At 38.2% G+C, this 216,687-nt stretch overlaps 3 protein-coding genes across 6 annotated transcripts; 2 read left to right on the top strand and 1 right to left on the bottom strand.

The window, feature by feature from the left end:
* The first annotated feature begins 8,646 nt into the window (after nt 1-8,646).
* G6PC2 (glucose-6-phosphatase catalytic subunit 2) lies at nt 8,647-17,368 on the top strand. 2 transcript variants are annotated; one of them, XM_004032741.5, is made up of 5 exons: nt 8,647-8,905; nt 9,804-9,913; nt 11,880-11,991; nt 14,035-14,150; nt 14,939-17,368. In XM_004032741.5, the coding sequence occupies exons 1-5, from the start codon at nt 8,688-8,690 to the stop codon at nt 15,448-15,450; spliced, it is 1,068 nt and encodes a 355-aa protein (XP_004032789.1). In that variant the 5' UTR covers nt 8,647-8,687; the 3' UTR covers nt 15,451-17,368. The 2 variants fall into 2 exon arrangements, with proteins under 2 accessions (XP_004032789.1, XP_063550756.1); XM_063694686.1 differs by lacking the exon at nt 14,035-14,150.
* Nucleotides 17,369-22,903: 5,535 nt separating this feature from the next.
* ABCB11 (ATP binding cassette subfamily B member 11) lies at nt 22,904-185,463 on the bottom strand. The gene is made up of 29 exons (XM_019022771.4): nt 185,101-185,463; nt 184,472-184,536; nt 125,354-125,456; nt 124,046-124,067; nt 121,569-121,620; nt 120,543-120,781; nt 103,888-103,975; nt 102,610-102,743; nt 100,972-101,143; nt 98,054-98,178; nt 93,349-93,523; nt 87,116-87,229; nt 83,839-83,949; nt 81,381-81,506; nt 79,507-79,710; nt 77,705-77,875; nt 77,010-77,211; nt 76,087-76,150; nt 71,865-71,967; nt 65,641-65,805; nt 52,542-52,646; nt 52,290-52,451; nt 43,939-44,142; nt 42,894-43,135; nt 40,080-40,236; nt 38,369-38,566; nt 34,866-35,072; nt 32,042-32,188; nt 22,904-31,205 (listed from the first exon to the last, which is right to left on the bottom strand). Exons 3-29 carry the CDS (start codon nt 125,427-125,429, stop codon nt 31,005-31,007), a joined length of 3,966 nt encoding a protein of 1,321 aa, XP_018878316.3. The 5' UTR covers nt 125,430-125,456; nt 184,472-184,536; nt 185,101-185,463; the 3' UTR covers nt 22,904-31,004.
* On the top strand, nt 174,654-203,496 carry DHRS9 (dehydrogenase/reductase 9). 3 transcript variants are annotated; one of them, XM_055379125.1, is made up of 5 exons: nt 174,654-174,774; nt 188,897-189,268; nt 190,710-190,968; nt 199,141-199,304; nt 202,873-203,496. In XM_055379125.1, the coding sequence occupies exons 1-5, from the start codon at nt 174,654-174,656 to the stop codon at nt 203,094-203,096; spliced, it is 1,140 nt and encodes a 379-aa protein (XP_055235100.1). In that variant the 3' UTR covers nt 203,097-203,496. The 3 variants fall into 3 exon arrangements, with proteins under 3 accessions (XP_055235100.1, XP_018877203.1, XP_063551038.1); XM_019021658.3 differs by lacking the exon at nt 174,654-174,774 and adding an exon at nt 176,965-177,229; XM_063694968.1 differs by lacking the exon at nt 174,654-174,774 and adding an exon at nt 188,380-188,527.
* Nucleotides 203,497-216,687: the final 13,191 nt, after the last annotated feature.

The following is a 216,687-nucleotide window of genomic DNA, read 5'->3' on the forward strand; positions in this document are numbered from 1 at the left end:
GACTCTTTCATCTCCTTCCTAGAATTAAAAAAATAAAATAAAACGGAGGAAGGGCTGGGACCTTGTATCAGTCTGTTCTCACATTGCTATAAAGAAATACATGAGACTGGGTAATTTATAAAGAAAAGAGGTTTAATTGGCTCATGGTCTGCAAGCTGTACAGGAAGAAGAGCAGCATCTGCTTCTAGGGAGGCTTCAGGAAACTTCCAATCATGGCAGAAGGCGAATGGGGAGAAGGTACTTCATGTGCCAAAGCAGGAGCAAGAGAGGTCAGGAGGAGGGGGAGGTGCCACACATTTTTAAATGACCAGATCTCATGAGAGCTCACTCACTGTTACAAAGACAGTACCAAGAGGATGGTATTAAACCATTCATAAGAAATCTACCCTCATGATCCAATCCTCTCCCACCACTATGCTGGAGGTCTGATATGGTTTGGATCTGTGTGGTAGAAGGAAGTCACCAAATTTTATCCCCCAAAAAGAAACTATAAAACTGGACCAAATTATCAAAAACAACCATTTAAATGACCTGGAAATTGACTAACAGATTGCAGCAAACTAAGAAGCATTTATTCATGAAAAACTACTCAAAAACATTATGCTAAGTGAAAGAAGCCGGGTGCAAAAGACTACATATACTATGATTTAATTTACATAAAATAACCAGAAAAGGCAGATTCCCAGACACAGAAAGCAGTTCAGTTTTTGCATGGGGCTGGGAGCAGACCCAGGCACTGACTGCCAACGTGCATGAAGGAACTTTCTGGGGTGCTGGAGATGTTCTGAAACTGGTTTTTGTCAATTACTGGCAACTTTATAAATACACTAAAAATAATGAGGAAGTTCATAGTATATAAATTGTAACTCAATAAAAGTATTAAAATTAAAAATAAAAGATGAAGGATTTCAGAGCTTCAGAGGAAAAAAGACTACATTTCCCAAGCACTGAGAAAACATTCAATATAGTCAGAAAACTATCCAGGTTATTTTTATTATGGTAAAATACTCATAACATAAAATTTACCATCTTAACCATTTTTAAGTGTACAGTAAAAGGATGTTGAGTGTATTCACAGCGTTATGGAACCATCACCACTATTCATCTCCAGAACTCTTTTTATTAAAAACTCTGCCCATCAAATAACAAATCTGTCTTTCCTTCCCTCACACCTTGGCAACCACCATTCTACTTTCTGTCTCTATGAATCTGACTACTCTAGGTACAATTTTTAAATTGTCTCATAAATGTCAAAAATGAGGATTTCTTTTACAGCTTTTAAATACATTAATCAATTAATGTTAATGTCTTTAGGTGTGATAATGGTATTATCTCATTTATATTCTTGAATATTTTTTCCCTTTCATCCTACAGTTTGCATTTCTAAATTCTACTCATATCTCAAGGCCCAGCCACTTGCCATCTCCTCCACAAAAGCTCCCTAATCTCACAGACTGAAAGTTATGTCTGCCTTTCCTTTTTTCCATTCACCCTATCTGTTCACCTCTAAGGACACAATGGTACGTGATTTATGTAAATATCATATCTTCCCTACTAGACCACAAGCTTCTTGAGGTCTGATCTATCTCTGTCCTGTGTGGTACTCGTAAGAGTCAGTGTCTAGACTTATGCTTCTCAAAAGTGAGAGGTTCTCCACCCAGCAACATCACCATTATCTGGGAACTTAGAAATACAAAGTCTCAGACCCCACTCTATTTTTAGTGAATCAAAGATTAGGAGTCCCTGTAATCTGTGTTTTAACAAGCCCTTCAGGGGAGTTGGATGAATATTAAAGTTTGAGAGCCACTGCTTTACACAATTTCTCTACACAGTACTTTTTAAGTCATCTATAAAAATGAACACAGCTATACAATATATTAACTCTACTTTGAAGAAAGTTAATAGTACTGCTCAATAGGCAACTCTGTTGGGTCCTTTGGTAATCCAAGAAAAAGTGTATAGATGTATAGGTCATGATCATTTCTAGAGAAAAGTACCTAAGAAGACTAATGGAGGGGGGTACTTCAAAGAGCTGTAGCAGGGCCATTTATAACAGTGTCATTATGGACTGCCAATATTCCTGGGATGCTAGCCAGACTGAAGGTAATGATTTTCTGAAAGTCACTAGGGTCTAAATTCCATCTGAAATAAATCCATTTTAAATTGCAAGGTGACACTGGAGAGATCTCGAATAGTTTATTTTAGAAAAGGCAGATAAGTTTGTGGTAAAAGGATAATGACCATGCAGAGACATTAAAGGTCAATGCCTACAAAACATATTTTTGTTTACTGCCACCTCATAAGTAACACAAGCTAAAGTCAAATATCTCTGAATGGTGTTGAATTGTAGCAAGCACTATAACCCAGAGATGAATGGTTCAATAAGAAATATCTTGTGGTTATATAATATTTGATGTGGTGAAACATATTGGAGAAATTCTATCCTCTGTCCCACTATGTAATACATGTAGGGATTTACTGTAAATCAAAATCTCAGAAAAATTTAAATGAATCGGAATGAGAACATTCTGGAAAGAACTGGAAGTATTCAACTACAGGGATGAACTAAAAAACAAGGCAGCAGTATAGGGTTGGGGGACCGACTATAGCAGTAACATATTTAAGAAATAAACAGTCATTAAGAGGAAGGACGTCATTAACACAAGAAACTCATGCTGGGGTGGTTGGAGTTATGAAGATATCTCTGAGGAAACTGGGGAAATGGGAGGATCCTGGGTATAGGCCCCATGGATAGTGCATGGGATTCCAGTGAACCTCACGCTGTACTTAATTTGCTTGGGATTCCATTGAGAATCTGGTGAAAATTGTGGCTTCTTCCAACAGATGCGTACAAGCACAAACATTTTGCACGCAATTTTAGGAAGTTCGCTGACCCCTAAATAAATCAATTCGCGTTATAGACTGCCTGGTGACTGAAGAGATCTGGCTAAGGTTAGACCCCAAAGCGCAGACTCATAAAGATTTCTTCCACTCCAAAAGTGCTTTTTCTAACACAGCAGAGTTCTAGTCCTTGAACACTTGGAGGGATCAAATGGAGAGTTCTACTATAGCAGGAAGAAAAGGAGGTGATCCAGTCAGGAATGGTGGCTGGCTGTATAATTTTTGAAAACCATCTCCTAATGTGTAGGGCATTTGGCTGGATTCCCAGAGGCAATAGTGAGCAATTCAGACTTGTCTCTGCTCTGTTGGAGTTGACAGTGACCAATTAAAACACTTAGATGACTAAATATTAGTATGAAAAAAGGGGAGCCAGGATAGAGGAAAAAAGAGAGTGAGAGGTGGGGTGGGGGAGAAGAAAAGAGAGGAGAGAACAGAGAGAGTGGGGTAGAGGCAGAGATGTCAGAGTACAAAAGAGAAGCAACATAAGAGTTGTGTATAAGAGCAAAATTTTATCACTTTACCCTACTTCTACTCTGATCAAGAATGTCAGAGCTTGAATTCAGTTCCACATTTACAGACTATTTGGCAAAACAAGAATAACTAATATTAATTATAGCTAGTAGTTTTTGAGTATTTACCATGTGCCTTAAAAAAAGATAATAAAAAGGAGATCTAAAAGGAAGAATACGGAAACAGACCACGCCTGCATCCATGGGAAAGAGTGGAATAATACAGAACCCCAAATAAGGCAAATGAAAAAAAAAATGACTTAAGGTAGAAGTTGAGAAAGTGGTACAAGAAGAGGCCAGCTCCGCACAGGAGGTACAGGAGGGGTACCTTTCAAGGGAATGATGAATGAAGACAGCGCATCTAAAAATTAATGTGTATAGAAACTATGTGGAAACCTTACTAAAACGCTTTCTGGATTTAACTTCCAAAATGTCTCATTCTGTGATCTGGAGTGGGCCTGGAAATTGCATGCAGGTGACAGGAGGAAGGTGGTCCACAGGTCACACTTTAGGAAAGACAACTTCAAAAAGAGGATGAGTCAGGTGGATCTACCCTCTTTTGGATCTTGGTCTGGGTAGGTTGAATGTGACTTTGTTCCATCATTTGGTAAACTGATTTTGGACAGATCTTAAACTCTAACAACCTTGGCTTTGAAATGACCCAGTTTGTCAGGCAGGCTGTGTCATTGGAGGGAAGAGCTCCAGTGGAAGATTACTAGTGTCAGAAAGAACCAACTTCCTGTATCTCCCTACTGCTGGGGCCCACATAGGATACAGGAACATCCCCACCCTAAGCCGTGGCAACTCGAGTGGCAGACAGTAGATGAGGAGGACTAAAGAAATGTGTAGAAAGAGATTTCCCACAGGAACAAATCATAAAATACATGTAAGTGCTGGGAAGAATAGCTCACCAGTATAATGGATCAAGTGGTGTTTTCACTTCTTTCATTTTTAAAATTTTGTATGAATCACATCTTAATTTTAATTTCGTTGTATAGTTATGTAAAATATTTACATGGTTTCAAAGTCAAATCTATAAAATAAGCATGTTCAAAGAAGTCTACTTTTTATCCCTGTTCCCTCTACTCTCTTCTCTTCTTTCCTTTATAGAATTTAAAAATATATTTATTTTATATATAATAAATATATAAAGTTATTACATATAATAAATATATATTACACATAATAAATATATATATTTATTACATGTAATAAATATATATAAATAGATATATATTCATTATATATTTTTATATATAAATAAATATATATAATTTATTACATGTGATAAATATATATAATTTATTACACGTGATAAATTATATATATTTATTACATGTAATAAATATATATAAATAGATATATATTTTTATATATTTATATATAAAAATATATATATTTATTACATATTTATATATAAAATATATATATATTTATTACATGTGATATATATATATTTATTACATGTGATAAATTATATATATTTATTACATGTGATAAATATATATATTTATTATATGTAATTAAATATATATAATTTATTACATGTGATAAATATATGTAATTTATTACATATAATAATATATATATAATAAATATATACTAAATAGAGGTGGGGTATTGCTTCATTTCCCGGGTGGTCTCAAGATCCTGGCTTCAAGTGATCCTCCCACCATGGCTTCCCAAAGTGCTGGGATTACAGATGTGAGGTACCATGCTTGGCTAAAATATTTTTTAATTGTTTATTTTTCTATTTAATCATAAGCAGATGTGTGTGTTTGTGTGTGTGTACATATATGTGTATATATGTGTGTGTATATATGTTATATATGTATATATAATTGTATATATACATATATGCACACACACACAAAGGGCTAATATATGTATATATACATATACACACATCTGCATACATATTTATATATGTATGTACACACACACACACACATATACACATACAAATATATTACCCCTTTCTAGAATACACATTATATATATTTTCTCCACCTTAAATACACTTTCTTGACATTGCCACTATATAACATGATCTCTGTGGAGAAATGCATTTTGAGTTTGCACTAACCAAATAACATAGTTTTAAAACACAGGCTCTTTATAATTTAGTACTCATATCAACTTTGTTCAATAATTCATTCACTCAATAAACATTTACTAAATAACTATGATGGGCCCAGGGGCAGTTCCAGGTTTTGTGAAATCTAAAGCCCCTGTTAAATGGCTTTATATAGGCCCCTCTATAAAGCCCCTGTTATATAGGCCCTGTCTTTAATAAAAAGAAAATAAACTCGTGAATACACTCTAAACTATCAGTAGCCACCTGCCTTTTTTTTTTTTTTGACAGAGTCTCACTCTGTAGACCAGGCTGGAGTGCAGTGGCACGATCTCGGCTCACTGCAACCTCTACCTCCTGGGTTTCAAGCGATTCTCCTGCCTCAGCCTCCCGAGTAGCTGGGACTACAGTAGCCCACCACAATGCCCAGCTAATTTTTGTATTTTTTTTTTTAGTAGAGATGGTGTTTTACCATGTTGGCCAGGCTGGTCTTAAACTCCTGACCTCAAGTGATCCGCCCACCTCGGCCTCCCAAAGTGCTGGGATTACAGGCATGAGCCACTGCGCCCGGCCCAACCTACCATCTTAGGCGCCCGTGCGAACTTTTCCAGCTTCATGGGCAATTGGCTTCTACACGGGCCTGTTACGGGAACTGTGCTTGTGGCTGTTGCACAAAGTGGACAGGACCCCTTGTTTTATGGAGCTTATACTGTAGTACAGGAGAGAGATGCTAAATATATACACTTGTCATAAATATATAATTATAAATTGTGTTTAACTCCCGGTTATGGGCTGAACTGTATTCCCTCAAATTCATGTTGAAGTCCTAAGCCCCAGTACCTCCCAAAATGACTGTGTTTGGAGATAGGGTCTTTAAAGGGGTGATTAAGTTAAAATGAGGTCATTAGTATCTTCCTTAATCCAATAAGACTGGTATCCTTACAAAAAGAGGAGATTAGAACACACCCATATAGCGGGGAAGACCATGTGAAGGCATAGAGAGTAGACAGTCATCTGCAAGCCAAGGAGAGAGGCTCAGAAGAAATCAACGCCACCGACGGGTTGATTCAGACTCCTAGTTTCCTATATTTCTGTTGTGTAAGCCACCCAGTCTGGTACTTTGTTATGGCAGCCCTAGCAGACTCAAACAACCTCCTAGGAGAAAAGAGTGTTTGACAGAAAGTATTGTCAGAGGAGAGTGGTGAGGATGCTGTTCAGAGAAGGCATCACCGATGGATGCATAGAAGCTAAGATATGAAAAGACTAAAAATGATGAACTACGAGGAATAAGCAGATTAGCAGATGCTGTTAAAGGGTGAAAGAAATCAAGATGCTTTTGCTTCACTTAATTATCCCACAGTCTACAGAACCAGGTAGTTCTCGAGAGACAATCTTTCTAAATTAACTACCATAGATGAAAGGCTAATCACAGACTCTGAGGTGTTGAAGAGCAGGAAGTTTAATTTTTAATTGGAAGACAAAATGTATTTGATATCATTCACATCCTGATTTAAGGATAAGACATTTCTGAAGAAATGAGTATTATGAATTATGTAGATCAAACACTTTTTAGAAAAAGAATAAAGGGAAGTTATGCTCTTCCTCATGGCTCATTAAAGAGATTATGGAAATTACAGAACTTGAATATGCAAAACAAAGAAAAGCCAGAAGCATAGACTCTAATTAGTCAAGGCTAATTCCTTATATGAATTGCCTTAGTGCAATGATTCTAAGCCCCTTATACCACATTGGAACCACTTGAGGAGTATTTTAATAATACCAATGCCCAAATTCCATTACCAGAAATATAACTGATCTCAGGTGGAACACAGTTATGGCAATTTAAAAAGCACCCCAAAAGATGTTAATGGTCAGTCAATGCATTTCTTCCAGGTAAGGTACCAATAGACACTGAAGCCCAGTAACAATGGTGCTGTTAAATGATGGGACACAAAACTCGAAGAGAAGTTCAAAGTGATAGTTATAGCCTGTGAAGGACTCTAGTGAAGTCTTTTGTCTTTACTTAGGCCATGGTAAGCAAAGACAAAAATCTGAATGATAAAATAACAAGTAAGTTTACCTAGATCCATCCCTGGCCACCTTGTGAGGCTTTGTTGCTTTCCCACTAAGCCTAGACACAATCCAGCTCTCTAAACCCAACATCTCTCTGACTTAGATCCATAGCCTCTTTGTGCTACCCTTCTGTTCGTTCTCAGTCTACCCTGGTCCATAGTCCAGGGTCCAGTCGTAGTCTATAGTCCAGGACCAGAGTCCTGGTCTATAGTCTAGTCATAGTCCACAGCCGTAGATTATGGACCTATGACTTAGATCCACAGCCTCTTTGCGCTACCCTTCTGTTCATTCTCAGCATTTGTTTGGTGCTTTCCACTTCTGTTTAACACTCTGTTCTCAACAAACCATTTTCCTGATTGGTCAAAAGCCCTTTGATGTCTATTCCTATCTTTGTCACATGAATCATTCCCCATTCCTCTCAACTGTATTCTCTAGTTAATAAAAGATATAATTTGATCCTAACACATTTCTATTATCCAAATAACTTTCATTTCTGCTTTCTTGTCTTATAGTCAAAAAACAACACATTTCTTTCCCTGTTCCATATATATTCTATCATTCTCTTGGATAAAGAAAATTGAACTATTCTTATTTTAAATCAGTGATCAGAAAATAATCTGTCATATCATATATTTTTCATACCCAGATATTTATTCAACCATTTTCCTCAAAGACCCAATAAAATAGAGAGCCACAGCCTATCTTAAATTAAAATGCAGGGCTTTATGGGCTATTTGACATGCAATAATTATTTGCAAAGTCTTTTCACCAAACATAGAAATTGCTAATGTCTGACCTTGGAGGAAATGAACTGTACAAAAATTTTCAAACAAACATGATCCAACTGTTCACACAAAAGGGAGGTCGCATAAGAAATTCGTTGTGTTTCTATCCAAATTTCCCCCTCGAATTGCCACAGATCAGCATGTACTTCACTCTTTGCCACCAATTAAAATCATAAATAGATGAGCTATTCAGCAGAGGAGGGCTGGTGTGCCCTCGCCACAGATGGTCAGCATCACATGTTGCAGTAATGGCTCGACATGCCACAAAGGCACAGTATAAAAACGGTGGGAATCAGAGCACTTCAGCTCCAATTGCTCTATGTTTAGAATTGCCTCTTTTTCAAGATGGATTTCCTTCACAGGAATGGAGTGCTCATAATTCAGCATTTGCAGAAGGACTACCGAGCTTACTACACTTTTCTAAATTTTATGTCCAATGTTGGAGACCCCCGGAATATCTTTTTCATTTATTTTCCGCTTTGGTTTCAACTTAATCAGACAGTTGGAACCAAGATGATATGGGTAGCAGTCATTGGGGATTGGTTAAATCTTATATTTAAATGGTAAGATTTCTGTTTTATTTCATTTTTCCTAAGATTTATCCTTAAATTTGTGACTTTGGCATAATGATCACATTTCAGATGTATATCGTTTTACTTGGAAAATCTTTCAAACATACCAGGTAACTTGAAACACCAGATTCATAAGTAGAACTTTTAAAAGTCACAGAAATGTATATATATGTTTTTTTTTTTTTTTTTTTTTTTTTTGAGACAGAGTTTTGCCCTTGTTGCCCAGGATGGAGTGCAATGGCGTGATCTCGGCTCACTGCAACCTCTGCCTCCCAGGTTCAAGCAATTCTCCCACCTCAGCCTCCCGAGTAGCTGGGATTACAGGCATGTGCCACCACACCCAGCTAATTTTGTATTTTTAGTAGAGACAGGGTTTCTCTATGTTGGTCAGGCTGGTCTCTAACTCCCGACCTCAGGTGATCCACCAACTTCGGCTTCCTAAAGTGCTGGGATTACAGGTGTGAGCCACCACGCCAGGCCAGAAATGTGTACTTTAATGACTTATAAGTAATTCCCAAACCCCTGTAACACATATTCTGTGATTAAGAATTACTTAAATGAGCAGTGTGATAATGAACAAATTGATAATTCTAGGGACAAATTTTGATATTTCCAGTCTAAGTATCCAAAGCACCCATAAGACATTCCCTGCAAGGGAAAAAAGCCCCCATGTTCATGGGAAACCAGGGTGCCAAAATCCCAAATGACTACCACCTTTAATAATGTGTGAGAGACCAGGACCTAAGTTTTTTCAAAGTCTCTTAATCATGAACTTTCACAATTAACCCTGCGCTTGAGTCATTTTTTATAGGAAAGAATTGCTAATCTCCAATTAAATAATAGCTGTGTATTTAAATATATATGCATGTTTATAATTCTTTAAATACAGGATATTATTTGGTCATCGACCTTACTGGTGGGTCCAAGAAACTCAGATTTACCCAAATCACTCAAGTCCATGCCTTGAACAGTTCCCTACTACATGTGAAACAGGTCCAGGTAAGCTATTACAGCAGCCTCCAGTTACTGAAGATCTTCCAATAGAGAATCATTACACAGGGTTATCATCTAGTAACTGATATTATATAGGGTAGTAAAGAAAATCTCATGAGTGAGGATGCTAAAACTTCATAACAATCAAAATTACTAATGAGGAAGCAAAGCAAAAAAAAACTCAAATTCCATTTTGTTATCTATGAAAGGGTAGATTGGGAGAAAACTCCCCCAGTGATTAAATATTTGGTGTTTACTTTTCAGAAGAATATAATGGCTTGATACTAAAACAAGAAACAGTTAACTAGAACAAATTCTCAAGGAACTAGACTAAGATCTTAGAAATGTTGGTTAATCTGCTGCTAAGCAACTTTCAAAGTTATTATAGGTCTTCCGAGTATCTCACGAATGAGGGAGGAGTAGACAAGTCTTCTGTAAGAAAGGTAAGGACTTCTCAATGTTACTATAGCCAGTAAAGACTATTTGTAACCCTAGAACAATCTCTTCAAAACATATTTTTTCTCTGTACACAAGTAGGCTTCTTGGGCCAATTCTTTTTTATTCTAGGTAAGATTCTGTATGAGTATAAAATCTTTATTGTGATAGTTGATTCTAAGACTGTTTTAAAAAGTTTTTTGAAACATATATTTAAAAATTACATTTTAATTTATAAGAATGTGTTATATTGTACCTCATCATTTTACATAGCATAACACTCTTGCCAGTTGACATCCTTCGAAACTAACTATGAGTAAAGGGTAGTAGAGAATGTGTAAATTCTTAATGAGTGTTCTGAATATGTCTTTCTTGTTCCCATAGAAGTATACATACATCTGTTATATCGCTTATTACACTAAATGATATTAACTAATTCTTTATATATCCAATTGCCTAGACTGGGTGTTCCATCAGGGGAGGGATGATGCATAGTTTATCTTTGTGAAACCAAAGTGTGATAAATGGATGAATGGTTGGATGGGTAACATATGAGACCACCGAAATGTTATCATGGTCAATTCCAGCCCTTTCTGGCATGTGTTCCACCTTATAAGACATTTTCTGGAAAGAGAGAGAGAGAAAAGAAAGAAAGACTGCATCTCTCGGGGAGATTTACAATTCTTTTAGCCATAGTTTTTAAAAGGCTCTGAAAATTCCTGCAGATAAGAAATAGGTCTGTCTTTGTTTAACGAATAAGAGACTGGTATTTAATTTGAATGAACTACCAGGTGAAAAATCGAGGAGGACATTTAAGGAAACTGATTAATAAAAAATTCAGTAGCATGGAAAAGGCATTCTGGAAGTACAAAGGCTACTGTCTACAGGCTTTTTCTGCTAGGATTAATCCGTCTTTACAGCTTCTCCTCATCCACTGTTTTAAAACAAAGATTCTCACTGCAGTGGCCACAAGATAGGCATAGAAGTAGCTGCTAGTACGCAGCAGTCATTTGTAAGTCAATCAGCAAATCACTGGCATAGCAATGATATCCTTTAGAGTTTGACTTCTCAGCCCAAGGAAAATAAGCCAACTGAAGATCCAATACAAGCATTAGGGTGGTGCAAAAGTAATTGCGGTTTTTGCCATTACTTTCAATGGCAAAAACCGCAATTACTCTTGCATTAACCTAATACTTTTGCTTGTCAATTAAAAACAACCAGATATTGAAGAATGAGTAGGGCTGTGGCAGATTTGGGTGCAACTGCCTGAGTTCTTAATTAGCCTTGAGTATATTGATCTCTGGAATTCAATGAACCTGAAAATCTGGGAAAAAAATTTTTTGAGACGGTGTTTCTCAGGCTCAATTTAACTCAATTTTTCTTATTTCTACCCACTTCTAAACATTACGTATAGCCTGTGTCTTGTGTTTTTTTCTGAGTTACTCATAATTTTCATGGTGAATATGCTATTCTATTATTCATTTCTGATCTTGATAGTTAACCACTTTTCAAATGGACGGACACTTTGTTGTTGCAGGAAGTCCATCTGGCCATGCAATGGGCTCATCCTGTGTCTGGTATGTCATGGTAACCGCTGCCCTGAGCCACACTGTCTGTGGGATGGATAAGTTCTCTATCACTCTGCACAGGTCAGCTTTGCTGCAGTTTCTGTAGCACTGGAATATGACAGTTTTTAATACAGAAAGTCTTGTCTAAAAATTAATTTTAGTGCAGTTTTAGTCAATGAATAAAATGTGCTCATTCTATTCTTTCATAGACAAAATAACAAAATGAATAGAAAACTAATATTTTGCTTTAAGATAATAGCCTAATTAGCTCATAGCTATTTCCACTTTTCAAGTTGGAAATGTTTAACTGATTAATGACTTGCTAAATGTGCCTCTGGGTTTCCAAAATGCAATAATTATTTTGATAACTCATAAATAAGTCATCTAAAATTATACAGCATAAGGAAACATTTTTGCATGCACATTCCCTTGCTTTAAAATTAACTGGAAGTTTTGAGAATCATCAGTCTCCTTGACTGCATCAGTTTATTCAGTAAAATTATGCTTCCTTCTTCGAATAGCCAATGCTTTTGATTTCAGTAACATATATTCCAGCTTTATACAGAACAAAAACTTTTTAATTAAAAACATTCTAGAAGCAAACTTAAATTTGAATGTTAGTAGATTTAACGTTAGTAGGTTTCTTAATGTTTAGAAAGATCTAGAACTTAAAGGTTACTCACAGTTGCTTAGAAATTGGGTTGTTTCCTTCTCTTCTTTCCTGAAATACTTTGTCATTAAAACAATCCTGAGTACCAATTTAGCCATAAATTAGGTGACTTGAAATTAGATTTGCAAGTTAACCTTAAAAAAATACTGTAACATATGCCATTATTAAAAAGTTTTCTAAAATAAAAAAAGTCAAGATCTATCACATATTCCACTTGTTAGAGTAGTATTGGATAATATAAAAAACAAACAACTAAAGGAATTTGGGTGTCTTAAAAGTTTATTCTAATGAGACTGTGACCTGTATGCCTTAATGTATTTATTGCCCAACCCAAAACAACAACAGTAAAAAGGTGCTATAATGTAAAAAAGTTAGCATTTTCTATTTACAGACAATTTTCAAAGTAGGAATCTAGGTCAGTTTCACCTTTTCTCTATACTGTATTCCTGCCTCCAATGAAAAAATATGTTTATTCTAAGAAAAAAATTCTCATAACTCCTTTTTAATTTTTATAACTGCAGTATTTTCTTCATCTATAAAATTTTACTGAGTGTGTGCTTCTTACCTTTACATTACCAAATTCTTGTTTATTCTTCTTCCACATTGATATCCCACTTACTTCTTCTTTCAAAGCCTCATTTCTCTGTGTTCCTTAGCATTTATATAACCAAATTTCAGTCTGATTCTCAGGAACAAACCATTCAAGGATTCCTAGAACTCAATACTGCTAACACTTTTTTTTTTCAATGACATGCATTGCTTGGATTTTAATATTTTTTTGTGTTTTTTTGTGCATTGCTGTTTTTAATCCAAAGTGTATAACCTATAGGTCAATTCCCCTGTTCTCTATTTTCTGTGTCTCAAAAAAAAAAAAAAAAAACCAAAAAACCAAAAAAAACCAAAACAAAAGAAAAAAAAAACAAAAAACAAGGACTTTTGAAAATCTGCGCAATTAAACCCAATGAAAATTTGCCCCAGATGGAATGCTCATGCACTTTTCATCTGGATGGTAGCTGCGTTTCTACTGAGTTTTCCTCAAGCAAAGAAAGGTTGAGAGAGGAGGCATATAGGGCAGGGCGTGAAAATATATATGGTTCATTCTTGATCATTCTGGATATTAGTAATTCCCCCAAACTTGAATTTCCCCTACTCCATTAAAACAATTATTCTTATTTAATGGATGTCAAATTGACTTCCTTTTTAACATTTATTAAATCTCAGTATATAGCACTGGTTAAATTTAATGCATTGAGAAATGTAGAAATCTCTGTTAAAACTTCTCAAATCCTATGGGGTATGTGGAAACAACATTTTGAAAAAAAAGATTCTAGAATCATGATGCTATGTCACAGTTAGAAGATTCTTCTGAGAAGGATCATCTGATGTCACCCCCTCTAATTTTGAGTGATACAGTTTCTTTGCTTTTTACGCTTGTATCTATTCTTCCATCGTAGACTGACCTGGTCATTTCTTTGGAGTGTTTTTTGGTTGATTCAAATCAGTGTCTGCATCTCCAGAGTATTCATAGCAACACATTTTCCTCATCAAGTTATTCTTGGAGTAATTGGTGGTAAATATGATCACTTACCCTTAGCTGTGTCCTTTGAAAGCTTTAGTTTCGTTATGTTTAAGGGTATCAGATTCTCCCCGGTAATCAACTTTCCAATTTCAGAGGTAATTCTGTGAAGTCACTGATACTAAATGCTACCCCGGGAGCTGACGTGGTACAACACACCTCTCATAGCCTCCACGTACAAAGTGGCACAATCTCAGTGGTGTAAATGCACAATTGCTTCATGAGGTAGGCTTTTCTGAAGTGAAATTAGAGCTAAGTCTAACTCCCAAACCATCACTTCAGACAGTGAGCTTGTGTCTTGCGTCAGGGAACTTAATGACTCTGAGCCCTGCACACTGTGCCATTCTCTCTGAAACATGTGAAGTGACTATTACATGATTACGGACTCCATTTAGTAGCTGCTTTGTATTCCTGAAGCAGTGTTCACCATGACTCAGTTTCCATTGTTCAGCACCACCTTACCTTTCAAAGGCTAATTGGCTATGGCAATTGAAATGTTAATTGCAAGTACCTAGATCAGTGCTCTGTCTAAAAAGCGGGTTGTCATTCAGTGCCACCAACTCCAGAACGATCCTTCTGGACTAGTATGAATAATGAAAACACCGTGGGCAAACCTGCATTTTTAGTTCCTGCCTAAAAAAGGCTTTGGAAAATGGATAGAACCTCTGTGTCTAATGCCCTTTGTCATTGAAAACTGTGGCAAATCTTTAATGCAGAGAGGAGTGATCCTCGAGGGGCTCAAGGGCACACAGTCATTGTCAGTGTCTCTTTCCAATCCTCAGGCATGCTGGTGGCAGAGGCCTTTGAACACACTCCAGGCATCCAAACGGCCAGTCTGGGCACATACCTGAAGACCAACCTCTTCCTCTTCCTGTTTGCACTTGGCTTTTACCTGCTTCTCAGACTGCTCAACATTGACCTGCTGTGGTCCGTGCCCATAGCCAAAAAGTGGTGTGCCAACCCCGACTGGATCCACATTGACACCACGCCTTTTGCTGGACTCGTGAGAAACCTTGGGGTCCTCTTTGGCTTGGGCTTTGCAATCAACTCGGAGATGTTCCTCCTGAGCTGCCGAGGGGGAAATAACTACACACTGAGCTTCCGGTTGCTCTGCGCCTTGACCTCATTGACAATACTGCAGCTCTACCATTTCCTCCAGATCCCGACTCACGAAGAGCATTTATTTTATGTGCTGTCTTTTTGTAAAAGTGCATCCATTCCCCTAACTGTGGTTGCTTTCATTCCCTACTGTGTTCATATGTTAATGAAACAAAGCGGAAAGAAGATTCAGTAGAGTGGTGCCTAGAGTTAGTGCTCTGTGTCACAGATCACCTTTCTCCATCCACCAATAGAGCCACAGAGTAGGCACAGACCAGAGGCTTCTAATCCGACTTCACAGAATAGCGGCACAGGCCCCATTCCCCATAGAGATGTTTAGTTTGGCCTTCGCACTGGTCTTTTTTTTTTAATCCTTCAGTTACCAATATTTAAATACAAGAATATTTGACATAAAAATTGGAAGTTCTGTATTTTTTGAAAAATCTGATAGTATGACAACACAGAGCCTGCATCCCCAGCTGGAGACAACTGACCAGAGCTGCATACTAACAGTCCCCAGTAGGAGGCAAGGACTCCATTTTCTCACAGTCTTCAGCATCCCAGCAGGAGCCCCACTATGATTCCTTTATCTTCTTAAGGCCAGGCTGCATCTGATTCCTGTTGACATTTTAGTGGGGACCACAGCCATATCCAGTCTCAGTTTTCAGATGAGGAAATGGAAACCTATTTAGGTAAAAGAACTTGCCTGGAGTCATGCCACCTTCAGAGCAGGAATTAGAACCCAAGGCTTCTGACACATATCCCCATTACACTGTGTGTTTGAGTGTGCACACATGCACATGCTTTTTGTTTGTATGTTTCCTTTTTAGAACCAGGGACTTGCTCTGTTGCCCAGGCTGGAGTGCAGTGGTGGATAATGGCTCACTGCAGCCTCAAACTCCTGGCTCAAATGATCCTCCCTCCTCAGCCTCCCATTAGCTAAGACTACAGGTGTGCACCACCACGCCTGGCTAATTTTTGAATTTTTTTTAGAGCCAGCTTCTTACTATATTTGCCCAGGCTGGTCTTGAACTCCTGGCCTCAAGGAGTTCCCTTGAGGATGATCCACCCATGTCAGCCTCCCACAGTGCTGGGATTGCAGGCTCGAGCCATTGTATTAATAGTTGGCCTACACTGTCTTTTGTTTCTTCATTTACAAGAGGTAAAAATCAGTAAGAATGAATGCTTTCATTTAGATTCTATGATGACTGCCATGTAAATCAGCTACCTTTTCAGAAATGACATCGAAATACTGCATCCTCTTTGACTTATACCCCACACATACATGCAGGGTCTAGGTGGGGCCAACAGTGGCTCCAGATATATATACACATGGGTCCAGGGGCAACAGAACAGGCCAGGCTACAGTATGGACTTGAACCTCTGCTTCACTTCTGGTCTCTGTTTTACAGTAGTGCTCACCAATATTTCAATAAATTCTACTGAACTTACTCTAATAGAACATTATTCAACCCCCAAAGACTTATCTCTTCACTATGACATCTCCATACTTTATTTTTAGGAGACAGTCTTTCAAAACCAGAGAAATCAGGTGCCTTCCTCAAGGTCATGCTCCAACCCAGGCCAACTATTAAATGCTTGCATCTGTTAGCTGGATTAGTCTCTATGTATACTGAACTGTGATGAAAATCTATAGCTTTGTTTTAGAAAATTATTGTTGATGGACTATTAATATTATATTAACAATTTCTCAGTGTGTTTTTTCCTCATTGAATCTAGGAATGCTGGGCTTTAAGTTGATAACTGTGTCATTTCAATCAAGTACAAGGATTTTGAGGCAGATTTTGCTAGATATCTTAGTAATCTCCCACAATGTTTTATGTAACTCTTCTCAGAATATCAATACATTAATTATTTTAGATGACATATTAAATAATCTATGAATATTAATGAAAACAATACAGTTGAAGTGAGTGTTGTTTAACACGATAGTAGCTGAGGATAACAAACCTCAAAAAATCAAAGTATTAATTACTCCTTTCCAAGTATATGTATAGAGTATGTGTCACTGCTTTTATAAAACGCACTTAATAGCTTTCTTTCTAAAAGGCAACTGAACTTTCTAAAAGGTAAATAAACTGAACTTGATATTAGTGGTTCGGTGATTCCAAAGCAAAAAGCTGAGGGATTAAGAAAGAATAGTTTAAGAATGAAATTTGTCTCATGTTGCTGGGACATTTGGGATGAAAGAAGTAGAGAAGAATGATTCTTCAGGTGATGACCGTTGCTCATTGGTTCAGTCCCACCCTATGTCCCACCATGCTGTAGCTTTAGATGCCTTCACATTTCATGATACATTTGTGTCATTACATCTTCCACACGTCAGAGATCTCATTCCTGTCTAAAAGCCCTTTGCCAAATTTCACATAAGATAATGTTAGTCTTGAAGGATTCTGGTACATCCCCTTCATCCTAGTACAATCTCAGCCTGCTTTCACCAAGACCTGAGGAAACCGGCATTAATAGCCAGGGAATTCTGCAGCAATGATTGACTCTACCATAAATCCCTTCTCCGTTTCCATGGAGAAAGCTATCTTCAGCCACCCCATAGTGCTGTCTGTTGGGCAACACATTACCCTCAGAGGGGGACTGGGATGAGGTGTGGGCTTGTTTTCTATAATTAATCCCCAAGAACTCTGCCCCTATCTTCCATAAAACCCCAGAGTCCCCATGTGAGTAGATTTCCCTCTTTATTCTAGTTGAAGTCTCCTGGAGGGATCCATATGGTGGTAAATTGTTTTTGCAATTGAAACTCCTTAGGCAGCAAGAGGAATCGTTTTTCATAGCCTTGGAGAAAATGCCTGCCCTTAATAATGATGGAAAAGACTCTTCTGTTTCCAATTTATTTGTCAGAAGTAAGTGGAATTGAGCTCATTAAATACTGTTACTATAACCATATATTCAAAATGTCTATCTGTCTACATATTCAGGAGAAAAATGTCAATACCATGAGCTTTTAGGATGAGAAAATCTAGACAAGAAAATCTGACTCAAGAGAAAATCTGACTCAAGAAACTGTCCAATCAAACCTACATTTGGAAAAAAATACAACATAATTTATTATTGCTGAAACTAGCTATCAGGAAGAATATTAGTTCCTTTCCTTTGACAACCTATTGATTGGTCATCTGCCTAAGAAGGTTAAGTTGGTGCCTTCTTTAGACATATTTCATTATAAAACAGATAGTGATTAAAAGAATTGTTATAAGATGTCCTTGAAACTAAGTCAAATGTTGAAATGCTTTACATTTTTTCAAAATTTTTAAATAAATTCAAGATCAAATTGGTACATACATACAAAAATCTTGGTTTAAGAAAAAGTCAAGTGACTTGGTTCTAAAAATGAGATTCTTTTCTTAAGTATTTTAAAACTGTATATTCCAGCACTCTTCAATTGAACTTTTACAGTGATGGAGACGTTCTCTGTCTGTGCTGTCCAATATAGTAGCCACTGGCCACAGATGTTTATTGAGCTCTTGAAATGTAGCTGATGCAACTGAGGAAATGCATTTTTTTTTTTTTTTTTTTTTTGAGACGGAGTCTCGCTCTGTTGCCCAGGCTGGAGTGCAGTGGCGCAATCTCGGTTCGCTGCAAGCTCTGCCTCCTGGGTTCATGCCATTCTCCTGCCTCAGCCTCCCGAGTAGCTGGGACTATGAGCACCCGCCACCACGCCCGGCTAATTTTTTTGTATTTTTAATAGAGACAGGGTTTCTCCGTGTTAGCCAGGATGGTCTCGATCTCCTGACCTCGTGATCCGCCCGCCTCAGCCTCCCAAAGTGCTGGGATTACAGGCGTGAGCCACCAAGCCCTGCCGGAAATGCATTTTTAACCTTCATTTACTTTTAATTTACATTTAAATAGCCATGTGTGTCTAGTGGCTACTGAATTGGACAGCACAAATCAAGTCTGACAGTGCTTTTCCTTGAAAATAAAACCCAAGTATTTTGTATATTGTCACTTTTGCCATGTTCCTGTGAGACAACATGAATCAGCGTTAACGGCTCTAAGAAGTTAACAGATATTGCTGCATTTTCCAAAGGGACCCTCTGCAGACCTGGATTCTCTCTCTGCAGCTCCCTTCTCTCTCATTCTGTCCTGTGAGCAATAGCCGCCTTGGTGTCCCTGGACTCTCAGCTCTGTTGCCTGGAATCAGAGAGTCTGGGTTCACCCTCCCTGCACCATGTTCTGGAAACCCTCTAAGGTCCACAATACTAGCGGGGAGCTTTACCCAGTCCATGACCACATTCTGGATGGCTGGATGGCTTTCTGACGAAGCCTCCCTGCTTCTCTGGGTCTAGCACACGTCGATGCCCAACACCTGTACTTCTGTGGCTATTTATAAAGTCTTCCAAAAAGGACCACTCGTGTCCAGTTGCCCCTGAGGATTTTGCCCTCATTGATGGGCTGTCCTAGGCACTTTGGAAATGGCAAACAGCTTCTAGGATGAATTTCTAGATCTCAATATTGCCAGGAAACTAAAATGGGCGTCTAACTTTTCCCCTCCCCTTACTTCGAATGCTTTCAGATGGTGATTTCACTCTGAAGGTAATGTGGTGCCATTTGCCAATTGTTAGAAGTCTATTTTTTTTAAGTTAACAGTAGAAAAGATCTATAAGAAGCAACGACTCCAGAAATTTCTGCCAAATGACAGAAATTCACGAGAAGATTCTAAGACTTAGCAGTGCTTCATTTTCAGCTCTGTAAAGGACGAATGCAGTTTATGTCAAATTTGAGGCAGGTCTGGTGTGGAGTACTAATTACTGTCTGCTATCCTTTGAGGGAGAGCACAGTAATGACTCAGATGAAATCACTTCTCATTTCTTTTGGCAGCATAGAAGTAATTGCTGTAAAGGAGGGGAAAAGCTTCAAAGATTAAGGTTATAAAACTTAGCATAAAACCGATTGTCTTCTGTTCTGAATTTTAAAATTTCTTAGTTTTTCTTTTTTTCTAATGTTTTGCCATGTGATTTCTGAAGAGAATCTGTCCTCAGTTCAAAAACCATGGTATTTCCCCAAAGAACAATATGTTCTGAAGGAGCTGCCAGGACAGGGGCAGGTAATGAGTGAAGGCAGCAGCTGCGGTCCCGCCGAGCGGGACTCCTGGCGCACGCGGGAAGCGAGGGGAGGAAGGTAGGCGCTGGCAGCACAGCAGCCCGTTTCTGGCGCTGGCCAAGTGGAAACTGAAGCGGCTTCCCTGGGAGGATCTGGGTGCGCTGCAGGGGGAGCAGGCCATCTGTGTGCCTGGAAAAGAAACCCAGCACTACCGAAGACAAAGAAGAGCTTCTTTACTCTCGCACTCACCTACCCCCGTGCGTCAACTGAGCCGATCACACTCTAATTCCTGTTCAAAGAGTTGGCTTTTTCCAGGATTCAGGCTTTGTCTGATGAACAGCATGGACCGGATTGTCATCTGTGCTCATACATCCTGCTGCTAACAGAAGATGGGCACTATCTTCCACCCGCCGCGCCCCGCCCCGCCCCCCCTTGCCTCCAGGCTCAGTAATTCTGCATCAAAAACATTTCTACATAATCATTCCTTTTTTTTAAAGCAATTGTTCAAATAAAAAAATGGTAGAGCTCTTGCTATATTTCTAGATGAAAACTGCATTGACTTAACAAAAGAAAAATAAATGTTCCTGTCTGAGTTTTGGAGATGTGTGTGTGTGTGTGTGTGTGTGCGCGCGCGCGCGCGCGTGTGTGTATCTTATCTCTTAGCTTTGGAATGCTGATGCCCTGCTCACCCTGGCCAAGCAAGAGGTTGCGCCACAGGTCCACATGTGGATCCCAGAGGAAGTCAGAATGCAGGTAGGCAGGTGCCAGGAAATTCAAAGGCAGATCGATGTACAAAGGCCTTCGTGGAGTTTAGCAACCAGCATCCTGGACTGGCGTCATCAGAACTACATTCTAGCCTGGCCCTGCATCTAACCACTAAAACTCCAGAAGGCCATTTAGTGTTGGTGGCCTCAGTTTACCCAGTTCTCAACTGAGGAGTTTAGTATGGGGTTAAAATGGAAGGTTCATTCACGGTGTGATATTCTTCAACTCTGAGGGTCTCATTCAGTCCAACATATTGTGCTTTGGCTCTCCAACCAGCTCCTCTATTTTGTTTGCTCTTTGTGAAGCACTATCTTCACAGAAGGCTTTCAGATGTATTGTTAATTTTTTTGTGAAGTGGAGCAAGAAGGTGATAAGACCCTGGCTAATGTGTTTTGATACTGTTTTAATTTTAGTTACTTGCAATGAACAAGGCTATAAATTCTACAAAGCACTCTGTTTTGAAATGTGCTACTTTATTAAACAATTTTGGACCAGTCTTTAAAACATTTGAGTCTAATTAGAATCTGAATTTTATAGCAATAAAAAAGTACATGGAGAGATAATTTAACTGATGTTATGGGGCAAAATTATTAACATGAGAATAGCCATAGACTTCCTGCTACGCTGTCTTGCAACAGAGATCCTATAATTAAATTCCAACTCCAGTTCGCCTTTCTCAACATCCTAAAGAAGAAATTCTTGCTGGAAGAGATACTAAGCAGATCACATAATAATAGGCTGAATGAGAAGAAAGGAAGGAGAGGGAAACTTGGCTTTGTGGGAGGTAAGGTTGGAGAGCTTACATGACTGAGCTGAATGAGGAAAGTGACTAGAGTTTTGACACAGCATTTTAGTAAGTTTATTGTGGAGTAATTACAGATTTCTCAAAGACATAAAGATATAATTTACTTTTTAATTTTTTATGGCTGTTGAAATGTGCTTCCTGAATGAAACACAACTCTGACACCAAGTTACATGACGCCAGGCTTTTTGAGGATGAACAAAATTAGAAATCCAGATCCAAAAAGCTTCTAAAATCTCCACGGACTTAACTAGGGCCCTTTCTGTCCATGCTTGTCTTTTAACTCACCCACCCACCAGACCAGAATGTATTAAATGCCTTCAGCTGCTGGAGATGCAAGGGTGAGTTCAATATAGGCTCTTCCCTGGGGGAGGCCTCCATTGATTCTGGGCTCACTTGCAACAGATCTGGGTGGACTCCAGGGATACCTCTGGCCTGTGGACTTGAAGAATTGGTTTGTGACTGTTTCCAGCTATAAATTAACTGGGAACTTTACTCCCCATTTCTTCTAGCCCATCCTTTTTCAAATTCATCCTTTCTTGAACCACTTTTTTTTCCCACCTCTGGCATATCCTGTCAAAGGGATCTAGATTGTTCCCAGTCTAACATCAATTTTATCACGTGAAAGGATGAGAAAGCATATTCAAAAAACACTAAGTGCCTAAGTAAAAGCTTCCTTCATTTAAAGCAGGGCATGTGCAATGTTCCAGGAAAGAAAGAGCTGCCAGGACACCCATCCAGTGATATCGTCTTTCCATGGCAGTGATACTAGGTAAAAAAGACCGATTCCTTCTTTCACTGAATATTTTTGGAATATCTCTAGATATAATGATCATATTTGAAGATCATTTAAGAATGTGTTAATACTTCAATATTGTGTTATTTTCTTTATACTTACATTTCAGGATTTTTATTAATAAAGATCTATTAAGATTGTATTAATTTTTAATTAACAGCAACAACAACAACAACAACAAACACAATTACAAAAAACTACTTCAGTGGCTTAAACAAGTGAGAGATGTCTTTTTCTTCTGTAACAAGATGGGTGAAGGCAGGCAACCCAGGCTGAAGTAGCTGCACAAAGGATGTTCAGGAATCAGGCTGAGTATCTTCCTGCTCTGCCATCTGTGGTGTGTGGCTTTTGTCCAAGTGATCACAGCATGGCTGCTGTGCATTCAGGAAAGAAGAAAGGGGGAAGAGACTCAGGTTTTCTTTTACCCAAGCTTTATTCAGAAAGGGACAGCCTGCATAGGGCCTTGTGCCTATATTTCATTGACAAGACAATGTCACCTGGCCTTCATCTAGCTGCAAGGGAGTCTAGGAAGGTAAATATTTTGCTTTCCAGTCTCTGTAATAGAGGAAAGCAAAAGAAAAGGGTGTCGGATTGGGTGTCAAGAGAGACAACACCTGCCATAGTGACTTATCACCTACATAACAATGAATGCAACACTCAGCTGCATCTCTCCCTGCAGCCTGCCAAACTATTTTGCAGTAACATGCTAAAACCATGAAGGCAAAATGCTTTATGAACATTATCAGGAAGTATATTTCAATGATTAAATTTTCACCTTCCAAGAAATGTTATTGAAACCTTGCTCATTTCTTACTTTGATTCTATACTTGAGATATGAAAAAGAAACCAAATACCACAAAGGTTTTATCTTTTTTGGTAATCTTTTATAATAATCATAGGCACTTGTTCTCTGTCACCCTTAGCGAACATTTCCATTTCTATCTCCAGCTCTTCTGCTATCTCCAGCTCTTCTGTTCTCACATTTATTTTGTATTTGAGAGCAGGAGCTGTACCTGAATTACAGGAAGGAGGAAATTGCCAATTCACCAGCTGGCTCTGTATTTTTTCTTTTTACATAACACATTTTGTCCTAACTCTGATTTATTGGGTTGAGTAGTTGCATTCGGATAGCTACATGCCAATCACGAGTATCCTGATTACTCATTATGAGCCTCAGGATACCATACAACTCGCTAATGAGCACATTATAATGCTGGCCAGTGCTAATTAGATGATAATCATGTGCATTGCTTTATTTACAGTCTGCTATTTAAATTAATTGGGCATTTAATTGAACCCAGTGTGAAAGAAATTGGAAATGGGTTTAGAGGTTCACTGAGTTACTTTCACCTGCCGTCTCATATGCAGGTGAGATCATTTACTTGATCTGTAAATTTAGAGCAAATCCAAGTGGACATAGTGCTCATTTTATGATGGTGCACATGTATATGTAAATTTCTCTCCAAGTGTGTTTGAAAACAACCAAATTCTTAATTTTGTATTTCCTCTAAATCCTTTTGTGCCTTGATTACAGAGAGATTTTGCATGCATAAGAAATATTTAATAAATCAAACCCTTAGTTGGAAATATGAGGTGGGATCCTAAACCAACATGATGGAACTGTTCTGATATTTTCTTAGGATAGGAAACTGATATTTAATTATTGAATAAATATATGGCAAACTATACCTAATTATGATCCTATGTATTTTACATTTTCAGAATATAGTATTAAAATATTCCAGGACCTACATTTTAAAATGAGTGTATAATTGCCAAAAATTACAGGCATGGGGGCAGCACTAAATTCAATGAATCTTTTCATTGAAATAATCTCCTAAGGGCACATGTAGAGTACATTTAGAGTAACTATATAAAAAAGAGTTTTTGGACAAAAAAACTAGAGGCCAATTTTTCTACCTTTTTTTTTCTCAAACAGTAGCATTTCTAATATATGGGCATCTCTTTCATGCAATTTTGAAATGGACCAAAATTAACTGAGAGCCTGTTTTCCAAATAAGTTGGAAAATGTGCTGCTTCAACTTTTCCTAAGAATTGTTCACAGAAAAAAATCATAAATGGTTCTTACAGATCAATTGGAAGAAAACTTGTTTTGGGAAGAAGTCCTCAGGAAGCTTAGCTAATATGACCGTTTTTAATATCATACTGTATTTTGTTACACTAAACAATCTTAGTTATTTCACTTTTGTCAACTCACACTGGTGAATCAAATAAAATGTATGATGTAAAGAATTTTAACCACTTCTCATACAGGCCAGTGTAGCTCTATGACTTCTGATATCAAAATGATTTGTTTGATTCCCCAAAGGTCTTTCTTGCATCCAAACTGACATCCTGCAAAACTGAAGTTTTGCAAAATTTCTGAGTACAGTGTAAGGACACATTCCAATGGAGAAGCTGGGCTCATGTTTTTATAAGACTAGAATTGTAGAGCCAACTGAGATTCAGACTAGAGAATTCATGAACCTGATATTCTAATTCTGTGTTGTCCAACATAGTAGCCACTAGTGGCTCTTGAGAACGGACGTTGACATAAGGCTGATTTGAGCTAACATGTGCTGTAAATGTAAATTCACCTCAGATTCTGAATATTTAGTAGATAATGTAAAAATCTCAGGATATTTTTGATTACATGTTGTGATGGCAATATTTTGGATATGTTGGGTTGAATAAAATATACAATTAGCATAAATTTCACCTGTTTTTTTCCACTTTTTTTATGTGACTAGAAAATTTAAAATTACCTATGTGGCTCATATTAGTGGCCCATATTATATTTCTGTTGAAAGGCACTGCTCTGACCCATGGAAAGAATGGGCGTTTTCCACTTTTATTCCTTATGTGGGGGCTGACAAGTTATAAACTACCTGTGTGACTTTGAGAAGACTATTCAACAAGATGTATTGAGGTAGCACTTTATGCCAAGTACCGAGTAAAGCACTGGAGACATTAAGATGAACTAGGCAGTCTCTGCCCTCAAAGACCATCAATAGACATTTCAGTATATGCAGGGAGTTCTGGTCACACAGAGGACAAATGGCTGGAAATAAAAGCTACCAAAATTTGGCAGAAATTCTTCCAGATATCTTTTTATGCATACAAGTATGTACAAGCACACGCCAAACACAGATACACACATAACAGATGCATGCCTGTATGAGTGTGTGTGCACAGATGATTAGATAGATAGATAGCATCATACCATCTTTGATGATCAGAAATGGTTTTTTTCTGCACAATATAACATGGGCATTGCTCCACAAAAAACAATAAATGTAAGTCAACATCATTATTTTGGCTTCATGAAAAACATCATTGCATATATGTACCGAAACTTATTTGACCTTTACCCCATCGTCTTATTTATAGATTTGAGATTTTTTCCAAATGATTGTGAACAATGCAGGGAGAGAAAAGTGTGCTCACTTTTTGTGATTAGAAGTTTAAAATATATTCTGATAAATGGGATCTCTGGTGAATCTATTTCTGGACTCCCTTCTGTTCTGGTGATGTATCTTTCAAATCTATAATAGTTTCAGTATCTATTGTTTTAATTTTTGTAACTGTACTGCGTTTCTATCCCCTTTTCATTTTAAACTTTATTTTTTTCAATGAAAGATATACATGTACATAAATCTTTTAGCAGTTTCTTTCAGTATTCACCTTCATCTTTTACAGTAAGATGTTTTTATTGTAAAACATCTTATTTGTTTAAATGTTTAACTGTTTAGTTTCCATTATGAAATATGAGGACCACAAGGATCCAGTTCTTTTTTTACCCATGTCCTATCCCATCCCCAACCTACCCCACATATTTTCTTGTTCCTTTCATAATCTATCTATAATTCTGCTTTAGATCAGTATTAAGCTTTTACATTGATGTGACTTTGTAAATAACATTCTCAGATGAGTCACAAGGTGAAATAAAAATATATTTTCTTTTTGTGTAACTTTTCTTTCCACCTAGAGCTAATAGCTAAAAATCTCCAATCTCACTCTCTTTGTCTTCTATTACGCATTGCTAACTTACCCTCAAACTCTAGCAGGGAGTTCTGTCTTCTCTCAGCATTCAAACCCACCAGGCATTCTAGCAGCACCATGTTTTTCTGGGGGGACATTCCTCTCAGAACCCATTTCCCTGCCTCAATCTAGCTGACTACTTCCTCTGGGTACAGCACACCTGTAATCCTGGGATCTCCTTCCTAATCATCCTGGAGATTCCCAGCACCTCATTCTTGAGTTAGGTCATCTGTTCTTACACCCCATATCTTCCTATTTTTTAAATCTGTGACCTTATTTAAAAAAAAAAAGCCCCTTTTTGTGGCTTTCTGAGAAAAGATGGGGAGTAGAGGTGTTGAGACCTGCATGACTGAGAATGTCTTTAGACCTCTCTCATTCTTGAGAATAGTTTTGCTACATATACAATGATTCCCCTTAGAATTTTGAAGGCAAATCTTTATGAATTTTAGTTTCATTGTCAAGAGGTCCTATGTCATTATAGTTCTTGTGTGTGTGTGTGTTTTTGTTGTTGTTGTTTTTTGGTTTTGTTTTTTTTTTTGAGACAAGGTCTTGCTCTGTTGCCCAGGCTGGAGGGCAGTGGCGCGATGTTGGGTCACTGCAGCCTCAACCACCTGAACTCAAGCAATCACCCCACTTCAGCTTCCCGAGTGGCTCATGCCACCATGCCTGGCTAATTTTTGCTTTTCTTTTTTTGTTAGAAATGGGGTTTCGCCAGGTTGCCCAGGCTGGTCTTGTACTCCTGGGCTCAAGCGATCCTCTTGCCTTGGCCTCCTAAAGTGCTGGGATTACAGGCATGAGCCACTGTGCCCAGTCACATGATTATAATTCTTTATCGATTATACGTCACACATTCCCCCTTCTCTCCTGGAAAATATTCTCCTTTTCCCTCGTTTTCTAAAATTTCATACTGTGCCCAAGTAGGATTTTTATTTATTATATTCAGTACTGGGTGAACTCTTTCAGCTTGGAAATTCATATTCTTCAATTATAGGAAATGATCTTAGACTATTTTTTTAAATAGTCTAAATTTATTTTTTTAAAATAAACTCTCTTGAACTAGACTATTGACTAATTATTGCACCACCTGAATTGTTACCCTCAATTTTTTCTTTTCTTATTTTTTCCTACTTTTCTTCTCTATCTTTTTGTTTTACTTTCAGAGAAATTTCCCCAACTTTATCTTCCAATCCTTCTATTTTTTTTTTTTTTTCCTGTTAACTTTTATTAACTGGGGTTATGAGGAGAGTCTGGTCACAATACACATTATGAAAACATTAGGAAATTACAGAAGGACTTGCAATAAGTTTAAACAGAACAAATTAAGCCAACCCCTTGGTCATCTGAGAAACAATAAGGTAAAATTGCAGAGACCAAATCTTTGTCAGCGATAAAGGATGCAGGATAAAAACGTAGACATCATCGCCCCCTGGTGTTGTAAAATAAACATGCAATGTTATTTATTTATTCATTTTTGAAGTTGTAATCTTCTCCTTTGTCACTGAGCCTCAATTATTTCCCCAATTTCAAGCCCTCTTTAGACAATCTTTTCCCTGTCATCAATAACTTTCAAGTATCTTATTTGAAAATATAATTTGTACTAATTCCTCTTTCAGACTCCATAAATTCCTTTCCAGGAAACTGGCCACCTCCCAGCACAAGAGCCTATGCTCTTGCTCTCTGAAATGCAAACCAAAACAAGAGCTTTAGTCTTTCATCAAAATTAGAGGATTAGCATGTATTTATTGCAAACCTTAATTTCCTCTAAAAGGCATCTTTACTCTGCAACTTACTTGTCATTGCCATTTTTCATAACCAGAATGCATTCCTTCACCGTCTGCCTCCTGACTTGGCAACCATCAAGAATTCTGGCCTGACCAGTTAACTTGCTAAACCATCTTTGCTGTTATATACCAGGAAACACTGGAAAAGAGACGTAAATAATATACCTCCATATCCTAGTGTCCCGGCTTAATTTATAGGCAGAATTTCGTTTGTTGGCTAAGGGAAGAAAAACCATCTACGTAGAGTGAGCTTGGGAGGAAGCTGGAGTAGGGAGAAAACATGATGGCAGGATAGGTTGGTGGGAACCGTGGGTGCAGTCCTGCTCCCAAGGTTTTCATTTCTGTGACAAGAGCTCTTTTTTGTATGTTCACTTTTATTGATTCCTGTTTTTATTTAAATAGATGGAAATATGTTCTCTTGACCCATTGAACACACTTATTACCATTTTTTGAGTGTTTTCCTAATCACTGCATTGGCTCTGTTACTTCTAATTTCCTTTCTCCAGCTGTCCTATTGTTGCTTTTGCTTTATATGTTAAAATACTTCCTCAGTGTCTGGTGGTCCTTGGAAGTCAATTCCCATGCGAGGAGGAGACACCAAAAAGCCTGGGGAAGCTCTGATCGAGTGGGTGCTTGTTGGTTGACAGGTGGGCTTCATAGAAGGGTAATACGGCTGGAAAATTTTCTTAGGATTCCAAGGACGGGGTCCTTGACCTCTTTTCTTTTTCTTTTTCTTTTTTTTTTTCGCTCTGTCGCCCAGGCTGGAGTGCAGTGGCGCGATCTCGGCTCACTGCAAGCTCCACCTCCCGGGTTCACGCCATTCTCCTGCCTCAGCCTCCTGAGTAGCTGGGACTACAGGCGCCCGCCACCACGCCCGGCTAATTTTTTTGCATTTTTAGTAGAGATGGGGTTTCACCATGTTAGCCAGGATGGTCTCGATCTCTCGACCTCATGATCCGCCGGCCTTGGCCTCCCAAAGTGCTGGGATTACAGGAGTGAGCCACAGCGCCTGGCCCGACCTCTTTTCTAAGATTGGCCAATTTCCCCAGAAAATCATTCTTCAATCTCCTGCCAGAAGAGAGGGGCTGGGAGTTCTTCTGTTCACACACAGCTTTACACTCAATCCCCCTGTCTCTTGTATGTTAGCTGCCCCTTCAACTGCATCTTGTGTCTCTAAGAGCAAACCTCCCTGTGAGCCTCCTCAGAGGGGGAGTATGCAGTTTCTTGCTGGAACTGGGGAAAGGCAGCCATCCTGCTGCAGGCGGGGCTCTACAATTCTGTTTCCATACAGGCTTTTGGTCCATTCTTCTGTCTTCAGTCCCTCTGTCCCCTTGTCTCCTCCTTCCAGAAGGATCCAGTGTTTTTACATCTTGAACCTTTCTAGGGGTCTGTGGTACAAAACAGGATGTTTCTAGGCTCCCCCAACTAACAGGTTACATTTTTGTTTTCTCTCATCTTGTAACTAACTCTATTATCAATTGTCCATTTGCTTTCTGGCTCCCAAGATTTTGCAGGTGGCATCACTGTGTTTTCTTCATTCTTGTAGATTCCTGCCGCCTTTAGTTCTATGTCATTCTGTGGTGTTTTGAGGGAGCAGGGGCAAATGAGTGCTTTTCTGCCGTATTTACTTGCTTTTTTGTATAAAACCTTATGAAACTACAGCAAAGTAAAATGCGCTATTTTCATTTAATGAATATAATTTCGCAGAAACTAAAAACAACAATCAGTATGCAGGGAGGTGCTGAGGAGTAAAAGGCCTGGGAGAGAGTCCCTGCTCCAGCCACACTGGTAGGTTCTCACAGTAATGGTAGCTTCACCACCCCTACACTCACTCTGAAGTTAAAGCATAAATCAACAGCCCTAACTGGAAAGCTCATGCTAATACTTTCCCTTTCTGCCTCCCTCAGCCTGAGAGCATCCACCCTTTCCCTATCCTTAGCCTTAGAGATGAAGGAAGCTGGTTTCACTTGAAAGACAAATTTAGTTAAGAAACACAGCTGGTCTTCAGTCCTTCTGTTCTTTTCAAATTTGACCTTGGTCTAGCTCAAGAAACATTTGTTGATTGCCTGTTATAGACCCGCCTCTGTGTACACTGAGGGTTCAAAAATGCAAGACAGTTCTCTGCCCTTGAGGAGTTCAAAGTGTCACTTACTCCCTGATGTCTCACTAATTCCCACGTATTAATCAGGACTGGCTCCTGCACAGAGAAGCACTGAGTGGTGGCTGAGCTGCCACTTGACATTGGGTTTTCCCTCACATGGACCCTAGTTTCTTTCATTTTCTGTACACACATCTAAAGCAGAATTATTATGGAAGGCCATTAGAAATTAGCTTGGATTCCGATGTATGACAATGACTGTAAAAGTAAAATATTAACATTCTTCTTTAAAGAAAAAACAATCCCAGCAGTCCCTCCTGCTGGGATTGTTTTTTTCTTTAAAAACAACCCCTGTAACTGGTGCGTCATGTGTGTCTGAGATTCTTGCATTGGGTCAACTGATGGGGGATCCAGTGGTGACTAGTTTGTAGTAGGCTCCTTTTTGGGCCATCAGTTCTTCATGGGTCCCCTTTTCTATCACCACCCCCTGTGCCATGACAGCAATGATATCCGCGTTCCGGATGGTGGACAAGCGATGGGCAATGACAATGCAGGTCCGACCCTCTCTGGCTTTGTCTAGAGCAACCTGCACCGTCTGCAAAGAGAAGATGGAAAGTTGATGCAAAGATGCATGATTGCTCCCCAGCCCACCATCATGAGAGTTCAGTTAACACGACCTGAATAACAATCCTACACTTGACGGCAAACCCAAAGGCTCAACATAAGAGAGGATTAAGCAAGTATTCCCTGAATGCAATGCATCAGTGATTTCAATGGCAGTGCACTGGCTGAGAAATTTCAGTGGAGCAAGAAGGAAGCAAACTATGAAGTCCCTACATAATTTTACAATATTTGATGGTCTAGTTTCCTGAAATGAAACCGAGAAAACAACGGAGGGTAGCAGTTAAGCGGCCATTCCTGATACTGCTCTTCATTGAAGACATTTTAGCTCTCTCCAAAATGGAATCCCGATTGTTATGGCATTAATTATACATTTTAAATTTCATAATTGTGTTTTGCTCAATGGCATCTTCTTTCATGCAAACCACACATCAGATATCACCTCTTTCTTTGTGTTGTATGTGGCCTACCTTCTCTGTCACATAACTTTAGAACTATAAAATATTTATAACAGATAATCTAGATTATTTTACTGTATTCAAGAAAGGTGATTATTTGCCTTTGGAAAAAAATGTCACTTAGCCTAAAGAATCTTAAAAACAATTCTTATTTTAAAGGTAAAATATTTTTTTGAAGCAATCTTATATTAAATCACTTGCTCTAGAAAATTGTCTTTTGGTTCCACAAAGTATTGCCAATTTCTACTGTTAATGAATCAGAAAATTGAAAATAGTGCCATTTTATAAGGACAAATTTTACAGCAAAAGACTCATTTGCAATGATCTAAGACTTTAGAAATTCAATACTTACCTTTTCACTTTCTGTGTCTAAGGCAGAAGTGGCTTCATCTAGTAGCAAGATTTTAGGATCTCGTACAATGGCCCGAGCAATAGCAATGCGTTGTTTCTCCCCTCTAGAGAGTTGAGACCCCTGGGACCCAACGTTAGTTTCATATTTCTGAAAAAAAGTATGGTAAGTTTGAGAAATAGAAACAGTTATTGCTCCTGTGCTGTACAGAACTCATGTCAAGGTCTCCTCTGTAATTTAAATTATTTGTTTGTTGAACTAGGGAACAGTGAGTGAGTCCTCCTATAGGATGGAGGATGTCAAATCCACTTAGGAATATAAGAAAAATATGGAATTTGTGACCTTTGGTGTGGGAAGCAAGGGGACGTTATTCCTCATTTCTGCATTTCTTTTAGGTTTATATTTTCAATCTCCTTCTCCCTGTGTCCACATAAGAGCCCATATAGGAGATCCTCCTTGATTTGAGACTCTCTGATTCTAGATTCTTATCTGGAAAAATCCTTCCAACATGGACTAATCCCAAGAATGGAAATGTCTTTTGCGAGATCTTCTGGTCCATTGCTGTATTACGGAGGCAGCATTCTGGAACACAGGCCTTGGTTAGAAGCTCCACTCTGGGCCGGGCGCGGTGGCTCACGCCTGTAATCCCAGCACTTTGGGAGGCCGAGGTGGGTGGATCACGAGGTCAGGAGATCGAGACCATCCTGGCTAACACGGTGAAACCCCGTCTCTACTAAAAATACTAAAAATTAGCCGGGCGTGGTGGCGGGCGCCTGTAGTCCCAGCTACTCGGGAGGCTGAGGCAGGAGAATGGCATGAATCCAGGAGGCGGAGCTTGCAGTGAGCCGAGATCGCGCCACTGCACTCCAGCCTGGGCGACAGAGCGAGACTCCGTCTCAAAAAAAAAAAAAAAAAAAAAAAAAAAAGAAGCTCCACTCTGCTGCTTACTAGCTTGTGTTCATGAACAAATTATTTAATTTTTTTTGAGCTGGCTAGGCATCTGAGGTGCAGTATTAACACTTATTTCACATATTTATTGTGAGTTTTAGAGAAAATCAGGAAGAAAAATCACTCATGCCTGGCATGGCTACATAAAAATTAGTTAACATTCATAGAGTGTTTACCATAGAGGTATTGTGCTAACTATTCTAGCTAGGTTATCATTTAATATTCACAGAAACCATACCCACACTATTTTTTAGATTACAAAACTTAGGCACAGGGAGGTAAGAAAATGGTGCGAGGACAAGTAACAAGCAGTGAAAGTGAAATCCGAATCCAGATGAAAGTGAATCTCGCTCTCCTCTGAGTCCTTGCCTTGACTACTTCTCTTCCCTGCCTTCCACAACACTAGCTGTTTCCTTTCCCTGCTTCCCTTGCCTCCTGAGGAATGCTCCTTTAAGCCAGGTGAGACCCATGAAAACCTGCTTTGTCCTTGTGGAGACAAAGTGCTCAGAGAAGGGTACCACGGGCAAGTCTGTATGAGGACAATGCAGTAAACCAGCTCCATGCCAGTGCCTTGCCCAACATGAGTAGCTATTCAATAAGGGTTTGTGGGATAAATGAATCTTCCAGGAGACACACAATCTTTGCTTTTGATCTCTGGATTCAGCAAATAGTAATTTCCATGTGCTTATAGAGGGGGCTAACAGGTAAGAACTGGGCCAAGAGCCTAGCACTTAGGAGACTTTGTGAAAAGAGCAAACAAAAAGCCTTCCACAAACACCACAAAATTTATAAACATAATCACTTATAAAGAGAAACAATTTTCCCAGGGATATTTTTAAAAAGTAAGTAGAGAGGGTTAAAGGTAAAATTTGGCCCTACAATTTGGTTTCCATGTTGTAATTTTTCTTGTGATCAAAACTAAGAGGGACTTTTGGTGGATGGAAAAATGCAGAGTCAATATTGCGGGAAATCTGGACTTGGCTTTGGCAAAGTAAGAGACACTAAGGCAGGTGTAACTTACCCACCACCCACGGTACACATTGCCAAGTAATGAAATAATGATGATGGCAGTAATACCAGCGGCCGCTTTCTTTGTGTGGCTATTAAGTGTGTTTTCTTCATTTTAACGTTATTTTCTTGCATTTTGCAGATGGAATAGACAATCTCAGAAAGGATAATTGTCCCAAAGCTATGAAGCTACTAAGTGGCAAAGCTTGAATGCAAGCCCAGGTCAGCTCCAAATCTCAGGTTTTTCCCCACTATGCTGAACTAAAGCTCAATGTACAAAAAAATTCAACAAAAATAGCATCCATTGCATTGGGCAATACAATACTTTCCAAAATTAAAGAGTATGTTGATGAAGGATATTTCCTTTGCTTAAAAAACTAAGACAGTCCAGGGGCACTGTGAGATAAATTGTGTATCCTTTGACCTTCTAGAGCCACAATCATAATACAGATTGAATATTTCTTTTCAGAAATGCTTGGGACCAGAAATGTTTCAGATTCTGGATTTTTTTTCAGATTTTGGAATATCTGCATATAATGAGATACCTTGGGGATAGGACTCAAGTCTAACCACAAAATTCCTGTTTCTTATCTACTTTATACACATAGCCCAGAAGTAAATTCCTATAATATTTTTAATAATTTTGTACATGAAACAAAGTTTTGACTGCATTTTGACTGTGACCCATCACATGAGGTCAAGTGTGAAATTTTCCACCTGTGGAATCATGTTGGCATTCAAAAATTTTTGAATTTTGGAATATTTTGGATTTGGGATTTTCAGATTAGGGATGCTCAACCTGTACACTCTGGTCATTCTACTTCTCCCCATCCTTGTCTCCCATAGGGAATGGCTCTGACTTCGTACTCACCTCTGGGAGTGACATGACAAAATCATGCAGCTGAGCCTGTTTTGCAGCTGCTATGACTCTTTCCATGGGAATTTCTTTGGTGTTGTCTCCATACTTGATATTGTCCATTATGCTACAGGCAAACAACACTGGTTCCTGGGAAACAATTCCAATGTTTGAGCGGAGGAACTGGACATTTACTTTTTTGCTGTCATGACCATCTATCATCTGCCAATAGAGGAGATGACAGGTCATTAGGTTTTTAGAATTCCAGCAGTGAGGAAAGTTCATATTCTAGCATTAGGTGTTATGCAGGACATTTGGTTTTCTTAACAGACTAACAATCCCAAGGCTAAAATTATGGAATACATTATGTTGCCTTTGACCTCTGGATGTAATGTCTATCAGGAGTGGCATCCATGTTAACACTAATCAGACTATGGTCCTATTTATTTCCTGAACTCTGGCTCTACAGGTGGGACGAACGAGAAAGACGCTCAGGTATTCAGGTAAGAAACAACGTCCCCTTACTTTGGTGCAGCACACTCTCTACAAATATACAGGGTTGCTCTATTTTGAGACTCATGAGTTATGGAAAGGATTTTTCTCTGTGAAGCTTTTGGGCAATATAAGGGTCAAACCTGTTTTCTTGATTTTACTAACGCCATTCTCTGCATAACTGAGATAATAAAACCAAGTAAAAAAGGAATATATTTATTCACTTAGTCAATCAACAAACATATATTTGAATCACCTGCCACAAAGCACCATCCTAAGCCGTCTATGTCTGCTACGTAAAGAAAATATAATCTCTGTTTCCTAGGAACTCACAGTCTAGTTAGGCAGTTAAGTCCAGGTACCTGAATATCTACCACATGAGCTGGTTCACTAAAGAGTCCTAGAATATTAAAGGCACAGATGCCTAACGTGCTACTATAAAGTATTTGGCCCTATTATTTCAGAAAAAAATTGTGATAAATGGTATGAACAGATTATATTTAAGATAATTTCTAAGTAATGGAAAAAGCAAACACTACTAGAAAAAATATAAAGCATTTCTCAATAACAATTAGCCCTGGCTTATCTTGCTCTACTCATTTTCCATAGCACTTAAGTCTGCAAAACACAATTTAATAATTAAACACTCAGGCTGTTTGCTCATTCTTCTAAATGTGCTACATTGTAAGCTCCTAGAAGGCAGAAGACATGCTTCATGGTCCTTAGACTCTCCCACAGGGACTCATGCAGTAACAGGCACATCATAGGTATCCAAATAAATGTTGAAAATATTGAACACCTACATTTGGTAGCTTAAGAGCAAAGAGGACTTTGAAAAAAAACTTACAAAAAGTGGTAGGTTTTCTGCTTAAAATGTTTGTAGAAATGTTTTACAATGTCATAACAAAATATACTGTGCCTATGAAATGAAATGCAAGAAGTCATAATGATTTCCTTACTGGCCTTGCTTTCAACCTGTGACCAGAACATTCACTGGGCATATTCAGAGAAATATACTTAATGTACATGTTAATGTTGGAAAAGTAAATATGAGGGATTCAGTTTCCTGTACCTTGCATAGTTCACAATCTATGTTGGCTGCAGGCATGACAGAAGTGACCTTTTGGAAAACTGAACCCTCTGACTTATCAGAATTATACCTCTGGTTACAATGGGCTTTCTAGGTTTATCGGTTACCAAATACTTTCAAACAAATTTACAATCTTTATACCTCAACTTAATAACAGAAGGGATTATAAATTATAGGTAATCAATACTTAGTCCTTATTTTTATAACTTCCTGGATTCTGTCAATTTCTGTTTGCTTGTTTCCTTGCTTTGCTTTATACAAGGAAATCTTTAGTTGCCTTTTTCAAATTTTTCTTAGCATTTCTCTTCATAATGTTATACTCTTCATAATAGTATATTACATTAAAGATTATACTATTCAGGGAAGTCACAAAGGCCACTTTCAAAATATAAGGATTAAACAATTAATCAAGTATGAAGCAAAACAAAACATTTTCAGACCCATATCTATGAACTATTTCTTAGAAATATGCTTTTGGATGAGCTCCAACAAAAGGGGGTAAAAACTAGAAAAAGGAATTTATGGGAACTACGAAATAATGGATCTAATCCAAGGAAATACCACAGGGAACTCACAGGATGATGACTGTTCAACAGGCAAACGTTGCGAGTGACAGAAATGAGGGAAGAGATGGCCTGACAGAGACATTGGAAGAACACAAAGGTTTTCATGAAGACAAAGAATGCAAGAAAAAAAGAAACCTTTCAGAAAAACAATAAAAAAAAATAATGTAAATGTAACTCACTATTTGACTGAAGGATGAACAATATTTACATAATCATTAAAAAAGCTGTCAATTGATTTTCAACTTTTAGAATCAACTTAGAGTGAAGGCAAGAAAGATAATGTTATAAACAGAATGTGCTCTGAATTCTTGATAAAAGTGCGGTTAGAACTTAAGAGGTAAAAGAAGGGAGTAAGAGGTGAAAATAAAGGTAGAATTGCTAACATTTTTCTTTTAGAAAGTGAGAATTCAAGAGGAACTATCTACAGGTGGTGGAAGAGCAACGGAAGCAGATCAGAAGTTTACAAATTTATAAATAGAAGGCCTAAAAAATGATATAACTATATTGGGAGGAGGTAGGCAAAAGGAGGGAGTGGTGAGAGTAAGTAGATTTTTATCTCTTGAGAATAAATCACAGAGAGTCTAAATTTGTTAAATCATGAAATAGCATGAGCATATTATTTAAAGACATAAAAGTCATCATCGGGAGATCAAAAAACATCAAGTGGTCAAAAATAGTTGCCTTTGAGTAGAGAAATGTGGAGTGGGAGTGTAAGCATAAAGCAGGGGGTTGGCTTTTTATTATAAATATTTATTATTTGACTTTGTGACCTTCTGCATATATTACTTTTAAAGAAAGAAAAAAAAGGACAGAAAAGAGAAAGAAACGTTATGAAAAATAAATACCAAAGCTATTCACCAAAATTTCAAATATCCTTGCTAAAGATTTATGGTACATGGCTCTCAATCTGAGTTCCTTGCGTTATTTAGATTTCAGCTTCTTGAACAAGGATTGTCTTAGATCTTTTCATGCTAACTCTCCTTTCTTGCTCATTTATCATTATTTCCCTTATCACTCTACTTTTTCCATTCCTGGTCATTAGTTTCCTGATTAGTCTGCACTTTCTGCTTCATTTACGGGTAAGTGAGTGCTTCTATTAAATACACTCATCTCCAGCTTTGCAGTGTGCCCAGTTTTCTTTGCCTAACTGGTCAGCAGGCCATCTGGAACTGGGGAAAATCTGACATTAGAAATTGTGAGGTAGAATCAGGTGAAGCAGCAAATGACTGGGACTGGAAAATATGCATGGGGTAAGTGCCTAAGGCAAGCATTTTAAAGTGAGTCTGGCAAAACAAAAACTTGAAGCCCACTTTTAGGGGTTGGAAATACTCTGCAGAAGGCAAAATTCTCAAAAAGGTTGCGTGGCTTACCACCTTCCCTTGATCAGGATCATAGAAACGTTCCAACAGCTGAACGCTAGTGCTTTTGCCACATCCACTGCTCCCAACAAACGCCAGTGTCTGCCCTGGACTAATTGACACTGAGAGACCATTCAGAACTTGCGAGTCAGGTCGAGAAGGATATGTAAATTTACAATCAACAAAATCAATCTTCCCCTGGAAGTTGTCCTGTGGATGGGAGGATCAAAATTAGAGATGCTCTTACTGAAGCCTAGAATATTGAGAACACACCTAAATCTTGAGTTTAAAATCCCTGCTTGAGATACCTTCAAACCATGCTGCCAAAGTGCAAAGTATAAAGACAGCAACTTAATAAAAGGACATTCCATTTTGTATTCTGAAAGATGTAGTATAAAGGAAGGCTTGGGCAACGAAATTAAAGACATTTGACTCCCCCTATTCCCAGTCTAACCTAAGGGGATTTTCTTGCCATCTATTCCTGACATTCTGAATAGAAGAGAATAGCTGAAAGATATTACATCACAGAAGCCAGTAACTGTCCAAACCCTATAGCTTTGTTCTCCTAAAGACTAAAAATAATGTTACACTTAAAACGACCTAGAAAGAAAGTTACCTGAGGTCTGTACTGCAAAGGTGAATACTTTCTATTGTACTTTGGTGTGCTTAAAACTCTAACTTATAAACTCTAGAAATGGATAGACATTTAATAGACCACACAGAAACTTTACATTTACTGAACTGAAGGAGAAATTTTACCAATTTAGAAAGATTACAGAATTTAGCTTAGCTTTACTAGTGTTTAGGTTTGCTTTGCTTTCTGGAACATACTAAAATTTTCAAAAATAGGTAGAGAAGATTTAAAAATACCTATCTATCAATTAGAAGAACAGATATTTTGTTGAGATTGAATTAATTTTCAGGACATCCACATAAGCTAAAACTTGAATCAAGATGAACATGAATTAAATCAATGTTATTGGACAGGAAGAAGTGATTTTTCTACATTCTGTATCAGAACATCAATAGAAAACACAGTGGTTAGGTAGATCTCAGAGGACAACTGGCTTCATTCATTTGGGAACTAAGGGTATTTTATATTACACAGAATTTAGCATTCACTGAATGTCATCGCCTTGTTCAAATGCCAGCTTTAGGAATAATTTTTGATGCTAATTTACTTTATTCCTTTGTATTTATAAATCTACTGTTTGTCTTCTCCAAGTACATATGAATGAACCCATATACAGCAGGAATTTAGAAGCCAAGCGGTATTGTATGGCCATCCCTAATGGCTGTCCTGCACATACACACGCACAACCTTACCCCTCATCAATACTTACACATTTTATTTATTTATTTATTTTATTAGACTTTAAGTTCTGGGGTAGATGTGTAGAATGTGCAGGCTTGTTATATAGGTATACACGTGTCATGGTGGTTTGCTGCACCCATCAACCTGTCATCTACATTAGGTATTTCTCCTAATGCTATCCCTCCCATACCCCCCACCATCCCCTGACAGGCCCCGGTGTGTGTTGTTCCCCTCCCTGTGTCCATGTGTTCTGATTGTTCAACTCCCATTTATGAGTGAGAACATGTGGTGTTTGGTTTTCTGTTCTTGAGTTAGTTTGCTGAGAATGATGGTTTCCAGCTTCATCCCTGTCCCTACAAAGGACATGAACCCATCCTTTTTATGGCTGCATAGTATTCCAACACTTACCCATTTTTCACCTGCAGTATTATATACACTGATTGGGGGTTGTCGGTCCAGGAGTTGAAAAAAGCGTGCAGCTGATATTTTAGCTTTTGCATAACTTGGGGTGTAAGAGAAGGCTCTTCCAAGAGCTGTCGCACTCAGTACAACTGCAGAGATCACCCTGTAACCAGACAGACACACAGGAAGAGAGCAGGGTGGCGTGGTTGGTGTGATGACCTGAAGGCAGAAGTTTGGGGATCTAGCCCTGGTTCTGCCAGGAAAGGACCAAATATCCTTGAGCAAGTCTCTTCAGACTTGTCTGGAAATGGAGAGGGTGGTGTTTAAGAGACTGGCAGTTTTCAAACTGTGTTCTATGAAAAAGGAGTAAGAAGAGGACTGAACAAGCATGAAGGGGGGAGAGCTCAGACCTCCAAACCTTTATTCGACCACAATAGCTTCCTTTAAGAAAATTGTTGGCCAGGCGCGGTGGCTCACGCCTGTAATCCCAGCACTTTGGGAGGCCGAGGCGGGCGGATCACGAGGTCAGAAGATCGAGACCATCCTGACTAACACGGTGAAACCCCGTCTCTACTAAAAATACAAAAAATTAGCCGGGCGTGGTGGTGGTCGCCTGTGGTCCCAGCTACTCGGGAGGCTGAGGCAGGAGAATGGTATGAACCTGGGAGGCAGAGCTTGCAGTGAGCCAAGATCACGCCACTGCACTCCAGCCTGGGCGACAGAGCAAGACTCCGTCTCAAAAAAAAAAAAAAAAAAAAAAGAAAAGAAAATTGTTTGAGGGGGGAAAAAGACTTCTGAAAATTTTTTTTTTAAAAGAAAAAGCAGGCTTGAAAGATCACCAAATTGAGTTGATTTTTCTAGAATTCTAACAGTTTTTGAATCTATAATAGGTATATAAAAGATAATGATTGATGATATAAGCATCAATTTTGCACCAGGCATGTATATAATTTATGCTTCAGAGAGCAAGACAGATGCAATTGCCTGTCTCCTTCTACTTGTCTTAGCCTCTAACTATAGTCAACATGTACTTAATTAACGAAAGAGTGAGTGAATGAATAAATGAATGATAAATATAATGAGAGATAACTTTGTTGCTGTAGAGACTATGATGTGAGTAGTAGCCCCCAAAGCTGTTCACCTGCACTGTCATGCACAGAGGGTCTGCCTGGGATGGGGATAGGGATAAGGGATGTGTCTTTGTGTGTCACACTGCTCAGTTCATAAGCAGGAATTGTTTTAGGTCAGAATTGCAAATCCGAACATCCCCGGGAGCCCAGTTTAAAGCCTAAGGGAATGAAAAGCACTTGAAATGAAACGGAAAATGGTGGAAGATGACTTTCCAAGTTTTAAAGTGAAGCCAGAAATTGGGAGTTTTCTGTAGTTCCAGTTTTTGTTTTGTTTTGAGATGGAGTCTCACCCTGTCACTCAGGCTGGAGTGTAGTGGCATGATCTCAGCTCACTGCAGCCTCTGCCTCCTGGGTTCAAGCGATTCTCCTTTCTCCTGCCTCAGCCTCCCAAGTAGCTGGGATTACAGGCATGCATCACCATACCCGGCTAATTTTTGTATTTTTTGTAGAGATGAGGTTTCGCCATGTTGGCCAGGCTGGTCTTGAACTCCTGACCTCAAGTGATCCACCCGCCTCGGCCTGAGGCGCTGAGATTACAGGCATGAGCCACCGCATCCAGCCTGTAGCCCCAGATTTTTACATGTTGGCAAAAAATTAATTATATTATTCTAAAATTAATTATTCTAAAATTATTCTAAAACCTTAATATAAACTAAATAAAAATAAGCCAATGGTTTGTATTTTCTAATTTAGACTAGTAGCTTTAAATATGCAAAGATTTAGAAAAGAGACACTTTCCTAGCTGGGTGGGTGTAGTGGAGTGGGAGAGAAGTGCTGAAAGAGATACCAGGTGAGAAGGCGGGACTCATGGCTAGAGTAGGAAACCCAAGAACCGATTCCTATAGGACCGCTTTTCCTATAGTGGTCCTCCAAACCTTTCTCAGACCATCTCCACCCTTACCCCCCGACTCGCCCATATACATGTGTACCTCGTTCCCCAGTACCTGACACCCTTAGGCTTTCACCTCTGGAAATGTGAGAAATTGGACTAAAAGCTAATCTTATTAGAAAAGCGGGCTTTGGCTATACGAATGGAACATCATTCACCGATATGGCCCATGCTGTCTCTGCCTAGGAGGAGTCAGCTGGGAGGAGTCAGCCCTCTTTGCAAGAGAGGAGTTCAAACAAAACAGTTCTCTATGAACAATCTCAGCCAAGATCTCTAGATTTTCTCAGCATTAACATGTGTGGCAGATTGTTTATAAACAACAATCATATTAATTCACACTATCACGCATCCCTTCGCAACATGGCTTTTTTACTCCTCTCATCAAAAAGTGGATTCTATTTTTTTCTATTCCTTAAACCTGGGCTTGATGGTATGACTTTCTTTGGCCGAACAGAAAATTAGAAAGTTTCTTTGCGTGGAGAGACTTGAAAAGTACTTGCACAGTGGGGCTTGCCCTCTTTAGTGGCACTTGGAACTCTGAGGCCATAATATGAAGAAAAGAAGCTCATCTGCTAGACAGGCCATGTGGAGACAGAAGAATACACAGAAGCCTGACTGAGTCAGCCCAGGTCAGAAGAACCGCCCTGATGACCCACAGAATCTTGAGAAATAATTAATCCCAGCTATTGTAAGACACCAAGCTTGGGATGCTTTGCTAAGCAGCAAAAAGCTAACTGACAGAACCAGGCTATTCCTTCCTTGTGTGTTGATCTTTTCTCACCTTGGCTAGATATTCCTCACCTGAACACGTAGCTGAAATGGAGCCCCTCATTGGGGATTAAGTAACCTCCATATCTGTAGGAAGCAGAATTCGCAATAAACATGATGCACTGGGCAAAGGCAAAGCAGAATCCATAAATATTGGCTTTCTGAATGGCTGTCTTGAGGGGCTTCTCCAGCTCAGTCTCAAGTGCTTCAATGAACCGCCTCTCCTTTCCAATTCCAGCAACAGTGCGGATGTTACTGAGGGCTTCATTTGTAATCTGAAGATTGAAAAAGAGTCTTAGGAATACAAGGGCAGAAATAACTCCTTTCGTGACATTTCAGTGGCTGCCTGGATTAGATGGTGCAAATGGCAGAATGTGGTACAAATCAGAGAATGCATCATCTGGGAATACAAAGAAGTGGCTGGAGATCAACCCAACTGGACCACGAGACGATTTTTCAGTTAAATTCAAGTTTCCCTTAATTCTTATACTTGAGAAGTGTTTATGCTACCATCCCTCATTTACCCCCCAAGGACAAGATATTAATTAGAACACACTTTAAAATGTGTAGCTAAAACCTAAGTGTATCCAAAACCTAAACTGTAGCTCATAATTCTGGTTGGGAAAGACACTTGCCCCAAGCCTGGGGGACTCTAAAGTATGAAGAGAAAAGGCATGTGCCATTAAAACCATCATAGCTCCTCTGTGTGTGGAAACATGGCTCAGGGGAACCATTAAATTGCAAAAGCTTCACGGCCAGAAAACCGAACTATCCACCCCTGCAAGTGAGAGTACACCAAATTGGAATGTGGAATGAATCACTATGCGAGAGGAAATTGAACAGGCAATCCTGTGTTCACCCCGCTATTTCTCCACACTGGCTCATACTCAGAGCCTCGGAGCTTTATTGCCTCAGCCTTTGCGCCAAGCACGCATAGAAAGGGTGGTGGAAGGTTCTTAAGTGTGCCTGTCTTGTGGGCTGACAGCTTCCCTCAGTCTCTTCGTACTATTCGTTTTTAACAGTTTGTCTGATAGCCACTCAGCCATGAGGAATGGGAAAATTAGATCTGCAAGATTACCTGTCCCACCATCTCCAGGGCCTGCTTATCTCGAGAGGCAAATCCTGTCAACATCCTGGTCTGTATGGCTCCTGATAAAGCCAAGAAGGGGAAGAAGCACAAGATGACCAGGCTCAGCTTCCAGCTAAAGGAGAAGGCAATGATCATGGCCACAGTGACGTTAGTGAAGGAATTGACTATCATCCCGATCTGAGAGCCGGCAGCCTGCAAACCAAAAAGCAATCAACCCGTCTCAGACACACAGTCGCTTTTACCAACTACCATTACACAAAAAGGTCAGACCTTTTATAAAGTTGTGATAAAATATACATAACGATATGTATCATTTTAACCATTCTTAAGTGTACAATTTGGTGGCATTTCACAATGTTTTGTAACCATCACACATCTATAAAGCTTTTAAAATCATGTCCAACAAAAACTCTGTATCCATTAAACAATAACCTCCCTTTCTTCTCTCTCCCCCAAGCTCTTGGTGACTTCTACTCTAACTCTCTGTCTGTATAAATTTGCCTACCCTAGGTATCTCTAGAAGTAGAATCATACAATATTTTTCCTTCTGTGTCTGGCTTATTTTGCTAAGCATAATGTTTTCAAGCTTCAGGCATGTTGTAGCAGGTATAAAAATTTCATTCCTTTTTATTTTTTGTTTATTTTATTTTATTTTGAGACAAGGTCTCACTCTGTCACCCAGGCTGGAGGGCAGTGGCATAATTATGGCTCACTGTAGCCTTGACCTCCTGGGCTCAAGCAGCCCTCCTGCCCCAGCATGCTAAGTAGCTGGGACCACAGATGCATGCCACTACACCTGCTAATTTTTTAATCTTAGTAGAAATGAGGTCTCACTATGTTGCCCAGGCTGGTCTTAAACTCCTAAGCTCAAGTGATCCTCCCACCTTGGCCTCCCATAGTGCTGGGATTGCAGGCATGAGCCATCACACCTAGCTTCATTCCCTTTTAAAACTGAATATTCCATTGTATGTGTATATCACATTTTGTATATCCATTCATCCATTGATGGACACTGGGGTTATTTCCAACTTTTGGCTATTGTGAATAATGCTGCTATGAACACTGGTGTATAAGCACCTTTCAAGTCCCTGCTTTCAATTCTTTTGGATATAGACCTAGGAGTGGAATTGCTGGGTCATATGGTAGTCCCCTGTTCAAAAAGTTAAGTTCTTTTAAATGATGAGCTCCCATAACGTATCTGAAGGCTGAATTAATTAAAAGGTTCTTTATTCATAGCTTATCCGAAGTTCATTTATTGACTAATCTCATTTTAAGAGTTTCAGTGCTAGAGCAGTCTGTCTGAGATTAATGCAGCCCTAAACATGGGCTACACATGTGTCAAGTACTGATGCATTTGGCTTGTTTGAAGATATCCAGCCATTGGGCTTGAGGTAATATTACTTATTCAATGAAGATTAATGCTTGCTCTATAATTATATTTTTGAAGTTGATACAAGACTATTATAAGATACCACTTTGATTCTCATTGAAGTTAGCCTGCTCATTGGTACAAAGTTACATGCTGCTGTAATACACAGCTATTTACTCAATGCAGATGGACAAAATGGATTCAGTCCCTATATAGATGGAGAATGGACCACTGTGGTAATTATATCTATACTAATCAGAGTATCCAATGGTTCCAAATCTTCGTTTCAGTTGCAGCTAGGCAGGTACGACCAAAGCTTGGCACACTCTGTAGAAAATACTTGGGTAAGGACAATTACATCACTTCTTTTTAAAATTGTAGAAACACATTATTATTTATGACAAAAAAATGTAAAACGACAAAAGGTAACCTGTTAGTAACCATTCGATGCTAAGGCAGTGTTATTCAGGAATAATTTGCATCTTTATACTGAATTGAAGACACAAATGGAATATAAAATTGTGTCCCAAAGCATTCCCATGTGTTAGTGCTAACTTCCTTGGAGACTAACAGGCTAAATCAAGAATTTCTCATTTGTACACCCATGTTCAGAGCAGAATCATTCACAACAGCCAAACAACCTGAATGTCCACAGACAGATGAATGAATAAAGAAAACATGATATATCCATAAAATAAACATCCATAAAAATGTAGCTCTGACACATACTATAGCATAGAGAAACTTCAAAAACATCATGTTATGTGAAATAAGCCAGACATAAAAGGATAAATTCATATGATTCCACTTAGATGAGGTACATAGAGTAGTCAGATTCATAGACATAGAAAGTAAAATGGTGGTTGCTGGGGCTGAGGGGAGGGAGAGCAGGATGGGGAGTTACCGTTTCAAGGGTACAGAATTTCTGTTTGGAACGGTAAAACATTTCTAGAGATGAATAGTGGTGATGGCTACATAACAATGTAAATGTACTTAATGCCATTCAGCTGTACACTTAAAGATGGTTAAAGTAGTAACTTTTGTGTTACAAATATTTTACCACAATTTTTTTAAAAAAAGAACTTTTGGTTGGCAAGGACTGTCAGGCATTACAGAGGACTTGAAAAGCAACTTTGCAGTTCTTTGGGATGTCGTTATTTTGTTTCCTTTTACATTTTATTCAATTGGTATTTTTAAAAAAATTGAAAATAATACAACCTAAGACACAAACAAAACATAGATACATGTTTAACAATATATACCTATATTTTAATTTTTTTCTTTACAAAAAGGGCTCATACCCTACATATTACTTTGTACTCTGACTTTTTTTCACTTATCAATGGTACATAACTATCCTTCCAGATCAATATATAGGAACACTTTAAAAAATAGCTGTGCAATATTCCTTAGTATAAGTGTATCGTAATTGATTCAACTCTTTTTCTGTTGATGGATATTTGGGTAGTTTCCAGGGAATTTTATTAATTTTTTGGTTAATATAAAAAATGATAAATATCCTTGAACACACATTCTTACACAATAGGAGGGAATTCACTCATGAGAATTCTGTTCAAAGAGTATATAATTAAAAAAGAAAAAGAATTTCTGGTGGGCAAGGACTGTCAGGCATTACAGAATACTTGAAAAGCAACTCTAAAGTTTTTGGGGGGATATCATTATTTACTATTACTCTCCAAAACATTTGCTTACTATTATTTACTATTACTCTCCAAAAAACATTGAAAAACTTTGTACATTGTATGAAAGTGTCAGTTATTCCCCATCCTCATGAATATCGTTCATGATGGTTTTAGGAACACTACACATAATATGGTTATATTAGGGATATTAATATTTATTATAAATGCTTTTCTAGTTTATCATTTGTTTATATAAAAGTTTTGAATTTATGAAGTCCAACATGTCTACTTTGTAGTTTTGAGTTTTTGTCTTGCTTGAGAGAATCACCTCTACTACCACTCTAATTTCTCAATGAGCTCTAGCTAATATAATAAGAAAATAAAATGAGTATAAACATAAAAAAAGAAAAGAAAAGACAAAATGATCTTTTTTGCATTTTTTGCTTAGCAGATATTGTGATTTTTACTAATTAAAGGTTTGTGGCAACCCTGCATATGCAGAGCAATTCTATTGGTGCCATTTTTCCAATGGTATGTGTTCATTTTATGTTTCTGCATCACATTTTAGTAATTCTCAAAATATTCAAACTTTTTCATTATTATATCTGTTATGGTGATCTGTGATCAGTGATCTTTGGCATTATTATTGCCATCGTTTTAGAGTACCACGAACCACGCCAATATAAGACTGAAAACTTATTCAATAAATGTGTTTGTTCTGACTGCTCCACTGACTGGTCATTCTGTCTCTCTCTCTTTCTATCCTCAGACCTCCCTATTACCTGAGACACAATAATATTGAAATTAGGCCAATTAATAACGCTACCTTGGCCTCTAAGTGTTCAAGTGAAATAAAGAGTCACACATCTCTCACTTTAAATCAAAAGCTAGAAATGACTAAGCTCAGTGAGGAAGGTGTGTTGAAGGCTGAGATAGGCTAAAAGTTAGGCCTCATTTTAGCCTCATTTAGTCCTGAGATAGGACTAAATAAATAGTCAAGCTGTGAATGCAGAAAAAAAAAGTTCTTGAAGGAAATTAAAAGTGCTATTCTAGTGAACACACAAATAATAAGAAAGTGAAGTGAACCAGCTTTATTGATGATATGAAGAAAGTTTGAGTGGTCTGGAGACAAGATCAAACCTGCTACAACATTGCCTTAAGCCAAACCTAATTCAGAACAAGGCCCTAACTCTCTTCAATTCTAGTAAGGCTGAGAGAAGTGAGGAACCTTCGGAGAAAAGTTGGTTCATGAGGTTTAAGGAAAAAAGCGTCTCTACAATGTAAAAGTGCAAGGTGAAGCAGCAGTGCTAATGTAGAAGCTGCCACAAGTTCTCCAGAAGATCTAGCTAAGGTCATTGATAAAGGTGGCTACACCAAATAACATATTTTCCGTGTTGACCAAACAGCTTTCTATTGGAGGAAGATGCCATCTAGGACTTTCATATCTAGAGAGGAGAAGTCAATGCCTGACTTCAAACTCACGAAAAACAGGCTGACTCTCTTGTTAGGGGATAATGCAGCTGATGACTTTAAGTTGAAGCTTACCATTCCAAAAATTCTAGGCCCCTAAGAGGCATGCTAAATCTCCTCTGCCTATGTTCTATAAATAGAATAATAAAGGCTGGATGACAGCACATCTGTTGAAAACACAGTTCTTTGAATATTTTAAGCCACTGTTGACATCTACTGTTCAGGAAAAAATACGGCTTTCAAAAATATTAGTGCTCATTGACAATGCACCTAGTCACCCAGGTGCTCTGACAGAGATGTACAAGGAGATGAATGTTGTTGTGCTTGTTAACCCAACATGAATTCTGCTGCCCATGGGTCAGGGAGTAATTTTCACTCTGAAGTCTTTTTATTTAAGAAGTAACATTTTACAAGGCTACCTCTGCCATAGTTATTCCTCTGAGGGAACTGGGCAAAGTAAATTGAAAACCTTCTGGAAAGGATTCACCATTCTAGATGCCATTAAGAACATGTACCCTAGAACTTACAGCGTATATATAGATATACACTTTTTATGTATATATATATATTTATGAAAGAACATTTGTGATTCACGGGAGGAGGTCAGAATATCCACATAAATAGGTGCTTGAAAGAAGTTGATTCCAACCCTCACAGATGACTTTGAGGGTTCAAGACTTCAGAGGGAGTAACTGCAGATGTCATGAAAATAGCAAGATAACTAGAATTAGAAGTGGAGTCTGAAGATGTGCTGCATTAAATTGCTGCAATCTCATGATAAAACTTGAATGGATAAGCAGTTGCTTCTTATGGATAAGCAAAGTGGTTTCTTGAGATGAAATCCACTCCTGGTGAAAATGCTATGTTGATAAAAATAGCAGGAGGGTTTAAGAGAACTCAATCCAATTTTGAAAGACATTCTACTGTGGGTAAAATACTATCAATCAGCATTACATGCTACAAATAAATCTTTCATGAAAGGAAGAGTCCATTGATGAGGCAAACTTCACAGTTGTCTTATAAGATATTGCCAGTCTGACCTTCAGCAACCACCACCGTGGTCAGTCAGTTGCTATTAATAAATTAAGATATGTACATTGTTTATTTTTAGACATAAAGCTATTGCATAGTTAGTAGAATACAGTATAGTGTAAATACAACTTTTATATGCACTAGGAAGCGAAAAAATTAGTGTGACATGCTTTATTGCAATATTCTCTTTATTGCGGTGGTCTGAAACCAAACCTGTAATATTTCAGAACTATATCTGGTATTTTATTATATACCTAGAAAACCCAGTAGACTATTAAATTTCTAAAATTATAACTTATAAGAGAGCTTGGAAAGTCCTTCAGATAAGTATACAAAAACTAACAGCTTTCATCTCAACTCATTTACAGATATAATTGAGAAAAACATCTCATTCAAAATAGTGGAAAAAATACATGAGAAAAAGTGAGCAAGATAGTGGGACATATTAATACAACTATGAATCTTGCTAAAAACTAGAGTCTTGTTTGTATGTCTCTCGGGAAAATTTAGTATCCCCACAATAGCAATCCTACTGTGTATGCATGTGTGTATATGAATTTCACCAGAATAAAAATAAATTTTTAGAAGAAATTAAAATGAGTGTAAAATGTATTAAAATAATTAACATCCAGAAATAGATAAGAGAATTTCGAAGAGGAAAAATTAGTGTGCAGGGATTTGCCTTACCAGATACTAAAATGTATCAAGTTATAAGAATTAAAACAAAGGGTGCAAAAAAAATAGAAAGAATTAATAAGACATACTATTTGATAGCACAATAGAATGACTATAATAAATAATTTAATTGTACACTTAAAAATAACTAAGAGTGTAATTGGATTGTTTGTAACACAAAGGGTAAGTGCTTGAGGGAACGGATACCTCATTCTTCATAACGCACTTACTTCACGTTGCATGCTTGTATCAAAACCTCTCATGTACCCCATAAATATATACACCTACTTGGTATCTATCTACAAAAATTAAAAAAAAATTATCAATTAAAACAATAAGGTTTTAAATAGAATAAGTCAAATTGATCAATTCAGACTAGAGAATCTCCAAAGTTAGTTCTAAGTATATATGGGAAGTTAATATTCACAATGGGAGGAAACATTTCAAACCAGTAGAAAATGTAATCTATATTTAAAAAATATTTTTGAAATATTTTCTATCCAACTTCAAGCCAAATCTACCTCACACTAATCTTAAGATAAGTTTGACCTGGGCTAGCAATCTTATTTTTTAAAAAACAACAAAAGTATTAGAAAAATTCTGAGAAAATCCTCTTTTTAAAAAGATAAGTGTTTTTAAGATAATTAGATGCTACTCTCTGAATTCTAGTGATAGCACATAACCTTCAAAAGCTCCTTGCAGATTGAAGGCCACAAAAATAGAAGAGATAAGATTATGACTTATTTATTTAGCCTAAATTCAAGAGTAAAGGGAGTAGACTACAGTACTCCAGTGATGACAGTGAAATTGGAACACAGTTTCTTTAAGCAGTTATGCAATGCATATCAAAATCTTCCAAAATGATTATACACTGATTCAGTGATTACATTTTGAGAACTAAGAAAATAATCAAGGATGTGGCAAGCTCGATATAAAATGATATAAATTGCTTATAAGGAGGAAAAAAACCTAGGGGAAAAACGTAACTAGAGAATCCTTTACGACATGACAGTAGATGAGAATGAAGTATTGTGCACTCATTAAAAATCTACTGTAGAAGAATACATAATTATGAAAATATGTTCACCTTAGATTATTTCAGGGGAAAAAAGAAAGACTGCAACACATATGTAGAGCGTAACGCTAAGTCTATGGGAAACGCATGTGCTTACAGAAAAAGCCTAGATGAATTGAAAGTGACCTATTTATAGGGATTTCCCTCTGAGTGAAAGGATTCCATGATCTGTTGAAATTCTGCCATATCATTTTCGGTATTTTTGGTTAAACTGTCTAGGAGTTGAGACGTGCTACAGTACAGCACTATCAGTCCAGTGAGTTTTTTTCTTGTAAGAGCCTCACAGACCATAGTTCAGTTTTAAAATTGTACTTAAAATTTTTTTCCTTTGGTTTTGTTTTTTAAAGAATTTATTAACATATTATTTCTTTTTTTTAAATAATTTTAAGTTAGGGTTTTTTTTTTTAATTTTCACAGAAAGTGGGTAGAGATGTTGGAAGGGCAATTTGGCTCTCTTCACTTTAATCCAAAACCTGGTTTTATAAAAGTCTAGCCTCATCATATGCATAAGCCCCTTGAACAAGGCTGTAGGTTTTGGGGTTTACAAACCACAGCTCTGTCTACCTTAATCAGAAAGTCAGCTCTTCGACGCCTTCAAGATTCTAGATAAAAATCGTTTATTTCTTTCCCTCAGTTTCCTGACTGGGCTCCTCCAGAGGCTGCCCAGGACAGCTTCTCTGTTCATAAGGCTAAACCACACTCTGGGGTCCTGTGTGAGTAAGGAGACTTCCTTGCTCTGTTCACCCACCCTCTGGAGGGCAGTATTGAATCTTGTTGAAGCTGAGTCTCTGGGCCTGAAAACAGACTCAGAAATGTTCCTAAGTTAGACTCAGAGGAAATCCAAAACCCTGACAGATTTTGGTGCATGCCATATATTGATTCTGGGCACTGCCTGGGAGACACTGTGCTTTAGCTGCTGTTTGTCAGTGTTAGAAGCAGTGGAAAATGTGGCTTTAGGATATCCCAATCCCACTGGTCCCTATTCCATAGAAAACATGCAGGTGATTGTCAGAATGCTCTAATGAAAGAATGCCAATGCAGTTAATATACTTCTATTTCCCCTCCTATAGCTCACCCCTTGAACTTGGGAAGCATCTGTAGCAAGTCTTGTTGTCAATGCTCCAGGGCTATTTCTGAGGTCATCAAACCAGGCAATATCTTGCCCCAGCATTGCCCTGAAACCAAATTTACGTAGCCTTTTTGTTAGAAGCTCCCCGGATTTAGCAAAGGCATATCCCTAAAACATGAAGAGGGAGATGTTAGAGACATTTTAATGAGAAAAAAGGAAAAATAACTAAATCACTTACTGAAAAATAACATTTCTTACCTGTAGAAATTGGGTGAAAAGAGATACACAGCCCATTGCTACAAAAAGTAGGCACACACCATTGATCTGTGACCTTTGTTCCTCTTTATCAGGAATTGAAAAAGTCTTGGAAAGACAGTAAGCAAGAAAGTAACTTTGTTATTATAAATAGAAAAATAACTCTATTTACATGTTTAAAATGAATTTTTCTTACCATGTCATTATATATCTGTCCAAATTCATAAAATATACAACACCAAGAGTGAACCCTAATGTAAGCTGTGGATCTGTGATAATGATGTGTCAATGTATGTTCATTAATTGTAGGAAATGTATCATTCTGGTGGGAGATGTTGATAATGGGGGAGGTTATGCGTGTAGGGGAGTAGGGGGTATATGGGAAATCTCTGTACCTTCCTCTAATTTTGCTGTAAACCTAAAAGTGCTCTAAAAAATAAAGTCTTTTAAATAATGGTTCCACTTTAAACATGCTAGTAATTAAACGAAAGTTAGCTATGAATACGATGACGATGTACTACAGTCCTCTGTGGGGCGGAAAACCTGGTGAATGAAAACCAATGGTGATGACTTACAGAATTTTTGTCTTGTTATTTTGCCTTTTTAGGCAATTGTGTTGGTTTTTCATTGACACAGATGAAAAGGATGATAAAATGACTTAAATCATTTAAATAATAAAGCTGAGAAAGAAGGAAGAAAGGAAGAAAGGAAAGGAAGGAGGAACAGAAGAAGGAAGAGAGGACGGAAGAGAAGAAGGAAGAAAGGAAGCAAAGAGGGAGGGAAGGAGAGACGGAGTCATGAAGGAAAAAGGGAAGGGAGGGAGGGAGGAAGGGAATCGAGATCCGGAAATGTCGTCTGGGACAATACTCAAAGTTGTATTAATATTTTGACCTATATCTTTCTCTATTACTAAATGAAAGAAAATATGATTTTCACTCAGGTAATTTGCCGGTTAATTAGTTTTATAGAATATAGAGCATTAAAAAAGAAACTATCAAAGCATTGACTGGAATTGCCTTAGGAGAGAAAAAAATTTCATTCATCTGATATTGAGGTTGTTGCCTCTAACTCACCAGAAGCTGAAACATTCCCCCACCCCCTAAAAAACTATGGCCATTGTGAGTGGGAGTTTTTAGTGTATAATGCTTAGTAAACTACACTCAAACATATTCTGAATTTACAGACATCTGTTCAAGTAACTGAGGATCTTGTTGCAATAAGAAAAATGAAAGAACATACTCCAATGACATTGCCTTGTGGTGAAATGGATTTTGTGCATAACAGAACCTTTGTAATTTAGGCCAGGTGAGGGAACTGGGAAGGTCAGAAGTATGCATTAGACAGCTATACAGTACATCTTTATTCATTTTCCTGAATTAATTTGAGTCATTAAAACAGTGTCAACGAACAGTTGTTCAAAGGAAACCATTTATTCAAAAATATTTACTAAGTACCTATTATCTGCCAAATAAATCTCCTTGGAAACAATATGTACTACTCCATTAAAAAATCCTTTTTTTGTAAAGCAAAAGTAACCCGTTCAAATTATGGCGAATTACAAAGTGAGTAGGAGGGGTTCTAAATTAATGAGATTTTACTGTTTGTAGGATGAAGTTTCTAGGGCCTTCATGGTGCTCAATACTGGTAAAAGTGGATTCAGAAAGTAGCACAGTAATTCTTCCCAGCATAGCATAACTCGTAAGTTTACAGAGTCTAAAAATTCAAAAATTTAAAGATAAATATTTTTAAAATTACTGTGCAAATACCCTGAAACCCCAAACTGCGATGCCACAATTCCCATTCCTCCTTAAGGTCACCTTTTATAACGATGGTCTATAGAATCGCAGATTTTCCCATTTAACTCTTATAGATGGAAAATAAAGCCCCAAACCTCAAGTTGTTTGTTCAAGTTCATTAAGCTAGTGGTTATTACTAGATAAGAAAATGCCTGTTTTTGGCTTCTGGTGCAGTGGTTTTCTATTGGGTGTGCTCTTTTAGCTTTTTGTATTACTTACCTTCTCAGTGTTAAAAAAAGAAAGAGCATTTAGCTAATGTTAAAATTCATACAACTGTCCAATTCAAAGCTGGGCATCTCTCTATCCATAATCTTTTTTCACGAAATTCTGCCCCACGAGTTCTTTGTATATTCTTATTGTTGAAATGCAACTCCAAGGGCTATCCATCCATAGATTCCTCTGTTCCTTTACTAGTTGTAGTTTTGGCACACATCTTTGCTATTTTTGTAATGGTAAGTTTGTTGAAGGAGAAAACTAACATTCATTAACCTTTTGCTATGTGACACATGTCAAATGCGTAGATTAACCTGCTCTAACTTAAATTAGGAATTATGATTCTCAAAACAACCCAGTGAGGTAGATTTTCTTGCTCCTTATACAGATGAGGAAATTAATCAAGGATAAATCACTCACCGAAATATATACAGATAGTACAGAGTAGAGACCTACTACAAATCCAGAGCTGGCGACTCTCACATCCATTTTTTTTTTTCCCCAGCATGCTACATCCGAAGTGCTATGCTTGGAACATTGGCACATTTTCCAAGTCAAATGGACACAGGGAAAGTGAAGCAGACAAATTATGCCTTACATGTATATTGAGGCTTAGCTAGATTGGCAACTGGGCTCCTAATAAGGCCCAATCATTTGCTGGGTCCATTCCCACAGTGTGGTCTCAATACAACAAATGTGCATATTGTGCCCTTTAGGTATGTCAGAAGGAAAATAGAGCAATTATAAATAGACTCACAATTATACCCTGTGAGAAGAAAGCATCATGAGTTTACTAATGAACACATGATAATTATGCAAAGAGACAACCTACTCTACCAGAGAGGAAAAATAGTGGTTTGTTCGGCATCATTCTCTTAGCAAATATAACCCTGTGAGAACAAGAACGATGAGCAGACTTTGGATTTCATCAACTAGATGCTGCCTATTCTGGGCCTGCAGCCCTTAAGTCTCTAAGTCCATCTTAAGGTTTCTGGTTGTCACCAGAAGAAACACAGAGAATATTGTCACCACCAATGACCAAGCAGGTGCTCAAGAAGGACAGCAATTATAGTTGAATCTTTTTTTGTTTTTAACTTAGCCATTTCCTGGACCACTAGAGCTGGAAGATATCTTAGAGATCATCTTTTAAATCCTCCATTTTGTAGGAAATGGAGACCGGGAGAAGAGGTATGACATGATCCCAGGGCACACAGGATGTGGTAAGTAACTAGAAGAGCCAGTTCCAGAAGAAAGATCTCCTGACAGGAAAGTCACAACTCTCCACAGCAGCTCATATGCACAGTTTGGGTGGAGTTGGGTGAGTATATTCTTTACTCTGCTTTTTTAAGAGGTAAAGAAATAATCAGCAAAGAAGCTGACATTTTGGATTTCTTTTAAAAAGCAAACATCCAGGACATAGGCTTGGATTCTTTCTGATCCAACCCTATTCCCTACACCTTCTACACTAACATCATTGCCCAGTGAAATGCATTTCCCCAGCTTCTCCCTACTAGAATGTCAGCTTTGTGCAAGCAACACACAAACACACAATGATTTTCTTGTCCTCCACTCTATGCCCAACATTAGTTACAATGCCTGGAAAACTATAGGTGGTAAATATTTGTTGAATGCTGAGTGGGGTTTTTTTTGTTGATGTTATCTTCCTCACAGACTGAAAACTCCACTAGGGAAAGCATCATAACCGATATGCATTCCCCAGTCCCCAGCACCGTGTCTGGGGAAGACAATCAATACAGATCTGTCGAGGGAATAAAAGATGATTCATGTTATATTTGGATATTGTACCTACTAGGAAATCACGAAATATAAATTATTTCAAAGATTTTCAGCATAAAAGTTTATGGCATCATATAACTAGAAATTCAGTTAATCAAAGTTGAGTGTTTCTGATTCTCTACCTTTCTGAAATTAATGTGATTTCTTCACTTACCACAAGGGGGCAATGCGAAAACTGCAGTGGTGGCTGGGGCCCTCCTTACACGATGGACTTGATTTTGTTTGTGGATTATCCAGGTTTTTCTGTACAACTCATGCTTGTGGGGTCATTTTTACGGTCAGGAGAGGTGATGTGAGAGAAAGAAATGGAGTAGGGAACTAAAATGTAAGCTTTTATCATTTACTAAGCTCTGACAATGTGATATGTTGGCAAATTCTATAGACTAGGATTCGGTAAACCTGGGCCCTAGTCCTGGCCCCATCACCTTGTACAAGTTGACAGTTCTAGGTTTCCTTCCTTGTGGACCTCAAAGGATTTATGTGTATATATGTGTGTGTGAATTTCAGCTAAGAAAACATGATCACATTTTTTTAAACTGCTTTTTTAAAATTAACTTTTTAAAATTTTTGTATATTTAGGGGGTACAAGCACAGATTTCTTACAGGCATATTGAAGTCTGGGCTTTTAGTGCACCCATCACCTGAATAGTGAACACTGTACCCAATAGGCAATTTTTCAACCTTCATCTCCCTCCCATCCTCCCACCTTTTGGAGTCTTTAGTGTCTATTATTCCACCCTGTATGTCTATGTTTACCCATTGTTTAGCTCTCACTTTTAAGTGAGAACATGTGGCATCTGATTTTTTGTTTCTGAATTTTTTCACTTAGGGTAATGTCCTCCAGTTCTGTCCATGTTGCTGCAAAAGACATGATTTCATCCTTTTTATGGCTGAGTAGTATTCCATGGTATACCATATTTTCTTTATCCAATCCTCTGTTGATAAAAATTTAGATTGATTCTGTGTCTTTGCTATTGTGAATAGTGTGACAATAAACATATGAGTGCAGGTATCTTTTTGACATAATGACTTCTTTCCCTTTGTATATGACCATATGATGGCTAATACTGAGTGACAACTCGATTGAAGAATACAAAGTATTGATCCCCTGGGTGAGTCTGTGAGGGTGTTGACAAAGGAGATTAACATTTGAGTCAGCAGTCTGGGGAAGGCAGACCCACCCTTAATCTGGTGGGCACAATTTAATCAGCTCTCAGTGAATATAAAGCAAGAAGAAAAAAAATGTAAACGAGCAAGACTGGCCTAACCTCCCAGCCTACATCTTTCTCTCCTGCTGTATTCTTCCTGCCCTCAAACATCAAACTCAAAGTTCTTCAGTTTTTAGACTCAGACTGGCCTTCCTTGCCCCTCAAGCTTGCAGACAGCCTATTGTGGGACCTTGTGATCATGTAAGTTAATACTTAATAAACTCCTATATATATATAAAATGATATGTATCCTATTACTCCCATATATATATATATATACACACACACACACACACAAAATAGGATATATATCCTATAAATGCCTATATATATTAACTCATATAAATATGTATATATATGTGTATATGTGTGTGTGTATACATATATTGATATCTATCCTATTAGTTCTGTCCCTCTAGAGAATGCTGTCCCTAATACAGCCCAGTAGTGGGATTACTGGATGAAATGGTAGTTCCATATTTAGTTCTTTGAGAAATCTCCATTCTGTTTTCCATAAAGGTTGTACTAATTTACATTCTCACCAGCAGTATATAAGCATTCTTTTTCCTCCACATCGTTGCTAACATCTGTTGTTTTTATACTTTTTAAAAATAGCTGTTCTGACTGGTGTAAAATGGTATCTCTTTGTAGTTTTAATTTACATGTCTATGATGATTAGTGATGTTGAGCATTTTTTTCATGTTTGTTGGCTGCTTGTATGTCTTCTTTTGAAAAATATCTGCTCATGTCCTTCACCTACCTTTTAATGAAATTATTTGGTTGTTGCTTGAGTTGAGTTCCTTATAGATTCTGAATATTAGCCCTTTGTTGGATGTAATGTTTGTAAATATTTTCTCCAATTGTGTAAGTTGTTTGTTTACTCTGTTGACTGCTTCTTTTGCTGTGCAAAAGCTTTTTAGCTTCATTTACTCCCATTTGTCTATTTTTGTTTTGGTTGTGTTTGCTTTTGAGGACTTTGAATTAAATTCTTTGCCTAAGCAAATGTCCAGAAGAGTTTTTCCTAGGTTTTCTTCTAGTATTTTTATAGTTTCAGGTCTATGTTTAGGTCTTCTATCTATCTTGTGTTAATTTTGTAAGTGGTGAGAGGTATGGGTCTAATTTCTTTCTTCTGCATACTGCTATCCAATTTTTCCAGCACCTTTAATTGAGTAGGGTGTCACTTCTTCAATGAATATTTCTGTTGACTTTTTCAAAGATAACTTGGTTTTAGGTATGTGGCTTTGTTTCTGGGTTCTCTATTCTGTTCCATTGATCTATGTGTCTATTTGTATACCTTGGTAGAATAATTTAGTCAGCCAAATAATATGATACCTTTAGCTTTGTTCTTTTTGCTTAGGATTGCTTTGGCTATTAGGGCTCTTTTTTTTAGTTCCATGTGAATTTTAAAACTGTTTTTTTCTAATTCTGTGAAAAATGACATTGGTAATTTGATAGGGATTGCATTGAATCAGTGGATTGGTTTGGGAAGTATGGTCATTTTAATGTTATTAATTCTTCCAATCCATGAGCATGGGATGTTTTTGCATTTGTTTGTGGCATCTATGATTTCTTTTATCAGTGTTTTGTGGTCCTCCTTAGGGAGATCTTTCACCTCTTTGATTAAATATATTCCTAAGTATTTTTTTGTAGCTATTGTAAATGGGATTAACTTCATGATTTGGCCCTCAACTAGATCAATATTGGTGTATAGAAACACTATTGATTTCTGTAAATTAATTTTGTACCCTGAAAGTTTACTGAATTCACTTACTAAATTTAAGAGTTTTTGGTGAAGTCTTTAGGATATTCTATAAATAATATGATTTCATCAGTAAACAGGGATAATTTGGCTTCCTCTTTTCTAATTTGCATGCCTTTTATTTTTTTTCTCTTGCCTGATTGCTCTGGCAAGGACTTCCAGTACTATGTTAAATAAGAGTGGTGAAAATTGGCATCCTTATCTTGTCCCAGTTCCTAGAATTCTTTCAACTTTTCCCCATTAAGTATGATATTTGCTGTTGGTTTGTATGGCTTTTATTACGTCAAAGTATGTTCCTTCTATGCGTAGTTTATTGAGAATATCAAGAAGGGATGATGAATTTTGTTGAATGTTTTTTCTGCATCTATTGAAATGATAATTTTTTCCCTTAATATTGTTTATGTGATATATCATGTTTATTGCTTTGCATATGTTGAACCATCCTTGCATGCCTGGTATAAATCCCACCTGATCATGGTGTGTTATCTTTTTGATGTGCTCTTGGATTCAGTTATTTTGTTAAGGATTTTTACATCTATGTTCATCAGAGATATTGGTCTGTAGTTTTCTGTTTTTGTGATGTCCTAGTCTGGTTTTGGTATCAGGTGATATTGGCCTTGTAGAATGAGTTAGGGAGAATTCCCTCCTCTGATTTCTAAAATAGTTTCAGGAGGATCGGTATTAGCTCTCTGCCTGTTTGGTAGAATTCAGCTGTGAATCCTTCTGGTCCTGGGCTTTTATTTTTTTTGTTAGGAAATTTTTTATTACTGACTCAGTCTTGCTACTCATTATTAGTCTGTTCAGGTTTTCTATTTCTTCCTGATTTAATCTTGGTAGGTTGCATGCTTCCAGGAATTTATCTATTTCCTCTAAGTTTTCCAGTGTAGGTGTTCATAATAGTCTGTGATAATCTTTTGTATTTCTGTGGTATCTGTTATAATATCTTCTTTTTCATTTTTGATTGAGTTTATTTGGATTTTCTCTCTTTTTGATTAGCTAGCAGTTTATCAATTTTATCTTTTCAAAGAAACAATTTTTTGTTTCATTGCTCCTTTGTTTTTTTGTTTCTATTTTGAATAGTTCTGCTCTGGTCTTTGTTATTTCTTTTCTTTTGCTAACTTTGGGTTTGGTTTGTTCTTTTTCTAGTTTCTTGAAGTCCAGTGATAGATTGTTAATTTGTGATCTTTCTACTTTTTTATGTAGGCATTTAATGCTATCAACTTCCCTCTTAGCACTGCTTTTGCTGTATCTCACAGGTTTTGGTATGTTGTGTTTTCATTTTCATTCATTTCAAAAAATTTTCTAATTTCCATCTTAATTTCTTCATTGACCCAGTGATTATTCAAGAGCATGCTTTTTAATTTCCATGTATTTGTATAGTTTCCAAACTTCTTCTTGGTATTGATTTCTAGTTTTATTTCACTGTGGCCTGAGAAGATACTTGATATGGCTTCAGTTTTTAAAAAATTCATTAAGACTTGTTTTGTGGCCTAATATCTGATCTATCTTGCAAAATGTTCCATATCCTGATGAAAAGAATGTACATTCTGTAGTTGTTGGGTAGAATGTTCTGTAAATGTCTGTTAAGTTTGATATAAAATCCAGTTTATGTCCAATGTTTGTTTGCTGATTTTCTGACATGATGATCTGGCTAGTGTGTGAGTGGCGTGTTAAATTCCCCCACTATTATTGCATTGCCCTATCTTTCTTTAGCTTTGCTTATATTTGTTTTGTGAATTTGGGTGCTCTGATGTTGAGTTCATATATATTTAGAATTGTTATAACGTTTTGTTGAATTTATCATTATATAATTATTTTTTTTTTTACTAATTTTGATTTAAAGTGTTTTATCTGATATAAGTATGGCTACTTTTGCTCAACTTTGGTTTCCATTTGCATGGAATATCTTTTTACGCCCCATGACTCTCAGTCTATATGTGTCTTTATAGGTAAGGTGAGTTTCTTATAGTCAGCATTTAGTTGGATTATTTTTTTAATCCATTCTTCCAATATGTATTTAATAGTGGATATTTAATCCATTTATATTTGTGAAAGGAAAATATGGGCCCCCAAAATCACTAAGCTAAAGAGAAAAGTCAAATCGGAAACTGCTTAGGGCAAACCTGCGTCCCATTCTATTCAAAGTCACCCCTCTGCTCACTGAAATAAAGGGATACCTGATTGCCTCCTTTGGAGAGGCTAATCAGAAGCTCAAAAGAATGTAACCATTTGTCTCTTATCTACCTATGACCTGGAAGACCCCTCCCTGCTTTGGCTTGTCCTGCCTTTCCAGACCAAACCAATGTTCACCTTACATATGTTGATTGATGTCTCATGTCTCCCTAAAATATATACAACCAAACTGTGCTCTGACTGCCTTGGGCACACGTTGTCAGGACTTCCAGAGGCTGTGTCATGGGTGCACATCCTCAACCTTGGCAAAATAAACTTTCTAAATTAACTGGGACCTGTCTCAGATTTTTGGGAGTCACACATTCAAGGTTAATATTGATATGTGAGGCTTTGTTCCTGTCATATTGCTGATTGTTTTCAAGTTACTTTATAAATTGTTTCCCTCTTTTTCTGTTTTTTTTTTTGTCTTTGTAGTTTGATGAAATTCTGTCATGCCATTTTATTTTTTTCTCTTCTTCCTTGTGTGATTATTTTATATGAACTGTGAGTTTTATATTTCAATGTGTTGTTGAGATGGTGAGCAATGACCTTTTGTTTCCATGTTTAAGACCCCTTTGAGCATTTCCTGTAGGTCCAATCTAGTGGTGATAATTTTTCTAAATGTTTGCTTGTCTGGGAAGAACTTTATCTCTCCTTCACTTATGAAGCTTATTCTGGCAGGATACAAAATTCTTGGCTGACAGTTTTTTTTTTTTCCTTTCAGAACTTTGAAAATGCCATCTCTTTCTCTTCTGGCCTGTAAGGTTTCTGCTGAAAAGTCTGCTATTAGTCTGATGGGGTTTCCTTTATAGATGAGTAGATGCTTTACTCTTGCTAATTTGAAAATTCTTTCTTTTACTTTGACTTTAGACATTCTGAACATAATATATAATGGTGAATTCCTTTTTGTAATGTGTTTGCCTGGGGAATCACTGGACTTCTGAACTGGTTGTCTAACAGTCTTGACAGACTTGGGAGGTTGTTATTGATGATTTTTTAAAATATGTTTTCTAAACATTTTGATCTCTCTTCCCTTTCAGGATACTGATAATTCATAAGTTCAGTTGCTTTATTTAGTCCACGTTCAGTCCCTTGACTTAGTCCTAGACATCTCAAAGGCTTTGTTCATTCTTTTTATTCTTTTTTCCTTATTTTTGTCTGACTGAATTATTTCAAAAGACATGTGTTCAAGTTCTGAAATTCTTATCTCTGCTTGGTCTAGTATATGATTTAAGCTTTAAAGTGTATTTTGTATTTCCTTCAATGAATTTTTTAGTTCCAGAATTTCTGCTTATTTTTTTAAAATGCTATTTATCTCCTTGGTAAATTTCTCATTCATATCCTGAATTGATTTCTGATTTCTTTGTATTGGTTTTCAGATTTTTCTTGCATTTTACTATCTTTAAAAATCAATATTTTAAATTATTTACCTGGCATTTCAAGAAATTCTTTTTCATTGGTATCTGTATTAAACTGTTCTCACACTGCTATTCCTGACACTGGGTAATTTATGAAGAAAAGAGGTTTAATTGACTCACAGTTCCACATGGCTGGGGAGATCTCAAAAAACTTAACAATCATGGTGGAAAGAAAAGAGGAAGCAAGCAGATCTTCATATGACCAAAGCAGGAGGAAGAAAGAGTGAAGGGGGAAGTGCTACACACTTTTATCAGATTTTGTGAGAACTCACTCACTATTATGAGAACAGCAAGGGGGAAATCTCCTCCGATGATCTAGTCACCTTCCACCAGTTCCCTTCTTCAACATGTGGGGATTACAGTTTGACACGAGATTTGGGTGGGGACACAGAGCCAAACCATATCATTCCGCCTCTGACCCCTCCAAAAGCTCATGTCCTTCTTACATTTCAAAACACAATCATGCCTTCTCAACAGTCCCCCAAGTCTTAACTCATTTAAGCATTAACTCAAAAGTCTAAGTCCAAAGTCTCATATGAGACAAGGCAAGTCCCTTACAACTATGAGCCTGTAAAATCAAAAATAAGTTAGTTACTTCCAAGATAAAATGGGGGTACAAGCATCGGGTAAATCCTTCTGTTCTAAAAGGGAGAAATTGGCCAAAACAAAGGTGCTCCAGGCCCCATGCAGGTCCAAAACCCAGCATGGCAGTCGTTAAATCTTAAAGCTCCAAAATCCTCTTTTTTGACTACTTGTCTCACATCCAGGCCACACTGATGCTGAGATTGAGTAATTTATGAAGAAAAAAGGTTTAATTGGTTCACAGTTCCACATGGCTGAGGAGGTCTCAGGAAACTTACAATCATGGCAGAAGGTGAAGGGGAAGCAAGGCATGTCTTCACATGGCCAAACCAGGAGGAAGAGAGAGCGAAAGGGGAAGACTACAAAGTTTTAAACAACCAGATCTCGTGAGAACTCACTCACTATCACAAGAATACCAAGGGGGAAATCCACCCACCCATGATCCAATTACCTCCCACCAGGTTCTTCCTTCAACATGTGGGGATTACAATTTGGCATGAGATTTGGGTGGGGACACAAAGCCACACCATTATTGGTTGCTGGACACTTGTTGTGGTCCTTTGGTGGTATCATATTTCCATGCTTTTTCATGTTTCCTATGTCCTTCCATTGATATCTGTATATCTGATGTATCAGTTGCTTGTTCCAATTTTTGAATTTGCTTTTGTAGGGGAGATTTTTAAAAAATACTTTGGCTTTGATTTTGGGTTCATGCAGTAGTGTGATCTTTGTATGATACTACTCTGAGTCTGTTCATGACTCAGTCTCAACAGTAGACCACAACAGCGTGGCAGGGATCCTCCCAGGGGTGATAGGATTATCTAGTCTCCCCTCTCTCTCCTTGGAGCAGTGCAGAGGCAGTGCATGTTTGTATATTCCTGGTATCTAGGCCCTCAAAATGATGCCTGACAGAGGCTGCTCCAGGATTGGATGCCTGTGTGATTCTGTGTGGGTTTCCCTTTTGGAGTAACATCTCCATGGAATCTTTAGGCAGCTCTTCATGTCAGGGAAAAGGCCCTAGTGGGTCAAGGATTTATCCCATAGCCAAGATTGTAAAAGCCCATTTTGGATCCCTGGATGTTTCTCTCTTACTGTTTGCCCATATCCAAAAGCCTCTTGTGGCTCTCAGGCAGTCCCCAACTGGGTAAGCTGCCTTAGATCCTCTCCTTTCTTATTTCTGGTGCTTCCCATCCCTTGTTTGATGAATCCTAATGTTCTAGCCCAGATAATCTGTTCCATATGTAAGTATCTACCTACTATTCTGATTCCTCTTCATGGAGAAGGCACATACTACCTGCATCTAGTCAGCTGTCTTTCAGTACTGTTTCCATGATCAAATTTTGATAACTAATCTTGCAATGACAAGATTTTACTAGAACCTGGCTCTACAGTTACACTGGCTGGATTTGAATCCCAACTCCACCACTTGCTAGCCTAAGCTCTCTGTGCCTTGGTTTGCTCCTTTGTAAAATAGGAATAACAAGAATACCTACCTTAGATGGTTGTTAGTAAACTTAAATGAACTATTGTACATAAAATGCTTAGATATTGCCTGATACATGTTCATAGTTATTATGATGATTACAGCAATCAAGTCAGATAGAGAACATAAGAAATTCTAGGAAGTGAAAAATTGGAATAAGCTTAGTTTTCAACCATGCCTTATTTTACTTCTGTCTTTCTTTTTCTGCTTCCTATCCACATTACTATTTCAATAGTGCAATCCGTGGAGAATTATACATCAAACACTAACACCTGCTATATAAGTCAAACTTTGTACCTCTGCTGTTCAGGAAGATCAAAATTTCCCTAAAAGCCTTTTGTATTATTCAGTGAATCCACTTTGCATTTTGATTAGGTTTGATATACATTACTAGAAAAATTGCCCACTTCTAACACAAAATTTTCAGTGGCAGTACCATTTTCTTTTTTATAGGCACAATGAGTGTCTGAGTGCCCTGCCAGTCCAAATGAGAGTTCTCAGCTTTGCCTTCTTACCCTCTGTGTGATGGAGGCTTAGGAAATTTTTCATTCTTTAGAGATGAGAAAAATGAACTAACAGAAAAGAGCTAAATACATGAAAACAAAGAGCGGACTTATCAAAATAATAAAATAAAAGGTATGAGAAGAAGAAAGCTAGTCCAGCTGTGTACTTACCCCAAGAATCTGGCTGAATAAAAAGGCATACAAGGGTGTGACTGTCCCGTTCACAGCTGCACCCACAGACCCTACCAGCATGTAGGGCCATTCTGGAGCATTGAATTTCAGAATCCTCCTAACTGGGGCAGGTTCAACTTCTTCCTGCACAGGAATGTCCTTGTCCTTGAGCAGAGACACGGTTATATTAATCATCTAAATGTACTCAAGACATTTTGCAGCAGATCCTTTGGCATTCACAGATTTAAGAGTCATAGTTCGATTAGTTATGAGTGACCTCAAATGTCTATGGGATATGGCGGTTTTTTATTTTTTGAGGAATCGTTTTGAACAAAACTATTGCTGTGGCTTGAATAAAAACTGAACTGAGGGAATACGCATTTGAAGGTGAGTTTATGGTTCTTATTTCATGATTACATGTGTATTAACTCTCAGAGAGTAATAAATATGTTGGATCTTGGAGAAAAATTACTCCCATTAAAAAAAGAAAACCTTTGCTACGGTTGTATTTATACCTGTGAGGACCGGTGAAATTTTCAATTTTTTAAAATAAATGTCAAGTTTCTATAATATAGTAACTGGCTAAAGCTCTAAGGTAGGCCAGTATATATGAAATAAGACAAAATAATTTTTAAAATATATTAAGTGGTGTCAACAGTTATCATTGAGATGTTGTCAGTAAGGTTTTCCTTAATTAGTACCCAGAGGTAAGTAGTACTGCATTTGGATTTCTAAATTGCACATTTTCTTCACACAGAGTGGACATTAATCAGCATTTCTCTTTAGTTGCCATTCAAGTCAGAGCTAGCAATTTTTTATCTTCTCAAAGGCAAATATTATACATGGACCTCCGTTGTCTTTTTGGCCATCGTTTTTCCTTGCTGTGGATACTACTCAAGTTTGGTCTTAAGCGTAATTAATTCATTAATTTGTTAAATTTATTACCCACTTTGAGAAAGGATTTTAGGTAGCTTATATAGATTTGTATTGATTTTTAAAAGCTTTTCTATTAACATTTACCAAAAATATATACAGCAAATCGACTATAAAGTTTAATTAGTGCTCTCTTTCATTAACACAGTAATTTATCTTTTAGGGAGCAGGATGGCAGGGATAGACAACAGCAAGGATCTTCAAAAATTTTCCCTTTGCTTACAAAGTCAAAGACCACATTCATTTTAAATGAAAGTCTGGTGTCATGTCCATTTCATTACGGTTGCAAGTCAAGTAAAATGAGGGAAGGCAACTTGGACTGGTGATGAATTTGGTACTACCTCCACTTCAAGTTCTCTCTTGGCCTGCTCTCACCATTTGTACTTTGTCATTACTGCTCACTCATGCAACAGGTCCTTCTGTTCAATTGTTTCACCTGTGACAGCTTACTAGCTCTAGGCAACCTATGCCAGAAAGGAAGAAGGGTACCCGGGAAAGCATGAGTGTAATAGGCATAGAAAAAATGGAGCTCTTGGAAAAGCCCAACGTGGCCACCCGTAAAGTGTATTACTAAGTGCTCTAGCTCTCTGGACCTCAGTTATTTCATCCTTAAAACGAGAGACTTGGACTAAGTAATTCCGGGGAAACAATCTCTCTGAGTCTCCCATGTTTTTGCACATCTTGTGAACAGAGGCATTGATTACCTTCATTCAGGTTATTTTTTCAAGGGTATTTGTATAGCAAACAGTTTTGGAGGACAAAGAAGGTGTCTTCATCCCAAGCGAAGTGCAAACCTTACTGCCCCCATCTGCCCATTATGAAAGAGTCAGGCTCCTCAAGCCCAGGTTTCCTCTCGTTTAAAACACTCGCTTCATTTGTTGGTATCATCTGGCCCTCTTTGCATTGCCTTGTGGGAACTGGGGGTTGGGTTGGGGAGCCAGTGCAAATGCTGAAAACTGGCTACTGCTATTGCTATGAGTAATAAAGTCCTTTGTCTCTGGTTCAGGGTACTCGTGTGACAGAGCAAGACTGCATCTCCAAAAAAAAAACCCCGAATATGAACACTGTGATTCAGGATGCTCATGTATTCTGCCAGCATCATGAAATTGTGTGAGACTAACTGAATGCTTGCAATAGAGCAAAATATTTCACCCCTTCTCTGTTCCGGAGAGTGGTTGGTATCCAGATCTGGATGCTCTCAGATTCATGTGGGTTGATGATTAAAAAACCAGATTCCTGTATCCTGTCACGAGAATTCCAGTTTAGTAGGCCTAACTGTGAATCTCTGTCTTAAAAAATACTCATCAGGTAATTCTGGTAACCAAAGTTCAGTATGTGAGAACTCCAAGGCTCCTCTCACCACTAAATGGCTAGGATTCTATAATGTATGTTTTAGATGTGTCAGCTGTGCTGTATGTACCATCAAAGGGTAGGCTTTGGAACTTGTGAAGACTATTAGCACTCACTAAATTCTGCCAGCTTCCTTGTGACATTAAATACCAGCATTTTCTGGAACCATTGCCCCACAGGATGGTCCACCCACAGCCTGACATGATAGAAATTTTCCCAACCTTCTGATACCTGAAGTTATCCTTAACTCTAAACAACAACACTTAGGACATTTCAAAGCAATACAAAGTAATTCTTGTCTAGTGGTTTTCATTCCAAGAGACACTAACAAGAAATACAAATTAATTAAAATAATTTTATTTGGTTCCTCTATACTAAAAGTTTGACTTTAAAGTTTGACCCCCCCGAAAAAATGCAACTGTCCAGCTTGAATGATGCAAAAACTAGAAAACCTGTCCCTAAATATTGGACTTTTGATTGCATTTTATTTGATATCTCTACTAAAAGAACAGGAGAGGAATAAAAGAAAACAATACAAAAAATAATTAAAGTCATTCTGTAAAGAAATATTTTTCTCTCTGATTTTGCAAAATTAAACATAAAGAGAAGATTATAAATTAACAACAAATCTCACAGACAGGTAAAATTATAAAATTTATATGTCTTTCCTTGTACCTCTATTGTAGCACTGGCAGGTTGCACAGCACTTTTAAAAAAATCATATGTAAAGAAATGCCTGTCAGCAGCTGCATAGTAGGGAGAGTAACAATAGCTCTTGTTCATTTTTGCATCCCCGATGTGATACCTGGCACTTCACAGTGTACAATCGATGTTTGTGGGATAAAAGAATGAATGAAACTTTTATGTCCATGCTGCATACATGCAACAAGAGATTTATTTAAAATTGCTCATGTACTATGATGCATTCATAGTTCAATGCTAGACACTGGGCTTTTCTCAGTTTCCTTTCTTACATCTTCTGTGTAGGCCAGAGGAAAAATAACCTCCGACTTAAATCTTAGGTCTTGCTTTCTATACTTTGTTACACTAATTTCTGCCTTCCATTCAGTAGAGGTTCCCTGCCCTAATAATAACTTTAAGATTTGATGATAAAAAGTGGTAACTATGACAAAGGAGCAGAGATTTTTCAAATGAACTAATACTGATAGCCATTTTTATGGGTCCCATCTCTGTCTTATCTTAACCAATGCCTAAATCCTATCACATAAGTTATCTGTGATGCAGTTATGGGTGTCTAATATTTGATCCTGACTTGATCTCATACATGTTCTGCCTTGTGTTTTAGTTTCACCGAAAGAGATTGCCTAAATATTAGAGACTAAAACCTTTAGCCTGTGGGTTTCCCTAATCCTAAACTTAATGTTGTCAACATTGTAACTAACATCTGACCCCATTTACAGGAGCTAAGAGTACTGCTTGGAGAGCAAGGATAAATGGGTATAGTCTCATCTCTGTCACCAACTAACCATGAGACTTTGGGTGAAAGCACAGACTTCTCAGGAAATGGTTCTAAGTTTTAGAGTCAATACTCCACAAGACCACAAGGTGGCGATAACTCCTTTGTGTGAATCGACCTTTAGCACCGTAAGAGAGTATTTCCCAATCTACAGAAAGTAAGGTTAGGCCTTTTCCATCAACATGAGAAAAAGAAAGGATTTCACCAATGCTTGGGCTTGTGGAATTTAGTTAAGTATTAAAATACTTTAAAATACCAAAACAGAGCAACATTTTACCATATAATGTTACTTGAGATTAGAAATTTCATAAGTCAAATTTTATTAACCCTTTTCCATTATTTTCTTTTCAAAAATCATTAATTTTTTAAACCTAAAGGACTAACAAAATTATCATACAAACCAGTGGTATTAATATGAGACCTTTTCCCCTTGGAGCTTTAGTATAATCACATTGGCTCTCCTATCATTTTTTCTCTCTTCTTCCTTTCTATCTCCCTTAACTAGAGAGAACGTAAAGTCACATCTTTTAAAACGTATGCTGGCCTACATATAACTGAGTTTAATTGTTCTATTCTAAATGTATAATGCTGACTAGTAGAACATAATATGAAACATTTTAATCTCTGTAAAACTAGCCCGTATATTAGATTTAGATTTCCTTTTAGTTAAATGGTTCCCTCCTGAATTGTTCCTGCATCAAGAGAACTCTATGGGAATCTGATCTCCAGATGTCCAGGGAATCTGATGGTCCCCTACACCTACGCTAGGTCCTCTACCAGCTTGAACAACAACAATGAAAAAGTCAGATTTTCCTTCCCTCCCTCCCTTCTTTCCATCCTTTCTTACTTTTACTTTTATTGTCAAATATCTACCCAGAAACTAGAAAAAATTAAAATGCAAAAATTAAATATGATTGGTATTGTTATGGTTCAATAGAAATGTCAATGTAGTGTTTGGTTCTTTCTCCCCTGAAGCTCTATTAAACTCCTGCTCTTATATAATACATCTTACAGTTATCTGGGACAGCACCATGGACTCAATGAAATAGCTATTTCTAGAACTAGAAGAGAGGTTGAGTCTTTAGTGGCAGGATGCAGTAAGAAACTATGCTTGCTAAATGTGTTTTCTCTCACTGTGATTCATCCTGCTGCTCTTGAGAAAAAGTCTTCTATGGAATTTATTTAAAGCCTGTGTTAGAAATTGAGACCTCTGTTTATTCAGTATTAAGACATTAAAAACAAAAGAGAACCCAATCACTCCCTTGTCATTTTCATACGGTCATAAAGAGTACTCTACTTTATTCCAAATTTGTCCATTATGAATCAATGTTTGTAATTACTGCCTAGTGGATTCACGTGTTGGAATTTTATTTAAGACAATTTGAAATTATATCATGCATAATGGATGTGCTTGTAATTTAAAAATTCTCTGACTTATTTGCTTTGATAAATCTTGCAGTTGGGGTTTTATTTTATTGTAGAAATTCATGTTTTCATTCTAATTTTTAAAATCTCCTGATGCCTTACTAAGTGCAAGGCACTGGGTTAGGTAACCAAGTTGATTCAAACACAAATAAGATGTATCACTAACTTTCAGAGGCTTATAATTTAGAAAGGGGATAAGTCAACATGACTTTGATTAAGGCTCAATAAGAAAATTGCCATGAAAATTTTCTAATGAAGGGTGGTAGGGGAATGAACGTAAAAGTATCAGGGCTGACACGTAACGTGCAGTAATGAGGAAAGGCTTGGAGGAGAATGGGTGGTCTGTTTATGTGAAAATTAGACAATGTCTACAACAGCAGGACACCTGCATCCTTAGGAAGAAATTGTATATTGCTATACATGTTGTTTGCTTTCCTAGCTCTTTAATTTTATGCTACCTTGAATTATGTTAAAATTGATAGTATTATTTTAAATGTATCTTAAAACCATTATAAAATTGTATGAAATCAACAAATGTCTGTGAAACCTAATTGGCCTCCATTAATTCAAATATTTTGATAACTTGTAATAAGGGCTAGCCCATTCAAACACTTTTGTTGATCAAGGTATTTTTGCCAAAATTATTGTAATTTAAGAAAGAAATTTTAAAATTTGAGAAAAAAGTTTTCAGGTATTCTTAACAACTTTTATAAAAGGATTTCTACATATGAGCAAATAATCTGCTAAATATCTATAATTCACACATTCTGTGTTTGTTAGAATAGTTTGTCTAAGACAACCCTCGGAAGTCCAGTTTTCATTACCTTGTATTCTTAAAAATATCAATTAACTAATCTGCATTAAAAATATTGTGTAAAATTTAGAGTTTTCATTAGGTCTTAATGTTCTGTCTTTTAGTCTGACTTGAAACACTGCTAGATATATACCCAGAAAACTCATATTCTCAGGCTTAAAGGGTACCCAACAGTCCCCAGGAGAGACTTCTTCCATTCCCCCCCATAAGCAGTTGGTGCCTGACCTTTCTATCTTCTTCATAGGTAGACTTATGATCTACAACAGCTAATGGAGGTTCGTGCACCAGGTAAGAAAGCTGAGACTTGGAGCGTTGCCGGATGGAAGCCCTGTAAATGAACAGAAAGATGAAACAGTGTAGACTGTGGCCAGATTGGAGCAGGATCAACTGGTGTCCAAGTTTACATTTCATATGTCAAATAAATAGAAATGTTTGGTAGGTCACATGGTAACCAGGAAAGGGAGCTTGCAGGTTAGGTTTGACAGAGCTAATCTTAGGGCAGAGCTAATCAGGTTGATTGCTCTGGGCCCTAAACTCTTGCAAGCATTGGACCCAGATTCAGAGTGCAGTCAGGGAGGGAGAAAGAGAAAGGGAGCAAAGTTGTCCTACCAGTTCATCAAAAAACCACCTAAGGCTCAAACACTTTCCAAACCCACATGGTTCTGCTAATTGCTGCCTTGGCAACAGTCTATTTCCTTTACCTTCCTTCTGGCTTAGATTGTGGTCTTGATCTCTTTCTCTCATACCTGATGTGTTCACTTTAGCATGGTTACAAATGATATGAGGAAATAGGGCCTCTGATGAGATTTTCTCCAGGCTATATACTACCCCCAGACATGCATGAATGAGTATCTTGTTGAAATATAATTTAGCTCAATGTGTTCATTCATTTATTCATTAATTCAACAGAAGCTTATTGGGCATCTACAACATACAAACCAATGCCAGGTGATGTTGGGGACACAAAGACTAGCCAATAACAGATTTCTCCTTCAAAAAATTTAAACCTTATAGAAGAGGCCTGTACCACACCCTAATGTAAAGAAGAATGTGGTAAGTGCTATTAGGCAGGTTTGAATAAAGAGTATGGAAAGTCAAAGGAAAAAGAAATGTATGGCAGGTGTTACCAAGGCAAGATTCATGGATGAGATGGCTAAGGTAGGATATGGGGATTTGTAGACTATAGAAAAGAGCATTTCTGACTGAGAGAACGTATAAACATAAGCATGGAGACAGGGGAGGACAGGGTTGCTTGCTGAATATACTGAGTACATGACAAGCATGGGAAGTGATTGGTTCAGACTCCACCCTCCTCTTCCCTCCCCCAGACTCCTGGGAAGGAGGCCCCCATTCTCCTCTAGGTTAATCTTAAAGTATTTAGTGCTGGGAGCTGTTGACAATTATGTTGAGACCTTCAAAAAAAGAAGCTTTCTGAAAAATGAAGCCAACAGTGAAATAGTAGAGCTGAGAAAGGAAGAGAGAGAAACTATTTTCTAGCTTGGACATATCACTGAAGCTCTAGCCTTGCCTGAAGCCAAAGCATCTTTGGAATATTTAGTTATATGAGCTGATTCTGTCTCTCTAAAGGTAAATCCAAGTTGGGTTAGGTTTTCAGTCATTTGTAAACAGTCTTAATGGTTAAGAGGCAATGCTGAAGACTGTGTTTTAGAAAGAATCACCTGAAGTAAATGGTGTAAAGAGAGAGATGTGAGTGATTAGGAGACCTGCATCAACTGTTTTAGTGCCATCTAGATGAATCCATTCACATATCTTTCTCTACCATTTTGCATCCAAGTGAAATTACACCAAAACAAATATCAAGGTGGTGCCTGCCTACTATATGCTCATCCAGCCTTCCAGAGAAGGCAGTAATGTATCAACTGAGTTGCTCCAATTTGTTCCCATTTTATGTTAATGGCACTTCCATCCTCTTAGTCACCCAGGTTCAACACCATGCAATTACCTCAAGCCCTCCCTCTTCCTTGCTCTTGCACATTCAGACTCTTGCCAAGACTCATTATGACCAGGCATTAAACCACTCCTCAACGCTACTCCCTGCCACCAAACTTCTGGGACACCTCCAGAGACTCCCTCCCACCTAGCCTGAAACTACACAGCAATGAAGTCATTTCTCCCAGTTAAGTAACAGAGGTCAGGATGTCTTCTCCAGAAGGTGTGCAGAATAGGCTTGTGTCAGCTGGTGAGAACAAGGTGCATGATAGGAGGAGACTTAAGGTCAAGGACCTAAAAAGCAAATGCAGAGCAATGGATGCCAAGGTAGGAGTTTCTGGAGCAGGAGAGGCCATCAACATATAACTGATTACCTTCCAGTTCTGAGTATGGGAAGACCTATGTCCTTGGCCCCTTGGATATCTACTTTATATTTTTTAAGTCTCTCTCTTTCACCATTCTCCAGATCATTCGAGCTGTCTAGCCTAGGCTGTCATGAGGCCATGGGCAGTGCATGTGCTAGGCAGGTTTACCTCTCTCATCTACCAGAAACACCATCCCTTTTCAGAAACTGACAACATCTGTCCCTCCCCTTCTCTGAAGCTGTGTGCCACTTCTCACTGCAAATAAAAACAACTAACTTGGGGGAATAAATACTCTCTTTCTCAACATTATTATTTAGGAAATTTGTGGCCGTTATGTATTAAATTGTTCTTGAATTTAAAATATATTGCTGAAAAGGAACTTAGCCATCAGAAAAACTGAAACCAAAGAAACGAGATACATATGAACACTTCATTTAGTCATCTTTTAACGACAACAAGAAAAATCTGTCAGCATATACAATGAGATATGTTAACAGACTTTCATACTCAAATGTACAAATCTTTCTCTGCAGGAGGTTAATAGCTACTTTCTGTGTGTAGATCGTATTTCTGGATTTCTCATCCTAATCACCAAAATGTAACATTTGTGAGAAATTATAACCAAATTAATGTTCACATTAAAATGGTTAACTAGTTCTAATAATAATCTGCAAATAAACTACTTAACGTGAGTAGAATTTTGTTTGTCTGAAGAGTTAAGAAAATATTTATTTTCTTGTTGGCCTGATCATAAGAAACATGTCCACTTTGCAACCTTTAACCTGGTGACCAAAAGAGATGCCTAGTCATTCTCTGGGTTTAAGAAGTTAGTTGATATTTTCAGGTTGTGATTCTAATGACTTGAATGATTTAAATTTAGTATCGAATCAGAAAAGCATGACCAAACTTACTACCAGGTGCCTATAACATTGTTTTATACCTTTTACATGACAGAGTAATGTGAAGCTATTGCTTTGTTATTTGCCAAATTCAGTAAATTCAGTCAAACTAGCACTTCTTAAAATTTGTTTGAATAAACTTGTTCTCAAGAAGAAAGATAGGAAAACCCAAGTCTGAAAATTCAAATTGATAAGGAAAAGATATACTAGGGCCTGAAGTATTTATCTACATCTGAAAATAAATACACTACTTTTTGTGAGCTATTCTTTGAATATTTAAATGAATAAATCTGCGTTTGAACTACTTGGAATTGTTAGCTGAATGTTTTAAGGCTCTTTAACAACTTTTCAATGAATAAATTATCCATCTTGAATGAGCAAGTCTTATCTCTGAGACTTTGCACAGCCTTGCATTAAATGTCCTAGAAATGGAAAGGGCAATCATAGAGATATTGCTACCATCTCATTGCCTTTTAAAAATCTCCTGACTTAAGAAAAAAAAATCTTGAATAACAGTTATAAATATAGACAAACCCTCCTGGGCAGAATTCTTCTTAATACAGACTTGTAACATCAGAGGAGCAGTTTTATTGAAACTCTTAAACCAGGATGAAAGACTAAAGTGTGTAGCCTCACTAATAGCATACTCCAAAAATATATTTTGAAAGTAAACAGGTTTATATTGATCCAGGGAAAAATAAATAGCTCTTATTTAGGAAAATTATTTTTAAGTGCTAAAAAATTACGTTTCTTACTTCATCTAGTTATGGAATGATTTGACTTCAGATGGGTTACTCTGGGAGCAGAAGTGTTTGTAATTCAGTTGCAGCTCAGTAGATTAAAGAGTAGAGCTAAAGGCATGAATTTGACCTTCATGTAAGACAGTGTTTCACACCACAGTTAGCTTGGAGCAGAGGAACACTAAACACAGATTTTTTTTTTTTAGAAGAAGTCCCCTTTCTAAGCTCAATACACAACAATTTTAACCATAAAGCATCTCCATTGTAACCCTTATCCCCAATAAGATGAGAAGCTAAACAAAAAAACCATGAATTGGGGAGAGAAATGTCAATATAGCAACCAAGGATCACTTGCATGTTCATATTTGACAAGACCTGGCAGTCTACTCAGAGTTTCCTTGTTGTACCTGAGATATTCTCTGAGGATTAGGACTACAGAGGACTCCTCAGAATGTTTGGAAAGCTTGAAATCTGCCCCATGGCTTGAGCTTACCTTAAACTATCCTGGTAGCTCCCTCTGCTAAAGGTCCTCGCAAGCATGTCATCTTCAGTTGCATCTACTCAACACAGCATGAGCAATTTTTTAGTATATACAATAAACAGAACCATATCCAAGTAGAATTCTTTACTATGTTTGCTTAGAATATAATTACTATGTCAAATGCCAAAACATTCTGTTAACTTTATTGCAATAAATAAAACTTGGGACTTGTCCTGCAGATTCTAATAAAAAATTTCAAAATACTCAGCAAGACTGAGTCATTTAAACCATACAATAGCTTGTTACCTCTACAGAAACAGGTATTTTTTTTAGCATAAATCATAAAAAGTTTAAGAGAAGTCCATCAGAAGTAGCAAAAAAAAAATGATAGAAACACTAAACTTTTCAAAAGTCTATTCAGAATAACCCTCGTATGTTAAATGTATATAGTAGTTACACCTAACGGAGTGAAATGGTGGAGAAAGTTTAGAGTGGTTGGTTAATTTAGATTGAGGTAACCACCAAGTCCGAAAATTCAGACTGATAAAAAAGAAGGTGCACTAGAACCTGAAGTATCTATCTACATTTGAAAATAAGTATTATACTTTCTTGTCATTGATTAATTCACTCAGCCAATAAGCATGAAGCTTCTACTGCGTGCGGAACACACTCTAGGAAGCCTCTTCTATTTGCACAGGGTAAAAAAAAAAAAAAAAAAGAGGGGATGGAATTGAAAGTTAGAAGCCTTGGTTTTAGTGCTGTAACTTGATCAGATAGCTTAGCTTCCTGAGCTTCAGTTGTTTCCTTTACCATCTATATAACGCCTGCCAGGGTTGTTGGGAGAACAGTGAGTATTGAAATACATAGAAAACCGTAAAGCACTATAGACATTAACTATTTAATATAACATACAAGTATAGGGAAAAAGCACTTGCCCTTTATGTCCTCTTCATTAAGAGCTTGATTTCCCTGGCTTTGCAAAGTCACTAGAGTGAAGTAAACACCTTTCCTTTCCAGTAATTCTTCATGGGTCCCTCTTTCCACTGCAGTGCCATGTTCAAAACCAATGATGGTATCTGCAGCTCTGACCGTAGACAAGCGATGAGCAATTGAAATGATTGTGTGCCCATGCTGAATCTGTAAGAATGTACAGTGCACCATTAAACAAAACTGTGAGACAGAGCTGACACTGACCTTTGGATCATTTCAGAATCCATAGGAAAGTTAGATCCTTGGTCCCTGGGAATATTCTTAAATAGGCTGTGCAGACATTAGAAAAGGCCAGCACATTTTCTTGCAGCCATAAACCCCAACACACACTGGCCCTGTTGCTGCCATTAATCAACAGCTAAAAACAATTTTTTAGGTAACTTAAAAAATATCATAAGCTAGTCTTAACAAGAGTTAAACTTTTACCTGTGTAGCTTTTGGAAACAAATTATAACTTTCTTCTGTTCAACTGTGAGGAAGATTGTAGTCAGCTAATATTTTCTAAACAATCAGACTAGATGCATGAACCCATGTAGTATCAACTACTCCCATCCCTCCCACCCCACAAGGAGCTGCCTTTCCTGCAGCAGCACAAGCATTTCCACATGGACCTGTAAAATGGACTAAGACTTCCACAAACCTTACTCAGCGCTTCTTGCACCATGGCTTCACTCTCATTGTCCAGAGCTGAGGTGGCCATGTCCAAAAGCAGAATCTTGGGATTTCGGATGAGGGCTCTGGCGATGGCTACCCTTTGTTTCTGGCCACCACTCATCTGGCCTCCTCCTTCTCCAACAAGGGTGTCAAATTGCTAGATGGAAGGTGACACCAGTCATGAAGGGAAAAGAATTTGATGGCTTCTGACAGTGATCCACTACAATGTCCTTTCTGTCATAGTTTTCTTCTCAAGCACGAATTTTCACTGCTCCGACTTCCACTGAAAGAAATATCCCTTCCCCAGATGGGTTATTGTCTAATCAATATTTATGTGTGAAATAAAGGAATTGATTTATGCTTTTATTCCAGGGTTTACTGGGCTGTGTAAATATTCCTCTTTAGCTCAACTTCAAATAAGATTTTTCAACCAAAATAAAAATTGGTCACGGTCCTAAATATCTATCTCAGAGGATTAAAGCACAGAGCAAATCCGTGTCTCTTTTCTCCTGTTAGACAACACAGCAAAATATAATGCAAAGGCTGTTTTTATGTTATGAATAAAAGGCCAAACTAGCTTTATAAGGATTATCATTGACAAAAGATGGTTACTGATTATCTCACAGGCCTAGCACAACATTGGAATCTAATAATTAGGTGTTAGTGGTCAGACACTTATCTTGCTTCTTACTAACCAACATGAATTGAGCCCCTACCATGAATAAAGCACGGTTCTGAGCTTTTTACACATAACATCTCTTTTAGTTCTCATAGATACCTTATGAGGCAGGTGCTGCTATTTGCAACTGATGAATAAGGAAACACTGGGCCCAAAGTAACTTGAGAAAGTTTGTAAAGCTTGTAAATAGAGAAGCTGGGATTTGTATCAAGGCAATCTGACTCTAAAGCTTTATACTCTTTAACTACTAGGCTATATCATAGCCACAGCTGCAATCCTATTCATAAAGAGAATTTAGAAGGCTGAAAGGGAAGTGTTCAAGATCACTGACTCTTCTGAAGGCAGATCACCTCAGTATGAACCTTGTCTTTCCCATTTACTTGCTGTATAATCTTGAGCAAGCTATTTGACCTCTTAGAACCTCAGTTTTCTATCTTTAGATGGAGCTAATAATATTAGCTGCTTAACAGGGTTGTTGTGAGGGTTTAATGAGTTAAGAGGTGTGAAGTGCTTAGAACAGTGCCTGGTATGTAGTAAGAACCGTTTACGTGTTAACCCTTTATAATAACTCTTCTTTGACTTAGCAGGCCATCGGTGGCAAAATCCATTGAAGTATAATGCTGAGGAGTTGGTTTTTGTAGTTGTTGTTGCTTAGAATGGAGATATACAACGAATTGTTTTTGACACAATATTAGCTGCCTAAGCACAAGAAAATTATGAGTAGCTGTCATGAGATTATTGTGCAAGTTATTGCCACATGACATTTAGCATCTGCTTAGACAAATGCTTAATAAAAGGAATAAGGACATTGGATCTATGTCAAAGGAGTTTTAAAAAAGATAGTTCCCCAGTTTGGTAGATGTTTAATATATTACCAACAAAGTGAGCTTTTCAAAAGAAAACCTCCTTTTTTGATAGATTTGAACACATAAACAATGTGTTTTCAGATGAAAGGAAACACTCATGGTACTTTTTCAGGCATGAAACTAAAACATGGCTTAAGAATTTAATGACTTGGGAATCATATGAAAAGAAATGTGTATAATTGTGCAACTTTTTTTCCTTCTATGACCTCTTGGTTTCTCCCAGGAATGTATGGCTAGGGGTACCTGTGGCAGGTCCATGATGAAGTTGTAGGCATTGGCCTCCTTGGCAGCTTGGACTATGTCTTCCATTGTTGCATCTTCTCTGCCATAGCGAATATTTTCTGCAATGGTGGTAGAGAACAGAACTGGCTCTTGCTCCACTATCCCAATCTGATCTCTAAGCCACTGAATGTTAAGAGAGCGAATGTCATGGCCATCCACGGTCACCTAGAGAGCATGGGCACAACATCACAACTTTTGGAATCTTTCAGGGTTCTGAATCATAATATTATGTCATACTTGACCAACGGGCAGAAAAAATAGAGGCCAATAAGATTCTAATGGAAACAATTCCTCTTGAAATGTGGTTCTTTATATAAGGATGATAACATGTAATTGAAATCAAGTATAGCTGCAGAACAATTCATTGTAGAAACATAAATGATGTAAATAAAGTTCACTTAATTTAACACCATTGGCCCAGGAATGGACAAATTTTTGATTCCAGTAAAGAGTAGAGTCAGTTATTCACTATGTTTTAAATATTTTTATATTTTTTGACTTTTGACAAAAATGGACTCAAAAGATATAATAAAAATAAACAATGATCGCTATCTTGTATATATGATTTATAGTAAGTCTTACTTTCTGTCCAGATTCATCAAATAACACTTTGCTGTTAAAAAGCAAGTGAAACTATCAGTGGGAGCAAATAAAAATCACTATTAGTAAAAATGTAAAAATCTGACATCAAGAAACTATTTCTATATATTCAGAGTGCAGTTATGGTGGTAGGTAGTAAAGAATACCCAATCAGAGATGAGATGTCTGTGAAAAAGGAAAACTCTGTTATGTTTGCCATGCCTGTGTAATATTATATGCATGACAGAGAACTCAGTTTGTTGAAGCCATTAAATAGTTAAACGATTCCATCTCAAGGCATCAAGGAGATGCTGACAAGAATAATTTTGAGACAGAGTGAAAAGAGCATGGGCTTTGGAACCCAACACACCTGGATTCAATCCTGACTTGGTCATTTACCTGATGAATGACCCTAGACAAGTTTCCATCTCTCTGACTCTCTGCTTCCTTGTTTGTCAAATGGCCTATGTACCTTTGGGGGTCATTGTGACAATAAGTAATCATTTTAATAAAGTATCTGACACATAATATGTGATAAATAAATGACAATTACTAATACTCATTTTTCTTAGTTTCTTAGGACTGCTCTCTCTTAATTTCAAGCCCTGTTATTATTCCTATATTTAGTGTCTGGAGAACTTAAGGACACAATAATATTTTCGTTATAATACAAAGAAAAAAGTGGAATAGACAGTTCACTGAAGAGGCAGCAATAGCATTTTAAATGTACAGTTATGCATAGCTAAGCGATGGGGATACGTTCTGAGAAATGTGTCCTTAGGCGGTTTCATCATTGGCAAACATCACAGTGTAGTTACACAAATTTAGATGGCATATATATATATATACATATATTTCCAAATGTCCTAGCACCATTACTAAATATCAATCATTTCTCTTAACTTGATCTGCAATGCCAACATCAAGTGACATATATCAGATTTCTATATATGTTCCATTATAATCTTATGGAACCACCATCATACATGAAATCAATCACTGACTGAAATGTTGCTATGCCACATCTGACTGTATCTGCACATTCAGTTACATTATACAGTGAGGAATTGACTGGTTATTCATTGAACACTGTTACCATGTAGGAAGCGTGTCCCATCAATTCAGTAACAAATCATTAAGTTAACTATGCATGCCAGGACAGCCTCAATGTATGCTACACCTTTCTGTTTGATCAATATACTGCCATTTGCACTTTACTGTCCCCATGTATTGAGGAGTTTCTGGAAGACACCCACCATTCCTTCACAGGGGTCATAGAATCGCTGAATGAGTTGCAGTGCTGTACTTTTTCCAGCTCCACTGGGTCCTACCAGAGCTGTCATTTCCCCTGGTTTAATGACCATGTGGAGGTCATTTAGAATCTGGAGAAGAAAGAAAACAGCAAAGTTCAGATTGTCACTGTTTACCAAATCAAACAATTAGGCTACAGGTGCAGATGCTTTGTGTTGATACTCGGTGTCTGTGTGTGCGTTTATGTATGCCCCCAAAGCAACGCCCACTGAAATCCATCAACAACCAGTAAAAGAAAACATTGGCAAGGATGAGGTTTTGGCATTTAGCACATTACTTAATTATTTAACTGAGAGCCATGACCAAGAAATAAAATGATGCACATTAACACAGGTGAAGTAAATAAGACATGTTAACTTTTAAAATTATGTCCCCAAATCTAATTTAAAATACTCCTGACATACTAGGATAAGGAGACTATGCCAATTAAAGAAAAAAAACCCATTAAGTTAGAAATATAGTACTAATTTACTGATCATGGATTAACAGTAAGGAAGTTTGCAGATTTTAAGCCGTCCATCATGTGTACGGTGTATGAACATACCATTTGAATAAACTTAATAAATATACATGGTGTGTTTGCTAGGTAGAGGCTGAATGCTGGCTAGTAGGTCTTGCGAGGAAAGAATGAGAAGCTAATTCATAACTATCTGTCAAATATTTTCACCAATTAAGAGGTGATTTTTGTACTGATTATGGAAAATGTGGTTTGGGGTCCTCTGTGTCACAAAACCTCACGCCTTTCATTTCACACTAGGAGTCAAACTTGCAAATACATTTTCACTTACTGGCCTGTATTGGACTGTAAGCTCCCAGAGCAAGCAGGCATCAAATGTGCTTTTTTATCATTATAGCACCAGTACAATGTGGCACACAGAGGGTTAAAAACATACTCGTACTATGAATAAATACATATAGGTTTAAGTAAGAAGATTTTATTTCACTATTAACAGTAATGGCAAAAACCGCAATTACTTTCCAGCAACGTAGTATAAGTTTTGGCTATTCATTCAAAAATATTTACTGAGTGTGTATTACTTTGTAATTCATAGCTTACAAAGCACCTTTACATATGTTATAACATTTGATGTTTAGGTACATATGTAATAGATAATAAAAATATACTTTAAGTATGTAATCAGAATATATATTTACTTATGTTTTATATATTTATGTATATAATGAAGGTAAATAGAGATATACACTTATATTTGTACATTTGTTATATATATTTATAGATATATTTATATTTACCTACATACTGATAATGTAGGTATGTATATATAGATATAAAATATAGATAAATATATGAATATTTAAATATTTATATATTTATCTATAAATATTTAAATATATAGATAAATATATAAATTTTTATATATTTATAGATAAATATATAAATATTTATATATTTTTATATTTAAAATATTTATAGATAAATATATAAATATTTACATATCATATATTTATGTATTATATATTACAAATATTATATTATATAAATATTTACCTGCATTATATATATGTTTACCTTCTCTCTGTATATATTCATATATTCAAAGAGAGAATGATATATATATCATATATATATCACAGATATGTGATATATATATCACATATATATCATATATATCACATATATATATGATAGGTATGTGGTGTCAGAATTAAGTTAGTCTAACAAAATGGGATTTAGTTCTGTGCAGATAACAGAAATATTATTAAGAGAGAGTGGCTAGAGATACTCTGTTGAAAATGAGGAATAAGTCTAATTTCAAAGCCAATTTATTCAGGGGTAGTAGATCCTAATTTTCTTGTAGAGTAAATTGCCTGTAAAGATAATTTAAAGGCAGGAAATAACTTTTTTCACCATGTGCCCTGAACAAGACACGTGAGCATAATATCGCAAGGATACCTTCCTATAAGGGCTGATGCAGTGACCTAGTAAATTTACAGATGGGAAGTAAAAACCTACATAATGGCAGCTTTCCTTTGCCACTTCATACCCTATACTCAGTGTCTTCCACTTTCTGCAGTCTCTGCGAAGGTTGGGAAGAACCTGTGCTTCTTGATTGTTCTAATTGCCTTGTCATTTATCTAGCACTTGCATGGGAAGACAGGACCTGCCACCCATTTCAACAGAGCGTCATACAGTTCATTTAGCCTGAATGTACTGCCAGACTGTGTCCCAACCAGGGGATTTGCACATTATGGTTATCACAAAGGAATGTGGTCTGTTGCCTGAGATAAGCCAACACCCGAGGATACTTTCAGAGAAAGACACCTCCATTCCCTATTCCTGGAAACAGAGTCAGGCCTCAGAAAATGAGCAATTTGTGGTTATGCAAATAAATCATCGAAGAAGAAAACATTTACTATTCTGGGGAAAAGACCAGCACTCACCTTCACCTCTGGTCTGGAAGGATAGTGGAAGGTCACATTATGGAATTCAATTTCACCCTTGATTCGATCCAACTTGTAACCATCTTCTGACATGCAGTCAATGATGGGTTTCTGGAGTGAAATACGAAAGGGACACAGCGTAAACTCAAACTAAGATGCACAACTCAATTCAAATTGTAAATTCAAATAAACATCTTTGGCGTATCTCTGCAATGTTTTATCTGGTTGTTGCTCTGTTTTATGAGTAAATTCAAATGAAGATGTATACATTTATTGTGCCTCTTAGTTTGCATGTATCTTAATTTGAATTTACTTAGAACAGCAACCAGATAAAACATTGCAGAGATACGCCAAAGATGTTTACTCATTAAACGTTTATTAATAATAGTGAGAATAATCACTACTTCTTGAGATATTACTGAGATATTATATATTAACATAATACATATTTAATTTATTTAATTGCTATTATTTATCGTGTTATTACTGAGATATTATATAATATGTGCAATTATATCATAATACATATATAATACATAATATATTGTATTAATATTATAAATGTATAATATATGTTAACAATATTATTATATATTATATATTACTATATTACTAAGATAATATAGGAGACAATGTACTAGGTGTTTTTATACTTTTATTTACATAATTGTCACCGTCACCAAACTAGACTTGTGATATGCCCATTTTCAGTTGAAGAAGTGGAGGAATTGCAGAAAGATTAAGTTTCTAAGACCAGGCAACTAGTCAACCAATCGGGGGTCCGAGGGTATTCTTTTGAGTATCCCTGGTAGATGATGATTAAAACTGAGTGTTCCTAAATGATGTGTTCAAATGCTACCACCTTTCAATTGTTGTCCTGAATTTCACCTCTTTTGCTAGCAACAAGCCCAATCTAGAATTTAAGCACTCTGGTTAATCAGAGAAAAGTGAGGGCCTCTTTCTGCTACCACAACACTCCAGCATCATCTTCTTCCCTTGTCCATAACTAGTGATGGAAATTCATCACTGTATTAGTCCATTTTCACACCGCTATAAAGAATACCTGAGACTGGGTAATTTAGAAAGAAAAGAGTTTTAATTGATTCATAGTTCCAAATGGCTGGGGAGGCCTCAGGAAACTTACAACCATGGCTGAAGGCAAAGGGGAAGCAAAGCATGTCTTACATGGTGGCAGGAGAGAGCGCATAGAGGAAACTGCCACTTTAAAACCGTCAGATCTCATGAGAACTCCCTCACTATCACAAGAACAGCATGGCGGAAAATGCTCCTATGATCCAATGACTTCCCACCAGGTCTGTCCCTCGACACATGGGGATTACAGTTCAAGATAAGATTTGGGTGGGGACATAAAGCCAAACCATATCAATCACTTTAGCTCTATTGAGGAGTATAATGTAATCTACCTCCTTATTGGGTTGCTAATAAAAGTAAGAAATAATTTTCAAATGCCTTAATTTTTTAGTTTCAGGGCACTTTTAGAGTCATCATCTTATTTGAGCATATAACAATCTTAAGAAAGAGGTAGAATTTGAATAAATCGACTTTTTTTTTTTTTTTTTTCAGAGACAGGGTTTCACTCTGTCACCCAGGCCAGAGTGCAGTAGTGTGATCATAGCTCACTGCATCTTCAAACTCCTGGGCTTAGGCCATCCTCCCGTATCAACCTCCTGACTAGCTGGGACTATAGGCATGTGCCACCACACCCGGCTACTTTTTAAATTTTTTGTAGAGACAGGGTTGCCCAGGCTTGTCTCAAACTCCTGGGCTCAAGCTATCCTCCCGACTTGGCCTCCCAAAGTGCTGGGATTACAGGTGTGAGCCACCATGCCTGGCCATCGATGAACATTTTTATGTGGTTTTCAACAATCTCTCTGTACTCCAATATATGAAACCCCAAATTATAAAACAGATAAAGCAATGAGTCACTTCCTTAGTAGGTTACAACTTCACTGTTTGGCGAAAGAGTATCAAACAGCGGACAGTGAACCAAACAGGTTCAGGGAACCCACAAATCACCTCTGGATTTCCAGGGCTTGCTTTGGACTCAGCTCAGGGCATTTTTTTTTTAAAGAGAAAGAACAACAGATTGCCAACTTCCCCTTCTGTTCTTGGTTTTCTGTTTGTTTGTTTTTTGAGACACCTTCTCACTCTGTTGCCCAGGCTGGAGTGCAGTGGCGCAATCATGGCTCACTGCAGCCTCGGCCACCCTGGGCTCAGGTGATCCTCCCACCTCAGCCTCTTGAATAGCTGGGACTACAGGCACATGCCATCTTGACTGGCTAATTTTTGTGTTCTTAGTAGAGACAGGTTTTCACCATGTTTCCCAGGCTGGTCTTGAACTCCTGGGCTCAGGCGACACGCCCACCTTGGCCTCCCAAAGTACTGGGATTACAGGCAAGAGCCACCATGCCTGGCCTGTTCTTGGATTTTGACTCCCTAGCTTGGCCTCCAGTGTGCTTCCATAGACTAACCAGTAAAATCCCTTTTTGCCATATTTAGAAGATAAGTGAATTTTATGGACATGGTCTTGAAGTCCTGCATAGTAGGCCCTTCCCATGCCTCCAGCCTCTGCCCCTTGTTCACTCTATTCAGTTGCACTGGGCTTGTTTCAGCTTCTTTAAATCAGCAGCCTTTTCCAACCTGGGGGCCTCTCTTCCATGAATGCCCTCCCTGCTCTTACTTCCCATGCCCCACCCCCTCCAATCCCCATTTGTATGGCTGACTCTTCTTCAGTTCTCCACTCAAATGCTACCTCCTCAGAGATACTGTCACCACCACCCAATTTAAAGACTCCTTCTCCCACCCCAGTCGCTGTCCCATTGCCCTATTTTATTTCCTTTATTTACTTACCACTCTCTGCTATTGTCTTATCTTTGAATGTGCATACTTCTTTACTGCCTGTCCTCTCCCAGCATGAGTAAAGAACAGGGGTCTTACTTGTTCTAGTTCCCTGTTGCATTCACTCCCTTGAGGCAGGAGAATCGCTCGAACCTGGGAGGAGGGGGTTGCAGTGAGCCGAGATTGTGCCACTGCACTCCAGCCTGGGCAACAAGAGCGAAACTCCATCTCAAAAAAAAAAAAAAAAAAAAAAGAATTGGCACCAGCACATGATAGCATTGAATAAGTGTTGCTGAATTAAGGGCCTTGTGATAGCTTCTTATATTTTTAACTTTAAGGTAAATTCTTCAGGAGTTCATTCTGTGCCCCACCCCCAGCCCCCACCTGTTAATGGCCTTTACTTTTGGCTTATACATACCCTGTCTATTGTCTCAAAAATGCTGGTGGCTGCTGCACGTCCAGTTGCAAAGGCTTCCAAACAAGGAGAGGCATTGCCAAGATTTAAAGCTCCTACTATGACACTGAGGAAAATCTGAAATGAAAAGAGAGAGATTTTTCATGTGTTTTTGTTAATGTGTAAATAGTAATTACTATCATTTGGGTCTTCCATGTTAACTCAGAGAGTTATCAGAAATTCTCTTCTGCTGGTTCAAAAGCTAGCTCTTTGGCTGTTTGGAAATACCCAAAATAATTTTTGTTCTGTAAAGCATCTCCAATTTTTCCACTGTTATGATTTAAAAGACCACTTTATTTTTTCCTGAATATTACTCTTCTACAAAGTAGAACTGTTTTGAAATGAGTAAGAAGTCTAAGCAAGGTAGCTTGTAGACCCAAAGTGGACTTGAATAGTGATTTGATAATTGAATTCATTATATAATCAGCCTTATAGTGATTTTCTGGTTAAAGGTTGCCAAAAACAATACAGACACTAAGATCAGCCTGACTATTCTAGAGGCTGGTACATGCAAAACCAACCTGCTACTGTTGTTACCGCTATATTAATGCTACTATTATAGTAGTCACTGGGCTAACTACTGCAACTACTATGAATAACAGTAATAATAACAATAATAACAGGTATGTTTCTAAGTGTTTTATCTGTATTATTTCATTTTATCCTTACAACAGAAGAGTGAACAGACAGGTATGGGGGCTCCCAATTTGCACTAGGTTACAACATGTCATAAGTAGTAGAGCAGAATTTGAATCCAGGCTTTTGACTGCCATTCTACCTAGCTCCCAGACTCACCTGTTGCTGGCTATATGCAGGTGGAGTGGTCAGGTTCCTGTGCAGACTTGGGGCAGCTGTTCTTTGACTCACCAATGCAGTCATCTCATTACCTTAGGGGAAGGCTACCTGATCATGCCCAGATGTTCCTACCAAATAGCACTCTGTTTTTATTATCAGCACTGTTTATAAAGGTGAGGAAGAGACAATGAGGCAAATCCTCAAGTTGGCCTCCAGAAGGAATACCAGTCTCCTCCTCTCTACCCTGTCAACCAAAGAATGGTCCTACTCTTGTGACTCGCATAGAGGATGTTTCATTGGCCACAGTCTATTGCCAAGCCAAAGAGTGGCCCTGCATGAATGTAATCTTTTTCAGGTGATCAAATGATCCTGGTCTGTGATGGTTTCTATAGGCCAGACCCTTCCCATTTGTTGTATCACATTGAGACAAATTGCCCGAGTCTCTCCTGCTTCTCTTTCTTCCTTGTGGCTGGAGTGTCTGAACCATGGAAAGTGTCAGAGCCTCTCAGCCATGTCTCTCCCTCTTCAGTAACCTCTTCATTCCACACATTAGGATGATTAACAGGGCCAGGGCTGCCCTACATGGGTGGTGGGTTAGTCCACTCACGCTTTCTCCCTAGAATCCCAGCCTATGCATAGGGACAAAAATTATCTCTTCATTTCCTTGTCCTCAATTATGGCAGGTGGTTCCTCCCATAGGCAGATTATGTAATCTTTCAAGCCCCCATTTCTTCATCTGCAACACAGGGATAATGATAGCATATATTTCATAGGATTATTACAGGATCAAATGAGATAATGTGTGTAAAGATGATTAATCCAGTGCTAGTCACTTCAATGGTAGTAATGATGTTGGTGATGATGATGCTGACAGTGAAGAAAGTATTGAGGTCCCACACTTAGGAGGTGGTAAAGGAAGCAGATAGAACCCGTCTTATGGTCCAATTTAGTTTAAGACCACACGCATCAGAGGTCTTCCTGCCTCAGCAAAGCAACCTTCCATTTGCCCTAGATCCGGGGCCAGCAAACATTTTCTGAAAAAGGGCCAAATAAATATTTTAGGCTTTTCAGGCCATATGGGCTCTGAAGTAATTACTCAGTTCTGCCACGTAGTATAAAAGCAGCCATAGACATATGTAAATAAGTGACTGTGGCTCTGTCCCAGTAAAATGTTATTTATAAAAACAGGCAGTGAGCTGGATTTGGCCTGTCGACCATAGTTTGCTGACTCCTGGCTGACTGGAGGCCTAAATTGAAGTTTGGGGTCCAGCTCTTTGAACGACTCTCTGGATGGGGAGGAGTGAGTGAGACAGGACAAAAGCACATTCCCAAATCATCACAGTAGCTAGCAACATCCCAATAAGCCATCACTTGTCACTCAACATCATATTCTTTAGCCCTGTGAACAGCAGAAGTAGTGTAGACAGAGAGATGGGAAGTGAGACTGCTGTGGAACAATTAAGCTATGGGTGTGCTGGAGAAAAAGGGGTCCGTGGCCCCTGGGAAGACAGAGTCAGAGGCAGGAAAACAGTGGTTAATAGGTAGGCCTCAAAGTCAGGGAGACCTGAGTTCAAATCCCTCTCAATATTTCTTGACTTCATGGCTTCAATTTCATTTTTAAGTGGTAGTATAATGACACCAATTACGGAATGAGATTGAGAGCATTACATGCAGTAATTTTATTACATAATACGTCACTCAGTGCTTGACACTTTGTATATACTGAATGAATGTCACACTCCACTATGTGATTATTTTTATTAATGAATTCTGAAACTCAAGAAGGTCATGAAAGAACAACCTTCTGCACCATTCAGGTCCCCTTCATCTTTCCCTACCAGACCACAGAGTGCATTTTTTCTCTGTGCACAAGTGATACTAATTACAGTCACTTATGTGAACTACTTACCATTTATGCCCAATTACCATGCAGCCAGTAACGATTTTGTGTATCACAAAACGTACTGGATTAACCAAACCGTTAATTAGTTTTGTGGATTAAAACACTCAACTCAGCCCATGCACACTCAGCCTTCATAGTTTGCTGCTCAGAAGTTTGGCCAAGACCTGAGAGAGAGAGAGAGTGAGAGAGAGAGAGAGAGAGAGAGAAGAGAGAGAGAGAGAGCAAGGAATATAGTGTTAAAGGATGCATTTCATCTTCCCAAAGGAAATTTTCTCTTAAGATATAAGCAGAGGCTTACAGAAAGACGTTGGGAGTAACAGGTTAATAATCAGTTGATTAAAATGTTAGAGACCAGCAAGGACTCAAGAAATATTGGTTGAAAGAATAAATTATTTACAAAAGTAGAGTAGCTCACTGTACAATGGGCAGGAAATTTAAAGATGAGAAACATAAAATTGGATTCCTACTACAGAGAGTTACCAAAGGGATTTTTATTCAAGTGCTTCCAGTTGGAATTGTGTATTATTTGATTTTCAATTTACCAATTCACTTTTCCCTCTGAACCATTATTATTGTATACCTCTATCCTCTCCTTGTAGGCATGGAACAAAAGGAAAAATAAGTTTTCTCAATGCTTGTCTTCTTGCATAGCAAGTATGTATAAGCAGCTAGGACTAAAGCCAACTACTGATATCCCTATTTTGGTAAATGTCAAAGTTCTTAGGAGGAATTGGATCAATAAAGACAAGGGACTATAGTTAAAATCTGGACCTGCAATACTTCAGTGGCTTTTCCAATCTGTAAAAACTGTATCTAAGTTGTTAAGAAGTGGTTAAATTATAAAATTGGTAACACTTCCCATCCATACTATCTCTTTAAAGTTTACAAAACACGTTAACCTGTATTATCATATTTATTTTCTTTAACAAAGTTCAAAAGATGTCAGCTGTTCATGCTGCAAAGATAAACTGAATCGAAAAAGTTGTTCTTTGTGTATTATCATGTTCTTAATGAAATAAAGTCCGTGGTTTGGAATGATTATGGTTTGACCTCTGATAATCACTTCCATTTGCAAATCAAAATCCTACTCAATTTTCCCTGGCAATGTATTTATCTTAAAGCAGTAGATTTTGAATTTTAAGCTTTCAGCTAGCAAATTTCTGGTATACAAGGTTTTGATATTTTTCATTGTTTGCTCTACCCAGAATCTGGAGCTAAAAAATTTTACTTAAGAATTTGATATAAAACTACTCCCTATTTACTTGCAGGGCAAATGAAACAAATATTTCATTTGTTCTTTCCCTGACCTCATAGATTTTACTGTCTGAGGGTAGAAACGGGTGGGCACAAGTCTAAATAAATGCAGATATTCAATGTCACAAAAGTGCTTTGAAAAAAAAGTACAGCAGATCACAAAAGAGAATAAAAAATGGGTGAGTGTAAAAGGCCTGACTGGGAAAGTGGCATTTAGCTGAGAATTCAAACAATGATCAGAGTCCAACTGCAACAAGAGAGAGCCATAAGCTAAGGAGGAAAGGCCTTGGGAGAGGGAGCAGGATAAGAAGCCTTCCTGGACCCCAGCCACACCTGGTTATCCTGCTATTCACTGTCAAGGTTCTCTGTCCTCTAATAGCATGTCTCTATTTGCCTGTATTCATTTACATGGTTACTTATTTATTGCTTGTCTTCTCCATTAAACTGTAAATCCCATCAAGGCAAACAAAAACAAAAACAAAAACAAAACCACATTTCTGTTGCTCACTGTTGAATCCCCTGCATTTTCTAAGTGTGGCACACAGTAGATGCTGAATAATTACTTATTGAATGAATAACTGTAAAGACAATGAAAATTAAAGGCATTAGCTACTTTAGCACAAGTGAGCAATAAAGTACATTTGTAGCACCTGTTCAGTTAAGGATGTTATTGACCTGGCATTTTAGTAACTCATTATGTTTCACAAGTACATTTATTAGTATATATCTTGGACTATCATAAAGCTCAGTTATACGAGCTGTTAATTTTTAGCTGAGAGATCACTGAGTTTCCATTTTCATGGCATATTTTCTTTTGGACTCAGTCAGAAAATCATTATTTCATAGCTATAAAGTGTTCAGTTAATTTGAAATTATTAAATTGCTGGTCTCATCAATTCAAATGTTTAGCATCCCTTTACTATAAAATATATAAGTATTATTTGTTTCTCTATAAAATTTCTAGAAGATAACATTGGAAAAGCCCTTCTAGACTTTGGCCTAGGCAAAGATTTCATGACCAAGAACCCAAAAGCAAATGCAATAAAAACAAAGATAAATAGGTGAGACTTAATTAAACTAAAGAGCTTTTTCACAGCATAAAGAACAGTCAACGAGTAAACAGACAACCCACAGGATGGGAGAAAATCTCCACAATCTACACATCTGACAAAGGACTAATATCCGGAATCTACAATAAACTCAAAAAGTGAGCTAAGGACATGAATAGACAATTCTCAGAAGAAGATACACAAATGGCCAACAAACATATGAAAAAAATGCTCAACATCACTAATGATCAGGGAAATACAAATCAAAACCACAATGTGATACCACCTTAATCTTGCAAGAATGGCTATAATAAAAAAATCAAAACATAATAGATGTTGGCATGGATGTAGTGAAAAGGAACACTTCTACACTGTTGGTGGGAATGTAAACTAGTACAACAACTGTGGAAAACAGTATGGAAATTCCTTAAAGAACTGAACATAGAACTACCATTTGATCCAGCAATCCCACTACTGGGTATCTACCCAGAGGAAAAGAAGTCATTATACAAAAGAGATACTTGCACACCCATGTTTATAGCAGCACAATTTACAATTGCAAAACTGTGGAACTAGCCCAAATGCCCATCAATCAACAAGTGGATGAAGAAACTGTGATATATATATATATAACATATATGTATATATATACACAGATATATATAATTACATATATATATGACAGAATACTACTCAGCAATAAAAGGAATGAATTAATGGCATTCACAGCAACCTGGATGGGACTGGAGACTGTTATTCTAAGTAAAGTAACTCAGGAATGGAAAACCAAATACTGCATGTTCTCACTCATAAGTGGGAGCTAAGCTATGAGGATGCAAAGGCATAAGAATGATACAATGGACTTTGGGGACTCAGCGGAAAAGGGTACGAAGGCAGTGAAGGATAAAAGACCACAGCTTGGGTTCAGTGTATACTGCTTGGGCGATGGGTGCACCAAAATCTCACAAATCACCACTAAAGGACTTACTCATGTAACCAGATACCACCCGTTTCCCAAAAAATTTATGGAAATAAAAAAAAATTTAAGGTATTACTTGCTTCCACAGACAGACTCCATAAAATCATTGATGCTTTTTTCCTGAAGACACCAAAGTAATCAACAAAACATCTAATCCATGGACTTTTCTGAGATACCAGAAGGAAATGCTATGTCTCGGTCAATAAGTCCAAGGTACCTGGACGAGGGTTCCTGGTGTATATTCTCCTTCATCCAGGACAAGTGTGGAGCCGTACCAGAAGGCCAGTGCATAGCACAAAAAGATGAGACACCACACGAATCCAGTAAAGAATCCCATCACTATCCCTTTTCTAATTCCCCAACGCTGGGCAAACACAAGATTTTTCTCATACCTGTGAAGAGAAAACGTTTGAGTCAATTTCAGCAGAAACAGCTCAAGTTATAATGTTTAAAACAGGCCATGATGCAGTGGTTTTACAAAACGATCATAAAATCATCCCAAACACAGAGCAGCTTCAGGGAGAAAAATCTCCAATAACCTTTGTGTAGTTTTTTAAAGTTTGTTTTAACCTGACAATGAAACGTGTTGAAAGGGCGATACTTAACAAAGCTGCCTGATTGCTGCTTGGATTGCATAGTGAGGTAAGCTTGGCCCCAAGAGAAAAGAATTTTCAACATAAATATATGAATAAGAGAGATCTAGTATTGTGTTTGAAGTGTTTCCTTGAGTCACATGACATGTCCTTATCAGAAAATAATGCAACTGTCTCCAAATAAGTAGACCAGACAATTTTGTTTCCAGCTCCCCAGGCTTGGAACTAGTGTTTGCACCAACTCATCTGTAACTCACCCATCTGCCCTGTGGCTGAGATGCTGTGTTGTGACGTACTGGTCAGCTTCACAGCCGTGAGACATGGATAACTGAAACTGTGTGGAAGTCCAATGCAAGGAATAGGTTTCAGTAATTCCATGATCTAGCCATTAACAATGGGCTTTGTCTCATATATAGCTCAGGCATTCTGAAACTGCCTTCCTACATCTCAAGAATTGAATTCATGGAGAACTTTTAACCTTTTGCAGGACACAAACTGAAGGTCTATCCTATGTTTGCTACCATTTTTAAAACACTACACTGTCTCTTTTATTGACAATAAAAGATAGTGTCTTTCATGGTGGAAGAAATATGCTACTGAAATTTTTTACGAGAAATAAGGAACCTCACTCCACAAACCAAAAGAAGTGGGGAAAAGAGGATAGTAAGAGGTTGTAAATCCTATTCTCTTTTTTACTTGATGGATTTGGTAGCAACTGAGAATAACACCATCTTACCAAATCCACAACACATAAAGTAAGATTTGCTATTCAGTTGGTAGCTATTTTATAAAAATCAAAGCATGGCACGTAGTAAGTACTCAATAAATACCAGATAAATTAAAGAATAAACAAAATTACATTTTAGACAACTGTATTATTTTGGCCATTTGGGTTTTTCTTTTCACTGGGAGTTAATCTCTAGAATAATGCTTTATAACTTTTCAACACTAATTTGTTTTTTGAGACAGGGTCTCACTCTGTCATTCAGGCTGGAGTGCAGTAGCATGATCACAGCTTACTGTAACCTCAACCTCCCCAGAATCAGGTGATCCTCCCACCTCAGCCTCCCAAGTAGCTGGGACTACAGGTGTACACCACCATGTCTGGTTAATTTCTGTATTTTTTTGTAGAGATGAGGTTTTGCCATGTTGCCCAGGCTGGTCTCAAACTCCTGGCCTCAAGCAATCCACCTGCCTTGGCCTTCCAAAGTGCTGGGATTACAGGTGTGAGCCACTGTGCCCAGCCTGTTTGACCAAATAGAAATCTTATCAGACTTTATAAAGAACATGTAGCACAGTACCTGAATAAAATGTGTTTAATTAAAAAGGTGTTCAATAAAAATGTGCGAAATAGCATTTTGAATCATTCTGGCATTTCTTTATTATTTTTTAATTGACAAAAGTTACATATATTTATTGTATACAACATGATGGTTTGAAGTATGTATAAACTGTGGAATGGCTAAATCAAGATAATTAACGTGCATTACCTCACATACTTATACTGTGTGTGTGTGTGTGTGTGTGTGTGTGTGATGAGAACACTTAAAAATCTATTCTTAGCAATTTTCATGTATGCAATGCATTGTTATTAACCATGGTCACCATGTTAACAACACATTTCTTGAATTTATAAACTGCCTCTTAAATGTGAATAAGGAAGGGTTTCTTTTAGATCACCATGAACTAAATTAAAACAACTACAATTAGATAATTAATAAGTCATTATTTTTAAAATATCTCAAACTACCCCTGTTTAACTGAAATTTTGAATCCTTTGACCAACGTCTCCCGAGTTCTCGCCTGCCCCCTCCCCCCTCAAAGCCCCTGGTAACCACTGTTCTTCTCTCTGCTTCTGTGAGTTCAACTCTGTCAGTGAGATCATGGGGTATTTTTCTGTGCCTGGCTTATTTCACTTAACATAATGTCCTCCAGGTTCATCATGTTGCAGCAAATAACAGTATTTTCTTCTTTTTAAAGGCTGAATAGTATTCTATTGAATATGGCATGTAAATTTACACACACATTTTCTTCATTCACTTGTCTGTTGATGGGTGCTTAGGTTGATTCCATACCTTGGCTATTGTGAATAATGTTGCAGTGAATATAAGAGTACAGTTATCTCTTGACATAGTGATTTCATTTCCATTGGATATATACCCAGTAGTGGGGATGCTGGATCATATGGTAGTTCTGTTTTCCATTTTTTGATGAATCTCCACACTCTTTGGCTGTACTGATTTACTTTCCCACCAAAAGCGATCCGTGTAACAGGGTTTCATTTTCCCCATATACTTGCCAACACTTGATATCTTTCTTCTTTTTATAATGGCCATTCTTACAGGTATAAGATGATATCTCATTGTGGTTTTGACTTGTGTTTCCTTGATGATTAGTGATGTGTGACATCTTTTCACATACCTGTTGTACGTTTCTTTTTGTATGTTTCTATTTGTATGTTTTCTTTTGAGAAATGTCTATTCAGGTCTTTTGACCACTTTTTAATCAGGTTGTTTTCTTGTCATTGAGTTGTTTGTGTTTCTTATATGTATTGGATATTAACCCCTTATCAGATGTATGGGTTACAAATATTTTCTCTCATTCTATAAATTGCCTCTTCACTCTGTTGATTGCTTCCTTTTTGAAGCTTTTTAGTTTGATGTAATCCCATCTGTCTATTTTTGCTTTTGTTACCTGTCCTTTTGGGGTTGTGTCAAAAAAATCATTGCCTAGACCAATGTCATAGAGCTTCTTCCCTACGCTTTCTTCTAGTAGTTTTTCAGTTTTATATCCTACATTTAAAACTTTAATCCATTTTGAGTTGATATTTGTGTATAGTGTGAGGTAAGGATCAAATTTCATTCTTCTGCATGTGGATATCCAGTTTCCCCAACATCGTTTATTGAAGAGACTGCCCATTCCTCATGGTGTGTTGTTGGTCTCTTTATTGAAAATCAATGGACTATAAATGCATGGACTTCTTTCTGGGCTCTCCATTCTTTTTCACTGGTCTATGTGTCTGTTTCTATGCCAGTACCATGCTGTTTTTATTACTATAGTAATCAAATAATCTAATAATGATCTATTACTTTGTAGTAGATTTTGAGATCAGGTAACGTGATGCCTCCAGCTTTGTTCTTCTTGTTCAGGATTTTTGCTATTCAAGGTCTTTTGTGGTTGCTAAGAAGTGGCAAGAATGGGTATTTTTGTCTTGTTCCTGATCTTAGGGGGAAAAGCTTTCAAATTCTCACCCTTGAGTATGATTTAGCTGTGGGCTTGTCATATGTTACCTTTATTGTATTGAGGTACATTCTTTTTATACCTAATTTGTTGAGAGTTTCTGTCAGGAAAGGGTATTGAATTTTGTTAAATGCTTTTTCAGCATCTATTGAGATAACCATATGGTTTTTGTCTTTCATTCTGTTAATGTGGTATATTACATTTATTGACATGCCTATGTTGAACCATCCTTATATCCTAGGGATAAATCTCACTTGATCATGGTGAATGATTCTTTTAATGTGCTATTCAATTTGGTTTACTAGTATTTTTGTTGAGCATTTTCACGTCCATGTTTATCATGGATATTGGCCTTTGATTTTCTTGTAGTATCCTTTTCTGGCTTTGGTATCAAGGTAATACTGGCCTTGTAAAACGAGTGTGAAGTATTCCCTCCTCTTTAATTTTGTGGAAGAATTTGAGGAGGACTGGTACTAGTTTTTCTTTAAATGTCTGGTAAAATTCAGCAATGAAGCTATCAGGTCCTGGGCTTTTCTTTCATGGGAGACTTTTTATTACTGATTCAATCTCCTTACTCATTATTGGTATGTTCAGATTTATTTCTCTTTATTTCTCCGTGATTCAACCTTGGCAGGTTGTATTTTTCTAGGAATTTATCCATTTCTTCTAGGTCATCCAATTTGTTGGCATTTGTTTTTAGTAATCTCTTATGATCTTCTGTATTTCTGTGGTATCAGTTGTAATGTCTCATGTAGGCTTTTCTTTAATGACAGCAAACAGCATTATAGACTGATATGAGGTATAATATTTATACATACATACCATCAGAGCTTGAAATAAATATCTACCCTGAGTTGGCTTTCTAAAAATTGCCAACTGCAACATCTTTAAAAACATACTGCTAAAGGCTTGGGACTTCTTATAGTGCTTTGACCAACCTAAATTACTCTGCTTAGCTCCCTCTTGAACAAGTACTTCCTCCGGAGGCCACAGACCAAGGTGGGTCTGCCGCTTTGCACAAACTGACAGACTCAGGGTACTGTGCTGATTGATGAAATTAAGGAAAGAATCAGATTCCAATTAACCAACCTTTCAACCTCTCTTTTCTCACCACCAAAAGCAGCCACTGTTCTCATTGATGAAATGACTTCATCAGCCACCACCCCTGCTTTGGCATAGGCCTTCAGCTCATAGTCCGTAAACTTGGACACACTCTAAAAATCAAAAAGAAGAAAAGAAAACGTGAAGTCCAAGAAATTAGGTAAGTCAGTCTGTCATTCAGATTCATTTAACATGTGGCATGGGTTTAATACAATATTAGATTCTCACTGTAACATCATTGACAGGAGGAAGAAATCTGGTCCAAATTTGGTCTATGGTAAGCTTCATCCAGGGTTGTCTGGTTGTTGATATATCAAAATGACCCTACTAAAAGTAAGAACCTCCTCAAAGAATAAGTTCCAAATAGGACATTCTGTAAGACTAAAGTGTTTCAGTCATTATACTAATAAAGTGTTAAGTTAGACCATGTCATAGTTCATTGCTATTAGCCAATGGCCATTGCATAATTTATAGACAAATGCCAGAGACACGTGCAGATATCATGATTGGGTATAATATATGACATATAACATATAAAGTATAGGCATGATGCTGAAAGACGATTTCAGATGATTCCAGAAAAGAAAGTCCATTTTCACTCAGTTGGAGACGCTCAACTATGTAGTTTTGATTTTTACAAAAGGAAATGAAAAGACATCTGTACTTAACAGTAGACACATTACTTTTTCTAAAACTGACTTGGATTGAGTCCTAGTCAAAATGAACCCCCAAAGAAACCCAGGCAGAGATTAATAAATAAGAAGAGGAAAAAACACATATTGTGGAAGATCAACTAGCTCAGAAATATAAAAATATATATAATACCCAGATTAAGGGAGTTTATCTTCCAGTAGTTTTTCCAAACTTTTAGCAGCAAAACTCTTATCAAAATCTTAGATGGAATTCTAAGATGTAAATTAAGTAAGTATTCATAGTAGTTTTTAAAAACAATATATTTATTTCATCAGTGTACATTTTATAAAACATGTGAATTAAACATGTAACAGTAAGGAAAGTGAGGCTTTTTTTTTTTTTTTTAAAGAGACGGGTTCTTGTTCTGTTGCCCAGACTGGAATGCAGTGGCATGATCCTAGCTCACTGCAGCCTCAAACTCCTAGACTCAGGCATTTCACTGGCCTCAGCCTCCTGGGTATCTGAGACTATAGGCACATGTCACCATGCCTGGATATTTAAAAAAATTTTTTTTTTTTTTTTTTTTTTTTGTAGAGATGGGATCTCACTGTGTTACCAAGACTGGAAGCTGTTTTTATTAACATTAAAATTTACATTTGAGCCTAGTGAAGTTGCTTGTATAGTTTGTTGTATAGTTGCTTGTAGAAGTTTGTTGTATAAGGACAAACATACACAGACTTGAAAGCAAGACAAGACATGTGCAGACCTACAACATTCCAAATCAGTGACGGGTTTATGCAAAGCTGGAAATGGGTACTGAGATGACTAGAGAAACTAAGCATTAGAGCTGTTTAAAACCAAGTGAACTGGGCTATGTGTTAACCTCCAACATGTTGAAATGTGGCCTATGATCCACATGAGTGTGTATATTACTTTATCACAGGTTTGAAGAAAGAGATTAGTGTATTCAGAAAAAAATGAAAAAATGTTTGCAAAACCCCTGAAGCTCTTCTGTGGAAGTTGAGGGTTCCCTGGAGTATAGTTGGAAAGTGGTTAGTAGGAAAGACTGCCGTAAAACTTGAATGATATAGTGGATTGAAAAACATATACATCTCTCTTTAGAAATTGATTCTGTGCCCGACACGGCTTAAATGCACAACCTGGATTATTCCCTGAATCATCATAATGTTTTTGGGAGGTATTATCCCTGTTTTAAAGACAAGGAAACTGAGGTTTTCATGGGTTAAATGGATTTTTCCTGAGTCACACAACCTGTTAGTGGTAGAGCCAAGTGGTGACCTAATGAAATGCAGTGAGCTCTTTGCTATTGTCACTTTAAACCATTTTCTATTTTATCTGGGAAATGTTTGAATAATGTAGTCAGTGGACTGTGAGAATATTTTGCTATTGAGCAATAGGAAGTTGGTACCTATTGCTCAATGATGTGTGAGGGTGTATGCAGTTTTTCAGTTAAATTCTATTCTCATTTATAGCACATTTTTAGTATGCCTGATTCCATAACTTGCTATCTAATGTGGCTGCTCTAATAATAATTTCTCAGTCCTTGGGAGTGTTTTTAGCTGATGTGACCCGAAATTCCTATTCCTATATGTTGTCCAGGCCTCAATTCCTGGGGAACCGAGACAGTGACTGGGATAACTCTTGGAATGGGTCAGATCACCTCTCTCTGAAAGAGGTTATTTGAAAGATAAGATGAAATGGAGAACACAGTTGTGATTGCAGAAATCCTTCTTATGTGCTTGTTAATGCTCTTTGTCTGTTGTGCCATTTCAGGGAAGTGCCCAAGCTTGGGAGGACATGGAGAACAATAGGCATATTGGAGAGTGAGTGGGGTTTGGAGTCAGAGCCCCTTAGACTTGAATCCTACTCTGCCAGCTGTGCAGTCCCAGACAAATCCCCTTACCTTTCTGAGCCTAGTTTCTTATATTTAAAATGATGTTAGTGCTCACTTTATAAGATTGATGTAAGGATTAGAGATAATGACTATTAAGCTCCTAGTAGTGCCTAGAGAAACAGTGAATGCTCAATAAATGTAATTGCTGTTAATAAAACAATATTTACCTATTAAAACATCATTAATCCCTATTCGATGAAATGTCATTTGACACTGGGGAGCAATCTAACACACTACATGAAAATAGTGATAATTATGTTGCTAACTGTACTCAGGAAAAGTGACTCAAGCTTCACATTTTTGGCTGTTTATGAAGGCAAATGTCTTCCCATGGAGAGATGCAAAAAGACATTCTTACCAGACCAATGGTGGCTGCTCCAATCCCAATGAGAGGGCTGACAGAAATAATAACCAAGGTCAGTTTCCAACCCCTGAAAAATCCCAACAGGAAACCACAGATGGTCGAGGTCATGCGCTGAATGAAAAGGGCCATTTGGTCAGCTATGGCATCATTGATTTTATTAATATCACTAGAAACCAGAAAGATTTTGGTCACTAAAACTGAATTTGATCATTCAAATATCTTGCTGAAAGTCTCAGTCTTTCCCTTTTAAACATTCCCATCTCTCTATCCCCATCACCCTTGGATAGCATTAACAGCCTCTCAAATCTTGGAAAATTTGCTGCACCTTGGGATGTTATCAAGCCTCTTTCCTCATAGCCAATCAATTTTGTTCTTAATCTAGGTTTCCCAGCTAGTACTCAGTGTTGATAAAGGCTTTTGGAAACCATCTTATTTGTCTTTTTCTTTTATATAGCTAATATCCTTGCTCTGTCTTGCAAAACTTTTCTTTCTTCATGCCTGCTGAATCCTTTCAGCCTCAAGGTTCTAGTCACATACCTTCTCGTGCATCAGTCTTGTATAATCCCCCAAGAAGAAGTAACACCTTTCTCCCTGTGTTTCTGTAACACTGTAATTAATCCTTGTGCATTTGTATGTGTGTGGAATTATTGCATTCTGCTTATAGGCAGTATAGAGTAGTGGTGAAGAGTGCAGATTCTGGAGCCAGACTAGGAATTTGAATACGACTCTTGTTGGGCAAGTTACTTAACCTTTTTGTGGCTCAATTTTCTTGTCTGTAAAATGAGAACAATAATAGAACCTACCCCAATGGGTAGTAATGAGGATTAAAGTAGCGAATATATGTAAAGCCTATAGGACAGCGCCTATCATATAATAAACAATATGTTTTAGTTCTGATTATTTGCTTGCATTTCTTATTTCCCCTACTAGGCTGTAAGTTCCTCAAGAGCACAAGTGCAAGGTAATTGCTCCAGAATATTGACTGAATATAATTATATTAAATTAATATTCCTGAGAACATTTCCTTAATCTCTTGTCCAATTGGAGTGAATAGAGCTTGGAACTAAACAGCAAGAAAGAACCTAAGACATCACCCAGATATTAGGCCATTGTGTTCCAGCAAGGTTAGATAACTGTTCAAGGTCACAGTAAGGAGCAGAGTAAGTGCTGGAAGTCAGGGGTCCTGAATTTCAGTGTGCTTTATCTACACTGTAGAGTGACTGTCTTTCAGGGGACCTCAAAATTCAGTTCAATAGGGTTCAACCAATTCTAATTCCTCTCATTTAGAATTCCTGGGTGGCTGTTAATGACCTAAACTAGGTGTAAACTGGATTTAAGTCCAGTTACACCTGGACAGCTAAATAACCTTTTTAACTGTCTTCTATAATATTTCATTTCTAATATTTTAATTAAGGTCTACACACCAAATTGCAGTACCTTGGCTTTCAATTTTTAATGTCCATATTTGACAGTGTATTACTTATGAAAAAGCCATGCCACCTATGAAAGCCCAATTTAAGAGATGAAACATAGGAAAACTGGAAATATCTTTAAATTTTTATTTAATTTAGAAACAAGGGTTTTATTATCCAAAAAATCACACACTAAAATACTGTTTTACCAGCTACTTACTCAGAGAATCTTGTATTCAGCTCCCCCACTGAATTGCAGTCAAACCACCCTATTTCCATTCTCATTATTCTCCTAAAGTAAAATTTTCTCATTTTCTGTATCTGACGAGCTGCGGCAATGACCCAAAAGCATATCTGGAAATGGACAAAGGAATGTTTAGCATTGCAATGTTTGAAATATTTGTTAATTTCTTCTTTTTTCAGAAGAAAGTACTTTCAATACAACAGTTGAGAAAAGGGGGAAGGTAATTCAGAAAATGCCTCTTCTTGGGAACTAAGATGTGAGCTCTGTCATCTGCTGCTAAAAGTGGAGGTAAACAGAACCTTCGGCGGGGTAGCCTGAGATTTGGGTTTGAATCCAGCTCTGACACTTAAGCAGGCCCATGTCTTCTGGACTTTGCCCTACAGAGCTTCACTTTCCTCATGTGTGAAAGAAGGCTCACAGCACCAAAAATAAGGCATTATTGTTCTTAAATAACTATTTTAATGCCATTTCTGAGTGAATTTCCTCCCGGAAAGTCCTGCCTAGAAGCATTCATGCATAGTTTTCAGGCAATAATTTTCAAGAAATGTAAAACAAAAATTATGACATCAGCAAAAATCTAATCTGCTGATAGATTTTCCCTAACTAAAAAAAAAAAAAAGCCTGTCATTAAAATTCCCAGTGCCTAAATGGGAAAAAATGATTCATTTCTCTTTACAAACAGCACTGCCTGGAATTCTTGAATGAATGGGAAGGAATTCATTATTTTTCTACAAAAGAAGGCAAAAGATAAAATATTTTTCTTTCTTAATAAGGGTTAAGTACCTCCAAGCCCTTCCATCACTTAAATCTACAATATGCTCTAGATTCAGCCTTTCAGAATTTGGGTTGGAATGTAGTTTGTTGAGACTTTAGCAATGCGAGAAAAAGAAAGTAAATTTTGCTTTCCTCTATCTCCCCCTGCCCCACATTCTTCAAGTTACTCAACTGCCCCCTAAAAACACACCTGCAAATGTCCATTTCTGGATATAGAAGAGAGGATGAAGTAGGGAAAGGCAGGGGGAGGACAGGACATTACAACTACGAGTCTATTATGCATCTTTCTGGACAGCCACTTGTATCCTCCTAAGTTTCCACCTGAGAGAAGAATCCCTCTCCATTCTCTCATGTCCTCTGGAAACAGACTGTAGTTCTTAGGGCTTCTGATTAGCTTAAAGAGTGGCAACACATTGCATCTCATTGTAATGTCTTTGAGGTCAGATATTGATCTATAAATTATACGGAGGAGCTACTAACTTGAATATATCCTGTGATAAGTACTGCGACAGCAATTCCAGCATAGTAAGTGGCAAATTTGATCATTTCGCTCTCAATGTTCAGCAACCTTCAAAAGAGGGAAAAGAATGTTCAGACTTGCAAGTAGGATCAAGCCACCAGAGATTACATTTGTGGATATAGAGGGATTTAAATATATATATATATATTTTAAATATATATATAATATATAATAAATATACTATATATAGTATATTTCTATTAGACATGAGTAAGACATTTTATCTATGCAAAATTATAATAAATCCAACCAAATTTCTAAACAGACCTCATGGTACCAATCACAGAAAATATGCATATCCCCTTCATTTTTATAGGCAGAGATGCTAGGACTATGAAATAATTAATTAGCAGTTGTTGGAAGCCAGGGTACCCTAAATGGCAGCCCAGGGCTTGGTCCACTTTAGTCTCCTCCATGCATACTCATCATGCAGTGATAGAGCAATCACAGGTAAGAAAGATTTTCAAAAGCCAGACAGGCTGTCTGAAAAGAAACTGATAGAACGATGTGTGCTGTAAATCAGGAGGCTTACTGTTACCTCTTCTAGGAATGCAAGCCAGCTTTTCAACTTCTCTATCTCAGAGTGACACTGAAAAATGTGCCTGTTATCTTCCCATGGGAGAGAAAAGCATTTTATTAGCCCTGTCTTTTTGCTGACTACAGCCTAAGTTCATTCACCAGGACAATTTCTAAGGTTGAAGCCAAAGACACTTGTGGGAAATAGCAAGAAGAAAAATAGCAAAGAAAAATACTTTGGCATTTTTCCCAGCAGCACTACCATGTTGCTGCCCAGGGTTTGGGATTGGCAGTGCCAGGGAGTGGAGGAAAAAAAAATTCTGAAATTGCTTTTAGGAATGAAGGCATTCCATAATTAGAAAATTAACATATTGGTTGATGACAGTTATGATCTTCAGGGACAAGTTAAATGGTATAGAGTCTACTTTAGAAAATCAGCAAGCAGCCTCTTTAGCATGGGTTCTTCATCCCACATGCTTTCTGCTCTCTGTCAGCCTTCTTTTTGTGGCTTGAGCTTGATTTTTTTTTCTCTATTGAACTCAGGTCAAGCATTGCAATATAATTCATTTAATACAGAATAAACTGCACTATTAGTCAATATCTTTATTGAATATATTTATATTGAGTACATTTATGCTTGTCTTGCTAGTAGATTGCAAGCTACTCAAGGTCAAGGGCTGGGCTTACACTGCTTGGTCACTCTGCCTGAAATCAATAAATGTTTCTTGATTTTGCTTTGACTTTCAAAATACTAATTAGGAAGGGAAATAACTGCTGTGGTCAACCCCTCTGACAACCTCAAAACCAGCTAAGGTCTCTTGTGCTCACCACATTCCTAGTCTTTCATGATGACTAAGAAGAACCCTGAGATGAACAAGAACTAGAAAATCATAAACTTATCGATGAGTATCCACAATCAGAAGCTCTTATAAAAGCTAAATATCTCTGAACAGAGAGTATACTATATTATTATAAGTAAAAACTTTCTAAGGTATACATGAGTCAATTCTCTTCATTTTCAGTTTGTTTTGGGGTGTCCAAAACCAGAAAACTATAAGCATTTGTCCAAACATTTTACTTAGAGAATAGTAGTTAACAGAGGCTGGGAAGAGCAGTGGAGGGGGAGGGATGGGGAGAGGTTGGTCAACAGGTACAAAGTTACTGTTCAGGAATAAGTTCTGGTACTACATTGCATAGTAGGTGACTATAATAGTTAACAATAATACATTGACTATTTCAAAAGAGCTAGAAGAGAGGATTTTGAATGTCCTCACCACAACGACATGATAAATGTCTTAGGTGATGGAAATGCTAATTATTCGATTTGATCATTACACATTGTATACATGCATCAAAACATCACACTATATCCCATAAATATGTATACTTATGTGACAATTAAAATGATAATAATAAATAACTTTACTTAAATTTCCTGTGGTGTCTTTATTCTACAAGCACTTTAAGTGGAAGTGATGAAGCGACTGTCATTAAAAATGCCAGTTTACAAACATATGTAGATTAAGGGTGTTGGGCACTGGCCCAGCTCTGGGATTTTCTGGAACAAAGGTCAAGATAATTCTATCACTGCTGGATGGTGCAGATAAAGATATATGCAGTTTATCACTCTCTTCACTCCTGAGATGTCTCTGAAATGAGTGGTTAACTCATTTTTATTTTATTCTGGGAAGAAGAGATGATTAAGGCTTTAGAGAACTTGATAATATTTCTGGAACAACAGAAAAAACCTATCAGAAAAACTGACAGGAAGGAAAAGAGCAGGCCTGGCTTTGCTCCTTTGACTGCATACCAAGGTCTTTATTGCCTGAATGGTGGGAACACTTGTCATCATAAAACCCCAGGAAGGATTCTATAAAGTGTGCAGGTGATTTGGACCACAGAATGGCATTTTTTTTAACAGCAAAAATGGACATGAATCTACTTGAACGAATTAAGATTCCCCATTTGTTGAATAACAAAGACTCATTTGTTGAATAGCAAAGAAGGGAGAGAGATGACATTAGAGGAAAAAAGATAAAGAGACGGTTTACAAATTATTATGATATGAGGACTTATTTTGCTTTTTTGTTTCTTTTTACCTTGTTTTGGAAACTTTTTACCTTTTTTTTTTCATTTTACCTTGTTTTGTCATTCAATTTACACATCAAGCTTACAGATTTACTAAAGCCATATCTTGCAAATATCTTGCAAAACTGTAGTACAATATCACACCCAGGATATTGACACTGATATAATCAAGATCAGAACATTCTCATCATCTCAAGACTCCCTCATATTGTCCTTTTATATTTCCACATGCTTCTATCCAATCCCCATATCCTCCTTAGCCCCAGCTACAACCAGTCTGTTTTCTTTTGCTATAATTTTGTCATTTCAAGAATGTCATATAAATGGATCATACAGTGTAGAACCTTTTGGGGTTGGCTTTTTTCCACTTAGCATAATTCTTTCAAGTTTCATCATTAACAGTTCATTCCTATTTATTAAGGAGGATTCCATATAATATAGATAGATGGATCGCAGTTTGTTTAACCACTCATCCTTTGGAGGATATCTGGGCTGTTTCCAATTTTTATCTATTGCAAATTAAGCAGCTATCAACATTTGTGTATAGGTTTTTATGTGAGCATAAGTTTTCATTTCTCTGGAATAAATCCCCAAAAGTAGAAATGCTGAGTCATATGGTAGTTGAGTGTTTAGATTATTTTAATTACTAAACTGTTTTCCAGGATAGCTATGACATGGTTTGAATGGCATGAGTGATTGTATGAGTGATCCAGTTCTTCCACATCTTCATCAACATTTAGGGTTATCACTATTTTTAATTTTAGCCATTCCAATAAGTCTATAGTAATATCTCGTTTTGATTTAATTTGCATTTCTCTATTGATGTTGTTTAACATATTTCATGTGCTCATTTGCCATCTTATGTCCTTACTCATATCTTTTTCCCATCTTTGAACTGAAATTTGCTATTGTTATTTTAACACTGAGTTTTGAGAATTTTTTATATATTCTGGATCCTAGTCCTTTTTTGAATATACAAGTTGCAAATATGTTCTCCCAGTCAGTAGCTTGTCTTTTCATTCTCTTAACAGGATCTTTTACAAAGTTTTTAATTTTATTGAAGTCCAATTTATCAAATTTTCCCTTTATGGATTGTGCTTTTGGTGTCATCTACATGCTCTGTCCAGCCCTAGAACATGAAAATGGTCTCTTCCATATTTTTCTAAAAGTTTAGTTTTATTTGTTACATATAAGTCCATGATTCATTTAAGCTAATTTTTGTGTAATTTCATTTTTTTGCCCTATGGATGTCCAACTGCTCCACAGCCATTTGATAAAAAGCTTATCTTTCCCCCACTGAATTGTTTTTCCACTTTTGTCAAAAATCAATTGGACATATTTGTGTGGGTCTATTTCTGAGTTCTCCATTCTGTTCCATTGATCTATATATCTAACCTCTGTCAATGCCACACAGCCTTGACTGCATTAGCTATATAATATGTCTTGAAATTGGGTAGATTGATTCTTCTCACTTTATTATTCTTTTTCAAAATTATTTTAGCTATTCCAGTTTTTTTACATTTTCATAAACGTTTTAGGGTAATCTTTTCTATATCTACAAAAAATCTGGCTTATATTTTGATATATTAGGGCTTAAATATGTCATTTTCTTTCTTGTTTTCTATTTGTTCTCTCTGTTATTTCTGTGTTTGCTTTCTCTTACCTTCCTATGGGCTGCTTGAACATTTTTTTAGAATTCAATTTTGATTTATCTATAGTGTTTTTAAGTGTCTCTCTTTGTATAGCTTTTTTAGTGGTTGCTCTAGGAAATACATTATAGATACATCACTTTTCACAGTCTACTAGTGTTGTCATTTTACCAATTCAAGTGAAATATATAAAGATTACCTCCCATTACATACCTCTACTCTCCTTCGTTAATAAGTGTCTTAACTATTTCCAAATTAAACACACATCAGACAGTGTCATAGTAGGATCATATCACAGTGTTAGAGTTTCTACCATAAAACATAATTCAGAAAGCTTAAGAGAAGGAAGGTCTATTGCATTTACTCATAGTTTTGTTACTACGCACTCCCTTCCTGATATCTAGGACTTCTTTTATTATTTCCTTTCTACTTAAAGAACATTCCTTAGCCATTCTTTTGGGGTAAGTCAGCTGGCAACAAATTCTCTTGATTTATTTCATCTGAAAATGTCTTGATTTCCCCTTCCATGACGGTGGTGGTAATGTTTTGACTCTGTCACCCCAACCCAGCAGGTAAGGGGAGAAGTGCCTTACTATAGTGGGGATGAGTCAGGCCTCCCACATATTCTCCATTGACACCATGGGGGTGAGTGAGGAGGTGGCACAAGAGGGTCTTATTACCACCTAGCAAGTGTGGAAGAGTCTATGCTCCCAAGTCAACATTCGCTGGCATGGGTCAGAGTGAGGTCACCATTTTCTTCTGTAGTGTTTGGCTAGAGTAGAGCAATTATTGCTTAGAAGTTTTCTACTAGGCTTTCTCTTTCTGACCCACTATCTAGAAAAAGCAGGATTTTGTTGAGTCTTTTTGGTCTGCACTCATTGGGGTTTCTAGTTTGCCAGCTTTTCCAACACTTAATCTAGTACATATCAGGCATAAGATACCCAGGGAACTTATCAACATGTTATTACTTGGTTCCTGAGGGCTCTAGCCAGTTGGCCTTTTTTCCCCCACTTTTCAGGATGTTATGTTTGTTTTACATATAATGGATTAAACAATACAATCAAAAGACAGAGATTGTCAGATTGCATTAAAAAAAACAAGATCCAACTATGTACTGTCTACAGGAGACACACTTTAGATCCAAAGATACAAACAGGTTGAAACAAAAAGATAGAAAAAAAAATCATTTCAAAAAGCAACCATAAGAACCCAGGAGTGGCTATACTAATATCAGACAAAATAGACTTTAAAAACTTGTTACTAGAGATAAAAATCATTTTGTAAAGATAAAAGGGTCAATCCATTGTGAAGTGATAACATTTATGGAGATATATGCACCTAAAAAAAGAGCCTCCAAAACACATGAAGCAAAGTCTGGTTATTATCAAAAAGAAGGATGATATCAAGTGATGGCAAGAATGTGGAAAAAAGGGAACACTTGTACACTGTTGGTGGGAATGTAAATTAGTACAGTCATTATGGAAAAATGTATGTAGGTTCCTCAAAATTTAGAAATAGAACTGCTATATAACCTAGCAATCCTATACTGGGTATATATCCAAGGAAAATGAAACCAATATATCAAAAAGATATCTACACTCCCATGCACATGGCAGCATTATTCACAATAGCCACCTATGTGTCCATCAACAAATGAATGGATAAAGAAAATGTGGTACATATAGATAATGGAATATTATTCAGCCTTTTAAAAAAATCCTGTCCTTTGCAACAACACAGATGCACCTCGAGTATATCATGTTAAGTGAAATAAGCCAGGCACAGAAAGACAAATACAGTGTAATCTCACTTAAATGTGACATCTAAAAAATTTGAATTCATAGAAGCAGAGAGTAAAATGGTAGTTACTAAGGGCTAGAGGTGGGGAGATTGGGGAGATGGTTAAAAAATACAAAATTTCAATTAGGAGGAATAAGTTCAAGAAATTTACTGGGCTGACTATAGTTAGCAACAATGTTTTGTATGCTTGAAAATTATTGAAAGAGTAGATTTTTATTTTTTTGTTTTATAATGTACATTTTATTATTTAAAAAAATTTAATTTTTATTTCAATAGGTTTTTGGGGAACAGGTGGTGTTGGGTTACATGAATAAGTTCTTTGATGGTGATTTCTGAGATTTTAGAATGGTGCACCCAACATCCAAGCAGTGTACACTGCATCCAATGTGTAGTCTTTTATTCCTCACCACCCACCTTTTCCTCCAAGTCCCCAAAGTCCAATGTATCATTCTCATGCCTTTGTGTCCTCACAGCTTAGCTCGTACATATGAGTGAGAACATACACTGTTTAGTTTTCCATTCCTGAGTTACTTCACTTAGAATAATAGTCTCCAATTCCATCCAGGTTGCTGCAAATGCCATTATTGCATTCCTTTTTATGGCTGAGTAGTATTCCATGGTGCGTGTGTGTGTGTATGTGTGTGTGTGCCTATATATATATATACACACACACACACACAAACATATTAAAATGTAATATATAGTAATATAAAATGTAATATATATTACATATATATCATATCTATATCATATGTAATATATATATTACATTTTCCTTATCCACTCGTTGATTGATGGGCCTTTGGGCTGGTTCCATATTTTTGCAATTGCAAATTCTGCTGCTATACACATACATATACAAGTATCTTTTTTGTGTAATGACTTATTTTCCTCTGGATACATGCCTATTAATAGTAGTGGGATTACTGGATCAAACGGTAGATCTACGTTTCCTTCTTTAAGGAATCACACACTGTTTTCCATAGTGGTTGTACTAGTTTACATTCCCACCAATGGTGTAAAAGTGTTCCCTTTTCACCACATTCATGCCAACATCTATTCTTTTTTGATTTTTTTATTATAGCCATTCTTGCAGGAGTGAAATGATAACACACTGTGGTTTTGATTTGCATTTCCCTGATTTGCTTGGTAGTGGCAAGTTCACTCAGCATTTGTTTGTCTGGAAAAGACTATATCTTTCCTTCATTTATGAAGTTAAGTTTCATTGGATACAAAATTCTTGGCTGATAATTGTTGTGGTTAACGAGGCTAAAAATAGGACCCCAATCCCTTCTAGCTTGTAGGGTTTCTGCTGAGAAGTCTGTTTTTATTCTGATAGGTTTTCCTTTATAGGTTACCTGGTGCTTTTGCCTCACAGCTCTTAAGATTCTTTCCTTCATCTTGACTTTAGATAATCTGATGACTATGTGCCTAGGTGATGATCTTTTTGCAATGAATTTCCTAGGTGTTCTTTGATCTTCTCGTATTTGGATGTCTACATCCCTAGACAAGAGATCTTCCTTCAGCAAGGCCAGGGAAGTTTTCCTCAATTATTCCTTCAGATATATTTTCCAAACTTTTATATTTCTCTTCTTCCTCGAGAACACCAATTATTCTTAGGTTTGGTCATTTAACATAGTCCCAGACTTCTTGGAAGCTTTGTTCATTTGTTAAATTCTTTTTTCTTTGTCTTTGATGGATTAATTTGAAACCCATGTCTTCAAACTCTGAAGTTTCTTTCTTCTGTTTATTTGATTCTATTGCTGAGACTTTCCAGTACATTATGCATTTCTCTAAGTGTGTCCTTGATTTCCAGAAGTTGTGGTTGTTTTTTATTTATGCTATCTAGTTAACTGAAGAATTTTCCTTTCATATCCTGTATCATGTTTTTTATTTCCTTCAGTTGGACTTAACCTTTCTCTGGTGCCTCCTTGATTAGCTTAATAATCAACCTTCTAAAGTCTTTTTCTGGCAATTCAGAGATTTCATCTTGGTTTAGATCCATTGCTGGTGAGCTGGTATGATCTTTTCGAGGTGTTAAAGAACCTTGCTTTTCTGATTCTCTCTTATTTGGGTAGACTATGTCAGAGGGAAGATCTGGGATTCATAGGCTGCTGTTCAGATTCTTTTGTCTCATGGTGTGCTTCCTTGGTGTGGTGTTCGCTCCCTTCCCCTATGAATGGGGCTTCCAGTAAGCTAAACTGTAGTGATTGTTTTTGCTCTTCTGGGTCTAGCCACCCAGCAAAGTTACCAGGCTCTGGGCTGGTAATGGCAAGAGTCTGCAAAGAGTCCTGTGATGTGATCTGTCTTCAGTTCTTGCAGCTGTGGATAACAGCACCTGCTCCTGGTGGAGGCAGCAGGGGAGTGAAGTCGGCTCCGTGAGGGTCCTCTGTTGTGTTTTTATTTAGTGCGTTGGTTTTGTGTTGGTTGGCCTCTAGCTAGGAGGTGTCACTTTCAAGAGTGCATCAGCTATGGTCCTATAGGGAGAATGCAAAGTTGCCCTCAGGACACCTGGTTATGTATTCAGGTTTCCCAAGCAGTGGGCAGGGCCACAGAGTTCCCAAGAGAATTGGGCCTTTGTCTTTGGCTACCAGGGCAGGTAGAGAAAGACCACCATGTAGGCGCAGGGATAGGCGCCTCTGAGCTCAGCCTCTCCTTGGGCGGGGCTTGCTGCAGCTGCTGTGGGGGATGGGGGTGTGGTTCTCAGTCCAATGGAGTTATGTTCCCAGGAGGATTATGGCTGCCTCTGCTAAGTCATACAGGTCACTAGGGAAGTGGGGGAAAGCTGGCAGTTACAGGCCTTAACCTGCTCCCACTCAGCCCGCAGTACTAGAGGTTAATCTCATGCCCACCGTGCCCCCAACAACAGCACTGAATCTATTTCCAGGCAGCCGGTGACCAGGGCTGAAAATTTGCCCCAGACCACAAGCCTCCCCATTGAGAAAGCAAGCGGACACACAGTTTTTTGGCATCCCAGGAAGCCTGAAGCCAAGAGTAGATTTTTAGCGTTCTTACAACAAAAAAAGATAAGTATGTGAGGTAGTAAATATGTTAATTAGCTCAATTTAGCCATTCCACAATGTATACATATTTCAAAACATCATGCTGCACACCATAAATATATATAATTTTTATGTGCCAAATTAAAAAATATTTTTAAAGACATAGAAAATCTGAGTGGACCTATAACAACTAAAGAGATTGAATCAGCAATCAAAAACTTTCAACAACAAAGAGTCTAAGATGAGATGACTTCACTGAAGAATTCTACAAAGCATTTAAAGAACTAATACCAATTCTTCACAAACTCTTCAAAAAATAGAATGGAAGGGAACACTGCCAAACTATCAGGCCAGAATTATCTGATACCAAAAGCAGGCAAAGACATTATAAGAAAAGAAAACTCTTATATATTATATCTCTTATTAATATAGACACAAAAATCTTCACTAAATACAAACAAGTTGAATCCTGCAGCATAGTAAAATGATTACTCATTATTACCTGGTGGGATTTATTCCAGGAGTGCAAAGGTAATTCAACATATGAATATACATCGATGTAATATACCATATCAATATTATAATGGGCAAAACTGCATGATCATCTTAATAGATGTAGATGAAGCACATGACTCAATTCATGACTTAATGATTAGAACACTCTACAAACTAGGATTAGAAGGGAATTCCTCAACATAATAAAGGACACTTGTGAAAAAGTCATAGCTAATGCCATACTTAATGGTGAAAGACTAAATGCTTTCCCCCTAAGATAGGAATAAGACAAGGATGTGTGCTCTCACCACTTCTACTCAACATTGTACTGGAGGTTTGGGCCAAAACAATTAGGCAATAAGATAAAATAAAATAAAATAAAAAAGGCAGCTAGATTGGAAAGGAAAATGTATAGTTATTTCTATTTGCAGATGATATGGTCTTGTATAAAAAATCCTAAAGAGCCCACTAAAAAACTATTGAACTCATAAGTAGTTCAGCTAGGTTTAGGATAAAAGATCAATATACAAAAAAAAATTGTATTTTGCAATAGTAGCAATGGGCAAACTGAAAATAAAATTAAGAAAACAATTCCATTTATGATAACATCAAAAATAATAAAATACGTAGCAATCAATTTAACAAAAAATTGCAAAATATTCTGAAAACTATAAAACCTTGTTGAAATAAATTAAAGCAGACTCAAATAAGTGGATCACAAATCAGAAGACTTAATATTGTTAAGACGGCAATATTCCTTAAACTGATCTACAGAGTCAATGCAATTCCTAGCATTCTAGCTGACTTCTTTGCAGAAGTTAAACAATTTATATGAAAATCCAAGAGACCCATAATAGACAATCCCTAGTAGTAGAATCACACTTCTTGATTTCAAAACTTACTACAAAGCTACAGTAATCAAAACAGTGTGTTACTGGCATAAAGATAGATGTGTAGGTCAACGGAATAGCATTGAGAGTCCACAAATAAACCCTCTTAATTACAGTAAATTGATTTTGATAAGGATTCTGAGATTATTCAATGGGGAAAAAATAGTTTTTCCACAAATGGTGCTGGAACAACTGGCTATCCATGCAGATAGGAATCAATTTGGACCCCTAATTCACCCCTACGAAAATTTACTCAAAGTGGATCATAGACTAACCAGGAGTGTATTAGTTCATTCTCACACTGCTATAAAGAAATACCTGAGACTGGGTAACTTATAAAGAAAAGAGGTTTAGTTGGGTCACAATTCTGCAGGCTGTACAGGAAGGATTAGAGCATCAGCTAAGTTTCTGGGAAGGCCTTAGGAAATTTACACTCATAGTGAAAGATGAAGGGGAAGCTGGCACTTCACATGGCCGAGCCATTAAAAGAAAACAAGTGTAATGTTCACGACCTTGGATTTGGCAATGGTTTCTTAGATATGACACCAATTCAGAAGCAACAAAAGAATAAACTAGACATCACCAAAATTAAACACTTTAGTGATTCAAAGATAATTATCAAGACCTTGGATTTGGCAATGGTTTCTTAGATATGACACCAATTCAGAAGCAACAAAAGAACAAACTAGACATCACCAAAATTAAACATTTCAGTGCTTCAAAGATAATTATCAAGAAGTTAGAAAGACAACCCAAAGAATGAGAGAAATTGCTTGCAAATTGTATCTCTGATAAGGAACTTATATCTAGAATATATAAAGAATTACTACAACTCAATAATCAGTAGACATATATCCCAGTTTTAAAAAGGGCTGAATACATATTTTGTTATATTATTTATTTCCAAATAAAAGATCTGAATAGATATTTTTCTGAAGAAGATGTGCAAATGGCCAACAAGCACCTAAAAAGAGGCCAAACATCACTGGTCCTCAGAGAAATGCAAATCAAAACCACAATGAGATTCCACTTCCCGCTCCCTAGGATGGCTATTGTATTGGTTTCCTATGACTGCTGTAACAATTACCACAATTAAAACAAGAGAAATCTATCCCCTCACATGCCCAAAATCAGCTTCGCTGGGTGGAAATCAAGGTGCTGACAGGGCTGTGTTCCCTCCTAAGGCCCTAAGAGAGAAATTTCTCCCTGCTTCTTCCAGCTCTTGATAGCTGCTGGCACTCCTCGGCTGTGGCAATGTCATTCCATTCTTTTTTTCTGTAGTCACCTTGCCTCTACTCTTCTCTCTACAGGCAAATCCCCCTCTGCCTTCTTCTTAGCAACCATCCCTTTTAAGAACACACATGACTGCATTTAGGGCCCACCTGGATAATCCAGGATAGTCTCCCCCATCTCGATATTGTTAACTGAATCACGTCTGCATAGACCCTTTTCCCATACAAGGTAACATTCACAGGTTCTAGGGATAAGGACCTGGATATCTTTGGGGGTCATTATTCTACCTATGAGAGATATCACAGATGCTAAATAACAAGTGCTGGTGAGGATGTGGAGAAATTAAAACCCTCATACACTGTTAGCGGAAATGTAAATGGTGCAGCCACTGTGGAAAATAGTCTGGCAGTTCCTAGAATAGTTAAACATAGAGTTACCATGTGATACAGCAATTCCACACTTAGACATGTACCCAAGAGAAATGAAGACATGTCCACACAAAAATCTGTATATAAATGTTCATAGCAGAATTATTTGTAATAGCTCAAAAGTGGGAACAATCCAAATGTCCATCAACTGATGAACAGATACATAACATGTATTATATCCATATAATGAAATATTATTTAGCAATAAAAATACATGTGGATGAACTGCAAAAAACACATGCTTAAGTTAAAGAAGCCAATCTCAAAGGATCACATATTATATGATATTATTAATATGACATGTCCAGAATAGGCAAATCTACAGTCAGAAAGCAGATTAGTGATGCCTAGGGATAGGGAGGAGGATGAGGTACTAGAAAGTGATGGCCGAGGGGCAAGGGGCTTCTTTTTCTAGTAATGAAAATGTTTTAAAATTCTAGAAATACCATTTGACCCAGCCATCCCATTACTGGGTATATACCCAAAGGATTATAAATCACGCTGCTATAAAGACACATACACACGTATGTTTATTGTGGCACTATTCACAATAGCAAAGACTTGGAACCAACCCAAATGTCCAACAGTGATAGACTGGATTAAGAAAATGTGGCACATATACACCATGGAATACTATGCAGCCATAAAAAATGATGAGTTCATGTCCTTTGTAGGGACATGGATGAAACTGGAAACCATCATTCTCAGCAAACTATCGCAAGGACAAAAAACCAAACACTACATGTTCTCACTCATAGGTGGGAACTGAACAATGAGAACACATGGACACAGGAAGGGGAACATCACACACTGGGGCCTGTTGTGGGGTAGGGGGAGGGGGGAGGGATAGCATCAGGAGATATACCTAATGTTAAATGACGAGTTGATGGGTGCAGCACACCAACATGGTACATGTGTATATATGTAACAAACCTGCACGTTGTGCACATGTACCCTAAAACTTAAAGTATAATTAAAAAAAAGGAAAAAAAAGAAAATGTTCTAAAATTGACTGTGGCAGTGAATGCACAACTCTGTAAATATACTAAAAAACATCTAATTGTACACTTCGAGTGGGTGAATTTCATAGTATGTGAATTGTATCTCAACAAAGCCATTACAAAAGTATATAGCCTAAACTGTCTAGCTTCAAAATAGTGCTTGCTTATACAAACTGAATATATATTGCTAAGAATATAGACTGAAATCCAAGTGAAAGGACAGGTCTAGATTTCTGCATTGATTTATCTGTATGAGAGGAAGTGAAGACTTGAGCTCCCCAATGCCTGCAGTAGTAATCAGCCTCCAAAGAGCCCCTAAAATTCTCATCTGGCAGTATTCACACTTGTTTAGACTCCTTCCAAATTACACCAGGGTTGGTTTCCGTGACCCATAGAATATGGCAGAAATTACGGTATGTCTCTTCTACAATTAAGTTACACGAGACTTTGTGGCTTCCATTTGAGTGTTTACACTTTAATTGGATAAAAGAAAATAAAATGAAATTGCAACTGTGGTATTTTAACTTCCTATTCTTTCATCTGCTTTCATTTTTTTATCTATTATTTGACTGTTCTGGCCAGAAATTCTGATAAGCTAATCAAGAGACCTGACACTCTGTAATCCTTATCAGTGTAATTCACTGACAGCCATCTGGAAGGCTTTAACTTAAAAATTCCATCTACTAGATTACAATTGACATGTGGAAACCAATATAATAAAAGAGTAAAACCAGCTCCTGTCATTACACACACATGCTTTTGTTGCTAAAATTATTGGGTTGTCTTGTATATTCTAAGGCTAATACATCTATTATAATAAAAGGAGAAACTGTACCTTTAATGATATACTTTTTCCACGAAGGAAACCTGCAAACAGTTTGGGTGACTTTGGAGGTATATAAACTACTTACAGGCAGAAAAATGTCCTCTCTTTTCTCCTCTGTCCCACCCAAGTCATAAGATCACGGTGATCTTACCATACAACAGCTAAACAAACATGTTATTCAGAATAGAACAAACAGTATTCGTGTCAATGATCATAATAACTCACGATGAAAGTATTTAACTCATCAAGGAGTTCCTGGCAAAGAAATGCCTAGAAAGGTATAGTCTATACAATTTGAGCTATCTGTATCAATTTTTTTAAAAAGAAAAGGACAAATGTCCATTCACATTTGGTATTACGTGAATTCAGCCAAAGCCAGTGGACTTCTGAAAGCCTCAGTTTGTATTCTTTGCTCGCCTTCAGGTATGTGATCCAGTAACAATGAAGACAGTGAGTAATGAGTGGCCACAGAGAATTCCTTTTTAATAGACGGCTACGATGCAAATGTTGAAAGTAGATTCATTCTTTAATTCATTGGATAAATATTCATAAGCACCTAGTATCATGTATATGCCTCAAATTTTGGCCCCTCTCACATTTATTTCCAAATTTTAAGGCATGATAAGATATACTTGAGGACTTTTTCCTCAAAAACTTATCCTCATAAGTGTTATCCATGGCTTGGGTCAATTTACATCACACATAGGTCTGAATGCATTTTTTTCTCAAAGGGGAGAATGATTAATCTTATGTTTTGTGGTCAAACCCCTCTGTAAAAAGCAGTGCACTTCTGTCCTCCAGCATAAATGAAGGATTTCAAAGACTTTTGTTGAACTCAATCTCTCTTTTATACAAATTGCTCTGAGTTTGTCAAATGAAAAAGAAACTTCCAATTTTAGAAAAGAAACATACATATTTAGACATTAGGGAACTTATATAGAATAAGTAGCCTTGTTGTTTATAAAGAATAATTCACATTGTATATTATCCTGTGTTTTCTGTCAGGTACCTCCAAGTCTGTCACTGCATATGTTTTTAAATGATCATTGACTGAATGATGGCTTACTAGGCTTAAGCTTCACACAGATAGGGATCATGACTCTTTTGGTTTTTCTGAGATAGGGTCTTATTCTGTCACCCACGTAATCACAGCCAACTGCAGCCACAAACACCCAGACCCAAGTGATCTTCCCATCTCAGCCTCTCAAGTAGCTGGGATGACAGGGGCACACCACAAAGCCAAGCTATTTTTTAAAAAAAATTTTGTAGAGACAGGGTCTCACTATGTTGCCCAGGCTTGTCTCGAACTTCTGGGCTCAAACAATCCTCCTGTCTCACCCTCCCAAAGTGTTACGATTACAGGCATGAGCCACCATACCTGGCCAGGACCATGCTCTTAAGACAACTGTGTCCTTGATGCTTTCATGAGTTCCTGGTATATTTGATGTTTAAAAAAATTTTGGTTGAATGAGTAAATGAATGAAAGACCCTAAGACAGATAATATTATGGAAGAGTGTCAATGATTTAGAAGGACTCATTCATAGTCTGGAATCAAGCCTATAGAAAATTTCAAAAATGAAGGTGAAAACTATAAATTCCTCTGAGGGAGCCATTCCTAGTGTCTTTCTAGCCAAGATGTGCCCCACCCTTGATTCTTGAACCTGAGTATGTGGGTTCCTATGTGCAAATAAGCTTGTTCTGAACTTGAGCCAGCATGAGGCACGCTGCAAAGGCCATGCTATGACAGTGAGTCAGCCCTGAGTACACGGCAGACTCACTGATTACAAGGTGGCCTGTCAGGCTTATCACAAAGAAAACAGTAGCATAGTGACTGTGTCTGTGTGAGTTCTGGCTACTTCTGCGTGGTTGCCTCTGATCACAGCACTGCCCTAGTTTTCTCACGCCTGTAATTTCAGCACTTTGGGAGGCTGAGGCAGGCAGATGACCTGAGGAGATTGAAACCAGCCTGTCCAAAATGGTGAAACCCCATCTCTACTAAAAATACAAAATTTAGCTGGGCATAGTGGCGGGCGCCTGTAATCCCAGCTACTCAGGAGGTTGAGTCATGAGAATCACTTGAACCCAGGAGGCAGAGGCTGCAGTGAGCCAAGATCACACCACTGTACTCCAGCCTGGGCAAAAAAGGAGACTCCATCTTAAAAAAAAAAAAAGAAAAAAGAAAAAAACGAACTCAACTACTGGTTGAGACTAGTGTACCTTACTCAAAGTAATGCAGCATGTTCATGAAATTCCCATTACAGATGGAAGGGTTAAGATCAAGTGGATCACCAGCCACAGCCACAAAGCTAAGGGGCAGAGGGGAGTTGGTGGGGGGAAAAATAGAACTCTTGGAGATGACACTCAAGTAAAATTCATGGGTCACCTCCCTAGTGACGTTAAGTACTGGTAGTGTCATGCTCAAGCCTATACTCAATAAAGTGGTAACATTTTGGCAATGTATTTGGTGAGTGACTTTCAATCCTGTTTCTATTAAGATTTTAGAACATAGTAAGATAGAAGGAAACTTGAGACAGAGTAATTTCTAGAAATATGGGTAAACTCATGTTTCTATTCTCTTTGTGTTAGATACCACTCCAGCTGAGCCAGTAAAATCACCTCTATACATTTTGAATTACAATTTAAGATATGAGCAAAAAAGTAAAAAATTTTTAAAAAAACAACCTACCCACAACGTGTTCCATTTGTCATGTTCTGGTTGAGGGAACTGTTAGTCCATACAATGGTGTTATTCACACATGCTTTTCCTGGAATCTGGAGTTCTTGTAACTCAACGTCGTAGTCAATAAAAACATCTGTCATTGTGCCAAAAATGAGTAGCACGCCTGGCTGGGCTATTCCATGGAGAAATGCACACAAACTTCCCACAAACATCAGCAAAATGTCAGTTGATGAAGAAAACCGAAACTTGAAAAACAAAGGGTTCAGAGATCAACTTTGGGTGAAAAGCAGGAGAGGTAGGAGGACTACTTAATTTAGCTACTAGATTCTCATGAATAGTACTCAACACCAAATTTCATGGGAATCACCTTAATTGAGTGGCAGAGTTCGTATACTAATTATATTGAAATAAACGGCACGGTACATCAATTATCTAAAACATTAGACTCTTACATTGTTAGATCACGTTATAAATTTCCTGCTCTCTGAATTCATTCTGTTTATTTCAGGAGCTGACTTTAGTTTTTAGCTACTCATCTACAACTTAGGGGAAAATAATCACTGTCAGTCATGCCATTGCCAAGTAGATAAACTGTGTGGGGCATTGAGAAATACTATAAATTGTTTGTAGAACTGATAGTGACTATGAAGAGTGCCAATTTCTGCCTAGAAATGCCTCCATCCTGAGCAAATTTGGAGTAAATACCTATACTTTAAAATTTCTAAAGATTTGTCTTAAGAATAAATATATATATGCGATGTGATGACTTTCCTTACAAATATGATAACCATGGGCTTAGTGATAATTTTCCAAGACATTTTTCTGATCTATTGGATAGGATTTGTATGCTTTATGAGCAATATATTTCTAATAGTTATTCAGCATGTTATCACATAGGCAAAGCCTATGACTGAAAAAGTGATCACTGAAGTTAAAAACCTGCCAATATGACTAAAGATTTAACACTCCCTTCATGATCTAAACAATTTATAGCTGCACACCCACTGCCACAAATCAACACAGTTTTATTACCAATTGAAAGAAGCCAACTCTAACGCCATCACCTTTCTTCTCATCTTGTAACCTGATGAGAAAAACATAGGGATTTAAAGACCATCATTTCCAATACAATGGGAAATTCTCCCTAGGTGGTGATTTTATGAGTTATTCTTTAGTAAGAAAGAAAATCCCCACTGGCTGGAAAATTCTGGCCAAACCTAATATCTTAAACACAAGCTTTATTCTTCTAGATTTCCCTCTTCTAGAGATCTCAGTATAGCTCAATCTCAGGTTCACTAGCGATTCACAGAGATGAACACCTGAGAGGTATGGAGAGAAAGTAAAAAGTCCTCTATACTCCCAGTTATACCAACAAACAACTTTTTGCCCTCAGTCATGACCCTCAATCTATTTGTGACTGCATTTCCTCATGGGTAAGTTGAAGTGGTTGGATTAGCTAATTTTAAAGCTTCCTCATGCTTAAAAATATTACAACTACATTAAATAATGTTGATAATGAAAAATTCAAGAACATGCCCACACTTTTCATAGAATCATATTTCCTTAATATTTCTCATTCATTTCATTTCCCATAAGGCCATGTTTAACCTGTATTTGACCTCTTCAACTTCGGGGATCTTGACTTAACCTGAGTCACGCAGTCCATGAATACACCCTGGACCTTGCTGTCACCAGGAACTACTGTCTGACATGTTTAACTCCTTGGCACTCTGTGACTGCCCATGTACCTCATTTTCTCACTTCCTTCCTCCTTCCACACCTATTTGTCAACCTCATTTGAGCCATGCAGTCCTTTAAATCCTTCATTTCCTTCCATTGCTAAACCCCATTAAGATTTTGCTTCCTTCCCCATGCAGCCAAGGTCCCTCTGCCAGGCATTTGAACCACACTCTCACCATCATCCTCAATTATTTTCTCTACATCATCCTTGTAAACTTCATCCTGCATCCATCCAGCTGTTTGCCCTCTTCTCCTTAAGCCAGGCTGCTGGGCCCGCTGGACACAACCTCACCACCTTGTGAATGGATACCAACACAGGCAGAGTCTAGTACTCAGCTGCCCAAAGCTTCTCTTCTGGCCCAGAAAAGAATCCTAAATTTTTTCTGAGACTCCCCACGGTCTGGCCCTTGGCTCTCTGACCTCACCTCCTCCAACTATATTCTAGTTCTCAACACCCCACTTGCCTGGCCTCTTGCTGACCTTTGTCCATGCCCAACTGTTCCCACCTCTGGGTGCGGGCACCTGCTACTCCCTCTCCCCAGATGCATTTTCTTTAGGTAACCACAGGGACAGCTCCATCACCTCCGCTAGACCTTCCTTCAAAATCACCTACTCAACAGAGTCTTCCCTGGCCAAAGTCTTTAAAATTTCAACCCCACCCCCCACGCACCATTTCATAGCTCCATTTCCATGTTTATTTTTCCTTCTCAGAAAGAAAGTGATAGATTATCACTAGCTACCATGCTATATGTTTGATTTATTTACAATGTTTATTATATCTCTCTCACTAAAATGTAAACTCCTCAAGGGCAGACATTTTTGCCTATTTTGTTCTTTTCTGTACCCGCAGCACCTACAATAGTGTCTGATACCAAATAGACACTCAATTAATATTTGCAAAATGAATGAATTAATGGAGTGAATGTGTGCTCTCCAGCTCAACGTGCAATGCACACTTCATTTCTCTGCGGATTGCTCCCATTCTTCTCAGCAGCTCTGGCAAACTTTTGCTGTGATCTTCTCATTCCATGCTCACCTCCTCTAAAAACAAAGCAACTCATTCAACTTCCTACTCATCCTCTCCTTGCCATTCATCTATATCCACACCCATTTTTTAAACTTCCCACGCAATAAGAAACGTGTGGCTCTCAGAGGCCCAGGCTGACCTGACCACTCCCAGCCCAAAGCTAATCTTACCACTCCCACTTCCTCCCTCTGCTGTGAATTACTTAAAATTTCTAAAATACCTTCAACCCTTCCGTTTCCACCACCTCCACTTCAGGAACTTACCTGATGCCTCACTTCTGTCTTCTAAATTAGACCTCATCTAATCCCGCCTTCATACCAGACTGTGATTAGCTGATATTTGTTCTATATGAGAATTCAAATCTTTAGCTGAACAGAAATATGCAATAATGACACTTTAGGTCTCTACTCTTTGCCTGTGGCAAGAATTTGGGGTTTAGAGACCTCTCCAATGCCCATGAAATTATACTTGTTGTTCAACTTTTCCTCTTCCCTCTTAGGTCAGGAGTTCTGTGCCATTCCTGAATACAGAGGGGACATTTGAACCTAACCTAGAAGGGATATTCCAAAAGGTTTTTAAAATCAAATTATAGTAATATTTTAAAGAGAAAAAGAATGGATTGTATATATTATTTTATATGAAGTGCAATGTGCATGAAAATATTCTCTGCTTTGTGCCTTTGATATGAATATTATGGAGTTATTCTAGAAAAGATGCTGCATTGTTGAAATCAGTCACTTACCTTGATTTCTCATCATTATTATCTGTCAGAAAAAAAATCAATGCAAAAAAGCAGTTAATAATAATGATAAAATGCAACACAGTCATTAAGAAATTTGCTCTGGAAAAATATTCCTATAAATTACCTTTATTCATGGAATATTACCAAATGACTATTTGCCTTTTCTTTCTTCCTGCTCATATTGTCTCTCTCTCTCTATCTTTCTACACACACACACACACACACACACACACACACACACACACACACACACAAAGACACTCGTTTAGGGTCCAGGAGTGCTGCTACCTTTACTCATTTATGGACTTTTCTTCAGGACATGAAATATTTGCATCATCTGAATATCAAATGGACAGCAACATTTCTAAATTAGCCGAAGAAGATCTGACTTTTTGAACTACAAAATAAAATTGATATTTATTTATTGTCTCGTTCTTTAAAAGCATCAGAATTCATCTGTTTAAAATATAGATCACAAATTAACAATAAGATGTTAATAACAAGATGTCATTAACACTTCTACACTAGTAGAAGCCATAGGATTGAGACCACATACTGTTTTCCCCAGTGCAGGTCAGAATAGATGCAGGGCAGGAGGTGAAAGTCAGTGATTACAGCCAGGGGTGTAAGGTAGCCACTAGGGAGCTTTGTCATCCAACACTATCATGCTTCTTTACTCTTATTAAAGTAAAGAAGCATGATAATGTTGACAGATGGCAATATCTTGGGCTTGGGAATCAAACACAACTGGATTAGAATTATGGTTCCATTAATTTTACTCATGTGTTCCTTGCCAAGTTTCAAAAACATATCTGAGTCTCAGTTTTGTCATCTGTAAAATGTAAAATCATAGGGTTAGAAAACAATAGCTTAGAACCATCTGAGCCCAGGACATCCCAGGTGCTAGTGCTATAGGCCCCCTCCACATGATCTCATTCTGGTCTGCAGAGTCTGGGCACAGTTCTTCCTAAGGAGGAGTGCTCATTAAATTATGATTAATAATAACAATACAGGACTAAAGGTAGTCATAACAGCCACTACTGGAACAACCCTACTCTATCTAGGAAAGGTGTTGGTGAGAGATGCTTTCATTTACACACACTTGGTGTGTTCTTACCTAGTGCTTTCAGATATTACGTTACATGGATTCTAGGGAGAGCCACACAGTTGTGTATGAGAATCACTCCCAATGATACTTCTACCTACTGTTGCTGATTTTTTTCTGCTCCTTGAAACTTCACCAGCTTGTCCTATTTTTGTTCTCACCTCTCCTTGTACAAGATGCAGTGAGAGAAAAAAGCCACTTACATGATTTATCTGACTCAAAACCATCATTCTCCTCTCCAAATTTCTTTATACTTCGAAGAATTACTGAGTCAGACATGGTAATTGCAACCCACAGCCAACGACCCTATAAAATAAAATAAAAGAATCATTGCAATTATTATCTCTTCTTTCTTCTTTAACCAAAGAAGCCAAATGAAAAAACAATTTGGTTCAAGAAATAATCTTTACTAATCAATCTCAGACAAAAGTTTTTAAATCGGTTAATAACTCCCTGAAAGAGCCTAATTGTCAGGAAAGATAAGCCACAGTCATTGATAAAGGTTTTCTCTAGTTGTTACATGGATGGTTGTTTTTTATAGCTTAATTATAGGAAAGATAAAGCAAAACCATTGATAAATTTTCCTCTAGTTGTTGGATAGATGGTTATTCTTTCTGCTTATCTGTGCTTTATTTATTTTTAATGAGAAAGCATTAAAACCATGAGAAAGGCAAACCAACTGGTGATATTCTTGAGTCACTGTAGTTGATGAACGACACCCACATACTGTTGGGTAACCTTCAGTGTTCCTTTGTAAATGCAACCTCAAGGTAAGGTGAGTCAAGCTTGGGTCAAAGGAACAGAAGGAAGACATTTTCTAAATAAAATGTAAATGTCGACAGAGTCATGATTAGTCTTATTCACAGTGGAAAAATTAGTTTATAGAGGGTACAGGCTGAGAATTCCAGGATATAGACACTAGATTCAGCATGAAGTTGATGCTTCACTAACTTTCTCTGCTTCAAATATATAGCAATGATGGATAACATGTTTTTAAAAAGAGATACGGTCAGACTCAAATAAATAAAAATAAACATCTTCAGGAACCAGAAATGGCAGAGAAGTACCGAAGAGTAAGCAGAGCACAGAAGCAGCTGGTATTTTCCCCTCAGCGTCTGGATGCTGATGAGTGTGAGAGTTTAGCTGGCGAGAGGACTGTAAGTGCCCCAAATCAAACAGGGGGCTAGAGACCATCTCTTTGCTTGGAGCCAGAGGAGCTAATGTGGGCCCCATGCACCGCTGAGAAGACCCTGAGGAAACTGCTGGCCACCATTGAAGCATCTATTCCTTACGATGAAGTGCAGACCCATGGAGGTTACAGGAGGAGACAGTGATATGTATTACATACATATACACACACATGTACAAATAAAAGAGAGGAAGGGGGAGTTATGAAAAGCTTCTAAATTCACCTAATTGGAATCCCAGAAGCAGAGAGTGGAGAATGACAGAAGTGTAATAATTAAAGAGATAATTGCTAAGAATTTTCCAGAAGCAATTACCTGATTCTTCAAATTAACAGTAGACACCAAGAATTGATTGGAATAGATATCAGTCAAAACTTAGATACATTATATAGAAATGTGTCTCAGTATATGCAGGAGATTGGTTCTAGCACTCCCATGTATACCAAAATTTGCATATACCAAAATCCAGGTATACACAAGTCCTACAGTCGGCTTGCAGAACTTGTGCATAGGAAAAATTGGCTCTACATATCCACTGGTTTTGCATCCTGAGAATACTATATTTTTCATCTGAGATTGGTTGAAAACAATCCCCATAGAAGTGGACCTCCACAGTTGCAACCTGTGTTGTTCAAGAATCAAACTGTAGTAAAGCATCAAGAATAAACAAAATCCGTCCTAAACACTGTGAAAGGGGAAAATGCATATTCAAATATAAATAACAGACTGACAGAAGTTTTCTCATCAGCAATAGAGGCTAGAAAACAGTGGAGTAATGTCTTCAAAGTGATGAGAAAAAAAAGTAATCTTTAACTTAGAATTTTATACTGAGCCAAAACATTATTCAGCATCTTTACAGACATTCAAAGTCAGAGGGTTTACACTTACAGACCTGCATAAAACAACAACTAGAAGATGTGCCTTAGCCAGAAGGAGTATCCAGAAGGGAGCCATGAAAGAGAGAAACAAGGGTGAGCACAAGAGTTAACAAAATATGTCAGGACGGCCAATCAAATATTGATACCAAGTATAACCTTTTATATTTCAAAAGAACATAATTAAAACTCTACACAGTATGTAGATATGAGTGTAACTTGAACAGAAGATAAGGTGTTTGATATGCAGATAAAGTATGTTAAGTTCATTGTTATGAGAATCTGAGGACATTGTTTTATAATTATAATTAAATATATATTTATACAACTATAATTAAATATATATTTGATTAAACCAAAGGAAATTGCCAACATTTAACCATTTTTTAATTACAAAGTTCAACTAATATCTGAACAAAGTTCAACCAATATCTGAAAATTTTAAGAAAAAGCAATGAAAAAGTACCAGTAAAATCTATAGTTTCTAAATAAGCAAAGGATTAAAAACTAAGTATGTAGAAAATGTCATCAATCCAACAAAAGTTAAAAAAAAACTAAAGAAACTAAAAAAAGCATAACAAAAGAAAATATAAATGAAGATTATTGAAAATAGTCCAAATGGTTCAGTAATTATGGTAAATGTATGTAGATTGAAGTACTGATACATACTACACAGATGAACCTCAAAATCATGCTACGTGAAAGAAGACAGTCTCAAAACACCACACACTGTATGATTCCATTTACATGAAATGTCCAAGATAGGCAAATCTATAGGGACAGAAAATAAATAAGTGGTTGCCTAATGCTGGGGTAGGGGTAGGGGTGGGAGGGGAATGAGGAGTGACTGGTAACAGATATAAGGTTTCTTTTGGGGATGAAGAAAATGTTCTAAAGTTAGTTTATGGTGATGGTCGCACAACTCTGTTAATATATTGAAAACCATTGAATACTTTACATAGGTGAACTCTGTGATATGTAAATGATACCCTCAAAAGGCTGTTTTTTAAAAAAAGGTCAGTTTATTGAATTTTTTAAAGTCAAGACATACACTTTTTTTTTTTTTTTCTGAGACCGAGTCTTGCTTTGTTGCCCAGGCTGGAGTACAGTGGCTCAATCTTGGCTCACTGCAACCTCCACCTCCTGGGTTCATGTGATTCTCCTGCCTCAGCCTCCTGAGTAGCTGGGATTACGGGTATGAGCCACCATGCCCGGATCATTTTTGTATTTTTAGTAGAGATGGAGTTTCACCATATTGGCCAGGCTGGTCTCAAACTCCTGGCCTCAGATGATCCGTCTGCCTCAGCCTCCCAAAGTGCTGAGATTACAGGCGTGAGCCACCACACCCAGCCAATCGAGACATATTATAAATGAAATAATTTATAAAATCATAAAAATGGTCAAAAATTAAAGGGTGAAAAGGATATGTCATGAAAATACTGATGTCTCAAAGCTGTTATGTTAATGTCAGAAAAATAGAATCCATGTTCAAAACAATAATGGATATAATAAAGGACATATAATAATTAAAAGTACAATCCAGCTAAAAGACAAATCAATTATTGGATTGTATATACCCAGCAACCTAACACAACATAGCCTGCAACTGTAATGAAAAATTTAAACACATCTTTATTAGAAACTGATAAACAGACAAAAAATTAGAAAACATAAAAGCTTTTAAAATAAAAAATAAGTAACTTTATGTAATTTACTACATAAAATTTGTTTTTCTTAAAATTTGGTTGAACATTGTTCATATATTAGTTGAACTTTCTAAGTAAAAAAAGATTAAATGTTGGCAATTTCATTTGATTTAATCAAATATATATTTAATTATAATTGTAACACAATGTCGATAGATTTTCATGACAAATTTCATTACTATGGAACCTGCAACCAAGACATTTTTCAATTACATTTGGCATTTTTATAAAACTTACCCATTAATAAGCCATCAAAAATTTCTACAAATGAAAAACTATGTATTTCTCTATATTGTTCTTATTCTTAAGAGTGTATATTCTGACAATGCAATTAAATAAAAACTAAAAAATTAAACACTAGTAAAACACACACACATATACTCAGTAAAATTGTGTGTGTTACAAACTTTAAAATACATATGCAGATAAATATGGGTTAAGGATGAAATCATGACAGAAATAGAAAATATTTAAAACATGGTGATAAATATATAAAATCTTGTGGGCTACAGCTAAAAAGATACTTCAAGATTTATTTATAAAGATAAATGCATTTTGCTTTTAAGAGATTAATAAATGAATTATGTTCTAATCAAGAACCTATAAAAATGCAAGATTTATAAGATAGAAAACAAAATAAAATGAAAAACAGTAGAAAGGATGTATCAATTCAAAAGTTGTTTTTTGAAAACTAAAAACATGCAAGTCAATAAGACTGTTGAAGAAAAGAGATATAAATCACAAATACTAATTGAAAATGGGAAAGGTAAAATAAATAAAGTTTTAAATCATAAGCAAATACTAAGTAATTTCATGGTAGTAAATTTGAAAACCAGGTTAAGATTAATTTTCTAGAAAAATATGAGTTATCAAAATTTGTTTATAAAGGAATAGAAAACTTAAAAAGTAATGGCTATTAAAATATTGATTCAATATTCAAAAGTCTCCCACCTCAAAAAACAACAGGGCTAGATAATGTTACAGGCAAATTTTACCAAAACTTCAAACAGTAGATAATTCTAATCTTATATAAATGGTTTTGGTGAAAAGAAAAATAAGAAAAGCTACCCAAATCATTTTATAAAGGAAGTATAATTTTGACATCAAAACAAAGAAGGATAAAAATAGGCTTATAATTACTTCTGAAAACAGATTTTAAAATGATAAATAAAATATGTTAAATATAATTCAGCAGTTTATGGAAAAAAAATGAAGCAATGTTGATCCCAGGAATGCAATGATTATTTAAGGTAAAAAATAATTAATCATTTTCATAAATGCAAAAAGTATTCAGTAAAAATCATTATCCATTCCCGAGTTTTGAAAACCTATAAAATTAAAAAAAAATCATTATTTTGCAACCCTAATGAATAAATTTGGGGTAATGATCAGCAGTGAATACTAAAACTATTCATTGAAATATTGGCAAAGATGAAATATCCAGTAGTACAAAGTGTTGTTAAGATGTGGAGGAAAGAGTCCTTTCATGCACAGCTAATGAGAATATAAATTGACTGAATGACTTTGGATAGCAATTTGGAAATATCTAGCAAGGCTAAACATGTTAATACCCCAGATCCCAGAATATCCTTCTCTGGTATTTTCCTCAACAATTTAAAAAATAATTAACAATGAAATGGCATTTAATATGTGGCAGGCACTGTTCTAAATGCTTTATACATGCTATGCCATAAAACCTCCCAACAGCCTCCTGAGATGGGTATTATGACTATCCCCATTTTCCAGATAAGGGCACTAAAGTATGAAGGACTAAGTCACAAGCTCAAGAGCACAAGTTAGTAAGTGATACAGCCGAGATTGAAACTCAGAAAACGCATGCAGAGATATGTGTAAGCTTGTTTATTGCAGTACTTCTTTGGAAACAAAAAGCTAGGAGAAAATACAAATGAACAAGAGATTGATTCAATAATTTATAGAATAGACACACAGTGGAATATTATCTAGCCATTAAAATCAATGAATTGGCATGGATAAATGTCAACAAATGTAAGTTTAAACAAACAAGACAGAAAGTTTCAGAATGATACTGTATGATGCCATTTATGTAAATTGTGTTACCTGCAAATCACTATTTGTAATGTTCATAGACATATAGATACGCAGTAGAAATATAAAGACTTACTTGAAACTGATAAGCACTGAATTAATGATAGTGGTTACCTCTGAGGAAAAGAAGTGGAATGAGACTGGGGAGGGGCTCAGAGGGCCCCTGAACTGTATCTGCATGTTTTAATTTCTTAAAACAAAAAGTTTCAGCAAGTATGGCATAGGGTTTAAGATACGATAAAGTTGGAAGGAGGTAACTTGGTGTTCATTAAGTTTTTCTCTTTTTTTTTCCTGTGGCTTTAAAATATTTCATGATATGGATACAGGGAGCACAGGGAGGGGAACAACACACACTGGGGCCTATTGGGGGAGGGCAGTGGGGAGAGCATTAGGAAAAATAGCTAATGCATGCCGGGCTTAATACCTAGGTGATGGATTGATAGGTGCAGCAAACCACCATGGCATGCGTTTACCTATGTAACAAACCTGCACATCTGGCATGTGTACCCCGGAACTTAAAATAAAATAAAATAAAACTTAAAAAAGAACACATGGAAAGCTGGATAATGCCACAAAAGGGTTAATGTTAGCAAGCTTGGGATGGAGGCACTATGCACCATCATCATGTATTTTTCCATCTTAAGCAGCATACCACTCCTAAAAAAAACAAAATCATTTTGCAGAAAATAAAACACTTCATGATAGAAAATAATTTTTTTCTTAACCCTGGTGAATCTCCTTTAATTAAACAAATTAGAGCAGTTTTGATTTCATAGAAAAATTGTGAAGATGGTACAAAATTCCCATGTACCCAACACCCAGTTATTAATGTCTTACATTAGTATTAATGTCTTACATTAGTATTAACGTACCAATGTGCACTGTAAATGTCTTACATTAGTATTAATGAACCAATACTGATACATTATTATTAGCTAGAGTGCATAATTTATTCAAATTCCCTTATTTTTCACCTAATTCTTTTTCTGTTCCAGGATTCCATCTAGGATACCAAATTTACCATGTTATATTAAGTTGTCATATCTTGTTAAGCAACTCTTGGCTATGACAATTTCTCATACTTTCCTTGTTTTTAATGACCTTGGCAGTTTTGAGGAGTACTCATCACTTATTTTGTAGAATGTCCCTTAATAGCATATTAAGAAGTAGAGTAAGAAATATTATTTAACTAAGTAGTTTATGAGGCTGGTTTAAAATATACTAAAAGAACCAGATTCAAAGTTATTTTATTCAAGAACAAAATTTGCTCATTATAGCAGTATTATATTCAGAGACTGTAACATTTGCCGGTTACACAATTTTTGAAGTTTTAACCAAATTTTTTTTTCAAAAAAACAGACAGACTCTTTAATAATGAGAAAATAATAAACAACATTTAACCACAGATGTGTTATTGCATTTCCTAATTTTAAAATACAATATTAAAAAAATTTAGTCTCCAATTATTTTTTCCCTTGGCTTAGCTCTCCATTTAAAAAGGTTTCTTTCCACTGGTGTGCAAATACTTCGCAGTATTTAGAGGACAGTGGTGTAGTGTCTTGCCCACGAAATTTGGAGTCTCTCAGATCCTGATACACCTGTTGCTTCACTCTACGTAGTTGGATTTATTTTAAAATCTCTCTCCACGTCCTGATTTCTCCATCTTTCATGTCAGGAAGTAGTAGTGATGGTGGTAAAATCCACCTTGCAGGACTGGTATGAAGATGAAATGAAACTGTATCTATACAGCAGCCAGCAAAAGGGAGATAGCAGCTGAAGTTCCCTTTGCCCTTCAAGCTTAAAGACCGAGTCCTCCCTACCTGATCCTCCACCCCATCTGCCTTTCCAGGGTCATTTGTAGTAATCTGTCCTCCATTAAGCACAGGAATACTAATCCACTAACCTATTCTCCTTACTTTCCTTCTGTGTCCCCTTGTCAATTCCATACATTAGGTTTCAATTGCTTACATTTTGCTTCTTTCTGAATACCCCTACAAATAGTTTTTGTGGTTTCTATTTTACTGTTAAAAGTCACATTCTAAAAGGCAAAAATCCATTAAAGCATGCGTCTCTATGCCCGCAGCATTGCCAATGCCCCTCAGTCAGTGAGCACCAAGAATACATCTGTAGTTAAACAAGTCGTGTTTGCTACTCATTGCACCGAGGGTGAACACACTGTCAGGGGCTGTGGGGCATCTCAGTAAAATGGTGTTAGAAAGAACCTGTTACAGAACTCGGGCTTTAGTCAGATGATTTGGGGAAGGATCTAATGTAGTGGGTATTTGTTCTAGATTGGATGCTGTTAAAAAGCTGGGACTATGTTATGACTAGATAAAGAAATAACAGCCATTCATTTAGCAAGGTGTTTGGTATTTTGTGGGTTGCACAGTGACCTTGATTTTGCCTTTGCTGAGAACAAAGTATAAATTGACCTTGCATTGACTCAAAGTAACTTTGAGGTTGGTATTCTGTGAGACTGTTTATGTCTAATAAGAGAATAACATGGCTTAGGTGTGAGTACCAGGCCAGCTATGAAATGGAACAGGGTGTTCTTTTGTTTGTTTTCTTTGTTTGTTTTCTTTCTCAGCGCAAGTGCATCACTCTGAACTTTGGTAGTCCACTGTTCTTTTTTGACATGCCAAGGAGCTATACTTCAAAAGATGTATACTCTCTAGGGCTAAAGGCATGCACTGGTTGTTCAGTCAGAAATGGAAGCTAGTCCCTTTATCTTTGGGCAGCTTAGAAACGGCTGTGATGACTTTTGAAGCCCATTGTGCTGAAAATCTTAATTACTTGCATGTACCCACAAAAACACTGGGAATTTTATAACACTAAGTTTGGGAAAGTACACTGAAAAACCAAAATTTCTAGAAAGAATGAAGGCCTTGCCTGTGATATTTGCCACAAAAGAGAAGGTTTTCAGAACTGAATATTAGATGAATTGCCATGTATCATTATGAATGTAGAATATATATCTGATATATATTATTAGACCATGTTTTCTTCCACTGGCAAATTTTTTTTTTATTAGATGAGATGTTGAGAAACTCATACATCAGATGCTGGAGGACATGGCTGCCAGTCTCTGAAACCCTGGAAATGCAGTGGGAATCCAGTTTTTGGTGATAAACATATTTGTTTTGCAGGTTCTTGAGAGTGTACCTCCTCCTTATTTGGCACTTTCTATGATTTAAGAGTACCATGGTGTTTTGCCACATTATTTTTCCTCACTGATTACAAGTAGATATAATGTCATCTAGTTCTACTGTCTCGGCCATTAGCTGTAACACTTTTTTAGCACCTAACCTAATAACTTGATTTGAGTTTCATACATTGAAGGAGGCTTTAATTAGGGTTTCTTAACAAATTTACAATAATAAAATTTTACTTAAACTAACACAAGAAAACTCAGAGTTGAAAATAACATCCAATGCTATTTCATTTTCACTGTGCACTTTAACATATTAAATTATTTTAACCTCCCCAAAATCTCTTCAGGAACAGACTGAGAATTTTCAAGGCATTCCAGAAAAATGTATTTTCCAATAAACTTAAGGGAACCTAAGAGTAAAAAGCAGGAAATCGAGATGTCTAAGCACTAGTTGGCAGACTTTGGACACCTAATCATAGAATCCCCCAAGAATTCTTAATTGTCCACACCAACTCCAGTGTTCCTCTCTGCTAAGTGACATGTGGTCTATAACCTGCACACTATATGCGCTTCTGTTTAACTATTCAGGGTTGAAGTTTTCTCTTGATAAAATGTGTAATCTTATCAACACAGATACGCACATTAGAGAACAGTCTCCTGACAATTACTGGTAAAAACACATCAAAGATGTTTCTATCTTACACTCTAACAACAGCATTCTGAAAGACCTCACTGCTGGGGAGGAGGGGATGGGGAAGAGAGACCATCAGCTAGATGGTCACTTGAGAGAACCTAGTACTTTGACTGACCTTAAAAATGGGCCTGAATGAGTAGTACCACAAAGGTCCTGAGGCTGTCAAAATTGGAGGAGATACAGGGTTCTACAAGCCATGCCAGAAAGAAATCAAAGATCCTGAGAGCATAAAATGTCAGTGCCCACTACTTGCCACTACAGCAAGGCTGCTAGTGTGAACTGGTGGGGATGTCAGCCTGGAGCAACAGATGGACAGGCTGATCTTCACCAATGGCTGGGATCAATACTAGCAACTGGCTATTGGTATTGTAGAAGAATTGAAGAAAAAAAAAGGGTCATGGTTGAGAAAAGGTGTCTCCAGAGCCAAATCCTTCTGGGCTGAAAGATACCATTGCCATCCTATTTTGTAAATACGGTTTTATGGGAACACAGTCATACCCATTCATTTTCTATTATCTTTGGCTGCTTCTGTGCTACAATGACAGACTGTATGGCCCTTTCTCTCTCCCATACCTAAAATATTCACTATACAGCTCTTTGCAGAAAATGTCAACCCCTGTACTGTGAGATCAGTTCAGGGCAGCCTGAGGCCCAGGAAGAAATCTCTGAGGACCTGATTTACCTACCCTAAAAATTGTGTGGAGCACCAGCCCTCCAGCCAGCCCTACCCTCATGGAACTTACAATGTGGCAGGGAAGGCAGACATTATCTGGGAAATTAGGCGTCAAGCAGGATGGCAGTGAGGAAAGGGGAAATACAGGCATCTCCTGGGCCCTCATGCAGAGGAGCTGCCTTGTCTAGAGAGCTGGAGAAGGCTCTGGAGCAAGTGCTTAGCATGAGATGTTGAAGATGAGAGCAAGTTTTCCATGGGAAGAGGAGAGGGAAGAGCAGTCCAGGCAGGGAAGGACACATGCAAAGGCCCAGATGCAAGAGACAGGGCAGCTGGGTCCAAGGCTGAAGGAGCCCAGTGAATCTCAGGGAGGCGGATGGGCAACTCGGGAGGATGTGGCTGGTTGATCCTTCAGGGCCTCATGATCCTTACCACTGAGAACTTGGGACCTTATCCTAAAGGCCATGGGAAGCTAATGAAGTCTTTTAGGCAAGAAAGGATATGATCAAATTTATACTTAAAAAAAGTTACCCTGATAAGGCTTGGGACTTGGATCCCACACCCACAGAGGTTAGGAAATGGGTGTGAGAAGAATAGAGATCCCACCAGACCAAGAGGCAGAGATGGCTCTGTCTGTGTTCTAGGGTTTTGCATTTTCTCTGCAGAGATTTGTTCCACTTTCCATTTAATTTTCACCCAAATGCTATTTTTTGAAACATGTTGACCTTTTCTAGACTTAATTAAGGAAAAAGAGTTTTTTCCACATTCAGGCCAAGATGGTAAGAAGAATCTAAATGCCCTCAAAGCCATTGAGGAGCTGTGGACAGTGAGGGGAACCAAGCCAGGCCCGGGAGTGGAGAGCACCCACCCCCACCATGCCCCACATCACACTGTGAATATTCTGATCATGTGAGGGTCCCTCCATGGCTTTTCTCTTGTGAAGTCTTGCCCTCTGTAAAGACTTTCAAGACCCCAGCCCCACAAACTCCCCCTTCACAGAGCTGCTCAGAGAGAACAGAACTGCCCCTGCTCCTCTTCAATTTGGATGTCCTTTCTAAACTACAGTTTTCTTTTCTTTCTTTTTTTTTTTAAAGCCCTTAAAATATCTTTCACTGCTGACATTTAAAAATGTAGGTAGGATACTTTTGTTATTATCAGCTTAGCAAACGATTTCTTTATCTAAAAGATTATTAGAGAAGGAAAGAAACATTTAATATATGCTAAGAAACAAAGAAAATAGAAAAGCATTATTTTCCAGATAAGCTCACTGTCGGTTGATGCTGTGTGTCAACACTGTGGGTGACCCAGTCTGGGAATAGACTAAAATGAGGCCCTTCCAGCCCTGAGGGCTATGGCTGATAGGGAAGGGAAATAAATACACGGTGATCCCATTGGCCACATAAGTCCTTTCTTCAGAGGCACCGTTGAGGTAGAGGACTAAAGAATTGCTTAGGAAGAAAACAGAATGTAACACCAAAGTTAACTGCCACAGCGATTCTTTGTCTCTAAATGTACAGTTCTTTCGTCTTGACCAAGCAAAACACAACCCCAGTATTTGATTTCTGCAATGAAACTTGGGCATTTTATGGCAATTGTAGCACCTTTTAAAACCACAAAATGGGCATTTCCCCCCTAAATAGCTTCTTAATCCATTTTTAGGAGTCACCCACTAATATTTGTCACCATTATTCTTGGTACTAGGAAACAAAAATTATTCAAGGGGCTTGCAATCTAGAGTGTGGAGGAGTGTAAACAGAAGCTCCTAGACAGGGAAATGGAGGCTTCAACCAGAGACAATCACAATGTTACAGAGCACAGCAGGGGGAACCAAGGTGAGGGGGGTGAGCAGTGAGGGGACGAGGTTGCCCACAGAAAAGAACTTCTATTAAACAACAGCTCATAAATAAGTTATCACTTCAAATGTTTAATAAAAACCACTACTAAATCCTAATATTAAAAAGTTTTAGGTATAACCACTATAATTTGTCTCTAACATCTCTAAAAAGCTATTCCCCCTCAAAATGTTGACAAATACTGTCTTTTATTCCCAGTCTGAAGTGTGAATAATATTTGATCTCTGTGCTCAAGCCATTAGCAATATGTGACTCCCACTGGCTTGGGTAACCTAAAAACTGAAATTAGATCCTAGAAACAAACTTCCTCCCCTCTAAACATGCATCCACAGCTCATTTTTTTTTAGTATCTATATTTTTGAAAACCGGGACAATGAAGAAATGAGTACGGTGTTGGAGAAAAGATAAAGTCGGTGTAGTTCTGCATTAAACCAGCTTTCAAGGGTAGAATTTGTGATCATTGAATCTGCGATTATCAGAGCAAACAGAATTGTGCTTCCACAAAGCCAAGTTAAAAAAGAAGCCCACTGGTATTTTTACTTTGAGCAGATTATTCAATCTATTCGGCCATTTGTACCACACACCCATGTACACCACTCTCTCTCTCTAAGAGATTGATACATGAAATAGCATTGCTATAAAGAAGACAGCAACCAAGAGTCATCTGTATTGTATACAACGTTATGAAATCATTAATGCATCCTGTAAGTTTCTATCCAAGTATTGTAGCGTTGTTTACACTAGACAAGAGACCAATGTTTAATAAACCAGAAACACTCCACTCCACAAAGTAAGAGTTAAAGGGAAGAGGGAATGGATTTGCAGAGACAAGTATAAGTTACTTACCTGTGAACATGAATTTGAGGAAGCCAGAGGAAATAATGGACTCCACTGTGGAGAGTTAAAAGGTTTCACAACCTTTTCCAACCTCGGTTTTCATCATTCTAAAGCACTGAACAGAATTCAAACTTTTTCAAGAACATTATCTATTTGCCTAAGGGTCAATGTCCCTAAGGGCAGCCGAAGCACAGTTCAGTGACATACGAGAAACATACTCAGAGCAATAACCCCAAACACAGAGTGTGCTTGGGAAACCCTCTGAGGGTGTCAACAGGCCTTGGAAATTGCTGATTCACCTTGGAAGGAGAGGCAAATTGAGCAGAGTGGGCCCAGCAAGAGCCCTGGAATTCAGGCTATCCCAACCCTTATTTTTTACAGGCCTGTAGTTGTGAAAAGTTACTTAAAAACATAACAAGACAAAAAAAAAATACCTTTAAACTTTCCCCCTCAATATAAAAGATTGCTCTTAGAAAATCCCTGGTTGCAGGCTCCAGATGCTCCTGGCCCAGCTATAGAGTTTTGTGGAGACAAATACCCTAAAAGAACATTTGAAACAGCCTTGCTCAAAAATCTGAGTGCACAGACAACTCTTGCACCCTGGCATGGACACACCAGATGAAGCTCTGTATAAGCAAAGATGAACGATTTTCTAAAGGTTCAAATGAACAGGTCTTGAGTCAAATAAGCTTGTGGAGCTCCTCCAATATATTTGTGCTGCCTCTTCCTCTCCCTTCTTGTGAATCTTTCCATTTTTCCTACAATGTTCTTATTTTTTTCTCCTTTGCCTGAGCTTACTTTTCCCTAAATGCCTCTCACTCCAGCCTTCAGCAATGAATAATAATAGGCAACATTGGTCAAGACTTGGTTGGGTGCCTGGCCCACTTCAAAAATGTTATTTGTATCACCTCATTTGGGCCTCTCAACAGCCCTAGGAGTTGTGTGCTATCATGTCATTTCTATTTTATAGTTGGGGAAACTGAAGCACAGAGAGGTTAAATAATCCACCTAAGGTGTAACAACTAGTAGATATGAAGCCACATGCCAGTCTGTGCTAACCTTCTTCCACTCTGTGCTCTGAAATGCAATTGATGGGCCAGTGCTTCTTAATTTGCAGAAATTAAACTGTAAGATCAAATTTTCTCAATTTTAGATTTCTCTGTCATAAATTTTTCATTAAAATTCAGCATCCACCATTTTTTCTCTATTGGAATTTATGTATAAGATGGTTTATGACTTAGCCCATAAAACCCAAAATTATGACATATAATTTTATATGTTATTATATGTTCAAATCTCAATATATCAAGGTCAGCAAAGAAAAGCAAGATTTCTAGATGTTTCCTCTATGCAAACTGAGTGGGTTGACTTCTGAGTTGACGCAAATGTAGTAATATTGGATTTGGCACCAATTAGGACCCAGGAAAAAAATTTTGCTTCACACAAAACCAAAAAGGCAACACAGCTATGGGGCTGTAGCTTTGATTGGGAAAAGACTCCCAGTAGAATTTTGCTACCTTTGCTGTGCTGAAGTTATTGACAGCAGTTAAAGAGTAAAAATGCCAAGAGAAATTTGTCAACTCAGGACAACAGCTGATCTGCTCACAGGTCCAAGGGTCCTAAGACTTTCCTTCTGGTGGCATGAAGATCCAAGGGAAGATAAAAGCATAGAGTTTTAGAGCTAGAAACAACATTGTAGATATTGATATATCATCCAACAATCTCATCTTATAGATGAGAAAAGTGAAGACAGAGTGGCCATCTGTCCAGGGCCCTGGAGAGTTTAGGGTGTCTTCCTCTGCACCCTCATGCTGGCCAGACACATCTGGGCAGTGTGAGTACTGAGTTGATCGTGCTTAATTCACTTCAGCTATAGGCTTGTCTTCTTTATGGTTCACGGTCTGAAAATAGGTAGGGTTGTGGTCCCTACAGTCACCCAATTAAAATACCGGCTCTTTTTGAATGTTTATGTGCCAAACACTGTTCTCAGTTCTGGGATTCAGGAATGAATAAGACAGACGAGAATCTCTGCCTCAGGAATCTTACATTCTGGGGGTGGGGAGGGGGCAGTATAGAGAGTAGACAAAGAAGTAACACATACAATACATCAGATGGTGTAAATGGTATGGAGAAAAGCATTGCAGGAAAGGGATATGATAGGGAGTGTGTGTACGTATGTTGTGTGTGAGAGAGAGTGTGTTTGTGTATGTGTGTGTGTCAGTTAGCGTGTGAGGGGAGAAGGATGTTGCCATTTTTAACTGGGTGTTATGGAAGGGCCCACTGAGATGGTGACATATGAGGAATGACCTGAGGGAGGTAAAGGAACAAGTACATGGGTATCTGGGGAAACCACATGGGCAAAGCTCTGGGCAGGAGCATGCCTGGTGAATGTAAGGAAGCTGAACCTGGAGTGGAGTAAGCAAGACTGAAGTCAGCTGGGGATTATGTCAGTGTGGCGGGAATCAGGGAGTGCCATGAGCTCACAGGGCAGTGGCTCTGAAAGTGTGACTACTGGACCAGCAGCAGCCTCCTCATTACCCAGTAGGAATGTATGTTCTTGGTCCTTTCCTGAGACCTACTGAATCAGAAACTCTGGGAGTGGGGCCCAATGAGCTGAAGCTTGAGAATCATTCCTGTAGAGCCTTGGAGGTCACTGTGGACCAATTTGGAACCTGTTTCAAAACCTTAGCAAAAATGACTCAGAGAAAGCTCCAAACCACAATGGTAGAATTCAGCCAATAGTTGTTTAAAAAATATTGAAGATTGCACTATGGAAGAGATAAAAGAAGTTGCCATTACTTTACTATTTGAATCATTCAAAAACTAATGATTGAGTGTCTTCTTTTTACAAGACACTATGTCAAATGTTACGCTGGCTACCAAGTTGTACACATTACAATTAGTGTCCTTGAGAAAGTTTTAACCTTAAAAGGATAATAAAGCTTAGTATATAAACCAAGTAAGAATAAAAAAGAAGAACAGCAAATGTTATAATGTTTGATGCAGACCTTAAGTATTTAAAAAGTGACCCATCAGTATGGATTCTCAAAGAAGGAAGGACTTGAGTTATATCTCAAAGTATGAGAGGGACCAGGTCATAAATACAGCATGAGTGCACACAGGCAACATTGAAAGGACCAAGATGGCTGCTGAGAGAAGAGGCAGAGTGGCTTGTAAATTTGCTTAAGTAGGTGAAGAAAGACAAAGAAGGGCTTTCAGTGCCAGTAGGATGAGTTGCATGCAGTCTAAGATAAGAACTTCTGTTCACGGCCACCCAGGGCCAGTGTTTACAAAGCTGAGCCACAAGAAGGATGGGTTAGGCAGGAAGTCTTGCACATGCACACCAATCACACAAGCTGGTTACTACCACCCTGAAAATCAATATAAATTGTGTAAAGCCAGCATGAGTCAGTTAACACAATATAATTGGCTATTTTTTTTTTGTGGCATAGAGACTAGAAGAGAGAAAAATGTCTAAATTAGAGCTTTCTTAGTTAGCTTATGTATTTTTAAAGCAAGCTGTGTGGAAGGACGCAATTTCTGTAGTTTAGTTGACTGCAGAGGGAGGCAGAATGGTATAGTGAAAAGAGCACAGGCTTGTGAAGTCACAAAGAACTGGCTTTAGATCCTGGTTTTGCCACTTACTTGTTGGGTGATTTGGTTAAGGTAGTGATACTTGCTAATTATTTCCCCTCATGTGAAGTCCAGTAGGCCTTGAATAAGGGGAAATTGGTGTTGGGCAAAGGTGTTCTGCTCCATGCAGTCATTCAGAGACCCAGGCTGACAGAAGCTCTGCCATCCTCAACATGTGGCTTTTAAGGTCTCCTTGGACATGGACATCTATCCATCACACAGGGAAGAGAAAATATGGAGCATTTTGTATGGACAGTTCCTGTGGGCCAATCCTGGAAGTGGCATCCATTACTTCTACTCAGATTCCACTGGAGAGGACTGTGCCACATAACCACACCTAAATACAAGAAAGACTGGAAGATAAGGTCAGGCTGTGTGTCTGGGAGGTTTAGTTAAAAGTTAACCAATCTCAAGAGATGGCCTTTGATATCACAAAGGTTTGTGTTCACTTACTAGCTATCTAACTTTGGACAAGTTACTTAATCTCCATTAGCCTCAGTTTCTTCATCTGTAAAATGGAAGTGAGAATACCACCCGCACAGGATGATGAGGCCTGCCTGAACCTCCCTGTGCCGTAGATTCTGGGCAAGTATGCTGCTGGTGGGAAAGTGTTTTAGAAGTGGAGGCAACGCAGGTTCTCCTCCAGCATGAGTGCCACCAACTGGTTGATCTGACTTCCAGGGATTATGCTGTAAGATTAGAACATTTTAGTTTTGAGTCTGAGATTTCAGTCTATCTGGATGGCACGTGGATGTGCATCCCAGACCTAACATCCCCCAAGCCACTGATTAGGCCCTCCTTAATCGCATCCCACAGTCATGAGTCTGGCTGGATCTGCTCTGAAAACAGAAACATGTTTAAGATTTTTAAAATAAACTTTCTCAATCTCATTCTTTATGGTCGAGTCCCCACGATGCAGGATGAGGCATCAATAGTCCTGAAGTAGAAGCCTATCCCAATAAGTCAATGATATCCAAAAAAAAAAAAAAAAGATTTAGTCCATGGTTGTGCAGGGATGAATCTATGTAAGAGTAGTAGGATAACACTGTGAACCAATAACCCACGCATTTTTCCTCTTCCATTTTCTTTTACCCTGGAGTTCCTCCCCCAAGTAGCCATTTAATTGAATTGTGTATATTTTTTTACCTACCAAAATTAGTATATTCCTAATTTTGTCATGTACACATGTAGAAAAGACTGGAAGAAGTACAACACAAAAGTGCTTATCTGTAGGTTATGCAAATGTGAATGAGGGTGGTTTTCATTTTCTTCCTCATGCTTTTCTGCATCTTCTAAATTATATACAATAAGGGTAAACTATTTTTTAAACATATAAGTTATTAAATGAAAATAATAATGAATATGACAGAGGAAATATCAATAATAATGCATAATAAAATTTTATTAATGATTTTTAGAAATACATAGAGAGAGAGTATAACTATGTGGGTGTTCTCCAAATATTAGCTGTAGTTCAGTCATTGCTTTTTTTCTGGGAAAACTCTGACTTCTGCAGAAGGGATGGGGCCCTCATCTGGACATCACAAGCAAAGTTTCTGTGGATTCAAAGCCCATTAAGAACTTGGTTTATCCTAATACAAACCAGCCCCGTGTCATGGTACCTGACGCTCCTGCTCAGTGGTGTGCCCTGAATGTCCTGAACCTGGAGGTAGATCCACCCTATCCCAGCTCTCTGCCTCATCTGGCTCTCCCAAAAGCTGGCTACCACTGATCCCCTTTGGCTCAGTGCCTAGTTTGCTCCACCTCCACATCATGTCTGGGTGGGGCTCCTGGAATTCCTTCAGGCCTCACTTGTGGGCCATTTAGAGTAAAATAGTGGGCACATACAACACTTCATTATGGTCTTCAAATCATGTTTCCTTTAAGATGATCTTAAGGACGAAAGTAAGAAATAGTGAGTTGAGTAAGTCCAATGTATTATTAAGTGTTTTATGCTCCCTCTGTAGAATTAATAACGCCAAATAAGACTAATTACAATCCTAGCAAGTTGTCATTTACAGTTATCTAAATGAAATACATTGATCTCCACAGCACTCAGTACTTGGTTAGAATTTATATTTTTGTTTCTCCCTCTAATGAGGAAAACCAGCACAAAAATATGGACTTCATTCATAAGCAAATCTTTTCTGAAGTTTTTGAGTGCAGTAGTTCTTGTCTTTCCCTGAAGGCTCATTATTGTGCATAAAGTTATAAAAATTATAAGGGTACATTTATAATTGCCAAATGAAAAGAAATAGGTGAAATAAATAAAGAAGAGGAATCAGAGAGAATTCTGCTACAGAACAAAAGTCAATTATAAGGAATTGTGCCTGCAGTGTTGAATACTCATTTGAACTGTAGAATTTATCACTCGCAAGGGGTAAGTCTGCCTGGGGGTATGGGTAGATTGGATTTTCATGTCTTGGCTTTATCCAGGACACCTCCCTTCTTAAAGTCATGTCTCAGTTGTGGAAACTATTCCTTTGTTGAGGTGGAAGAAGAGGTGATAAGAAGTGGGTGCTTGTTAATAGTCAAGCATAGGTCACAGTGATCTATGCCAAGTGGTTATAAATAAGCTGTGGGTGGTGCCTACTACTCCCTAGCTTAAAGCAAGGCAATTCATACTCAATGCAACATGCTTAGGTAATAAGAAACTAGTTTTACCAAATTAGTCAACACATCTTTGGGCAGCAATCTAGTTGCCTCACGAAATCAAGATTCAGTTCTCTATATGAGCTTTTCAATCTAAGTAAATGTTGTTATAAATGTCGTTAAACTAATATTTTTATCTTTGAAGGGGAAAAAAGGAAGGCAGACATATTATTTTTATTGTTATGTTTCATATGGCTGTTCAGAACTTTCCAGTTCTACCCTTACTAACCCTGGGTGACTCCTCACGACTCCAGGAAACTTAGGTTGTGAAACGCTGCTCTGAAGCCATAAGCTTTCTAGACCTGGGCCACTAATTCATTGCTTCTCACTGACTAGGCACACATTTGGGGGTGACAATTTTAAAAAACAATGATTAAGAGCAGTTAACTACAGGGACCCTGAGGTTGGGCACCAAACCTCAAACTGAGGTACGACAAAATGGCTCTAGGTTAGTGCTTTATACATAGTAACTTATTTATTCTCTTCAAGATAATAACTCATCTCTCCGGTTAATGAGAAAACTGAGATTCAGAGGTTAAATAATTTACTTGTCCAAAGATGCGCGTGTGATAAGTAGGATTTAAGCCCAAGCCCACAGGGCTCCAAACATATACCCCCTCCACAAAGCCAAGTTGCTCCTTAAAGACCTTTGCCAATTGCCTTACTCTATCTTGTCTGACAGTCACTATTTGATGTTAGTACTTTCTTCCTTACTAACAAAACCCTAAGTTTGGAAAGAAACACATTCAGGGAAGGTGGGCTCCAGGCCTAGCCCCAGCTCCAAAGTCTAAATCAGTCATGGTCATTCCATTCCCCTACTCCTTTTGATAGAATGGAGTTAAGACATGTGACCCAGTTCTGTTCAGTGAAATATAAGAAGAAAATCTGTGGAGATCCTTCTGGGAAATTTTTTTTTTCTGACGAAAAGATGGCGTTTTAACAAGAGAAGTTATTTTGCCCTTAGATTTTTTTTTCTGTTTTCAACACTCATGTGTGAGAATGTGATATCAAGAGATGCAGCAGCCATTTGGTGACCATGAGGTGGCATACCAAATAATGGAGAGCCACATGCTGAGAATGGCAGGATGGAGAGAGACAAAGAACCTGAGCCTTGGTGGTATGACTGAACCAGTGAACAAACCTTCTAACCAAAGACCTCCAGGTTTTATGCAATGCAAAATAATGAAGTCGTCATTACTGAGATGGTCTTTTATATGCCAATTGATATCTCTTACATTTCTAGATAGCTTCAGAAATTAAATTGCATCATTACTTTGCAAAAAGGTATAGGCAAATGCACATACACACACAATTTCATATATTCTGAAGATTTTATTATAGGGAATTGAGAAAATGACACACGAAAGAAAAAAAAAAAGGAAGTCCAGCTAAGAAAACTGAGAAAAGGAAAGAACAGTACAACTAAGTGATTCTTCAATGACTCATCTGAAATCTTCATTCTGATGACTTCTCAAGGCTTCGCTGAGTGATCCCTCACCCAAATGATTATTGACTTCCCTCTCCTCCCTCACCCCGGATTTCTCATGTGTCACTGCCAATTCAAATTCATGGCTAAAGCACTAATCTCTTTCCACACCTCTACTTCCTGGAATCCTTTCTTGTTATCAGTCTTATATCTATGCCCAATTCAGCCAGCCATTGGGGTAATGAACTTTCCATTCTAGAACCACAGTCCAATTTGCCTGTCACCTCACTGAGAAGGCTCTGGTGCTCTGACAAACACTGCTGTCAGTTTCCTGAAACCTACTTTGTTATTTTTTTTTTTTAACTTTTATTTTAGGCTCAGGAGTACCTGTGCAGGCTTGTTATATAGGCAAACTCCTGTCACAAGGGTTTGATGTACAGATTATTTCATGACCCAGGTACTAAGCCTAGTAACTCAATAGTTAATTTTTCTGCTCCTCTCCCTCCCCCCATCCTCCACCCTCCAATAGGCCCCCAGTGTCTGTTGTTCCCCTCTTTGTGTCCATGAGTTCTCATAATTTAGTTCACACTTACTGGAAACCTCCTTTGGCCACATTTTGACACTATGTCAGGATAGGTTGGATCCTCCAACCCCTGCCGAGATCACTGCAGATACTTAGAGCCTGGATAAGATAATCAATAGTGCTTTAAATAGCTTATATTTTAAAAAGCTGTGCTGAATGTTTCACAGGCCACTGAGGTGTGGACATGGTTTTATATCAGTGAGATCACAGGTGAGCAAGGTGTTATTGGCTATAATGTTTGAAAATCAGCCTTTAACATCTGATTATATTTGACTTCTTATTTGAGTGTCCTTGGACCATGTGTGATCAGACTGCTATGTGAATAAAATAAGATAATGTATAAATTTTCTATACCTTCTTCATGCATAAAATCCTATTAGCATTGCTGATATTTCCTACTATACCCTAAATTCCCAAACATTCAAGTTTAAATTTTTCACTTTAAAATACTGGTAAAAATTCACAGCACTACTAAGTTTGACATCCTTCCTCATAACTTCCAATGTTGCTTTTTTTTTTTTTTTTTTTGAGACAAGGGTCTCACTCTGTCACCCAGGCTGGAGTGCAGTGGCCCAGTCTGTGCTCCCTGCAGCCTTGACCTCCAAGGCTCAACCGATCCTCCCACCTCAGTCTCCTAGGTAACTGGGACTACAGGCATGCACCACCACACCTGGCTAATTTTTATATTTTTTTGTAGAGACGGGGTTTTGCCATGTTGCCCAGGCTGGCCTCAAACTCCTGGGCTCAAGCAATCCACCCACCTTGGCCTTCCAAAGTGCTGGGATTACAGGAGTGAGCCACTGGTTCTTAATTATCATCTTTTAAGTCTCTAAGCCCCTAAACTCCTTACAGCTTTCAACTCTTGAGACTCACTTCCTCTTTTTTTCACACTTCCACTGCCTTGACATTTTTTGTTTCTCCTTGCAAGGGCCTGCAGCTGTGTTTTTTGATTTTTTTTAAAATCAGTAAGTCTGGTGATAACGAGGAATGGGGAATCAAGGATGACCCCAAAATTCCTAGAGAACCACTGGATGGGTAGAAGTGTTATTTATTAAGATAGGAATGAACTGAGAAAAAAAATAATTGCAAAAGTAAAACTAAGTGTTCAGTTTTTAAATTCATTTATTTTAAGATAGTACAAGATCTCTAAGCAGAAATGTGGTATAGCAATTGGGTCTGGAACTCAACAAGTAACAATAGACTGGGGATATCAATTATGGAGTCACTGGGGTGTCTACAGTATTTATAGGCTTAAGAGAATATAATATCTCCTAGAAGAGTATAGAATGAGAAGAAATTCTATAATTGATCCCTGAAGGACTCCACCATTTAGGGCTGGGCCAAAGAAGGGGGAATCCATAAAAAAGGTTAAAAAATTGGCTTATAGAAAAGCAGAATAAAAACCAGAAGAGCTTCTAGTAATTAATTCTGGAAGGTAAGTTTTTCAGATAGTTCATCTTTTCAGCATATCTGAGAGCCAGACATTGAGCCAGAAAAAAAAAACCTCACCATTATTCTCTACAATCATCAAAGAAGAAACTATACTAGAAGAAATTAAACTAAAGTAGTAGTTTTGGATCAATCTGGTATCCAATTGAAGACACAGAAAAGGGATTCAAACATCATTGAAGTGGCTTGGTAACATCATTAAAGACGGCAGAGTAGGGACCTTAAGGGGCCTGTGCCTCCCCAGAAAACCAAAAGTATGGGAAAAACTGTCAAGATCATCCTTATTGGAACTGTGGAAGATAGGAAAAAGGTTTATAGCAACCAAGAGAGGTCACTAACCAAAGAAAGGTCACTAAGACACAGTAAGAGAGCTTTGTGGCATTTTAACTTACCCTTTCCCCACCCACCTCCTTGGCATGATGGTAATCTTGAAGATGGCAGCCTGAATCCCCAGTATAAATATATGGTCCTGAAGGAAGTAGAGAAAACCTTGTTCCCAAGGAATCACATTTGTTTTGATCCAACATGGGGTTTCCTGAAGAACTGACACAATGGACCTGCCTTTCTATTGCCTAACTTGGAACCCGTTCAGAGTTGAGGACATTCTTCAAAAACACTGAAAGATAAATGAACAAGCAGCTACCACCTGAGACAAAAATCAAGAATTGAGGCAAACAATAGACATGAGAAAAGCTGGGTAGGAAAAGCTGGGGAGTGAGACTCTTTGGGGAATAAGGGATTTGAAATGCTTCTTTGAGCACTAGGCAACCTAGAAAGTCACATGTATACCCAAGGCAGGATGTATGCACAGAAAAGACCATAAGTTTTCACTTCTAGCTGATCTTGTGGTTTAGCATAAGCAAGAAATAAACACTAACTCATGGTTGTAAACAGCCTGGCTAAGCATTCAGGAGTGTCCAACACAGCCAATCAGAAAAGATCTGCAGATTAATTTCTTTTTTTGACATCTGGGTAAATCTCTGTCAAACAGCTGGCTGACTATTAAGCTGAGAAAAAAAAAAAACAAAAAACAGAAACTTCAGAGATCAACAAAGAAGATCCCAGAAAAATAGCTTAGGAAAGTCACTAAACAAAAGAACTACTACCCTCAATAAGAAAGACAAAAAAAATTCTACACTGAGAAGACAGTATGATTTTCAAAGTTATCAAATTATAATGTTCAAAATATCCAATTTTCAACTAAAAACTACAAAGCATGCATATAATAAGAAAATATGACCCAGTCTAAGGAAAAAAGAAATTAACAGAATCTGTCCTTGAGGAAACCCAGACATTGGGTTTACTAGATAAAATCTTTAAATCAACTGTCAACTGTCTGTAAAGTGCTTAAGAGCTAAAGAAAGCCATAAACAACAAAAAAAGGAAACCAAAAGAACAATGTCTCAGCAAGTAGACGATATCAATAAAAAGAAGCAATTATAAAAACAAACCAAATAGAAATTTTGGAGCTGAAAAGTGTAAATAACAGAAATAAAAAGTCATCATGACAGTATATTTCAGCTGTCAGAAGAATCAGCAAAGTTGAACATAAGTCAAATTGAAATTATTTACTTAGGCCAGGTGCTGTAGCTCACGCCTGCAATCCCAGCACTTTGGGAGGTTGGGGTGGGAGAATCACTTGAAGCCAAGAGTTCAAAACCAGCATGGACAATATAGCAAAACCCTATCTCTACAAAAAAAGAAAAAGAAAAGGAAAAAAATACACTTTCAGGAGCAGAAAAAAAGGGTGAATAGAAATGAACAGAGTCTAAGAAACATGTGAGACACCTTCAAATATACCAATATGCACATAATGGGAGTTTCAGGAGAAAAGAAAAAGGGGCAGAAAGAATATTTGAAAATATAATGGCTGAAAACTTTCCAGATTTGAAGAACAATGTGAATCTACACATCCAAGAAGCTGAACCGACTCTAAGAAAAATAAATGTAAAGAGGTTCCACACCAAGACACACTATAATCATACAAGTGTTGGGAGACAAAGACGAAGACAGAATCTTGAAAGCACCAAGAGACATATGATTCATTGCATACAAGGAATCTCAATCAGATTAACAGCTGGCTTCTCAGCAGAAACCATGAAGGCCAGAAGGTAGTGAAATGACATTTAAAGTGCTGATTAAAAAAACAAACCAACAAACAAACTTATCAACAAAGAATGCTATACCTGGCAAAACTATCATTCAAAAATGAAGGCAAAATCAAGATATGCCACGAGAAATGAAAGCTAATGAAGTTGGTTGCTAGAAGAATTGCCCTACATAACTGCCCAGGACTAAATGGCTTCACTGGTGAATGTTATTAAACATTTAAAGAGTTAATAACAATCCTTCTTAATTTCTTTCTGAAAAAGAAAAGAGAAAAGAATACTCCCTAATTCATTCTATGAGGTCAATATTGCCCTGATACCAAAGCCACTTTCCTTAGGAAGATGAAAGCAAAAATTTCCAATAAAAGACTAGAAAACTGAAATCAGCAGCATGTTAAAAGGCTTATATATCATGATTAACAGGGTTTTATCCCAGGAATGCAAGGTTGGTTCAACATACAAAAATCAATCAACGTAGTTGATATGGTTTGGCTGTGTCCCCACATAAATCTCAAATTGAATTGTATCTCCCAGAATTCCTACACGTTGTGGGGGGAACCCAGGAGGAAGTAATTGAAACATGGGGGCCAGTCTTTCCCATGCTATTCTTATGATAGTGAATAAGTCTCATGAGATCTGATGGGTTTATCAAGGATTTCCACTTTTGCTTCATCATTTTTTCTCTTGCAGCCACCATGTAAGAAGTGCCTTTTGCCTCCCACCATGATTCTGAGGCCTTTCCAGCCATATGGAACTGTAAGTCCAATTAAACCTCTTTTTCTTCCCAGTCTCAGGTATGTCTTTATCAGCAGCATGAAAACAGACCAATATAGTAAATTCATTTCAAGAGTGGTGTGTTGCTGAAAAGATACCCAAAAATGTGGAAGCAACTTTGGAACTGGGTAACAGGCAGTGGTTGGAACAGTTTGGAGGGCTCAGAAGAAGACAGGAAAATGTGGGAAAATTTGGAACTTCCTAGAGACTTGTTGAATGGCTTTTCCCAAAATGCTGATAGTTATGTGAACAATAAGGTCCAGGCTGAGGTGATCTCAGATGGAGATGAGGAACTTGTTGGGAACTGGAGCAAAGTTGACTCTTGTTATGTTTTAGCAAAGAGACTGGTGGCATTTTACTCCTGCCCTAGAGATTTGTGGAACTTTGAACTTGAGAGAGATGATTTAGGGTAGCCGGCAGAAGAAATTTCTAAGCAGCAAAGCATTCAAGAGGTGACTTGGGTGCAGTTAAAGGCATTCAGTTTTATAAGAGAAGCGGAGCATCAAAGTTTGGGAAATTTGCATCCTGACTATGCGATAGAAAAGGAAACCCCATTTTCTGAGGAGAAATTCAAGCCAGCTGCAGAAATTTGCATAAGTAGCAAGGAGCCTAATGTTAATCCCCAAGACCATGGGGAAAATGTCTCCAGGCCATGTCAGAGACCTTCATGGCAGCCCCCGCCATTACAGGCCCAAAGGCCTCAAAGGCCCAAAAGGAAAAAGCAGTTTTGTGGGCCAGGCTCAGGTTCCCCATGCTGTGTGCAGCCTAGGAACTCTGTGCCCTGTGTCCCAGCTGCTCCAGTCATGGCTGAAAGGGACCAATGTACAGCTCAGGCTGTGGCTTCAGAGGGTGGAAACCCCAAGTCTTGGGAGCCTCCATGTGGTGTTGAGCCTGTGGGTGCACAGAAGCCAAGAATTGAGTTTTGGAAACCTCTGCCTAGATTTCAGAAGATATATGGAAATGCCTGGATGCCCAGGCAAAAGTTTGCTGCAGGGGTGGGGCCCTCATGGAGAACATCTGCTAGGTCCATGTAGAAGGAAAATGTGGGGTGGGAGCCCCCACACAGAGTCCCTACTGGGGCACTGCCTAGTGGAGCTGTGAGTAGAGGCCCACCATCCTCCAGATCCTGGAATGGTAGATCCACTGACAGCTTGCACCATGCACCTAAAAATGCCACAAACACTCAACACCAGCCCATGAAAGCAGCCGGGAGGGAGGTTGTACCCTGCAAAGCCATAGGAGTAGAGCTGCCCAACACCATCTGAACCCACCTCTTGCATCAGCATGACCTGGATGTGAGACCTGGAGTTAAAGGAGATCATTTTGGAGCTTTAAAATTTGGCTGCCCAGCCAGATTTTGGACTTGCATGAGCCCTGTAACCCCTTTGTTTTAGCCAATTTCTCCCATTTGGAATGGCTGTATTTATCCAATATCTGTATCCTCTTTGTATCTTGGAAGTAACTAGCTTGCTTTTAATTTACAGGCTCATAGACAAAAGAGACTTGCCTTGTCTCAGATGAAACTTTGGACTGTGGACTGCTGGGTTAATGCTAGAACGAGTTAAGACTTTGGGGGGCTGTTGGGAAAGAATGATTGGTTTTGAAATGTGAGGATGTGAGATTTGGACAGGCCAGGAGTGAAATTATATGGTTTGGCTGTGACCCCACCCAAATCTCAAATTGAATTGTATCTCCCAGAATTCCCACGTGTTGAGGAAGGGACCCAGGAGGAGGTAATTGAATCATGGGGGCCAGTCTTTCCCCTGCTATTCTCATGATAGTGAATAAGTCTCACGAGATCTGATGGGTTTATCAAGGGTTTCCACTTTTGCTTCATCATTTTTTCTCTTGCTGCTGGCATGTAAAAAGTGCCTTTGGCCTCCCGCCATGATTCTGAGGCTTCCCCAGCCATGTGGAACTATAAGTCCAACTAAACCTCTTTTTCTTCCCAGTCTCAGGTATGTCTTTATCAGCAGCACAAAAACAGAGGAATACAGCAGTATACCAGATTAATAAAATGAAGGAGAAAAAAAATCACACAATCATTTCAATTGATGCAGAAAAAAATATTTCACAAAATCCAACATCTTTTGATGATTTAAAAAAAAAACACAACAAAATAGGAAAAGAAAAGAGCCTCCTCAACATGATAAAGGGCATTTATAAAAACCCCACAGCTAACGCTATACTCAATGGTGGAAGTTTTCCCCTGTGATCAGGAATATGACAAGCATGCTGTCATTTGCTATTTCTGTTCAACACTGTACTAGAAATTCTAGGGCAATTAGAAAAGAAAAATAAATAAAATACATCCAAATTGGAAATGAAGAGGTAAAAATATATTTATTTGTAGATCTCATGGACTTATATAGAAAATCCAAACTCACCCATAAAAAATTGTTATAGCTAAGAAACAAGTTTTGCAAAATTGCAGAATACAAAAGTAACATGCAAAAAAAAACCAGTTGTATTTCTACACACTAGCAATGATCAATCCAAAATGAAAATTTAAAAACAATTCCATTTATAACAGCATCAAAAAAAAAAACACTTAAGAATAAATTTAACATAGGAAGTACAAGATTTGTACACTGAAAACTACAAATAATTGCTGTAAGAAATTAAATGAGACACAAACAAATGGAAAGACATTCTGTGTTCATAGATTGTAAAACTTAATATTATTAAGATGAAAATACCCCTCAAAGTGATCCCCAGATTCAATGCACTCCCTATCAAAATTTCAACAGCCACTTATTTTTAGAAATAGAAAAAGCTGAGCCTAAAATTTATATGAAATCTCAAGGTGCCCAGAATAACCAAAACAATCTTGAAAAAGAGTAAAGTTTGAGGACTCACTCTTTCTGATTTCAAAACTTACTACAGAGCTATGATAATCAAAACAGTGTGTTACTGGCACAAGTATGGATATATAGATCAATGGAATAAAATTGAGAGTTCAGAAATAAACTCAGGGGAGACAGCAGAGAAAGATGGCCAAATAGAAGCCTCCACTAATCATCCTTCCTGCAGGGAATACCAAATTGAACAACTATCCACACAGAAAAAAAACTTGATAAAGACTGAAAATCAGGTGCATGATCACAGTGCCAGGTTTTAACTTCATATCACTGAAAGAGGCACTGAAGAAAGTAGGAAAGAGAGACTTGAATTACCAATTCCACCCCTCCCCCATCATCTTGGGAGCAGCTGCGTGGCACAGAGAGAGAATCTGAGAATCTGTATGCTTGGGAGAGGGACAGCACAGTGACTGTGGGACTTTGCATTGAAACTCAGTGCTTCCCTGTCACAGTGGAAAGCAACACTGGGAAAAACTCAGCTTGTGTCCATGGAGAGAGCAGTTAGAGCAGACCTAGCCAGAGGGCAATCACCCATCCCAGAGGTTAGAAACTGAATTCCAACAAGCCTTGCCACTTACAGGCTAAAGTGCTCTAGGGTCCTATCCAAACTTAAAAGGCAATATAGGCCACAAGGGCTGAAATTCCTGGGCAAGTCCTGGTGCTGTGCTGGGCTCAGAGCCAGTAGACTTGGGGGGCACGTGACCCAGTGAGATGACATTTCTAGACACACCCTGGGCCAGAAGGGAACTGCTTCCTTGACGGGAAGGACCCAGTCCTGGCAGGATTTATCATCTGATGACTAAAGTGCCCTTGGGACCTGAATAATCAGGAGTGATACCCAGGTAGTACTCACCATGGGCCTTTGGTGAGATTCGGGGATGTGCTGGCTTCAGTTGTGACCCAGCACATTCCCAGTTGTGGTGGCTATGGGCAGAGACTCTTTGTACTTGATAAAAGGGGATACAAGAGTTAAGGGGACTTTGCTTGCACCTTAGGTACCAGTTCAGCCACCGTGAGGTAGAGCACCAGGTGAACTCTTAGAGTCCCCAGTTCCAGGGCTTGGCTCTTGAACAACATTTCTGGACAGGCTTTGGGTTAGAGGGGAGCCCACTGCTCTGAAGGGAGAGTCCCAGGCCTTATAGCATTCACTACAAGCTGACTTAAGAGCCCTTGGGCTTTGAATGAACATTGGTGGTAGCCAGGCAGTACTCAGCAAGGGCACAGGGTCATGGTGACCATGGGGAGAGACTGTTCTGTTTGTGGAAAAGGGAAGGAAGAATGGGAAGGACTTTGTCTTGTGGCTTGGATGACAGCTCAGCTGCAGAATACACCACCAGGCAGATTCCTAAGGTTTCTGACTCCAGGCCCTGGCTCCCAGATGGCATCTCTGGACTCACCCAGGATCAGAGGAACTCTCTGCTCTGAAGGAAAGAAAACAATCTGGCTGGCTTCACCACCTGCTGACTGTATAGCCCTAGGTCCTTGAGAAAACAGGCAGTAGCCTGACGGTGGTTAACAAGGGCCTTGGAGACCCAGTGCTGTGCTGGCTTCAGGTCTGACTCAATGCAGTCCCAGTGGTGGTGGCCTCAGAGGTGCTTGTGTCACCCTTCCTCCAGCTCCAGGTGGCTCAGCACAGAGAGAGGACTCTAGGAGAAAGTAAGGGAAGAGAACAAGAGTCTCTGCCTGGCAATCCAGTAAGTTCTTCTGGATCTTATCCAGAACACCAAGATGGCACTTCTATGAGCCTACAAGAAACACAGCATTACTGAGCTTGGGGTGCCCCCCTAATGAAGTTACAGCTGCAGGGACCAGAAGGGACCAGTGTTGTGCAGGTCACAACACTCAGTACCTGGAAAGCCTTCCCAAGAAGGGCGGGTACAAACAAGCCCAGACTGCGAAGACTACAGTGAATACCTAACTCTTTAATGCCCAGACACCAACAAATATCCACAAGCATCAAGATCACCTAGAAAAACATGACCTCAGCAAGTTAACTAAATAAGGCACCAGGACCAATCCTGGAGAGACAGGGATATGTGACCTTTAAGACAGAGAATTCAAAATAGCTGTTATGTGGAAACTTAATGAAATTTAAGAGAACACAGAGAAGGAATTCAGAATCCTATTAGATAAATTCAACAAAGAGACTGAAATAATTAAAAAGAATCAAACAGAAATCCTGGAAATGCAATTTACACACTGAAGAATGTGTCAGTCTCTTACCAGCAGAATTGATTAAGCAGAAGAATTAGTAAGCTTGAAGAAAGGCTATTTAAAAATACACAGTAGAGGAGACAAAAGAAAAAATAATAAAAAGGATGAAGCATGTCTACAAGATCTACAAGATCTAGAAATAACCTCAAAAGGGCAAATCTAAGAGTTATTGGCTTTTTGGGGGTAGAGAGAGAGAGAGATGGGGTAGCAAGTTTATTCAACAGAGAACTTTCCAAACCTAGAAAAAGATACCAATATTCAAGTACAGGAAAGTTAGAGAACACTAAGCAGATTTAACCCAAAGAAGACTACCTCAAGGCATTTATTAATCAAGTTCCCAAAGGTCAAGTATAAAGAAAAGATCCAAAAAGCAGCAAGTGAAAAGAACAAATAACATAAAATGGAGCTCCAATATGTCTGTCAGCAGACTTTTCAGGGGTTACTTTACAGGTCAGGACAGCGTGGCAAGACTTACTTAATGTGCTGAGGCAAGGAACCGTTTATCCTAGCATAGCATATACAGTGAAAATATCCTTCAAACATGAAGGAGAAATAAAGACTTTCCCAGACAAACAAAGGATGAGGGATTTCATCTACATCAGATCTGTCCTATAAGAAATGCTAAAAGGAGTTCTTCAGTCTGAAAGAAAAGGACATTAATGAACAATAAGAAATCATCTGAAGTTGTAAAACTCACCAACAATAATAAGTACACAGAAAAACACAGAATATTATAACACCATAATTGTGGGGTATAAAATACTCATATCTTGAGTAGAAAGAAAGATGAACGGATCAAAAATAATAACTACAGCTTCCCAAGACAGTACAATAAGTATAAATAGAAACAACAAAAAGTTTAAAAGCAGAGGGATGAAATTAAAATGTAGAATTTCTATTAGTTTTCTCTTTGCTTGTTTGTTTACGCAATCACTGTTAAGTTGTCATCAGTTTAAAATAATGGGTTGTAAGATATTATTTGCAAGCCTCATGGTAACCTCAAATAAAAAAAAAACGTACAACAGACACACACAAAAAACAAAAAGCAAGAAATTAAAACATACCACCAGAGAAAATTAGCTTCACTAAAAGGAAGACAGGAAAGAAGTAAGAGAAGCCTACAAATCAACCAGAAAACAGAAAGAAACTCAGACATTTACGGCCAACTGATTTTTGACAACAGTGCCAAGATCATTCAACAGGGAAATAATAGACTTTCCAACAAAATGGTGCTGGGACAAGTGGATATCCACAAGTTAAAAAAATGAAGTTGGACCACCTATCTCACACTATATACAAAAATTAACTCAAAATAGATCAAAGACCTAAATGTAAGAGCTAAAATGATAAAACTCAGAAGAAAATATATGGGCAAATCTTTATGACCTCAGTTTGGCAATGGTTCTTAAATATGACACCAAAAGCACAAGCAACAAAAGAAGGAAGATAAAAATCGGACTTCGTCAAAATTTGAAACTTTTTCGCATCAAAGGATACTATCAAGAGCGTAAAAAACAACCTATAGAATAGAGGAAAATACTTGCAAATCAAATATCTGATAAGGCTCTGGTGTCCAGAATATATAAACAGGGGTTCAGCATTAGGGAAGTGCAAATCAAAACCACAGTGAGATATCACTTTACACCCACTAGGATGGCCAAAGTTAAAAAAAATATAGGTAATAACAAGGGTTGACAAGGATATGGAGAAATTGAAACCTTCATGCATTGCTGGTGGGAATTTAAAACGGTACAGCTGTCTGTTATGAAAAACAGTTTGACAGTTCCTCAATAAGTTAAACATATAATTTCCATATGACCCAGCAATTTCACTCCTAGAGGACATAACCAGAAGAATTGAAAATAGACATTCAAACAAAAATGTGTATGTGGATGTTCATGGCAACTGTATTCATAATAGTCAAAAGCAACCCAAATGTTCATCAGCAGATGAGTAGTTAACCAAAATGTGGCATACAATGGAACATTATTCAACTATAAAAGAAATTAAGTACTGATATATGCTACAACAGAAATAAACCTTGAAATATAATTATGTTAAGTGAAAAAAGCTAGACAGAAAAGACCACTTGTTGCATGGCTCCATTCTCTTAATGAAGTATCCAGAATGGCATATCCACAGGGAAAGAAGAGATTATTGTTTGCCAGAGATGGAGGGGAGAAGAGAATAGAGAGTGACTGCTTAATGGATGGAGGGTTTTCATTTAGGATGATGAAAAATTTCTGGAACCAGAGAGTGGTAATTATTGCACAATATTGTGAACACACTTAATATCTTTAAATCATGCACCTTAAAATTTTAAATGGTAAATTTTATGTTATGTGTATTTTGCCACACAAAACAAAGAACAGAATCAACTATTCAAATGAACAAAAAGCACTTCCAAGGTGAACTTATATGCTTTATCTAATTGTAAACATTATTTCTAGACTCATCACTTCTACTCATGCAAAGATGACTAAGCAGGAATAAAACTACAAAACATGATGCATACACACAATGATTAATGACAAAAAGGGAAGGTCGTACTTATACTTGAGGTACTGTTGTGGGTTAAATTGTCCTCTCCAACCCCAATTCCTATCTAGAAGCTTCAGGATGTGATTGCATTTGGAGATAGTTCCTTTAAAGGCAGTGATTAAGTTAAAATGAGGCTGTTAGAGTAGGCCTTAATCCAATTTGACTGGTATCCTTGTAAGAAGAGGCGTCCTTGTGAGGCATCCTAGCTCACAAAAGACAGTAGGAATGTGTGTTCACAGAGGAAAGACCATGTGAGGACCCAGTGAGAAGGCAGTCATCTACAAGGCAAGGTGAGGCCTCAGAAGAAACTATACCAGCCACCACCCTGATCTCAGACTTCCAGCCTCCAGAATGGTGAGAAAATAAATTTGTGTTGTTTAAGCTATCTTGTCTGTAGTCTTTTATCATGGCAGACCTAATACACTGCTAACAAGTACACAGGCCTAAAAGTGACTAAAATTGACACCAAAAAAAAATTTAGAAAACTGTTTGGCAAACTGAATAGGAAGCAGGGGCATATAAAATAAATGAAATAGGAGTAAAAGGCAGGAGGAGAGAAAATCATTATGTGAAAAGATAATAGAAGGAAATAAGGAAGGAGAACAGAAAACTAAAAATGCATTACTATAACAGAATTGAAATCTTCACTATAAACAATAAACAACAAGCAAACATAAGAAATGGAATCTGTGACATGATATATAAATGTGAGAATTCTTCCAAACTGTAGAACATAAAAATTACAAAATGATGAAGTAGAGATTATCAATTTAAATTACAGAAAACGGAGACCTACAAGAAGTGTGAAGCTTCCTGAAGAAGTAACAAAGCCAATAAAATTGAAGTAATAATCATTTAACAAATTAACTTTCTGAGTAGAAAAATTTCAAAGTATAAAGATTAAAGGTCAATATAAACAGAACCACCCTTGGTTAGTTTCTGGTAAAAATTTCAAATCACAAAAATGGAGAAAAAAGTTCGGAAAATATTTAAGACAAAAAATGTTCACCTTTGAAATGATCACTTACCATGTTTGACAGTTGTTTAAAAAATTACTGGTGCCATTCTGTTAAAAACTTGATAGTCATGATTAAATAATTTTTCAATTTTTTGTAAATATAGAACACTGTCTTTGCCTAGGGAATCACTAAGCATTTGCTTTTTTATTATTTAAGCAAATAAACAGTTGCTTGCTGCAGAAGAAATGAGGGTTTTTAATACCAAGGAAATTGAGAAATGATATTTTGTATCTTTAGAATCCACATTAAATGACCTGTTAATTACAAAAGACTAATAAAACACCCACTGGCAGATATAGTCAGTTACTAAGCACTCTTAGTGTCATTTTTCAACTTGGAATTGCAAATGACCCCAAAATAACTATGTATAAACATAAGAATTTGCTATATAAGCTTGTATCAATTAGCTTTTGCTGTATAACACACTACCCTAAAGCTTCACTGCTTTAAACAACAACCATTTTACTTGCTGATGTAGAGGAGAAATAATATCTTTTCCTCACCCATCACGAATTTTTATCCCTTTCTCTTGTTAACGTGTCTCTTGTTACACGGGAGACCCAAAGAGAAAACCTAAAGACCCAGGGAAAACTGTATTTTTATGGGCAGTGGTGCAGAAGTGTGACTGGAGGACAAAATGGTGTGATCTAATGGTAATAAGCTAGGGGAACTTGACAAGGCCTGTTCAGATTCTTCTTGCACTTCAGGTATAGAACAGGACCCCTCTGGAATGAGGGTCTTATAACCTACTTTCCAGGAATGTAGGTCAGATAATTCTTTTATGACTTGCTTCAAGACAGAAAGGTTGGAGAAGGACCGAGAGTAACCTGCCTGATTGTGCAGTTTTCTCAGTTTCCTCCAGCTTAACATACTCCGTATGCCAAGGTGCCGTATTTTGGGTACCATGCTCTGATCCTCAACACTGATAATTCTGCAGGCTAAGAACTGAAGTGACCCAGGCTGGGTGTGGTGACTCACACCTGTAATCCTAGCACTTTGGGAGGCCAAGGAGGGTGGATTGCCCGAGCTCAGGAGTTCAAGACCAGCCTGGGTGACATGGCAAAACCCGTCTCTACTAAAAATACAAAAAATTAGCTGGGCATGGTGGAGTGTACCTGTAATCCCAGCTACTCAGGAGGCTGAAGCACGAGAACTGCTTGAACCCAGGAGGTGAAGGTTGCAGTGAGCCGAGATCATGCCACTGCACTCCAGCCTGGGTAACAGGGGGGAGACTCCATCTCAAAAAACAAACAAACAAAAAAAGAATTGAAGTGACCTCAAATGGAAGTCTTACCAAGTACCATATATGTGTCTGCAATCATTGGGCAGCTCAACTGGGCTGAATGGTCTGAAGTGGTTTGGTGTTGGTGTTTGAAGCCACAGGTCTCCAGCAAGCCAGCCCAGACTTCTTTATATGGTGGTAGCATTCCAAGAGGGCAAGCCCTATTGTGCTTTTTTAAGTCTGTGCTTACATCTTATATGCTGATGTCCCATTGTCCAAAACAAGTAACATGGCCAAACACAGAGCCAATGTGGGAATGAACTACAGATAAGGGCAAGGATATAAAGAGATTTGTGCATTGCAAAAACAATCTACTACAAACTGCATCCATATAAACATGCTTAAATGGTACAAATTTTAGGAATTCATTGTCAGGAAACAATTACACATAAACAAAATGTTCATTCAAAGGTATTCTTCAAAGTATTATTCATAATGATGACAAATTAGAAACAATCTAAATGCCCAATTATAGGAGGTTAGCCAAGCAAGCTCATATGATTAACTATGATACAACCATTTTTCAAAAACCACTGGATAAAGGTATATGTATTGATATAAGAAAGTATTTGGGATAAGCTTATGAAATTTTTTGAATTTTTATTTATCTTATTTTTTTAACTTTTATTTATTTATTATTATTTTATTTTGAGATGGAGTCTCACTGTCTCATCCAAGTTGGAGTGCAGTGGCACAATCTCAGCTCACTGCAACCTTTGTCTTCTAGGTTCAAGTGATTCTCCTGCCTCAGCCTCCCAAGTAGCTGGGATTACAGATGCATGCCACCGTGCCCAGCTAATTTTTGTATTTTTAGAAGAGACGGGGTTCCACCATGTTAGCCAGGCTGGCCTTGAACTCCTGACCTCAGGTGATCCACCCACCTTGGCCTCCCAAAGCACTGAAATTACAGGCGTGAGCCACCACGTCCAGCCCGTAATTTTTTTTAAAGAAATCAGCCTACAATACATACAGTATTTTTGTAAAAAGAAAATATGTTAAGGGCAGTTAGAGAGGAAGGCCAGGTCACCTACAAAGGGAAGCCTATCAGACTAACAGCAGACATCTCAGCAGACCTCTTAGTGGAAACCCTACAAGCCAGAAGAGATTGGGGACCAATATTCAACATTCTTAAAGAAAACGTATTGCAAACCAGAATTTCATATCTGGCAAAACTAAGCTTCATAAGTGAAGGAGAAATAAGATCCTTTTCAAACAAGTAAATGCTGAGGAAATTTCTTACTACCAGACCTGTCTTATAAGAACTCCTGAAGGAAGCACTAAATATGGAAAGGAAAGAGCACTACCAGCACTACAAAAACACACTAAGTACACAGACCAGTGACACTATAAAGCAACCATATAAACAAGTCTGCAAAATAACTAGCTAGCATCATGATAACAGGATCAAATCCACACATAACAATACTAGCCTTAAACCTTTAGTAAATGAGCTAAATGCCACAATTAAAAGACAGAGTGGCAATCTAGACAAAAAAAACAAGACCCACTGGTATGCTGTTTTCAAGAGACCCATCCCACGTGCAATGACACACATAGGCTCAAAATAAAGGGATGGAGGAAAACTTACCAAGCAAATGGAAAGCAGAAAAAAGCAGGGGTTGGAATCCTAGTTTCTGACAAAACAGACTTTAAACCAGCAAAGATCAAAAAAGACAAAGAAAGGCATTACACAATGGTAAAGAGTTCAATTTAACAAGAACTAACCATCCTAAATATATATGCACCCAACATAGGAGAACCCAGATTCATAAAGCAAGTTCTTAGAGACCTTCAAAGAAACTTAAACTCCCACACAATAATGGTGGGAGACTTTAATACTCCATTGACAATATTAGACAGATCATCAAGATGGAAAATTAACAAAGATATTCAGGACCTGAACTCAGCTCTGGATCAAATGGACCTGACAGATATCTACAGAACTCTTCACCTAAAAACAACAGCATATATATTCTTCCCCTTGCCACATGGCACTTACTCTAAGATCTGTCACATGATCTGAAGTAAAACACTCCTCAGCAAAGGCAAAATAACTGAAATCATAACAAACCATCTCTCAGACCAAGGCACAATCAAATTAGAACTAAGATTAAGAAACTCACTCAAAACCACACAACAACATGGAAATTGAAAAACCTGCCTCTGAATTACTCCTGGGTAAATAATGAAATTAAGGCAGAAATCAAGAAGTTCTTTAAAACCAATGAGAACAAAGAGACAGTGTACTAGAATCTCTGGGATGCAGCTAAAGCAGTGTTAAGAGGGAAATTTATAGCACTAAATGCCCACATCAAAAAGATAGGAAGGCCAGGCGTGGTGGCTCACGCCTGTAATTCCAGCACTTTGGGAGGCCAAGGCAGGCAGATCACAAGCTCAGGAGATTGAGACCATCCTGGCTAACACGGGGAAACCCTATCTCTACTAAAAATACAAAAAAATTGGCCGGGATGGTGGCGGGCGCCTGTAGTCCCAGCTACTCGGGAGGCTGAGGCAGGGGAATGGCATGAACCTGGGAGGCGGAGCTTGCAGTGAGCCGAGATCACGCCACTGCCCTCCAGCCTGGGCAACACAGCGAGACTCCGTCTCAAAAAAAAAAAAAAAAAAAAAGATAGAAATATCTCAAATTGACACCCTAACATCACAACTAAAAGAACTAGAGAATCAGGAGCTAACAAACCCGAAAGCTAACAGAAAAGAAATAGCCAAGATGAGAGTGGAACAGAAAGAGATAGAGACACAAAAACTCCCTTCAAAGAAAAAAATCAATGAATCTAGGGGCTGATTTTTGAAAAAATTAATAAGACCACTAGCTAGATTAATAAAAAAGAAAAGAGAGATGAATCAAATGGACACAATAAAAATGATAAAGGGGATATCACCACTGACTCCACAGAAATACAAACAACCATCAGAGAATACTATGAACACTTCTATGCAGATAAACTAGAAAATCTAGAAGAAATGGATAAATTCCTGGACACATTCATCCTCCCAAGACTAAACCAGGAAGAAGCTGAATCCCTGAACAGACCAATAACAAGTTCTGAAATTGAGGCAGTAATATATAGATTACCAGCCAAAAAAAGCCCAGAACCAGACAGCTGAGGCCTACCAGAGGTACAAAGGGGAGCTGGTACCATTTCTTCTAAAACTATTCCAAACAATTGAAAAGGAGAGACTTCTCACTAACTCATTTTATGAGGCCAGCATCATCCTGACAGCAAAGCCTGGCAGACATACAAAAAAAAAAATTCAGGCCAATATCCCTGATGAACATTGATGCAGAAATCCTCAATAAAATACTGGCAAACCAAATCCAGCAGCACATGAAAAAGCTTATCCACCAGGATCAAGTAGGTTTCATCCCCAGGATGTAAGGCTGGTTCAATATATGCAAATCAATAAACATAATTCATCACACAAACAGAACTAAAGACAAAAACCGCATGATTATCTCAACAGACACAGAAAAGGCGTTTGATAAAATTCAACATCCCTTCATGTTAAAAGCTCTCAAGAAACTAGGTATTGATGGAACGTATCTCAAAATAATAAGAGTCTTTTATGACAAACCCACAGGCAATATCATACTGAATGAGCAAATGCTGGAAGCATTCCCCTTGAAAACCAGCACAAGACAAGAATGCCCTCTCTCATTATGCCTATTCACCATAGTATTGGAATTTCTGGCCAGGGCAATCAGGCAGAAGAAAGAAATAAAGCATATTCAAATCAGAAGAGAAAAAGTCAAACTCTTTGCAGATGACACAATCCTGTATCTAGAAAAGCCCATCATCTCAGCCTCCAAAAGCTCCTTAAGCTGATAAGCAAATTCAGCAAAGTCTCGGGATACAAAATCAATGTGCAAAAATCACAAGCATTCCTATACACCAACAACTGGCAAGCAGAGAGTCAAATCATGAATGAACTCTTATTCATAATTGTCACAAAGAGAATGAAATACCTAGGAATACAGCTAGGGAAGTGAAGAACCTCTTCAAGGAGAACTACAAATCACAGCTCATGCAATTAAGAGAGGACAGAAACAAATAGAAAAATATTCCATGCTCATGGATAGGAAGAATCAATATCGTTAAAATGGCCATACTATCCAAAGTAATTTATAGATTCAATGTTATTCCCATTAAATTCCTATTGACGTTCTTTACAGAATCAGAAAAAAATACTTTAAAATTCATATGGAAACAAAAAAGAGCCCGTATAACAAAGACGATCCTAAGCCAAAAGAACAAAGCTGGAAGCATCACGTTCCAGGGCTTCAAGCTATACTACAAGGCTAAAGTAAACAAAACAGTATGGCACTGGCACAAAAACAGACACATAGACCAACAGAACAGAATAGAGATCTCAGAAATAAGACTGCACATCTACAACTGTCTGATCTTCAACCCAGACAAAAACAAGCAATGAGAAAAGGATTCCCTATTTAATAAATGGTGCCAGGAAAACTGGCTAGCTATATGCAGAAAATTGAAACTGGACCCCTTCCTTACACCTTATACAAAAATTACCTCAAGAGGGATAAAAGACTTAAGTGTAAAACCCAAAACTATGAAAACCCTAGAAGAAAATCAAGGCAATACCGTTCAGGACATGGGCACACACAAAGATTTCATGATGAAAATGTCAAAAGCAATTGCAACAAAAGCAAAAATTGACAAATGGGATCTAAACTAAAGAGCTTCTGCACAGCAAAAGAAACTATCATCAGAGCAAACAAGCAGCCTACAGAATGGGAGAAAATTTTTGCAATCTATCCATCTGACAAAGGTCTAATATCCAGAATCTACAAGGAACTTAAACTTATTTACAAGAAAACAACAAAACAACCCCATTAAAAAGTGGACAAAGGACATGAGCAGACACTTCTCAAAAGAAGACATTTATGCAGCCAACAAACATATGGAAAAAAGCTCAACATCACTGATCATTAGTGAAATGCAAATAAAAACCACAATGAGATGCCATCTCACACCAGTCAGAAGGGCGATTATTACAAAGCCAAGGAACGACAGATGCTGGTGAGGCTGTGGAGAAACAGGGGCACTTTTACACTGTAGGTGGGAATGTAAATTAGTTCAACCATTGTGGAAGACAGTGTGGCAATTCTTCAAAGACCTATAACCAGAAATACCATTTGACTCAGCAATCCTATTACTGGCTATATACCCAAAGGAATATAAGTCATTCTATTATAAAGATACATGCATGTGTATGTTCATTGCAGCACTATTTACAATAGCAAAGACATGGAATCAACACAAACGTCCGTCAATGATAGACTGGATAAAGAAAATTTGGTACATATACACCATGAAATACTATGTAGCTATAAAAAGGAATGAGATCACGTCCTTTGCAGGGACATGGATGGAGCTGGAAGCCATTATCCTCAGCAAACTAACACAGGGACAGAAAACCAAACATCGCAAGTTCTCAGTTATAAGTGGGAGCTGAACAATGAAAACAGATGGACCCAGGGAGGGGAACAACACACAATGGGGCCTGTTGGAAGGTTGCAGGGAGGGAGAGCATCAGGAAAAATAGCTAATGCATGCGGGGCTTAATACCTAGTTGAAGGGCTGACAGGTGCAGCAAACCACCATGGCACATATTTACCAGTGTAACAAACCTGCACATCCTGCACATGTATCCTGGAACTTAAAATTAAACTTAATTTAATTTAAAAAAAAAAAAAAAAGAAAGGAAACTAGCACAAGACAAGTTTGCCTTCTCCCACCATGCCTATTCAACATAGTATTGGAAGTTCTGGCCAAAGCAAATAGGCAAGAGAAAGAAATCAAAGGCATTTAAATAGGAAGAGAGAAAACCAAACTAACCCTGTTTGCAGATTACATGATTCTATATCTAGAAAACTCCATTGTCTTAGCCCAAAAGCTTCTTAAGCTGATAAGCAACTTCAGCAAAGTCTCAGAACACAAAATCCATGTGCAAACTTTGCTAGAATTTCTATACACCCACAACAGTCAAGCCAAGAGCCAAATCACAAATGAACTCCCATTTACAATTGACACAAATACAATAAAATACCAAGGAATACAGCTAACTAGGGAGGTGAAAGATCTCTATAAAGAGAACTACAAATCACTGCTCAAAGAAATCAGAGATGACACAAATAAATGGAAAAACATTCCATGCTTATGGATAGGAAGCATCAATATCATGAAAATGGCCATACTGCCCAAAGCAATTTATAGATTCAATGCTACTCCCATCAAACTACCATTAGTATTCTTCATAGAACTAGAAAAAAACTATTTTAAAATTCATAGGGAACCAGAAAAGAGCCCAAGTAGCCCAGGCAATCCTAAGCAAAAGAAACAAAGCTAGAGGCATCACACTACCTGACCTCAAACTATACCACAGGGCTACAGTAACCAAAACAGCATGGTACTGGTACAAGAACAGACACATAGACCAATGGAACAGAATAGAGAACCAAGAAATAAGACCACACACTTACAACTATCTGATCTTTTACAACCCTGACAAAAAAAATCAATGGGGAGAGAATTCCCTATTCAATAAATAGTGTTGGGATAAATGGCTAACCATACGCAGAAGATTGAAACCCCTTCCTTACCCTATACACAAAAATGAACTCATGATGAATTAAAGACTTAAATGTAAAACCCAAAACTATAAAAACCCTGGAAGACAACCTAGACACTACCATTCAGGACATAGGCATGGGCAAAGATTTCATGACAAAGACGCGAAGAGCAATTACAACGAAAGCAAAAATTGACAAATGGGATCTAATTAAACTACAGAGCTTCTGCACAACAAAAGAAACTATCAACAGAGTAAACAGACAACCTACAGAATGGGAGACTTTTTAAAACAATTTTATTATTATTATACTTTAAGTTTTAGGGTACATGTGCACAGCGTGCAGGTTTGTTACCTATGTATACATGTGCCATGTTGGTGTGCTGCACCCATTAACTCGTCATTTACATTAGGTATATCTCCCAATGCTATCCCTCCCCCCTCCCCCCACCCCACAACAGGCCCCAGTGTGTGATGTTCCCCTTCCTGTGTCCATGTGTTCTCATTGTTCAGTTCCCACCTATGAGTGAGAACATGTGGTGTTTGGTTTTTTTGTCCTTGTGATAATTTGCTGAGAATGATGGTTTCCAGCTTCATCCATGTCCCTACAAAGGACATGAACTCATCATTTTTTATGGCTGCATAGTATTCCATGGTGTATATATGCCACATTTTCTTAATCCAGCCTATCATTGTTGGACATTTGGGTTGGTTCCAAGTCTTTGCTATTGTGAATAGTGCCGCAATAAACATACGTGTGCATGTGTCTTTATAGCAGCATGATTTATAATGCTTTGGGTATATACCCAGTAATGGAATGGCTGGGTCAAATGGTATTTCTAGTTCTAGATCCCTAGGGAATCACCACACTGACTTCCACAATGGTTGAACTAGTTTACAGTCCCACCAACAGTGTAAAAGTGTTCCTATTTCTCCACATCCTCTCCAGCACCTGTTGTTTCCTGACTTTTTAATGATCGCCATTCTAACTGGTGTGAGATGGTATCTCATTGTGGTTTTGATTTGCATTTCTCTGATGGCCAGTGATGATGAGCATTTTTTCATGTGTCTTTTGGCTGCATAAATGTCTTCTTTTGAGAAGTGTCTGTTCATATCCTTCGCCCACTGTTTGATGGGGTTGTTTGTTTTTTTCTTGTAAATTTGTTTGAGTTCATTGTAGATTCTGGATATTAGCCCTTTGTCAGATGAGTAGGTTGCAAAAATTTTCTCAGAATGGGAGAAATTTTTTGCAAACTACATGTATGACAAAGGTCTAATATCTAGCATCTATAAGGAACCTAGATAAATTTACAAGGAAAAAACAACCCCATTAAACAGTGGGCAAAGGACATGAACAGACACTTCTCAAAAGAAGACATACATGCGACCAACAAACATTTGAAAAAAAGCTCAACATCACTGACCATGAAAGAAATGAAAATCAAAACCACAATGAGATGCCATCTCACATCAGTCAGAATGTCTATTATTAAAAAGTCAAAAATATTAATAACAAAAATATTAATAACAGATGGTGGTGAGGTTGTGGATAAAAAGGAATGCTTATACATTGTTGGTGGGAGTGTAAAATAGTTCAACCATGTGGAATACAGTGTGGCAATTCCTCAAAAACCTAAAGACAGAAATGCCATTTGACCCAGCAATCCCATTACTGGTTTTATTCCCAAAGGAATATAAGTCATTCTGTTATAAAGATACATGCACGCATATGTTCATTGCAGCACCGTTCACAATAGTAAAGACATGGAATCAACCTAAATGCCCATCACTGATAGACTGGATAAAGAAAATATGGTACATATCCATCACAGAGTACTATGCAGCCATAAAAAGAACGAGATCATGCCCTTTGCAAGAACATGGATAGAGCTGGAGGCCATTATCCTTAGCAAACTAATGCAGAAACAGAAAAACAAATACCACATGTTCTCACTTATAAGTGGGAGCTAAATGATGAGAACACATGAACACATAGAGGGGAACAACACACACTGGGGCCTATCATAGGGTGGAGGATGGGAGGAGGGAGAGAATCAGGAAAAATAACTAATGGATACTAGGCTTAATACCGGGATGATAAAATAATCTGTAAACAAATCCCCACGACACAAGTTTATCTACATAACAAACCTGCACATGTACCCCTGAACTTAAAATAAATGTATATAAAAAAAGGAAGGTCACAGTGCCCTTATGAAAGGAAAATTATACATGTATATATATGGAGAGAGAGAGAGAAAGAAATATCATAGAGAATAAAAGATTAAATGGATGTATTCTAAATTGTAATCATGATTAATTGTAACAATATGGATTCTGAAGTAAGACAGATCTAAGTCTGAATAAGTTAATTTGATCAGTTATTTAACCCTTCTGAGTCTGTTTTCTCTGCTATAAATTGGAGCCGAAACAACAGTATGGGGTTGTTGTGCTAATTAAATGAGATAATACTTGCAGAGTAGTACTTGGCAAACAAAATTAAAGATTGTTAGTATTACTCTGATTTGATAAATACGGAGTACTTTTTCTTCTTTTTGTTTATTTCCCATTTTTGTTAGATGAGACTGAATCATTTCACTTAGTAAAAAAAAACTAACTAAAAAGAATAGTACAGAACATTTCCTGGGATTATTGACCCTGGGGATTTTGTTTAAATAAGCCTCCATACAGATGGACAGAGCCAAAACCACAGTGCTACAGCTCTAATTCAGCAAGGAAAGGCTCTCCTCCCTTTGAGAGGAGTTGGAAAAACAGGTCCCCCTGCACAGGGAAAACTCAGAAGGAAGTTCCAGGAGGAAGTTCTCCTGGTACATTGTGAAGATACAAGAACAGAGTTCATGTGGGACATTTACTTAACAAATGCTTGGTATCACACAGAGTGCCACTGATAGCTGGAAAATTAACCTGTGTTAGGCCAGATCTACTTCATTCACTACAGGCCATTTTCTACAGCCAACCAACTTCAACAGGGTAGTTATAATGATATGTCCTTCATTTTTGGAAGTTTCGTTAACATTACCATTCCCGGGATGTGATGTGTAAGGGAAGAAAAACTTCTTTCCTCATTCATTGCCAGGTTCATGGCTAAGGCCCCATGACAAAAAACAAATTAACAAGAGAAAAGCATACAAGTTTATTTAATAAATGTTTTGCATGACACAGGAGCCTTCATAAATAAAGATCTGGAGATCCAGGTAAACCTGTGTGTTTTTATGCTAGGAAGAGTGGATAGTTGTGCAGAAGTATGATTAGCTAGAGCGGCTATGAGCTAATGGTAATAAACAGGGAGATTTAGCAAGGCTTGTTTGTTCAGATTCTTCTGTTTTTGTGTCTTCAGAGATAGGCTCATTTCTTTCCTCCAGGTAGAGGGAGGGCACCTCTGGAATGAGTGTCTTATGACCTACTTCAGGGGAAGGTCAGCTACATTTTATGACCTGCTTCAAGAAAGAAGGGGCAAGGGTGAACGTGACATACTGCTTCTGCCATTTCCTTAAATGCTAAGATTCCATATTTTGGGGTAATGTGTCCCAAACCCCATCAATTTTGCACTCCAATTAGTTTATAGGCAGTTTGCCTTCAAACTAATAATTTACATTTAAAAATAAACAACTACCATAAAGTCAAGTTTACGTTCTTGTGGTCGAGCAGGACAGTAACATGATATTCAGAAAAGCACAAAGGGGGATGGTCTTTCACAAATTTCAGTAAACATAACAGTGTCAATAAATCTTGCAAACTAAATGAATCCAGTGTATCTAGAGAATAAAGATATTTAGGTGTAAAACCATCAACTGTTCCAGATATTGCAAGCTTGTTGAGGGCCAAGTTAGTGTCTTATATTATTTGTATTTCCAAAAACACCTGGCAAAGTATTTTGCACAAGACATACCTGGGACCCGATTGGTTTTGTTGATTACTATCCAAAATATTTGTGTTGACATTTGCGAGGTAGTATTGCCTTGCAAATACAGGCTCAACTCCATAACCACAAGGAAAGCATTTGAAGCATTTTAAAAAATAGCAATGAGGTATCTACTTTTTTAACACCGTATGGCAAAGGAACAGTGAACATTTGAATGGGTATTCAGCAGTGTAAAACGCTGACAGCAAAACTATACCTTCCATTGAGTTGGCAGCTCATTCTTAAGAAGATATTCATCCCGGCACAGGTATCAGACCTGAAGTTAATCTCAGTGTATCCCCCTCTTCCTCTACAATGCAGTTTTTAACTCTACTTCAGGAGAATGTTTAAGTCAGGGAATTTTAAAAAATATCAAAATCAGTCTTTTTAATTTCTTTTAAAAATATGTGCATATTTATAAAATATTCTGTATAAATAACAAAGTGTGGTCATGTTTTTTTTTTTTTGGAGACAGAGTCTCGCTTTGTCACCCAGGCTGGAATGCAGTGGCGCTATCTCGGCTCACTGCAAGCTCCGCCTCCCGGGTTCACGCCATTCTCCTACCTCAGCCTCCCAGGTAGCTGGGACTACAGGCGCCCGCCACCACGCCTGGCTAATTTTGTATTTTCAGTAGAGACGGGGTTTCATCGTGTTAGCCAGGATGGTCTCCATCTCCTGACCTCATGATCCCCCCGCCTCGGCCTCCCAAAGTGCTGGGATTACAGGCATGAGCCACCGCGCCTGGCCCGGTCATGTTATATTTTAAGTTTTTATAATTGCATACTTAAAACATACATAAAAGTAGACAGAATAGTATCATGAATGCCCATGTACATATCGCCAGCCCCACCAACAACCCATAGGTCATCCTGCCCTGTCCACACCTTTATCCATTCCTTACAGTCCTGTATTATTTTGAAATAAATCCCAGATATTATATATTTCATTCATTAATACTTAGGTTAATTAGGTAATTGACCTAAAAGATAAAAACTCTTTCATAAATAACCATATTATCATATCTGAAAAATTAATAATTCCTTAATTATCAAATATCCATTATTTAAATTTATAATTGTGTCATAAATATTGTCATAAATAGATTTGCTGTTTTAAACCTTGTTCCTTCATTTTCTCTGATTGTTTTGTTTTAGATAAACATTGTCATAAATAGATTTGTTGTTTTAAAGCTTGTTCCTTCATTTTCTCTGATTGTTTTGTTTTAGATTCAGAGGTTACTTATGCTTGTTTGTTACATGGATATTACATGTGTAATGGGGGATATTGGACTTCTAGTGTACTCATCACCCATATACTGAACACTGTACTCAAAAGGTAATTTTTCAACGCTCATCCACCTCCAACCTCCCCGCTTTTGGAGTCTGCAGTGTCTATTATGTCCACCTGTGTCCATGTGTACCCATGGCTTAGCTGCCACTTATAGGTGAGAATGTGCCGTATTCCCTCTCCATTTTGTGTGTGTAATTTATTTCTATTGAATAACTCAATTTGTTTGTATTTCAGATTCCCCTGCTGGTTTGATGATCAGAGAATAGTTGCACTTGTTTCCTTTATTCTCTGTTTTCCCTGTGAATTGGTCATTGGATATAAAGGCCCCATTCAATTCAGGATTTTTTGTTTTGGGGTTTTTTGGTGGGGGAAAGACAGGACTTTTTTCTTGCTTTCCTTGTGTCAGATCCTATCATTTTCAGTGCAGTTTTTAAAAGCTAACTTTTCTATTTTCTCTTACCTCATCCTTGCCTTTGTTTTGCCCACACCTTCTATCTGCAAGTAACCCATATTAAAAACAGAGTGCATACCCTTTCATATTTTTCTCCATATTCACATACGTATCTTTACATATGCACACAGAGTTTGCTTTACAAAAATGAGGTCATGGAAAGCCTTCCAAGTCAAATAGTAGAGCTCGAGTTTGTTCTATTTAGTGGCTGCAAAATAATATTCCACTGTGCATATGTACCACAATTTATTCAGTTATCTCACTACTAGTGGGCACTTGCTTTGCTCCCAGTTCTTTTTGCCCCATCCTGTTCATATACACTTATATACATTTATATAGGATAGAATCCTAGGAGCAGGATTTTTGTCTCAAATAGTAGCTTTTTATTTTAACAGATTTTTTTTTTCTGGACAGCTTTCAAAAAAGGCTGTAGCAATTCACATATCCATCAGCGAAGGATAAGATCACCCTTTCCCCCACAATCTTAAATAGTCTCAAGGAGCCAGCAAGAATCAGGGGTTCTCCAAGGAGAGGGGAAAGTCTATGAGATTCCTTACTCAGCAATAAATGAGCTAACAGTGAATGATTCCTCAATAGAAAGGCCCCTTTCTATTCATCTTTGGATCTTTTTAGCCAAATAGGCCTCACACAGAACCAAAGCCCGGAACAACCCAAAACAGGGTCTGAAGTCCAGAACAACCCAAAACAAAGTCCAGAACAAGCCAAACAGGATCTGGAGACAGTTGTCTCTAACTCACTCCTCCCCACTTCATGAATCCCTGTGAGTTCTTTCCCACTGGATAGTACTTGCATATTACACAATCAGCTGCATCTAGCATCTGCTCTTAATTTCATTTGATATTTTATCATCTCAGTTAAGATTCTGGGAAAAAGAAGTTGCCTTCTTTTTGAAAGGGATTGAAAGAAACTAGGAAACTTGGCAGGAAGATCATTTTTAAGCCAGGAAAAAAAATTTTAATGCTCACATGTGAACATGTGATGGTCATACCAGAAGGAGCACCCACCTCCCTCCCTCTGTGACAGACACATTTTCTTAGCCTTCACCTTTCCTTCTTTCAAGTTGCTGAAAATCCACAGTGTTTCTGTTCATTTGTTACTTTCATTCTCACCCATCTTCTCTCTTGCTCCATCTACCAGAACAATAATCCCCCTTTTAATACTTCTCACTTCACTTTTCAATGCAGGACCTCTGTTGGGTAAGCTAAAAGGATATGCACTCTGTAAATAAGAAAAATCTTTATTCAAAGAATCTATCAAATGTTGCCATGACTCCATCTCTATTTGTATATCTAAAGATTGTATAGTAAAGAAAAACAAAAGATTAGCCCTGCTTCATCTTACAGCTGGGAGGGTCATGAAAGGCCAAATGGGTAACAAAGCTCCTAGTTTTGACCAAGCCTAGCCAAAGAAGCTACTCGAATGTCAAAGGCATTGTTTGTATAAAAAGGGAACCAAAGTACAGGTTCCCTTTACAGCAGAAATAAGAGAACTCCCTGTTGACAAAGGGAGGAGGAAGAAAATATAAAGTACACTTTTAAAACATGAAGTCTTCATAGCAGTTCATAGTCGTTCAGAGAAACATGTTCCACTGAGAATGACTTGAGAGAGAGGATTACATTATTATGCCAGAAGGAAGAGGCCACTGTGCATGCTCTATCACCAGCCTCACCCTCCTGGTCAGCCTTACAAGAGTGACACTGGATATACTCCAGAAGTTGGACCCACCACAGCCTGCACACTGGAGTAAGTGCTTTCCTCCAGTTGAAGCTCATCTTAGAATGATCTGTGACTTAGACCATCCCCAGAACAGTGTAGTTGCAGGAAGCCTAACGTATGGCTCCTGAGATAGCCTCAGATCTGAGTTTCCTCCTTATGTTTTGGTATTTGGAAAGGGGTGGAGAAGATACTCTTGGGTAGAAGTATGGGAGGCATACAGATTTAGAAGAAAAAGGATAACTCTATCTTTAGTGTGTTGTCTATGGCGGCATCTAGCCTTACCACTGTATACTTACATTCTACCTACAAACATTAAAATAAAATGCACAGTGCACTCCTTTGTTTTAAAAAGGAACTAGGAAAAAACTCAAATGGCAATTTGGTTCCAGATTTTTTTTTTAATGTGATCTTTGATCTGAAGTCAATGTAGGATGAGTTCTGAACAAAGTAGCACTTTCAAAGGTTGTATATTAAAGAGGCGAAATGAAAGACAACTTGGCACTTGAGATATGAATTTGAATGTGTATATGGTTACAGTCTGGATAAGACACTGCTAACAAATGATTTCATTAACTGATCGCCTATGTGGGACCATTGGACAAGGAGAGGGGGTGTTCTGGCTGTGGTGCCATATACTGAAACTGAACCCATGAGTTGGGCCCACAGGAATTGAGGGACAAGCCAGATAGATGGCAAGAATTCTAACTTCCAATATGCAAATCAGTCTAAACATCTGACTTTTTTTAAGTCTATTTGGAAAGTTTTTGAAACAGGGCTGCACTAGGCGAGATCATTAAGTAGCAAAATTTTAACTATTGTTATAACTTTTTCTTTGCCCTTTTCAGTTAACACTGCATGACCACCCAGGTGCATGAGGCTCTCTTCTCCTCTTAGTGACAATAACATGCTCACAGGAAGGGTTCAGTATTAATTATTTATACCTTACTTCATGTGGCTCTAAGTCAATGTATTGTCTATGAGGTTTTATATTTAAGCCATACTTATGAAATGTTAAAGAGGAAAAAGCATATTTAGCACATTTGGGGAACCCTAAATGTGAACCTGAGTAAATTTCAGTTTGTTTGTTTGTTTGTTTTTGTTTGTTTTGAGACGGAGTCTCACGCTGTCACCCAGGCCGGAGGGCAATGGTGCGATCTTGGCTCACTGCAACTTTGCCTCCCAGATTCAAGTGATTCTCCTGTCTTAGCTTACCAAGTTGCTGGGATTACAGGTGCCTGCCACCATGCCTGGCTAATTTTTTGTATTTTTAGTAGAGATGGGGTTTCACCATGTTGGCCAGGCTAGTCTCAAACTTCTGACCTCAAGTGATCCGCCCGCCTTGGCCTCCCAAAGTGGGTTTGTTGTTCTTTTAAAGAAAAAAGATCACTACTTATTTTAAAGGGTGATAGCAGTGTCCTGACTCTATCTACCTAGACAGATATGTTCATTCATGTGCTCATTCCAGCTGAACCATAATAATTGCAATTTTCAAAGGAGGAATACAGAGTCTGGGAAATCAGAAGAGTATAGCAACAAACTGGTATACAAGGAAACTGAAAATGAAAAATCAGCAAAGTGGTATTTGTACCTGCCTGAGTGGCTACAGTGGTGAAGGTGAAGGGTGGCAGGCTAGATTAGCACCATCTCTTCCCCTCCTCACCTGCGGCCTCAGTACTTTCCACTGTGGTCCCAGGATACGCCAGGTCAACTGTGATCAACTCTGAAACAGACAAACTCTGGGAGGGGAGGAGGCATCCTTTCCTATTCTCAGCGGTCTCAGTTCCAGAGACCACTTTAGTAAGCTCTCCTTGTCATACCTTAAAACATAAATTAAGACCCATAAGTAATTCCAAAACCTCATTTTATTATGTTGTTTTTATCTCCTTGCTCACCCATCTTAAAAAAAAAATGGTAACACAAATCTCAGAGATTGATTTCTCCTACTTATTCTCTTTGGAGGGAAGGAGTGTTAAATAAGCAAAGGCATGCTAACAGGAAGGAAAAAATGGAGATTATGAATAATAATCATAATCTGAAAATTATTAAAACAACGCACCAGGCAGTTTACAAATATTTCTTTGTTATATTATTTCTGCTGCTGAATTTGGTCAAGAGATTGTACTAATACTAAAATGAATGTTATTGATCATTTTAAAGTCTCTTCTAAAAGTAGCTAAATTTATACTGCTGATTCCTTTTGAAACATGCGACCTACAGCTTCTTGGCTTTTATGAGCTATTCAAGAGATATTTAGTCATCACGTTGTGTCACAATGGGAGTGACTCACAGAGCAAGGAGAGAACCTGAGGATTCCTCACACATGTAGTACTCAGAGCTCTACGGAAACCCAGGCACCTCGACCTCAAGAGGATCAGCCTGGCCAGGGTGGCACAACTCTTCCTTCCCCGTGCACAGCAGGAAAGCTGCCATCAGCTGAGCAAGTCCACCAACAGTTTCTGTGTCCCACTTCATCTTTAATAAGGTAACTGATGACAGTTTTGTCATTTATTCTTTTATTTATCAAGTCAATCTAAACTTTCTTTGATTTTCCTCACTCTTGCAGAATGAATCGGTGGTCTTTCAAGCTGTGGTCAATGTTGCTACTTCTTTTAATGTAACACATTAGAACCCAGTGATGGGAGCTGGGTCCATCTCACCATAGAAATGACCTTCAGTGTGACCTGGGATCTTGCCTTGAACTCCTCCAGGACTCTCTTTGAATGTCCTTTAGCACCCTAGTGTCCCAATTCAATTCATATTTTATTTTCTCTGTGCCTTCTTGACACTATCTGTGAATCTTATGATTAATTGGAAACTGGAGGGGGAAGTCTCCAAAAAGCACAGGATTCTTAGATGAGTTTCTTACTGAAGCAGCAGATTCTCTGTCAACTGCAGGTCTGATCTGTTTGTCTGTCTGCTTTATCAATATTATCAGATGTAAGTTTACATGAATACACACACATATATACTAAACTGAGGGGAAAAATGCCTTGTAGGTCATAAAAAAACAGGGAAATTCCCAACAATTCATATTTGATCCCTGGATCCAGGGGTGGCAGCAATAAGCCTGCTTTAGATGTTTACTCCCCATTTTATAATCCGGTGGTTTGGTTTTTCAAATGATGATATGGCTCCTTTCGCAATGACTTGATGTTTAGGAGGTGTGCTTCAATAAATACATTTTAAAATCAACAGTCAAGTTAGAGTTGTACAAATGGCTCTGAAATATCCCACTACACTCTTAGACCAAGGGCACAGATTGTGCTTCTGTACTATTTATCCTAGTATCCCTCGGCATATATTAACTGCTCTAAAAAAAATGTCCTTGGCTACACGCTGCATCAAATCAAAGTTAAATGTTATACCACCTTTCTATTCGATTTTTAATATTCAAAGAGGGTGCTCAGATTTTAGAACAAATTTCAATGTTTAAGTACACACAAAAAAATCATTAACTCATATATTTCAAGGGTAGGAAATGGGAACTGGTGTTAAAACTCTTCTAACAAATGTCACTGTCTTAAGGGACAGTGTTAAAAAACTCATACCTGGCCGGGCGCGGTGGCTCATGCCTGTAATCCCAGCACTTTGGAAGGCCGAGGCCAGCGGATCACAAGGTCAGGAGATCCAGACCAACCTGGCTAACACGGTGAAACCTGGTCTCTACAAAAAATACAAAAAATTAGCTAGGCGTGGCGGCGTGTGCCTGTAGTCCCAGCTACTTGGGAGGCTGAGGCAGGAGAATGGTGTGAACCTGGGAGGTGGAGCTTGCAGTGAGCTGAGATCGCGCCACTGCACTCCAGCCTGGGCGACAGAGCGAGGCTCCATCTCAAAAAAACAAAAAATACAAAAAAAACAAAAAAAACCTCAGACCTTTTCTTCTGCTCAAAGGTCATTGTGGCTGAAATATACTGAAGTTTTAAACACACTTTTGGAATCTATACATATGTTCTATGTTCTAAGCTTTCCTTAAAGCCTTGTGACTACAAATGATAACTGTATACAACATATAATCTTTCCCAGATAGCAATTGTTATGCAGTGACCATAAATAAAGTAATCATAGCTTTAACAATAATTCTTAACCTGCTAATACTGTCAGGAAACATTGTCAAAATAATAAACCTAGGAGGGACTTGGGATAATTAATGAATAGTTAGGGATGTGATGGTGAATTATAATTTAAACGTTTTGAAGGAAGGCAAAAGAAAATCAGAGATGCTTTTATCCTTAGAACTAAAAATGCAAAATGTAAATCCAGCAGATCTTCCCTATTTGAGGCAGTTGGTACACCTCTGCTAGGAGGGAGGGAAGCTACATCCTGAGGAGGCTGTCTGAGCGAATCTGTAGTGGAAGTACACACGAACTCCATGCCTCGCTGTCCCAGTACCCAAAGCACAGTCTGGCTGCCAAAGATTACCTCCTGCCCTCAGGGAAGCAGGAATCAAGGGCAAATGTAACTAAACAGAGGAGGAGCTTCTTCATCCATTGAGTAAGGGAACTTACCCTCCCATGACGATAAATACCAACTCAACTATATCATCAGCAGCATAATAATTATTATAATTGTTATTTCAGGCAGACTCTCAAAAAAGCATTCGTTGCTTAATGCAAGCACATTTAATGTAGGGTCCCTTGGTGCCATTAAAAAAATTTTTTTTTCAGATTTCTGGGTGGACCATTTGAACACATTTTTCACAGAAACATAATTTTTTAGTTTACATCAATAGGTTCCAGTGTTCATTTTTTTTTTAAAGTGTGGAAGAAATCTCTAAAAGCCACCTGGGTTTTTTTTTTTTAAAACAAAACAAAACAAAAACCAGTTTTTTTTTACTTCAATGAAAAGGAAAAAATGAAAAAGGGATGTTGTGTTAAGTCAACCGGGTTTACAATATTCAAATATACAAGAGGCATACATGTTCAGTGGCTTTCAGTATTCAGAAAGCCGTGCAAGAGAACTCCAAAAAGAGAATACTTTAGAAAATCATTGCTCAATGTTTTCTATTTGATGTATTTTGGTAAACAACATAGTTGTTGATTCAACTTGGGCCACAATTGCAACACATTGGAAGTAAATAAAGATTCTACAAACTCCTGACAGTGTGGTTGACTAGCTTTGGTATCGCTTTCTAAAAGGAAACACTTCATGAAGTTATGCGGAAATAAAATCAACTGGTCTGGGAGGAACTATCTAGAAAGAACTCTACATTGCTTATAAAAAGTATACCTCACAATAATATTGAGATATTTTCTGTTCTTTTTTTTAAACTGTGTCATTTATTTTTAAGAAACAGAGGAAGGTGAATAAGAGAAGTGAAATTAAATAATCCTATTTTAACTTTTTTACTAGGAAAACAAACTCAGGAAGAAAAAGTTAAGAAAAGCAGAAGTGATCAAGGAGAGCGCTCGAGTTGCAATATTTTCCTTTGGCTGCTGACAGGCAGTTACTATAAAGCATTGTGCATGGTGTATGAAAGACAAAACCAGTTCTCCTTTCTTGGTTTCTTTTGAATCTTTGTGATATGGTAGAGAACGTTTGATAAAGTGTTCCTGTGCCTGCTGTCGACTGATAATGTGTTCATCTCTTTGCAATTCTTTCTTCTCTTTCACACAGTTTAGAGTTCAGAGAGTTTTAGTTCTGGTCACTCTCTGGCAAGTGACCATAGTTATGACCTCTACTCTACACCAGAAATATCTTGACAATTACATGAGATAAATATGACATAAACACTTCCCAAAACTTTGTAATGTTATCGAAATTGGAAGTGTGAATATTATGTATTATTATAATTGCTATCATCCTTTTGCCCCAGCAATTCAGAGGTCTCAAAGATTAATCCAATTATCACTAGAACTCTGGAGCTACAGTGGAGACTTCCTTCTTTCCTTCCTTTTTCCCTTCTTTGCTGTACAACATTTACTAAACATCAACATAATGCCAAGTATCATACAAGGAACTGGTAATGTAGAGAAGTATATGCAGAGCCCAGAGTTGAGTGGGAATACAGACTGCAGTGGTAGAACAGAATGGTCTGGGTATCAGTCCCGGAATTGCCACTACAACTGTAGCTGGAGACAATTAAACAGAGCTTCTCAATGTGTTTCCTCCTCTACACAGTGAAGATAATTTTGTCGTAAGGTGTAAATAAGATAAATATTTATAGATCCTAGGAAAGGGCCTACAACATGTTAGGCACTCAATGAACCATAGCAGTTATTATCATTCCTCCCTGACTTGGTCAACCAGGAACTTGAGAATCATAGATTTGCTAGGAGGATATTTTGAATTCTGTACGGTCAGTTGGCCACCCACCAAAGGGTACCCCCAGAGGAGCTGGGGGTCAACAGCATGGGGTAAACCTTGAGGGAGGGAACAGATGGGAGGTGATTGGATGAAGAGATTTGGGTGAGGACACAGAGCCAAACCATATCAGCCTCTTATCCTCCTGATGACAAAAAGACATTTTAAAATATTTATATAGAGGGAAATTAATGCTTGCAGCAGCAGGATATGAGTAATTTTTATAAGTAACCCAATTTTTCCATTGAGGCCATTAATAAAAGAAACTCATCAATGTGATACTACCAAGGAACCAATGACTAAGTTTCCAGAAAAGTAGTTCTAGTGCTATGATATTCTGGACTCCCAACACTAGGAAGTTCTAGAACAGTGGTTCTCAACTGGGGGATATTTTGTCCTCCAGGGGACATTTGGCATTATCTGGAGACATTTTTGGTTTTCACAACTTGGGGAGGGGTGCTACTGCTGACTAGAGAGTAGAGGCCAGGGATGCTACTAAACATGCTAAATGCACAGGACTGACCCCACAACAAATAATTACCTGGCCCAAAATAGCAAAATTACTCAGGTAGAGGAATCAATGCCTAAATATGAGCAATACATAGAGCAGACTGCCTCATAAAGTGAAAGTGATTCACCCTGCCATGAAGATAACAAAGTTCTTACTGTAATGGCAGACATTAGGTCACTTCACCCAGTACTCTCCAAGGTAGATGTTGTATTTCTACTTTACAGGTAGGGAAATGGAGGCTAAGAAAAGCTAATTTGTCCAAGGGCCCTCTGATGATAGCGAAACTGGGATGGAACCTCTGCCTGCTTGCTTATGAGGTCTGGGCTCCTAACTACTGCTCTACTGCCTCGAGCCAAGAGATTTACGCCCTATTAAGCAATTTGTTGTGCGATAAATTGGAAGACACAGCAGATAAGCAAAGAACTCAAGCAACCAGGTCAGTTCCTGGAGTTTCTGAATTGTTGGGACCAAGGGGCCGTGCAGAGGTAACCACAGCTGGCGTAGTGTGGTTGAGGTAGCCCTATTAGCCTTTTAGTTGCTGTTACTCATTTATTTCTCAGTGGTCAATGAACCAATTGGCCATCGATCAGCTTTGTGTATAGGTCATGTTCCCATGGCTCTGACCCAGGTTGCTGCTCAGAGTTGGCATCGTGGCTAAAGTATTACTAGAGGTCAAAGATATGTGTGTGTTTGTGGTTGATTTAGTCGAGTGATCTAGAGGAATCTGAACCTTAGAGACTGAAGAAGAACCAGCATTTCTGGGCAATAATACTTGAGGTAAGGAGAGTGTAGCAAAACTCTAGGTTAGCATTGGCAGTCCCTAGGATTCAGACTGTAGGCCTAAATGACCCTCAGTCCAGAGCTGTACCTAATGAGGACAACACATTTTAATGTGAGTCCATTCTTAACAGCAAAATTTCCTCTTTGCTTGTCACCAGGGAAAAATGGGTTTGCATAGAAAAGGTGGAGATTGAGGGGGAAGCAGAATGGACAAGGAGTAAAGAGGGAATCCAACTACTTAGATTTGAGCTTTTGTTCTCATTTGGTAGTTGTAGAGGTGAGCTTACCAAAGCATAGATGACAGGCAATGTGGTATACAAGTTACTACACTCCAAAATTCTGGGGTTCTTACTTATTTTGTGCATGACATCCAAAGCAGCCTAATAAAATCTTTTCACAGAAAAAAAAAAAGCTTTACTTTCCTTTGCCAAATTTTTAACTTTTTATTCTGAAATAATTTCAGAATTATTGAAAAATTTAGAGACTAGGGCAACCCAGATTCCTCAAATATTAACATTTTACCACATCTGCCTTCTCATTCCTCTCTATATACATAGGTGCATGTGTGGTTTTAATGTTTATTTATATACATATCATTATTATTTTCTTAACTGTTTGAGAGTAAGTTGAAGACATGATGCTCCTTACTCTTTAAATACTTCAGTGTGTATTTCCTAAAAAGCAGGCCATGTTCTACATCATCACAGTATAATTATCAAAATTGGGAAATTAATATTAATGCAATACTATTTATCAAATTTTAAGATCTTATTCAAATTTCACTTGCTGGCCTAATAATGTTCTTTCTGAAAAAAGAAAAAAAAATTTTGATCCAGGATCACATATTGCATTTGGTTGTTGTATCTCGTTGGTCTCCTTTGATCTGAAATGGTCCTCAGTATTTCTTTTACTTCATGACTTTGATGTTTTTGAAGAGTACAGCCATATATTTAGAAGCACTGGAAGATCTTTCCCCATGCATAATTAGCTTTGGATGCTCCACAGAAGAGCTGTTGTGTCCTTCCCTGTGTGCCATCTCAGGGGGCATGCGATGTTGGTTTGTTCCATAACTAGTGATGTGAATCCTTATCACTTGGTTAAGGTGGTATCCGTCAGATTTCTCCACTATAAAATTACCATTATTTTCTCTTTAATTTGAAAGCATATGACAGGGAGATTCCTTGAGATTCTATAATGACTGTCTGTCATCCGAATTTGTCCCACTAGTTTTAGCATCCATTGATCATTCCTGCCTGAAACCATTGTTGCTATGTCAGTTGCCAAATGGTGATATTCTAATTCCATCATTCTTCTGACACTTATTAGATGGCATATTAATTCTAAGGAAAACTTTTCCATTTATCCTTATTTATTGATTGATTTACTTCAGAATGGATTCATGAATTCATATCTTATTTAATGAGTTATTATCCATTATCACTATTGGCTTTGATGCTCAAATTGTCTCTTACTTCGCCAGTGGGAGCCCCTTCCAGCTGACATCTATGTACTAGTGATGTATCTCCAGCATTCGTTGAGCACTTACTTACTTGTAGCATAAGATGCTCCAGGCTTATTTTGTACATTCACCTCCAAGCTCAGCCCTGATGTTAGCTTTTCCAAAGAACATGAACACAATGTTTAGAAATTGGTATCTGAGCCCTTGGTATGTTCATTGCTGTTGGAGTGTCATTGTTTCTAGCTCATCAGGTAGATCTAGAAAGTTACCTATCCATTTCTATATTTACTGACTCATATTAAAAACCAGGAGTTCATACTGATTCTTCCAACTATAATCCCACTCCACAGGGTTCATTCCAGCCTCTCCTTTTTCATATTTGCTACTCCTCCTTCTGACAGTGTGAAGCCTGGCTTCCATCATCCACAACTTAGTTACAGTTGACCCTTAAACAACACAGGGATTGGGGCGCCAGTGCCCCATTCAGTCGAAAATTCATGTATAACTTTTGACTCCCTCAAAACTTAACTCACGGCCTACTGTTGAGCAGAAGCCTTACCAAAAACATCGTCAATTAACACATATTTTGTATATGTATTATATACTGTACTCTTATAAACTAGAGAAAAGCAAATATTATTAAGAAAAGCATAAGGAAGATAAAATATACTTACTGTTTTTTAAGTGGAAGTGGATCATCATAATGGTCTTCACCCTTACCATCTTCATGTTGAGTAGGCTGAGGAGGAAAAAAGAAGAGAGGTTGGTCTTATTGTTTCAGGGGTGGCAGAGGCTGAAGAAAATAAGACATAAGTGGATCCAGGCAGTTTGGATCCAATATGGGATCCAACAGCCCACGTTGTTCAGATGTCAGCTGTGCTTATTTTCTCAATCAAATAATTTGAAATATTAGGGTTGTCTGTTTTCTAGTTCTGGTGGAGGCATGGATTTTATGTGATTCTATTTGTTCTTCTCTTTGAATTGTACATAGTTTTTGGAGCACGTCCTAGAAAATTTGGATTGACATGACTGTCACTACTACAGCTACCTCAGAAGTGAGAATAACTTTTTTAACACTTGAAGTGAAATACATAGTATTACAAAAGAAAACTACCGTATTGAAATACGTCCAAATATTTATAAGTTTATTTTATTAACATGGTGGCAGGAACAATAACCACCATAATTTTGAAGTAGTAATCAGCATTAATCATATTTTGAGATAATTCCAACAAATGCAATGTAACATGAAAATATTTATTATTTCTATTGGTAACAAAATCACAGGCAATACAAATACTACCGTGGTTTGTTGTTTCTTCCGTAATTGAAGATTGTGCTAAACTTCAATTACAGTTTAGGAAAAAAAAAAAAGATGGGATCTTTTTCCCATCCAAATGTAGAAACCCCTGAATTCTATCCACAGACTCTCTCAAAGTTCTAATGGCACCCCTTTGTCTGAGAAGCTTTCATAGATGCCCAAATCATCCATCCAACTGAATTCAATCCCTTAGGGGCTGGTAACCCAGTTTCATGCACAGGAACAGAACATAGCCTCCTTGTGGCTTCCCTTCCCCCATTCCCTCATCTACTTTCCCCTCTGGGACCTTGTGTCAGTTATTATACTATAACAGAGGAGGAGGTTATGAGGGGAGATGACTCTGTAGCCACAACTATTTCAGATGTCAGATGTTGCTTTTGGCCAGTGGACTTTTATCCCTGCCTCTCAGCAATCATGGACAAGGTGTGAAGTGTCGACCTTATCAACTCAGCTTGTCAGCTTGGACACTTCTCAGCCCAGCCCAGAGTGGAGTGCTCCAGTCCCCAGAGCCCCTCATCTGTCTCCTATAGTGGAAGACACAGCACTCTAGTCCCAGTGACCTTGGCAAATCACTTTGTTGCTTTGAGCCAGTTTCTAAGGCAAATAATATGCTCTCTCTAACTCAAAACGCTATTGAGAGAACAAAATGAGACCTGTGTGTGAAAGCACAGCATAGAGTGCCTTACTAATGTATGACATTATTTTACTGTGACTCCCTCGTGCATGCCCTGGTAAAAATGACAACACAAAAACTTCCAACTCTCTGCTCTAGAGAACATAAAACCCCACAAATATTTGTCTTCTTCAAATAATTCCCCTGGGAGTTTAGACTGCAACGAAAGCTGCAGAATCCATTCAGAAAATATATTAAACATTTCGCCTTTCGGTGATTATTTACTGAAGCCAGATTTGAGCAAAACGCTATATTAGCTGAATTTGTAGATACAAAATTTCCTTAAAAGGTTTAAACATGTAATTTTGCAAGAGTTAGTTATACCACTTCCTCTCCCATAATTACACATTTATAATGTATTTGAGAATGGGAAATCTTGCTACGTGGACATTGATTTGCAACAAATTATAACTCTTACACAGAAGAGAGTTGGAAAAACTATACCAAATTATTAAGCCGTGGTAATCTAAAAAGTTGACTACTTCAGAAACAGCTGTAGCTATACCACAAGAATCAAGTAGGTTCTCCAAACTTAACATATTTTTATATTCCTCTGACTTAATTTTTATCAACTGACTTTTTTTTTTTTTTTTTTTTGTGACAGAGTCTTGCACTGTCGCCAGGGCTGGAGTGCAATGGCATGATCTTGGCTCACTACAACCTCCACCTTCTGGGTTCACGATTCTCCTGCCTGATTCTCCAGCCTTAGCCTCCTGAGTAGCTGGGATTACAGGCACCCGCCACCACACCCAGCTAATTTTTTGTATTTTTAGTAGAGATGGGGTTTCACTATGTTGGCCAGACTGGTCTCAAACTCCAGACCTTGTGATCTGCCCGCCTCTGCCTCCCAAAGTGCTGGGATTACAGGAGTGAGCCACCAGGCCCGGCTGAACTGACAATTCTTTTATCATTTTTTTTTTCTTTAGCTATAGATCTTGTGGGGGAAGAAAGATAAAAGCAGAGCCCGAAATTTTCTTGAGAAGTGAAGAAGACATTACACTGATTTTTTTTTAATCTGAAATAGTCTGTTTCTCAAACAGCAGTAAAAATAGTGTGTGTGTGTCTGTGTGTGTGGTGTTTAAAATTCTGTGTGTATGTTTATATTTCTTGATCTAGAAAGAAAACTTTACAAATACAGAAGAAAATGGGGAAAATGCACTAAAATATTGAATCAAGTGTTATAATCATTACTATCTTCATTTTTTCCTATGTTTTTTCTTGAGGATAAATTACTTTCACAAGCAGAAAAAAGTAAATGATTTTTGAAAAGGATTCAAAGGAAAAATTAGGAAATAATTGTAAGAAAATAAAGTCCAGGCTGGGCGTGGTGGCTCATGCCTGTAATCCCCGCACTTTGGGAGGCCGAGGCAGGTGGATCACCTGAGCTCAGGAGTTCAAGACAAGCCTGGCCAACATGGAGAAACCCCGCCTCTACTAAAAATACAAAAATTAGCCGGGTGCTTGTAATGGTGGCAGGTGCTTGTAATCCCAGCTACTCAGGAGGCTGAGGCATGAAAATCTCTTGAACCCAGGAGGTGGAGGTTGCAATGAGCCGAGATCGCACCACTGCACTCCAGCCTGGGCGACAAGAGCGAAATTCCATCTCAAAAAAAGAAAGAAAGAAAGAAAGAAAATAAAGTCCAAAGTCTATAAACTCGCTTGGCCTCTCAGTTCCTTTTTGAACTCAGTGTCCAGGAACAGCCATGATTCCAAAAGCATCCACAAGTTCTGAACTTCAACTCAGGGCCTATTGATCGTCCTCTGTGAGGCATTTTAAAGCCCCTCTTGAGTCTCAGGGTGGGTCAAGATTAAGGGCAAAGATATTGCGTGGACACAGGAGGAAGCTTTTTGGGTCATGGAGGAAGAAAATAAGGTCTTTCCCACATGTGGTTCTCTCTTTAGCCCCTCTCCCTTCCACAGGCTCAGAGAGCCAACACAGACCTGCTCCTCTGTGGGGAGGGAGCTGATGATCTCATTCTCTTGGGCTGCTCCATCACTGAGTGTGGAGCGCTGGGCCCATGGTACTCAGACCTGAGGCAGCTGGCCATACAGCTTTGGCACCCAGGCATAACCCTCAGGTTCTTGTTCACTTCCTCTTTCTGGATGGCTTGCTTTTCTCTGGCACCAGTACCCCATGGTAAGAGTAATATATGCTGAGGGGAAACGCAGATGCAGGCTTCTGAAGAAAAAGGAAAGAAAGCCCTCTACCTGCCTGATTTTAGGCCCTAGGCTACCTCTAGCCCTGACAAAATTAATTTTCCAAGTAGTTCTGCTGCACATATGGTCAAAGCTTCCATTTTACAGCATACATCTGCTTGGCTTTATCCTTTGTCCATGTGATTTTTTTCTCACAGGAGACTGGTGTTCACAGAAGACAGAATTTGGGGATGTGGGAGTCTGGTTTGGGACATGGTGCATTGGCCAGCATTTCCCTCTCAGTCACTTCCCATTTGTCTTGCCCTTTCTTGGTGACCTCACTTGCTGCCTCCCACTTTAATACTCATCTGCATTGGGGTGTAATGATCTCAGAGTTGGGTTGAAGATTGACATTAACCCATTTAAAATAAGAAAATGGAAGCCAAGTTGGGAATATCTTCTTAGTGGCAACAAAAAACGCTCTTCTTCTCCTGACAGTTTGAAGATAATTGGGAGTCTGACAGAACAATTAAAATTGAATTATTGTTTCTAATAGATTTTAAGCCCATTCTGCAGTGGAATTTCATGAACTAGCAAGAGGTAAGATTTTACTGTGAGGGTCTGTCTTCCTGATAGACACGTTCACTCCTGAGATTAATACCGTCACTCCACATAGCTCCAACTGGCCGTGGCAACTCAATGGCTTGTGTCAATTTTGCCATGGCTCCCCTCTCCCTCTCTTCCATTTAATTTCTCTGAATACTACTTGGTTAGTTTTTGCATTACTTTAGAGGAACAATTTATCATTTAGATGGCCGTCTTCCCCACAAACAACCAAATAAGAGTTATTGTTTCTTTAACTTTCTATTTATCCACACAAATGCATTAAAATATCTCAAATTCATCAGTCCTGGGTTATAATGCCTTGTAGTTCTAATTTGAATTTTCTTTTTCACTTTGAACACTCAGGACACCATCTTCTTGTATTATACAAGAAAGGAGTGTACCTATCACACACAGGGGGAAAAATGCTCTTTTGGGTGCTAGGCCTCCTAATCCTCTGTGGTTTTCTGTGGACTCGTAAAGGAAAACTAAAGATTGAAGACATCACCGATAAGTACATTTTTATCACTGGATGTGACTCGGGCTTTGGAAACTTGGCAGCCAGAACTTTTGATAAAAAGGGATTTCATGTAATCGCTGCCTGTCTGACTGAATCAGGATCAACAGCTTTAAAGGCAGAAACCTCAGAGAGACTTCGTACTGTGCTTCTGGATGTGACCGACCCAGAGAATGTCAAGAGGACTGCCCAGTGGGTGAAGAACCAAGTTGGGGAAAAAGGTGAGAGACATGGAAGTGGGTAGGATGGGACAGGGATAGGGGATAGGGAGGTAACCAAAGCTAAATAAAATGTGCTCAAGTTTTATATGGCCTTTTGAGAAAATGTTTCCTAAATACCAGCTATGTACTTCTCTAATCTTAGGATAGCTTCTGAGTAGTTCCAAGTACAGGCTGTCTGTGTGCATGAGAAACACAGCCCAGAAGACCCTTGGGCCTAAGTCTCAGTGGGTGAATTTAGGGCTGAGATGAAAGTATTGACTTTCCATGGTCTTCTCCTGTAAAGGGCTATTCTCCCCTGCCCCATATACAGCAAAGGAATTTAGACTAAAAGGTACAGGAGAATATGGGGGCAATTCCCAAATTGCCATCTGGATACCTGGCACCCACTTCTCCCTGCAAAATGATTCTAGAGCTCACACATTTTCAATGGGCAAGGTTGAAAATGGCCTGAGAATTTGAGTATGAGTGTCTTACATAGTTAAGGTAGAGTAGTGAGCCTTTGGATGTCCATTCTGCAATAGATTCTGCTATGGTGACTGTATTCTGAACTAGAAGAATTTTTATTGGCTTTGAATGAAGTGTGAAACATTCTCATGGATTAAGATGTTAGGATTCACAAAGGAAAAAACAAATGTTTGCGATTTTTTTTCTAGTACCTCTTGATCATGTAGCTGAGACTCTGAAGCTCAAAAGCAAGGATTTGATAAGGCTTCGATTTTTAACACTTGAATTCCAACACCTTTAAAAATACTAAATGTTTCCCATTTTAAACAAGCCAAGTGAATGACTGAATTCTTAACCAAAAATAAATGTGAAGTAGATTGATATCACTCTTTGTCCATACAGAACATTATATAAATATTCTCTGGCCTTACTATCTAGCAAGGCAGGAAAAATAGATCAATTTGTTCTCACTCATAGGTGGGAATTGAACAATGAGAACACATGGACACAGGAAGGGGAACATCACACACCGGGGCCTGTTGTGGGGTGGGGGGAGGGGGGAGGGATAGCATTAGGAGATATATCTAACGTTAAATGACGTGTTAATGGGTGCAGCACACCAACATGGCACATGTATACATATGTAACAAACTGCATGTTGTGCACATGTACCCTAAAACTTAAAGTATAATAAGAAAAAGAAAAATAGATCAATTTACTCTACATCTGAGATTAAAAAGCAGAAAGACTCACACACAGAGTTTCAGTATTTGACATTCAGAACCAGAAATAGAGTAACAGTGAGAACTTCAACTATTTCAGTTTAGCCTCCCACCCTCTCTGCTATCACTTCCCAAAACTGCGAAGTATTTCAGAGTAGGAAAATGACTTCAAGGAGGAAATGGCACCATTGTGCAAAGCAGGGGCTGTATTTTCATCAAAGGTGGCAAATAAGTTACTATCTTACCACACCTCTTTTCCTTCCTCTCTGTTCTAGGTCTCTGGGGTCTGATCAATAATGCTGGTGTTCCCGGCGTGCTGGCTCCCACTGACTGGCTGACACTAGAGGACTACAGAGAACCTATTGAAGTGAACCTGTTTGGACTCATCAGTGTGACACTAAATATGCTTCCTTTGGTCAAGAAAGCTCAAGGGAGAGTTATTAATGTCTCCAGTGTTGGAGGTCGCCTTGCAATCGTTGGAGGGGGCTATACTCCATCCAAATATGCAGTGGAAGGTTTCAATGACAGCTTAAGGTAAATCAAATTAATCAACTTATTAGGAAACAATAGCTGCAAACATTTACTGAATGCTTATGTACAAGACATCCTATTTAGTACCTTTCAAAAAGTCTACCATATTTATCTCTAATTTTTGTGGGTACGTAGTAGGTATATATATTTATGGTTATATGAGATATTTTGATACAAGTATACAATGCATAGTAATTACATCAAGGTAAGTGGAGTATCCATCACCTCAAGCATTTATCCTTTCTTTGTGTTACAAAAAATCCAATTATACTCTTTTAGTTATTTTTAAATCTATGATAAATTGTTGACTGTTGTCACCCTGTTGTGCTATCAAATACTAGATCTTATTCATTCCATCTAGTTATATTTCTATATTTCTGTACCCCCTAACCATTCCCTCTCACCCCCACGACCCTCTCAAGCATCTAGTAACTATCTCTCTACTTTCTGTCTCCATGAGTTTGTTTTAATTTTTAGCTCTCACAAATAAGTGAGAACATGGGAACTTCGTTTTTCTGTGCCTGGCTCATTTTACTTAACATAATGACCACCAGTTCCATCCACGTTGTTGCAAATGACAGGATCTCATTCTTTTGTATGGCTCAATAGTACTCCATTGTATATATATACTGCATTTTCCTTATTCATTTTTCTGTTGATGGACATTTAGGTTGCTTCCAAATTTTAGCTGTTATGAACAGTGCTACAATGAACATGATAGTGTAGATATCTCTTTGATATGTTTATTTCCTTTCTTTTGGGTATATACCCAGCAGAGGTATTGCTGGATCATATGGTAGCTCAATTTTTAGTTTTTTGAGAAACCTCCAAACTGTTTTCCATAGTGGTTGTACTAATTTACATTCCCACCAATAGTGTACGAGGATTCCCTTTTCTCACATCATCACCAGCATTTGTTATTGCCTGTCTTTTGTACATATGCCATTTTAACTGGGGTAAGGTAATATTTCGTTGTACTTTTGATTTGCATTTTTCTGATGATCAATGATGTTGAGCACCTTTCATATACCTATTTTCCACTTGTATGTCTTTTCAGAAATATCTACTCAGATCTTTTGCCCATTTTAAATTGGATTATTAGACTTTTCCCCATAGAGTTAAGTTCCTTATATATTCTGATTTTTAATTCCTTGTCAGATGGGTAGCTTTCAAATATTTTCTCCCATTCCATGTGTTGTCTTTTCACTTTTTTGATTTTTTCCTTTGCTGTGCAGAAGCTTTTCAAATTGATGTGATCCCATTTGTCCATTTTTGCTTTAGTTACCTGTGTTTGTGGCATATTACTCAAGAAATCTTTGCCCAGCTAATTGTCCTGGAGAGTTTCTCTAATGTTTTCTTGTAGTAGTTTCATAGTTTGAGGTCTTAGATTTAAGTCTTTAATCCATTTTGATATGATTTTTGTATATGGTAAGAGATAAGGGTGTAGTTTCATTCTTCTGCATGTGGACATCCAGTTTTCCTAGCATCATTTATTGAAAAGACTATCCTTTCCCCAATACATGTTCTTGACACCTTTGTCAAAAATGAATCATTGTAGATGTATGGATTTGTTTCTGGGTTCTCTGTCCTGTTCCATTGGTCTATGTGTCCATTTTTATACCAGTACCATGCTGTTTTGTTTACTATAGCTTTGTAGAAAATTTGAAGTCATGTAATGTGATTCCTCCAGTTTTGTTGTTTTTGTCCAGGGTGCCTTTGGCTACTCTGGGTCTTTTGTGTTTCTATATAAATTTTAGGATTGTTTTTTCTATTTCTGTAAAGAATGTCATTGGTATTTTGATAGGAATTGCATTGAATCTATAGATTGCTATCGGTATTGTGCACATTTTAATAATACTGATTCTTCCAATCCATGAACATGGAATACCTTTCCACTTTTTGTATCCTCTTCAATTTCTTTTATCAATGTTTTATAGTTTTTATTGCAGAGAGCTCTAATTTCTTTAAGTTAACTCCTAGGCATTTTATTTTATTTTTAACTATTGCAAATGGAATTACTTCCTTGATTTCTTTTTTGGATTGTTTGCTGTTGGCATACAGAAATTGTTTGCTGTTGGCAATAGAAATCTTTTTTGGATTGTTTGCTGTTAGCTACTGATTTTTGTAGGTTGATTTCGTATCCTGCAACTTTACTGAATTTATTTGTTCTAATAGTTTTTATGTGTGTGGAGTCTTCAGGTTTTTCCAAATATAAGATCATATCATCTGCAAACAAGGATAATTTGACTTCTTCCTTTCCAAATTGGGTTGGAGCTCCATTGTATGTTATTTGTTTTTGAGGAATCTCCAAACAAATATTGCTGCTTTTAAGATCCTTTGTTTATACTTGACCTTTGGGAGCTTGATTAATAAATGCCTTGAGGTAGTCTTCTTTGGGTTAAATCTGCTTAGTGTTCTATAACTTTCTTGTGCTTGGATATTGGTGTCTTCCTCTAGGTTTGGAAAGTTCTCTGTTGAATGAACTTTCTACCCCATCTCTCTCTCTCTCTCTACCTCCTCTATAAAGCCAGTAACTCAGATTTGCCCTTTTGAGGCTATTTTTTAGATTCTGTAGCTATGCCTCATTCTTTTTTTTTTTCTTTTTTCTCCTCTGTGTGTTTTCAAATAGCCTGTCTTCAAGCTTACTAATTTTTTTATTTTGCTTGATCAATTCTGCTGGTAAGAGACTGACTCATTCTTTATTATGTGAATTGCATTTTTCATCTCCAGGATTCCTGCTTGATTCTTTTTAATTATTCGTCTCGTTGTCAAATTTATCTGATAGGATTCTGAATTCCTTCTTTGTGTTATCTTGAATTTCACTGAGTTTTCTCAAAACAGCTATTTTGAATTCTCTGTCTGAAAGGTCTCATGTCTCTGTCTCACCAGGATTGGTCTCTTGTGTCTTATTTCGTTCATTTGGTGAGGTCATATTTTTCTGGGTGGTCTTGATGCTTGTGGATTTTTTTTTTATGTCTGTGCATTGAAGAGTTAGGTATTTATTGCAGTCTTCACAGTCTGGGCTTGTTTGTACTCATCCTTCTGGGGAAGTCTTTCCAGGTATTTGAAGGGACTTGGCTGTTGTGATCTAACTTTTTAGTTCCTGAAGCCATATCTTCATTAGGGGGCACCCCAAGCCCAGTAAGACTGTGCCTCTTGTAGTCTCATAGAGGTACCACCTTGATGGTCTTGGATAAGATCCAGAAGAATTATCTGGTTTACCACGAAAAGACTCTTGTTCTCTTCCCTTACTTTCTCCCAAACAAGTGGAGCTTCTGTCTATATACTGAGCTGCCTAGAGGTGGTGGAAGAGTGACACAAGCACTCCTGACCACCATCATTGGGACTGCACTGAGTCAGACCCAAGGCCCTCTGTAACACTGCCTGGCTACTGCCTATGTTTACTCAAAGCCCTGAGGCTCTACAATTAGCAGGTGGTGAAGCCAGCCAATAAGACTTGTGTCCTTCCCTTCGGGGTGGCAAGTTCTCCCTACCCTTGGGTGAGGTGTCCAGAGATGCCATGTGGAAGCCAGGGGCTGAAGTCAGAAACCTTAGGAATCTACCTGGTACTCTATTCTACTGTGGTTGAGCCAGCATCCAAACCACAATACAAAGTCTTTCCCACTTTTCCCTCCCCTTTTCACAAGGAGAGGAGTCTCTCACCTTAGCTACCACCACCTCAGGCCTGCGGGAAGTATTGCCTGGCTATGACCAATGTTTACTCAAAGCCCAAGGGCTCTTTAATCAGCTTGTGGTGAATGTTGTTAGGGTTGAGACTCTCATTTCAGGGCACTGGGCTCCCCTCTGGCCCAGGATAGGTTGAGAAATGCCATCTAAGAGCCAAGGCCTGGAATTGGAGACACTAAGTGCCCACTTGGTGCTCTACCCCATTGTAGTCAAACCAAGCTGGCACCTAAGCTGCAAGACAACATCTCCTTTACTCTTCCGTCTCCTTTTCTGAAGCACAAGGAGTCTCCCCCTATAGCCATCATAGCTGGGAATGTCCTAGGTCACACCTGAGGCCAGCATGTCTCTGAGTCTCACCCAAGGCCCATGGTGAGTACCTTGGATATTGCTCCTGATTTTTCAGGGCCCAAGGGCTGTTTAGTCAGCAGGTAATGAATTTTGCTAGGACTAATTTCTTCCCTTCAAGGCAGTGGGTTTCCTTCTGGCTCAGGACAAGTCTAGAAATGTTGTCCAGGAGGTAGGGCCTGGAATACGGGCCTCAGGACTCTACCTGGTGCCCTATCCTACTGTGGCCAAGCTGTTATCCAAGTCACAAGACAAAGTCCTCTTTATTCTCCCCTTACCTCTCCTTAAGCAAAGGGAAGGAGTCTCTCCAAGAGCTGTGGGCTGTGCTGTCTGGGGCTGGGGGAGGGGTAGCACAAGCACTCTCCTGGCTGCCCAAGCTGGCATCTTACTAGGTTGCTTGCCCCCCAAGTCCACTGTCTCCAAGCACAGCACCAGGACTTGCCCAGGAATTGCAATCCTTGTGACCTGGACTGCCTTTGAAGTTTATTTAGAACCCCACAGCACGTTAGCCCACACTGTTGAGGCTTGCTGGCACTCAGGTTCCAACTACTGAAATGGGCAATTCCTCCTCCGGCTAGGGCTGGTTTGAATGCTCCCTCTATGGGTGCTGGCTGAGTTCTGCCTGGTGTTGCTTTCCACTGTGACAGGGCAGCACTGAGTTCCAATGCAAAGTCCCACAATCACTGTGCTCTCCCTCCCACCCCAAGTACGCAGACTCTGCCTCCATGCCACACAGTTGCTGCTGGTCTATGGAGGAGGAGTAGCATCAACAATTCAAGACTGTCTTTCCTACCCTCTTCAGGGCCTCTTTCAGTGATATGAAGTTAAAGTGATATAAAGTTAGGGACTGTGATCACTCATCCGATTTTTGGTTTTATGAAGGTTTTTTTGCGTGAATAGTTGTTTAATTTGGTGTTCCTGTGGGGAGGATGATCAATGAAGGCTTCTATTTGGCCATCCTGCTCCACCTCTACCCTATTTAGTACTTTAAGTTATTCCCAGTGTATAGATGATGCCACTAAAACTAAAAGAGTTTAATTAATTTGCACAAGGTCGCCCAGCTGGTAAGTGGCAGAACTGAGATTTGAACCCAAGTTTAACTCCTTTTTACTTTTTGCCTTAATACATGATGCTCAGAGTGGCAGCGAATTTATATTCAACTGGTCAGTTTGTCAGATATTTAGGGAATCATATAGAGAGGCTAGATCAGAATAGGCTTCTCCATTGGTTTACTGTCAGTTGCAGACACAACAGTACCATGCTATTTAAACCTTCAGTAGAAAACCATTAGTTCTTAAATAGCTTCTCCAAGCATGCTGTCCAAGCTTTATAGCTTCATTCTGTGGGAGAGACTGGGGGAAGTGTGCTTAATCCATCTTACCTGGAACCAGAACTTATCACCATCAGTTCAAATCCCCTAAAGTACAAGTGATTCTTTCAGTCAAGATTCTGGCAGGAAATGGTGGCACATTAAAACTGGGTAAAAGGCACAGAGTATGCTTAAAGGACTTATAAACATGTGTGAGGTATCTACTGAAATCTCAAAGGATAGAATCTAGGGGCTAATGACAGTAGGGGTATTTCTCTTCAGAGGACTGAAGGGACAAGGAGACAGGGCAGTTTCCAGAACCTGGAGACGCAGAGGCTGTTGTCTTCAGTTAAGGGATAAAAATAACCAGTGTTGACACCACAGGAGGATAACTACTCTGACCCCCTCACCTCTTTCCTGATCCCCCACTGGCACTTTCAATAGACTGAACTCAACAGAAGCCAGAGTATACTTAGTGCAGGTAAGATTCCCAGGATATGGTGCAGACAGAGGGTGGGGGAAAGGACTACAGAAGCAAGCGGAAGATATTCAGCTGAGTGGTGCCACAATAGGCAAGTGAGAAGACAAAGTTAGTTATAGGTTTTCCTTTGATTCATCCATTTATTTATTTGACTATTATTTGTTGAAGGCATATGTTGGAGTTTATGATCTATACCATGGACCTAGGTTTAGTTTACTAATAAAAGGTTAAAATTACTCCACTGAAATTAATAAAGATAGAGCAACTTCATTTTGCCATTTGATCAGGTTGCCAAGTTTGATTCTCCTAGGAAATAAGCACAAAAATATTGGAACAATTCTTCCAAAAAACTAATGTGCATTTGAATCACCTGGGGATCTTTTCAAAATGCAGATTTTGATTAAGTGGATCTGGAGAGGGGCCTGAGACCCTGCATTTCTAACAAGCTCCAGGTGCTGCCCATGGTTCAGGGATCACACTTTGAGTAGCAAGGTCATAAAAAACCTCCATTGGTCTCTTTGGTTGACCTTTGGTTCCACTCTACAACCAGCAGTATCATAATAAAATTGTAGTACATGTAATTAGAGATTTACTCACTTTTAAAAAAGATTTCAACTGAAGGGTTTGTGAGCTTTGCCATGCAGGTATGCCATGCCTAATAGTAATCAATAAAGAGTATTTTTCTTAAATGAATCATGGAACTAGTATTTTAAATGGTATTATGTAGGTGCACCACAATCCAGTTTCAGCGTCACAATTTCTATATATAGGAGTGTTTAGGGGCAGCAGTCCATTTGAGAGAGGGTTGGGGCTCCTTAAAGCTGTATTTTCCCAGCATGCATACTGATTTAATATGGTTTTTACTTACCTGGTAAGCTTAGTTGGAGGGCGTAAGGCCACTTGTCCCTAGTACGTTATTTTTATGAGTGGGTGGGGAGAAAAGTCTTCCGAAATAGCCTCTTGGCACTGCTACTTCCACAATCTAGAGGAAACTGGGCAACAGGTGAATAAAACAAAAGTAAGTTGGGAAATAATCTTTTTTAATTTTAGTACAAGTCACATACCTTTCGGAATATTTCAAGGTCAAGCTAACTTGCATTTTTAGTAAAATATATTTCAAACTTTACAATAATAACGTTGCTAGAAAGCAGAACCTAAGAAAAAATAAATTACATTTTAAGTCCACTAATAGAGCTTTTAAAAAATCTTATGGTGAAGAGTTCTATAAAACGAATAAATACTTCCTTATATTATATATTCCTGGTAGGAAAATAAATCAAATTTAGGAAATGACTATTCATATACTGGTTTGCTGTACAGGTGGTCCCTGACTTGCAATGTTAAACATGACTTTTCAACTTTACAATGGTGTGAAAGTGAGATGCATGCGTTATAAACTTTTCTTGGAATTTGGAGTTTTGATCTTTTACCAGCAGCAATATGTACAATACTCTCTCGCGATGCTGTGCAGTGGCAGTAAACCCCAGCTCCCCATCAGCTGTTGCAATCACAGGGCAAAGAACTGCTATGCTGCAGGGCACTGTGTGGCCAGATGATTTTGCCCCACTGTGGGCCAATGTAAGTGTCCTGAGGACGTTTAATGTAGGCTAGGCTAAGCCATGATGTTTGAGAGGTTAGGTATGTTAAATGCATTTTTTGACATAGGATATTTTCAACTTACAATGAGTTTATCAGGATGTGACCCCACCTGAAGTCAAGGAACATCTGTATATTGGTTTGCTTTAAAGAAAGGGGCACCATGATTCCTGTAAAACCTTGATGCCTAGGGAATGAGTAGGCTTTTAGTTTTCTGCTGCAGCATGATATAAAATAAAATAAAATAAAATAAAATAAAATAAAATAAAACTTGCTCAACAGCATAGGGAGCAGGTTAGTCACATCAGGGATTATTGTATTGTGTCCTTCAGCACATCCTCATTTGTGCTGCAATATCCTTATGTTGCTAGAATGGAGGTGAACTTGTCCATTCAGGCTATCATTAGTTCATTTCACCATAAGGTGGTTTAAGTACTGATAAGAAACCTGTTCATAACCTGAATGTCCACTTAGTCAATGATGAGAGCGTGGAGAACACTCTAGGAAGAACAACAGTGGACTGGGGGTGGTGTCCACCCAGATCCCTTTCCTGTCCTGCCGTTAACTAGTCCTCACTTCATCACTCTGAACCTGTTTCCTCACTTGCAAAATGAAAGGGAGAGAGAATAAGATATTTCTTTCAAATGCACCCAAATCTGTGATTCCATGAAAAGATTCGTGAGAAAATAGTCACTCAAATAGCAAATATTTTCTAAACAAACCCGGATTAAACATCTTCAATGGGTTCTTTTCACAGACGGGACATGAAAGCTTTTGGTGTGCACGTCTCATGCATTGAACCAGGATTGTTCAAAACAAACTTGGCAGATCCAGTAAAGGTAATTGAAAAAAAACTCGCCATTTGGGAGCAGCTGTCTCCAGACATCAAACAACAATATGGAGAAGGCTACATTGAAAAAAGTGAGTTTCTGGGCGGTGCCAACGTCCTCTAGAATTCTTTGTCCTGAACAGCATGAAGGAGATTCAAATACAGATGAAATAACAAGGTTCTGAGTAATACCCCAATAAGGATCTTAACCATGGATCAGGGATCTCCTATTAATTTCACTGTCATCTCTTGCTTCTGTTTATAAACATTTACTGAGCAATTACAAACTGCCAAGTTATCTGCTAAGTGTCTTATGAATTATATTATTTACTCCTCAAAAACTATTAGAGTAACGAGCAGAGGCTTGAGAAAGTGAAATGTCCTGCTCAAGATTACACAACACCTCCTAGTCATGCCTGGACCTGAGCCCAGGAAGGCAACTCGAGCCACGGTCTTCACCTTTGCCATACCTCCTCTTTTCCTCAAGCACCAGCTGTACACTTGGCATTAAGGATTTATGGTGGTTACAAAAGATGGAAAAGGTTCAGCCTCTGACCTTTAACTAGTTTACAATCTAGTTGACAACAAGAAGTAACCAAGCGAGAATGTAAAACAATGAAACAATGTAGCACACAATAAAATTAATCCTTTACTTCTTAGGTGTAATCTAACAGCCCAGAAGTGGTGCTAGATGGTGTGGTTTCTAATTCCCCAGGGAATTTAGACCAGGAAAAGAGCATTGCTGGTTAAGCCCTAATGGGGCAGGTCAGGTTTGAATAAGAGGAAAGGACAGGAAATAATTACTTGGGTGGAAACTTTCTGGAGCAGGAACACATGGAGGAGAAGATGGAAGACACCAGGAGCCTTCCTGGTCAAGAGATTGAGTCAGAGATGGGAGAATAATAATAAAGATGACATAATGACGACTAACAAATAGTAAATATTTACTATGTACTTGTCACCATTCTAAGTGCTTTACATGGACACTCATTTAAAATCCCCCAAAAAACTCTATTATCGTCTTCATTTTATAGAAATAGAGGCATAGAGAAGTAACTTACAAAATAGTACCACCAGTAAGTGGAAGAGCTAGATTTGGACCCAGGCAGCCTGACCCTGCCATTTATGCTTGGCCATGGCACTGTAATGTGAACAAGGCATTAAGGACTTGGTTACACTCCTGTTATCAGGCCTTCCCCTCCGCCACAAACTTCTTGGGTCAGTTAAAGTTTACTTGATAATCCTCAAGTACTCACTGACCTCCTGCTTTGAGTTGAGCAGGGTTCCACCTAACTATGGGTAGTTCTTTCCCTCCAAACTGTGCTCAGGCCTCTTGATCAGTGGACTTGGTAAGACTGTCAACTGTGGCAAGGTTCATGGTCAGGAGTTTTCAAGGCAGAGCCAAAAGCCAAGTCAGACCCCCCTGGAGAGGTTTTTAAAATGACTGACTCCTCCAACCACCATTACCCCAAACACACACACACACACACACACATGCACACACATTATCTATATATCAACTGAAATGTCTGGTCTTACAAACATCTTAGTGCTGACATGTCACTATAGGTTTAGAGACACTGCCATCAAATACTCTACTTTTCAGTTCCTGACTCTGAAGGTTCTATGTAGGTTCCGCCTAAGATGGAACTTAATACTTCAGAAACAAAACCCCTCATTTAAAAGAGCTTTCTCTGTTTGATATTGATACTGATACTTTTTAAATGCCTTTGAATATATCACTGACTTCCATCTCCAATTATTTTTGGCTTGGTTCCTGGTTCATGTGTTCTGTCTCAGAAATACCAAAAGGCATTGAGCTCAGTTTTATACTGGTTGTTCTCACTAGAGTTTTCAAGTCAGGACTTGGAGATCAGCCAAAGTCACGGTCCCAAAGTAGACCACAAATTGAAGGTCATCTTTTCTTAATTTCCCGAGCTGGGATAGTAGGAGTTTAAAATAGCCACTAAGACTTATTAGGTTCTTTGAACAACTTGTGGCCAGTGGGACTTGAAGTTGAAAGAAAGATCTAACATCATAGACTTTCCCTTGAGAAGACACAGCTCAGGTATGGTTTAAAAATATGTGAGAATCATATGATAGCTCTACTTTTAATTTGGGGGGGAAATCTCTATGCCATTTTCCATAATGACTGTACTAATTTACATTCTCACCAACAGTATACAAGAGGTTTTCTCCATGCCCTTGTCAATACTTGTTATCTTTTGTCTTTTGATAGTAGCCATTCTAACAAATGTGAGGTGATATCTCATTGTGGTTTTAATTTGCATTTCCCTGATGATTAGTGGTGACAAACATTTTTTTCATATACCTGTTGGCCATTTGTATCTTCTTTTGAGAAAAGTCTGTTCAGATTCTCTTCCCATTTTTAATCAGGTTATTTCTTTTCTTGCTGTTGAGTTTCTTATATATTTTGGATATTAACTGTGCCTAAGATATAAAGTTAGCAAATATTTTTTCCCATTCTGTATGTTTTCTCTTCACTCTTTCAACTGTTTCCTTTGCTGTGCAGAAGCTTTTTAGTTGGATACAATCCCACTTATCTAGTTTTGCTGTTGTTTAGCTTTGTGTTTTTGGGGTCATATCCAAAGAAATCATTGCCCAGACCAATGTCAAGAAGTATTTCCTTTATGTTTTCTTCTAGTAGTTTTTTTTTTTTTTTTAATAGAGATGAGGTCACACTATGGTGCCCAGGATGGTCTTGAACTCCCTGGGATCAAGTGATCTTCCCACCTCAGCCTCCCAAAGTGCTGTAATTACAGGTGTGAGCCACCATGCCAGGCCTCTTTTGGCAGTTTTATAATTTCAGGTCTTATGTTTAAGTCTTCAATCCATTTTAAGTTGATTTTTTTATATGGTGTAAGATTCAGTTTCATTCTTCTTCATGTGGATATACTGTTTTCCCAATACCATGTATTGAAAAGACTGGGGTTTTAAACCACCACCAATCCCTTGTAAAAAACCTGCCTCTCTAAAGGCTCATTATTCAAACATCTCATTTGCATGAGAACTGGGATCCTTTTAGCTTCCTGAGTCAGTACATTTGGGGATGATTCTCTCTTTATTTACAGAGTATAGAAGCCTATACAAGTATACAAGTGCACACTCACATCCACACATGCATGCACATACATGCACAAGCATATGTGTAACCCACATTTCCTCTAGACACATAATCCCCTAAAACAAATTAGAAATCAAACATACAACTTTCTAGGCTTAGGGGCCTCATGGGCTTTAGGAAGTATCATTTCCTCATTGCTCTAAAGCACTGAGGGATCAAAGTTTGATCCCTGGACCAGCAGCATCAGCATCATCTGGAAATTTGTTAGAAATGCTCATTCTTGGGCCCCACCTCATACCTCAGTCAGAAACTCTGGAGGTGAAACCCAGAAACCTGGGTTTTAATGAGCTCTCTAGAAGAATCTGCTGCCCACCCAATCTTGAGAGCTGCTGGTCTAAAGAAAGCATTGCAGTATCATTTTCTGAGGAATAGTTAGTAAATCCTCAAAATGAGCCTCAATTATAATGGACAATTCAGAATAAATCCCCTTGTATCCATCCTCCCCTTTGCACCCTAGACTTCCACTCTGCTTTCCCCTTCTACCAAAGAGTAAATGTGCTTTTGTCTCTTTTTAGGTCTAGACAAACTGAAAGGCAATAAATCCTATGTGAACATGGACCTCTCTCCGGTGGTAGAGTGCATGGACCACGCTCTAACAAGTCTCTTCCCTAAGACTCATTATGCCGCTGGAAAAGATGCCAAAATTTTCTGGATACCTCTGTCTCACATGCCAGCAGCTTTGCAAGACTTTTTATTGTTGAAACAGAAAGCAGAGCTGGCTAATCCCAAGGCAGTGTGACTCAACTAACCACAAATGTCTCCTCCAGGCTATGAAATTGGCCGATCTCAAGAACACATCTCCTTTTCAACCCCATTCCTTACCTGCTCCAACCTGGACTCATTTAGATCATGCTTATTTGGATTACAAAAGGGAGTCCCACCATCGCTGGTGGTATCCCAGGGTCCCTGCTCAAGTTTTCTTTGAAAAGGAGGGCTGGAATGGTACATCACATAGGCAAGTCCTGCCCTGTATTTAGGCTTTGCCTGCTTGGTGTGATGTAAGGGAAATTGAAAGACTTGCCCATTCAAAATGATCTTCACCGTGGCCTGCCCCATGCTTATGGTCCCCAGCATTTACAGTAACTTGTGAATGTTAAGTATCATCTCTTATCTAAATATTAAAAGATAAGTCAAACATTTTCATGAGTAGATAGACATGTTCTGTTACCTTGCTGAGGATGACTCTGAAGGACCAAAGCTCAGTTCTGATAAGCTTTGAAAAGGACAGGAAAAGGGAGGGTGATCAAGCATTGTGTGACACTGGTATAAGCTAAGGGCAGCAGTAAAACACTAGATAGAACTGCAAACAGAAGGAAAGAAAAAGATAGGAAAAGGAATAAGAGGACTGCAAAAAAGAATATATACCTAAATATATATATATATGAAGAGAGACTCCCCAACACTCAGACAAGCCTTCCTAGAGGGAGCTATGGAGGTGAATGAACATCCTATTCAAGCCCCTAAGAACATTGATGCACAGTTTTCTGGTGGAAAGATGTAATGACATAGTAACTAATCATTCCGAAAGAAGAAAAACGATATATTTGGTTAGTTTATTCTGATGATTGTAAAAGTAACAAGACCCAGACCATGTGGCACAACTTACACCTGAGATGGCTGGAAATCTTGCATTTGAAGGGTCTTTGAAGCCCCATGAAGATATAGAGCTAAATAAAAAGGCTCTCTTTAGTCTACAGTTACAGTGGGATTAGATCTGCATCTTGCTTATATTCATGTTTCTAAATTGAATAGACCCTGGGCCCACACCCCATCCAAAAGAAAGAGTTCCCTAAACAGACGTTTCCCGATTCCAATAGCCAATACTGCTCGCAAAGGTTTGTAGACTATTTACAAGAAGAAGCCTGCAGTGGCAGAATGCAACATTTTTTGCATAATAATATGGTGTAAAGAGCCAGAGAAATTAGCTAATGCACATGTGCAAGTGTGCACGTGCGCACACACACACACACACACACACACACACGCATATACACACATGCTTAACATATTGCGAAGAAAGTCTGCCTGTAATCCCAGCAGGTCAAGGCAGAAGGATCGCTTGAGCCCAGGAGTTCAAAACCAGCTTGGGCAATATAGTGAAATCTTGTCTCTACAAAAACTAAAGAGTTAGCTTGGCATGGTAGCGTACATCTGTAGTCCCAGCTACTTGGGAGGCTGAGGCAGAGGAGCCAGGAGGTTGAGGCTGCATTGAGCTGTGATCATGCCACTGCACTCCAGCCTGGAAGAAGGAGCAAGACCTTGTCTCAAAAAAAAAAAAAGAAAAGAAAAGAAAAAAAAGAAAAAATATTTAATATCTGCTGCTTGAAACCATGTCCGTTTGAAGGTATTAGTAATTCTATTCATTTTTAATCACCTTTCCAGAAATATCTGCTTATGAGGTAATTTTCTCCTTTCAAGTTTACAACATATTGGTGAGTAAAAAATCAAATTACAAATGGTGTCAATCCACTTAGATATACATTTCGTAATTCTGAAGAAGGATATACTCATCATTTTTGCATCAAAATGAAAAAAAAAATCACAGCAAGAATGAGATGGAAGAATTCTCGGGCAAAGTTAGCTAACCTGCCTGCCTGTGAGGTCATCCCCATCTTGGACATAGCCCCAGGGACAGCTCACTTGTAGATCTCTGGTTTCTTCTTATTGCAGTTAACCACCCCATAGTCTGTTCTTGGAGGTAAAGTTCACCAATGTTGTCTGCTGGGGCCCCTCCTCACCTTGAATTCACATCTTGGCTTCATTTCACTGCTTTAGAATTCTTGACAAGCTGCTCCCTGACTTTCCAGACCTCCCAGGGCTACCAAGATGTTTAGACTCTGAAGGAACTTTCTTTGCCAAGCTTCTAACCATTTCAGTCATATTCTTGGGCCTACCTGATTGTGTTCTTTCTTTTGTTTTGCCTAGACCTGAGTTCTTTGTTCTTTCCTTCCAGCAGCTACAATTTGGTAACTCCCTGTTTCATCCAACTAAAAAATTCTCTCCTTAAAACAAATGTCACCAGGCGTGATATTATTCCAAAATAATACCAAATATATTCACCTAAGCAATTTTTAAAGGTTTTTAAAATACATGAGAAGGTGGGGTGTTGGGGGCATAGAGGCATAAGTCTCTACAGAGGCACAAGACGTGTGGTAGGGAGAAAGGGAGGGACGAGGATATCAGACAGTCACTATATCAGGCATCTTGGGCATGGGTTCCTAGACTTCTCTCTATCTTACCATAATCACTTCTAATTCTCTGTTCTTTTGGGGGAAATACCTATCAAATTTTTATCTGTAAATATTTGAAGAGACATATTTTGACTACGATGGGCATTCTTCTAAGTACTGGCCTATAATAAGGAACATGATGGATGTGAGGCCTTCCTTCCTAGAGCCTTTTGGAAATAATCCAAATCTAAGGCCAATACTGAGGAAGCCTTAGAGGACCTTCTGCAGGAATGCACGGCCAAGATGAACGGAGATGTTGTCCTCCACCACATCTAGCTTGAAGGATTCTTCCTCACTTAGTTTAGAGAGACCAAGAGAACCTCCCAAACCCTCCCTCTGACCTGATCCAAAAATCCAAGTGTGTCCTTCATCTGGGCATCCACAATATATTCAAATCTAGAGTTTTTAGCTTCCCCACCCCACAGATGTTTTCCCAGTCCAGCACCAACTACTGTCAATTTAATCTCCATAGGGATCTGGAGTCTGTCTACCTTTCTTCATCTCTAGTGCGATCACCTGTTCAAGCTACCCTCATCTCTTGTTTCTACCACAGCATATCCACCCTGTGCACCATCATTGACTTCTCTTCATTGTAGTCAGAATTGTTCATAATTAACATCTAATCATTCTACTCCTTCTGTCGTTGCTTTCTTAAAATCTTTTCAAAGTGTTCCTGTTGCACTTTGGCTGAAGACTAAAATGATTATGTGAACCCTGCTGCCACCATACTCCTCATTAGCTTCATTTTATAGCACTGTTCTCTTCACTTGGCCACCTCAGCAGCTTTCCCATGCCTCTCCCTGGAAAGTTCCATCTTACCTGGTTTTCTAGTTTCTTTGTCCTACAGATCTCAACCACGTTCTCAGGGAAGCCTGCACAATTTCAAATTCTGACCACCACCTTTTTATCCAGTTAGGTTCCCATCTTGTACACTCTTACTGTGCCCTGTAATTTTCTTCAGGAATCTCATCACAGTCTGTAATTGTATATGCACATGGTTAGTTAATATAGGTCTCCTGTATCATATCATAAGCGCCATAAAATCATGAATAATGATGCTTTGCTTATCTTTGTATCTCCTTACCTAGGACATCACTGGCACACAGATCAATGTTCAATACATGTTTGTTGAATGAACACAAAAATTAGTCTATATTAGCCTTTCTAACTAAGGGTCAATTTATTACTCAAGATCAAGCTGGTCAGGTGCAGTGGCTCAGGCCTGTAATCCCAATATTTTGGGGGGGCCAATGCGGGAGGATCAGTTCCACAGCAGCCTGGACAACACAGGGAGGCCCCATCTCTACAAAAACAAATTAAAAATATAAAAATTAGCTGAGCATGCCGGCATGTGCCTGTAGTCCTAGCTACTCGGAAGTCTGAGGCAAGAGGGTATCTTGAGCCCAGGAGTTTGAGGCTGCAATGAGCTATGATTGCACCACTATAGTCCAGCCTGGGCAACAGAGCAAAACTCTGTCCCTAAAACATGAAAAATAATAAGTTTTTTCAAAAAGATCAAGCTTGCTGATCCCATTAGTTGTGCTGTCAGTGTGCCAGTTCAGTCAAAGTCTTATAACTTCCCTGAGCATTTCAGGTCTTCCTGAAGGCTCCCCAGCTCTGGCTCTGCTCTCAGCCAGATACTGAGCAGTGTTACTGTAGTGATTTCCCACCACCTATTGCAAAGGAGGCTGCCTCCATGCCAAGCCATCCTGGGCCCAGTAGGCACAGAACTAAAAGAGCATCAGGGATCATTGAGTCTATTTCTCTGCTTACAGGCAAGACATGTCTAAGCCATCCAGCCTGAAGAGAATCTCTTCTAGTTAGAATCTCTCCAGAAACTCTATAACTTCTGTTATCTTAGGGTAGACCAATACTTAATGACCAATATTTCACCCTGACCAATAGTTAATGAGAAAAATTGCCAGGAAACTTCTTTAAAAAATGATCAATTTTGGCTCTTCTGCACACTATTAATCCCAGTAGTTTTCAAGAACACAAGACATCACAGTCCCATCAATGTGGAGGAAAAAGCTAAACATTCTCAAAATGAAAAACATTTTTATATTTATGACAACTCAATCTAAGCCATAGTTTATAAGGACAAAGCTGACCAAGAGTTTTGTGAGTCTTTGCAAGGTGAAAAATATGATAATTTGATATTCCTAATGCTAACATTCTTCCTCAACTCTGCAATTCATTTTTTAAAAAGAAAATATAATTTCCATCCTAGTAGATGAGGTACTAATATAGCCAGAGCTTTAGTACAGATTCTGGTTTAGTAGCATTTCCAAGCATCTTTCTTTTTTTTTTCTTCTATTTTCTTTTTTGCATATAACACCTGCTCAAGCAGGAACCAGATCACAGTTCTTGCCTGATTAGTCCCTAGAAACAGCAATCCAGCCTAAAATAGTTCAGGCGAGGGCAACAGAGCATTCTCTCATTCTACAACTAACAACTCTCCTGAACTGTTCCATTTTACTTCCTTCTGAGAAACTGGAAACGGAAAGGATTCTGCTATGAATACACAGTGTAAGTTCTGGGCAAAAACCATCTATCCCCGTATGTAGGTAAAATATCTACTTATTGTGTTCTGGGTCTGTTTTTTCCTCCTGGGTATGGCAACCGTAACTTGAGTATAATGCCACCCAATTAATGTTGATGCCTGAATTATGAACCAGGTAATCCAAACAACCTGACTTGCCATGGGCATAATAGGAGAAATAGTCATAATGATTGCTTAATACTTAAGTATAGGTCAGATTTTGAATACACTTTCACATAACCCTAATCATATCTCACTTACGTGTGTTTTTTAGAGATGGAGAAGTGAAATCACAGAGAGACGAGCAACTTGCTAAGGTTACACTGCTAGTAAATGTGGGCCAGGGTTCAAGCCCAGGCAGCTTGATGTTGAAGCCGATGCTCAGAACCACCATGCTGTATTATTAAAAAGGATTTGAGGCCGGGCACGGTGGCTCATGCCTGTAATCCCAGCACTTTGGGAAGCCAAGGTGGGTGGATCACCTGAGGTCAGGAGTTTGAGACCAGCCTGGCCAACATGGCAAAACTCTGTCTTTATTAAAAATACAAAAATTAGCCAGGCGTGGTGGCGGGTGCCTAAAAAAAGAATTTGAGTCTTAGACAGTATTTCCCTAAACTCTGATTCTGGTTCAACAAAAAACAAGACTGTTATTAAATTAATCCAGCATTAGTCTTACCTGGCCAATAATCAATTATGCATAAGAGTGATGCATAATTTTGAGCAATATACAAAGATATACCCCTTTTAGTTTTCCTATAGTCTATTTTCAAAATTTTCTCACTCATGATGAAATAATAAAGGCACTTAAACATCATTCCCTAGATCCTTAAAGTTTTCTAACTAGATTTCTGGATTTTCTTTCTTTTTTTCTCTTTTTCAATCTTCTTTCTTTTTTTGTTGTTATGGATTTTGTCCATTTGTTGTTGTTAGTTGTTTCAGGAACTTATTTGCAATCACTTTTTGCTAATTTCAATAAAGGCCTTAGATCAACTGTTCTGACCCAGGATCAACACTACACATCTTCCAGCTTTTAAGATGAGACAAAAGAAAAAGAACAGAAGTCTGGGGTCCCACAAATACTATGTTTCCAGATGACTGTATTTTTTTCAACAAATAGTGGGACAAACTATGCTGGTCCTTGTGGCTAGGGCCAGTCCTGGGAACACTAATGAGAGAAATGAGGGGACCTTAGCTGGAATGAGGTCAGGGCCTCCTGGCACTACCACACTGCAACCTAAAAAAACAAACAAACAAACAAACAAAAAAAACCAGTAAGTGGCTGGACTTTCTCATTTGGCTGGAAGAGGTCGTATAGCTCATAATCTGACTCACAGAGACACTTCCACTAAGAACATTCCCAAGATGACAAGTTTCTGCTCCAATACCACTGAAGAATGGACGGTCACCACCTTCTAATTACCCTGTTGATTAGCTTTAGTTACTAGAACATTCTTTATAATTTTTCACCCAAAATTTCTCAGTGTGGATGAGGGGAGAAATGGCTATTGTTTCTGCTGCCATCATGATGATAATGGTTCACATTCACTGAGCCTTTAAAATGAGCCAGAATCTACCCAGAACACTATCTATGCACTTTCTCATGAAGTCTTTACAACTTTTACACAACAGGTGCATTTATTGTCCCATTTTACAAATGAGGATTCTAAAATTCAAGATTCTTTCATCTCTAGTAATCTAAGATTCCTAAATTCCCACTTGATAAAATGCTCGTTCCCAAAAATAAATATACAAGAAAAGCATAATTAGACAATGGATTTTAAAAGCCAAAATTCTTCATTAAAGTTCTTTCTGAACTCTGGAGCCACTGTAGATGAGAAACTCTAAAGCTCTGGGTGCTGAAAGCAGAAGTCAAGGCTCCTGGTCAGTCATCCCCAAGCACTTTCCCCACGCCTTCAGACCTTGAGAGAAATGATGGACAGTGTGTGCAGGCTCTTTCCACGTTCCTTCCACTCTCTCCAACCCCTGCTGCAAACACCCTTTTAAGAAATTAGACTTTTTTCGTGAGCAGAAATACGTGCAGTTACCTTCATGCTTTACAAATGTCAATGCTCATTCTGAATGAAATAAACAAAAGTGTTCTGGTCAGAAAACCCTCCAAGCACTCAAATGTTCTTTGGACCCCCTCCCAATTGGCCATGCTTTCACCTCCAAGGTGGAATGGAATCTGATCTGAGTCCTGTCCCTGCAAGGAGCATTTTTATCACTGATTTAGATGAAAACAAAGTTTGTTAACTCACCAGGGAAATACATGAGAAGACAGAATCTGGGTCTAAAATGCTGCTATGAGTTCTAACCGTGGACTAACAGGATGAAATGGTACAGGGAAAGGTGCAAGACTCTGTTTTGCTTCCAAAAAAGCAAACATGGGATTCAAAGCCACACTGTGAAAATAATTGAGGTATTTTATGCAAAAATCAGTTCCAAATGAATCAATGATGTAATATGACAGTGTGACTTAACTACTCCCCCCTTACCTCCAAAAGGAAAAAAAGGAAATCATGCTCTGATCTCATCTTAAATTTTAAATTTACAACATATAGAATAAGGTTGGTAATGGTTATGTCTACTCCCAGCTGCTCAGGGCTCTGGTAAAACTTGCCTTCACTGTTGGGAACTCTACACTTATAGAGCAACAGACCCTTTGGAGTGGGTGGCAGGAGAGCAGATTATCTGAAGTCCAGGTTAGCAGAAGGCGCTGGGCTTGTTTGCTTGGAAGAGACTGAGGGAAGACAGTACGGCCCACTTAAAGGGGCCTCCCTGAGAACAGGAATTAAACTCATATCAGAGGGCACAGAGTGGCAGAGCCAGAGTCATGGGTGGAAGTTACACAGAGTTCAAGTTCAGCACCATAGAGGGGATTTTTGTACCACTAGGAGTTTGATCAAAGGGCAGCTGCCATTGGCAGGCAAGCACAGGAAGGACCACCCTTGGAATGGGGATGCTGGAGAAGGGAGTCAAGCAATATGGGGTTGCACTTGCTGACTTGGATGACATTTGAGGAGTCTATGGCTGGACAGGGGCTTTCTTCAAATATAGTACATACCAGCATAAAGAGACCTAATCTTTCTAATCACTAAAACTGTGGGATGTAACAAGCCAAATGTCTCCTGCTTCAGTTTTCATGAGGCCTGAAATTTCATTTCTTCAAGACTTGAAAGAAGCGCCTTAGCTTCTGGTGAGGAGAAAGGAGGCAGCTGCTGAAAGGAGAGGGAATACACATCAAGATCAACTAAAGCTAAATTTCAGATCTTGCCCAGAAGCAGCCCTGAGGATTAGCACAGGGAAAAGGAGGCTGGAAGGATTCTTGGGGCAACCTGCAACCTGGGTATCCATAGCTAGTTTAATTGTGTGGGTGCGCAGTTGTCAGAAACATGTGCTCACTTCTTAAAACAGGTGTTATTAATGGATCCAGTATAAATTGAACAACAAAACTAGGAAAGAATATACAGTGAAATCTTAGTCTTCCTCTTCCCAGGCCTCTGGTCCCTAGCTAGGACTTTCTCCTGTGTCGTTCTTGAGATGCATATATATAGACAATGTATAGATAACCTTTTCACATACTTTTTACACAAACGGTAGCATAGCTAGACTCCACATTTTCTCTACCTTGCTCTTTAACGTTCAAATTTTAATGAACGAAAGACTAGGAATCCTAAAAATAATGTTCACAGTCATCATTTTCAAATCTGGCCCTCCTTAGGCAATAGATGGCTATGATTCCATCAGTTTTACTTCTTCAGTGCCTGACTTAACCAACATATTGTCAACGAAGTAACAAATACAGACAGGCTGTCTAAAAGAAAATGATGTTTATTTGGGAGTAGGGCATTGCAATGGGAATGCATGTGCCATAGTAAACTATGTGTGCATTCAGGGAGGTAAAAAAAAAAAAAGACAAGGCGTTTTAAAGGAAAAAATGAGAAGGATACATAATTATTTTGAAATGATTACCTTTGGCTACAAAGATCAATAACAAGGGTGGTGCCAGTCTGAGGTTGGGCAGACAGTTCCTGGGCAGATGTCCTTGCAGAAGTATTTTTTGTGTAAGGTTGTGATGGCCTTTGTGCAAGGTTGTGGTTGTTGCAGAGTCTTTTATGATAGACTTTTTTAAAATCAGGCATGCAAACATGAGAACTCTCTCTTCACAGCCTTCATAGCTCTATTTGTGAGGGTTTTTTTTTTTTTTTAACACAAGTGACTCCATTTTGGTTGTGACAACTTCACAACATGAAGTCATTCAATATCGATGCTGTTATTCCTTCATTAAATACATCTTGAAGTTAATATTCTCTATACTCTTGTTTCCTCTCTAATTTATTGCAGCAATTATATTTACCCTGGATAAAATAAGAAAAAAGATAATTGTATTGACTGTAAGCAATTCTTATGAGTGTAATGCCATTTATCAACAATAGCATTTATAAGTGGAATCACCAACCCATTAATAAATCATTCTGAAGGTAAGTTACTCCTCTAAGTGAAGTTAATTAATTATTTCAGGCAACTATTTAGAAAATATGACCTTCCCTTTGGTGATCTAATTCCTGAAGAGTGTTTGATTCACTAAGAGTCAGTTCCATGATACCAGCAGTCAAGGCTTCTAAAAGTAAGACATTGATTGAAACTTTCCCTTTATTTATTTCTTAAACCTGTTCTTTCTGTTTTTTAAATGAGTACCAGAGATCCACTTACTTGACTATTGGCAAAAAGTAGCAAATGAGGCATTAACAAAGTTGCCCTGTCTGATTCTAAAACCTAAACCTCTTTGACAGTTCGCTGTTAAGTAAACCACTTCCCTGCTGTGAGGAAATGGAGTCATCACACTCATTATTACCTTGAAATGACAGGGGAGCTGTTATGGGTTGAAATATATCACCCCAGCAAAAAATATATGTTGGAGTCCTAACCCCTACTACTTCAGAATGTGACCTTATTTGGAGACAGCCTCTTTACAGAGGTAATCAAGTTAAAATGAGGTCATTAGTGTGGACCCTAATCCAATATGACATATGCCCTTATAAAAAGGAAAATTTGGACACAGACACATAGGGGGAAGATAACATGAAGAGACGCATGAGAAGATAGCCATCCGCAAGCCAAGGACAGAGGCCTGGAACAGATCCTTCCCTCACAGCCCTCAAAGGAACCAACCTGCCAACACCTTGATTTCTGAATTTTAGCTTCCAGGAGTGTGAGACAACATTTTTCTGTTGTTTAAGCCCCACAGTCTGCGGTCCTTCATTATGGAGCCACGCGATGATGGGGCTGTGGCATTGGCTTGGCAGCATGATGGAGTGAAACACTCCTCTGGAGTTCATTTAGCCCATCTTCTTGCCTCTGAGCATCTTTCCTGGATGAGTACTTTAAAAAAATGGTGAGAAATCTGTCTAGAAGTGCCTCATAGGTGGTAAAGAACAGAGACTCTTGGATCAAGCTCCTGGGGTCAAAACCCATCTCTGCCCTTAGCATTGGCTTGACCATTGGCATATTACTTAATTTCTCTTAGTTTTCTCATCTGTATAATGGGGGTGAGTGTACCTTGGACAGTCACAAGAATTAAACAAGTAAATGCATGTCAAATAGAGCATAGTGCTTTCAATGTATTGTAGCTATTAGTATTATTCATTTTGTTGGCACTTTTTCAAATTAGCTTATGTTCATGGCAGAACCTAGCTGTAAGTTGGCCCCCACCTTGATCTGTTATTTGAATGGATTGGCCAAGGTCAAAGACAAGGACAAGAGCAACACTCTGACTTTTGTTCTTCCCTATTGTATAAGTTAGGTGTAACGAGAAGAGATCCTCAGCAGAACACTCAGAATGATGAGAGGAGATCCGAGACCTGTGGGGAAAACAACCACACCAAACATCCATTCATCACCATTTTCTCAGCACCATTGTGGGGAGTCCTACCCATGGATACAGAGAAATGGCCCAAGATGGAAGCCTGGCCTGGCAATGCCTTCGGTTACCAGAAGGATGTTACTATACATAGTGGCAAAGTTGCAAGACCCTTCAGATCGCCAACACTCCTCCTAATTTCAAAGAAATTACCAGCAGGTAATTTCAAAGAAAAAGGAATAGGGGCCCTGAAAGGTGGGGAGACTTATATAATACTATGTCAGATTCAGGACAGAGCAAGAGTTGGATGAGAAGAAATGGGCTTCCTCTATTGCGGGAAAGATAAGAGAGTTCAGTTACACAGCAGGAAAGCTGACCCCAGAGACTGACCAGAATAGAGAACTAAGGGCATGACACCCTCAGCCCTGTAAAGTTGTAGAAATAAGATGATAATGATGATGATAATGGTTATTACCAAATGTTGAGCAACTGTTCAATAACAGCACTAATTGTGTGTTCATCGGCTAATTGTTAATTAAACTGTGTTAACTGTTTTGCATGCGTGGTTACCTCATTTAATCTTTCTACAACAACCTTGCAAGACTATGAAGAGGAGCAGAGCTCAGATAGGGTATGCAACTTATCCAGAATCTCAGAGCTTAAGGGATAGCAGTTGGGACCACCAACCTCTACTTCAGACAGCCTCCTGCAGGCAGCCACCAGTGACAGATGCTGCTAAGGGCCCTTCTGGCTCTGTGGTTGTATGTTTTTAGAATATCTAAGTCACAGCCATGAGAAGTTTTATCTTTTATCAGTGAAGTCAATTCACTTGGTCTATAAAGTTTTGAACTATGAAAACTATTATTATAAAAAATAATTACCACAATCACTTTGGAGAAAGAACAGGTTCTCATACCAAATCTTTGATGAATTTGCGTCTGATATTTTGTTGTTGTTTTTTTTAATTTTCTAGAGACAGGTTCTTGCTATGTTGCTCAGGCTGGTCTCTAACTCCTAGGCTCAAGTAATCCTGCCACCTCAGTTTGCAGGCAGCTGGTACTATAGGTATGCACCATCCCCGGCTTGCATCTGGCATTGATTGTTTCTGTGTTACCATAAACTTGCAGAAATCCTTGCTTTTCTGCAAGGTAATGACAGCAGCACTTCCCCTTGCACTTTTCTAGCACAGTGTAATGAAATGCAATAGAAACCACAGGAAATACTGTGGTCAGGTTTTGAACCTGAGCTATCACCCTCAACCTGAACACTGTGACAAAGTTACTGTGAATTTTTTTTTAAAAGGGAGGTGACATAGTGAGGAGGTCCTGGTCCTTTTTTAGTGTCAAATCAGCCTGGGCGTGATGAGAAACACCATTGGAGAAAGACTGGGGTACCTGACTCATGGCTGTTGGTTACCAATGCCTCCACTTAAACCCAAACTAAGAAAAAAACAGGGGGACCCCACCTAGGAGGCTCTCTCAGCTCCCAGAAGCAGTCTGATGGAGAAGGGATGTGATAGGAGGCCTGCCCTTGTGAGAACTGACATATTTCCTACACTTAGCATTTTATTTGGCTCCAAGTTAGGTGACAAGCAGATCCTAAGTGCCTTCTGTTTTCAAAGCCAAGTAGAGATTGCATAAGATCTCTACATCTCATCCCTAGATGGTTAAAGTACCGATTGCTCTCTCATTTCAGCAGGAAGTGAAGTAAGACCACCTGCATTTCTGTAAATTGCCAAGGAAGCTTGCAAAAGGTACACTATGAACCCAAAATAAGTTCATACAGAAAGAAAGTGTGAATGAATAACAGCAGAAAGATATATCCTTCGTTGGATACATTTTATGTAGATATGTGCTATATGCATCATCTAATATAATCTTCTCAACGACCTTATGTGGTAAGTGCCACAATGATGCCTCATTTTACAGATGGAAAAAATAGAGATGTGAGAGAGGTAAGTGTTGTGCCCAAGGACACACACATGCATATGTACACAGGGGACTAAACTGGGACTCAGCTGTCTGCCTTGTCAGACACTTGTGGGCCTCTCGGTCAACCTGTCTCTTCCCACACACAAAGCGACTTTTCAAAATGACCTATTCACGTGTTCGAATTCACTTCCCTTTCTTGTAAGCATTTAAGCCTGCAGCAAAAGCAGCTAGTCTGTCAACTGTTTTCTTTTTTTTGGGTAAGCCCACATTTACCTGTGCTACCTGTTACCAAGAATCCCTCTTTTCTCCTTCCATACTAAAAATAGAAGACAGAAGAGTATTTTCTAATTAATCCCAACTCTTCTGCAATAGAAAAGTGGCCCCAAAGAAGTTGAAAGGAAAAGAAAATTGAAAGCTAAAAGGTTTTGAGATTTGTTAGGAAAACATTTTGACATTACACTGGAATGGGTCACTGCGAAAACTGATCCAAGACTTTTAGTGAAGCTAGAAACAAGACATGGCTTGTCCTGGTCTGGAGGTTCTGTGCCAGCCATCCCAGGGAAGGTGGACCCCTATTAGTGAGTCACCTCACTCGGCCCGATTGGCAGCCCAGGCTCCAAGGCTACAGCCTAACAGTTTCTCGTAATTGTCAAAGAGCAAATGGCCACACCTAAGCTGGAAATGGTTGCATGAGCTATTTTAGGGTAAACCTTAAGATTTACTTTGAAAAATCCATTAAAACATCCAAAAACACGCCAAAAAAAAAT

Source organism: Gorilla gorilla, chromosome 11 (genome assembly GCF_029281585.2).
Source record: "Gorilla gorilla gorilla isolate KB3781 chromosome 11, NHGRI_mGorGor1-v2.1_pri, whole genome shotgun sequence".
Taxonomy (NCBI): Eukaryota; Metazoa; Chordata; class Mammalia; order Primates; family Hominidae; genus Gorilla; species Gorilla gorilla.

Coding starts and splice junctions, on each gene's coding strand:
- G6PC2 (XM_004032741.5), top strand. CDS start 8,688: ATGGATTTCCTTCACAGGAATGGAGTGCTCATAATTCAGCATTTGCAG. Junction 11,992..14,034: donor TTCTCTATCACTCTGCACAG/GTCAGCTTTGCT, acceptor CTTCCATCGTAG/ACTGACCTGGTCATTTCTTT. Junction 14,151..14,938: donor TATTCTTGGAGTAATTGGTG/GTAAATATGATC, acceptor TCCAATCCTCAG/GCATGCTGGTGGCAGAGGCC.
- ABCB11 (XM_019022771.4), bottom strand. CDS start 125,429: ATGTCTGACTCAGTAATTCTTCGAAGTATAAAGAAATTTGGAGAGGAG. Junction 40,237..42,893: donor CATTTCAGCTACGTGTTCAG/GTGAGGAATATC, acceptor GTCTGGTTACAG/GGTGATCTCTGCAGTTGTAC. Junction 32,189..34,865: donor TTGTCATGTCACTCCCAGAG/GTGAGTACGAAG, acceptor ACTTTTTTTCAG/AAATATGAAACTAACGTTGG.
- DHRS9 (XM_055379125.1), top strand. CDS start 174,654: ATGCCAGAAGGAAGAGGCCACTGTGCATGCTCTATCACCAGCCTCACC. Junction 189,269..190,709: donor GAACCAAGTTGGGGAAAAAG/GTGAGAGACATG, acceptor TCTCTGTTCTAG/GTCTCTGGGGTCTGATCAAT. Junction 190,969..199,140: donor GGTTTCAATGACAGCTTAAG/GTAAATCAAATT, acceptor TTCTTTTCACAG/ACGGGACATGAAAGCTTTTG.